A 269355-nucleotide genomic window follows, 5' to 3' on the forward strand; every position below is an offset into this window, starting at 1 on the left:
TGGCTGCTAACGCGGAGAATTAAGTTCTACGAAGAATCAACCTCGTTGTTATGACGTTCGAGAAAATTCCGCTTCTTGAACCAAAGCATCAGTGGATAACAGCTGGACAGTTTTAAGAGCCTCGTGGGGCCCCGGCCAAGTGATTTTTCTGAGGCACTAAGTACCAAATTCTGGGAAATTCCAACCAGTTTTCATTTTCATGAGATCCTCTTCATTTGAGCCCCCCCCCCCCTTCCAAGCCAGCCCATGCGTTAATACGGCACTGGATAACAGTCTTACAAGGAAGTACCACCTCAGTAGTGGACGAAACGTCTCTGCTTACAATTTTCTAGTGTTAGTATATAAACAAATAGCTGGAGGTATTTCCAGCCGGGTAAGGAGCCTCACAAAAATCACTTTGCCCATTGGCCTAGCTGCCAACTGCATTGATAATGCCCAGAGCAGTAGCGGACGAAAAGTCTGCTTAAAAAAGGCCTCGAACACAACATAACAGCCCGAAAGGTATGGATTCTATTATATGATTGAATTTTATTCATCAAGCAATCAATTAGTTTTTTTGCTCCGAAATAAACATTCATAAACGCATCTCATTGTACTAACAACGCCAATGTAAAAGAAATGCCAACTGCATGAATGCAGTGGCGTTTGGTCATAATGCTATTTCTCGATGGGGTTACCAACCGTCCTCCTTTTTGATGTCATTTCATGCGTCCTCCTACGCTTCGGAAAATTCATCATTTTGTCTTCCTTTTCAGGTTCCCGAAATTATTTTCTTTTTTTTCTAGGAATTTTTTTTTCTCCACTTTGTAACACATATTTCTTTATTGATATGAGTGTTTGTGGGAGTTCTCCCCACCCCCACCTCCACGCATTCACTAATATCCGTCGAATTTCCCAACATTTTTTCAGTTTCTGCTGTTTCTAGCGGTTCTGTTTTGAAAGTTTGGAAAATTTATTGTTGACCGGTTTTATTGGTCAGAATAGTGGCGCCATATATTGTGGAAATCTGGGTAAGTGACGTCACTAAGGGTGCATGCGCAGATGTTCTGCTTCCTCAGTTTTCGGATCTTTCTTTCTTTCTTTCAAACCGAGCACAACTCAAGTCCATCAACATCTATGGGCGATATACTACCTAGTGAGTTGTGCCAGAAGTGTAACTGTGTATGTACCTAACAGTCTGAGTGCATATGTAGGTGTTGTGTTTGATTTTTCAATGCTGCCATCTATATTTCAGAAGTGAAGTGAGTGATGTGTCATGATGGAATTACATTTGTACTGTTTGTAGGTCTCTTGCTCTCCGTGGCGAGACTTTTTAAAAGAGAGATCGGCTCGCATTCAAGCTTTGAAGTTGGGAATTCGGCGTGAATTGCGTTCACGCCAACTTCAGTCGACCACCACTGCGTGGCGACGGTGGGGTTTTCGGATCTGGTAAAGATTACTTCTGGACGATATTTTTTTTCTTGGGTCTGCAGAGTATTGGTATATCGAGGTTCCACTGTATTGCATTGTACAACGACTCAAAATTTTGACTTTCATTAAACAAAATTATTTAATATACCTGCGGGCAATGTTATCCGAGAAAATAGTTCTGAATAGGGTGCCATACGTCCCGTATTTCCCGGGACAGTCCCATAATTTTCTGTTTTTTTGGTCGTCCCGACTTTTTGGCAAAAGTGTCCCAGTATTTCCCGTATTTTACACGAAGCCTAGTTGAATTTTTATTCTTTATTGAAGTCAAAGATTGACATTATTTTTCAACTCATAAATTATTTTATGATAATTACAACTATATATGAGAATATTAATCTTCCACATTTGCCTTGGTTAACGTTTTTTTTTTTCGTGGAATATATTTCAATCCAATGCAATTTGCAGTAATGCATAATTTCCCGCCATTGTGATTTTTCCATAATTTCAACAATATTTAGCAACCTTGTTTGGTTTTGGCGTCGTTTTTGGCGATAATAGGCGATATCCCGTATTTTCCCGTATTTGGAATCCCAATGTCCCGTATTTATCTCGAGGAAATATAGTCAGCCCAGTTCTGAAGAATAATTTCACTCCTCTTTTATTTCCAAAATTATGAGGACACTTTTGTGAAAAAATGTTTCTGGAATTACTTATAATTTAGGAGGATTAATTGAAGATCATTGTCACTCCTCAACGAAATCTGCAGGAGTAAAACTAAATTTTGATGCGTGCAATTGAAATAAAAATTATTCAATCATGGATCTTGTCCTGTCATCTAGTGAAAAAAAAGTGAACCAATTATCACATGGGGAGTGAAAATATTTGCGATCTTATACAGAAGATGGCAGCCCATCTAATATAGTGAAATCGATTCAAACACGTTTTGCTTTGAAATTTTTTTTTAGTCAATAAAATTCTTATCAAATTTTGAAAAAATGTCGAAATTAATTTTTTAAATCTGACCAAATGTAAATATACTTCTGCATTTTGTTTGAAATTCCGCCTTCTTTTGTTTGGTTAAAAAACCATAATAACCTGACCTGCCAAGAAAGAAACACCAAAGAAGTGAAGTGCAAACTTTTGTCTTTATATTTAAAAAATAAAAAAAGAATTATTGTTTATTTGGACTCTAGTTTGTCTTGTTTGTGAATTTTTAGGCCATTAAATTGTGTTATAATTAATTAAATTTAAGTATTTCGTTTTGTACGGTTCTTGATGATCATGAGTCACGGCAATTCAGCGAGCAAGGTATCCGAATCAATTTTGTTTCCATCACTTTATATTTGAAAGACTACAGCCAATGCCAGAGGCGCGCACAACGTCCGGCCCGAGGGCCAAATGTGGCCCCGCCGAAGGTGCTTCATCAGGCCCGCAAAAGGTGTTCCGGTAGAGGAAGCTATCAATACGAACCGGGGGTGGCCCAAGCTTAAATGCCGCCCGGGTGTGAAGCCTCGTGTGGGGCCGGTGGCTGACAGGGCTACCGAACCACACGCAGCTCTTCGTCCATATTCCTCTTCGGAACTTCTAACGAATTGGTAAATGTTGGATTGTGCGTGTCGGTGTAGCGATCCTGACGTTAACTTTATTCCTGCGTAATGCTTGTTATGTGTTGTGCTGCCACCTGCCATCAATTCCTCTAACTATGAGTGAAGTGTGATGATTGAAGATTTTACTTTTTTAGGCCTGATATTCTCTGCGGCGAGACTTGGCTGACAGGGCTAGGTGACCTTGGGATAAACCTGATTTTCTTAAATGCAAAGCGATTGAGTAATGAACGAAATTTCCGTCCAGTTTTCAAAGAAACTACTGTCCTGTATTTTTGGTCTAAAATAATTTTACCTTTCCTAATCACAGCATCTCTTTTTGACGAGCCATCATTACCATGCCCGTCTCCCATAACTTTGCTGGTCCCTCTATTGTGAATTGAAGCGTGAAAAACAAAAAAAATTACAATAATCGCCCGAAGCTACTTCTTGGCTAGATAGCATCTCTGGCAGCATCACTACATTGAACTTCACTGCCATCACCTAGTTGAGTTGGAAATGAAGGTGCCTTCTATCAGTGGTCACCTCAAGCTTGTTAGGGAGGGTATCTTGTTATTCTTATTCTTCCCGCCGGTTTGAATCTGGGACCTGACAGCAATCTCACAGTGATAGACATCTTACCACCATGCCATTTAAGTGCTTGTAATCGTCCCAGGCTGGATCCTTGTCAGTACTCCTGGTGAGTTGAACTTGACATGAAGTTTGTTTCTGCATAATGCCTGTTTGTAGTGCTGCCACTGCTGAACCACACATGTACCTCATCCACATTCCTCTGTGGAACTTCTAACAAATTGGTACATGTTGGAGTGCGCGTGTAGTAAACCTGGCATGAAGTTTGTTTGTGCATAATGCTTGTTGTGTGTAATGCTTCCATCTGCCATCAATTTTTCTAACGAGTGAAGTGTTATGATTGAATAATTGTATCATTGTAGGCCTGTTGCACTCTGTAGCGAGACATTTTAATGGGGAGATCGGCCTGCATTTGCACCTTGAAGTTGGGAACCTAGAAGGCATGATTAAAAGTCGCTGAGATTGAAACGGTCAGGCATTTGGATTGACGTTCGTTCTGTTTCCGAATGTAAAAAATATCTTTGTATTTAATGGTATTGTTATATTGCCCACAGAGTGTAGCAATACAAGTTTTCCCTTAAGGCTGAAACACACTACACTGACATGACGTGGTTATCATGTAACGTCAGAAACATTCAGAATTCTGATTTGTGGAAAACTTGTGACATGGAAATTATGTTAAGTGGAATTCCCCATGTCACAGAACTTAAACGAATTATAATTCACAATGTGTCTGACATGACGTGAAATCATGTCTCATCAGTAGTGTGTTTCGGCCTTTAGATATAGTCTGCTGAATATTCACAAGAGATTATGGCATTTCTTTTTATTATTTGAATTCACTTTTTTATTCTCTTTGCATTTTCAGATGGGTGAGATTTTCACAGCTGCTGGCGCGGCTTTCACAAAATTGGGTGAACTCACGATGATGCTGCATCCGGTCTCAGAGCCTTCACCTTCCAGGTAAAAAACTCAGTTTTTGTTGTCGAATTATTACTATTTAATGGGCCTAGTTATTTTCTCCAAATAAATTTTATTTGCTATTACGTATTATTCACTACCTAGTACTATTTTATGTATTTAAACTGCTATTAGCCATTTCTGAGATTCTGCCACATGAAAATTTCATTTGAAATCCAAGGAGAGGAAGATTATAAATGTTTTGGGGCACCAACTTGGGAGGATCTGGTGCCCCATGCGTTTTAACTGATCCTTCCACATTATACCAAAATAAGCGGTTGTCCAGACTGACAAAGTACTTAGTTGCAGCCCTGTTTGAAGTTGTCTTCCTCTATAGTAGAAGTAATCTACAAATTTACATATACTGTATATACTCGTGTATAAGCCGACCCCTCCCCCCCCCCCACTTAAGGACCACCAAAATCGCAATAAATTAAAAACCCGTGTATAAGCCGACCCCAAAAAATCCATGCATTTCAGAGAAAAAAAATTCTTATATTTTCATGTAAAATGAATAGTTTACGGAAATTTACAATGGAAAACGATTCAAACTTTTTAATCCGTTTCTTCTGAGTCTCCAAGTTTACCGTAATCCATCAGATCATGATAGCGGGTGCAGCATCTTCGTTTTCATCTTCATCTGGGCTGTAATCGCCACTGTCACTTTCAAATAGGATATCGTCTTCAGTTCCATCCATCGCATTGCTGATGCAACACTTTTTGAAGGATCGGATGATAATTTCGGTGGAAACAGAATTCTGCGCCTCATGTACCCATTGGCACGCCAGGCCAATGTCAGGTTTCTTCAAGGCACTACTTTTTGTAGTTTCAAATAATCTTTGAAAGACTTGTTGATGCTCACATAAGGCTTTACAATCGACATTAGCCCACCTGGTATCAAATCTAATGATGTTTTCGATTTCTTTGCCTCGTCTTTGACATTATAGGGATTTTGAACATATCCCATACCAATAATGCCGGTTTCTCAAACACTGCTACGAAAATGACTACTGATTGTGGGGGGTCGAAATTTTCTCATCAAAAATTGACCTGAGTATGAGCCGACCCCCCCCCCCCCCACTTGAGGAACAAATTTTTAGACACAAAAACTCTGCTCATACACGAGTATATACGGTATGTAGGCCTACTTATTCTATGAAATTATAGTGCTGTGTACCGAGCCGGTTCTAGGCGTTTTCAGGTGTAATTTAATGGTATTTGGGTGATGAAAAAAAATCACTTCCTTCTGTTCAGTTGACGGGCTATAAAATCGGGCCCTTCAGATTGCACCTACTGAAGTCCAGCTTTATGCTGTACTTGTGACTGCTTTTGTCAAATGCAGGGGAAGAAAGCGGGACCTTGATGCTATGAGTCTCCGGTGAGAGACAAGGAATTTTTGGCAATTGCTATTATTAGATTTGACAGGATTCGTCACAGAAAATTTACCGCCAAGTAATTCACAGCTAGGAAAATTCACAGACAAACAATTCATTGACGAAGTGACATAGTGGATGATCAAGCGATTCAGGGAGTTAGTGAGCGAGTGAATGAGCAGAGTCAGAAATTGAACAAGTGAACAAATGAGTGAGTTAATCACTCATACGGTTACTCACTGACATGGTCACTCACTCAATCGCTCACACAGGCACTCAATCACTGTTCACTCATGTAGCAACTTGCCCACTCACTCTATCATGATCATGGCCCCCACATCCTGGAGCAGGGCCCCTAGGCTGGGATCTTTTGTGGGCCCCTTTATGATGAATTTATAGCGTGGAAAAGCAAAAAAACTGAAAATCGCCCCGGGCCCCAGGGCTAGAGCCTTATGAGCCCACCCCTTGTGGGGGCCATGATCATGATACTCACTCAGTCGCTCACGTGATCTACACTCAACCACTTGCTCTGTCACTCAACCACTTGCTCTGTCACTCAACCACTTGCTCTGTCACTCAACCACTTGCTCTGTCACTCAATCACTCGCTAGCTTTTTCACCAACTCATTCAGTCAATCACTCGCTCACACTTTCACTCAGTGGTGATGAACTGTGAATTTTCCCAGCTGGGATTTTTACGTTGGGAATTTTCCATGGCGGTGAATCTTTATAACAAATTATAGTTTTTTCCATTCTACACCATCGTTTGGTGCATTTCACGCATCATTGTTTCTTTATCATACAATACTTGCATTTTGCTGACATGATAAGAATAAATTTTATCTTGTTGAGTCATTTGTTTTGGCGTAGTTTGACCAGATTGGTTTATTAAATCTCTGAGAAAATTAGACCTTTTCTAGGAAGACGCTCACTTTCGTAGAAAACTTCAAGTCATTAATGTAATTGTTGGTATTCAATCTATTCTTAGAATACATTGAATACCAACTTAATGCCATGGAATTACCAAATGAATTCTATGAAATTAATAGAAATATTTTGTTGAGAGCACTAATTGAAGATTAATGCATGTGCCCCATAAAATATGGTCACCCTTTATGCAGAGCGGAATCTTTCATATATTATCAGTTTGAAGTTTCTGTGCACGAAGTTCAAGTCTGGAAATACGGAGCCTTGTGGATGGATAGAGTGGTGGGGGGAGGGGGGGGTGTAGTTGGTCACATAAGTTAAATTATTCTTGTGGCCACTCTGAAAAGAAAGTGGTCACATATATTGATGCTGTCATCTTTCCTGTAAATTAGAATATAATATTGAAAGAAGCATATAAATTTTCGCAATGTGAAATGAATGATTGATGATGGCAACTGCTGAACCTAAAAAATGAAATTTCAATGTTGGAAGATATCGGTTGTGCTCACTGCCAAAATTATTTACATTAATGTTGTGTAATGGCGTAAATGTACAGCAGAAATAAAAATTGCGAAAATTTTGTATTGTTCTGAAATTCCAGAGTTTTTGGTAACTACACATAAATAATTTTAGGTGGCAATATTAATTTTTTAGTCGCCATGGCAACCTGCCACTTGTCAATCCCTGATGTGCAGATAATGTAAAAAATTATGAAATGTCATAATCAGGGTTGTTTGGTTTAAACCATGGTTTTAACCAAGTGGTTTTTTTAAAAAAACCAGTTGGTTTTTTTCAAAAAATCAAATAAAAGTTGCCTAAATATAGTTTTATTCCTTGAAAAATATCATATTGGTTCATTATTAGCCAAAATGTTTCATTTTTACCACATTATATATCCTTGGGGTACATTCTGATGGTATATCTTTAAATGACATAAGATTTTATAAGCAGTTTTTTTCATAAAAGTGCCAGAATATATATATATATATATTTTTCATATGAAGCATCTTAGTTATTTAAAGTTATATACAAAAGCCAAAATTTCTCATTCTTACAACATTTTCTACCCTTTGGCTACATTCTGATGCTCTATCTTTAGCAAATTCATGAATAAGGATTGCATCACACATCTAAATGTAGTGGTGTATTATCTCACAGGGTTTCTTTTTCCCTTCACAAATAAGCAGCAACAGTAGTGACACCATCATGCTAGGGGCAGGTGGTCCTATAATCCAATAAAGACATCAACTGTCCTTAAAGGACAAAGACCAGTGTACTAGTAGTTACATTACCTCACATACATTTTCATTTTCTTTCCCATAAGAAGTAGCACATCTCCTACTGTATATCTCCCAGTCTTAATATTCAATAGTAGTTTTTTTTATACTTTCACACTGTTAAGCCCAGTTAATCAGGGTTCTACTGAGTAATAATAACAGATTTATGAAAAATAATCAGCTATATACAGGGTGATTATAATTTGAAGTTTTGATTCCATAACTATTCAATAAGAACTACTGGTCAGAATGACTTGACAATTTGCATGAATATTCCTGAAGCAATGGAAGTTTCTTTCGCAAAAGGAAAAAAAAATGCAAGTAGTGCAAAATGTGCAGGTAGATGATGCTGTACTTGGCCAGCAGTATAATCTATTTTGTGCAACCACATCATTTTGGCACAGCATCAGTGTGTGGATAGAACTTCTGTCAAGATGCACATTGCAATACCAGCAAAGCAGCTGCTGAAGACCCATTTTGACAGGATGCACCTTAACCCTTGCAACTTCTGGCTGTGGGGGTACCTCAAAATGTTATAAACAGTGGTCAGTTTGCAAAATTTGGTGAATTGCAATCTCCAGCACATCCCCTATATGTTAAAAGTTCATCAGGAATATTAACGGGGGGCGTTTGGTTTAATAAAGCTGAATTGCAAGCACCTCCACATCATGACCATGGCATACTCCGATTCTGTTGTTGTCAACCTCAGGTTGGACAACATATTTAACATTTCTTAAGTAAATTGTAGTTATTTGTTCAATTACTTCGTTTTTTGTGATGTTTCCATGAATTAGGAAATTGTGGAATGCTATAATTAAGGTATCATTTTGCCATGACTGGCTATCATTTCCATTCTGCGAGCAAATTTCCCACATGTTGGATGATGTCATTAATTTTACATTTTTAAGTATTTTTTCCCCTTTATCAAATAAAATTGAATTTTTTCAGTAATATTCATGTCAATTTTCAAGTCATTCTGACAATTGTTCTTTTTTTACAGTGTTTTGAAATCAGAACTTTAGTTATAATCACCCTGTATATCGTAAATCATTGCTAATTAATCTGCATTATTTATGCTTCATTAAATACATTATGTTCACCTAATTTTTATTACTTTTTGCAAAATAGCTTCCTAATTAAGTATACTGAAAGTAACTGGAGAAAAACCTTTATATATTATATGATTAATAATAACATTAAAAGAATTTTCAAACACACAATAATGCATTGAGTTAAGCAAAAAATAATTAAATTTGAAAAGGTGGTTTTTGTTAAAATGTAATAAATATTTATTGATTAATTAGCATGGGAATAGTGTTAATTACATTAATAAACATTTTATTTTAGTTAATTATTGGAAGTTTGAATGACTTTTCAGAAATTTCATTGTTTTTAATGTTAATACTATTTAAAACAAAAAAACCGGTTTAAACCAAAAAAACCTGGTTTTTTGGTTTTTTTCAAAAAACCGGGTTTTTTACCTTGGCTAATGAATGTGATTCCATAACTAATTATCTCCGTAAGCTGAACAAAACATGGTTTGTCTCAGGTTTCTATGTGAAATCATTTAATTCGTTCCAGGTTCAGTTCAAAATTAGAAGATAAGAGGCCAAGAAGGGAGTTAGCCAAGGTATTACTGTGAACGATTCCTCTCCCACCAAATACACCACTGACATTATTGTAATCTAGTGGCATGTCCTTGGCCAACTACTTCACCTTTGTAACCCATCTCAACATCCCTGTGACTTACGTTCTTTTGCATTGCGACATTAAATTACGGAGTTGGGGTCTCCTATTTGAAGAGCAACCCACAATACTATAATAGCAATAACTATGGCCATTACATATTAACTAGAAAGTAATTGAAACTTGAGATTAATAGATCAAACATTTAACATTTATAAAACATTTATTACATGTTTATTACAATTACAGAATTAACAACTTAAGAGATATTCTATATACTTGCACTCTCCTAGTTAATACACAGTGTGAGGGGGACATTTGCAATTATATGCATGACATAAATTGAGTATAACTCACCCCCTTCCAGAATATTATCGTATTTCTCCTCTTTCTGCCTTCTCTATCTCTCAGTTTCTCCCTTGGAGTCAACACCACTCAGAATTTCTCTTTCTATCCCGCTTTTCTCTTTAAAATCATTTTATATTTTAATCATAATTTTAACTTCGCCTTTTTGCGCTATTTCAAAACTTTCAATTTGCCTATTATTATTATTTTCTTTATTTTCTTTACCATCTGTCTTACTTTTTACCATGAAACTTTTATTCCATTGGCTCTCTAGTAAATCTAACAAATCCATAACCTTTGACCCAACCAATTTAATTCAGGTCCTTTTCACGTCCTTAGAAATAGTCTAGACGTACATCATTCCTTAAATGCATTTGACCAGCGACAAAGATTAGCTTTATCTTATTTTGCATAAGATTTCCAGTGCCGCAGTCTTCAGCTTGGCATGAATAATATTCTACCTATCATCCTCTGCTAGGATCTCATTTTATTACATTTTCCTCTGACTGCACATGACAGCATTCAAAAATATACCTTTTCCCATAAATTCAACAACATGTATAATTTGAATAGACTTTCCCATCGAAAATTTACCTATACCTAGCAGTGCCACCTGACCTACAATCTTGTACTAACATAGGTTTCTTTTACCTTCTCTATAGCCTTTTATTTTCTTTCTTCTCAACTACATTTCCCCATACTATTATTACTACTATAATATCTATATAATATTTTAATTTTCCTACCTACCTTCAGTTGACTCATCTAGTCAATATTAACTATTTTTAATTAAAGCATCAAGTTAAAATTATTAGACTTTTTCCAAAGCATCTTAACTTATGCAGCATCAATAGCCTCTTACAACATAAATGCATTAGGGCCACACACACACAACACATTCCATTATGTGCCAATTCGTTAGAAATTCAGCAGAGAGATGTGTATGAGGTGCATGAACTAGTAGTAGTAGGCTATATCAATAGCATAAAGGTTGCCATTTTTGAAGGCAATGAAGTGCCTTTGTTTATAAGCTAATTTTATTTTTTATGCCAGTCTTGGAACTTTTATGCCAAAGGGTGGTTGTTTATCCGCATTGGCAATCTTCAAGCAACCAAAAAAAAAAAACAACAAATTATTGAAGCAAATTTTTCTCTCTATACATTTAGTGGGAAATGGACGGAGGAAGAAATTCAGATGCTAAAGTTAGCTGTCAAAAACTTCGGCGAAGAATTGGAAAAAATCAGTGAGCATATAAAAAACCGAACTATGTAAGTCAAGAGTACAAATTCATGCTCATTTCATTTCCTTGTCATGATTACTTACTTCATCGCTCAATACTTTTCTTTTTCGGAATCCAACAGTGTTTCTCTCTATTCTTTTAATTTTGTCTTTTTTTTTAATAAAGGAAATAAAGCATCAGGTCTATCGGAAAATTTCGCACGAAGTCAGAAAATCATGTCTTGGTCAGTTTGGATGGAAAGATTTTTTGGTTGCTTGATGCATTGCCTTGGATTATCGCTTTTCACCCAAGAAGGATATGATTTGACTTGTGCTACGTTATTATTATAGTTTAACTAGTCATCTGGTTAAATTACCCATGACGATAGACCAGAGTTGTGCTTGGTTTGTAAGAAAGAAAGTCACCTGACCAATTCATTTCTCCGCGTATTACCCGTGGTGCTTCTTTTTATACCTTTTTTTAGGAAGTTTTGAAGCTATTAAACAGCATTTTTTGATTGATTTTTTTAATGAAAACACTAAAACTGGTGTTTTTTGCTGTATATTTAAAACCATAACAATAATTATAATAAAAAATAATTAGTAAACCTAATTAATTGTGTAAATAGAAATGTTGAATTCTTAATTAATTAAATGAGATTACAGCATGGGTTCTTCAAGTCCAAATTGAATGCAGGAAAATGAAGTCAGGAATTCAGTAATTCATGTTAAAAATGATGTATTGAAATTTTATAAAATGACAAGTAATTACATTTTTTCTTTGTATGTTACTAATTATAAAATAGAATAATGCTTGAGGATGCATCCTTGCAAAGCATGGCAAAGATAATAGTAATTATCCCAGACCTTGAAATATGATTGTTCAACTCCATCTAGTGGTGAGATAATAAATTATAAGGATGCCCGTGCGGGTGGCAGCAGCTGTATGGCAAATTATTCTGTCATATCCGTGTGGTAAATACAGAAAATCTGCATCACTGCATTGTGCGTCGTTTCCGAATGAGTTAATTAAATGAATTTTACAGTACTTAATGATAACATGTTTAGTTCATGTATCTAAGTCCATATAGATCCATAGACCAAAACCAGTGGTTCCAAAACCTTTCACTTTGGCGCCCCCCCCCCCTTTCCAGCAGATTTACATTGTAGTTGACGGAGAAGTGGTCTATATTTGGATTTTCTCTCGCCCGAGTAAAGTTCAATCTAAATTATGGCAACCCACCTCTACCCCTGAATAATATTTATAAGTGGGATTAGTAACTCACATGATACAAGTATATTTTCCAGGTCACACCCATGAATTATCAGACATGTAAAAAAATATTTCATGTTGCGGTAAATTCGAGTAAAATAAATAGGTGTGAAAAATAACAGGATACAGAAGAGAACTTAAGAGCAGTGCTTCCCTAACAGTAAGGCTTGATCGAATTGTGAAGCAATTTAGGTTACAAACAAATTTTTTATTTGCCAAGCATGGTATTTTCTCAAGAAAAACAGTCTGAAATAATGTGTTTTTAGACTTTCCAGGACTTGGTGATTTTTTCCTGTGTTGGAAGATGCACTGTCACAAAATAGAAAAATTTTGCATCCTCCTCGTACTCCAATTTACTGTTAGGAATATTTTAGGCACTACAAGTGATTTTCTCGTCGTTGTTGTGATCTGCTTGCTCCCAAGCCCTGCAAATGGTGTGCATAGATCAGGGTTGCTCAGAGATATTTTAGAAATAAATGAAAGTAGTAATTGGACTGTGATTCATAACTGGTGTGTCATGGTTTGTTAGGATGGCTACAGAAGTGAAATATTTTTTGCCACTTCATAAAATGTGTATTTCTTGTGTAAAAATTACCACATTGTTGAATGTGTTTATAGGAGAGAAATTATTAAAATGTTCCTTATATTATTACACCCTACACCAGGGTTTGACAAATAGAAAATTGCTGAAAAAGACAACTTGAACAGTATAAAATTTTTCTGCCTGAGCTGTTATCGGGATGAGCTAGATTTGAAGATCCTGTGTGAGCTCAGGAAGAGTTTGGAAAGAGATTAATGTAATGTGACTGTGTTTCCCATGCAACAATGTAAAGACAATGATGATTGTTGTATGAAATGTATGGTAATATTTATTAGTTGTGCTAAAGAAATATAACTGAATGGCACACTGTATGCGATTTGTAAAACTTATGGTCGTTATATTCAGTATGCAGATAAAAAACAGCATGAAGAGGAAAGCCTTTGAAGATGCTGGTCTACCTATCAAAAAGCAGATCGCCACGACCATCAAGGCACAAGTGTCCACTCCAGAAAAAGTGCGCACTGCTCCATCAGTTATATCACAGTCATCTGCAAAGTCTGCTGGTACGTAGATATTCTATACAGGTTTACTATATATTCCCCCCATTTTAATTAGACTAAAATGAAGAAAAGATTTTATGCAAAAAAAAAAAAAAACCTTATTACAGGGCTTTTACAACCTAGAAGGTCAGGAGAAAAAATTATCAGAAAAGTCAGAGATCGGATATGGGAGTCATTGAAAGTCAGGGAAATTTCTATACACTGGAATATTTCTTTAAGAGATTGTAAAAAACTAGTTGAAAAAAAAAAATGTATATATATTTTTCCTGAACACACTTAGTCTTTTTATTTATTTAGTTTAGTATCTTTTCCATGTTTACATTACCATACATGAGTGAGCTCCCTCACTTTCTTTTTCTCCCTCTATTCTTACTGCTCTATTTTTGTAGCTTTTTTATTTTTCATCCACTCTTGCTTACTTTCATAAGAATTTGTAAAAAAATCAGGACACCACACAGATTTCCAAATGTTGGAGCCTGTTGGGAAAACAGGGAAGTTTATCAAGGACCACTGAATTCATTCCTTTCATTAATGTCAAGTAATGTAAAATAAGCACGTTTTTAAACAAAGTAGTTTTTTTTTTGATAAAAATAAAACATTCTCACTTTATTTTACAAATTTGGAAATTGTGATGATATGAGGTACATACAATAATTGATTTCACTGTATTTGCTTTTTTTTCACCAATTAGGCCAGATTTTTCATTGCAGTTAATGTCAGCAACTTTTGTCTTTTTTTAACTTGCAAGGTCAGCAAAATTCATTCCCTTTTATCCCTTGAGATATCATTAGCTATGAAGCAGATAGATGTTTTTTGGATTTTGTGAAATCTACCTTATTTGCAAGCTATTCTCTCCATAAATATTTGATTTTGCATTTTTTTTCCACAGAGTTTATTGAATATTACATTGGTTCTCAGTTTGATTTATAACTTTTCTTTCTTTGTCCAAAAACTGAAATTTTTTTTCATTGCGTGTTGAAAAATCACACCACTCACCCCAGGGCAACAATTGAGGGAAGGGGGGGGGGGAGTACAACTAAAGGCTAGAAGGGGCATCAAATCCATACTTGAACTGCTCCTACAGTACACTGGTGTGCGAAAACACATGCTTGCCTCGCCTGACAAAGTATCTCATTACTGCCCTGCTTAATCTAGTCTTGCACACTTTTTAGTTCTATGCATATCTCAATTTTTAACTCATCAAACTGCATTAGAGTTTCCAATTCAGAAGCTATAGTATAGCCATGAGAATGATTATGAAATCAAGATTATGGCAGGGAAAAAAACCTTGAAGCTCAACCTATCTGAATGAAGTTAATAAAACAGATAAGACCTTAAGATACAGAGAAACAAGGTTCAAGTTGGCCACTTCAATCAATTATTAGAGTCCAGATATTTAACGATTGCTTTGAATCTGTAACACTTATTTTCTGGCATGCTGGCTAATGCAGTAATTAAAAAATTTTCATCTCAAAATTAAATAGTTGAATGTTCAAAAGTACTATCATTCACACACACACACACACACACACACATTGTTTTGAATACAAGAGAATATTTTCTTTCCTAATCAAATGGAAATCTTAATATGATTTTCCCCCCTCCCCCTTTTTTAAATAAGTGTAATTATTGTATAACGTGCTACTTTTGGGAGGGATAATACTGTATTAATTTCATGTTTAAGAAAATATTCGGTTATTTGATGGTAAGGGAAACAGTCATTCAATGGTCAGGGAAATATTTGTCTGACAGTCAGGGAAATCTTTCAGCCAAGAAATGTAGGAATCCAGTATTAAGAGAAATCTTTCGGCTCATTTCAGTTTCATTGGAAAATTTGATCAGGGGAAAATTATGTCCAAACCATATGCTTTATGTCTTGATGCATACTTTCTCATAAGTACCATATTTCCCTGTGTATAATCAGGGGATCATGTGTTAACCCTCTACGGTTCACCCCCCCCCCCCCTCCATAAAAGCATTGATTTTTTTTGACAAATACAGATGTAAATAGGTGCTGCTTGTTTAGTTTTAATTTAAATACGTGATACATCAGCTCAGCAATTTAATGTGAGTGAATTTTCATTATCTGAAATAGTTAATTAAGGGTAATTAAGGGTGCTTGCCTTTATTTTACTGTTATATGAGGCCTATGAGGGGATTAAAGTCAGAATGGTAAAGTCACATTTTCAACAATTCTGATTTATGTCTAGAAATGTGATCTAGAAGTGCCAAATGGTTGCCAACTGTTGAAAGAAAAAATAAACTGTCTCAGTTTCGATAGTTCGTCTCTAGATTTTGAAATCATAAAATTTTCAATGTGGGGACCTCTGATAACAATTCTAGTAACACCTTCTGTTTCTCAAAATGAGGATTCATCGACTTACACCACTCTGACTTTAACAGCCTCCTCATATATAAACTGATAAAATCTTGCTTTGCTAAGTTGAATAGTTTTCCCTTGAATTATATTTCCCTTGATTGTTGCGCCAATTAAGTGAAATAAAGTTCAATTTCTCTCAACACGTGGCATGCTTTTTTACATCTCTGAACAGGTAAAATTTCAGCAGTTCTCAAAAATTACACAGAAAATAAGCAACTGTCTAGATAAACTATTTTTACTCAAAATACACTAAAAGCTCACTGAAGTATGCAGGAGTGTGTGGTGTCAATGTTCAGTATTATGTTCATGAGATATTTATTGATACATTACTAATGAAATCTTGAGGAAAAAATAAGAGGCTATTTGTGATGTTTTCATTGGGAAAAAAATGTTTTTTTTAAATTTTATTTTCATAGAGCAATTTTTCTTTCCTAGAATGGGGGATTTGTTATTCTGAAAATGAGGATAAAACATAAAGGGACGCTAAAAATGAAAGAAGAAAAGAACGATTGGTAACTAGTTCTGTCTCAATGCATTGGCCTGGATGGCCCTTGGGTGTTGAGGAGGAGGAGGGGGGCTAATGATTTTTGAAATTAAGCATGCAAATTAGTAAGCTGGCATTTCTAGTCAGTTAGGGATATGGTTGCCTCAGAAAAATTATTTTTCCGGGGGAGGGGGGGGATGCTCTTGAGATGGACCTGCTGGTAACCCCATTCATTTATTTATCCTGTGTTTTAGTTTCTCAAATTTACAATGACAATACATAAACCATCATGAAGGCTACCGTCAGATCAGTGGATTCGATCCCTGGGCAGAACACAGTTAACAAGTTCTTTCCCTACCAAACCTGAGGCATGTAATATTAACCACTGATAAATGACGGCTTCACTTTCAACCCAACCAGCATTAGAATTGTAAAATTACCACTTGTCCATAGAGTCCACTTGTCCTGTGGACTGGTGAATTGAAGAATTTACTGGTCCGCAGACATCATGAGAGGTCCACAAAACAAAAAATCTCTTTTGAATAATAATTCATTTTCCTAAATATATTTCTATTTAGAAGAGTGATATACCACCAAAAGGAATGCAAAAAGCCATAAAAAAAAATTAATAGTCAAACTTTATGAAGCCACTACTCTTGCTTCTGTGGCTTTATCAACAAACAAGTGTGGAGGTTTGAAGAAACATTCCTTTTTAAATTACATTTTCGGAAAAGGTTTTGCAAAAGGTATTTGCTACTAAGAGAGTGTAATATACTGAATAGATTTTCTTTTGCTAGGATTCAAACAGCAAAATTGATTACGAAATAATTAAAACATGATATCTTCACATAAAGTTTTTTTTTTAGCATTTAGCAAAAATAAGACATTTTCAGGTGTCAAAATGACTGGCGACGTTTTGTGCTACTAGTACCGCGGACCACCACAATTTTTTCCACGTAGTCCGATTGCATAATCACTGGTCTTGGACCAGCGGACCACCAATGATTTTGAACGCTGCCAACTCTATTGGCAGTAACTTGTTGTATGGCAATATGACCAGAGTTGGTGTGCGCTGTAAATTAGTAGTATATAAACCCATGTTAAAAGGGACAAAACTCTCCCATCCTTCAATAAAATTCATGTCTGACATTAGGGTCATATCCAAAACAAGTTCGAGACTTTTTCTGGATATCAAACTGTTTCGAATTTTTTTTATAAAATTCCAGAGCATTCTGGTAATATGATTTTTTTTAAGTTCTTCATTTAATTTGCGGTCATATGGTATTTCTTAATTTGTTTCAAATGGTACCTAATTTTTTAAAAAATAATTGTGTGAAGCGAAATCTTAAGATCTTGCTGTTCCAGTTTGAAAAAAGTAAACAAGGAACCTTTAGGCTAAAATTTTCAGCCTTAAAGAGCCTTAAAAAACCATTTTTTTCCATCTTGAAATTTTCGTTCTGTTACGATCATTTTGAAAATATATTTTTATGCCATATTAGATAACATTTTTGAGCTCATTGAAAGGTTTACTTTTAATGATTCATCAACTTTTTTGGATTTGACGAAATGGGAAATAGTCGAAAAGGGGCTAAATACTGGGAATTTTCTGTGTACTGAACAGGACATGTCAACCAGTAATTCGCAGCATCAAACTTGTAATGATTTTTTTTTAAATGTTAGACGTAAACAGAATGACAGACCAATATTCCCCAAATTTTGATCAGCTCTGAGCTTATGAATTTCTTGGGAAAACGTCATCAAGACAAACAAAAGGGGGAGCAAATTTGTCATCATATTTGAGGTGGTTCCTCTTCATGAGCATTGTAAGCAAGGTTCATTAACATTATTCTTGATGGAACTGTTAATTGACATTATAGTTGAGATGTCATTACAAATGAGTTTGACTGCATTTAGGCATTGAAAGAGAAAAACCTTGTTTTCTACAGATCAGCCCAGATATTTTGTGAAGTTGATTTTTCAATGTAAAATTTTTTTTCTTATACTCCTTTCTTTGCAGCTGCTGAAAATCAGAAGAAAACCTGTTTTTTTATTATTGATGTGCCATTTCACCAAGAATTTCTTGTTATTACTACTATGGCATTTCTAGTGCAGAACTATGATGCAAATTGTCAGGGAAAGGGTCAGAGCTACTTCAAAGTGCTTTTAATTAATAAATACATTGAATTTTTAGAAACATTGTGAAGATATTACTAAGCTTTCTGTGTCTAAGCATTCAAATGCTTAAAGAGAATTATTTGCTGTTCTTATTTGTTTCTTTTTGTCATTAGATATCACACTGAATATGCTGAATGCTACAGAGCCAGAGGTTGACGTCGAAGGTTTATCTGGTGGAAACAAACTTGATTATGACAGTCCAGATGCATCTTAATGACTCTGCTAAAGTGAGAAATTGATTGTATGCGTATCATTTCATCCTTCTCTTGTACATGACTTCATACCGAAAAGATTTTCATGACATTGCAATTAAAGTATTTGAAACTAATGAGAGTTTTTTGTTAATCAATACTTTATTTTATTTCGATTATTTGAATAATTTAATCAACTTCCAGGTTGATTTTCCATGAAATGTTCATGTTATTTGGCATGAAATATTAATTTTAAAATGAGTTAATTATATAACAACTTAATCGAAATGTAAATGCTGAATTTATTGAAGGAAATATTAAAAATAATGAGCAAAAACAGTCAGACCTAAATGACTTATAATGAATACTGATACAGTCGACATCACTTATTAGAATCATGGGTAATGTTATCATTTGGGTATTGTTATCACTTTTGCAAGAAACAATGCCCCCCCCCCCCCTCCACCATGCCATAACGTGGAAGAAATTTATTTATAGTTTTATCGGGACAATCAAATTTCTTCCTGTCGAAGGCTTTTTATGCATTCTGTAGCTAATGTTTAACCTAACTTACTTTTTTTTCCCGGTAAGTTACCGTTATGAAGATGCAAGACTATGAAGGTGGCTAGAATGTGTTCTCTTCGCACTTTTCTTGTTGACAAGCATTTCCATCTTAATGTCGTAATCAATTCATAGTATTTGCTGTGATCCATGTACATGTGGAGATGATTTTGCGATAGGCTTCTTATAGTGATGGCAAATATATGACCAAAAAAACCTTTTCCTTCAGTTCTTGATCAGTTTCTTTCAGTTGAACAGATTCAAATTTCTTTTCTGAAGAGAATTTCTTAAGGGATCTGTGAAAGGTATTGGGTACATATAGAAAATGTCATAATTTTTGTGGTTTACAATGTTATTGTAACGCCTGGTCATGGCTGATTAACAGAAATGCAAAATTTTAGCTTAAAAGGAAAAAAAAGGGCCCATTTTAAAATAAAATTAAAAATAAGTTCAATTTTTTTTACAACCAATTATATATATATATATATATATATATTATATATATATGTGTGTGTGAAAGGAAAACAATTGTCCCGTTTTAACAATACACATTTGCCATCCTGTTTGGTTTAATTGTACGTATGGTCACTGTACTTGCAAACAAAATTTTTTTGGGGTATAGTTATTTGATTATTGTTATCAGAAATCTGAGTCCCGATGTGATCGCATTAAGTGGCGTAGACTGTATATATAATCAAGTTCACATACATTACATTTCTTGAATAGATATCTTACAGCAGTATTAAATAATTTTACCCTCAATAATTGGAGGGTTGAGAAATGAAGTGGTGCAAGTCAAGATTTGCTTGATGTGTACTTAGCCACATGAAATACATAAAATAACTATTAATATTGGTACTCACTTAGAAATGACATGGTGCAAGTTGAAGCTGATGAAATAGCCTACAGATGGCAACAATATAATTTTCCTGAGACTATATATATAATTGCTAGTAATTTCAAATGCAAATTTTTCTTTGTCTTGAACAAAATTTTCACATATCATTCCCCATAATTATATTTTTACCCGAAACATTATAAAAATTGTTCCTCCACTCAAAATCATAGATAGTATCAACAACCCTTGTTTAGGGGAAAAAAAAATTTGCAGCGTGAAATGGTTCGAACTTCTCCAAAAAATTTAAATGTAATTGCTAGGAAACCAGAGTAACATCAATTTCCATATTAGAAATTAACACTGATGGGCTTAGAATAAATGCAGCAAAGTGTACATTTGTTAATGATTATTCATGTTCTTATAGGCTAATGAAAAGACATTTTTATTGTTTGATGTTGATGCTTCTTTTATCTTCAATTCCAGTTTTTCCCATGCTAATACACTTTCAGCTAGAGAGCAGTTGCTCTTTTTTACAAAATCAATAATTTTAGCTATTCGTTTCAGAATCACAATCATGTCCTCTGTTTTTTTAAACCAATATTTTAGATTTACTTGAGATGTCATTATGTATCTGAGATCTGTGTGTGTGTGGTCTTCACGAACTTTGGTAAATTGGCCAATTTTTAACATAAGATTCAAGAGAATCACAATAAGTATTTCATCATGCCTGTATAGGAAGTGCCAATACACTTCCACCTTCTGCATGATGATTGCAAAAATATTTAAATATATTTGTAATGTGCTTTGTTACATCAGTTTTAACAAAATCTTTGGTGAGCAGGTTTAAAATGTGAGCACTGCACCCATATGCAAGTCCCAAAAAGCCAAGTTCTTCATCCAAAGTCTCTCTGGAAGAAATCATATTTGCAGTATTGTCTGTAACAAACTTGATATTTATATTTGAAGTTTCCTTCTGTTGACTTCACTGAACTAAAAACAAAATTTGAAAAATAATTTCCAGTCTGTGATGAGCCAGAGTGGCGCAGTGGTAAGATGCTTGTCCTCCACTATGAAAATTATACCGTCAAGGTCCACGGGTTTGAATTTGGGCAAGAACATTGGAAACAAGTTCTTTAACTACTGAGTCTGGAGCTACCACGAATAGATGGAGCCTTCATTCCCCCCCCCCCAACTCCACTGGTTGGAAATTGTTGTATGATGATATATGACTCTGGAGTTGGTGTGCAGTAAAGTAGTGTATGTGATCAGTTGGATGTGTTAATAGTATCGACACGGGTGACTTTACCACACTTCGATCACACTTACACACTCAATTAGATCATTATGGATATTTGTTCATCCATCTATCTGATTTTCAAAGTCAGCTGTACATTTCAACTTCACCATTGTAAATCTTGGGCAACCATTTACCTGCTAGATCGTCACGACTATGGTATCTCTGATATTTGATACATATTATAATACTATAAATAATATATATAATAATATGTATATTATAATACTTTAAAAATATAATATTTAAAATAATTTAATAACAAATTAAATCACTTTTTTAAAGCTGCATAAATACTTTTATTCGATTGGAACTGATAATTTTTCATATCTGAAATAAATTGAATTTAATGAGTTTTTTCTTTTAAAAAACTCAGCTGATTTTTAAATCACTACAATCCTGATCAGAACGCTATAAAGGATGACCAGGATTTCAAAAATGTCCCATTAAGCCGAGTGACTTGTTATTCAGATGACCAGCAAACAAGGTTTGAGTGTATAATAGTATTTCCTAAATACGTGTATGTAGCTTCCCTTAGCCTATCGACTGTGTAAGGAATGCAGTAGAAAAATAAATATAAATAAATAGGAAATTCAAAACTTTGGAACAAATGGCAGCATCTTTCGAGGAGGAAATTTAACTTCCTTGAAATCACTGTCATTTTATATTTCCTAAAAAAAATGGTTATTGAATTTCAAAAGAATTCCTAGTAAGGTGTCTGATGGTAATGACAAATTTCCTGTATTTTTTTAATATTTCAAATGGAATTTGATGTGCTTGTGCTGTGTAGCTATTGGCTTGGACACCTGACCTAATATTTTTTGTTTGGGTGATGCATAGTTTCTCGCCAGTTCACGATATTGTGCCGGAAGTCATTTGGAAAATCATGTTATTTTCCTACAATATATTTGTATTTCTTCTCAGGTTCCTCTTATTCCAAAACTTTGGTTTGTTAATCATCGCATGCGCAGTTTTTAATGCTTTTTCAACTGCATTCATTGTAATTTCAGTCCGCTTAAAATTTGATTAAAACTTCTGTTTCGTTTAAAAACTTACAAAATTTATTTTCTGGACGAAGTATATTTTTTTATGTATTTAATTTTTTTTATCAAAAGCTTGCATAATTGAATGACTTTTTTTTCCAAATTACTTTTACATGTTGGGAATATGGTCAAGAGCAGTGGTTCTCAACCGATATTCCGTTTACCCTCCCTCCCTAGGGACTCTGCTGCCACTTGATGAAAATAAAACAAATCAGTAAATTTTATGAGTTAGAAAAAAAAGCCTACAGTGCTCTACCTTAGAAATTATATACTAAAAAGGCTCTATGAGTCAGAAAAGGTTGAGAACTGCTGGCCAGAGGTAGAACTTTTTGAAATTTTTTTTTTCATATTTCCGTCGAGACCATGGATCATTACTATTTTTTTCTTTTAACAACTCTTGAAAGTATTTTTCATGGTTATCTGTTTTTCTGAATTTATTATACAGCCTCAGCAAAAATCACTGAAGCTTAGCATGGCCATATTACCCTGACTTACCTCAGCTGAAAAAAATTTGAGTTGAAGAAATTCAATTTTTTTAGTTAAAACTGAAATTACTTCGAGATATCAAAAATTCGAGTTATGGGAGTTTTATATGATGCAAAAAGTTAATATAAAGCCATTCATGAATTCTTCAGACACATATTAATCAATCAGATCCAGGCAGCTTGGTGCTTTTTCATTATTTTTTTAATTTCATCAGAAATTATGCAAATATATTACAGCACTTAGCAAAAATGGCGAAAAACAGGCCTCTCACTCAGGTTAGTGTATAATGGTAATAATAATAGTTATGAGTGGTAAAGACAAAAAGATGAAAATATAATTGAGCATGCATTGGTCAGCAATATAAGGAGCGAGTATTGAACAGACAATATAGTAACACTTCCATTACTTTTTTCTCTTTTTGCAAATTTAAAATATATAAATGTACTATTTCACGTACATTTTTTTTTCTTTTTAATTTCTAATGCCTTATTAAGGTGATTTTTTTAAAATTCTTTTTCCAGTAGTTTTTTTAGACCGAGGCCAGCTAAAGACGGGAAAAAAATGGCACCTAAATGATGAAGAGTCTCTTTTTATTGAGCACATCAAAACAGTCGGTCTAGCATCAGATTGCATTACACCTTTGCATTCAAATACATTTATGGTGTTCTATAATCAAGCAGTTGGTGATTATTAATATTATTACAGTTTGTGAATGAATATCCCGAAGGAAAAACTTCAAACTTGTTTAGAAGTTTTTGATTAGACATACAATGAAAGCATGAGCATTGTCGCAAGACTCGTTCATCTATATATATTTCGAGCGTCTTAGCATAAGCTGACTTGCATTTACATGAACGTGTTTATGCTTTCACTTAGATAATTTTTATTTTGCTTTTTTTTGGCTAAATCAACATTAAACACTCTTATACATATATATATGCTGTATATATCGACCTGTTTTAAGCTGGAATATGTATAAAAAAAATTTAGTGGTTTTTATATATGCATAAAAAATGCATGGGTACTTAAAATATAATATTTTCTGTGTATAAATTCAAGGGAAGGGTTCGGATTAATCATATCTTGATTTAAAATTACTTTAAATAAATATGAAAAAATATATTAAGGAAAAATTCAAATAATTTTGAACCATTTTAATAGAAATATTTTTCTTCTGTTGTTATTCATGAGTAATATTTGGAGCCAGTATTTATATGCTGTAACAAGATATATTGCGACACAGAACCTCCAATTCGAAAAAGAATTAACCAACACTGCTACAAAGAATTAGTGGTTATGTGAAAGGTTAGAAAATGGTTTTTTTTGAGTTTTTTTTTTGTGTTTTTATTTAGTATAAATTTATTTTTCCAATTTTTCGATGAAAATTGCATCATGAGGTCTGAACATGCTGATGCTAGACTAATATCTTTATTTTTTTTTTAATAAATAAATATATATACTCCTTTCTATATAATATATACAATAAAGATGTGCTCGTTACGAGTAGAGAATCTTAAATTGTTTGAAATCGGTAACTAAAAGATGGGAGGGGGAAAAGGCTGTAGCCACGCAGAGGCTGGTGCCTAATAAATGCAATATTTCTGTGATAAATGTTATTCAACTCGCTTTCATCTCAGTAATTATGGAGGACAAGGAGAAATTTATTTCATACAGAAATTTCATGATTCATATTACAACACAATATCTCTCTCTCTCCTGTCACGATTTTGTCATAACATATTAGCATTTGTCTGTTGCAACTAAATATACGATTCTTCCTCATCCTTATCCTCCCACCATTCATTTATTAAAACAACAAATATAAACTTTCAAATTCAACTTGTGTAATCAACAACAGGATTTTTTTTATACATAATGTTTTCTTTACCTTTGTCACACAACTAAACAGCCTACACATATTTTATACATTCCATACTTCATTTTTTTTCATTCAAGATTTTGACCATCTTGACCAACATTTTACAGATATTTATAAAACATCAACTGAACAAGTGGTTTACTTCATTCATAAACTTAATAAATATGTGAAATGCAACAAAAAAAACAGTAATAAGATATGCTTGCGCAAGGCAGCTGGCAGATCATCTTTCCCAATGTATTAACACATGCATGGACTTTTATAACGTGATCAACAATCTCTTTTGCAGATGCTACTTCCTTTGGAAGAGATGATATCCTCCACTAATTAAGTCTGTACACATATCAGCATCATTGGATGAGATTGGCGAATTATTATTTTTTCTTTTCATATAATGATGGTGAGATTGTGGTTTCTGTGTGGTTTAAGACAAGCATTGATATATTAAGCTGTCTTTTATTCCTAGGCATGCAAGTATGATGATTTATATTTATGAAAATTTCTGGTTTCTGTTCAAAAACTACTCTTTTTTTCTTCTCAAACAGGATGAAAAAATTCATTATAATCTCTATTCCAATATATATATATCAGATGATGTGGTTTCTACAATATTGCCTTCAATTTTCTTTTCTTTGAGTGACTAAAAAAATTTGAAAAAATGTTGGCTGTCATCTTCCCCCGCACATTTGCGAATCATATTTATATAAGTATGGATTTTTTTTTCTAGTCAACTAACGTACGCAATTCTTTTAACTACGACCAAAAAACTTTACTGATTTCAGTAAAAATTGCAAAGAGATATATTGAAGAAAATCGTAATGTGTGTTATATTATAGTAGTAATAGTAATGCGTTTAGTATTTTCTCTTCCTTTTTTTTAAATCTTCAGCAACCACCTTTTCCTCTCAAAAGTTCAGAATTCCATGACCGATTATTTGAAAACAAAACTTCTTTCGTCCAAATATTTGCTCATTTTATTTCACGTGTGCTTTTTAGCATTTTATTAAATCTACAAAACCATTGCTTTTTTTTTCTGATTTCTGAAATTATTATCATGTGTACATATATTTCTTCTTGGTCGTATTAATATATACTCATTGTGAAAAATAAATATTTTCATAACTTGGATTATGATCACAGGACTTGAAATGATTATGGAGAAAAACAAAAACTGTTACGATGTGATTTTCTTATCGACCAATAGTAATAACCCATACAGCCTAATTTCTTTTACGTAATCCATTTGATCTTGATAAGGATGCAAATTTTCAGCTGTTACGGGTCATTTCCAATTTCCACTTAACAAATACCACATTCTTTTCTTTCTTTAAAAAAAATCGAGAACCTAATCTATTTGATATAATAGTTTTATATTCTCGATGACCATTGCATAGCAAACAAAGAAATTGTTCCTCAGGATTCTCTCTTTCATCTTTCGGATAGTCATTGCTTGTTGGCTGGTTGCCTTTCTGGAAAATTCCACACAACCTCCTTTCAGTATTATTAATAACTGTACAATTTTTACTGTATACACATCGTTCTCTTGCACTGTGATTTTAAGTCACACAGGTACAATCCAGACTATAACTAAGTAGGCAAAATTGCAGGCAATGTTATTTTCTGCTCATAATCATGAACCATTCACTTCGAAGGAAACAAAAAACGAAAACTTGACATCACTCACATGAAGATGAAGGCAGCAGGGTAGAATATGGCATAGGCGGCATCACTTCAGTTTTTTTTTTTCAATTTTTTTTGAGGCATTAAAATGGAAAAAAGCGAATATCTTTGTATACATATATTTATATTTGTATATATATATAATTATTTGCATTTATGTATAATGTATGTATATATACATACTCCCTTTCGATGTTGAGGCAAAGCATTGCGGAATCAACTGGTGCAAGTTTGGTTAATTCCATAGGAAGAACAGCCCATTAGTTGTGGTATGAATATAGCCACACAGTTGAAAGTGTTAGTCGAAAAGTGTCGGAAAAGGAATTAAAATTCTATTGTTGATTCTTCTCTAAAATTGGAGTGAAAAATATGGAGAGATATCAGCAAAAAGAGAGAAATTCAGTTGTGATACTGATAGTGTAATGATTGGTGGAAATATTGAGGAAAACTATACCGTCCCAAACTTTTAAACAATGAAAAATCGGTCAAATTTTCGACTACAGAAGAATATTCACCCCTTAGCTCCTTCTACCCTGGCGATTTCAATTGGAATAGCTAACGGTTTGATTTCGGAGTCCGTTCTTTGTATTGAATAATGTCAAATTGCATTGTATATTGCTCACAATTGCATTCTTTGCGGAAAAAAGCTGTTAAATCGCTTTAAGTAAAGGCTTTTCGTAGCAAATTAGGATGATGTGCAATTGAAATAGCCGAAATAACGATCCAAACTGGTATTATTGTTTACATATAGGATATGAAGAAAAAGAACAGATTTCCATTCTTTCTCCCTATTCTAGCTACCCCTTCTCTATGTGTATGTTATTCTATTTTTTTTAAATCATCAAACTGTAGTGAGGGAGAGGGAAAAAAGGCAATTGTCTTTTACTAAGTTACCAATGAAGAGTCCCGAAGGAAGGGGGAGAGAGCTTGAATGTATTTCTTCAGGGCCAAGTAATATTGCATTTACACACTGCCGAGATATCTCGTTCCTAATCATTAAAGGTTAATGATCCATCGCGATCGGTTGCATGTGAACTTCGTTCTATTTCAGATTCTCCTTGTTCAAACGGCACACGTCATTCCGATTGCTGACTGCCTGTGAGACTTTCGAAAATAATAACAGTTACTTATTCTGCACAGTGGAACTTCTGTTAAAGAGCGATTCGGTTAACGAGCAGTTCGCATAACGAGCAAAAGTTGTGACCAAATATTGACTCGGTTAACGAGTAATGATTCGCATTACGAGAAAAAATTTTACGCTTTGTGTATTTATTTTCACGTTATCACAACTGAGCTGATGGTTTTTCGCTTTCGTCCATTTACATACTGTGTAATTGTGGGTAATATTCTCCCCTACAGTCTCCCGTCAGCACGCTTCACTTGAAAAATGAACAAAAGTGCGAGCATGACTGTTTACGATACGAAATCAGATGTAGCATTGTAGCCACGTGTGTGGTGTGCTCTTGAAGTTTTTTTTAAATTCTGCTTGGAGAAAATTGTGGGTTGATTGCCTTATTGACTTTGAGCGACTCGCTCATGAACAGGAGCCAACATTTGTCGAAGAGATTGTGTCCTTGGGGAAGACATTCAAGAACTAGTGGTATAAAATGGCCAGGAGTTGATATTATATTGTGTTGTATTGTTTATCATATCATTATTGTGTTGTATTGTTTATCATATCATTATTGTGTTGTATTATTGATTGAAGCCGTCGTTTTTATTACTCATTTTTATGTGAATGACTGATTGTGGAACAAATTATCCGAGTTTCCATTATTTCCTATAGGAAAGTTTGATTCGATATAACTAGTGATTCGGATTACGAGCACGTTGGCGGAACGAATAATGCTCGTTAACCGAAGTTCCACTGTACTTGAATTATATCAATGTATTCAATGTATTGATTTTTATCTTATGATCAGAGAATGATATACATAAGTTATATTTTTGAATTTATGTAAAACGTTTCCTAAATTGAATATTTGCCTTCAAAATGTTCAATGATGCCGATGAAATCGTTTCAGAATTTCAACACTGTATTTTTCGGGAAAATGTTTGATATTCATGTTTTATTGGACCCAAAAATGAAATAACTTCGTACAATTTTTTTTTCAACTTTGCAAAAATATAAAAATCGGGTCGAAAGGGTTAAAAATTATAAATTGGAACTCACTGTGTGAGAAGAGATATAGGGGGAAAAGTGTTCCATTGAGGGAAAAATCAACTATAAAAAATATCTGGGCTTGTCAATGCCAAAAATAAGAGGCTTTTAAGCAGGCGAGATATCTTGTCAATGCCGCTTAAAAAAATTTAAAATAACTGTCTCAAAAACTTAGAAATTTGATGTCTCTGATTTTTTTACCCAAATGTTACGAGGTCAATTCCTTTCAGTACTAGAACCGTTTTCTAGCCCCGTCCACATGGAAAATAGAAAAAGCGGGTTTAAAACCCGCTTCAAGAATTTTCACCAATGACTGCTCTCCATTCCTTTCCTTGCGAACGAAAAAAGTCGTCAAGCGGGTGCTAGAACTCCCAATGCTACTGCAATATTTATACATGTGAACGGGTAAAGAGATTCGGAAATTTTACTGATTTATTTTTCTTATTATTAGGGCTAAATGCCTTTTTTTTAAATTACTAGAAGAACTTTAATATTTTAATTTCCCCTCAGTTATTTTTTTTTTTATAGGAATGATACTATCACAACTGAATTTCTGTTTCTTCGTTGATATTTTTTTATATTTCATTGAAACTTAGAATCAAACTCAGAATTTTCATTCTTTCGGACATTCATGGTGAAACACCCGGTGAATAAAATCAAATCATATATTGGAATTTAATATACCGTTTTATGCCAACTATAGGAGTCATAGATAGCACCTTCCGAAGAAGGGACATGGAAGGACTTTTTTTGTCTTTTCAATCTATGGGATGCAGTATTTCCAATATCTAAATTGATTTCTCGACTAGGAGGTTTTTACCTCTACCTGGTGCCAGCAACTGTTCGTAAACCGTATTTTTCAGCTATATATAAGCAAGACATCAAACCACAATTCAAAATCGAATACAATGTCTAAAGAGATTTAAAAAAAAAAGTGGAATTTCTCTCTCTCTCTGACCTTTACCAGCATATATACTGTTGGATATACACGAGTATAAACTACCTTAAATATTCTCGAGTCATGTTACATGTAACAGAGAACACTATAAAATTCCAGAAGCTTCCTGCAATTTCTGGAAAAGCCATAAAAGAGGGTTTCCCCCCTTAAAAATAGCTATTCTTCCTATGCGTTATAGTTAGTGCGCATATTTTTCGGTCCAAAACCGTCCTAGAAAGTTTTACCTCGTAAAATGGATTCTCTATCGTAAATTCCACCGAATGGCCCAAAATGCATTAAGCGCAACAAAACTGGTCATGACTAGATTTTGGAACCGGGAGAGATCAAGGATAAAAATCTTTTCTCTCGCCATTTCTAATAGATACTTGAACACGTGGTGAAATGTGAATGGTGCGTCTGCAGTAGTACTCCTTTGCGCGCACAATGATCGAGATGCAATGGGTAGTACGCATTATTTTTGCTTTCCTCGTGTGACTGATATGATCGGCGACATTGCGGGATTCAGGCAATTAAATTAATTTTCTGCAATGGTGATTTTTCTGCTAAATTTAGATGCAAAAATTTGCAATGGGTTTTTTTTTTTCCAACACGAGCGTTACAGTGGGAGTGCACAATCCACATTATTTTGAAAAACCGAAATTAAGTATCATGTTCATGTAGGTCATACATGATCATATATGTAAGGCTTCCTCTACTGAAATATTGCGAGACTCTCGCATTGTTCAGTAGGAGGCGGCGTATTCCCTCGCAGCATGAATAGGTTTCCTATTTTATTACTATGACTAGCAGTACTAGTCTCTACGCACTTGGAAACCCGTGTATGATCCCAACCTAAAGTCTGCACTGGTACATTAGGATAACACTAAATAAACCACATACTCTTCCCTATGATTACCTATATATACGGCAATAAATAAAGTTCTGGGACAATCACTAGACATAATCGTAGGTCTATGTGGTCTACAGGTTCTCGTTTTTGTTTTTTAAAGACACTTTATGCTAATCAAAGGCAAGGGATCCCTTTGCCATTAAAATGAATGCCATAGAACCAACCCCTTGACAGAAAACTATTCAGCATATAAAAATTCTACGAGTCAATTTTTTTCTCATCCAAGTTCACGGACCCTCCGAAACCTCTCCAGAGGGAGTCCTGGTTAAGAACCCCTGATGACTACAATGTTGTTGCGTCAACGTGTTGATGGAGGTTACTTCGGATTAGTTGAGTGTTGACGGAGCTATTGTCTATTATTATCTATAATTGCGTTGAATGACTAGCCGCATTAAGTATCTATTGAAGTAGGTAATTTCTAAGGAGTAATTAGAGGCTAGAAAACAACATAAATGACGTGTACAAGTTCCATGAAATCGCTCAAGATCTTCCTTGGCTGATCCAATCATCTCAAACTCTCACAGTGTAATTTTAGCTAGTTGTTTCCGCAATGCTGTACCTTGCTCGTGATTTCTCGTATATAGGGAGGAACGTCGAAGGAAAAGAAAGGTGGAAAAGAAGAAAAGAACGCAGGAAAAAACAAAGTTAAGAGGTAACAAAGGCCACTATAGGTAGTTTTAGTTAAACGTTTCCACACCCACGACATTTTGCTTCAAATTCATAATTATCATTTATTCCAACGTCTGTCTACCAATCGTGTTCCCGTCGATGATACTATTTTCAGTTTCCAAGCGCCGCGTGTACGAACCCGCTGAGTGTCCAGTTCTCGTCTTGGTTCGGCTTCACCAGCGCGAAGTGCAAGAAAAAGCCGACAGTGAACATCCCGAACAGAGCGGGAAACACGCCTTTGGAAATGTTGTCGATGGATTTGGCCAGCCTCTGACGATTCTGAACGTCGGGCGAGACGAAGAGTTGCGGCCTCCTCAGCCAGGCAAAAACGGACGCCGCAGCTCTTGCCTTGTCACTGTTGAGGCGATGGTTCAAGGAAGGATACTCTGGGGTGGTCGGGGGGACGGTGTTTGGAGTCGTGGTTCCACCACCAACGATGGTTCCTCCTCCAGCTGTTGGTGGCGGTACTGGCTGCTGCTGTGCAGCTGGGGGTGCTAATCCCGCGGTCTGCTGGACGTTGGTGTCGGAACACACTCGGCGATTGTTCGACTGCAAATAGAGGCGGAGAGAAAAAAAAAGAAATATAAATGAACAGATATAACTCCAAATCACTAAAGTTTGATTTCGGAAAATTCACCGCCACGCAATTTACCGACAGTAAAAGTTACAGCTAGGAAAATTCGCCGACAAACAATTCGTCGACAAAATTTTGTCACTAGAGGTGTGAGTGATTGAGCAAGTGAGTGACCGAATAAGCTAGTGGGTGACCAAGATAGTGACGAGTGGTGCAGTCATTTGCTCATTCACTCGATCATTTACTCACCTGCTCACAGGGCTATATAATAAAGACTGTCTCATTACACACCGGAGTCGATACCAGCTGACGTCATCGCCCTGACGGAACTGGTTAGTTACCATTGGCTACCCTGGTATTTCAAGGTCGCACTTTAGTTAAAAATCAATGCAGTGAATTCACGCACCTGATCCGAGACCACTCCCACCGAGCCAAGGCGGCAACTTCAAAGGAATGAGACAGCTTTTACTACATTACTGATTGCTCATTTAATCATTCATTAGCACATTGTCTTACCTGCTTACTCATTCACTTATTCACTTGCTCGCTCATTCGCTCACTCACTTGTTCATCTCTTCACTAACTTGCTCGCCCACCTACTCACTTCTTCGCTCACTTACTCGCTCGCCCACTTTCTAACTTCCAGACTCACTTGCTCATTCACTCACTGCCATTTTGTCGACGAATTGTTGGTCGGTGAATTTTTGGAGATGAATTTTCCGTGTACAAGCTAAATTTTTTCCCTGAAGTTTTTCATTGAAGCTCATTCAAAATGTCATTGGGTGGTCGTGAGGTTCATTCATACAGTGTGGCATTAAAAAAAAGTCATTCCCTCCATCTCACAACCTATTCAATGTTTGTTTAGTATTATAATAGTATTATAGAGAAAAGAAAAGAACAGAATTCTTTGGTAATACAGTACCATCATTCTTTTTTAGTGCAGGTTGGTGTCGAATTTGAACGTAGAAACTTTATGTAGTTCCTTTTTTTTAAGTTCGTTTCAAACCTAATTTTTAAGCCAATCAAATTATCTTATCCATCCGGGTAGGAGACATATGGTCAATTTGCAAAGATTTTCTCGAAAATTTGGCTAATTAGACAAAAAACATAACATTGTAGCTAAATTGACACACTGTTTAGGTATAATACGGAATGGTCTTTTTTGTGGTGAATTAGACCTTTTATATTTTCTCGTTAATTCAAGTGATCGGAAGCAATAATCATGCTTCCACCGAAAAGTCTATAGCTATATACCATACGTGACCTTTGGTGTCATCTGGTGCAAAACCAGATTTTGTAAAAATGAACTAAACGGCACATTTACAGATATTTCAGTTACCCAGGTATAATTCCATATCACTTAAGCGACCAGCGGCATATTTACAGAGATATTCGCGGCGCAGTTCCTCATCATTCAAGCGGCCCGTCGCAAATCCACATTTAACTCAAGTGGCCCGTGGCACTGTTCCAGATTATTTAAGTGGCGTGCGGCACAGTTTCAGAGCATTTAAGTGGCTCTGGGTTCGGTTCCACATCTCCTAAGTTACGAGGGGCACAGTTCTAGACTACTCAAATGGCCGGAAGTGTGTGTACCTAACAATCTGAGTGCTTATCTAGTGTTCTGTCAAAATTTTAGTGATGCCATCTATGTCTCAAATTGTGAGGGGAAATGTAATGATTTGTTATTTGTACCGTTGTAGGTTTGTTGCTTTTGCGGCGAGACTTTTTATAGCTGGGAGATCGGCGCGGAAAACCAACTTCAGCCGACCATCGCCGGTGGGGTTCGAATCCGAGTCCACGCTATGCGTGTTCGTCACTATGGCCACAGGACCGCACAGCAGCTGATAACGAAACTGATAATTAAGGCTTTTGTCAAACAGAATGGAAGTTTTACGCCAGTGCTCAGTCACCAGAGGGCTGATCATTGACTTACGAACGGGTTTGTAAAGAGCTTATGAAGATGTAAGTCAGTAACTGAGAATATATTTAATGAGAAGGAAAATTTTTTATCCAAGTTGGGAAAATTTTTGCCGAAATGTGTTCTCCAAAAGTAATTATATTGCAGGATAAAAATGCCGCCGGTCAGCCTTCAGTTATTAGTCGTATTAAAGTTGAATTAAAGCTGTGAAGATGACTTTTCAGAGCGACGCAACATGATTTTGCTACTGGGCTCACCTGATTGGGTAGTGTGTGTAATTATGACAAAAATAATCGATTAATTGAAAGCGTAAGAAAATTTTTAAGAGATAGACCTAGTTGTGTATATATTAAGTGTGTATGTTAACTAGTTGTGTATGTTCGGGGAAGAGAGTAGATAAAAAATATCGTTCGTCTTGTGACGGGTACTATCACCCCTCCAATTTTTTGGAGGTATATATGCCTGTGGGTTGTGTCACGTGGCAAGAAACCTACACTACGTTTCCAAAAGTCTGTGTCATTTTTGGTTTCGAATTTTCTCGAATTTTTAGCAAAATATTAGGCAAGTCGTTCTGAAATTTCGGTCAAGTGAACCCTATACTTGTACTCACAATTTCCAGTGGACATTTAGTAAAGAGTGCATTTATATAGGAGACCTACAAAAAATTAAATGAAAAAAAAGTTTTTGATCATCCCTATATGATAAAAACTACAAAAATTTATAACTTCTACAAAATATTGTACTGACTTTGTGCAACACTTGCGTGATTTTTGGTCAGAATAGCACGTATATTCACGAAGATGTAAATGTTTTTTTTTTTTAAATTAAAATTCCAATTTTCATCGCATGTTTTTTGCTTATAACAGAGATTTCAACCAATTTTTATGAAATTCATTGAAAATCTGGCAGTGTACATGGGACACCATGTACATTATATAAATATATTATGTAATTAGCGTATATTATGTAAATATATTATGTAAATATGTGTGGGCAATGCAAATGTGATTGCTGCTGCCACCCAGCACTGTGAACAGGGGCTGTGTTTGATTGTTCCCGCCGCACTTTTATAGTATGATAGTAATTTGTAACCTTGAATATATATTTGTATGAGCTCATGGTGATATTTGTGCCCAATACTACCTTCATAGAGTAATGTTTTTGTGCATTCCCAATAGTATAAAAAAGGGAAATTTTTGTAAAGTAAATAATATATGCATGTAATTCAAATGTGAATGCCCAGCACTGTCAACGGAGGCTCTGTTTGATTATTCCCGTTGCAGTGCAGGCTCTGTGTGAATTCTGTGTGTGTATGTATATTGCATATTCTGCAATTGGACAGGCAAAACTGCTCAGCACTGTGGACGGAGGCTTTGTTTCTTCGTTTCCCGTCACAGTCGAGGCGCTGTATATATGTAATTTGTATACATTGTGTATTGTGCATTTTGATCATTCTCAAAGCTCTCCCACTTCAACTTGCCAGCTTCTTCCTCTTCTTTCTTGCCCACAAGTCTTTTCCACATTTCTTTCGGCTGCGGTCTCGGGCCCTTATGTGCCACTGGGCGCACGTGCAATTTTTCTCCCTAGTCATTGGATTCAGTCACCCATTTTTGTCACATGGCTTGTTTGTTGCATTGGTTGATGGCTGTCTTCCTGGGGAGAACGACGCGAGTAATTCGAAACTTGCGGGCACGGGGCAAGGGGAGCCACCACTATAAATCTTTGCTAACTTTTCCGACACAACTCTGCCTCTTTTGAGGGAACGGAAGTAAGGTGCTTTGCATCAGTCCGGGGTTGTGAGCGGTTCTATCTATCTATCTATCTATAGTAAATAATTTATAATCGCGCATGCGCAAAAATATATTTTATTTTTTTCATAATTTGGTTGCCAGATATATAGTGCAATTTAAATAAAAATGTAGTTGAATATCGTGAAAATTCAGAAAAATATGTGTGATATCGTGAGCTAATTCAAGTTACTGGCTGAGAGTATCTGGATGATAAGGTATTTTCCACAAATTGGTATTTCGATTATTTTCTGTCATTTGATTATTTAGTTCACTTTCTGCATTTTGACATCAGACACGTGTGTTATGTTCAAGTATTCGTGTTCGTGCTCTTATATAGCATCAAACATTTGTCTTCGCTCATTCGCCTAAAGCTGTGGGCTTATTTTTGAAATTATCAAATGCCTTAAAGTAACCAAAACACCTATTTGTGGGAAATCCCTTATCATCCAGGTACTCTCAGCCAGTAACTTGAATTACAGCTCACTATATCGCGCATAACTTCGATATAACGATTTCCATATTGTTTCTTATTATTTTGTTCCACACTCAAATTAACATTTTCTTATTGCATTAACTTATTATATATATTGTACATAATCTCTAACTGAGATTTGCACATTTTTTCCCTTTTCGTTGTTATTCTATGTATAATGCTATTTCTCTTTAGTATCGTAATGTCGCATCGTCGAAGACGTTGCCTGCCCATCTATATACAGGGTGGTAACCATTGACACACACGCGATTCCTTGAGAAAAACTAATATAGAAAAGTGTTTTTTTCCGTTTTTGGATCGGACGAATATCAAGTGAATTATAAGCTTTCGAAATTTTGTGACAGGTCAGTTATGTGCAAAACTCCGAACGAAAGGGCATTTCGCCGCCAGCAGCGGGTTGTCACTTCTTGAAAATTAACTGAAATATACCCCACATATAGAAGCCAAGTTTTTACTTTTTTCTTCAGGATTGGAGTTTCTTCTCTCCACGTAGTGCGATATTATAACCTTGATATTACGTATAACTTACGTATTCGCTTCGTCTCCTATGTTGTCAAATTTATCATCAGATTTGTAAAGTGTTAGACGAATGAGATCTGTTTAAAATTTTTTTAGTCAAATCAACACTTATTTGCCAAAGTGTGAAAATTTCTATACCTTCAATATCAAGCCAAATTTTTTGAGGAAAAAGTGCATATAGTGCGTACGTGTTTACTGCGCGATCGTAATTATGTAATTATTACGTAATTTTTTTTTTGATTATGACAAAAAAAAAAAAAAATAGATTCAGTACTTTCTGGGGAACATGAACAAAATGGCTTACGCTTATCTATAACCTCTGTAAAGCTGGCGTTGTGAGATGCAAAGAACATATTCTGATTAATTTGTAAAAAAGTTTTTCTCTTTCCTGAAAAGTGTGAGGAAAAATACTTGTTTTTATATCTCTTTCGTTTTCTGGATTTCTGTGAGGGAGTTAATATATTTTTAGCATTTCCAAAAACGTCACGTTATATGTTTGGTGTACGATTGGTGAATTTGGCAGGATTTTCAAGTGACTTCATCAATTTTTAAATCGTTATAACTCATTAATTATGGGTCAGATCAAAAAAACTGAAAACACTTTTCCATATTAGTTTTTCACAAGGAATCACGTATGCAATCATTGGGCGGTCGATAGTTACCACTCTGTATATACAGGGTATATAGGTTACGGTGTATGACATTTTACTGGCGAACCGTTGATCCTACAGGTATACTTCCAGTTAGTAAAAGAATCCAAATAGAGTGTGTAGTATTTAAATACAATCCATGTTTCTAGGGGGTTGCATAGTTATTAAAATAAAATAATTAACTTTTTATACCATCCCCGTGTGCCCAAAAATCCAATTAGTAGAAAGCGGTTGCCCTGTCTCTCCTGATGCAAAAAGGAAAAGAAAAAATTCACGTTCCTAAGAAGAATATTCACTGAAATATTTGAATGAAATGGGTTGGGTCTCTACGCCTGACGAAGCATTTCAGGCCTCCGTGGGCGATTTTACTGCATATCAAAATTGCCGTAAGAGTGCTCTTTATTTGATGAATGTCGTAGGCAGTGTCCGTGACTCGAGAAACGTTGAAGACCCCTGCTTTAGAGGTTCTTGTTGGAATGCTAAAGTGGGATATGTGTGGTTCTCAAGAATAAATCTTGTTCCCGACAGAATTGCAATATTGTGCCTAGATGGAACGATAAAATACTTTACCATTACAGCTGAAATTCACTCTCATAAGAAATGTAAATTTATTTATAATAAAAACGAGGTTTGATGATCTTTCCATGAACGACAATGCCACTTTTTTTTTGCTTCTACTTATGCAAGAAATGAATTGCTGTGAGCAAATGCTCACTTCCACAAAAGATTGATGCAAATCAAACAAACTATTACTATAAGTACTATTTTAAAAGTGTTCTTATATTGAGTAACTATCTCGATAAGGATGGCAACTCTTGCCACAAAAGGTTCTCTTTGTTCTCATTAGAAAACAAAGCTGGGGAAAGATATCCCTTTTCTGTATTTTCTAGGGTTTTGCTTCGTTTTTGTATTGCCGAGGATCCAATAGTTACTTAATATCGGGACAAGGACAGCGTGCATCGCCGATCGATTTTCAAGTGCATGGGACAAGAAATTCTGGAGGCAAATTTCGTGTAATAATTTCACTTATTGGCACGATAAGTTGTGCGTCATCATAGCGTGACTGTATAATTATACCGATATCGGAGAAAGGATTCGAGATTCATATTTATGTGCGAATAGAAATCTTCAACATGGACATGTGACGGAAATTTTCCTTTTTTCTTGTGTGAAAAGTTCTCACGATAAACATGGAAATTGTTATTGGTGCCCATATAATGGAAGTAAATTTTAAATATTGAAAATATATAACATTTATATATATTTATCATGTGAAAAATATTTAGCGTTGCGAATTTGAGACGTTCTTATCTCGGAAACGCTCAGGGTGATTATGGAATATTATTTAATTTGGAAAAAAAATACGTGTGACTAACGTGAGAGAAGGAAGATTGGCTTCGTATGGACTCGGGGATTGGGGCCGAAATCGGTCTGCTTGTCACCTTAGGCATTCTGCGGTACAAATAATTGACTATAATGAATTCCAGCATGGAGGCGTAGATGAAGAACATGCACACGCCGTCCCAGAGGTTCATCGCCGTGAGGTTAGACACGACGGGCAGCGTCGAACGGAAGCCGTTCGTGGTCGTGCAAAAGTTCAACATGGTTGTCACTCCAATCATGACTCTCGCCGGCACGGCATTTATGTCCAACCAGAAGCTGATGAACGAGCTCGTCACGAGTACCACTCCTGGTACAAATACCGTGCTGACGTAGAATGATTTGTCTCTGGTGAAAACTAGCAGCACGCTGAGACAACTGTAGTTACCTGCATTGTAAAAGACACAAGAGAGAGAGAGAGAAAAAAAAAGAAGTAAACTAAGAGAACTACAATAAAATAAAAAAAACACAGTACTGATCGCTATTCCATAGCAGTAGTTATCGAGATGAACTTATCAGTCACAAAGTAAACTACAGTATAAGCCAGGCTTCGCTGGTGAATGGTATAACAAAAACGAAGGTTACCTCTCCAGGTATGCTTAATATCACATTCTCCTGAGGCATTCTTTACAAGGTAGGCATTTTGCTGACGAAGGGAACTGGCGGGGATTATTGCTGGTTCAGTCACGGACCATTCGAGTTTCAGCTCGTTCACTTCGTGAGAAACTACGAGGATAAAGACAAGAAACATGAATCAGTCTAAAACAAATTACATACGAAAGCGGTTTTTTATTATCATTTTTCAGAAAATGATCACACTGCTGCCGAAACCATGCAACGTCGGGAGAAAAAAAAAAAACAGAGACTATATAGTTACATACCTACCTTGCCTCGGAGCAAATGCACCTTCCCTTCTAATACATGCGCATGCACATTGACGACATAAACAAAGGTTCTGTGAGCGGGCGGTTCAATGTAGTAGGGCCACGACATTATCAAAACAACGGATGAATCTACATGAAAATTGAACGGGCGAGATGTTGTGCAGCATGACAGCATTACCACGGACTGTGAAGAAACTTTCGGGTTATCCTCATTATATTAAAAAAATAGATGCGGGCCGTCTTTAATAAGTTAGGTGGATCGAAGCATAAGCATTTTACGGGGATCCCTTGAATCCAATTTATGTATAAATATCCTGCATATTATGAAAATTTTCCATTATATTTAACGGTTCACTATTTGATTCGAGGTCCTAGGCTACTGACAAGATGGGTAAAAGTCAACGAAAGACACTGGATCTGAACTATGACTACTGCCTGGAGAATACCTTCAACTGTTCTGTAGGTAATGCGGTTTCTCTATCTTTGGTCGGAGCTGAGTATGTATTGCGATGATTTTCAATACCTACTCTGAGGGTAAAGCAGAGTGTGTACCTGTGCGATACTGCAAACAATGCTTTAAGAGGAATTGTTTAAAATCTTAAAATTTTCAAGTTTTTAACCAATCTGTATCAAGTTGCAGGCTCTGCATCGCTTATAGTATCGCAACAGTGGGGAAATGCACCTAAAGGTCTAGGGGTACAAGCATAGTGCATGCTGGTTTCCTATTCTGCAAGTCGGCCTCGTTGCTGATTAGTAAAGAACCCGAATTCCGTGTTTCTTACTAATCCGTAATGGCGCCGACTCACATAATCGGAAACCGGTGTGCACTATGTTTCTTACTCCAACTCTGTTTTAGGCTTGGAGAGTGTGAGAGATGGTAGAGCACATTTGAACACTAGCGGATGGAACTAATCAGCCACAACTTGCATGTGGTTGATCATCTTTGAAAGTCTTTCGCTGAAGTATTTTATTCATGGCTGCCACTGTTTAATATGGTTCACGGAGTCCTTGGTGACACTGCTGTGCTACACAACCTCTCGTGCATTAAACTTTCACCACACTCTGCTGTTTCTGTTACGACTTAGCAAGCTGTTCAATCACGTGACTGCCGGGTTCAGTGACGTGTTCTTATCTTCAGCCACCAGGTGCAAAGGCAGGTTGCACCACGTACATTTGCTGGATAGTTCTTGTAATCGTTCTGATATCTTAATAGTAGCCGCATTGTTTTAAAAACGATGTGACAGTTCTTTGTCAGACAGCTGGCTACCAATGGACCCGACGTCATTGTGCGCGCACGCATGGAAAGGGAAAGCTAATTTGCTCTCAGGCAGGATAGGTATGTAATTATCCCCTTGGTGTAAATTTCATTGCCTGGCTCTGGTGCAGAGCATTTCCGTAGATTAAAACTATTGATGTAACATAACAAACCGAACACGAACCCAGATCCACTAAAAGAGTTCTATCACTTCGAAAGCAATATAGTAATATAATTTGTTGATGGTGAATAGATTTGACGTAACAACTCTTGCACATGAGTATTGTGAACGCTTTTTGGATGGTAGATGCATCCATTCGAGTGTAGTATTGCGATTTTACCGATGACATAATAAGATTTCTTTCACGAACTCCATCCCACTTTTTTATGACTACAAAAAAAACGTCGTTAGCAGATCTGTAACTGCCAAAGATAGAAACAACAATAGAATATGAGTGCCGACAACTTGTCCTTGAAACTATTACGCCACTGAAATCACGACTTAACTAATCTTTTCCCTCAGAACATTTTTTTGCTTTTGGCAATGGCTCAATTTACGACCAAGTCCTGGAAATCAGCTTTATAAAGAAGGATAAAAAATCGTTCTAAAAATCAATGGACAAAAGAAAAGAGAGCAATATAAAGGAGACACGTAAAAACGGAAGGACTTACAAGATAAACAACATATAAATATACACGTGACAACAAGAAGCAAGAATAAAAGACCACACATACAACACACAAATAGCAACATAACCCTTTAAGAACAAGAAAAGAAAAGCTTAGTTTCCTAAAAAAAAAAAAAAATAGCGAGAGAGTCAAACGTTGAAGTTTTTATCATCGCCAATAACCATATTTCAATTCTCAACCCTTCCATTGCCAACACGTTCATGCCAACGAATACATCAACGGAAAAGACAGTAAAAAAAAATAAATAAAAGTGTTTTGTCTGCTGAAAACACTGAAAAAAGTGTGTTTGGTTTGGCAAAAATAAACTTCTATTTTAAAAAAAAAGGATATTTCGAGAGAAAAAGTAGGTTACATAAAAGAAGAGAGGTATGGAAACCAAGGGAAAAAAATGATAGGCATTTTTCCTGGTAAGAAAATCGAAGCTGTTATTTTTCTTCTTAAGACTGGACAATTTTACGAGCCGCTATCATCAATCAAGATGATTCAAGTCATTTGAGGATTAATTGAATGTAGACGTTGCTATACAACATCTGTTGGGTCGTCTCGAAAGTTCTGACCGATTTTATTAAGTATTCGGTGAAAAACAAATTAGGCTTTATTCCTCGAAATATCGTTTTTTCGACGCAACTTTAAGCTAGGCATGTTACATGGCATTGAGCAGTATCTGCCTATGAGAAAGATTTTCCACGAGCAGAGATTTTGAGCAAAACTAAGTGATGTTGGGTCAGTATTGTGGTCAGTAGTGTGTACGTAGTCTGGTCAGTATTGTGGACATGATAAAACATATATTTCATTGGACTTAATTTTGCTTGGCAAAAGACAAACGAGGTCTTTTCGGAGCTTTTCAGGAAAATGTCAAGTGATGCATTTGATCAGTGCATTTCTTTATATACAAATACCAGGCCACAACAGGCGAAATGCCCAACGAGGTGGTCGAGAAAAGATGCCCATAACAAATATGGATGTCATATATTGTTATGGGCATCCGACTAGTATCACGAAATTATTGTGAATCATTATATTTTTAGGAATGATTGGAATCTCAATTAAGTTTCGAGTGCCACCAGGGTCGCAACCAGATGCTTCGTCACCAGGGGCAAGCGAGTATTTTGACGCCCCCTTGTAATGTTCAAGGAGAGGTTTCAGAATGAAATTTGCGCCCAGGGCACGAGAACCACCTGCTCTCCCCTAGTTGCGGCCCTGAGTGCCGCTATTTGATTTTGTTCGTTTTTCGTCCTTATGGCGTCGTCATCTGCTGCAACAGGTCATCCATTCCGATCCTCGTCTTATAGACTGAAAAAATACGGTTTAAAATTTCGCTAATCGGTCGAACAGTTTATTCACGTGTGAAGAGAATCATCTCCTTATAAACTTCACAAATATCTGAAAGTTATAATAAGATCAAGGATAATTAAAGTAACCACTCCAAATTCCTTGTGAGCAGACAGGAACAGATGAAAGAGAGAAAGAAAACTAAAAACAAAACACCTGATAAAATTACTCTAGCTAAACCAAATTGTCCAGATATGAATATCAGCAATGGGTAGATTTTGACCGGAACGTATTTTCGGCTGCAAACATGGTCTACACTGATTGCTGTTCATACTTATAGTATGTAGTCCACGATTGTCTAAGCAGAAAACTTTTCAGCTAAACTAACCATTATTGATATTAATAGATGTCTGTACAATTACGGCCAATGTTCTCAATCGAGAACATCGGTTTTTAATAATTAGAACAAAAATATTTTTCGTTAATGAAAGCTGTTGATATGTTTTTCTTGAAGGTGTGAGATATTCAAAACTTAATTTACAAAACAAAAATTTAATTTATTTCAGTACTTATGTGTGTCATAAATGTAATTTTTTTCAAATAACCTTATTTTAAGAACATATTTTTTATTTGTTGTTTTTAATGTCGATGTCGTTTCTACGGACATGAGCAAATCTAGCAAAACATATAGAAACATTTTTTTTGTCTGATGATTTTTTCGGTTTATATCTCTAAATTAAAGGATTAAAAATGCGAAATGGGAAAAAATAAATGTGAAAAACTAACGTGCAAATCTGAATTCGGCCTGCAAAAGGTTAACAGCCGGATCGGACAGATCACTTGACTTTCAACTTTCTTGTGTTCCCATAAAATGTTTATCTCAATGTTAAAAACGATACACCAGCAGCTGAAATACTGCATTTAGTTATCAAAAATGCCAGGAACTTTCAGATTCGACCTATATATATGCATAATTGATTTACTGTCTGTGTGTGTTCTCCATACAAATCTACAACTTTGAATAGATATCTTCGCCAAATTTTGCATATTGTATACTAAACAGGACCTGACTTAAATGATAGTATACAATGGGTTCTCGAACTCTAGCAATGAAAACAAAAAACCCCTAAAACAATGAAACCCCTAGCAATGACTTTTCGGAATGTTTATTTTGGTGACCGTGATTCCCAAACAATGCGATGAAAAGGAAACAGTTATTTTCCGGATATTATGCTGAGGTGAGCTCGGAAAGAAAAGTCATCACGTCTCCGCCGGGACTCGAACCCAGGTAGCATGCTTGCCCGGTATGCAAGAGGCCTGGGTTCGAGTCCCGGCGGAGACGTGATGACTTTTCTTTCCGAGCTCACCTCAGCATAATATCCGGAAAATAACTGTTTCCTTGATATCTCTGGCTGAGAAAGAAGCCATCTATATCTCTCTAATGCGATGAAACTTCACATGAGTTTCTCTCAAACTTCACAAACGCTCCCAGTTTCTATAGAAATCCTGGGCAGCGCCGGGTATTAGGGTTTCTATAGCTGGTATAAAAATAGTTGCATGGTTTGAAATTTAAATACAATCTTCGTTTAAAAATTAAAACTCTGAGGCTTTTCCAGCTCACCCTGTGAAGAATCTTCCGTTGAAGAAAAACGGACGATCATTTAAAAATGATCTCAAAATGATTTTTTAAAGATTTCATTTCCCAATTCAAGTCCACGGTGCACATCATAAACTCATGGTGTAGCTTATAATATGATGTTTTTTCTTCTATTCTCGGGGGGAAAAATGCATATCCGTCACAGGAAATTTACGACCTTTGAAATATCTCGTTACTTATTTTGACACGGAGGTCAAAAGATGTAGAAAATGTAGTTTGTTCCAGCTCATCCAGAAACTGAGGAGAAAAAAAATACTTAGAAAACATTAGGAGAGATTCTTTCTTATTTATTTTTTGCTGTTTCACTGGAAGAAAGAAATATACTTTCTTATGCTTGACTGGCAAGCGTCCAGTCATTTCCAGGTGTTGGCAAAAAGCCTTGTCCGTGGTCTCAATTGCTCGGTTGTAGGCACCTAAAAAAAGGATCCACAAAAAACCGTTATCTTCCTGTAACCATCTTCCAGCTTTAATTGCAGTTACGGAATCCGTGTAATGTTCGGATCAGAGTCCATTTTATTTTATTTATTTTTTTCCATGCTGCTTTATCGCTCTGGAAAGTAGGTTAGTAATGATCTCGTGGTCTTGCCATTTGCAATGGATATTTGAAGTCATTGCAAGAAGAAAAACAACAATTGTGTGTTACTGGAGAGGATCGCAAACATAGTTGGCGAGTGAAAATCATCACTTATGAATATCCCGGATGTGGTAGAAAAGATCGGATTATTGTCTGGTCGGAAGTAGAACCGAGGGGAAAAAGAACATTCGAGGCGAAAAGGCAATTAGAGGAGTATAATGGCGCCCGTCTTCTAATGTTTTGAATCGTGTGCATTGCTTTCAGCTTGATTTATCGGATCAATTTAGGGAAAGAACTTTTGGTATAACCGTACGTATGACATTCGAAGGTTTTAACGGCAAGCAGTGTACGAGTACTTTGTGATGCTACGTCGTACGATTGCCGCCAGTATCGGATTCTTTCATGACATGGATCGGATGGACCCAGACCTTCTGGATTAAATTTTGCAATATATTTTGCTACGAGTATATTTGAGAAGCTCTTATTTTCAAAAGGGAACATATTTCCACTTTTTTCTCCGAAATTTTAAAGGTTTATGAATCGTTGGGATAAGTTCTGTCAGACTACGCAATCGGGATTATTCAAACGGTAATAGTTTTGGCCGAAATTACAATGAAGTTAGTGGTTTCTATTAAAAGGGAACATTATCTACTTTTTCTAAGCACTTCAATATTTTTCAGCTCTAGATAACGGACCGAAAAGTTTGTCCGCTAACGAGGAGTGCCCGTTAATGAATACTAAGATTTATTGAATCCCGTCGATGTAATTCAAAATTGTGTCCGTCGGTGGAGGTGTCCGTTATGGGGAGGTTCCACTGTAAAATGATCATGTTTCTTATGTCGAGAGGGCAGTAAAAGTATCTTCCTGGGCTAGTTAAAACCTTCTGGAATCAACAGGTGACTTAGAAATTTCCGATTTTTCGGGCTTGGCCAGAAAAAATTTTGATCAAAAGATAACATCTTCATTAATTTTTCTTCCGAAACGGAATATTTTCAAAATTTAAATGTAGTTAAGTCCCTCGAATGTTTATCCAGAAAAATAGCACTTAAATATTCTTCTACCATTCCTACATGTTACCTGTTGGGCTATTTTATAGTTTTGTAAAGTCCTTCTTCACTTCTACTGAAAGTTTAGCGAAAAAGGAAATGTTCCCTTTGAAAATAAGCTCCTCGTTTATTAGGCAGTTTTCCTGATGAATTTCTTAAACAATGCATGAAGTGAAAGACTTTCTTCTAGATATTAAGCTGAGGTGTGAACTCGGACAGAAAAGTCTGCTGGTCTCCACGGGAATCTAACTTGCAAACCGGACAAGCACGATATCCGTATACGCCACATCAGACACGACCATTCCCTTCCTTATTTAGGCACCTGTGACATGACGCGCTGAAGTACAGGCTTAGTAGCTTCCCTCAACTTCAGCAAATGGTCCTCAGGTGGCGGCATTAGCGGGAGTGAAATGGTTTTTTTTCTCAGCCCAATATGTAAGAGGGAAATAATTTTTTCTAGATTTTTTTGCGAGTAAAGAAAAGCCCTTTTTTTCATACCGAGCACAACTCAGGTCTATCGCTATGGGCAATTTACTACCAGTGAGTTGTGCCGGAAATGTAGGTGTGCGTACCTAACAGTCTGAGTGCGTATTTAGTATTGTGTATGATGTTGCATTGCTGCCATCTATATTTCAGAAGTGAAGTGAGTGAAGTGTAATGACTGAATATTTATACTGTTTGTACGCCTGTTGCTCTCTGTGGCGAGATTTTTTTTAACGGGGAAGTCTCGGCTCGAATTTGCGCCTCGAAGTTGGGAACCACAGAAAACCAACTTCAGCTAACCACCACTGTGGTGACGGTGGGGCTCAAACCACCACAGCGGCGGAAAGAAAAGTCTGTAGTTCTCTAGGCTGCCGAATAATATAATATGCATAATATCGTGACGTAGTATTCAGAAAAAAGTCTTCCCTTCATGCAATTGGGCTGAGAAAAAAAGACAAAAATCACGTCATTCTTGCAAATATTCACAATGTTTAAAATAGGCTTTACTCGTAGTAAAATATATTCCAGATTTTAATACTCCAGAATGTCTGGGTCCGTCCGATCCATTCGCCACGAAATAATCCGGAGGCAGTCATACGAAGTAACATCATAAAGTAGCCTACACGTACTACTTGCCGTTAAAATTCTCTGAGTGCCACACCGTATCCGAAAAGTTATTTCCCTAAATTTTCCGATGATTCGCGCTGAAAGCAATGTACACGATTCAAAACATTAGGAGACTGGCGCCATTATGTTGCTCTCTCTAATTGCCTTTTCACCTCGCGAATGCCCCAAAATAAAAAGTATTTTCTCTCCATTGTGAATATTTATTATAAATTAAAATGAAATAACAATCGAAATCCCTAATATCTGCACGGGCAAGTGTCTATGCAATTTGAATTCACTGATCAATTGTTCATGAAGGGGGGTTCACATCGGAGAATCGAGCTTTGTCTTCAACATTTTGTAGGAAAACAATACGGTATGTATGCATTAAGAATCTGAATATGTATATTTAGTTTGAGTTGATGGCACACACTGGTCAAGTAATTATCGTATTCGCCCACTTTATCTCGAAAACTAGAGCCAATCTGACGAAAACAATGCCGGATTCAGATAGGAAATCAGCCGTCTCCCAACCTACCCTAAAACTATTAAAATTTTCTTAAGAGTATGAATTTATTTTTTTGTTGGGCAAGCGTTATTGACGTTAAAGCCGGTTTTTCGTTTAAAAACCGAGGTCCTTATAACGGAGTTTGATGGTATTAAATTAATGCTTACCACTTTCTAGAGCGAAGGGACACTTGAGATTGTCAAAAGGAAATATTCTGAGGTTACCTTGGCAATTTAGTACCATACTGCGCCTGAAAAATATAATAAAATACCATCAGTTTCGAATTTTTTTTTTGCTGAAAACGCTAATTACCATACGCAATTTATCAATTACATCATTAACTTATTGAGCAAATTCTTATAGGGAATCATCTATATTTTTCCAAATACAAGGTGTCGAATAAATTCGTAAATAGTTTAAAAATTCATAAAAGTTGAAGGAATCGGCTAAATGCGGTTTGCGAAAAAGTCGTTCTCACGACAGAGGGCATTTGAAAAAAAAAATTAAGTGGTACAGTAAATAGTTTAAATTTTTGTCGATAGATGGCGGTGACCGAAATCAAACCATTGGATCAAACCATATGCAAATCAGTTTTTTACAATGCAGGGTGTATGATTAACAGCTTATTCCTGAATTTTCCTGTTACTGGCACTTACATAAGGCTTTCATCGTGATGTTGACATTGGTGGATTAAGCACTATTGGTGAAGTTATTTTACGTCGTCAACGAATCGCCGGGCGGCTGAACATTTACGAACGAATCGGACACAGGAGAGATTGAAGAAAGGTTCAGGTCCAGAATTCTGTGATTTGCTTTCGAGCAGCGCCTTCTATCGACAAAAATATGAACTAAATTTTTTTCCTCAAAAAAACACACACCTTCGTGAGAATAACTTTTTTGCAAACCGCATTCAAATATACCAGCGTTTCTCAACGTATGGTCCGCGACGATGGCATAGGTGGTCCGCAGGCAGACTTCATAATTTAATAATTAACTGAATGAAAAATTATTCAGTTGTTGTAATTGTCATTAGCAATATATCCACATGGGCTAAAATAAAAATTCTATATTCATATTTTGGTTCACCATACCTCATCAAGGAAATCTGTAAATATAACTATTATTACACCATAATAAGTTATAAAAACGTAATACATTCACGATTTTGGTAAACATTACAAATTAAATTTACATCGTTAAAAAAACGGGACAAATGCATTAAAAAAATTCGAAACAACTATATAAACAACTTGTACAAATAAGGGAATTCCTGTAATACACAAGATATTCCCTTATTGTCCCTGGGACACAAGTCCATCGAATTGTTTCAGACATTTAACTGGTCTTTTCAGACATTTAAGGTTGAGAAACGCTGAAAAATATACGAATTCTTTCAATTTTTTTTTTCATTTTTGAACTATTTACGAATTTACGTGACACCCTGTATATCAAATATGTAATTGACGGGTACCTCATGGAATATATCACAGAGCCGTTAGGGTATATCCTCAAGGCGATGTGAATGGGTATAAGCGGGTATTTGAACTCTCCATGCTTTATAAAATAGGTGTCTGGCAGCCAGACGTCGTCTGTGTGCGTTAGGCCGTTCAGGTACCTGTGCCTACCGTCGTCGTCGAACCTTAACCTGGGATCGTACCACTTCTGGTGTAACAGGAACTCGACTTCGTATTTCTGCGGAGAAATATCATAAAAAATAAATTCTTCATACAAAAGATCTACAAATTTCACTTCATCTAATAAATATTAACTTTGACATATTATAAAGACATCTCTCTCTTGAACGCAAAACTCGATTACGCAAATCAGGTCTGGTTCTAATTTTGATAACAAATGACCATCTAAACCAGTGTTCTGTTCTTCAACCGGTAGTCCGCAGACCGTTGTCGGCCCGCAAGAATTTTCTAACAATTCATATAGCCAATACGTAATTTTAGATTCCATATCCGACTACGTTTTGAAAAAGTCATTTTGGAAGAAATTATTGATTTTTATTACTTTATTTTTTATGAAAGCCCTATTTATTGTAATTCCAAAACAGGCCTTGTTTTGTTTATATGACGATCAGAACCTAAGTTACGTCTACTTTAGTATTGCGTTTGTACATACAAGGCGAAAACCTCAAATTCTGGTCTGGTGACATGATTTTTAAAAATCTATTGTATAACATTGTATCATTACGAAATTTTAATATGATATTTAGCTATATATTGTTGAGGTTATGAATCAAAATCTAAGGTCAATCACATATATGTTTTGAATTACGGTGTTTTAAAGACTTAGAAGTTTACACGTACATTAACGTATTTGGGTGTAACTTACGAGAATATCATGCAATCTTCTAAATTTTTCGTCATAACCTGCAACATCACTAGCGAATTTTCACACTATTGTGAAAATCACAAAACATTACGTTTCATTGACAACATTTTTTGCAATCGTGTTTCGAATACAACGTAAATTTTGCCTGAAATTTGACATAAAAATGACTTTTTCATAGAAAATGATAGTTGAACCAAAATTTGTTGCTGTTTTCACCATTTCGAGACACTTTCTATCACACAAAAAAATGAGATATTAAAGTTCACTCCAGTAACATTTAGAAAAGTGCTCTCGAACGTAGTCGGATGCTTCAAATCTCACACGTCTCAATATCGGTTTTTGTTTCTGTGCTGGTCATCAGCAAATGAATTATCCCATTTACAGTCGAATCCCATTATAACGAACGCCAAAAGACCGGAGGAATCACTTCGTTAAAAGGAAATTTCGTTATAAACGAATTCCAGGTTACCTAGCATTGTTCCTGTACAAACTTATTTGGAAGATTAGAAAAGTGTTCGTTAAAACGAGATTCGACTGTACTTCTGCCCTTCTTACCCATCTTCGGTCTGCAATTCCTCATGTGAATTCTGGAAATTTGCTGGTCAATATTTTTTCTATTTAATAATATTTTTTAGTCCTCAAACTATTTCTCTTTATTTCTCGCAATTATTTATTTTTTGCCAATTCGCAAAATTATTTTTACCATTTTTTTTTTGCCAGTTCAAAAATTGTGCCTCCCCCTCCTTTATTTTTTGCCCATCCGCAAATTATTTCTCATTTATTTATTTCTGTTTTGCAAATTTTCCGATCGGCAAATTAATTCTCCTATTTAATTATTTTTTGCCAGTCCGCAAATTAATTCTCTTATTTAATCATTTTTTTGCGGGTTCGCTAATTATCCTGTTTATTTGGCAGTCCTCGAATTGTCTCTCTTATCTATTCATCTTTTGCCGGTCCGGTAACTATTTCTTCTACTTATTTATATACTTGTGATCCTCAAATTACTTCTCCCGATTATTTACTCCTTGCCAGTCCGCAAATTATTTCTCATACTCATTCATTTTTTCGTCAGTCTGCAAATTATATCTCCTACGTATTTATTTTTTGCTGGTCCGTAAATGGTTATTTCCATTTCGTCCGGTCTGTGGAACGGTCGAACTTTCACTGGTCAGCAATTGTAAAAAGATTGAAGAACCCTGATCTAAACTCCAATTGTAAAGGTATTGGGTATGACATTAAAAATTGGATGAATGGCAATCATGTCTCTTCGAGTTTGGAGGAGAAATATTTGTATATACCATGGATACGTCATCGTACCTCAGTATCATCGCGACTCGTGGCGACTGAATTCACTAAAATGGTAAGTCTGCATAATATCCAATCATCTCTGTGCACTCAATGTCCAAGGTCCCCCGAGTTGTGCTGCCAATTCTAATTGTGATCGAGTGAATCCAGATGGAGTTGCTCCCCGTTTGTGTCCAGTAGGATTCCGTAAAATGACCACGTCTAATTTGATCTCGGCGACGATCGATTGGACAAACGAAGTCATTAAGATGATATCATCGGCCTTTGGACATTATACGCGAATGTACTGTTAGTTTATGTAGACGAGAGTCAATGAATAATCGATGAAATAAATTTTTGTTTTAGCTAACAAAAATTTCAACGATACCGAGAGCATTTCTTTCGGTCATTTTTCTGGAGGCAATTTATACATCCCATCGGCTTATTTATCGAAAAATACGATAATTTTTTTAAAATAAGCCTCTCAAATTAAGTTTGTGTTTATAATTTTTTCTCTTTCAAAATTGAGAAATTGTTCTTTCTAAATAATTTTTTTTTGAAATTTGATGTTATATAATTATTTTTTAAATTTATTTTTATTGAATCAAAAATGTTCTTTTTTTACTGAATTTTTTTTAACTTTTTTGTGAGAGAGTCTAAATTATTATTTTTTTAATGTATTTTTTTTTTCTAATCTATAAAATTGAGAACATTGGCCGTTAAAAGGTTAAAAAGGTGTTTTTTATGTTGAATTCAAAAATGTCTTTTTATGTTTAATTTAAATTTTTTTTTCTGTTTAATTTAAATTTTTTTTTCTGTTTAATTTAAATTTTTTTTCTGTTGAATTTAAAACATTTTTCTATTGAATTTAAAACATTTTTCTATTGAATTTAAAACATTTTTCTTTTGAATTTAAAATTTTTCTGTTGAGTTTAAAAATCTCTTTTCTGTTAAAATTTGACATTTTGTTTTGTTGAATCAAACATATGCTCTTTGTTTTTACAGTGGAAACCTATTTTTATTCTATCTTAGTTTACTCATGAATTTAGAAAAAAAAATTATCAGCTAAAAATTATTTTATATCGAGTTTTTAAAAAAATTCATTTTTTTGTTAAATTAAAAAAAATTAATTTTCTGTAAAATGTCATTTTATGAAAATTATTTTTTAGAATTTTTATTTATCATTGATTTTTTATTATTTTATCCATTAGTTCTTTTACCAACCTCACCAAAATTTATTATATTTAAATTTTAATATTTTTTGCAATTACATTTTTTTCCCCACAAAATTAAAAATTATTCTTTAACACAAAAAACTAATATTTTGGGAAAATTCATTTTAAAAAAATCGCCTCTTAGAATATTTAAGAAACGGAAATATTTCTGGAAAGAAATAAAATAATAGGCAGTACACGAATCCATGACATGTTTCTATTGATTTTGATTTAGCCTGTTATTAATGACTTCAGCAAGCGAGTTTTATCCATTTGGAGATAAGAATAAAATTTTGATTTATCGTTTTCAAAGAAAAGATTTTTCTAGTATTTATAGAATCATTCATATATATGTGGTCACAATTCATTATACGTATCTTTCTTGAAGATAACCACAAAAATTTGTAATAAATCAGCGAATTTGTTTCTTGTGGTTCAAGTTTGTATGGAAAATTTGGAAAAATAATTACTTCGTGTGTGTATTGAATTTTTTTGATTGAACTTTTTCTTTAAACGTCAACTATGTTTTTTCACTCCATATCCATTAGGGGTCATTCAAGTATTACGTCAGCATCGAGGGAGGAGGGGGTTCGGATTATGCTTACGTCATCAACCAACCTTTATAAAAATTATGAAATATCGGTGCGCCAAAAACGAGAAAAACCTGTCGCTAGTTTGTGGGTACCTGAACAAATATTTTCCCTAATAATAAGATCGCTACAGATCCACTTTAGCGGTCTCTAAATCTTTGGCGGATCCTTAAAGTGCTCTGGAAATGTGCTCGGGCTGCTTAAGTACTCTGGAACTGTGCCACGCATCACTCAAATGATCCGTAACTATGCCGCGGATCACTTAAGTAATTAGGGGAATTTGCCGTGGGGGTAACTTCAGAGATGTAGAACTACACTGGGGGCCGCTAAGTGTTCTAAAACTATGCAACATGTCACTCAAGGGATCTCTAAATGTGCCACGGATCGTTTAAGTGTTCCGGAACTGTATCGCGGGTTACTTAAGTGATCTGTGAATGTGCCACGGGCCTACTTCAGTGATCAGAAAATGCGCCACGGGCCGTTTAAATGTTCGGGAATTGTGCCACGGGTCATTTAACCGATATGTAAATGTGCCGCTCAGTTCATTTTCACAAAATTATGTTTGAGGGAGCAGGCCACGTCAGAGAACGTTCAGGGTCACATTTGTTCCGCGGGCCAAGGGTTTACCATACATGTCTTAAAGGGTGAGTTACAATGAATTTCTCAAAAAGAAATTTTGAGTTCTTAGCCTTCAAATAGCATTGAAATTAACTGAAATTGATTATAAAATTATGATTATACATATGAAGGTATTTTCTTTCGAAATTTTAATTAAAAGAATAAATTTTCTTCTGGGGGCGCACGAGCCCCCTTATACCCTCCTCTTGCGTGCGTCTCTGATCCCACCAATATGCATTAGGAGGTGGGGGGGGGAAGTGCTGACGAAATTTTTCTGACAGGGAGGGGTGCAGAGTTTTGCTGACTTTTGCTGACGGGGGGGTTGGGTCAAAAATGATTAAAAATTTGCTGACGTAATTCTTGAACGGTCCCTTATGAATTATTCCTTTTTCCTCTAAGTTTCTTCTAAGGCAGCGGCTCTCAACCGGTGCTCCGTTTGCACTTCTCAGGGGCTCCGCGGCCGCTCGATGAAAGTAAAATAAATCAGTATATTTAATAAATGCAGTCAAACTCAATTGTGACGATATTGAAGATTCGGCGGAATTTTGTCGTTGTATAACCGAGGTGTCCTTACAACTAACGTCTACGGTTTCAAGACCTTTCAGATTTGAAAAATACGTATAATCAAATGGTATTGTGTAAGAAGATGTTTATTATACTTTGGATGACCGTATTTCAACAGGAAAAATACGGGAAATTGAGATCATAAATACAGGACATCGCCAATTCTCGCTAAAGTGAAACCAATTCTCAAACAAATAGCCAATTCCTTAAACATAACCATTTACAAAAAAAAAAAAAAAAATTGACACGGCTACGGCCGTCTTGATTGTATCGAAGGCCTACGGGCAAATTGATTATTCTGGGGCTCCCTACGTGGTTAGAAAGAGAGAAAGAGACCTGCTACCCAATTTCACACTCAGTGTCGAAAATTTGACCAGATCTAAATTTTTACGAAGCCCTTTCAGCACTTGAGGCCCCTCGGACCGATGAGCCCCTGCGTTATGACGGCATTGAACATGGCAAATATGTAAGATTAATATTGATATTTATAATCATAATTATACCACACACACAATCGTCCCGTATTTTAGTAACGGTTGTTAACTGAAGTAAGCTTTATTCAAAAAGAAAGGACCTTTTTAATAAGAAAAAAAATTTCCATAAGCGCAGAATTACCAAATTTTCATTTTTTTGCCATAATTATGATGAAATCGGTATCACGACAAAAATGTGTCGTTATATCCGAGGTCGGTGCATTTTCACTGACGTTATCAGCGAGGCACATTTACGTCCTTCATCGTAAAGTGGCTAAATTTATCACTTTCAAGACCGATTATGCATAGTATCCAAGCGTCGTTGGAAAAATTTAATAAATTTTCCTAAATTTATGACTTTTACCTGCTATTATGCCTCGTACCCCAGCGTCGCGTCATTGATAAACATGATGAATTGTACTATATCATATACTACACATTGATAATTCATACACACACACATGTATTGTATCATTATATTAGGGTACGATCGTAAAATTTGATATCATTATAACTAGAATAAAGGCCCGACTATATTCCTCACACAAACTAGATTCATTTGCAATTTTTTTTTCATATTTACCAAATTTACCAATCATTCTTGGGTATTATGCCTAATCACAGATAGAGACGATAAATTTCAAGTATTTATCGAACTTATCAACGATGCTTGGGTATTATGAATATTCACCGGTAAAAGTGATAAATTATCAAACTTACCAAAAAGAAGGTAAAGTAAGTGTAATAACCGGTTATTATAATGTAATAATACCGGTATAATAAGCGGTTTATCAAAATTACCGTAACACATAGAAGAAGAGGCCTACGGGGTCCGCCACAGAAAATATATGCTAAAAAGTATTCCGTGAGTCAAAAAAGGTTTGCGAACCGCTGTGCTAAGATATATATGACAATTTATTGCAAGTATAACTAAATAAAATATGCATATAATACTGTATGTACATTAAATAGGGTAAAAAGGTCCGTTTCAGCTCGATAAAATCTCAAACCGTGGGTTATAATATACTAACATGCTTTACTTAGCAAAAGTATCCAAATAACGTGCCCTGCACATTTTAAATATGACATTTCTTCTGGTCTATGAGCCGTAAATGTACCAAGATTCAAAATTTCATTCTTTACACGGTTCTCCTGTCCAATCAAAAAGTTGCTGCTCTGTTTCATCATAAAAAAATCTTTCTCAGATTAGTATTAGCCGAGATATTCGAATTTAAAAAAAAAAATCAGTGAAAATTAGAGAAAGAACAGAATATATCAAGGGACAAGCTTGTTATGTCCTTCTCCACATGCTATTCTTTCCCTCATTTTCAACTACGTTGAATAACAATATCTCTGCTAATATTTCACTTAAAAATATCTATTTTTTTATTTCCCCCCCCCCCCCAAAAAAAAAGATGGGGCAGCGTTTCTCAACCTGTCTGTACCGAAGAACCAGTAAAATGTCTGCAACAAGTCGATGGACCGTTAGTTAATTAGTAGAGTGACCATATTACCCATGTTGCACGGAACATGTACATATCTGTATTTTTGATCTTACTGACGTTTTTATTCAATTATCTCGTTCCTTCAGCAAATTTTGTTTCAATTTGTAATCTTTCCTAAAATCATTAATGAAGATAATTTTCACAATTATAAATTATATTATGATAATTATGGCTATAAATATTCATTTCGCATGTTTGTCATGTTCAACGTTCTTAAAATAGATTCGTCTGTGAGCTACATCATGATTCACTGAGATTTCAATGGATTTTTTTGTTCTCTTTCACCCATTGGTGCATTCCTACACTGCAGTTTTCGCAGTGATTACTAATGTTAAGCGTACCTTTTGCGATGTCTCGCATTTTGCCGTATTCATGAACCATTTTCCCGTATTTTCCGTAATGAAATATAATCACCCTGGGTCATGATGGACCTTTTTTTCCTATTCCGTAAAATACTGGGATTGGCAATAAATTTAATTTTGTAGAAAAAAAAAATCATTTTTTTGGTGAAAATTAGCGATATTCCGTATTTAGAATCGTAATTTCTCGTATTTCTTTCCCTCGATCAAATAAAGTCACCTGAAGTGTTAATTTTTTTTTTTTTGAATCCATAAGAATACTACTAATATCAGTTGTATAAAATTGAAGTTCATCTTTGTGGATCATTTTTGGTTCACGGACCATTGGTTGAGAAACGCTAAGACGTAACTTTGAAGACAGGGCAGCAGTATGAAAAATTAAACTTTGTTTATCGTACCTCGGTACATACACAGCCCCTAGTAAATCAAATAACATTTCTGAAATCAGCACGTTATTTTGATACTTTTTCTAATGGAAAGTATGTTTCTATAAACAACAGTTCACGAGCTGTTTGGCCTGAAACGGTCTCAAGTTTTCACCATGTATGATAACAAGTTGACAGCCTGTTAATTGAAAATCCAGTGAGATTAGTCGAAAAATTAGCAACGAAGTAATTATAATACTCACTAGACTAGATTCATCTGGTGAAGACAACGTTAATAACAAAACAGTAACATTTACTATAGTCAAATCTGTAAAAAAAAAAAAAAATTCAATAATTAATTAAATGATTATTAAATTTAACATAAAAATGATTTCAGTGTTGTATACAGGGTAAGTCCATATACGGCCACATTAACCGTTCTTCGTAGAGGTACGATTACATTTAAAAAAAAATGCGCAACATGTGTTCAGAAATCACCCTGTACTAATTTTAAGAGTGAAAATACAGTGTCACAAAATACAAAATCTAAATTTTTATACGGACACCCTGTACAAGAACACCCAATTATATAGTTGTTGCACTGTCTATTCTCACTGCAAAAAAAATTTCCACTTTTCCAATTGCAATGTTCGCTGAGGTATTGACTCAAAAGACATTGAGTGACTCAAAAGACACAGGTATAAAACTTTCTAGTTTGAAGTGAGAGAACTGGCGACCGTGTAAAAAATTAGGTTTTTTATATTGTGGCATATTGTATTTTCATTCTCAAAACTGGTGCTGAGTGATTAGAGGCTGGTCACTGAACAAATGCTGAACATATTTTAAATTGGAACCATACCTTTACGACGAACAGTTGATGAGATAAAGGCCGTGCTAGCACTTACAGGACACCCAGTATATTTTTATGTAAAATTAGAGAGACAGTCAAGCAACAGTCTTTATATAAAGAAGTCGCTTCATTTCATCAAATAATTAAATGTACGGAATATTCGTTAGAGAGAAAAGTCATTTTCAAATTGTATACGGGGCTGACCGAACTCAAGTGCCGGGGACTGGGATGAATCCTGTTATTTCTTGGTTTCACAGTTTGGACCCGTGAAAATTCCTGAATTGGGACCTGCCAGTGATCTCGGATGTTTTGTTATTATTATTTTTTATTTCGTGCATAATTGTAGAGAAATATTATTTTTTCAATTTTTTAGGTATTGATTTTTAATGATAAGATAATGAAATAGAAATTAATTATTACAAATGAAAATACTTATAACTAGAGCTCGAAAGTTTAAGCACTAAAAATTATCAAAATATGCAGGCAAAAAAGGTACTATAAATGCCTGAAATAGGCACTAAAAAAAGTCGTCTAAAATTTATGAAAAAAGGGAAAAGAAACTAAATGCTACGATTAATATAAAAAGCCCGAATACTGGTTAAAAAATTGGACGCACTCACTGAATCTACTATTTCAATATTAGATTACAATAAACGCATTGTAGCTAAGTTGATATCATGCCAAAAAAAAGAGAAATTGGGGTCATTCAAAGGTTAGGTTGGAATATGATTTAATCGAATATTTAATATGTAATTTTCTGACGTGCAAAATAGTGTTAGCTGGAATTAAAGAATAATTAAATGAAAACTACGTATAACCTTTTGCGTATTGAATTATTTAAAAAACATTTCCATAATAACGACATATTTTTCTCAAAATTTTCAAATATTGAGGTTTGCATTCGGTCGGTTTGCATCGATTTGAAAAACGTTCTGGAGATGATTTTTGATTACTTAAAATAACTTTGCCATGATTGGTTGCAGTTTATTTATTTATGGTATAGAAATTTAAATCCAAACACACACACACAGCATGAGTCCCAGTGCCCTGTCAGTTCCTACTCCACCTTCTGTGATCAATGACGTCAACTGATGGGCTATTGAGACAGCCATTGGTCCGCAATTCATCTACAGTGCTCTGCAATGCGACAGCAAGGTATGTTGTGTGGAGCATGTGTAGAGAAACAAACTTTTCTAATTTATTCTTAAATTTTTTCGAATTTGAATTCATTCAAATTTCAATCATTCTCAAATCTTTTCTAATTTATTCTCAACCCTTACAATCTTGATGCGAATTCGACGGTATGCTGATTGCTACTGTATCTGAAAACTATGTAAAGCAAAGATGAAAAGTTTTTGTCACTTATATGCCTAAGGCAACAAATTTTTCTGTCTCTTAGACATTGAAGCCTATCTGCGTTTAAATGAGGCCAGAAGAGGGGGGGGGGGGTTATTGCTGATGAGAATAAATCGTCTTCCGCATTCCAGAAGCACGAATGTGCGAATTTTCCTTTTTTTTTATCAGCTGGTTGGATACTTGGATACCGTATTTTGCTACCAAAGTTTTGTCTGCAACGCTAATGTGTATCCCTATTAAAACGCGTTACAAAACATTTTAGAAAAATAACTTTCGAAGAATAACATGGGTAGAGAAATTGCATTAAAAAAAATGCAATGCCTCACATTCTTTATTATTTTTCCAAAGATATCACAAATTCGTGTTTTTATTTCATGAGTGTGCGAAATGCTCAGGGTTGAAGATTTAAAAAAATTTCTCTTTTGAAGTAATATAATAACAAGAAATATAAACGATGATGAGGAAAACGCAGATAATTGTACTTGTATAGAACAAGAAGGCTCCTCAAACACATCAATAAATTCCATGTTCTACCTCGAAACCGAAAGTCATATACTGAGACAAATTGTGGCAGAAATCAAAGAAAATAAAGCAAGTGGCTACGATCAAATTACACCTAAAATGATGAAAATTATCTCTCACTACCATATAGATGTATTAAAAGATTTAGTGGATTCCTCAATAACAAATGGAGTATTTTATTCTGAACTAAAAAATTCCCTCGTACATCCTATATTTAAAACTGGAGATTCCAATGATACTAACAACTATAGACCTATCTCAATTCTTCCGATTTTTTCAAAAATTTTAGAAAAATGTATGAAATACCAACTGCTCAATTTCCTGAATCATCAAAAATTCTTTGCGGCTAATCAATATCGATTCCAAAAAAAACAAAAATACAGAAATGGCAATTCTAAAATTAACGGGCTTGATAAACAATGGAATAAATAAAAATAAATATTCTATAATAGTTTTTTTTGGACCTAAATCGAGCATTTGATTATGTGGATCTAAACATTTTAACAGAGAAATTATATACAGCCGGTATAAGAGGAAATATCTTAGAATGGTTTAAATCATACTACTACACTAGATGACAAGCTGTCATAATAGAGAAAAAAAATTAGCAATTTTCTAGAAGTAAAAAAAGGCGTCCCACAAGGGTCGGTCTTAGGACCGATACTATTTTTAATTTACATAAATGAACTGAGTAAACTAAATCTAAATGGTAACATTATATCTTTTGCAGATGACACAGTTTTATATGTTGAGGATACAGAAACAGATAGTTTGGTTAAAAGAACAGAGAAGGATCTAAAAAAAATAAATCACTGGCTAATTAAACACAAATTAAAAATAAATACACAAAAAACTAAATTTATGTGCACGAAAACAAGAAATATAAATCTCAAACAATATCAGTATGCAATTGTGAAGAAATAGGTAGGGTGTTCAATTATGAATACTTAGGAATAGTTATACAAGATAACGTAAAATGGAACATTCGTAGTGAAAAAATGATAAAAAAAACTCAGATTGTATTCAGGAATAATTTATAAACTTAAATACATAGTTGATAATAACTTCTTGAAAGATATTTTCTATGCGTGGGTTTATTCAAATATAAATTACGGAATATGTGTCTGGGGAGGAGCATATTATGAAAACATACGCAATCTAGACAATCTTTACTATAATTTTAAGAGAATTAATAAATGTTCCAACAGAAAACAAAAACATACAGTGCCACATATTGACACTGAGACAGAACTACATGCACAGAATATATAAATTTATCATTAAAACGAAGAATGGTTAGTAAAAAATGAAAATAGAGCCTCGAATAGATGTAAAAATATCTATCAAGTGCCTAAAAGTAACAAAACATCATTTCAAAAAAGTTTTTGTTACACCGCACCGAAAATAATGAACTTCATCTACTCTAGTAATTACACAAATAGTAATAAAAATACAGATTACAATGTCTTTATTATGATCAAAAACACAGATATTAATGCAGTACTTTGAAATAAATTATTGCACCAATGCATATTAATTATAAACTAGAATACATCTAATGAAGAAAAGAGCTGTTGCTGAGGGAGAAAATCATGTAATAAAAATCATATAGGCCTGCTGGAAGGACTTCATAGTCCCTTGGGGCTACATAGTGTATGTATTATATGTGTGTGTTTTGTGTCGTATAACATATGTTTGTATTTGGATATTGTATAGAAAAACATCGAAATAGGCATTTATCTGGCATCAAAAATTCCAAAAAGGTATTTTTGCAAGAGAAGTTTGAGAATAAGCAAAGAAAAAAAAAACCATTTATCGCATTTTGCCTGAGCTTCTGGACTGTTCTTATAACTAAATGAACAAATCGGTTCTGATCCTGGAAAAGATTTTTTTTTTTTTAACTTACCAGTTGGTCGCATCCGTCGGTCATACCTGCTTTTGTCCAGCAGATAGTCTAGTATCTGCTTATCTGTGAACCCTAGAAATCTATAAAAAAAATAAATTTTGAAAAATCTCATTAATATATTCGAGTGACAAAATCGTATACAGGATGCATAGCGCACTCCCCTTGCCGCATATTACTAGCGGGAGCACGGGTTTCCAACTGGTGTTCCGTGACAGCTTTGTTTTTGGGGCTTTAAGACCACGGAACGCTTAAAAATCACGGATTCCGCACAGAGCTTTCAAAGAAGAAAACTTTCTTGTTATTGATATCCGAAAAGCTGTTGTTTATTTTGAGTTTCAAACGAGGTAGTGTCGTTTAGAAAAAAAATCCCAGACACTCATAGGACTAAGCTAGAGAGTGTGCAAGCGTCTGAGTGACTAAAACAGTGTGCAAGTATGCGAGTGACCAAAAGAATGACCTTGTGGGCGAGGGAGGAAAATATCGACTTACACGGTATGAAAGCTAGTGAACGACCACAAAAGAGTGACTTGGACACAGAGGCATATTTACGGGGTGGGGGGGGAGGACTAAGCGGGCTGTGGTCTAGGGCAGCTAATTTGGAGGAACAAGTAGTCAAGAAGACTAGACTAGAATTGGTGAATGGTGGTAAACTTTGTATGGTCCACTGACCATAAACGATAAATCCGCTTCCAGAGGTTGTTCCGCGAGAAGCACTACGTTGGAAACCCCTGTGCTAGAGTCATAATTAATCCAAAATAACGTGTAAACATGAGATACGTCATTTATATTGCAAGAGATTGTATAGTTATCAAAATTTAAGAAAAATTGACTTTTTATACGGACACCCTGTCCTCAAAAAACCCAATTAGAAAGTTGTTGCTCAGTCTCTTCAGAGTCCAACGAAAAAATGTTACGTTTAATATTCGTCAAGGTATTAGAATTCAAATATCGGAGAAAAGTCGGAAATGAGCAGCAAAAACTAATGGAAAACGCTTCTTTCCCTCATTTGTGCTGTTCTTCCCCAACTTTTATCCTATATTTGAGTTCTAATATGTCTCGGCGAATACGACATTTTTTGTTGGTCTCAGAAGAGGCAGGGTAACAACTTCCTGAGTGGGTTATTTTGGACAGCGCGATCGAAAAAAAAATTAATTTTTTCCGTCTAAATAACATACAATATGAATGACGTATCTGAGGTCTACTCGTTACTTGGATAATTTTTATAATTGCCTCCAGGATCAACGGTTTGCCAGTAATTTTCGGCACGGGTAGTTAGCTATGCAACCTGTATATCACAGTAATGTTTCATTATGAATTACTTTAATTTTAAAATACAATTTTTTCGTTAGTATTATCATGAAGAATACAAATACAAAGTTCACACACACACACACACAACAGACAAAATGTTAACGAGGTGGCTGAAAAAAGATTATCATAAGAAAAATATGGATGTCGAACATGTATCTAAACTATATGAAAAATACAGCAACCCAATAAGAGCAACAAAAAAATAATAATTATGATAAATCAAGTATATCTTCATAGGTTAAGCCCCGTGCGTCATCAACAGCACGCGCGCTTTTTCACTGCACCCCCCCCCCTCCCCCCGACCAAGTCCATGTCCCTCTGTTGGTAAGATATCAGCAACCTTGTTATTAAAGAATCCTTCAACAATGTAGCAGTTACATAATGATATATATTGGTTATGTGTTGAGATGTCATCAGATTGGAAGAATGTTTACTACCTAGTAAATGAGTAAGTAGTATCACCTTTGGCGTTGAACTACTACGTTGGCCACACTACGGCCGGCGCATGGATTCAACCAGAGCGTGTGGAAAAGTGCCGGTGCATGCCGAACATCAGCTACAGCTGTCTGCAATTAAGGCAGGATTATTGTGTAGTCTTTACTACAAAAAATTGAAAATGTGCTTCATGGGATTCAATTGATTACAGCGAAGTCTAAGGGATGATAAAACTATGCAGTAACAAACCAGAACCTGTAAGAGGAGTCATTGTCCCGCTGGTACACTTGACGTTCATCTGGATGGATGACACGCATAAATGGACATAAGTGTAAAATACCACACCACAAGCCAACAGTTTTACGTTCAGTGATAACTTGGACAACGAAAATTCAGTATAATCTCTCATCACTGGAGGGTTCAGAAGCCTGAAATAAATGCCGACACTGCCTAGGCTCTCAGTGAGAGTCACTTTTTTCTGAAAATTGCAAGTGCCTCTTTATTGTTAAAATGTTCAATTGCTAAAGCATTCAAGTCGTTATCTTTATATTGCAACAGCAGAGAGAGAGAGAGATGGCGCTTGAAAAATTTGTATTCTTTTATTCCTCATTTCTATATAAAAGATCTTTTTCTCTCATCTTTAATGTTTATTGACTTACACTGACTGCCTCCTGAACTCTTCATTTGTTGCTGTTGAAAATACAGTGAAGAAGACTGATAAGAACGATGCTCAAACTATAAAAATACAAAACAGAAAAAAACAGAAAATTCAAAGAGAAGAATCAATGCAAGCAAGATCCAAGAACTTGAAAAATTATCAAAAAGTTGACCAGAACAGACCAGTTGACCAGTTGTATAGAACAGCCTGGAAAAAACCTCAAAATCTACAGCGGAAAAAAGAAAAAAAGAAGAAAGGGATTAATTTCTATCCCGGAGGAACAATTGCACTATATGATCTCCGTAAAAAGGGTTCAAGAAAGAGAGGTTATGGATGAAAATACCGAGGAGAAGGAGGAAGAAGCATTATTACCAATGCCAGGATGTTGTTGACCTAAAAAAATCCTAAAACGTGACTAAAACAAATCAATGCTATTAAAAGATGACAAAACAAATTTCTTTAAAAACTGATTGTGATTATGCTCTTCAGTGTAAAGGAAATTTTCATGTCACTGAAAATCACATGTAAATTCATTCTCAACATTATATTTCCATCTCAAACTACCAATGGAATTTTTCATGTTAAAAATTTCTAATTAATGGAAAAGTATTTAGTAGAATTTAGGAAATCTAAAAGTTCCTATCCAGATCGATTTAAAGTAACGAAAACACGTCTTCTCGCTCAATAGGATCAGAATTCCTTGAATTCATTTAATGTTTCACAAAAAGAGGCGGAAAAATTGTAAAAAAATGGGGGGGGGGGGCGATACAAATGCTATCGACATCTGAGCCCTGATTATTACCATCAACCAAAGAAAGAATACTTTCACAAAATTTGTTAGAACCGCAAACGAATCGGACATAAAATCATCGATCACAGAATCAGCTGAAGCATCCAAAGAGTTTAAAATTGGAGAAAGTAGGTATATCAGAGAAACTTTTTTCACCGCTGAAAGGAATGAGGAAAATATTTCGAAATAAATACTTGAGAGTGCCAAACCACCATGGTAAGAAGAACGTTGGTAATAAGGAAACCAATTTTTTTTTTTTAATTTTCGAGAAGCAAGATGAAAACGGAAAAATGATGCGAATAGGTACGCGAAACAAACTTTCCGATGGTGAAAGACACAGAGACAGAAATGGAAAGTAGAAGACGATCCTTCACCAACTCAAACTCATTGTAAACTCCTCAATGGATAATAGTTGTGAAGAAAAAGTATTATTTACCTAATTTAACTCTTAAAAAAAGCTAATCAGCTTCTTAATGCACTACAGGAGCGCACAAATAGAAGCAACTATTGTCAACGGAATCGTGCCTTACAAACAGAGGAGGTCCATGGCAGAATCAAAGGAAATTCTGTATGGTCTGCAATAGAAACTGGTAAGAAACAGGTGTTCTTAATGATAGCTTCTCAGAAGATAATTCCTCTACATATGAATTCATTATCGAAGAAATAAATGAAATAAACACAATTCTTCACTCAAATGACATTATAGAAAAGCAGCGAATTGCATTTTTAAGGAATGAAGAGGCAACACCTACAGTGTACATAGATACACACATACTCAATGACGTCTTCTCCGAAGAAAATTCCTCTGTCTACGAATCTATTATTGATGAAACGAATGAAACACCTTTTCTTCGTTCAGATGATTCATCTGTATTTTCCAAGAAATGAGGAGACAACCCATAAAACAATGCTTACAGGCGCGCTCGATGAAAAATTTTCAGATGATAGTTTTTCTACATACGTATCTATCGTTGAAGAAATAAATGAAAAAAAACAATGATGTATTACACACTCAGCCGACACCACAGGAAAGCAAAGAAATGTATTACCAGGAAAAAAAAGTGTGGGAAATTCATGATGTGATCGCTGCCACCCAGCACTGTGAAGGGGGTCTGTGTTTGATTGTCCCCATCGCACTTTTATAGTATGATTGTAATTTTGTAACCTTGAATATTTGTATGAGCTCCTGGTGATATTTATACCCAATACTACCTTCATAGTAATGTTTATATACATTATCAATAGTATAAAAAAAAGAAATTTTTGTAAAATAAATAATGTATGCATGTAATTCAAATGTGAATGCCCAGCACTGTCAACGGAGGCTCTGCTTGATTATTCCCGTCGCAGTGCAGGCTCTGTGTGTATTCTGTGTGTGTGTATATATTGCATGTTCTGTAAGGGGAAGGGCGAGCAGAACTGCTCAGCGCTGTGGACGGAGGCTTTGTTTCTTCGCTTCCCGTCACAGTCGAGGCGCTGTATATATGTACTTTGTATGCATTGTGTATTTTGACTATTCTCAAATCTCTCCCACTTCAACATGTCAGCTTCTTTTTCTTCTTTCTTGCCCACAAGTCTATTCCACACTTCTTTCGAAATCCCAGGCTGTGGACTCCGGTCCTTATGTGCCGCTGGGCGCACGTGCAATTTTTCTCCCTAGTCATTGGATTCAGTCACCCATTTTTGTCAAATGGTTTGTATGTTGCATTGAGTTGATGGCTGTCTTCATGGGGAGAACGACGCGAGTAATTCGAAACTTGCGAGCTCGGGGCAAGGGGAGCCACCACTATAAATCTTTGCTAACTTTTCCGACACAACTCTGCCTCTTTTGAGGTAACGGAAGTAAGGTGCTTTGCATCAGTCCGGGGTTGTGAGCGGTTCTATCTATCTATCTATTACCAGGAAATGAGGGGACAATATTTAAAAAGGTTTATGAAGGCGCACAAGATATTGATTGAAACCTAACCAATTCTTCAAATAGGAATCAGCAAACAAATACAGTGAAATCTCGATAAGTCGAACGTGCAACAGCCGACAAAAAACTTCGAGTTATCGTTAGTTCGACTTATCGGAAATTCCGATTTCACAGTGGGAAAAAGAAAAAATTATTAAAATTACAGCGCTATTCACGAATATATCGTTTTGGTAAAGCATGTCAAACTACTGGAAATGAAGAAATTCGAAGAAAGATAAGTTATTCTAATTTAATCATATTTAATTAGTAGCTTATACCCGCGGCATCTCTCGCGTTGATTTTGTAATCTGAAAACCACTCCGCGATAATTCTCCCATGTAACATTTGAACCCCTCATGACTCCCTCGGTGGAATGAATTTTCAGAAATCCCGTCTCAGAGTAGAAAAATGTACATTATAAAATATAATACCGACTAAATTTCATATTTATGGCATCGTGACATCACCCAGTGATTATTCCTCCGTATAACCTTTGAAACCCCCCCCCCAGGGGGGGGGGGGTTGATGTTTTGAAAAATTACTTTTCAGTGAGTCCCTACATTAAAATAAGAAAATACTGATCAAATTTTTCATATTTATGGCTTCAGCGTTTTCGTCTCATCGTAATTTCTCTTGGTTACCTTTGAACCGCCTTATGCCCCCGGAGGAGTCAAATTTCGAAAAACCCATGCTTGGTGGTTCTTTAAGTCATGCAATAAAAGTATTGACCAAATTTCATATTCATAGCTTCAGATGTTTCGGCTCGACGATGATGAATCAGTCAGTCAGTTAGGGCATGTTATTTTATATACAGGGTGCAGAGCAAACAGAGGGTATTGCATTTTACCGGCAAACCGTTGATCCTAGAGAGGCATACTTCCAATTAGAAAAAGTTCTCAAATAACGTGTTGTACTCAGATATGCCATTCATGTTTCAAGGGGTTATATTGTCATGAAAATAAAAAAAATGAACTTTTTATACCCTTTGTGTGTGCCCAAAACCCAGTTAGAAAGTAGTTGCTCTATCTATCCTGATACGAAAAAAAACATGTTTCTAAGTACAATATTCACTGAAACATTCGAAAAACGAAGGAAATATGGGGGAAAAACAGCTCTAAATGCGAAAAACCATTTTACCCGCATGTAACGCTGTTTTTCCTCCAATTTCCTCCATTTTTCGAATTTAAATAACTCAGTGACTATTGCACTTAGAAACATGGAGTTTTTTTTGGCATCAGGAGAGACAGGGCAACAACTTTCCAATTAGGTTTCGAGGCAGACTGGGACCTATAAAAAGTTAATTGTTTTATTTTAATAATATTGTTAATAAATTTATTTTATTTTAACTGTAAAACCCCCTAAAACATGAATGACATATCTGAGTACCACCCGTTATTTGGATACTTTTTCTAATTGGAAGTATGCCTCTAGAATCAACGGTTCGTGAGTAAAATGCAATACCCTCTGTTTGCTATGCATCCTGTATATAGATTGAATGAAAATATTAAGAAATAAAACTAGACGTACGTATTGTATTACGGAAACGGACGCATACATGATACTCGTATAAATGAAACTTATTCATAAATAAAGTGCATACAAGATTATTTTCTGTCAAAAAATGTAGTGATTTTTGACTGTTTTCCTCTTGTTTCGTGAGAAGGCCATTCACATTTTGCAGGCAGACAAATGAATCCGCTAAAAGAATCAGCTAAAAATTCTATTATTAAATGCTACTTTTTAAATTTTTCTCATTCCCAAAAACTTCGACTTGAGAAGAGAAAACTTCGAGTTAAAGGGAAATTTTAACACTGAAATACGGAAAAAGTTCTGGGCTGAGTGAGAACTTCGACTTAAACTTCGAGTCCTTCTATCTCTAGGAGGTGCTGATAAAACGCGTTTTACCCGCATTTATCTTGTTTTTCCCCAACTTTTTTCCGTTCTACACGTTATTTGGATACTTTTTCTAATGGAAGCATGCCTCTATAGAATCAACGGTTCGCCAGTAAAATGCGGTGCGTGCTGGTAGCTATGCACTGTATACATGAGAAGAATAATTTAAACTGGAATCTATGCTGCCACCTATCAAATAAAACACAAATGCCATAATTCTTGATTAGTGTGCCGTATTTAAAAAGAATCTAGCATGGTATGATAAATAATTGATAAAGCAATATATCTTGCAATATTTAACAGCTAGTTTTAGTAATTAAAAAACAATTTTAATGAAAATTAACAGCTTGAATTTTTGGCAAATATTTACTGACATAATTTTTCTGTACTTAAATAATAACTGTTAAAAAATTTCGAGGCAAACATATAATATATATAATATTTTAATATAGTAACAAATATTATTTTTTATAAATCATATATTAATGTCATACCGCATTAATTTTTTAATGCGGCACATTAATCAAGATTACCAAATTCAAAAGAATAATAACAGTTTTTTTATTTTACAGATGGCAGCACAAGTTCTAGTATAAATGATATGTTTCTTGTGTATATATATATTGCTTGCTTCTTTTCCCGCTAGATTAATAATCCAGTATGGGCAATATTAAACTCTAAGCAGTTTAAAAATAAAACATACAACCATGGCGAAAACCGCACTACTAGTCCAAGATGGCTAAGAAATGACTCATGGGTATGCACTGTTTGCCAATTTCAGTCGGAACCCACAGGCCACTATGTCATATTTAGAATTTAGGATATATATATTGCTAAAATAATAATACAATTCAGTGCTGCCATCTGCCATCAACTTTAGTTAGACAAATTTATGGCAGATGACAGCACTACACGTAACAAGTATTACATAGAAACAAACTTTACGTCAGGTTCACGACAGACACGCACATTCCAACATGTACCAACTCGTTCCGCAGAGGAACGTGGACGAGGTGCATGCATGGTTCAGTTGTAGTAGTATAATTCAGTTTTATTGCATAGAATAACTACTAGTTAAAGTGTGGAATAACACCCTCATTCCACACTTTAACTCGTTAAAGATGTTGCCATAGTGATAGCCATAGTTGCCTAGTGACGTTGATAAGAGTGTGCTTGCCCGTGTCCTCATTTCTGAACCTGATAATCCTTGGTCAAAAACAAGAAGATCGAAAAAAATCAGTTTCAATTGAAGAAATATCGGGATTTTTCAAATATAATGACGCCATCTGTTGTGAACAAGAAAACGAGTTATTAAGGGGACACAAGCTTGCGTCTTCATTATCATATTTCCGATCCAGAGTAACCGTACTCAGAACACAAACATTCTGGCATGTACCAATTCGTAAAAAAATTCTGGAGGAGGGTTTACGAGGTATATGTACGGTTTAGTGTTAGTAGTGGTAGTAGATGTAGTGAGGAGTGGCACTATATTTTTTCTACAGTATATAGAGCTGTATCTAATTCATTATTTATATGTATGTATATAATGCATTTTGTATATACAGTCGGATCCCGTTATAACGAATACCGTTATAGCGAAAATTTCGTTGTAACGAAATCTTTTCCAATCCTTCATATCAATTTACATAGCAACAATATATTCTGCAATTCCGGTATAACGAAATGAAAAATCCGTTATAACGAACTCGAAAACAAGTTGCCGAAAAACAAAAGAGTTAAAATCTCCATCTACTCTTTCAAAGATTTTGAAAAAATCGGACGTAATTAAAATTGCGAATTCAAACAGTAGTTATTGGATCTCCTAGGAAAAAGATCTAACTTTCAAATTTACGAGTTGGGATGCAGCTGTCTTTACCTGGTTTCAGGACATTCGTTCCCGAAATGTGCCAGTTACCAGTCCACTCAGGAGAAAAGGTTTTGGAATTCACGCGAGCTTTTGGATGCGAAAACTTTCAAGCAAGTGTCGGCTGGCTGAATCGTTTCAAAGAACGGTATGGTGCGGTAGCAAAACAGATTTGCGGAGAAGCAAATTCAGCTGGTATGGAAAATGTAAATGAATGGAAAGCTAATGAAATATCGAAAGTAATAAAGTTATATGACCCTTCCGATTCATTCAACGCAGACAAAGCCGGAACCTTTTCCCAACAGTTTTACCTAATAAAACTTTGACATTTAAAAAAGACAAGAGGATTTGGTGGCAAAAACTCCTAGTGACCCTTAACTGCTTTGTTTTGCTACAACATGAACGGAATCGAAATAAAGAAAAGTTATCGGAAAATTTGTAAATCCACGGTGCCTGAAGAACATGAAATCACTCTTGTAATTAATTACAAATCAAGTCGAAGGGCTTGGATGATTACAAGAATTTTAAATGAAAGGCTAGTAAAGTTTTATGGAAAAATAGGAAGAGATCCTGCTTCTTATCGCTAATTGCACGGCCCACATTGAATTTTCAAAATTAGAGTGCATTCACATCGAACACATGCCTCCTAACTGCTCGTTTTGCAACTGTTTGGCCGATGCATAATTAAGGTGGTGAAAGGAAAATACCGTACGCAACTGCTAGAAACGTAAATAACTATTTTTTCCTTAAAATCAAATTCTGCGGCAACGAATTTCTTCGCGCATGCTAAAAATCGGAAATTCTTTTATAACGAAGTAATTTCTTCGGTTTCTTGGAGTTCGTTACAACGGGATTCGACTGTAATTCATTAAAGTTTCTATAAATATCTAAACCTTCTATAAAAAAATGTATATTGAAGGGTAAAAAAAAAACCGAATAAACATATTTTTGTTATAATTTTTATTCCTTTTTTATTCATGTTATTTCCCGAGTCATTTTCCAGTTCATTTAGCATTAGAATACGCGAATCAAAATCCAGACAAAAAACTGCTACCTTTAATATTTGCAAGACAAAAATAAAACAAAATCTTCTAGCACAAAACTCACTATTAAAACTCGTGCCGGTGGGCTTGAGTTTTCAAGTTAATGCTATACACGAAGAAAAATTTTCGTAAAAATTGGGAGAGCAGAAGAGAGAGGGGGGCCCCCAGACTCTCTCAGACTGTACGAGTTTTAATGTAAACCGATGCATAACTTAATCTAACGCAGTGGAAAGACGCCCATATGGCAAATTTTCCGGGGCCTTGAGTATTTTTTAAAAATATATATATATATATTATTTTATTTTTTTAAAAAACATTATTTTTTTTTCCCATCATTCTTCCACTTATGGCATTTTGCCAGAAAAACAAACGCTAATGGTATCAGGAATGTTATCCAGAGTTCGTTAATTAAGTGGACGGTCCTTTTTAAGAGAGCGAGAGAATAGAAAAATGTTGAATTTTTAAAACTCTTCTCTCTGCTTGTTGTATACATACGTATCCTTTTTAGCTATTCTTTCCGCTTTAGAAAACCATTCGTAGCATACAAGAGTAGTAGTATGCAATACTTTATTCAAGTTACTTTTAACAAGACTTAACAACGCCCTCTCTTTTCTATTTTTCCGTCCTGTATCTCCTCTCTTTGGAAATGTAGTTTTTTTTGTGTGGAAATTTTAGATCTTTTGTTATTAGTGAAAAAAGGAAATACATATATATTTTTTTTTGGAGATTTGAAGCACGAGATGTGAATAGAAATAGAGTTACAATTATGAAGATATGAAATCCATTAAGAGGAAGTCTCTAAAACAACTCATAAATGTTATTATCTCTCATCTCTCTTCTTTCCATTTTGTTTGAAATAATTCATTTTGAGTAAAATTGATGATTTGTTTTGGGTTATTTTGGAATTCAATTTTTTCTGTCATTTTTGAATTTTAGTTTTTATGTTATTAGAGGATTAAATTTTTTTGTATCATTTTGTAATTAATGTTTTGTGTGTTATTTTGTAAAATGTTTAGTATTGTTAATGTTTTATGTTATATTTTGTAATTTTTTTTGTATTTTGAAATTTAATTTTTTTATGAAATATTTTTAGGGGAATCGATCAAAATTTTAACTGGCTAATCAAAATATTTTAATCGATTAATCGAATTTAAATAGAATATTTTCAAATGCTATTCATTCATAGCAAACTGAGTACTTATTGGTAACTATGTAGTATTGACTGATGCTATAAAATATATTCTATTCATTGAAGGGATTAAACAAATATAGAAATAGATTAAGAAATAATGGTCCCTCTCTTTGAAGGGTTATATTTAATACCGTCCCCCCACATACGCCAGAAACATGAATGTGCAAATTTCAAGAGCTTGGTAAACGATGTTAGAATGTTACTCGAGGGAAATTGTTCTTCGAAAATGTGTGTTTCAATAGGGGGTAATGTTCGTTTCTGGTAAAACAGGTCGCAAAATAAGTAATCCAATCAGCTGATAAACCTCCCAAAAAAAATTTGTATATTCATGTTTTTGGCATAACGGGGAAAATATTCTGAACCTGCTTGTGATATCCTGGAATTTCTTAACATGGATCTTGTCGGTTTTTTTTAAATCAGTTATTTTAGAAATCATCACTAGCTTTCGTTGAATCGACTTGTCGACTTGTGTTTCCTTATTTTAAAATGCGGTCAATTATCAGAAATGTTATGTACAGGATCATAATTTAAGACATCCAATCGGTTTAGTCAAATAAATTAATTAAACTATAAACTTTTAATAAAAATGTTATCTAATTTTGATCGGATTGATCGAGTCGATTAACGCAAATAACATTTTTAACTGCGATTAGCAACTGATCGATTAATCGGACTGGCTCTAATTATTTTGGAATTTTATTTTTTGTATTACAGTATTTTGCCATTTTATTTTTTGTATTACAGTATTTTGTAACTAAATTTTTTTGTATTATTTTGGAATTTTCTTTTTGTATTATTTTGGAATTTTCTTTTTGTATTATTTTGGAATTTTCTTTTTGTATTATTTTGGAATTTTCTTTTTGTAGAAACAAGAATGGACTCTATCACACGGGGTAAGTGTGCATTTGCGTGCCCCTCGGTAATTTTTCGGGAGCGGGAGCGAAAAAGTTTCAGTTCTCACTTGTTCAAAGCCTGGAGCACAAAAAACCACCTCGAATTTCCTTAGTTTCTGCCCTAGGAACCTTGGAGTAGGTATTTTGGCGTTAATATTCAACTCTATGTTAGAGATTTGAGATAAAAAAAAATAACCCCAAAAAAGAAAGAAAATGTGATGGCTCATGAATCAGAGCTAAAAAAGGAAAAGTTATCTGGCATAATTGAAAATGGTAAAAACACAAGACAAGTTCTTTAAAAGCCGGATGTATGGTCAAGTTAATTTTGTTTGGACAACAATGTGTACGGCTTTGGATTGATACAAAAATCAGTTTTATCCCGTCCCGGATAAAAACATTTTCAACCTACCACCAAGGTCGACCTTAGGGGCGGCACAGGAGACTTTCTACCCGAGCGACAGTTGAGCTCGAGCTGTCCCAACATTCAAGTATAAAGTCACTACAAATACTATCATACTATTTGAAACTTGAAACATCTTCCAAAAACCATGCGTAGAAAATTACTAACTAAAAAATCAAAGAAAGATCAACGTTAGAAACGTGATAGGATGACCAATAGTTACATGAACTCAGAAAAAGTCGAGTATCATGCATTTTCACTGTTTTATTTTTATCAAAACAATATTTTTCAACAAGAGTCGTAAGAGGACTAAAACACGCGATACACGTTTCTCTTTCTGTCCCGTATTCGCTATTTATTTATTTATTTATTTATATCCATTAGCTACTCCACTGCCGTTAACTCATTCCGAACCGACACGAAGAAAGACGAACCCGGCACGCGAAATTGGTTCAGCACATGAAATACATAGGATTTCTGTGAGAGGGAACATGGGAAAACAAAAAAGGAAAGACATAGAATCCGGGAGGGAAACATTTACCAGAGTGGAAAATAGAGCAGAGAGAGAGGTATATTGTGGAAATGATTTCATCTTCGTGCAGAACATGAATAAGTAACAAAGAGTGGGAATAAATTTAAATAGCTGCTGAAACTATATCCCAGTCCTTAATGTTTGATAAAGGCTTAAATTATGCATCGGTCGCGTAAGAGATATAAAAGAAAATTGAGGAAAAGGGATTCCTGGATATGCTCACGTGGATTGTGTCCCCAGAATTGAATTTCTTAGACCTTTTTTCTAAAGCGTAACGTCGAGAGTAAAACGTGTTATGGCCAGAAACTGATGCAATGCAGATGCGACTTCACTTTCCATGGAAAAAAGAAAAAAAGGAGGAAAAAAATGCTTATGTGTTTCAAAATTTCGTTTTATGGTTGTTTTGTTACAGGGAAATATTTCCTTTATTGAGAAATTCAATGTACGAGGTGATCCAAAAGTATCAGCAAAAGTAAAAGCTCAGAAAATGCAGAAAACGATACAGATTTTACGAAAATACGCAGAACGACTTGAGATTTTCTTCGATAACGAAAAATTTTATTTCCAGAATAATTACATTTGTCACCGATAGGTGGCTGTCCAGGTGTGTCATTAGCTTATACGGGAGTGGATATGTTTAAATATCGACAGACAGCATCTCCGGGATCGCAACTATGATATTTTTGGTGGAAAATATAAGTATTAGAGCAATAACATTATTTTTTGCTAAAAAAATTCCATGTTTTGTATGTATTTCTGTAAAAACCACATTGTATTATTGTCTATACTTTTAATGACGGTATTTTTACTCTATTGTCATTTTCGGATCCACTGGTTATACACTACTACTACCAAACCCACACATGCACCTAGTCCACATTCCTCTGCGGAATTCCTAAAGAATGCGGAATTCCTACATGTTGGAATCTGCGTGTACGTGTTGTGAACCTAACGTGAAGTTTGTTACCGTGTAATGTTTGTAATGTATTGTGCTGCCATCTGCCATCAATTTTAGCTAACTATGAGTTAAGTGCAATGATTGAATAATTGTGCTGTTGTGACCCTCTTGCTCTCTGTGGCGAGAAACCTCTGGTATATACAGGGTGGTAACTATCGACCCTCCAATATATATATATACACGTGATTCCTTGTGATAAACTAATACGAAAAAGTGTTTTCTGTTTTTTTGATATGACTAATAATTACGAAGTTATAACATTTTTAAAATTGATTACGTTACTTCATATAATCCTGCCAAATTCACCGAACGTGCACCAAACGTATGACTTGGGGTTTTTGAAGGTGAGAATTACTATATTAACCCTAAGAGAAATCAAGGAAGCAAACGTTTTTTCCCTTGTGTGTGTGTGTGTGCGCGCTTCAAAGTTTTACGCGGTTATTACCTAAAAATAAAAAATTTTCCGCTTCGATCAAAGTTGCATAACATCTGTGTTCATTCGATTTGTCTCGTTTAAATGAGTAAAGTATCACTAACAATTTTGAGATGAGATTTTTTTTTCGTGCTCCAATTTAGAGGATTTCGACGGCTTACATGTTGCACACGCGCTTTTCATTGCGATTCTGGAACACAATTAGCTTGATTAACACCATAAGCTTGTTGAATGAAATCAATCATTGTTACATATTGTTATTCTGAAGTCTAGAGCAGGGAACACACTTTTATAGAAAACTATAAAAGTTTTATGAAAGTTCTTTTATAAAACTTGAAAAATGCAACCAATTAGTTTATCGGATACATTCAAGCAAATGCAACCGCTAAGCTTATTGATTGCATATGTTCAGTTTTTTTTGGAATAATTTTCTTTATAAAACTTTTATATATAATACCGGCCTAACAAATGCAATTTAAAAATTTTGCATCTTATTTAAATTATAAATGTGCGTAAAAGAATATTCAAAGGAATTTTTAGGAAAAGAAACGGGAAAAAGAGGAAAGAAAAAACGTGAAAGCTGGGGGGGGGGTGGAAGACGTGATTTTTCGAGAGAAAAAATTAAGAAACGAAATATTTATATAGCATTATAAACCAAGAAATGATGACAAAATTAGTAGTGCCTGGGATGGCGAGAGGCTGAAATCCGTCTCTGCTAAGAAGGTCTGGGGCCAACTGCTTACAAATACTCGTACAAATACGCCCTTGGATGAAAATTCACCTGAAAAAAATGCCAAGTTTTGTGCGAATCATGCAGGCTATAATAAATTTCGAATTGGTATCAAAATCTTTCTTTTAAAAGGTAAAAAGAATTTATTAACATTTCAGCGCGATAAATATCAATTACAGTCACAATAACAGTCCCCTTCGCTAAATACTGGATCGCGCAGTAAACAATATGCAATGAATGCACCTTCCTTCAAAAGATTTCACTTAACAGCGAAGGGGAGAAAATTACCAGATTTTGGGAACAAAGTGTTGATTTGGTCAAACAAATTTTTTAATAGATGTCGTTTGGCAAGCATTTTATAAATCTAGTGACAGAAGGCCTCTGCACCGTTTGCCATAAACGTCATTCAGACTACCTAGCAAGTTTGCCACATTTTGAATCACAGCATCCTATTTCGTTTCTTCTTATTTTGGCGTAGAATCTTCCTGATTGGCTCACAAATACCGAATAGTGATTGGATGTGGGAGCATGGAAATCACCAACTCTGAGCTCGGTGATTTCTTTTCCTCATATACTAAGTGGAAAAGCGCCAATCGCGGAAAAAGAAGTCCTTGAATATTTCAGTTCATTTTCAAAAAGCCGCAACCCCCAGCTAGGGAACAAATTTACTTTCGTTGGATGCTTGGCGCCTTACTGACCGTTACAGAGCTGAAACGTCACAAAAATTCAAAATGTTATAACTCTGGAAATATTCGTCCGATTCTAAAACTGAAAACACTTTTCCATATTAGTTTTTCACGAGAAATCGCATGTATAATTACTGCTCTTCAGAACGCTATTTGCAGCCCGGAAGGATACCCTTGTCAGCCAGCATTTATATCGCTGGCCTGAGGTTGTATCTCACCTTATAGTCACACCAAGCCAGCTCCCTGCTCTCTTGCCGTATTTTGTTAGTTACACTCAAATAATATATAAAATAAGATGTAGTCACAATTATGTGACTTGACTGGGTAGTTATTTCTATTCAACTATGCAGATAAAAACGGATAAAAATATATATCTCCTATCAAAAATTAACACGCCATCCATAAACTTTCAGCGTATGCCTAGGAAGATTTCTAATGAAATGACCTATAGGTATCTACCTATAGCTAAATTATAATGACCGTCTTTCTGAGCTAGAAACGGCTGTGACTCTCGAGAAAATTATCCAGTTTCCTCATCGGTAATTATTGCTTCACATTTTCAGTAAATCGTTTTCCAATAAATTCGCGAGTATACTGAATCTATCACTTTTCCGAGCTAGTAATTTGAAGAAAAATTACGTTTTTTCCCCTTATTAAAACTAAAAATCAAATCATGAAGAACATCTAAACCTTATTAATTACGTGTTTCAAGAAGCCTAAAAAAATATTTAAAAAATAAAGTGACTTAGTGGATTGATTTCATGTTAAAACGATTTTCAATATTTTGGTACATATGTGTACGGCGATATCGCTAAAGAATCGATTTATTTCGAAGGAACGAGAATCGATTTTTAAGGTGTTTTTCCCAACAGGTGATTCGATTTTTTTAAAATTAGTTTTAATTTAATGAATTTTTTAAATTCATTTCATGTGACTTAATGATGCAGTTATTAAGATGATAGAAGAAGGAACGGATTGTAGAGCTACCCTGCTTGGGGCTTATAAGCACGGTGCTTCCGTTCGATATCGGTACATGAGCCTCATCGCTCAGGGTTACACTAACGATAGTCCCGGGAAATATCGTGACTTACTCTCATGAATCTCGCATGAGACAGAGAGAGAAAACATTACTTACAGATGAAGGAAAAATATCCGTATATCAGTAAATAATTAACCAGCAACTGCGATGAAAGAGAGAAAATGACCAGATGGTTGCACGAATATAACGAAATTCATGTTATAGTTATGAAGGGAAGATGTTTCCCTGACATTTGGAAATAGTCTTGATTCACAGTGGAATTATTTCTTTGCATTTCAGTTCATTTCTTTAGTCTTGAAATTGACTTGGCTACAATTTACATCTCGGAAAGGTGAAGTTTTATCTTAACGAACGTGCTGAGAATATTCTCTTATTTAATAAGACATTATTAAACTTCATCGAAGTAGTATAGTAGGCAGTCTCAATAATTCTGGGTACTTTAATTACAAGTTATTGAGCGAAGAAAACGCTCATGAATTATCTCCATTCGTCAATGGGGCACGATATTATATTTTTTTAAGTTTTAAATGCCAAATCTTTCAAACACTTGCCAAAATCCGTTCTTACAGGAGGGCCCGGGTAAAAGGATCCGAAAGTAATGGTTTATAGTGGGAGAAACAATCATGATTATAGATCTTAGTTGTATAAAAAAGGGCAACTCCTCGAATATAAATTTCAGGTAAATAAAGTTTAATATGGTTATCCTTAGTGGTACTGCAGATGTCCAAATGGTATTAGATATGTTAAAGAACGCCCTTAGTGGTCCTGCAGATGGCCAAACTGTATTAGATCTCTTGACGCGCACCATTAATGGTTCTGCAGATGTCCAAACGGTGTTAGACGTATATCAAAATGAGAGATCCGCTCGCATTCACACTTTGGAATCGGAAACCCCAGAAATCACTTTATCGTTTTATCATTGAGTTTTTGCTTTAGTATGATGTTACGAGTAATCCAGAACTGTTAATTTGAAATTTACTATAAGGGCAGTAGAATTTTCAATCTTTCCTAAATATATTTTCGCATCAGCCAGCTGTTAAGAACCTTCAAATGGTAATTATATTCATTTTATGTTCATAATGCCGCTGAAATGTTGTAATAATAAAAGTAATAAAATATTGAATAAAGATCGTGTGTACGAATATTTTATATAATTCAGCATGGGTCTGTGAAACCCAACCTGCGCACTCACGGAAACTTTCAGGTCACCCGTGCACTGGAGGGTTGATACCTTTAGCCCAGACAACCCATACTTTCAGGGAACAAAATAGTAAAATTAATTCCGCTAATGGTACCAAAATCATAAAGTCAACTTTATTAGTACGCTTCTCAAACACAGGACAAAGCAAATTTGAATTTGCATTAATAAGAGCGTTTTAATCGGAGAAACCTTGTTATAAATTTGCATACACGCATCGTGCTTGCTATTTGTAACCTATGATTTTTCCTCATGCATTCAATGATAAATTATAGGCAAAACCTAGCGTTCAATTCCATCGGCATGGTAACACAGCATTTTTCATTTCCAACAACACCGGCCATCAGTTTTGTTGTTTATTCATGCCGCGTCTGTGTGATGTCGGTAGAAAAAAAAAATGCAAAAATGAATTTAGCATCACAAGCATGGGTTTCCTTTGAGTCGAGATATTGAAAAGAATTATAGAATATATATATATTATATACGTGTATATATGCGTAAATTATTATTATTATTATTATTTTCTAGATAAAAATCGAATTGGAAATGTCAAACGTCATGCTACGTTTTATCTTGGCTCTGTACATGTCTGATACAATTTTTTTGGTTCCATTTCCCTGTTTCTGACTCACAATAAAAAATATAACCAAGTCAAGGTTATAATGTATTTTGGGAAAACTTTTTCTTTTCTATATCAGTAACGAACTCTCTAGACAGAAGCCATTTTCGTAATGCAGTTTCGCCATTTCCTTCGACATTCTTTCATAACTTTTCTTCATATTTTGTAGTTTCTGATCAAATCCAATATTATTACGTTGACGGATATTGGCATTTTGACGGTGATTTGTGATAAGGGGGGGGGGAAATACAATCGTAAGGAAAATAGTGCAGTATTCGTCCATCTGAATGATCTTTGAAAATTATTGCTAGAGCTCGGAAATTCAGGCGAAATACCATAAATGCAATTTTTTTTTTATTATAATTTTTTTGTTGCTGTAAAAATGTCTTTCTTGTAATTTTCCTGCCATAAATACCTATTTCGATATTGTATTTTATGCTATTATTATATGTTTCACGGTATTTATTCCTGAGTTTAGAGGACTCATTCTCTGTAGTATTTATATATTTTTAGCATTGGGAACTACAAAAGAATTTTTATGTTTAAAATCTTAAACCCTTATAGTACGAATCAAGATGCTTGATCGATTGTTAGAAAAATGGAATGGTTTGAATGGCCGTGTTTCTCTTTCTCTCTCCGCCGACAAGCACATTGCCCTGTCTGTGATTTTCGTTATCGTAGATAATGGAGGGGGAATTTCGGAAGTTCTAAAATGTTGTGTGTTTTATTAGTAATAATACATAAGAATTATGTGCAATATTTGGTTAAGAAATTGGAAGACCGATCAAAAATTTGTTGATGCATAAGGCGAGAAGAAATGTTTTACTAGCGTCCTCTTCTGTTGACTTAAAATACCAATTTCTGAATTGTATCATATAAGTATATCTTTACTATATATATATATATTTCAATCATGTTTTAAGTTATTATTTTAATAAAATTTGTTATAGTAAAACTCAACTATAGAGAAATTTGATGTAGTCAAATATTGGTTAATATATTTTTATATTATTTTGTTATGGTAAACAACTTTTAAGTTTTGACAATTTTAAATTTTGATTTTGTGCATGCTAAAATAAGTTACTTTTTCAGCGTCATCTGTCTTTGAGTTTACTATTTTCTGATCTTTCACGTGTAAATTTTGTGGCCACGCTTTTTCATTTTCCATCTTTTTTTTTATTCGAGAAATCAATTTCTCAATAATTTTCAAAGTAATTGATTATTTTGGTGAGATGTGCTCACTTATAAAATAACTGGATAGGGTGACATATCCGATAATACGATGGTTTCTTCTGCCTTAAAATGAGTCGCAACCCTTAAAAAATCGCTAAAAAATCCTTGATGCTCATTGCAATGTAAGCGTATTTCGTAATTTTTATTTTAGGTTTTGGATGTAGGAACCAAAAATGAGGAAGCGGTGGAGGGAACACAAATTTATTGCACGATTCATGTAGAATTTTTGCCAATTAAAAAAAAATAGTGCCCAAATAATGCCCATTTAAAAAAAAATTTAATGTTTTTTTGCCTGCCTATTTTGACCATTTTATGTGCCGAAACTTCCGTGCTCTAATTATTGCTATTCCACTGAAACCTCAATATAACGGTACTTTGCCGACCAAGAAAACATCGTTGCGGAGAGGTTATCGCTATATCGTGGGGTAGCATTATAATCAGGCACCGCCAATTTTAGGCCATTGTTGGTTTCCATCCATTCTGCATAGGACTATTGGTAGAGCTCCTAGAAACCATTGGTCTCTATTTGATTGCTTTTATTTTTAGTATTTGGAGCAAACTGTGGTGCCTTCTCTTGCATCAGGTTCCGTTACTGTTATCTCTTATCTACATTAATTATTTCTTCGAACTTTGTATTTAATATGAAGGGATGTCCAAAAGTTACTCCAAAGCCCATGGATTTCAATGAATGCGGCAGGGCTGTTTTATACCGAGGGCTCAGACAAATTTCTTGCCCGTATCTATCTGGAGTGATTAATTAATCAATGTCCTGAATATAATTAATCGAAAAAATGTTCGCAGTTTTAGTTACTAAGGATTGCCCAAAATCGAATACAGTCAAAGAGGGTTATAACGATCTCGAGTGTAACGACACTTCGGATATAACACCAATAATTGGCAGTACGGACTGATTGCCATGGAGTAGGGTTTCTTAAAATTTTTCTACCCTCTGCGCTCCTTTCCCTAATCAACGCTTATCTCCACAACAGTTTAAAAATGCGTCTTTGAAAAACCTTTGTCAAACCTCTCTTCGAAGGTCTGTTTGAAAACTTTCATTCTGCGGTGCCCCTGACGAAGGTTGACGGAGCACCAGGGTTCCAAGTCTCACAGTTTGAGAACCTCTGCCATAAAGAGTAATGTTAATGGACCTCGCTTATAACGTCGATAAAAAGAAACCGCCTTTTACAAAACAAATTTTTGTGTCGAAAAATTTTTGTTTTTCACATTTACTTCCATTTTTATGACGTTTTTTTTTTGCCAAGAAATTCGTAATATTCTCTTTCTTAAAGCAGATCACATCCAGGGATGGTTGGACTATTGTTAAGTTATATAACTTAAATGAAAAATTAAAATAAAACATATACATTACACGTTGAAATTTGCGTGTTTGACCTTCCGACTTGCTTTTATTGACACTTCATGAAATATTAACGTATTTCGCATTTTCTGACTATTTTTTTATAAAAATGTTTTTGTTTTTTTTCAGTGTGCTTTGATCCTCCTCCTTTCTTCATTATAATTTTTCCCATGAAATGCATTTTAGCAGATTGCCTGTAGGATTTTTTTGCAACAATATGTGATGATTTTGTTGACATGTTTGGCAAGAATCAGCAATTTCTCGTATTAGTTATCCTAATTTTTCGTTTTTTTTTCGATCTAGTTGATCAACTTAATCATAAAGGAATAAAAATCTTATGCAAAGTATTTGATTGACTCTATATTTTCGGTCAAAAAAGGTCTTGAAAACCTCAGGACCTTATGAGACCTTATACGGTTATACGATTTATGTAGCCATACATGAATGGTAAGCATTAAGAACATGCGTGGTCAAGACGTTCGAAGCTCATTTCTCGGATGAAATTCATTTTCTTTGGGTGCAATGGACTCTGATAGCAAACTTCCTCTCGAATGAACAATATCTGTCAGTAGCAGTCAATTTATCTATGAAATGTGGAGAATATCACCCATCGCTACCATATGTGTTTATCGGATCGAGATCAGAAAAATGCGAAATAAACAAGAGATAAGTCTGATTTATAGTTGGTTATATTTTATCATCATATCCACTGGATTATAACAAAATACAATAAAAAGCAACATAGTTTCTGATATCAATATTCTCCCTAAAAAAATAGTAAAAATATTAATCTTAATTATTTGACCAGTTTTCTCTCATATGATTTTTTAGGCATTATAATGCACAGTAAAAGTTCGTTATAATGAGTACGGCTTATAACGAGAATCTTTCTATAACGGGTGATTTGCAAGTGATTGTCAAAGAGATTGTCAAAAAGTTAAGGATACAAAAAAAAGAGAGAAAATATTCTTTTTTTGCGAGTTAAAAATTAGAAATCTTCCGCTTATAACGTCAAAAAATTCTCTAAAACGTCCAATTTTTCTTTTTCCATTTCTTCACGAATCAAACTAAGGATGGATTAATATCATTTATTACCACACACGCTCCTCGTGCTTAGATAAGAATAAACACAGAAAAGTCACAATTTTAGTCCCCCAATAGGCTAAAAGGCCATAAGTATTTTACTACAAACCATACCTTTTTATATCAATTGGTTGATTTGTGATTAATTTTTAAAATGTGTCCAGAATTTCTTGTCCACCCCGTATTGTCATAGTTTTTTGATCAGTATGTTTAACCCTTTAAGAAGCATTAGCAAGATATCTAGGCTCTTTAAAAGCCTCTTATTGTAGCATCGACAAGCCCAGATATTTTTTTAAGGGTATTTCTGGTGAAACACTTTTTCCTATAGCCACTTAGTTTGCACCTGCTGGAAATCGGAAGAAAGCCTACTTCATTAAAGGAAGACGTGGCATTTTGATTGGTGTTTAGTCATTTCTGTGTGCTACGCTACTTAGTAATCATCTGTGCAATCTGACTACATGTCTAGCAACCGCTATGCATTATTAATCGTGGCCTAGCTGTAAATTGTGTATTGCGTAATTGTTACTGGTAGAGTAAAGCGACTATCTATGTAAAATGAGCAGATTCAATTTAGATGAGCTCTATTATATTGGCTTAATATTTGTATATTACTTGGATATGCTGCTGTCAAAGCCCGAAATCAGCCGGCAATTTGATCCGACCAATGTCCGAATTTCTTCTGCCGAGTTTTGGCCGGCCCTTATGTATCGATCCCCATGATTCGGGGCCATCGCCACGTCGGCGTATTTTTTCACGATAATTATGGCCATTTATAGTTATGGTTAGTTATGGCAACCTTAACGATCAAAGGAATTGGGATATTGATATCTTAGGGATCGATATATATTAAAGGGAGACGAAATTCAGACATTGACCGGGTACTGAACTTGCTTGATTTCGAAATTTGGTAGCACACAAAATATACAACAACAATCATTAATGTTTTGTATATATATACATATATATATATAATATTTTGCTAATCTTTTTATTTATAAAAATAATCGCGAATTTACTAATCGGATCCGTGTATTTGTTCAAGCGATAGATACCTCTCACGTATAATGCTGAGATTTATCGCGCATAAACGCCCTCGAGGAACTCATTGTCCGTTCATGTCTCACCCGAATGACAGATCCCGAGTGCTCCATAGAGAGATCCAGAAAATCGAGGCGCAACAATAATAGCATATTCCCCCCCCCCCCTCTTTTATCCTATTATATACGACAGGACTTGCACTTGTGATTCCAATATTTTATCTTGTCCCCCTGGACACGCAGACAAGAAGACGCGCTCCATTTGCCGAGCAATGATGGATCATTTTCTTGCCGAATGCTCTACTCGTCTTCGGCCGGCGTCGAGATAGAGATTTCCCCAATGACTAAGCTTACTAAGAAATGAAAAAAAATATATACATAGAAAAGATTCATGTCCAGCTTACGGTAATTTCATGTTTTTTTCCCCCTTCATATTCAGGTCAAGTTTAATCCTCGCGAAAAAATATGTACACAACACACACACACATGTATATTCGAGTTTTCAAGGGCGTTAAAGCGTTGAACACAATCGATAAACTGCTCTATCTGCTTAGTATTCCGGCCAATCGCAATCGAGCTTCTGCGAGCGAGTAGTGGAATGTGGATTCAACACGTACTTCGGAAGCACATATTTCCTATATTATGTATACGATATTCCAATTTCTCATCATTTTGTGAGCGAACGCTATGCATTTGAGTTTGAAGCAACACAATAACATCAATAAGAGAAACTAATAATAATTTCGATTATACCCATAAACTAATAATAATTTCGATTATACCCATAAACTAATAATAATTTCGATTATACCCATAAACTAATAATAATTTCGATTATACCCATAAACTAATAATAATTTCGATTATACCCATAAACTAATAATAATTTCGATTATACCCATAAACTAATAATAATTTCGATTATGCCCATAAAATAATAATAATTTCGATTATACCCATAAAATAATAATCTTTTTGATACGCTAAAAATAAATAGCTTGAGGTATCCGACTATGGTGAAAACGTCATACTGGAAGAAAATATCGTTTTTTTCGTTTTAACTTATATTTTTCACGAAAGCCCCATTTCTAGAGACTCCAAAATAGACCATGTTTTGTTTATAAGGTGCTTAGAACCAAAGTTACGCCCACTTTGGTGTTTCGTTTTTACATTAAGTAGGGTTAATTCGAGTAAATGGGAACGGTTTTATTCACTTCTGGAAATTTCACATGTTTCAGCCCCAAACATTTTTTTTTAAACGCCCAAATTTGTATGCAAGTACATCACGCCTCTCTCAGATTGTATTGAGATTTTAAATCAAACAATGAATAATTTTAAGAAAAATAATATCTTCTAATGTCGTGTTCACATTTTTACCACCAGATCCACCTGTAAATGTGAACGTTTAACTACTTATTAGCAGTGACCTAAATCCTGGGGGAAGGGGGCTAAATTTTTATAAAAGTTTGAATAATTCGCAGTTTTTTTCCCCCCCTAGCATCATTTCTTAGTTTTTGCCGGTGTTCTGTCTCTCTTTTTCATTGAAAGACAAGAATTTCTTCTCATAAACGCATAATACCAATCTTCTCCCCGCACCCCATTTTTAAAAGGGGTTTTCAAGCCCCCCTTTTAAAAATTTTGAAGCCTAATAACTGCGATCGTAATAGAAAAATATGATAAAAATAAGCATTTGCAAAAGGATTTCAAAATTTTATGCCTACAATAACTTAAAAATGCTGTTCACGTTTCTCCGTATGAGGAAAAAATATGGGGTGAATGTAAACGCTAACTTAAAATTTTTCTTACGTTTTGTCTGCATAATTCATGAGCAGATAAACCTCAAATATTCAAATTTCTTACTTTCCTTTAAAAAATGTCCTCAAAACAGAAAAATTTTGTAGGGTGACAAAAATTCAATAAATTATTTGAAACTCAGTTCACAAACAAAGCATGTAAACATGTGATTATGCTTCAATGGCACCCCATATCAATTGAGCCCGAATTCGGAACTACTCTCGTCACCCGATTCATCCCATATCGTAAAAAAAGATACCGATTGTGTTTTTGGTCAGTAATGTGCATTCTCATTAGCCCTTCATCACATTCACCCCAGTCAAATGATCCTAATCTATGAATAAAAACTTTGAACGCGCTTTACGAAAGAATGCTTTTTTGACATTTTACTTGAGTTCGGAAAACCACGATTTCTAAAAATCTCTATTGATTGTGTATTGATTGTGTGAAAAAAATCTCACGTACATCAACAGATTTGAGTGTAACTTATGAGCGTACCTTACAATCCTTTAATTTTTGTTACCAAACCTGCATTATTAGTAATTAAATTTACAGTGAAAATAACAAAATATTTTATTAGTAAAATTGTTTGGAATCGTTCTTCGAATATTACATGAATTTCGCTTAAAAACTTGACATAAAAATGACTTTTTCATAGAAAATGACATAGGTAGTCCAAAATTTATGAGTGTTTTCATTATTTTTTAGACACTTTCTATCAAAAACGTTATTGAAACGTTATTTGAAACGTTATTCTCTTAAGTACCATTTTATAGAAAAGTTGCAAGAAAGGTAGTCGGATAGCTTAAAATTATTTTTTCCTATTAACGGTTTAAAATGATATAAAATTCGTAGTTTTCCATATAATGCATATAATTCCATGGATATTAAAGTGTTTTTCACACTCTCACAATTGGCCTTATTGATATGAATCGGTGCTGAAATCGCTCGCATGGGAAAATAAAATGGATGGTAATAAAGACATATATATATATCGGTAACCCTTGTCTTACACAAAATGCGTATAATTATAGTTTTATGGGGGACACATAATAATTACACTAATATCGATGAAACTAATGGTGTGTGATCATGGCGTTATTTGGTGATAAGTGTAGCAAAGTTGAGTCAGGGAATGGGTGGAATTATTTTATTGCAGTTCTCCTATGATTACGATATAAAACCCAAAGTATACAACGTATATGTTCATGTGTTCAATTTCAGTTAAATGTGAAGCTATAAAATATATATACACAGGCTGTTAAAATTTATTGTTCAGCAGACTAAAAATGTTTTCAGATGCAATATACAGGTTGCATAGCAAACAAGGGGTATGGTATTTTACTGGTGAACCGTTGATCCTAGAGTCATACTTCCAATTACAAAAAATATACAAATAATGTGTAGTACTACTCAGATATGTCATTCATGTTTCAAGGGGTTGTATATTTATTAAAATAAAAAAAAAAATTTTTTATACAGTCCCCGTTTGCACCAAAATCCGATAATCCGATTAGGAAGTTTTTGATCTATCTTATTTTGATCTAACAAAAACATTTCCATGTTTTCAATATTCACCGAGATATTCAAAACGAAGGAAATTTGGGAAGGGGAAACCAGCTCTAAATGCGGGAAAATCGTTGTACCTACATTTCAAGCTGTTTTTTTTTTTGGACTTTCCTCCGTCTTTCAAATTTGAATATCTCGGTGAATATTGCACTCAAAAACATGGGAATTTTTTAGTTGCATCAGGAGAAGCATGTCGAAAACTTCCTAACTGGGTTTTGGGGCACATGGTGACTGTATGAAAAGTTAATTTTTACTTTAATAACTATACAACCCCTTGAAACATGAATGTCATATCTGCGTACTACACGAACGTTATTTGGAAACTTTTTCCAAGTGAAAGTAAAAAGGATCATCGCGGTTTGCCAGTAAAATGTCATACCCCCATTTGCTATGCACCCTGTACATTGAAATGCTCCACTTGAAAAGTGGAGGGGACCTTGGACCCTCGCCACCAAGTTTGAAGCTTTTATAACCGATGATTGGGGATTTATTAGTGGTTCATGAATTACGGCCTTATAAATATCGAGAGTTCCGCGAGAAGTTTTACGTGGGGGGGGGGGGGACCCGTGACGTAAAGGGCGTGCAATTGTGGGAGTGACCAAAACAGCGTGAAATATGTGAGTGACCAAAATAGGGTGCAAGTACTCGTAGGTCAGTCACCAAAAGAATAACCTGGAGAGCAAAGGAGGAAAACAGTGACCTAGAAGTTCTGAAAGTATGTGAACGATAAAAGTGAGTTGGACACAGAGACATATTTATGTTAGAGAAACGGGGAAGGTAAGTATATATGTAAGAGGGCGGGCTGTAGTCCAGGGTGGCTAATTACAAGGAATGAATAGTCAAGGAAACTACACACTAGAATTGGTGAAGGGCGGCAGAATTTGTACAGCCCACAGGCGACGAAACCATAAATCCAAGAAAAAGATGTAAACATCTTAAAAGCAGTAAACATATGTAATGAACATAGCCGACGATGCATGCGCATGCGTTCTCATGTCTAAGTTTGGGAATTTCTGTTCGACTGCTTCAATGCTTTCTCTGTGTTATATGCAGTTTACGTAAATAGTAAAAAAATATCATTACAATTAGAACTTCTGCTGCCATCTATGAAACATAAAAAATACTAAACATCAACATATTAAAAAAATTCTGCTGAGTTAGTGTGAGGATCTTTTTTTACCCCAATTTTTAAATAACCAAAGGGAAATGCATTTTACAGGGCTTACTAACGGTATATCACAATGCACAAAAAACAACTGTTAAAATTTAGAAGCAAACTTAAAAATTCAACCGTTCACTGATTTCAATGGAAGTATTATAATAGTTATTTTTTTTATTTAACAGGTGGCAGCAGAGTTTCCAGTTCAACGACGTTTCTTACAGTATTTTATTATACTGTATATTCATTTCCAATATTTTCAACGGTAAGAGGCATAAATTTTTGCGGGACAAAATTTTTTTTTTACTCTTTTACTGGTCGCGCACAAAAGTAGCTAAGAAAAGAGAAGACTGAGTTGGAGAAAAAAATAAATTAATAGCAAACTGAGAAGTAATTCGAGGACCAATAACATGTAAGTAAATAGGAGAAGAAATGACTGGTAGAAGAAATTTGTGGACCACCGGCAACAAATAAATAAATAAGAGAAAAAATTAATAGTAGAAGTAATATGAATTATGAATATAAATGAATAGGTAGCAGACCGGTAAAAATAAATGCATAGGAGGGGAAAAATAAAATAGTGAAAGTAAAATTTGATATTATTAATTATTTATTTTTGCCAGTCCGCAAATTACTCTTCGACTATTTATTCTTTCTTCTGTTTATGTTTTATATAAATAAATAGGAGAAAAAAAAAATAAATGGTAGAACTATTTTGCGGACAGGCAAAAAATAAGTAATTAGCAAAAAAACGATTCGACCCGCTGATGGCTAAGACATATATTGAAATCAAAATAGATACGGTGTAATATTCAAAATTGAATTTGAAATTATGCATTCGTTAAGTAAATTGAGCGAAATGTTTCGCGGACCGGAAGAAAATTCCCACGCACCGGCACCTTTTCACGGACCAACGGGTGAAGAACTCTGCCTACGATTGCCGCAAGCTCGCCATAGAGGCGATTCGCTAAGGACATGCATTAAAAATTTCATAATAATCATGAATGGCATAAGTGAAAATAATCAACAATCACTTTACACCAGTGGTTCTTAATCAAGAGTGACCACAGCCCTGAGGGTGCGTCACGAGATGAAAAAAAGAAATTAATATATTGACTGATTATTCAAGAAGATACAAATGATGAGAAAAATCGAATTTTTGAATTCTTTCAAAAATATACATCATATTTTGACTCATCGTGTTTTTAGCTTTCGCTCGCAGAAATATGTCGCGGGAAATTCGAATGTTTCTTGTTTGAGTGGACTAATGAGAAACGATGGTAATTTAATGAAAAAAAAATTCTTACCTAAATGCGAGCTAGCGCATATTCAAATTTAATTTTAATAAATTAATTCTGATTTAGAACGATTTTGGTACACTGAGTTTGAACAATTCCGAAACTCGCGAAGACAGCTTTACAAATACCGTCAAACGGGGTGAGAATCGCTGATATTTTGCTGTGACACCTATATCTTTCGACTTGGCGCAACGTTTTTGCCACTGCTACTTAGGTCCTGGTGCGCAATCATTTCTTATAATTTTAACTTTAGAGAAATTCACGCTGGAATGGGAAATGTCGGTGACAATACCAACCATGCGTACCAACGTTGAGAATTGTCATGGCTTTAAGTCATAGTAAACCGTACATTTTTGGTATGCTGTGGATTGTCAGAAAGAGATTTCAATCTTCAAGAATCATGTACTTTCTTCTTATTATTTATTAGGTTTTTGCAACACGATTAAAAAAATGGCCGTGTCCCTAAAAAACACAAGAAATTAGCTTTAATCAAATTCAGATAAAATTTAAAGTGTGAAAAATATATTTTAAGCTTAGAATAATTATTCAAACTATAGCGTCGAAAATTTCAAAATGAACAGAATTGAGGAACATTATTGGAAGAATTCTTCTTTAATTTAAAAATTCTTAAATTTTAAAATGTCAATGTTTTTTGGTTGAAAGTTACCCCTCAAACAATGTTTTACTTTTCTACAGCACTAATCTCTATATTCCCAGGGAAAAAAAACCAACTAATTTTCCCATTTTCTTCCTCATAAGTGTATCGGGAGTCTTGTTAGGAAAAATTATATTAATTTTCCATTGTTTTCACAATTAAATACCGTATATACTCGTGTATAAGCCGACTCGTATATAAGCCGACCCCCCTACTTCATGACCACCAAAACCGCAATAAATTGAAAACCCGTGTATAAGCCGACCCAAAAAAAATCCGTGCATTTCAGAGGGAAAAAATTCGTATATTTTCATGCAATATGAATAGCTTACGGAAATTTACAATAGAAAATGATTTACACTTTTTAATCCGTTTCTTCTGAGTCTCCAAGCTCATCGTAATCTATCAGATCATCATAGGGGTGCGTCCAGGGCAGTCTTAAGAGCATCACGGGCCGACGGGCCAAATGATTTTTCTGAGGCCCTAACAGGCAAATTTTCGAAAATCTCAACCAGATCCCATTTTTGTGAGGTCTCCGGGCCGTGTCCGGGTGGGCCCATGCCTTAAAACGGCACTGGGTGCGGCATCTTCGTTTTTATCTTCATCTGGGCTGTCATCGCCATTGTCACTTTCAAAGAGGATATCATCTTCAGTTCCGTCTATCGCATTGCTGATGCAACACTTTTTGAAGGATCTGATGATAATTTCGGTGGAAACCGAATTCCACGCCTCATGTACCCATTGACACACTAGCCCAATGTCAGGTTTCTTCAAGGCACCTCTTTTTTTGTAGTTTCTTTATCATCGGAACTTATTCATTCGATCCACAAATTCCTCAAACAGTCTTTTAGAGCAGTGGTTCTCAACCGGTGCTCCGCGGAGCCCTTGGGTCTCCTTGTGTGCTCTCCAGGGGCTCCGCGGCCGCTCGAGGAAAATATAAAAAAAACAGTGAAATTACAAAAAAAAAACAATTATAAATATTTTTAAACAGTAAAAATAAATCAGAGTAACTTTGATGAATAATTACAAAATTGGCCTACGGGGCTCCGCCATAGGATTTTTTTACTTGTAAGAGCTCCGCGAGTCAAAAAAGGTTGAGAACCGTTGTTTTAAAGGCTTGTTGATGCTCACATCTAAAGGCTGTACAATTGACGTTAGCCCACCTGGTATCGAAGTCAATGATGTTTTCGATTTGTTTGCCTTGGCTTTGACATCATCGGTTCTGTGGAGTTTGAACATACCCCATACCAATAATACCGGTTTCTCGAACACTGCTACAAAAATGACTACTGATTGCGGGGGTCGATATTTTCTTATCAAAAACTGACCCGAGCATAAGCCGACCCCCCCACTTGAGGAACGAAATTTTCCACAAAAAAACTCGGCTTATACACGAGTATATACGGTATTTTAAATACTTTCAGCAACTTTTTTCTTGTATTTGAACAACAAAGAATCTTAGCAAAATTAGGCTCATGCAATATTCTTCCATTACAAAAACCACTGTGGCAATACTCACCCCAAAGAATCTAGCAGAATTTTTATTGCACTAATTTTTAAAATTCGAGATATTCTTAATTTGAGCAATAAAATACGAGAAAAACGATTGTCTTCGCTCACACAATAGTTGTTCGAGCACTACACATGTTAACATCATCTGACAGCGGATGAAATGGTTGTTCTAGAAGTAATACCAGCATAACAAAAACTGAGTAGTATATTTCAATTAGCTAAAATTTTTCCGGCATAAAGTTTGCCAAAAATGAAATTACAAATATCACTCACATAAATGTGTTGGAATATATTTACGCAAACATAAAAGACCAGAAAAATGACAAAAAATGTTCTGGCAATATTTTGGAGCTGATTTGGATTTTCTCTATACGTCTGACAATTCTCACCCCTTGGGTAACTCTCACCCTGTTTGACGGTACTTCTACCATTCGCTCCTACCTACCTTTGCGAAATGGGGTTTTCATCCTTTTTGCTCCTGAAAACAAAAGAAAAACCAGGATTCGCTTGGATGCAAGTGATGATATGCACGTAACTCTTTCAAAGAAAGAATCTCTCTTTAAAATATGTATATTATGAAAAAGCAACAACAAATTAGTCACTAAAAATATACGTCTTATTTTGATTTGGATTGTGTGTTGATATAATGCATCTATGTATATACCGGGTGAACGTGACATGTTCTGCCAAACATTGTAAATTGTGTATTGATATGTTCTGCCAAACATTGTGAATTGTGTATTGATATGTTCTGCCAAACATTGTGAATTGTGTATTGATATGTTCTGCCAAACATTGTGTATTGATATGTTCTGCCAAACATTGTGCATTGACATGTTCTGCCAAACATTGTGCATTGACATGTTCTGCCAAACATTGTGCATTGACATAGTTCTGCCAAACATTGTGCATTGACATGTTCTGCCAAACATTGTGCATTGACATGTTCTGCCAAACAATGTGCATTGTGCATTGACATGTTCTGCCAAACAATGTGCATTGTGCATTGACATGTTCTGCCAAACAATGTGCATTGTGCATTGACATGTTCTGCCAAAAGGGGGGGGGGTGATAGACGAACAGAAATGGAACACGAAACCCTACCAACCGTTTTGTTGTTATGGTAGAAAATCAATTATGGGAAAAAAGTGATTCCAAGAAATCAGCACTCAAACTAAGCACATATTTAGAAAGAACGGAAGAAATCCGATAAGAGAGGTTACATCAATTTTATTGAAATATCTTTATTCAATGGCAAGCTACCAGCGCTGAAAGATTGCCAAAGTTCAAAATCAAATTGTCACCAAAATTGTTCATCGCCAATCACGCAAACACACTTCCAGCTATAATTGGTCAAATTTACCAAAAACTTGACTATTGAAACAATTTTCGAAATAGCTTACAATAAATAATATCGGTGTTCAGGTTAAGGAAAAAATGTCTTTCATTTGCAATACCTCACTGAAATCAGCGTTCCTCGAAGTATATATTCGACAAAAATTCGGAATTGGCGGATATAGATTTTGGCGACAATTTGATTTCGCGCAAAAAATCCCTATATATATAAGGTGACCCTACCTCTATCTACAACATAGTTTCCCAAACTTCTTGTTCTATCGCCCCCTTCCTCAGAATTTTTTTTCCTTCATCGCCTCCATCTCAAGTGAACCCATAGGATTCGTAGCTTCTATCGCCTGCTGGATCATTTCATCGCCCACCACGAGGCGATATTACCCACTTTGGAAAACACTCATTTACAGGTTATCCGTATTTAATGACGAATTTCAAGCACTGAGAGATTGGTGAAGTTAAAAGTCTAATTCGAAGGTTTTAACAACTGGCTGTTGCGAAGATATATTTTGGAAAGAGAGAAAATTCAACTGCCCCTGCGGAGAATTGAACCCACGTCCTTTCACTTTCCGGGTGAACGCAGCAGCAGTTGTGAGCTTGGCCTGAGTCTGGTCCGGCCGTCCACGTGCGGTCCCTTTCAGTGTACACGAGCTATAAGGAAAGATCGAGAGATTCGGTGCCTCTGTAGTCTAGTGCGTTCACCCGGAAAGTGAAAGGACGTGGGTTCGATTCCCCGCAGAGGCAGTTAAATTTTCTCTCTTTCCAAAATATATCTTCGCAACAGCCAGTTGCTAAAACCTTCGTATGGTAGCGGAGAGTGACGTCATCCTTGTAAAAATCTAATTGTCGCCAAAAACTACTAAAATTACTTCAGCGAATGCAGGTTTCAGTGGTGTATTAAAAACAAACGACTATATTTCTCCTCAACTAGATGACCAATTTGGTTTATTCTAGGCTCTTTCGAAAGCTGGTAAAATGAAAAAGTTTTTGGTGAATTTGACATTTGTAACTAGAAGGATGCTTGCGAAATTGCCGATTAAAACTTTTAGCGACAATGCAATTTTGAACTTCGCTAATCTTTCAGCACTTGTAGCTCGCTATTAAATCCAGATATTTCCATGAAATTGTTGTACTTTAAAGGACTTTCTCTGCTCTTTCCAATATGTGCTTAGTTTTAGTGAAGAACTCGCAGAAACTCCGCGAATTGAGATTTTTTTCCAGATTTGATGAATTTTTTTATAATCGATTATATATCCACTGCAACTCGAAAACGGTTTGAGACAGTACAGAGTTGGTAGAGTATTTCATGGTGCACTCTCGGGCTCATCTATCAACTACTTTCGTTTTCCAGAAAAAATACACGTTCATCCTGTATTTTTTGTTCTTGAATGAATTAATTTCTCAATTATCTTTTAAATTTACAAGCAATGATAACGTGATTTCATCCCGTATTCTCAAAGGATAAGTAAGATCTGTCCGGGGAATTTGTTAGGGTTAGTAGACATTCATGCCCGAACCCAGAGATGCACAGTCAGAAGCCAGCTCCATAACCACTGGACCATCGGGCGGCAAAGCGGTCATAATTAGTGGATAATTAATGTAACTGATGGCTAAAAAATTCATTTTCTAACAAATAGACAACACATTATCCAATAGTGTGCGAGAAGGTAAACTGAATAGTGCTATATAGGGGTTGCGGGATGGGGAAAATGTTAAGAACCAACTGCTTTATACTAATTTCAGTTTGAGAATGTGAAAAAAACATGAAATTTCCCATGTTAGACATTTGCAATGAATCTTCTTACTTGTTGTCCGACGCTCCAACCTGAAAACCTGCTGCCACGTGGATTCCCATAATTGTCAGGATGAGGTCAGCCCACATTTGAACGCCTGTAAACATAAAAAATAATACTAAATTAGACTAATTACCATTGAAAAAATATTGGAAAAAACATTTAAATGCAGAAACCTAATCCAATTTTATAACTGACATATTTAACGTCGACGAGATTTTTTAATTTTTGTCTTTCCACTAAATAAAGATTATTCCTCTATATAAGGAGATACGCAAATTTCACAAAAAATATGTCCAAATAGGAAATTTTGAATTTATTCCCAAAAACGTACTAACCCCTAACTACACAATTTTTTTTCATCATTAACTACGAGGCTACGCATTAAGTTATTGTACTTTGATGGAAGCTAATATTTTAGTAGTCACTCTTTCTATGTATAATTTCATCCTCTACCTCAGGGGCTTTTAACCTGGAGCTCAACGCCCCCCTCTCTGGGCGTCTTTGAAGAGATTTTAGGGGTCCGTGAATTGGGTAAGAAAAAAACTACTAATTTCCACATTGCTATGTACTGAAGATTTAATGACTCTATGACAATGAAAAATAATATTTTCATCGTAGGTTTTGTAATTGATGATGCGGTGGGGTCATAGTCTATTTACAAGTGTCAGAAGTGAAATCTTCCTATTTTGCCCCAAAACAGTCAAGATGGGTCCACAAAAAACAGGACACACATTATTTCTAAACCCCTTTCCCTTCTATCTTTCTAGACTTTCCATCTTGTAGAGATAGTCTAGCCCAACTCAGATAATACGTATAGTATTGCATATTACCTGACCCACCATCTGTGAGAAAATAGCGCTCCATCTAACCGGAGAGAATCGCAAGCTAAAAATAAACATAGCACAACATTTGCGATGTGCATTGTGCTTAGTTTCAAATTATTGGGCACATTTCCAATAATTAATAAACCCCTTTGAAAACTTGCCTAAATAAGTTTCTGGAAGTGTAAAAGACAAGCATTGTCTCCTATAGCAGCCGTAATGATGGGGAAACAATCGAGTGACACTGATTCTATAGCATTATGGGGTCATTTTTGAAATTGCTTATCATAGGACCACTTTGAGGCCATACCTGAAGGCAGAGAAAACCTGGTGTATTCCGATAGGACGGGTAAAACGTTTTTTCCGCATTTAACGCTGTTCTTTCCCAAATTTCTTCCGTTTTTCGAATTTGAATACCTTAGTGAATATTGCACTTTGAAACACGGATTTGTTTTTGTTGGCATCAAGAGAAACAGGGCAACAACTTTCTAATTGGACTTTGGGGCACATGGAGATTGTATAAAAAGTTGATGTTTTTTGATTTTAATCACTATGTGAATCCTTGATACATGAATGACATGTGATACACAATACACCACACGTTATTCGGAAACTTTTCTCTAATTGAAAGTATACCTCTAGAACAGTGGTGCGCAACCCTAGGGGTGCGGGAGAGCATTTTGGGTGGATGCGGGATGGCAAAAAATGTTACAACATGCCGACTGATTATTCAGGAAAACTAACATGATGATACAAACTGAATTTTTCAATTGCTAAAAAAATATGAATACACCAAAATATAATTATTTACCTAAACTATTTCGTGGTTTGTTTTCATTGGTACCTCGTATTATTAGCATGTTGTACTTAGATTTGATACTGTCGTGAACGCACATGACTCATGTGAAACGTCAAAAAATTCAGTCAAGTGTCAAAGAAACATTAATCTATAACTTTCGTGGCTGGAAAGTTAATTAGTGGATTAATAAGTGAAGAATGTTTCAATGGATCTTAGTTTCCAAATTTCAAAAAAAATTAGTAAATTCTTTTTTGAATTAATTTTAACAAAAATGTAAGCAAAATTGAATGTACATTTAACAGTAAGTTAAAGAATTCATATAAATTAATTACAGGATAATTAGTGTAATAAATTATGGAAAAATCTCTGAATTTTTTAGCAGTTAAAAAAACAAACGTATTATCCAAGGGTATGCAGAAAAGTAGGTCGTATTGCTCTGAGGGTGCGGGAAGGAAGAGGTTGGGAACTACTGCTCTAGAATCAACGGTTCGCAAGTTAAATGCCATATCTCCTGCTTGCTATGCACCCTGTATATTATATAACGTATTAAATACCCTTCATAAAATTTAATAAAAATGTGATTTGAAAAAAAAAATTTTTTTTCTTCAATCAAGCATCATAAATATGCCTTTGCGCACTTTTATGAGAAAACATGAAAAATTAATAAATTAATATATTTATTCCTCTCTCTGCTTTGAATCCAGAGACAAAATTTGTTTATTGAAAATCCAAGCACCGCTCTCCTCATTTCCTAGTTTTAAGAATCGTGATTCTCCTTCGTTATGTTGCCTACGTACGCGTATAGCCCCATAAAGACAAGTTTTCCCTACCCTTTTATTTACACGTTGCTGCGAAATTTTGTAGAAAAGTAATAACACTGAGTTCATGAGTTCATACGTTTGTGACTAGGGGCGTAATACACCGAACAGAACACAGGGGGCTCTTGTTCCCCCCAAAGGCAATAAAAAAATAAAACTATTTTCAAATGTTTTAGTAAAAAATTGAATTATCGAAAGAAAATACCTTTATACTGTATGTTATCTATCCATTTCTGATCATTTAGAATGTTTTTTGAAGGTTAGTAGCTCAAAATTTCTCTGGAAGAGATTCCTTGTGCTCCCCCAACCAAATCTGCACCTCCAAATGCCGATCAACGCTAATGCTCGTGACTGAGGTTCAGAATATTGTAAAGTCTTAGGCCTTCTCATGGTCAACCCGAGTAACGCAAATTCTACCACAAGTCATTATCCTAATAATTGTTTGGCGCAGCTTAATCTTGATGGTCCTCGCACCAATAAAAAAACAAACTCCACTCTAATCCAATGGTGCTTAAATGCACCCTCCAATGGTTGATGGCACATATCGCAGCAAATTCGTCAGAAAAATATGATATTTGCTTTTGGTGAAGTGCTGTTGTTCACTCTCTAAAAACACCCTCTACCGCGTTTGCTATCGCGATTCGACTGCGCATTCTATGATCAAAAATGCTTGCGGTGTACAGGGTGTTCCGTTAATGGACCGACAAACTTAGAGGGTTGTTAGTAGACACCAAGAGGAACAAAAATGTCAATGGAGCATGGTGTCACTAACCCCGTTCAGAAGGTGAAAATCGCGAAAAACGCATGCAGGTTTCGACATCACGCTGGAACGCAAAAAGTACAAAAATATCTACAAAATGATTTATTTTACTAATTATTGGTGGAAGTGGCGGCCGCTGACGTCATTGCACAGTCTACAACGACCTAAAAACGATTCCCGGACGAGCTTGACGATACCAGGTATGCTTTTGATGTCCGTTTCGTCGTCCGCAGCGCGCGATCCTACCACAGCGCATGCCTTTCGCAACGCTGCTTACGTCAGATATGGTGAGCGAACCCACGAACGCATTCAGCGATCAACTCACATCCGCCTTTCATCTCCTCTGGACTCGAGCCCGCATGTGTTTTTCGCGATTTTCACCCTCTCAACGTGGTTTGCGACACCATGTTCCATTGCAATTTTTGTTCCTCTTGATGCCTACTAACAACCCTCTGAGTTTTTCGGTCCATTACAGAACACCCTGTATAAGCTCCAAAAGTTTGTCCCATGAATTTAGAATCACCCTGTATTTCATGTGAGGAACACGAATGAACTGAATCCCCCTTCCGTTTATCTATCAAATAAAACTTATAATTCTTTGAAATTAGCGACAGGTTTTTAATTAATATGCCGCATGAAAAAAAATATGATACGATATTAGTTAATATTTTCTAAGCAATATTATTAGTACCCTGGATGAAGGTAGGGGTAAAGTGACGGGAGGGCCACATGAAAAAATACGGCCCAAAGGAGGTCATGGGCGAGAGAGAAAAAGGTTAAAAACACTGCAGCACAATACAGGGTGGGCAAAAAGCCCACCGAAACGTTAAAATTAATGAAAACCGGAAAAACAACCGAAATAAAAAACGGTTCGCAGGGTTAGCATCGCTAGGTCACGAGAATTTTTTTTTAAGACAGGGAAAAAATCCCTCAAAATCAGCCGATAGATGACGCTGGAACGAGCGACTTCGATTGAAATATGCAAGTGAGACGGTTATAAGAACTTGCGCTTTTAATCCACAACCAGTTCACCGTTGTAAACCGTGTATGTGAACAAGAATGCTGAGTGCGAAGGATAAAGCTTTGTTGGTGAAGTCGTTTTACGTGAACCAGGAATCAGCGCCCATTGCCTTGCATAAATTTCGAGTTCATAAGCACGTGAGGATTGGAAAAGGGCCTTTAACAGCGACATGCCTCATAAAGCTTGTTTATTGGTTTGAGGAAACTGGAACGCTGGAGGATCGTGTAAGAGTCGGACGACCATGTTTAAGGAAGGCAAACGTTCACCGCTTGTTGCAGCCGAAATGGAAACGTTAGCGGCCGAATCAGCTGCAGGGACCAGCAATGCTCGTGAAGCTTCCAGACGCTTGGGCTTACGACCATCCTCGATACGCAATATTCTTCATGGAATCCTTGATCTGTACCCATAGAGATTGCAGTCGTGCCATGAACTTTTACCAACGAATACCGTACTGAGGGAAGCATTTGCGAAGTGGGCTTTCTCCAAAATCAAACAGAATCCCACCTGGGTCTTTTACATTTCGTTGACAGATGAAATTAATTTTTCGTTTCATGGTGACGTTAATACCCATAACTGTCACATCTGGGAGACTTCTAATCCACGTGAGTACACGCAGAAAGCATTGCATTCCCCAAAAGTGACAGTGTGGTGTGGGTTCACAGGTTCGTTCATCATAAGGATAATTCTTCTTTGAAACGCAGTGCAATAAATGGGTAGAAAACGGCTGTGGTGAATGAGCAGCTATCTTTCAGGAAGAACTTTTAGAGTCAAACATGGGAGAACATTATCAAACGCGCACCCAGTGAGAGCCTCAGTTTCACAAGGATCCTGTTTAGGCCATCTCTCTCTCAGCTCTTCTTACTTTATACTATAATGGCATTCCTGCACCTCTCTCTCTCTGGTAGGAATCATAGCACTTTTTGTTGACGATGCCATCATAGGAAATCTAATAAATGAAATGAAAATCTTCAAGAAATCGTCGAGGCCGTTGAGAATTGGTGTGGCATCAACGCCATTGAACCGAACCACAGCAAGTACCAATTTATTTGGTTCACGAGGAAAACGGATTAGGGAAACGCTCTCATCTACATCTGTGGCGTGACCGTGGAACCAGTAAGAAAAAGTGAAATACCTAGACTGTATTCTAGACCGGCCAATGGCTTTTGGTCCGCAGATTGACTATGTCAGGAACAAAGCCACCCAAGCCCTAGGCATGTTCTCCAAAATGACATTCCCTCAAGCTCGTCTCTCCTTAAAGAATAAAGTCATACTATATAAGTCTATACTTCGACCAATTATGACATATTGTGGCCTCGCTCTGGGCCTATGAGAATCATAGCAACATGCAAAAGCTACAATCTCAGCAAAACAAGGTCCTAAGGTCTCTGTTATCTCCATGTGTTGTATGTGTTATATGGTTTTGTCTAAGAATGATTTTTTAAACATTGAATATTTTAATTTTTCCCCTAATTGCGATCTTTCGGAGCGCATACTGCATTTGTACTTTGTACATGACGTGGCCTTGATTTATGTTTACTCTACACAAACACACTTTCATGCTTTACACATACTTGTACAAACTTGTCTTCACAACGCCTCAGAAAGGCTATTTGTGAGTCGTCAGACAGCCTCATTGGGCTGGAAAACGACGAAATAAATTCTGTTTTACTTTGTTCATTTGACTGATCAGTATCTTCCTAAATAGAGAAAACAAGACGAGAGCTCACTACTAGGTACTTCCCACCAGCGGTAACTTTGTCCATTTGAAATCGGATTAGAAACCAAATGCTTCCAATGAATATTTCATGATTATAGTCAGAGGACATCCTAAATATGGCATAGTGGCCTGTGGGTTCCGACTGAAATTGGCAAACAGTGCATACCCCTGAGTCATTTCTTAGCCATCCCGGACTAGTAGTGCCATTTTCGCCATGATGGTATATTTTATTATTTCTTAAACTACTTAGAGTTTAATATTACCCATATTGAGGTATTAATCTAGGGGGAAAAGAAAGCTTAAGCAGGCAGGAGAGGGGAAATAAAAAAGAAAGGCACTTAACAGGGCAGTGACAGAACGCCACTTCATCAGCCGGTTAGGGCATCATTAAGTTATAATTAATGTTTTTTTAACATTAATTATTCATCATATTGCATATATTACCCACCCTCATTTTTAAAGCTAGCGTCAACTGTATATCATATTAGTAAATAGTAAATGCGATGATATGTTATTAATTGCGGTTAATTATGATTATTTGATTAAATATATATTTTCTACAATAACTTGATATTTTGCTGTTGATCAAATTATTTACACTAAATATAATTGCTTATAGTTGTTGAAAAAAAAATTCTCAAATCCCGGTACCTCCAGTCTTTTCATAACCAAAAAATTTTTGGGTCTGAAAAAAAGCTGACATCTGATCTTTCGGGTAAGTAGATATTTTCCTGAGATTATTCCCTAAGTATTCTGACTATTAAAGAGTTTGGAGGAGATTATTAGCCAGCTTTTGAGCAAAGGCGTGTACGGTGGGCATTCCTATATCGTTTCTTATACTTCTATTCCTGATGAACCAATTGGCTCCCAGCATAGCTCAAGACAATCAACACATAGCATATAAAAGTATGGATCTGATAGCCATTTTGTATACATTTAATTTGTTATTGATAGTCAATGTTGATCTGTTTGCAAGTATGCGTTTCAAAGCGTCTTTTGCTACGTCTGCTCTTCGTATTACATATTTGTTGCCCAAATGTCAGTCGTTTGTCAATTATTATTTCCAAGTATTTAGTACTTATAACAGGTTCAATGAATTTCCCCTCAACCACTATTCCGGCATCTGGGGGTAGATCTAATTTTCGTGTGATCCACGTTGATAGATACTAGATAGAACCACTCACAGCCCCGGACTGATGCAAAGCACCTTACTTCCGTTACCTCAAAAGAGGCAGAGTTGTGTCGGAAAAGTTAGCAAAGGTTTATAGTAGTGGCTCCTCTTGCCCCGTGCTCGCAAGTTTCGAATTACTCGCGTCGTTCTCCCCATGAAGACAGCCATCAACTCAATGCAAAATAAGCCATTTGACAAAAATGGGTGACTGAATCCAATGTCTAGGGAGAAAAATTGCACGTGCGCCCAGTGGCACATAAGGGAGCCGATCTCCCTATTAAAAAGTCTCGCCACAGAGAGCAACAGGCCTACAACGATTAATTATTCAATCATTACACTTCACTCATAGTTAGAAAAAACTGGTGGAAGATGGCAGCACTACACATAACAAGCAAAACACAGAAACAAACTTCACATCAGGTTTCACTACACCTACACGCACATTCCGCATGTACCAATTCGTTAGAGGTTCCGCAAAGGAATATGGACGAGGTGCATGTCTGGGTTTAGTAGTAGTCGCAGTGCGGACTATGTGTATATTCTGTGTATGTGTATATATTGCATGTTCTGTAAGGGGAAGAGCGAGCAGAACACACTGCTCAGCGCTGTGGACGGAGGCTTTGTTTCTTCATTTCCCGTCACAGTCGAGGCGCTGTATATATGTAATTTGTGTGCATTGTGTATTTGGACCATTCTCGGGTCTCTCCCGCTTCAACATGCCAGCTTCTTTTTCTTCTTTCTTGTCCACAAGTCTTTTCCACCCTTCTTTAGAAATCCCAGGCTGCGGTCTCCGGCCCTTATGTGCCACTGGGCGCACGCGCAATTTTTCTCCCTAGTCATTGGATTCAGTCACCCATTTTTGTGAAATGGCTTGTACGTTGCATCGAGTTGATGGCTGTCTTCATGGGGAGAACGACGCGAGTAATTCGAAACTTGCGAGCACGGGGCAAGGGGAGCCACCACTATAAATCTTTGCTAACTTTTCCGACACAACTCTGCCTCTTTTGAGGTAACGGAAGTAAGGTGTTTTGCATCAGTCCGGGGTTGTGAGCGGTTCTATCTATCTATCTACAAATTATCGTTGAATCGTTTGCATACAGGTCAGTAATACCCTTAATGGCCACTGGAAAATCATTCGTGTGATAATTGTGGAGGCAAGGTCCTAAAACACTGCCCTGCACTATAGATGACCTAATTCGTCTAGTTGTAGATATTGTGCAATTGAATTTTACATAAAAAGTTCTTGCTGCTAGATAATGACGCATAGTTTTAATTATGCTATAAAGAATAAGGTTCTTTTGGTTAACTTACAAAATTAGAATTTACAAGTTCCCTACTCATGTTATTTTACCTCAAACAAATGTTAACTGCTAAAATTTTTAAATAAATTTGATAATTCAGTTAATATTATTGTTTTTTAAATATTAGTTGATATCATATGATACTGGATTTTTCTATGCAATCGTTGATTTCAATCGAAGAATTATAACAGTTTTATTTGATAGGTGGCGAAAGCGGTTCTAGTTCTCATTGATGTTTCTTCACATGTAATATAGTACAGTACTATATACACAGTATAATTGTTTTCAATATTTTCCGGAAAAAATATTTTTTGCTGATAAAAAATTTTATTTGTACCCGTTTATTAATTACGAGAAATAGTCACTAAGAAAGATGCAATTTTTTCATGGTGAGTAAGTTTACAAAATAAGGAAGTTTATAGTCTGAGAATGCGTCCGTGTACACCATAGACTAAAGGTATTATTCTATCTCTGTGGTGTACACAGAGTTATTTGTTGCGCAGGACAAATTCCCCATATTTTATAAGGCAGCACAGATAACGAAATTCTGTGAGCAGAGAAGCATGTGAAATAAAAGACAATATGCCTCCTATCTGGAAAAAAAGTTAGAGGGCACATTTCGCATGTAAGAATAAAATCTTTTTCCCCGCGAGTATCTCGTTGCTCATCATTTCCTTGTACCCCTATCCTAGAGCTGGACCCTCTAGACTGAGATCTTCGGTGGAGGCCTCCTTTATAATCAATTTATAGTGAAAGAAAAAAGCCATTCGTCTCGGGCCTCCGTGCTAGAGCACTGCCAGTCCTACCCATACTATATATAGCAAAAGGCTTACGCACAAATCTCGTGATGTCACTGAAGTTGGCTATTTCACCTGTAGCCATTGGATTAACTGTAAAAAAGGGTAAAGATATCGCATGCGTCGGCTTGCTATATCCAATGGCTACAGGTGAAATGGCTTACTTCAGTGACGTCACGAGCAACAGATAGCAAAAGTTTCGCCACAGACAGCAACAGACCTACAAACAGTACAAATTGTAATTCAATCATAAAGCATCACTCACTTCCCTTCGGAAATATAGATGGCAGCACTGAAAAATCAAATACAACACTACATACGCACTCAGACTGTTAACTACACACACAGTTACACTTCCGGCGCAACTCACTAGGTAGTAAATCGCCCATAGATGGTGATAGACCTGAGTCGTGCTCGGTTTGAAAGTAAGAAAGGGACGTCACGAGCTTCTTCTACTATAGATGGTGTTGGAAACGATTGAGGATAGATGCTTGATTTCGTAGTCTGGAGTAATTCACCTACAACTCAGGTGAACACCCCATGATTCAATGATTAGTATCATGATTATTTCAGTTGAAGCCATATGCCAGAGTTTTGTACTGGTGCTTTCCTTCTGGTGATGGGTTTATAACCAAAACTCTTGATTCGTGAATATGCTAATGTTTCCCAATAGGCTGACAGGGCTCCAACTTCATGAGTCATAACCATGAGTTCAACCGGGCACAAGGAGACAAATGTCATCACATTTTGTGGGGTGAGATCTAGGCTGAGATCTTTGGTGGGATTCCAGGTAATATTCATCACGGACCGTTCTATTATAAATTTGTAGTGTTATAAACAAAAAGGAGAATCATCTCGAGCACACGGGCAAGATCCCTACCAGACCTACCCTGTTGTGGGGACCATGCAGGGATCTCAGTTGAATACTAACTTCTACGATACGATGTGGCACAATGATTTACGATGAAAAATATGCAAATTACGAGGTGGTGCCTAGGCCCTCTTTCATTTTGCTCTGGGGCTATAATGTTATTGAGACAGCAGTAGGGACACGCTTTTTATTTGATAAATATTAAAAAATTAGCTTGAGTTTTGCCTCATTATCATCAAGGGTTCCGCGGAATAGTCTTGTAACTATGACGGATTCGACGAGAAACTTTTAGTTGGAAACGAATGATATAAAGAATAGATATAGAATATACAAAAATATCGTACATTGCGCAGTATGTATGGTGTTGGCTGATGATGAACAAGAAATCCAAACCTGCGCTGGGGGATTCGACCAAAGAAAGGAAAATCAATGATAAGATTTTAACAAAGAGCGAAAATATCCTTAAAAAAGAAATGAACCAATTTTTTTCCCAGAAACCAGCTTCTCTAGAGATAGGTGGCCCTTTTTTGGAACAACGAGGAAAGGAGGTGTGTTGAGATGTATTAAGCATTGAATAGCAAAGAGTTGAATTACATTTCAACACTGAAAAGTGTTGAATTTACTTGCGCTTAGTTACATATTCGCACTGTCCCTTCAAAATTATTTCGATGTATATAAATCTGCGAGAATGAAAACACAGTTATAATGAATCTCCCATAAAAAATGCCGCCCTATGCGTCAGCCTCGTCACCTCATGCGTTGGCGCCGGCCCTGATTCTATATTACCCGAATGTACTAAAATAACAGCGCTGTAGATAGTAAAATATACTTAAGAATTTCCACATTATTAATGAAACTACGGGGACGTTAAATAGTTGCTTTTGAAAAGTTCAAGTAGCAGCATTTAATTCCATTCAGAATATTTATATTTTAAAAATAAATTTATAACATCAACAAAAGTTGTTTTTGTTGACCACTGAAAGTAGTTGTATGATTGTATAAAAATCGATGAGTTCATCCCGCAACAAGTCGTTGGAACACAAATTATTATAGGGGAGCTTTACAATAATAAATTTGGGTTGAAAGATAATGTTTTTACGCGGCTTTAAATATACAAAATAACTATATGCTGAAAGGTTTCATTTGTTAGGTTGAATATTTATTTAAACTCACCTGTGACTGGATTCAGCATAATAGAGGGTGAATCCGACCTATCTGAAAAACGAAAGGGAAGGGAGAAATAGACGAGCCCAAGTGGATGATGAAATAACCCACAATCCCTGTCCTATCTCGAACGTTTTCGAGTTATGGTGGATAATCAATTATGTGAAAAAAATTCGTTAAATCTGAAAAACCCAGATTTGTGAAGTTTTTGGGACCCCTACACGCAAACTAAGCGCAGAAAAATACTATAAGTAAACACCAATTCCATTGAAATATCTGGATTTATTGACGAGCAACAAGAGCATAAATATTGGCTAATTCTGCAAATACCTTTCTAGCTACAATCGGTAAAATTTGCCAAAAACTTGTCCATTCCACTAGCTTTCGAAAGAGTCTGAAATAAACCAAATTGGCCATCTAGTTCAGAAGAAACATTTAGTCGTTTCTTTGCATACATCAATGAAATCTGCGTTCGTTGAAGTAATTTTAGTAGGTTTTGGCGGATTTAGGTAGGTTTTTTGTTTAGCATTTCTTCTGTTATTTCCAAATATGTGCGTATAGGTGTCTGAGAAACTTCACAAATCTGTGTTAGTGAGGTGTTTCATGATCCACTTTAGCTCTTCTATCACCCCCTCTCCCCTTTCGTTTGGCAGAATAAGTCGAATTCACCGTGTATATATTCATCAAGTTCACTATCAAGTTTCTCTTTCTCTTCCTAAATTCAATTCGATTCATCTTCATAAAATTTCAATATTCTCATTTTTTTAAAATTTTGTTCACGTATTTCAGTGAAAATGGCCTTATTAGTTTTGGCGCTACCAAGAAGATTTCCAAGTCTATTTCAATTGAAAAATATATAGTCTATCGAAGAATCCAAAATCTTCCTGCACAAATCGTACGAGAATAGCTCAGCACTTTCAATATTCGATCAATTCCATAGTTTTCAGACAGAACTTAGAAATGAAAGTCAACTAAACTCGTATTTCATGACCAAGAAATTAAAGTGCTAAGAAAAGTAACGACACATTTTCGCGTTCAAAGGAATGAAATTAAAGTGGTTTCCCACTAAAATGGCAAAAAATATGGAATTTTCGCATCTACACTCATATCCATAAATTGAGGATAATGCCAGCTCCGGCACATAAAGGTTCAGAAACAAAACAAACGTTACTTATTCATAAAGCCCATTTATTAAACAGAAGATAAAGAACAAAAACGATGGTGTATGTATGATACCATTCATAAAAACTACGATTTTTGCTCCCTGGAGCAATTGTAAAAAATATCTCCTTTACAAAAACTTACTATTACATGGTTGGTATGATGGTTAATACATTGCATGTCTCCCATGCGATGAAATACAGGCCGTAAAACGCCTAGGCATGCTGAGTATCAAATTATCGATCTGATCTTGGGGAAGATCACTCCACTCAGCAAGCAATGCTCTCCGAAGTTCCGGTACACATGTAGGAGGTGGTTGACGGGCTGCAACTCGTCGGCCAAGCATGTCCCACACATGCTCTATCGGATTCAAGTCAGGTGAGAATGCTGGCCATTCCATACGGGCTGTATCCTAAGATTCAAGGCATTCGTTTACGATGTTTGCTCGGTGAGGACGGGCGTTGTCTTACATAAACACAAATTCTGCGCCCATGGCACCCCTAAACATGTTGTTCCAGAATGATGTCCCGATAAATTTGGGCTTTCATGGTTCCGGTTTGAACATGCAGATCTGTTCTGGAACCCAGTATAATTCCACCCCAAACAAGCAATGCTGCACCACCGTAACGGTGTCGTTCAATGATGTTGTCTTGGTAGTAACTGGTACTTGGCGTTCTCCATATGAAAGTCCGACGTGAATCAGACTGCAAGCTAAACCTGGACTCGTCGGAAAACATCACACAAGCCCACTGTGACGATGTCCACATTGCATGTTCTCTATACTCCAGGCTAATTGCTGCCGACAGTGAGTTGCCGTGAGCGGAACACATCTGACAGGTCTGCGAGCATATAGACCAATATCTCCCAAACGTCTGTACACGGTTTGCCTTGAAACTGTGGTACCCGTGGCTGCAGATAGCTGACGAGACAGATCGAATGCTGTGCTCAGTCCTGCTTCTTTTGGCAGTTACCGCCAAATACCGGTCTTCATTCGGCGTTGTAACTCGGGGGCGACCTGTACTGTAACGTCTACTGACATTTCCGTTATCTTGGAATCGTTGCGAAAGCCTAGAGATGACACTTTGGGCAATTCCAAGTTCCTCGGATACTTCCATCTGAGGACGCCCACATTCCAGGTGGCCGATAATTCTACCACGTAAAAAATCATCCACATGCGTCCTCTGTGTCATAACTATTCGCTTATGGCACTGAGCGCCTTACAGAACTGTTGTGAACAATTTTACTTCTTTGCCACCATTCCTTATACACCCCCCTCTTACACTCTCGTCATTGTGACGTACTATCGGCATCATCTGGTGACTTCCTGAAATTTGCATATCATTCTTGCAGATGTGTGTGATAATTCTACAGGTGAAATTTTTACTTTAGATTTCGATTTCCGTGTGATTCTGAATTATCCTTAATTTATGGACATGAGTGCATTTCGTAAATACGAAAACGACATATTTCAAGTCTTGAGGAGTTTCGCAAAATATTTTTGTTCTATAAATTTATATAGAAAAAAAAATTAAACTACGTGCAACTCTTGACTAATTTCGAAACCTAATTAAACTAAAATAAGAAAAGTTTTTCAGCGTAAATGAAATAAAAATTAAAAATCCCTACAAATATTTTCTTGAATATACTTCATAAGATGAATTTTGACATTTGGTTATAAATTAAAATAAAAAATTTCAAACCTTTCCGAAAAGAATTCGAGAATATTCGAGGGATTTCAAAATAATTATGAATCTCAGTTAAAAATTCAATTTCGTCTTCAAATTAAGCTAAAGTGTAAGCATTTATATTAGTGTTTACCATTTCCCTGAGATAAAATACCAAGTAATTATACGGATGTCGAGTTCTGACAACCAACGTTCAGGGTGATGTTCGTTTAATAGACTGAGGACTAGACTAATTTGCATAAAGTCAACATTAAGTTAGGAACGAGAAGGATTAGTAACGACAGAGTCGTAACAGTGATTAGTGAATTTTGATAATTATTCAGGATCAAGTTAATTCAAAAAGATCCGTTTGAAATTTTAAAAGCGACATGATTATAGGAATGATTCTGACAACTCTGTGTGTGTTTTCGATAATATTTGTTTATTGATGCTACCAAGATGATATTGCTACATGATCGTTTATTGTAAATTTTTATTGTTATGCTATTTTTTCGAAATTGCATCATGTTAATGAACATGGAAGTTACTATAATAGGGTTTTGGAGATTTAAAAAATTAAAAAAAAAAATCTGTATGCTATTTGCAAAATATAATTTTTAAATTTTTCATTTTTTAAGCTCAAAAACCCCGTGGAATTTATTCAAATCAATATAATATAACCAGTATTACCCGATCATTCAAACCAGTAGAATATACTCCATATTCTACTGTGGTGAAACAGTTTAATTCCAATAACTCTGTACAGTAATTCCGACTTGTACTGCCCCGATTTCTGCAAGATTTTGGAGTTACGCGATTTCCTGTGTAAAATGCAACTTTCTGAAGTTCGACTATAGTCACGGGATAATTCCTGAGATAGTACAGAATATCAAGTGGTAAGCAATTAAAGAATTATTTTATTCCATAAAAACGTGATATGTGATGAAACTAAACTGATTTTCGAGAGGCTACAGTTATACAGAGTGTTCTGTAAGTGCTATTGCGGCCTCAATATCACAAATCGTTCGTCATCGATGTAGGATTCCAATTTGAAAAATGTTAACAATGCGTTGAAAAACTGCCCTGTATCCGTTTTGAGAGTGGAAATATAAAGCAAAAAATATGAATCCATTTACGTTCCCCCCCGTCCTCCAACTTCCAATTAGAAAATTGTTGCCCTGTCTCCTCGGAGCCCAAGAAAAAAACTCCCATGCCTTTACTGCAATATTCACTGAGATATTTAGATTCAAATATCGGAGAAAAGTTAGGAAAGAAGAGCAAAAACGTTTTCTTTCCCAACTTTTTTCCCATTGTTTGTATTCGAATATCTCAGCGAATATTGCACTTGAAACATAGGATTTTTGTTTTTGGGCTCAGAAAAGACAGGGCAACAAATCTCTAATTGTATTTTAGAGGACAGGGTAACGGCATAAGAATTTAGATTTCTCTTACTGTGTCCACTTTCAAAACTGGTACAGGGGGTTTTTGAAAGCATTATGATAATGTTTTAAATATAAACCACTCTGATGTTGATGAGGTAACGGCCTCATTAGCACCAACCGGACACCCTGTATAAAAATTAAAACTTCGAGGAAATTTAGAAATGAAATCCCAAGACTTGTTTGGTATCTGCAATTTTCACAAAGAGAGTCACAATTTCGCACCTGGAGTGCAACGCCAGTTTAAAAAATAATTCGTATTATGTGATACTTTTTGACAGCAATGCCTCTCGATTGTAACTTTCAATTGATAATTTTAACTCATGAAAGCTGTTTTCCTTTTTTCAAACGCAAGCACTCATTTCTTTGTATGAGCGAAGATGTTATCAAAGCGATGTTATTCAAAGCGTCTAACACATGACTTTCATTTTCCCATACTTTAGGGGAATGTAGCCGTTTTGCCGGATCGGATTGCAGTTAAAACGCAAGTAAGACTTCGTGAAGCCAAACAAGAGTACCATAGCATTGCACCAAACAAAGTCACAGCTGCAAACAAGCCCCGTTGGCGACACAGTGGTGTTCGGCTGAAATGGGTTCTCTTTGTCTTCCACTTTCAAGGCGCAAGAACGAGAGCCGGTCTCTTCCATTTGAATTAGTCTCTCCGCAGGCAGCAGGCAGACCTGCAACACGATTTTTACACAACATGTAAATTCAAGTGTTTACCATCTTTACTTCTAATTATGAAAGGCAGATGGCAGCATCAGCAAGAACGCGGAACAAGCTCAACTTCGACATAAATACTTGGAGCTGGGGGGGGGGGAATCACATACCCACTCAGAACACATTCTGACATGTAACAATTCGTTAGAAATTCCGCAGAGGAATGCGTACGAGATGCATGTGCGTTTGAGGGAGTAGTCACAGCAAGAAAAAAAAAAAGACAGGTGGTCTTCCAAAAATGTGGTCCTAATTATCTAACTTTTTCTTGTATTTTGCTAGTTGTGTGGTGAGTTACTTGTAATATTTGACTTTACATTTGTTTATATATTACGACGGCTTACATTCTTTAAAAAAAAAAAGGCGTCTCCCTCTCTTTCTCTACTTCGCGTTCTCCTCCAGTCATTCTTTCCCTTTTCCGAGGCTTAGAATTCGTCCTAGAATTTAATTATGCCATAAGGATTCGATACAAATACAAATACAAACGCCACAACAGGCGAATCCCCCATCGAGGTGGCAGAAACAGAGGCTACCTACAGAGGAACATTGGTTTGGTTGGGGTAGCGGGTGAAGAGAAAAGAGGCAATAAGGGCTTGAGCGATGAAGAAAAACTTGATTTCTTGAATAAGGCTACATTAGAGGAACGAAGGTGTTGGGAGGATATGATCGATGTGTTTAAAATTTTCAAGGGATGGATAGGGTGGACCTGAGTTATTAATACATGGTAAACCAGCTGCTTCGACAAGGGGACACCAGTAGCGTTTATTAAGGGACAATTACAGGTTGTGGTGTCGCAGGGAATTTTTCTCTAATAGGGTTGTCAATAAATGAAATAGTTTACCTCCGGGGGTCGTGAATTATAACACAATTGATATTTAAAAAAAAGAAATACGATAGAAATAGTGAGATAAATCGAGGATTTATCCATGCTTAGATAAGACAACTATAATACATTTTATGGGTAGTGTGATATATATATTTATTTTCTTTTGTGATATATTCCTTTACATTGGGCTGCTGCGTTTTGGTTATATTTGGCATCCGTATATTTTATGGGCATCTTTTTTCCCCGTTGGGCAATCTGCCTGTTGTGGCCTTTGTATTTTGTATTAGGATAGTTGAATATTTCTCTCGAATAAGAGGAGCACTAATGTTCGTGAGGGCAATGACCAACATAGCAGCAAGGCGATGTTATCTGAATGTCTCCTGGCTCCAAAGTTATATCAGTATAATATTAAGTACTGAATAGAAAAAAAAACAAAGGCGAGGGGTGGGAATACTAGTTGTAATGGAACAGTAAGTGGTTCTATATCCAATGGCTACTGTGATGGTTCAAAAAATACATTTCCACCTGAATAATTTTTCTATGGTGAGTAACATGTTTTTAAAACTATGTAATATACAACTGTATACAAGTTTTATATCTGCAACAGGATGAATGGTGCCGTCCATGTAAGCAAATAGGATGCAGGCATTTTTAACAAAGAAGCATCTTTGCAGCCCTTTCCCTCGTGATCTCGAACTAGTGAGAAAATGAATGGGAAGACTGCATTTGGCCCTTTTTCTCGTGGTCACCGTCTACTTTCTCATAATAGCCTATATGGCCATCGTGCCTTTTTGAGAGGAGTGTGATTTGTACTCGAGGGAAAAAATGCGCACATTTGGCTTTATAATAATTAACCGTGACACAATCCAGGCTGTAGACAGGAGCTGTATACGTTAAATATAGGTAGCACTTAGGGATACGTAACCGCGGTATCGATCAGTATCGTGGGCGCAGTGTCCCAAGTGGATAAGATACTCGCCTAAAGTACTTGAGGATGTTTAGAGGTGTTGTGTGTTTGAATCCGGTTCGTCCTTGTTCTTTACGTGGGGGTACAACAGGAACGGTGACAACGTGGCCACAGAAAAAGACTGCTACCACAGCGAGTACCATACTGAGAGGTTAGAGCACCGACCTCTCGGTGAGTGCAAAAGAAAAGGCTACCATTCGGAATCGGCAATAAATTGTAGGTCCCGGTATTATTTACCCTCGTGTGCTGAAAATTGCCGTGGTGCGACAACAATAATCAAATGATCGATCAATAAGGTAAATGTCACTACACTGCATATATACTATTTATGTAACTGAGCTAACTATACAGGGTTTCATGGAACGTCAAATTACACGTAGATGATTTGGAGAATCATTTTTCCCATTTTACAATATAAAAATTACATTTGTATTTGACATTTATTTATCGTAAATTAATGTAATATAAATGAAGTCAAGACCAACTGTGTTCAACTTCAAAGAGCATATAGTTCGTCATACATACGTCAAAAACAATAGCATCATCAGATGCACGTTGCAAAGGGGCATTCAGTGGTGTCACTTCGGTTTCAATATCTCTTTCCATCTGGGCACCAAGCCCGCTACCCTGATTCGTAACAAATTAGTTTACGCTATATCTCGAGAAATTCACCACGAAAATAAACGACGTTAATATCGTTTGTTAGCTATTCCAAAGACAAAAGCACAAGAAACGTATAAAAGAACGCTAAAAAAGGCTAAAGATAAGTACGAATTAATTAAACAGTACTGAATAAAATGTGAAAATATTTTTTTTATTACTTATAACAATTCAATGGGTTATGCTTCAAGATATATCTTCGAGTTATAGTCAATTACTTGCTAGCCATTTTTTTAAACTGACAACATTTGATTTTCTTGTACCTACATGACGTGAATTCTGCCGATAAATTCTTGAAATATTTGGAGGGTGGAGCTTGTGTCCGAGGTGACCAATTGTACGATGATGATGCGGACAAATATTAGTCGTCGAGGGTCTTGCGGTCAACAGTTTAGGAATGAGCGATAGACCGGATCGAAGTCAGATAATTCATCATTCCATGAAAGGGAAAGCGCATTCCTCTCGAGCCTGTCAAAGCACTTAATGATATTGTCCGGAGATTTATCGGGGGGAAATATCTCGCCATGTATCCCGCGATACAAGAACAACGACTGTGACACTAGGATGAGATTTCAAACACCAAAGTTCTCGGAGATTCAATTTTCTCCGTCATTTCACACGCATTAATTTAATTAATTAAATCAGTAGTGAACAACCTCGGTCAGTGGTGGACTGAATGCGGCCCACCAAGGGGTTTAAAACGGCCCTCGTTCCGGTAGAAAAGTATTAAGTATCAGTACATGCAGCACGATGAATGCCTAGGTTGCAATATTTCCTTCAGAAGCATTCGGGGGAAAAAATCGGGATCCATATATATATACGGGTTATTACAAAAATTATCTTAAAAAACTACCATAAGCAAGTAAATTATGACTAAAAAGTTTTCATTGGCAAGTAAAGTGGCTAATTGCAGCCGGAAAAATTATTGAGGGGAAGTGAAGCTGTAACTTACAACCAGAAGAAGTTGTCAAAAGCAAGAAAATTTTCTAATTGCAACCAAAAAAGTTTGTCTTAAGCAAGTAAAGGTTGTCACTTACAACAAAAATAAATTGCCAAAAGTAAATGAAATTGCCGATCGCAGCCAAAAATAAAAAAAAAAAAATTTAAAGGCAAGTAAAGTTGTCATCTATCGCGAACACTGCTGAAAAAGCACCAATGACGGGAAATAGATGGCTACCGCGCGTCGCAATGAATGGATTAAAATGTAATTCCCCAAAAAATCGTATATGTTTGAAAAATAAGGAAGATAGATATACGCATCATACGCTGACTACAGGATGTCACTGAATTTATGGGCTAAGCCTTATTTTCACTGAAGAAGCATTCAGATGTACGCCAATAACTTGCTAGACGCTGCCGGGCCTGTAATGATGCGGTTAGGGGCACATTTGAGCACATACTATGATTAGTTATGTAAATTAAAAGCTTTTCCTCATTTCCTCAGCATTTCGTGTTTTGCCGCCAACAATTTTCATTTCCGACCCCACATTGCCACGCAAAAAATACTTCTTTATGTGTATTTTACCTTCCCTTAAAGTTTTGCCCATAAGTTTAGAGACACCCTGTGCAATTATTTATGATAGACTCATACTGAATATAATATACTACGTCATGAAAATTATCTTAATTTTTGATTTTAAAAATTCAAGTAGGCCTTTTTGGATATAAGGGAGAAAATTAGAATAGCTTATAAAAAAAAGTTGAAACGACGAAAATTTCGGGAATTCCCTTAAAATAGAAGTCGTATAGTTACCCTTTTATATGTACAAGTTTCTGGCCCTCGAGTGGCAGAAATATATCTGGCCCGAGGGCTGAAAAAGTTATGCATCCTTGCTTTGAATACAAATCTAATTCAGTTCGTTAAGAAAAATAAATTATTTTTTAGGCTTTGAAATCTAAATGACGAGAATTATTTTCCGTAATATGTATGGGTTTTTATCATCTCGAGGTATCATGAACACATTTGACGGTGAGAATTTGTGGCCGCGTTTGTTTCCGAAAGGTGAAACTCCATCAGTGAGAGTATTACAAATAGTGGAGACGTGTCACGGGGGCTTCATTAATTACCTAAGGGAACTTCGTTCACAATTAATGGGAATTATGTGCTCCGAGGTTGGTCGGCGAAAGATTTCAAACGTTTGACGCCACTCTGCTTAATGAATCATTTGCATTCCCGGCGTGTGCGTGTTCATGAAGCGTAATAACGACGATATCGCCAACTATAATGGCGAGGTTTGGAGGAATTTCTAGAAATATCGGATCGTTCTGAAAGTTCTGAGCATTTTTTTATAATTGCATGTCTTAGCTCCTGTTTCTGTGTCTTCAAGATTTTGCAACAAGTTGGAAATCTATTGAGATGTTCAGTCCGGCTTTTCTCGTAACGGGTGTATTTTGGCTACACAACAAGATTTTAGCATTTAAATTTTATTTTTTAATGAAATCAGATCTTAGTTTTTTCCTTAATATTTTTTATTGCTTTGATAATTTTGAAACTGCCACTTTTCCTTGATTCTCTCAAACACCGATTGGACATACATGTGAAAGTGATGAGAATGGCATTACTGTCATTCATTTTTATTACTCAGTTATTCATTTTTTCCATCGTTTATCGAGAATATTTTGATAGAAATTGCATTGTATAATGCTGTACTTCTAAACCTATATGATGCCGCAGACCCCCTGCAGTGAAGATCAATTTGGAGCACCCCCTCCCCATGAAATTCAAAATGTAACGTTTCGTTTAATTTGCATATCATAAAAAATGTGATAAATTAAAATTTCACAGTACTAAATGTCATTCGTGCAATGGGTAGCGAATGAAAATGATACCGCAGACCCAGGCCCATCATTTGGGGGGAGGGGGCAACGAAATGACGGCCCTGCGCAGACCCCTTACAAAGAAGTACTCACCTGTAAGTCAAACTGTGGTCCGCGGACCACAGGAATGAATTTTTGAAATCAAGAAATAAATTTCAGGTAATATCAAATATGCATCATCATTATTTCAGATCAAAAGAAATATTTCTAAAAATTATTTTTCCATAAATATTTATAAAGTTTACAGATTTGATGCATTTTTTTTCGGGAATCAACATTTCGGTGGTTAGAATGCTGGAATTCCTGGTTAAAACATGAGGATTGGGATGAATGGCCAGTTTCGATGGATGAAATTTTTACAACAAGGGAGAGAGAGAGAGAGGCGGAATTATTTGAAAACATTCAAAATTGAAGACGAGAAACTTGGAAAGAATTATTGAATTTTCTTCAAACAACAATTCCCATGATTTTCTGAAAATCTGGAGAAAAAATATCGATTGATAGAAAATGCTTTACTTCAGATTTCCAGAACGAGCCAAAAAAGATCCATTTTTTTTTTAACCCTGTTTATGTTTAGTCACCCGAATAAAATTAGTGTGAGATATTTTACCACATTCACCATGCTGTATAAGTAAGCTGAGCAGTGTCAGTTTAATTATACTGACACTTCTCCGACCTACGTATATAGCGCCCGTTGTGGTGGACGTGTTTCATTGAAATTCGGTATACACAATATTTGGACCACGGGAAAAAAACACAACTCCTATAAAGAAGCGCCACTTTCTCTCCTGGTGGTCAAAATTGAACCTTTTTGGTTCATTGAATCTCTTTTCCCTATATGGTCCATATATACTATATATCAAGTGCCATCAAAATGGGCATTTCATACGTCTGAGTAGTGCCAGTTTATTCATAACCACACTGTACTTGTTGATTCCCATGGCTTTTTCAATTTCTTAAATTTGGTTATTATCAGGAAATAAGACTATGCAGAGCCACCTATCAGCGAGAATTCTAACTTTTTTTTGTCTCAGAAAGTTATCTGACTTTTTGACAAGTGTAATTGTGCAAACCGCGTGGCCAAACCCCGGTGCGCCAATTTGTTGCTGTTTTATATATGATTTTTTTAAAATCCGTTTAAATTTATGGGACACTCTGTACTTCTAAAAATAGCGTTGAAGACTAAAAACGTTTTGTTTAGCTATAAAACTTACGAGAAAGTTGGTTTTCGGCTAAATAGTAATATTTCATGTTCCTTGTATCTGTAGGAAAGGGTTCGCACACACCATTAAACAGAGTTTTCTGCAGTTTTTTGTAGAAGAACAAAAATATTGGTTCCAGAAGATTTGAAAAGATCCAGTGATTTCTTTCAACGGTAAAGGCTCTAGGAATCGCTACTCTCAGCAATGATACGGGAAGTCGGATATAAAAAGATCCCTTAGGATTAATTCTTTAGGATGCCAATACGTTGCCTGTCCGAGAAATCTCGGACAGGATACCCCTAACTTTCCGGGCCATAGCAAGAAAATTGGGAGAGTAAAAAGAACAGGAGAAAAAAAAAATAGAAGCAAAAGAATATAACCTAGTTTCGAAATCGAACGGACGACGATGTAACACAGCCTTTAGGGGAACATTTTTCGGATTTTTATGCCTGGCGTTTCATCTGATGAAACCATTCGAAAGCCGAGGATTCGAATTGGCTTTTTAAACTGAGATAGTTATCGGGGGCTATGCGGAGAAATATACCGCCCTCTCTTCGCAAAAGTAGAATAAAATAAGAATGACTATGCCCTTCAGTTTGCTTTTGTTTTTTATAGAACTATTCGATGCATGAAGTGTTGCTAGAATATACTGGAATTTCTGATCACGGCAAACGATTTTTTTTTTCTCCAAAAAGACTGCTGGAAGAAGCAAAAGGCATATTGGTTGCTCCACAAAAAATGCTTGAATTTTCAGTTATTCCGAACGAGGATACGCGGCAATATGGTATGCAAGATGAACGTGATCTGTTTTGCCAAACGATGAAGGGGGTGCGGGGGGGGGGGGGTAGGGGTGATAGACGAGCCCAAGTAGAACATGGAAAAACCCTACCAACTCTGTCCTATCTCGAACTGTTTTCAAGTTATAGGGGATATTCGATTATGGAAGAAAAATATGCCAAGTTTCTGTAACTTGGAACCCCAAGAACCCCAAAACTGTGAAGTTTCTGCAAGACACACGCCAATTAAGCTCATATTTGCAAAGAGTAGAGATAATCCTAGAAGATGACGTCATTCTATCAGAATAACCGGATTTAATGGTGAGCTTATAAATGCTGAAAAATTGACGAATCGAATTGTCGCAAAAATGTTTAATCTCAAGTTCTACAAATACTCTTCTAGATACAAGCCGTCCGCCGCACCAGCCTTCGAAAGAGCCTACAATAAACAATATCGGTGTTCTTGTTCAGGAGAAATCTAGCCTTTTGTTTGCAATACCCCCACTGAAATCATTGTTTTCGTACATTCTGGTAGATTTTGGTGTCAATTCGATTTTGCACTTCGAGAATCTCTCAGCTCTTGTATATCGCCATTTATTCCAGATATCGTGATGGGAAAGACGGTGTCACTTAATAGGATTTAGTCTGCAAAATCAAATTGTCCCCAAAATCTGAAACTGTCATTTCCGAATTTTCGTCGGCTATTTACTTGCACGAACTCCGGTTTCAGTGATGCATTGTGAACAAAATTTCTTTAGAACCAGAACACTGATACAGTTTATTATAAATTCTTTTGAAAGCTGGTACAATGGACAAGTATTTAGCAAACTTGACCGATTGTAGCTACAAAGGTGTCTGCGGGATTTGAGATTAGAAATTTCAACGGCGATTCAATTTTGAACTTCGCCATGGGATGAGCATGTGTATGGGTTGGAACCTCATAAAAACCTTCCTTTCTTACAGATACTATCTATTTTCTTTAAAAAGAACTAACGGTATGAGAAAGTGGAATTGTTTTCTTCCTTGCGTGAGAAAAGACGATTCTCTGAATATTTTCACAATTCAATGATGAAAAGTGATTGAATTCTATTTTTCAAAACGTTTCAAATCCAATAAAATGCATCCCTTTTCTCAAATCAAAGAAATTCACGGTAAAAATTAATTGCTTCATACTTTCATCAAAGGTTAAAGAAAACCTCTTTTTTCTTTGAATAGTGCAAATACAAAAATACGCATATTTTTAGAAATCCGATTTTATTTTTCATCATTCGTAGAAAATCAACCAAAACTTTTTCTCGAAATATTCAACAAGGAATATCTTATATATTTATTTCAGCATCAAATATGCAAATAACTGATCCATATTTTATTCATACGCCGAGAATTCGTTGCATAAACAAACCATCTGCGCTTTTTGGATATTTGTCATTATTATTTTCTCTCTTTTTCTATCGAGGAAAAGAGATACTGAGATAGGAAAAAATATAGGTGGGAGAAAAAAAAGGAAATTTCTCCCGAGATTGTGCTCGTGATAGAAACTTTAGAATATTCTGGAACAATGGAAGGTGTATACCAAAAATATATCAAGTATAGAAACTTTCGACGTAAATTAACTGATTTTGTTATTCGAAAAGGAATTCGTTTTTCGAATTTGTGAACGTACAATGTGATCTAAATTTCAGTTGAAATCTGAAACAAAAATCCAGATTTTAAGAATAATGGGGGTACAGTTACGAAATACGTACAGATTTTCAGAACAACGTGAGCTTTTTTTTTTTAAGGAAAAAATTACATAGAGTCGGATCCGCTTACAACGAAGTTACACTGAAACTATTCGTTATACTGGTACCAGCTTGGAAAATGATGCGTTTAAGTAAAATAAAAGATGAAACAAAAAAAAGGCTTTCGTGGCCATCGTGTTAATTAGAATTAAATTTAAAAGTTTTCGGGTTTTTTGGCCGACGTGAAGAACAGTTTTTGTCTTTCGACGTTTCGTTCGTACGAGTGGCGAACATTTTCAAGAATTGCGTAACGGCGGGTAAGTAGTAGTCTTTTGCCCGCTGTTACGTAATTCTTGAAAATGGACGTCACTCGTGTGAACGAAACGTCCAAAGGCAAAAACTGTACTTCACGTCGGCCAAAAACACGAAAACGTTTAAATTTAATTAAAATAAGCATTTCACATGCATGAAAATACACATTAATGAAACATAAAACATTTCACATTGGTAATATGAACAGATTAAAATAATATATATATAATTTTAATAAAGATTTACAATTTTTAATAAAGATTTAAAATTTTTAATAAAGATTTACAGTTTTTAATAAAGATTTACAATTTTTAATAAAATCTCACGTAATTGGATACATCAACGTTTAACATTGAAGGACTGAACACACACTGCTTCTCGGAGATATATCGAAGCGTTCCCGAAGGATGGGTGTTTCCTGTATAACGCAGGGTGTCCAGGTTATAGGTAATGAAGAGTGATGGCTAGGAGAAACACACAACGACTACTTATGAATTTTCGTTGCATTGAAAAAAGAGGGAGTTTCCTCCATCCGGGTTTTAAAATTTAATGAAGTTCAATGGAAGCACCATTAGTGGCTGTACAGATGTGCAAACGTACTCTGCAACTTCGGCACTTTCTGCCACTGTTTAACAGAATTTGAGGTGTTTTCAATTCAACTGCTGCAAATTTTTTTTGAAATCATATTGAAGGCTTCGCATCTCTGTCCGTATGACGTTTATCAGGCATCACTGATTTAAATCCAGCCAGCTTAAGCAGTCACAGAATCATATGTTGTGGCGTCCACACAGGGTACTAAAACTACTATTACTTCTGAACCACACATGCACAACTCATAAAAATTCTTCTAAGAAATTTCTAACGAAAGATCGGTGCATGTTGGAGTGTACCGCGTATGTGTTGCGTACCATCGTTCAGATTTCTTCTGAAGAATGCCTGTCATGTGTTACAGAACGGTTGCTATCTGTCTCCCGAATAAGGAAGCAAACAACTCTGCAGTTTATTCTGCCTGTATCATGTGTTATATTTTAATGTCTCTCTCTCTCTCTCTCTCTCTCTGTCTCTCTATGGAGAGTCATTTTAAATGAGATATCGGATCACGTTTGCCTAAGTTGGGAAAACTACTGATGAAAACCAATTTTAACCGACCAGTGAAAAATAGTTTAACAGCAGTAAAAAGCGGCTAAAAGCAGTTGTTAACGGTGCGCGTGCACCACCTCGGTTGAAGAAGCGAGGAAAAAACAATCTCCTCCTCTTCTATCAATGGTATAACACTTCCTCAACCTTTCGAAGCCCGAGCATTCATTTTTGTTTGGAATTTTTAAAATGTTTTTAAATTTTTGATACTCAAAAAATGCATTAAAAACATAAATGTCAGCCAATTTTTTGTTCAAATTATTTCAGCCAAGTTGATACAGGGTATAGTCATCTTCTCATACAATTTTTTCCAGAACTTTATAGTTAAATTTTATATGATAAATCACACTTTTTTCCGGAGGCACTTCCTCCTGGAAAACCGGAACTACGCGTAAGCCGTTTTTCCCGCATTTAATTTTATTTTTTCCAAACTTTCCTCCGTTTTTCGAATTCGAATATCGCTGCGATTTTTTAAATTTAATAATTCTACAATCTCTTTTGCAACATGAATGACGTATCTGAGTTCTATATACACGTTGTTTAGATACTTTTTCTAATTGGAAGTATGGCTCTAGGATCAACAGTTCGAAAGTAAAATGTCATGCGCCCTGTTACCTATGCACCCTGTATACTGGCTGGATCTCAGCTGCTACTGAAAACCACCAACGCTATCAACTTTATTCATGGTGACTAACATGGCGATCTATTTTGAATTAAGAATTTTTTTCGATACTTGTAAAACCAGTCAGTGGCGTTTTAACTGGCTGACCAACGGCTTATGATCGAAAGAGCTCAACGGAATCAAAAAAACAATCCTCGAAATATATTGAAAGATTTCAGAAAATGGCAATTTTTTTCCAAAAATTCTACATTTTTATTAATTCTGGAATCATTTCCCTCATGAATTTTCAATCATTTCATTCATTGATTTTCAATCATTTCATTCATTGATTTTCAATCATTTCTTTCATTGATTTTTCAATTACTTCTTTCACTAATTATGACATTATTTCTACAAATTTTCTGGAATCATGCATTTTTAATTAATTTTGGTATTTTTTCATGAATTCTTGAATCTTGCAGTTTTTTCATTAATTACGGTATTTGTTTTCATTGATTTCAAATTATTATCCATTCTAAATTCCATCAATTCTTGTTCAGTGCGTTCATATTTTTGATAGATATTTTTTTTTTCAGCATTCCCGTATATTTTGTAACAATGTTATGTCTATCTGGGTGCAGACTCTACCTCCCCCCCCAAAAAAAAACTATGAAGTTATGGCTCAAAGGGTCCCCAAAAAATTCCTGTTCCACAGCCGCCGAAATCATTAAGATGCATATGAAATCAGTGACGCAACAAAACAATTTATAACCGAATTGTGAATGGATTTGTACCATGTGAGAAGTCCATGCAACCGACGTTAAGAACTCCTGACAACTCAGTATCAACGGTTAGATTTTTTTTTTAAATTTGTGAACTAAATATTATTATTACTTCGTGAAATAATTTCACACGCAAACAATTAACTTTCTAAATAAATCTTGACAATTGTGCAACTGGTGGATCACATACAGTAGAACCTCTAGATAACGGACACCCATAGGACCAAAAGGTTTGATTTCAGTCGGAATTGGTTTCTATATATTCTAATGTTAATATATACGGAGTGATTATATAAAAACTATCCCGACATATGGGCCCCTAACTATCATACCATTCACAGAAACTGAATGAAATTTTGGCATAAGGTATTTTGAGGTATACGCTCAAAAATGATATGGAAAACAACAGTGTCACTCTAACAGTTACGGTTACAGTGAGAAAATTTCGAAAATATCAAATGGCAACACCAAGTTTTTTGTATTGGAATGTGATCTCCATATTGAAAAACACTAAATAGCGTTGGAATGGCACCTGTAGCACGAAAATCCCCGGAGCTAGGCAAGGAAAAAGTAAAAAGGACTTTGCCGTGCACCAGAGCATTAATGTTCCTTTCATTCGTCACACCGTTTCTTCGGCTGAGATCCCACAAGGCCTGATTAGTCCTCCACAAGGTCATGTGGAAACACAATAAAATGCTTTATTTTATGCTGCTTCTCTGTCCTTATTGGTTGTCCTCACTTTTAGCCTATCTACCGCCGGTGATTTTCATGCTACAGTTGCCGTTCGAACGCTATTTAGGGTTTTTCACAATGGAGATCACATTCCAATACAAAAAACTTGGTGTTGCCATTTGATATTTTCGAAATTTTCTCACTGTAACCGTAACTGTTAGAGTGACACTGTTGTTTTCCATATCATTCTTGAGCGCATAGATCAAAATACCTTATGCCAAAATTTCATTCAGTTTCTGTGAATGGTATGATAGTTAGGGGCCCATATGTCGGGATAGTTTTTTTATAATCACCCTGTATATATATATACACACACACACATACACATATCAAAGTGATAAACCGGTGGTTATGCATTATCAACAATCGTCTCGATAAAGAAAGTTTGAAGTTTGATTAAATTTCACATTATTTACCAGATTTACCAGTGATTACGCATAATTTCAAAATAAAGTTGAAAAGTGATAAATATGGAAAAAATTATAACCTTTCATCCCTTCATTAAACTAATTAATTATTTTTACCCATACATGATACGTGAACCACACGTATTTTCTAGTAAAAATCAAATTAAAATAAATGTGAAGAAAATAAAAACATTCATAACAACATTATCAGTCTTTTAATGTTGGCTTTCTTCACACGTAATCAACAAACAAAACCATATTAGGGGCCGTTAAAGTATTACGTAAGCAAATTTTTAGCCATTTTTTTATCCCCCCCCTTGTCAGCAGAAGTAAGAAAAACGTGACCCCCCCCCCTGTCAGCAAAATTTCGCCATCAGCTCTGCCCTTCTGAATCCTAACTCATATTTTCATAAAGGGTGGTTGATGACGTAAGCATTATCCAAACCCCCTTCTCTCCTTATCAGCAAAAGTCAGCAAATCGGAAACCCCCCCCCCATCAATGATGACGTAATACTTGAACGGCCCCTTACCACTCGAATTCACAATCCTGAACCATAATTATATTCAGTTAATTAAGTAATTAATTGATGATTTATCATATTTACGAATACGAGTTTGGTAATATAAGTTGAATATGATAAATTATCGGTTTATGACTAAATATTTATAAATTAGAACTTGAAAAAAAAAATTACAGTTTGCTTGATATTACTGTCCGCTAACGGGGAGTGAAATACATTAAAGCCCTATTCGGGATCGGGGATCAGAAAAGTGTCCTGTCCGCTAGGGAAGGTTCCACTGTATTCATTAAAAACCTATGAAAAATCAATCATTACAACGAGACGAGAATATAAATATTTAAATTCCAGAAAACACACAGCTTAAAATTATTGTTACGATCAGACATCCAAACAACAAATGTAAATAGAAGTAACATTCAAATGAAATCCATGTTAAAAAGGTGTCCAAAAGACGCGAAACTCCATTAAAGAAAACAAGATCACATATAACTCGAATACAAAACAAACACATAATAAAACGAAGCACACAAAGGCTATAAATCAACAGAAATTTATATATAAATGGGAAATATATACTTTACACCACCATCTAACAATACATGCCACTCGCCATTCTTCAGTTGGATCAAGATGTACTTAAAAATTTGTCTTTATTTGTATTTTATTTATTTTCCCGAGGAGAAGAGAGAGAAAAAGACCGAATCCTCTTTGGAAAATTGCCAGAATTCCACCAGAGTTTGGGTACTAAGGGTATTGGAGAAAAGTCTTAGGCTGGGGAGAATTGGTTTAGCTACACACACACACACACACACACACACAGAAACAAATAAATAAAATAGAATTCTTATCCAGAAGCTCTTCTCGTTTTTGTGTGTGATCACAAATTTTCTCCTCACAACTATTTTCTCTCTGTCATTTCCAAAAAAAAATCGGGAAAAAAAGAAATCATTTTCAAGAATGATTTCCTTTAACAGAGAGAAAAAATAAATAAAAATCTTGGCACTATTTCCTGATTTTCTCTTGAAGATGGTATAGAAATGACGTTCCCGAAAAAAAAATAGTATTTTTTTTTCGGGAAAAGCGGAGAAAACCCCCTTTTTTTCCCGTATTTTTTTCACTTGTCATCGAATTTCAAATCGCTTTGCTAACAAGAGAGAAAGTACAATGCGGGTCAAGAGATCTAAAGTTTCTTAAGAGTTGTATTTTTTTGCTTGTTCTGAAGATCTTGTCACTGAAGAGATATTGATCTCTTTTCCCTATATCTTGTCTCTCTTTCAGTCTTCTTCACCTTTTATTGTATTTCCATAGGGATCCCGGAACTTAATAACAAAAGATAAACTTTTAGTGCCGACCGGTCTCTGTCTGTTCATGAACAGCTTTTAACCTGTCTCGGTTGAGTTTGCAAAGTGACTCTAACCCGTTTCTGTAAATCGTCTGAATGAAAGCTCTCTGAGATCAGATTTCTGTATTTGTAGTGTCACAAAGAATGGGATTAGAGGAACACATTGGATTTTTCACTTCGAGATATGTTTGAATCGGCAAAATATCGGGATAAATGGTGGAAGCTATACGTACTTTTAAAACATTAGAGATGACGATTATTTTTTGTGAGCAATGTATTATATTTCACTTGTAGGTTTGTTTTTTTCGTAAAAATTGCTTTTATTAGGGGTTGTTGGATTTTTCGATTTTTTTTTGACATTCCTATTTTTATGGGTATTTTTTTTTTCTTTTTGCCATCTCGTTGAGAGAGCCAACCGGCAGATTCTGAGTCAAAAACAACTTATAATTTTTTTTTTAAATTTATATATTTTTCGAATTAAAAACTCCGCAGGCCACTGAGAGTTATACTGCGCTTTTCAGAAATGTGAGACGTTTTCCAGGAACGATATGCATTTGATGCATTACCTTAAGAATCATTTTTGCAAGTTGGGGGTGGGGGTGGAGCTTAAACAGATTTTGGGGGAATAATTTTATATTTTTCAGAAGTCATCAAACAAAAAAAAAGCATACATTATTACAGAATTTGTAAAACGGAATTGGAGGTATTTCTTAGGAAAAATGGAAAAAAAATACAGAATTTTCTTTCATTAATTCTGGAATTATTAATGATTATATTAATAAAGTAATTAATAATATTAATTATTAATTACTTCATCTGGTAATTCCGGAATTACTGAAAATATAGTTTCAGAATTGTTATGAGAAATTTCTTAATTTTTGAAAAAATAATTTCAGAACTAATAAAAATCTGCATTAATTTTGGGGTCCTTTGAATCCTTCATATCCTGAATGTACAATAGAGTACCAGGTTAGATAATTTGTTTTGAATAAACTAACTGTTTCAAAAACATTGGTTTTTTTGTCTTTAATTAGAACTGAAATGAGCGACCAAATAATTTACATGATGACTTTGTTATCATCATTACATTTGTACTTTTGTTTTAATTTATTATATATATTTTTTTTATTCTACTTTTCACAATGTCGGATATAAAGGGTTTAATCGGTGGTTGTAGGTCGCTCCTTTAAGACACCACTCACTGTGCATTAAGTCTTTGCGAGACTGAATACCTCTTACAAATTTCAAATACCGCAGTATGATTTGATGGCCCTTGGGCTCTATGAAAGGGTTCAATTTGGCTCTTGATATTCGAAAAGTTGAAGACCTCTGCTTTATAACGTAATTATAAGAAAGGGTAAATCCTGTTTTTCGGTTTATACAGGGCCGCAAACTGGATTCTTGGTCAGCCGGGCAAAAAAGCAAAATGGCACTTCCTTTTAATGTTGAAGGAGAGGTTAAAAAGGTTGGAATTTTTGCTCCTCCCCCCCTCCCGGTCCAGCATCCTGGGCCTCAGATCTACCTGCTTCCCTCAAGTTAAGGTCCTACGTTTATAATAACAGTTTTAATTTGATAACTAATATACATCCATAACCATAATTTTCTTGTAAATATATGACATTATATTATAAAATGTTTACATTGGATGAGCGCAGGTGTCGGAGGGAAGGTATAATTGATATATTTAAAAATTTCAACGAGAGATGGATAAAGTGGGCCAGAATAACTCTCACGATAAGAAAATTGGTTGTAATAAAGATCAACCTTCCGAGCTCAGATGTTACTGCGAATTAAAGCCCCCTGAAAGCCAACGGATGCGACAAAATTTCAATCATTTAGTTTCCAATTTCTATCAAATTTGAACCAAACGTTATTCAATAGATGGAAAATAATTATTGTTCATTCGAATGAAGAGTATGCGTGTTCTTCTGCGAATGCACCCGATGTATATGATAATTGTCATCGTTCGGAAATACCTTGTTTGAATGACAAAGAAAATATTCTCGACCGAAAAACTACCTTTGATGTTTCGCCTGGCACACCGTAATCCAACGAAAACACCATGGCGACAGCAGAATCAAACGCAGCATCGAGAATTTCACGTAGTATATCTGAATTCTATGTACGGTCATCAACCAACTTTTCACTACTGCTGCTGGTTTTTCCAAGTTAACCGGCACGCAAAAGCGCGATTACTATTACGATAAAGTCGAATAATATTAAAAAAAGACAGAGAGAGTGGGCGGGAAAAGTAGAAAATTCGATACCGCTGATGAAAAGTTCGATTTGATAGCCGGAATGCTCATTGAATGTATCGAGTATCGAAGTTGCGCTTATCGATCTGAGCTAATGAGGATGATAAGCACGTATTGAGCAGCGTATATTCGCGCTAGTAAACAACTAAAGCACTACGTAATTTATTCATGTTATGTGACGGAGTATGACCACATCCGACGTTCTTTCCCTTGTTTTTAGGTTCTCGTGCCCTTAAATAGAAGTTTTTCGATTAATTGTACAGCTGGTAAATGGTCCGTAATCCCATTGCTTCCCTGATGATATCGCGCTGAGTTTCGTAACCAAATCGTTTCAAGTAGAGTCTTTAGGTTCTGACCGAAAATATATAGGCGTTCAGTCGTATTTGGGAAATAACGTACGAAACCGAAAATCGTAATTGGTGAAACGGGGTTCCAATGGATAGTTATAATCCATCAAACCCCTTTCATCATGACTCTGCCAATTCCTGTGCAGTAGTGCGCTTTGCAATGATAGTTAGATTCTAATAAGGTAGGTGAAGACGTAGGTTCACCTGAGACCCAAGGGGTTTTTTTTTCTTTCAAATGTTTCCAAATGTTCATAGACCTGGCAACACAGGTCGAGGCATGTGTAGAAAATGTTTTGGTCTTTTTAATCGTGCTTTGTGTCTACTGTCGTATGATGAAATCTCCGCAAGGTGTGGAAATTCAGAATCGTTCAATTTATCAAATAAGTTCTTTGCCAGTTTCTTTGCATATGACTTTACATCAGCTACTCCGGAATCACGTCTGATATTAACGTTTCTAGCGTACCAAGGTAGTCCTGTGTATCTCCTCAGAGTCTTGTTCTGAAATCTCTCCAGAGCGATGCTATTCATTTTCTTCGAGAACAACCAGACAGGCGCAGCATACAGAAGAATCGGTCTAATTGCCATCTTATACAGAATGATTTTATTTCGAATTGAAAAACTTGAGTGCCTGTGGTTAGTCTGTTGAGCATGACCGAGGCCACGGTCGCCCTACGGATGGCATCAACACACTGCCGGGAGAAACTGAATCTCTTGTCCATTATCACCCCCAAATATTTATTGTGAATGACTGAGTTGATTATAACTCCTTGTACCTCTATGTGTGCTTGTTGTGGTAATGAGGACTTGTTAGTGAACCACATGAATTTGGTTTTATCTCCATTCAGTTCAACACGGGTTCGCACACACCAGCGCTCGACCAATCTTACCATTTCTTGCAAGTTTGAAAGGGCCTTGCCAGGGTCCTTATCTGTGCAATAAAGGGCACTATCGTCGGCATAAATAGCGGTGAAACCCTTAGGGGCAACTGGGAAGTCATTCATATGAAAATTGTGTAGGATGGGACCTAACACACTTCCCTAAGCTATTGATGAACGAATCTGTCTAGAATTAGATATTGAGTCATTTATCTGTACTCGGAAGGAGCGCGAGTCGAGATAATTGCTCACAAATTTGATGATGTTATACGGCATTCCCATGCGAATCATCTTAAACAGCAGCCCATTGTGCCAAACTTTATCAAAAGATTTCTTTAAATCGAAAAAGGCTACTACTGCAGTGTCTTTATAAATTTTGGCTTCTTGAATTCGTTCTACGAACCGCAATAATTGAGTGGTGGTCGAGTGCTTGCTGCGGAAACCGTGCTGCTCTGGACCGATAATGTTATTGTCCTCTACAAATTTGTGTAGTCTTATGGCCGCCACTCTCTCAGAAAGTTTCCCTAATGAACTGAGAATTGAGATTGGGCGCCAATTCTGTGGATAGTATAGGTCATGTCCAGCTTTGGGGATGACCTTGACTTTAGCGAGTTTCCATTCTGCCGGAAAGTGGTTTGTACGGAGTAATTCATTGAATATGTTGACCAGCTGGCGAACCATGTTTTCGGGGAGATTCTTGATGGTGTTGTTGGTGTCCTGACCAGGTGCTTTTTTCTTTTTGAGGTTTTTCATAATGTTTGTTACTTCTTCAGTGTTCGTAGGAAATAAAGCAGAGGGTTGTTCTAGGGAAATATCCCTAAAGAATACTTGAACTTCTCTGTCAACAGTGGCAATAAGCTGAGGAGAAGTGTTATCACATGTAGAGAACTGTCTCTCATATGTGTCAGCAAATATTTCCGCTTTATCACTGTCACTATATACTGTTCCGCTTGTGCCTAGAATCGGAGGAATCCTCGAATGAGTGGGCTTACATGTTTTATACACTTTGTATAACGTGCCATCAGCACAATTTGCCTCACGTAAAAAGCTGAAGTAACGCTCACTCATAAATTCTTTGATTTCTCTAGATAATTCTCTTTTTATAGATCTGTATCTATCTTGGTTGCACGGATTTAACGTTCTTTGTCATTTCCTCCTAAATTTGTTTTTTAATTTGATGCGTTCCTTAATCCAGCGGGGAATACCCAGTGGATTATTAGTGGGAGCATCTCGGGTGGATTCTTTAGCAGTGTTAGTGATTGTTTCTGTGAGAAACAATAAGTCAGATTCAATTTGATCAATATTGCCACCCGTGAAGGAAGGCAAGGTGATTCTGGCCAGCTTTCGCTTAAATAATGGCCATATCACTATTTTCTTTGGTTTACATATAAAAGGAATATTGAAATCCGCTACAAGAAATATAGGGTTGTGATCAGAATCCGTGACAGGTTGAACGTGAACCGACATAGCAAATGTAAGGTTCTTAGCAAGCGCTATGTCAAGAATATCTGGTGACTGGCCAGCTTGGTCAGGAAAATGAGTTGGAGTGTATGGCGCATAAGGTTGAATGCTCTTTCTGATACAAAAATTTTCGAGCACCCTGCCTTGGGTGTTTGTAGAGTACGAGTTCCACAGAAAGGATTTAGCATTCATGTCGCCACACATTATCACTGGGTATTGACAATTGAAAAATTCATTAAAAAGTGGAATGTCTATAGTGTTTCTCGGAGGTTTATGGCACATCCTATCCTAATTTCTTACGTAGATCTCTATTGTTATTACCTCACATTGTGTCGAGGGAGGTAGCTGAATAACGTTATGTATCAAAAACAATGGTATAAAGAAAAAAACTTAAGTATAGAGTTAATGAAAAAGTTCATGGCATATTTAAAAAATTAATAAAAAGAATCAATCAGTTGACTTTAAAGAAAGAGAAATTTAATATATGTATTCGGACGCAGAGATTTTTTCAATAAATTTGAAAAAATAGTTAAAAATTTTATTCACAGATGACGCTGCACCCATATCTTTTTTCAGTAATGCCTGGGCTTTATGCTACTATAACCCCAAGTTGCGCAAATACGCAGTTAAGCGGTTTTCTGTGAAAAATGCAGGTTTCTGAAATTCAATCATAATCACAGAATTATTGCTCATATGACAGATTATTGAGCGCGAATCAAATGAAGAATTTTTAGTTCGGTCAGAACATCCTATGTGATTAATGGGATTGGATTTTTTTTACCTAAAAAATTTTTAAAATATGCAACAATTTATGATCTAAAAAATATGAAAATATGACTTTTAATTTTCTCGTCATTTCATCTCTTCTTTTTCAGTTATTGTTTCTTATCTCATTAATATGAAAAATGAACAAAAAATTCATCAGTTCATCTTTTCAATTAAAATTCTCTTACCAACCGCAAATGGAAAACCACGCCCTACCTAATACAAATACAACGCGACAACAGGCAAAATGCCCAACGAGGTGACTGCACAAACGAGGTACACAAGAACTATTCTTCATTCAATAACCCTTCTAGAATTGCAGTGAATTTTATGAGATGCAGTTCCAAATGTTAAAAAAAATGTAATTGTTCGGTTTCTTCTATGAAATATTTGAAGAAACTACTCGGCAAACATTTTCTTGAAGATTCGATAAAAATTACGTTATGGGCCAATATTTGAAGGAAAAAACCTGCCTTGTCATAAAGCACGCGTCTAGTTTCTGCAATCTCTTTGATTGTATCTGAAGCTGAATTCAAATGTTGCTGCACATCAAATCGGTTTTTCGCTGGAACATTTAACATGTTTAACAAATACGATACAGTGGTACTACATAGGTCCTTCCTCTTTTAAAACTGCGCACAACTCCGGTCTATCGTCATTGGGCAAATTACTACTGTTTTAGCTTCTTTAATATAAGCTCTGATTCAACGAAGTTTTCCTGACACCCCCTGAAATGTCTCCCTCCCCATAATTAACTTCTCTTTGACGAATTCTGAAATCGGAATTCGATATAATGAATTTCTATTTAATAAATTTTACAATATTACCCTATATAACAAACTGCCATTTAACAAAGTCTTTGATTTAAAGAAATTTTTGTGCTTACACAATCAGACCCTAATATACCAAACCTCAATTCCACGAATTCTAAAATCGGACCCCGATGTAATCAATTCCTACTTGACGAATTCTACAATCTGACCTCGATGCCATGACCTTCTTCTTAACAAATTTTACGATTGTACTCCGATATGATACAGTATAATGAACTCCCATTCAGCAACCTCAACCTGTACCAACAACGCTTGGGTGCCATGTAATAATCACCGGTAAAAGTGATAATTTTTTTTAGCATTTATCAAATTCACCAACGACACTTAGGTAAATATGCATAATCACCAGCAAAAGTGAGAAATCAATCACACTTACAATGAAAGGGTCCCAAAGTGACGTGCTGAAAAAAGTTTTGCAAAAATTACCACCGATTCTACTTATTTAAATGTGCATAAAAATATAAAAAATATTCGGTGGAATGATTATGAGCCTCCCCCAAAAAATATTTTAAATATTAATATTTTGAGCGCCAATAAAGACCAAGAATGAATCCGAAAATCCTGCAACCATAGAGCGCTAGAGAGACGTCATTCAAACACATGATCAGGTACAACACAGACAAAGAAAGAGAGAGAAAAAAGGAATACCGTGTGTAATTAGAGTTTCTAGAAAAGAGAAGATGAAGGAGAGAAAGGAAAAGAAAGCGAAATGAAGTGTTATAGATATCACCAAGAAACAGGAGAAGCGATGTGTAACCAACTGTTGTCATCTCTACTAATTTTTTGCGGCTCTAATAATTTCACTCCACCGCTAATTACCTTACTTTTATGTCTTTCTGGGTGAGATGAATGTGCTTGTGAAATTTCTCATAATTTTTTGAGGACGATAACCTTGGGACCCTTTCATTGTTAACGAGACGATCAGCGATTACGTGTAAGAAACAATTTATCGAAATTTACCATAACATATTCGTAAAAAATATCAATCGTTCTTGCAGGGGCATAACTAGGATTTTTGCAACCCGCAGCCAAAATGATTTTGCCGCCACCCCCCCAACTTCAAAATTCCATAATTTTATGACGGTGTTCCTCGTTCTGACCTAAAACTCTCACCCTGTAAATTGTGCCGCCTTGGGTAGTCCCCCCTCCCCTTATTTCCGACCCTACGTTCTTGTAACAATGGGAACGATAACAGCTACGCATTAGAACGGGAAAACACGCAAATTCGAAAAATATTCGTTGACGGATGCCGAGAATCATTTCGTTGTTTCCGTTCACAATTAACTCCTCGGAAACACAAATGCAAATGGTTTCACTACGAAGTGCTCGACAGTTGTTCTGGCTTATCTCTCGCCCTCGATTTCTATTTTTAGAAATCGTTTGTCGTAATTCCTGCTGTTGGGAGTGGCAACACGAGTTTGTTGAGGAGGTTGCTATTTAAACGCAATCTGCAGTCTCCTCCCTTCTTCACTCTATCTCTCTCTCGCTCTGTTAGCACCAGACAACCTGTGAATGATTCAAAGATTAGCTCCGTAAATGGGATTAACCGAGCAATTTCCTCTCACTTCAAAGTTCACTCATTCTCTGGAACGACATCGACGTCTGATAACCCAGAAACTCGGCCGAGATTGAAAAGCAAACAGCCACGTCCGTTGTATCCGAATCAGCACTATGCGTATCTATGTAGGTACCTGAATAGAACACGGTCAAGAGTGTCCTTTAAAATCGTTATCCGATCAATCAGCCAGTCCTTGACGTAAAACCGCTCGCATGTGAGGGTCATTCCGCAACTGACGTCATTTGCTCTCGGTACCTGAGCAAAATCAATTTGGAAATAAATCCTGATGATAAATGTCACTTAAACAATAAATTTTACCTCTAGTATGTTTCTCCAAAAAATATCGGAGCGTAAGGTATTTTTGAATAATTAACAACTTTATGTGGAGAAAAATTTTCATACAATGCTGAAATAATTATAAAACTTTCTGCGGAAATGCACCCATCACAAGAACGACATGTCTTGTGAATATGGGTTTCTCAAAGTAAATTATACAGTCAAACCTCGTTAGCGGGTCACCTGGATAACGAGTTACTCCTCTTACGGAGGGTCACTTTCTTAAAATCCCGCTTGTCCTCTACGGCGTTCATATGTTTTAAACTCCTGATAATGCGTTACCGCACTCCGCTTAATAAGTAATTTTTGTGAAAGTAGGACTAACCATTAAAAATTTTCATAGAAATCTAAATTTTCCATATGGAATGCACACGATAAGCTTGCCGCCCAATTATTGATATTTTTCCCGTTGTTCGTGTGGGGCCCTATAATATATGAGAGAAGTTGGGTCTTTAGCCCGGAGCCCAGCTCTAAGTTAGAATGAAGCGTTGCAGCATAGGACTCCAATGTTTATATTGATGCATGCCCCTTTTCTATATTGCCGGGCACCGATAATTTAGAATCTTGTACGCTGTAAAAAAAGTAAACAATTAATTTTTTTATGTTGATCTAATTATTATAAGGCCTCTATATGCTCCTGAGGCCATACCCAGGTGGACGCATGCACTGAGATGGGTCAGCAAGTTTGGCCAATCGAAGAGTATTTCTTGCTGTTCTGCCCTTTCAATTTTGTGTTTTCCTCTAAATTCTGAAGATTCTAGCACTTTTTTTTCCAAAATTGTGGAAATTGTTCCAAATCACGTGAAAGTCATGAAAATGATATTGTTACTGCATTTTTATAGTTGACCGACAATGTTTCGATTCGCATTGTAACCTATAACCTCTTCACTACTGAGTCAAAACTGACAGTTAATTTTTTTTTGATTGGTTTGTGCTTATTGTATGTCAAAATGCTCTTTAAAAATTTATTTTAGTTAATTGATTGATTAATTAATTTTAGTTGATATCTTTACTAGGACCATTTGAGTTTACGTAGTACACATGTGTATACCTGAGATCTTAACTGGAAATAATCCTTAAAAACAATTTGAAATTATTAAAAACACGTGTATCGCTGGAGCGAAGAGGATATTGTTTTCATCATAAAGAAATGATACCAAAAGTGTATTAATTCAAAATCTCAGAGGACAAATTGGTTTTCAAACACTTTTTTTTTTTTGTGTTTTTTAGGAAATGAGGATATTTGCTTCTATTGTAATTTTGATTAATGATTACTTGTCGCACGGATAAACATAATTTTTCTTTTCAAAATAAATTTTGATGGCCTTTAACCAAATTTTTCTTATTATTATTGAAGCATTTTTTTCGCAAAAATCAATAAAACATATACTACAATCTTAGGTTTTTGAAAAATTCCAGGATTTTTGGATTGGAAGAGAACAGTAAGGTAAATAGTCTATGAATTAATTTTATTAAACTTAATTTTATAAATTTCCAACACTCGATTTGAGAATAACGGGAAATTTGTTTTATGCGCAATGCATTCATCGCGGGGATGGGTATGTATATATATGTAGTATGCATATATATGTAACATATTATATGTATGAAGTAGCAAGGCATGGCTTATTCCGTTTATCGAGTCACTCTTCAACTTACGGGGTAATATTTTTTTTGCTCTCCCAAGAACAACCCATTAATCAGATTTGACTGTGTAACGGGTACAAATACAAATAGAGAACTAAAATAGTTTTTACAGTTTTACTCACTATACACATGTGTGTGTGTGTGATTATCATTACGTATGATTGTACAGTGAGGAAGCTGGAAATGATTATAAAATCTCGTGGTTTTCAACTGTGACGGCTTTTTTTCTTTCAATGATTTTTATCAGTCTGAAGCTCACTGAATCATTCAGCATCGCCAAAATATTGCTGCTGCCCATATTTTTCCAGTATATTTTGAGGGCATTTTTTTTCAAAATTTCATTCAGATGGAATTTTGGATAATTTTTTATTAATAACAACCGAAATATTCCCCCAGAGATTTTTCGGGGTGGGAGGGGTTAATATTGCTACAAGGAGATTGAGAGATAGAGAGATGGTCATTCAATGGATTGAACGTAGCTAGTTTTCAACCATAGTTTAGCTGATTTAGGAGAATGGTGAACAAAGGTGTTATATCAACTGGGATACTCAGTCTCCTGAAGTTGGAACTGCAATTGCAAACAAAATGTTTTGGTCAGTTGAATCTCCAATTCCGAGTGGATAAGATTTATGAGAGTTGCTCAACAAGCTGCAAAAGTGTCCCTTGTCATTACAGAACCAACTTCAAATGTTCATTTACTAAACGTAGATAATTTCCCGCTTATTTGTATCGATAATATAATATTTATAGCCAGTTATAAATTCAACCATATTTTTCTTGCCAGTTTATGACGTCTGAGCCAAATACGAAGCCTGAAAGTTTAATACTTGACCACTACTAAACTACACATGCACCTCGTTCGTATTCCTCTGTGGAACTTCTAACGAATTGTCACATGTTACAATGTTGCGTACCTAACGTAAAGTTTGTTTCTGTGTAATGCTTGTTATGTGTAGTGTGCTGCCATCTTCCGTCAATTTTTATAACTACGAATGAAGTGTTATGATTGGAGATTTTACCGTTGTAGGACTGTTGCTCTCAGTTGCGAAACTTTTAAACGAGGAGATCGGCTCGCATTCGCGTTTGGAAGTTGGGAATCACAGAATACCAACTTCAGCCGACCACCACTGGGGTGACGGTGGGGTTCGAACCCGGGTTCCCGCGATGCGAATCCGTGACTATGCCTCCACGATCATTAATACTTGACTGCATGATTGAAAATTGACTTTTCTAATCAACATGAAATATGTTTTGATTGACTTGCAAAGAGAAGCTGTAACTGCAACCACAGGTTTTCCAATTTTTCCTCCCAACGAATCCATAACTCTTAAAGCCTTAAATTTGAGTTATAGTGTGTTCACATTCAGAAAACCAAGTTTAATTGGCATTTGTTTGAAGGCTTTTAGGCAACCAGGATTCCTTTTAACAAAAATCAGGCAAAATGCCAAGTATTGCTACACGTTGCTGGCGTTGTATTTGTATTTGTATAATCAGTCCATAAACGATGCTCTCAAATGCAATGTTTCGTTGTGTCATTTGGCAACGACGTTTTTTCTTCCTAAGATTCAACGCTGCACCATCAAAAATTGTTCGATAGTTTAAATAATAAGTATAAAATACTGCCGTAAAAGTTTCATCTTATATTGGAGGAATTTAATCTTTGTAGTCCCGACAAATTCACTCATTTTTACTCTTCATAATTTTCCATGCATACTTCGTCGAAATATATACAGTATAGCCATCGCAGAAAATTTCGAAGACTGAAGAAAGTCTCTTGAGATTACGCTTCACATCGGATTTCGATAAATTTTCGCAAATATTCAAAAAATTACGTCGAGGTGAATTTGTAGGTGCTTCCCAAAAGTATTCGCCTCGTACATTATATATTTAATGCTTTCTAAAAACTTATAAAATATTGATTAACATTCATTGAATTTAAAATTAAGTACGAATTTTTATTGAGCTCCTTATTTCTCGGAAATAAATGAAGTACTGAACTAGCTAAAAGAATTAATGGGTATAAAGTGGGGTGAGGGAATCGTGTAACGTGCTTATATTCACCTTAGGCACTATACAAGATTCGACTAATGCGAAAGTGTATAAAATAGGATTAATTTTTATGATGTACGCGACTCTCAACAGGATTTTCTGCAGAAAATTTCTTTTTCATTTTATCAACACGGGCCTCTAGTAGACGCTGTGTATGCCAAGTGCGGAATTAACGTCGTTCCGATATTATTTTATGGTAAAATCTTGCAACTAAAACGATTATCGATGATGAAATTTGTTTTCATTATAAGTTCCGTAGTTTTACCACCTCGAGCATCCAGCAGATAACACGTGTGTAATTTCGCTGTTCATCAACTCTTCCATTTCCAGCTAAAATTCGACGATAATTGCTATTATATACGAATAAGAAACCTGAAATGTTTCTTCATAAATGAGTATGTTACTGAAATCAACATAGATTTTGATTTTCTATGATATTTGGGCGAGTGCTATCGATTCAGGACAACGGGTTGATTTTATTTACGTCGATTTCCAGAAGGGCATTTGACAAATTAGACAGATTGTTACTATTGGGAAAGATAGCTAGCATGGGTGTTCCTGATAAAATTGTAAGGATAATTCACGTACTGTTATCAGAGAGGCTTCACCAGGTTCGCAAAGCGAGCGTCATCTCCAGAGAATGCTAGGTGCATTCCAGGGATTATCCAGGGTCGTCCAGGGATCGGTTTTGGACCGATCTTATTAGCTGTGTACACTTACGATATCACTCAAACTGTGTCACCTATCCCTTTACTGAAATTCACAAAGACGTGAAGTTACTCTGTCCAGTAAAATGCCCTAGGGACCTAAAAAGGCCCTTGTCCCAAGGGATTGCAAGCTTGCTAATGTGGTACAGATATTTAAAAATGGTAATAGAGAAGCCGCGTCCACATTATCGTCCAGTGAGTTTGACGAGCTCACCTCTTGAAAATTTTGGAAATTATTGCCAAAATGCAATTGGTGAAGTGGATAGACGAGAATAATGTATTGCCAGATAATCAGCATGTGTTCAGAAAGAGGAAGTCATTTGTAAACCAACATCCTTTGCTTCTAGGATCACGTGACTAAGGCGCGGGTTGGATCGTGCTGGGGAGGGAAAGTCACCGGACGATCACTGGCACACGACAGGGTCTCAAGTTGCATTATTTTTTTATCTTTTGATAATCAATGTGCTGTCAAAAAATTGACCAATCAGGATCGTAGAATTTGTTCAGCACGAGTTTTTGCTGTCACCCGCTTCTGGCTGATACTGTTTTTCGTCTAGCTTTATAAAAAAAAACACGCAAAACTCTTCGAATAATGCTTGATTATCGATGGTATAAAATTGAATCAACTACTGCTACTTAACCGTACATGCACCTCGTACACATTCCTCTACGGAATTTAATTGAATCAACTGGTCACGTCTGTATCATAAGAAGCTTGATGATGCATAAACTCACAATATTCCAAGATATTACTAATTTCTAGTCCAATATGAGAGAATTTATTGCTTTTAAAGCAAAAAATTCGACATGAAATTTTTAATAAAATTAAAATACTGATTCGTATACAGTATATCAATATAAAATATTCGCACTTTTTCCAGGATAAAAAACGTTACTAATCTGAAAGGATTTCGAAATACTTTGGCTAGATCACAATTAAAAGGAAGACGAGGCAATGGTTATAAAATGGAAAACATTGCAGTCTCCACACATTAAAAATTATATTAAACTGAGGAGAGTTGTTTTTTTATTTCACGAAAAGAAACAATTACTTCGGTACATTAAGATTTTCTTTTTACCCGGCATAACCATTAAGGTATAATGGAGGGTATTAATTTGAATCGCTAATCTGCTTCTACTAATAGAAGTCCGCGGTAATAACGATTTCACAAAAAAGCTATTTAGAGCGCTATGTGTTCTGTTTTTCTTTTTCCTCTATTTTATTACGAACCTATTTAGTTGATAATTTTTTTTTAACACGAAAAAATCGAAGTCAAGGACTATTACGTTGTTCACATCAGAATATTCAAATTTATATATTATCGTACAATGCCATAGATTTGTTTTGAGTAGAGGAAATCGTGACTATAATGAAGAAGGAAAAACAACTCTTTATAGTTTTTGTTTCCGTGCTCATTTCTTATGGAATGACGTGTAACATCATTCATTCTTCAGGACCTTTTAATGAGCGACGAAAACAGATCGATACGGTGATATTTTACTTCACCTATTTCTTGTTTTTTCCTTTTGCATATCGGCACGATGCGTGATTGCGGACGTTAAAGTGGTTCGTACTCTTAAGAAAGAGGAGGGAAAAATATAATGATACATCATTTTTATGTTCGTGGCGCCCCGTCCGATCTCGAAGCGCTTCCGGGCCCCCATAAAGTTCCATGTGCCACTGATTCAGAATCCCAGCCCTGTCACTACGTTAAATAAAATTTGAGGCTAAAATTATCTCGTGGCATCTCTGGCAGATCAGACGGCAACCTAGGTCTTCAATCTTTTTCTAGTCGCGAGCACCCGTCACCGAAAGAAGAGCGCAATTACGGCAAGTTTGGCGTAGGGGGATGCCAATCCCCTGCATGCAATCAGGATGATTTCAATCCTTGAGTTCAATTTGTACACGATGTTTGATTGGGAATGTTGATCAAGTGCTAACGAGCATCAAATCAGACACGTTCATGGAGTACTCTGGGTGCTTCAGAGAGCACCACGGTGTTCGCGAGAAACGGGTTGAAGATGCCTAGAGGTCTTCAACCCTTTCTAGTCACGAGCATTGTCTGTACCCAGCATCAAAAGAAGAGCACCCCTTACAGCAAGTTTTTGTAAGGTGTTTAATTGGAGTGTTGATCAAGTGCTCGCGAGCACGAAATGGGACACGAGCATCGAGCACTCTGGATGCTTCAGAGAGCACCGTGGTGCTCGCTCGCAACGTGTTGAAGATGCCTGACCTAAACCAACCCTGCAACGGTGCACTATTAGGGAATTCGTGCATTGGAGAGAATATAAAACGTTCCCGTTGTTTTTGTGACATTTCGTACTATCAAAGTACCCTCAATTGCCACTTCAAGGTTTTAAATCAGCAATTTTATTATAAGGATACAAACACTATCACAAGTTTTGAATTTCGAAAAAGTAATTTATTAAAAAAAAACATATACAGTTGACGCTACTTATGTAAAGATCATGCATTATTGTGACCGTCCTATTTTAACGACCGTATGATGAGTCGGAAATTTTGTCCCTATTCATCTCATTATTTTCAATCCACTATAACGATCTACAAAGGCCTTAAACTCAATACAACGTCCGAACCCAGTTCCGCTTCGCTTTCTTTGGGTCAATAAATGTACAAAATCCACGTTCATAAATTTTGAAAATTGTGTTTGGCCTTTTGAACATTGATATTGGAAAATTTGATGCATAGGTGCGTACATGTAATTAATTACCACAATTTTTATCATAATTTTCCAACCTCATGCAAAATGAATGATACAATTTTTTTCTTTTGTCTAAACATGAATTCTCTTATGGAACTGATATTCTTTTGAACGTTCCATATAACGGCTTCCTAATGTAACGTCCATTTTTCTTGGAACGATAGGATCATTTCAACAAATGTCGACTGTATATACGGGGGTGTGCCCGAGTGGCATGGTGGTAAGATGCTCGTCTACCATCGTGAAGGTTGTTGTCAGGGTCCCGGGTTTGAACCCAAGGGAGGATATAGATAAGATGTTTTCCCTAACGAACTCGAGGCGACTACCGATAGACAGCGCCTTCACTTCCAACCCATCTCACTAATGGCAGTAAATTGCAATATAGGGATATGGCCAGAGTTGGTGTTTGGTGAAGTAGTATATACGGGGTGTTCCATAAATTCGTGAACAGCTTAAAAATTCATAAAAATTGGAGGAGAATGGTATTTTTAAATGTGTTTGCGAAAAAATTATTCTCAGGAAAGGGGATGTTTTTTTAGCAGTACAGAAAAAATTTGGTTTACATTTTTGTCGATAGAGAGCGCTGGACGAAATAAAATCATTGGAAATAAACAAATCACAGTCCTATAAAATGCATTAGTGTACGATTAACACCTCATTTCTTACTTTGCCTGTTACTGGCGCTTACATAATGTTTTCATTGTGATGTTGACACTAATTGATAAAGCGGCGAAGTCGTTTTATCTCAGCCACGAATCGCCGTCTGAGACTACGAGCGTTTCGGACATGGAAGAGATTGAAGAAAGGTTGTACAATCCATTGCTTCTGCCGGACATTCGTGCAGTGCTCTCTATAGACAAAAATTTTCCTTTTTGTACCAAAGAAAATCTCTCTCCATGCGAATAACATTTTCGCAAACCCTGGTAGAAACCAATTCCTTCAATTTTCATGAAGTTTTAAACTATTTACGTGTTCATGGGACACCCCTGTATTTATATACAAGGCGTCCATAATTAAAAGGCTCTATTGTAAAGTAGCCTACAGGTGAAACCAGCCATCAGAAAGTTGTGAAGGACTTCATAAAGTGATGGGAATTTTCTTACGGAAAAAAATTTATTGCACATGTCGCCATCAGAGGGCATTTTATTAAGAAATCACACATTTAGGCGAACGGTTACAATTTTAACAATTGTTAAACACTTTTACAATTGTTAAACACTTTTACAATTGTTAAACACTTTTACAATTGTTAAACACTTTTACAATTGTTAAACACTTTTACAATTGTTAAACACTTTTACAATTGTTAAACACTTTTACAATTGTTACTACAACAAAACATGTTCCACATGACGGCCACCATTTTCTCTCAGATACCATGTGAAATTCAATGTTCCACAACTGAACGAATTGTGTGCGGGGAAATGCTCAGCACGTGGCGAGAAATTCTGCTTTTAACGTCAGGTAAAGTTCTTGAATTGTCATGACTTACCAGGCGTTACAAATGTCCCCAAAGCCAAAAATCGCATGGATTAATGTCCGGGGATCGGGGAAGCCATAGATTAGGGAAGTGCCGGCTGATGACACATTCTTCTGTATAAAATGAGTTTCAAGAACATTCTTAACACACACTGCAATGTGTGGAGGAGCTCCGTCTTGCATAAAGATCGTGGATGTGCAAGGCAGTGACGTGCTTGCAGAGCCGGAACGGTTTCGTTCAGTAACAGCAATGTATATCGCTTCCCGGTGATCGAACATGCCACTGGACCTGTAGAACGTAACTCCTTGTAGAAGTAGGGACCGAGAATAAATGATGCAGTAAATCCACACCATACCGTCAGTTTTGGTGAACACAACGGGACCTCTAAGATTTTCTGGTTCCCAACTTCGGCAGTTGTGAGTATTGACTGCACCATCCAAGTGAAAACACGCTTCGTCTGTCCAGAGAGTATTCCAAGGCCATTCTCAATCGACCTCAATGTGAGCTAGAAACTGCAGTTAGAAACGGAGTCGAGCGTCATAAACATGTGGATGAAACCGCTGTACAAGTGAAAGTTTGTACGGATAATATCGGAGGATATTCCGCATGATCTTAAGGACAGTTGAACGCACGGCCGTCTTAAGAGCATCATGGGCCCACGGGCCAAATGATTTTTCTGACGCCCTAGGTGGTGAATTCTCGGAAATTCCAACCACATTTCATTCTTGTGAGGCCCTTTTCTCTTGAGGCCCCTGGGCCGTGCCCGTGTGGGCCCCATGCGTTAATACGGCACTGGTTCAACGTGGTCTATCCAATGACTGTGCTACACGTCTAACACAAAAGAGTCAAGGAATTGAGTGCGGAAAACAGGGTTTCAGATTACGCAAGGTCCTTACGAGAAAGATGGTCTATTTTTCTTTCCCTCTTTTTTGCCGACAGCTTCAAGGTATATGTGAACAAAGTAACATTTTGCTGTGAATACTTTTTTATTCCAACACTTGAATTCATGTTTATCCGATTCCACAATAAAATTTTGTGAGATGCCATTGCATTATTTTTCGATTTTTTTGCAACGATAACCGTATTGCTGTGGCGGAATGCCAGGTATTTCGATCTCATGCGGAAAAAATAAAATGATTTCCCAAAATTTGCATCATTCCATTCATCACAACTTCTCTCCCGACCCTTCAAACCACAAAGAGAAACTTCCTGGCTAGACTTACCTGTATACGCACGAATTTCCATTGGTAAGGTTTTTGCAATTTGAAAAAAAAAACACCTGTGTAGAAACACATGTTGATTTTTGCAAAAAAATTAAACCTGTTTCATTGTTTGAATTATACGAACTGATCACATACATCAATAAGATATGTGATCAATAAATTTAATGCCCACACACAATGTTCCAGTCAATAATTTGATAATGCGATAAATACGACTTTTTTTGTATGAAAGGAAAAATTAGTTTGGCAGCGCAGAACTTCACGTCGAGTGCTCTTCTAGCCGATTTCAATTCACGTGAATAATGATACTGATGAATCGTAAAAAAAGCATCTTCAGTTATTGCCTATTCAGCAATTCCATTCCTTTTTTATGCCATCGATTGATCCATCTTCGGAATTATTGTAGAAATTATTTTTTATTTAATCGTTCATACTGTATTATTTTTATTATAATTTGAAGTTTCAGCTTCAATACCTTCTTAATTACATTGTGTTACCAGGGTGAGGTATGCGTGCGATTTCAGTATCCACCAGCAAATAATGTTCACTTCAATTGGGTAGAATTCTCGAATTGTCACCGAGAACCGTTGAGAACTGGGTTCTATGCATGACAGTTTCAACATCATGGGTCCCCAGACAGATGAGTGATGTTCTTTGGGATCCCATACTTAGCCGGGTACAACAGCTTACATATTTGCATAATTGCACTCGAAAATCATAGCACCGAATCTCATCATGTAGACACCATGGACGTGAAGCCCGGGCTATAGACACATGGGTTAAGTTTGCCCTGGTATGATGAATAGCTCTGACAGATTCTGAAATTGGGTCACTTTTTTGCCCACTATATTTCACTTGAAAAATTTTTTCTTCACAATTTTTTGTGGCCCCCTTTACCGTTTGTCGTGTATAACCCCTTCACCAGTGCGCTGCCCCCATCCTAAAACAACCAAGGACTAGAAAGGAGCCATATGGCTCCAGATTTAGGGACAGTGCTTTAAATCATCGTTTTTCAACTGGGGTTCCGTAGAACCCAGGCTGGACTACACATATATTGCATGACATAATCGGGGCATGTAAAAATTCTGCTCGGGTATGTGTTTTTTTGACCACATGCTTGACGTAGGCATGTAAATAATCTAAAAAAATAGGGGAACATTTTTTAGGATTTATGGGAAATATTGAGGGTTCAAATAAACGAGAAATGCAAATATATGTATAGGGTGCATAGGCAACAGGGAATATGGTATTTTACTGGCGAACCGTTGATTCTGCAGGCTTACTTCCAATTAGAAAAATTAATACTCCATATTAATACTTTTTCCTAGAACATTAATACTCTTTCGGGGCTGTTTAGTACAATAATAATGTTTCAAGGGTTCCCTAGAATATTCATGCTGTTTGAAGGTCTTGCTAGAACATTAGTACTTTTTCAGGGGCTCTCCAGAACTGTAATAATGCTTCAAGGGCTCTCTAGAACATAATGCTGTTATAACGATTCCTGTTAACATGGATATTGCTCCAATAGGGAAACAATTTATAAAAAAAGGGGGGGGGGAACTCTGCTGTAAATGATTATTTCGGCCAAAAGAAATTGATCAAAACATTTTGTATGAAGGTCACAACCCACAAATTACCCAAAATTACTAGCATAAAATTGCGTAAAAAAGCATTGTCTTACTTAATTTTAATGACTAATTTCTGGATAAAATAATGCTACAAATTGATTTACATCATGTTCTTTTTTTTCGGATTAGAGCGAACCCTCTTTTTAAAAAACACGAATATAATCGTCCCTATTATTCCGATGACAGCTCTCTTTGAACTTTTGTCACATCAACATCACCATCAACACACAGAAGCCATTCATTACGATGACAATATCAGTTGCAACTCGTAAAACGCTCGTGCGTTAGTGAATAGCTCTACGTGCTGCAGGTTGCCTCTAAATTTAGATCGGAACCCTACGGGCGCACACACGAGATGTTACGTGTTCATCATCAGCTATCCATTCGCTCCATCTAAAATCCACTCTTGAGAGAGCTCGTTTTCCATTTGCTCGTTCGATTTGTAACGCGTGTAATAACCATATCATCTTTGCTCCTGAAGTAAACACACAAATATCACATCAACCAACATTCGCGGAGAGTTGATGAAGCTCTTCAGTGAGTAACCGTTTAGAAGCATTTAATAGCGTACTTTTGATGCTATAAACAGAATGATTATGGGGGTCAGTCAAACCACAAAGAGAACCAAACACCTTTCTATTCTCGAACGCTTGAACGTCTTATGGTCCATTATGATCCATAAACGCATTGGCGTTTCCCTAATTTTATCAACAATCGCATTTAAATACGAGCACCATGATTGCATTTTATACGCTGCATTAATTAATGCCGTTTAAACACGTTGCAAGATTCCTATCCGTCGTTATTGTGATTATCTACCGAACATGTTACGTAAACGCTTTTGTAAGATTTTTGAAAAATAAATGCCACATTAGTTATACAGTTGGCCTCGCTTAATCGAATATCAACGATTCCAGCACACAATATCCGATTAAGCGGCGTACCCGATGATGCGGGGGAACAATTCAATTGCCATTTTACAACGTTAGTATAGGTTGTATATTGGATGATAAAGGATAAAGCTTACTGGAAAAGGATATCAATATTAATAAAACTTCTCAAATAAATCAAACATAAAAAATGAAATGAAAATTATTCAATTATAATTATCACAATACCTGATTTTTACTTTTCACTGGGCAAATTAGCGCCTTCTATTGGCTTGACAGAGAACACTACAATAAAACAGTTAAATGTGCATATTGAAGACAATTTGAATATTTGTAGGTCATACCTCTCTAAAAACTGTTTTTGTAATCTTAATTTAATTCAGTATTTTTCGTTAATGCCGAATGTTTCATTCAATGAATACATTATGTGTATAGCGGTTTATGTGTATTAACAGCTGAAGTGTGAGGTGTAAATACATAAGCGATTAAGCGACGAAAAGTCGTTTAAATTATCATATCAAGCGGGGAACTTTAACTTTGTTTCTATAAGAGAAATTTTGGTGCCGAAGGATTTTAAGCGGGGTATCCGTTATCCGATGGAGCAGGTCCATAGACTAAAGATATATATTATTACTCTGTGAGCAGGACCGGCTGCATTTCGCCTAAGAATGAAAGTAAATGAGAGTTTGGCAACAGTTAGGTGCTCCATTTACTTTTTCAGTAATTTTTTTTTATACGGGGGCCGTTCAAGTATTACGTCAGCAAACTTTTAGCCATTTTTGAACCCCCGTCAACAAAATTTCGTCAGCTCAGCCTCCTACCTCCTAACGCATATTGGTGGTATGAGACATGTACGCGTGGGGAGGGACATAGGGAGACTCGTGACCCTCCCCCCCCCCCAGACGATCAAAATTTTATTTTTTGAATAGAAAAAATATTTAAAAAAAATTTAAATTTCGAAAGAAAATACCTTTATAATAATCAATTTCTGTTAATCTCAATGATACTTGAAGACTAAGAAATCAAAATTTTTTTTTCAGACATTCATTGTGACCCATCCTCTAAGCTATATATGGTAAACCTTTGACCCGCAGAACAAATATGGCCCTGGGGGTTATCTGATGTGTCTTGCCCCCCTCAAACCAATTTTGTAAAAATGAACTAAGCGGCACATTTTTACAGATCGCTCAAGTGACCCGTGGCCCATTTCCAGAGCATTTAAGTTACCCAACAACGCAGTTCCAGAACACTCAAGTGGTCCGTTCTCAGATTTCCAGCTCACTTCGAACCACGAAACATTTAGAGATCATTAAAGTGGCTCTGTGGGGAGAGAGTTTATCGATAGGAAGAATGTTTGTTCAGGTGCCCAAAAACAGCGAAAGGTTTTTCTCGTTTGAAGCGCAGGATGCCATAAGAATATTTCATATTTTTATAAAGGGTGGTTGATGACGTAAGCATAATCCAAACACTCCCTCCCCCTTGTGATAAAAAGCCAGCAAATTGGAACCCCCCGGTCGATGCTGACGTAATACTTGAATGACCCCATACCTAAAAATAATTCACTTAGTGAAAGTGAATACTTAGAAAATTGAGCTTCAAGTTTAAAAAAAAATGGAAAATCTTCAGATTTCTAGGTACTTTCTTCAATATTTCTTTACACCTCATATCTGTAAACCTTTCAGATCCCGTACGCACAAACTGGGTTGCTTTTTCTCACTGCGGATATTTTTCTTACAACCTCAGGGAGTTTCTGACTAAAGGAATAGCTGGTGTTTTGAGATATAACATGGTGAATATCAACTTCAGGGTGGGGGGGGGGCCTCATCAAAAGGAAGCGCTTGAAGTTGAACTTTCTGTTTTTATAAGATGGTTTCCAGGCGAAGTTGCCTCCGGCTTAAATGTGATGTATTACGTATAATTTATCAATAAGTTCTAGGGGAAAATTGTATGTGTGAACATACCTTGCATTACCTTAGCTGAAAAATTTTACAAATACAAACACAAAGGCCACAACAGGCAAATTGCTCACCGAGATGGCTGAAATAGATGCCAATAAAGATGCCAAAAGTAACCAAAATGCAGGAGCCCAATATAAAAGCATATATCACACGAAAGAAAAAACTTGTATGAATATATTATACATTGAACATAAAAAATTATGGTTGGCTATAACTATGGATATTTCCTCGATTTGTTCTACTATGTTTATCGTACTTCTTTTTACACATATAAAATTTCAATGAGATGAACTATGTTTTTACTTATGAAGCTCAAAACTTCGATACGCTCAATAGTTCATTGAATTCAAAACATCGCTTGTTTTCGTTCATTAAAGTTTTGCGTTAAAGTTCATCGCTTGTTAACATTCATTGAATTCAAAACAATTTTGAGCGAAATATAAAAAATATAGTACTGCAATATATTATATAATTGTAGCGCTTGCAAATATCTCTTGAAAAATATCGCTATAAAGGGATTTATCGTAGTAAAGGATATCGTTATATCAAGAGAAGTATAACATTAGACTATAGGCAATTCCAAACAAGATTTGAAAAAATATCGTTGTAAAGAGATTTATCATTATAGCGAGGTTTCACAATATATTTATGTCTGAGCTAAGAATCAAACTGCTTTATTAAATTCTATTATAACTGCTTTACCAATATCATTTTTCACAAGTTGAAACTGAGACCAAAAACTTGTGTGGGTCCTGTATTTTGTTGCAATTAATGTTTTTAATTGTATCTTTTAAATATCATCTTTAAATATCTTAAATATTATCTTTTAAATATCATCGCCACTGTGGTGGTCGAGTGGTTATAGTGACGGACTCGCGATGCGAGGATCCGGGTTCGAACCCCACAGTGGTGGTCGGCTGAAGTTGGTTTTCTGTGGTTCCCAACTTCAAGGCTCAAATGCGAGCCCATCTCCCCGTTAAAAAGTCTCGCCACAGAGAGCAACAGTCCTACAACGATAAATCATTCAATCATAACGCTTCAGTCATAGTTAGAAAAACTGGTGGCAGATGGCAGCACTACACATAACAAGCATTACAGAGAAACAAAAAACTTCACGTCAGGTTTCACTACACGTACACGCACATTCCCGCATGTACCGATTCGTTGGGGGTTCCGGGGGGTGTGGGCGGGGTGCATGTGTGGTGTAGCAGTAGTAGGTAGGGCCTCCAAAAAATGGCTCGGGGATCCATGATGTTCTTAAGTCAGCCACCTCGTTGGGCAATTTGCCTGTTGTGGCGTTATATTTGTATATTGTATCAATAATGCAAAAACATATCTTAAAAATTGCCAAAAATGAATGTTCGGGTCTGAAAGGGGTTAAAAGAAGAAGCGTGTCCGACAAAAATCTGAAGATTGATTACGAAATTTAAGTAAAATATGAAAGTTTATGAGCAAAAGAGGGAAAATAATATTCAGCTTTTCCATAGTGACGCTTCCGTTAAATAATAAACTGGGAATATATAAAAACTTGAATTTTTATACTGGTCCAACCAAAAAAAAATTAATTATTAAAAGACGACGTATAATAAGAAATTTTTCTTTATCATGCTAAAATAAATTCAGTCTGTAACAAGCGGATAGAAATTTTAATTTATACAAAATCAGAAACCAAAGCAAGCAAATTTCCCAGCAAGGTGGCTGGGAAAAAATAAAGAAAAAAAATGAGAAAAATCCATATAAAAATGAAATAATATCGGAAAAAAGTCCCATAAAAATATGGTAGTCTTAGCCTAAATACAACATACCTAATAGCATTGAATCAGAAAAAAAACAAAAAAAAACTAACATTTTCACTGCCTATAAAAATATGGTTGCTACTCATTTGAGTACGGATAGTTTCTCGATTGCTCCCATCCATTTGCTCTTTAGGATGTCCATCAGGAAAAATTCACGTCATCAGAAGATATGCTATGCGTTGACGATCCCACTAGAAAAAAACTCCTGGGGACACAACCTAGAATTGCCCCCAACAAACCGAAACTGGTGTCTTCGAGTTGAAGCATTTGAATGATAGTGTAACAATAGTCTGTGGTTCATCACATCGATTCCATTGAAAATCTTAATTACTTCAATTATATTTCCTCCATATCTACATTCTTCCAAAAGAAAACATTCAATGAATCAAATCCATCTTCATAGTTAAAGCCTAGCATGCCTGCTAGTGTTCAAGTGGCTCTTCTTTGCACTCCCTTCAACTAAGTCTATATCTTCCGGAAGATAGGGTCGCAAAAATCGTGCTTTATACTCTAAGCCAGGACGAACAAAGCCCTGAAAAAGCGGGAGAATGACTCTAGGAGCACGCGAATAGACCTTTTCAGTCATATGATATCAATTCAATTTCAATTTCAATTTATTTTAAGATATGATTTTAGTTCGATATCAAGATATATTTATCAAAATGTGAATTTAGTTCGCGGTCGACCTGATCAATCATCGGAATATCATCAGTAAAATTTCAATCAGTGATTTAACAAATTTTGTCAGTGATTAAAATGCGTACGTACTAAAATAAATTCACGAAATGCGGAAAATGGCAGAAATCAATAATTTCAATCACCGGTATCTAACGGATTTTTAATTCAATTTTTCATGGAGTAAATAAATTTCTTTGAGTGTTTTCAGTGTTCTCATAAAGGAGAAAAATTCACTTTTTTGATATTCTTTTGTTTGGGGGCGGCCGTATAGAAATGTTGATTCAAATACCCCCTTCAATTATTTTACGAAAATTACAGCTAAATTCCTTTTAAATATTTTTCTAAATTCCAATTTAATTGTAGAACCAATAGTAAAACTTTTTCCATGAAACATATCACATGTCTCGTTGGCAGCCAAAGAGATTGAAACTGTAGCATACATTCTACATGCCTTCACGTGAATGAAAATAACAGTTGCACAAAAAAGTAATCAATGTTATGTTAAAATTTTTGATTGCTTTTCAGAAAGTTGTGTAATCAGTTCGAAATACGCAAATTCTTGAAGATTTTACACAGGAAACCTCCAACTAAATTCAATTATACAAATGCACATCATGTTATCTATTCTGATAACTCACAAAAGACGAACTTAAAGGTGCTTGATAAAGTGTATTCTTTTTTTGTTATTTACTAACCGTGAATGAAATCGTGAACTAAAGCATGAACTTGACAACATCATTGTGAAGTTTTTCCTGTTTCTGACAGCATTTCAGATTCACTCTCAATTTTCTTTTTCTCTCCTTTTTTACATTCTACACGTACACCTCCGCAGCTTTCGGGAATATTTTTCAGTACAAAATAGAATATAAGAGGTATTCTCTATGTGATTTTTATTTTCATTCTCTTCTGGAGCTAAACCAATCAAAATCCGTTGAAAGAAAATTGGCTGCCTCAAGCAAAAGCGGAGGCAATCCGGCAGCAATCCAATTTTCTCACCAGTCATTGAAAAAAATACGGGAAAAAAACCACATAAACTGTAAAGTACACACACGCACACAGTCTCAAAGCCGATTTTCATTATAATAATTCTTTACAACTGTTCGTTTCTCACTGCGGTGAAAACGTATTCAATAAGATGGTTAGTAAATTTAATGCACGCCCTACTATAACCATATGTGTCTTCTTTTATGTGTGTGTCCAGTTTTTCATTTTTTCGCGATGTTTTCATTATTCTCAAAATAGAAAATTGGAAAATTTATTTCTTATATATATATATATATATACACTGTGAGAATCAATTATAAAAGAAAAATAGATATATTGCAATAGTGGCTCTATGTTTGCCATATTTTGAAAAATTGTTTTGGCTATCGTTACTGATATGCATCATAGAAGAAACGGTGATATTGTTAGGTGTGACAAGAAATTTATTAGTTGAATACAGTTGACGTTCATTGTATCGACTCTCCTCGTTCCATTGATAAAGGGCATTGTGTTGGGAGGTCGTCCCGTCGAAAAAACACTAGCTCCTTAAGAGAATTCATAAATGGACGTAATAAAAAATTACATTCGCTTTGTTACATGTAAGCAGTAGCAGTAAAAATGCTCTCCGCACAGAGCTGGTAGACATTCAACATAACACTTACATAACATGAAAATTCAAAGCATCCATTTCACTTCAAAATATGGGAGACAGATGGCAGCGCTAGTAGGAACACAAAACAACTCTGACAACATGAACACGTTAGAGGCTACACATGCACTCGAAAAACATATTCCAGCACGTACTAATTTGTTTGAAATTCCGCATAGGAATGAGTACGAGTTGCATGTTATGGTTAAGTAGTAACAACAAAAATGCATGTTTGAGAAAATAATAATAAAATTTTAATACTATTAAAAAGTAAATGCGCGTACTAATGTACTGATTTCTCTAAAATCAAGGTCAAACATGGATTTTGCACGAAACGTTGCAAATAAAGAGGTAGTGCAGGGCTTAATTCTGACGTTGTATTGAATTGTATGGGCGTTATATTGGATGAAAATTAACATGGGATAATTAGGAGAACATATCGTATCGGTCGCCAACTGTCTCAATTCTGTCTCAACAAACAACAAAGAGGTATAAGCAAGTGATCAAAGACCTGGGCCATGTTTTATTCCTGAGACTTTAGATTCCAAGATATAGGGACCGGAATTGCTATTATTTTTTTCGCCTTGTGACTCAGAATTTTCTCCAGCACGACCACGCCCTCTGGGACAATAAGCTTATATCGCGGTCCGTTCTGTTCTGTTCCGTAACGGTATTTACCCTTTTCCGCAGAATATCATTATATTGAGGTTTAACTATACTTTTTTTTTTGGTAAAATCTAGAATTTCCGATATTGTTATGCGGCAGGGGTTGATGCACTATGATTCATACGATATACAAGAACTTCGAATTTCCAAGTGATTTCATACATTATTTTTACTTTCTCTACACCATCGACGAGAAAGCCTCTTATTTTAGCAATGACAAGCCGAGGGATTACGTAAAGCTGATATCCCACTGGAACACATTTTTCCTACATCCTTATTTTGTAAACGCTAAAAATTGGAAGAAATTCCAATATATATATAACATACACATTCCAAAAGAAATACTGAATTAAAAACCAAATGTGTTGAAGAATTCATAATTAAAACATTTCAAAAGCCAGAGTATAGCGCCCAAAGCAGCTGTATACACATAACTAAAAATGATAAAATTAGAAGATTTTAATTTTAATGTGGGTGTTAATTAATCAATGGGGGGGAGGAGGGGTTCCCTCTTGAGAACGACCTCCTCATTGTTCCGTTTATTTTATTGTATTTTTTCATATTTTCTTCTAATTTTTATATACATGTATATATGGGTTTTTGCAAGGGGTTTAGTGATTTCTGGTAAAATGTTAATAAATTACGCCATGATTATTGAATCAATCATTTCAATTCTTATTGGCCTCTGACCAATCAACAGCGTGTTACTAGACAGATATCATTAGCCTTCCATCACCACGGGTAGTTCCTTCCGCCTTTTGTTCTGCAGAACGATCTCCATGTTCGAAAAGATTCTCTCAACACATGTGTTACGAGGCATAATTGATATCGTCTCCCTCCTCAAGTCCTCAATCAAGAAGAAGAACATGGACGCTTCGGTGGATAGACTCAATGTTACCTACAACATGGCTTTTTCTCCACGATATAATACTACTAATAATAATAAATCGGAGTGACTTGAGACGGTACAGTCACGCGGAATATACAGCAGACATTATTGATGATCCCCTGAAGGATAATAATGACTAAAAAAGCACAAAAAAATTTGGGAAAGAAAAGCGATTATGAATCGACCAAAAAATCCGTCCACTCAGAAAGTGGCGGAGATGGCGCCACCTGGTGTTAGGATCATGGGCGCCGTCAAATTGAGGGGATATGATGGTCTCTCTCACCATAACTTCCTTTATCTCTGTCTATACTTAAATCTAATTTTCTTCTTTTTGGGAAGTTCAAGAATAAAATGATGTGCGCATGGGAGTCATTTTTTTTCTTCTTCTCACTTTCATGGGAATCATTATGATGAAAGTGAAAAAAAAAAATTATTTTCCAAACTCTTTGCCCGGAGAATTTTTTGTTAATCAATTTTTTTCCACCTTTGTAAGCATTTTTTTTCCCATATATTGGCTCTTCTTTTTATGGCAATCTGCAAAATTCTTTAGCAAAAGTCAAATTTTTCTTTGATGGAGTTCTTCGCATGAAATTTACGGATTTTCATGTCAAATTTGTGAAGCTAGCTGCGTGAAATGATTAACCAACCACTTTCGCGGATTGTCTCATGTTGATATTTTCGATGTTGTTCATATTCAATTTTTTTTAATTGACTACTTTATATTGAGATGAAAATTTTTAAACATTGCTCGTATATATATATAAATGAAACTATTTTATTGTTTTCTAAAATCCTCCCCGCTTATTAAATATAATCCCCGCTTATCCACACAATAAATGGCTTCCGATGGATATTTCATGGATTATGTTCTTTACACACACATACAACAATAGACAGGGTGTCCAATCTTACCTTTGTCCAGTGACTATTTCCTGAACTGTTGGTCTTAGAGACAACTTTCAATTAGAAAAAAAAAAATGTTTCAAGTGATTTCGCCAGTCATCTTATATGCCGTTTAAACGAAAAAAAAAAATTTAACAAAAAAGTTATAAAATTTAAATTTGTATACGGTCCCCCGTCCTCTAACTTCAAATTAAAAATTTGATGCCCTGTCTCTCCTGAGGTAAAAGAAAAAAATATATCCACGTTTTTAAGTTGGAATATTCTCTGAGATACTTTTGAATTCAAATAGCAGAGAAAAAAAGAAAAATGAACAGCATGTACACTAACGGACAGCGCTCCTTTCTCTCATTTATGCTGTTTCTCCCCTTTTTTTCTGTGATGTTTGTATTCAAATATCTCAGCGTATATTGCACTTGGAAATATGGAATTTTTTTTTGCTGGCCTCAGCAGAGACAGCGTAACAACTTTCTAATTGGAAGTTATAGAACGGGAACCGTATGCAAATTTAAATTTTTCAACTTTTTTATTAATATTTTTTTTTTTTATTTGAATGGAATTTAAGATGATGGGCGAAAATCATTTTGGATAATTTTTTCCAATCGAAATTCGTCTGTAAGAAAACTGTTCAAGAAATAGCTATTGGACAACGACACACACACTCTGGATATCTACGCAAAAGTCTAAATCATGCATCTTCAACTTATTGCTAGCGAACCGCGGTACTCAATGAAGCACCTGAAAAAAAAATCGATGCGTGTGCTGAGTTTCGTAGTGTTACATGGTATTGATAGATCTATTAAGCACCTCATTCAAGGATTAGTATTTTGTCGAGTTTGAGAGGAGTTTTCCGTTGCCGGGATGGAGAATCTTTTATGGCCATAGACGGTGCTTACGACTCGAAAAAAGTTTTAAGATCCCTGCCCTAAATGAATACTGATGGAAAAGCAGATTATTGTACCTTTTAATGTGTTTGTTTTTTTAATTACGCTCAAAATATTATGCCCCAGCACAAATATTATGAACAGTCAGCTTGACGAAGTTGGCCTAACAAATTAGATACAATTTATTCCTCTTTTAGATTCCACGGGAAATGCAACTTAATAACTATATATTTCCATTCATCCTATTATTAATATCCTATAATGTAGTATCCACCTTAACTAAACCTGCAAAATACAGGTTTGGGAGGACGGTGGTTCTAATATTACTTTAAATACTTCATAATTAATGTTAATAATATTATAGCATTAATTACGATATCGTAAAATTAATTTGTTGAAAACAATTGCTTTTCACATAGATGGAGGAAAAGAACATACAGTGACTCAATAATTAATTTGAGTCATTCTAGTGAGTCCGTGCACTAGTCTAACCCGTCGAGTTATCCATCGTTTTAGGCGGGTTTTCTTCTAACATGGAAGAGAAAAGCAACCCACACACACGAAGAGCACATCTCTGTGCGAAGAAGTTTATACAGCATTTCCAGGCCCGTCATTTGGGAGGTCAGGGGAGGCCTGCGCATCCCTCCCCCCGCATTAGCCGTCATGCCGGGAAACACCGAAACATATTAGAATGGCAGTATTTTCCCGGCACGTGCGTACCAGGAAATTCGAGTTAAGAGAACCCGGAAAACTATCAAATATTTGAACTTTAAGAATCGATTGAATTAGCTGATTTGAAGCCTGTCTGGTTTCTGCAATTTAGGATAATTTGTGTTTTACGAACTACGTTAGAAATAGCTCGAGTTTTTCACGCTTTCTTTTGGCACCGTAAATCTCGGTTTCTTGCAAATGTCGGATACTAAGCATATTTATTCTCATAGATTAGATTAGCTAAATGGAAAAATTAGTATACTGAGTAGTATTTTTGTATTCTTAGAACGTGTTCAAGATTTGAATAAGCAGACCAGAATTTAATGAAATGCACTGCAAAAAATAATACTGTAATGCTAAACCGGTAGTACATTCCTTCAACCTCTGAACATGTAAATATAGAGAAGCGCAAAACGCAGCATCTGTTTGTATGTGTATTTCGTATTAGGCTGACGCTAATTAGATTAGAGTGATAAGTAAATGCTTAATTGTCATTATCCTGGACAAAACAAGTTTGCTACAATGTTATACTATCGTTTTATTCCGATTCGCATATTTATTCTGTAATTAATATCCAGGGGCTCCCACTTGTCCTACTTTTCCTACTTATTGGTAAAATGACGTCAAATTCATACAACAGACATTTCAAATGATCACTCACCATTTATCAGATTTAAAAAAAAATGGTACAAAAATTGTGACGTTGCTTGATAAATATTTTTGTGTGTCTTTCTTGGTTTTAAGCAACTGCGTCCTTTCGCTAAGTGATGTTTTCTGCATCAAGAAGATAACTTGTATTTATTTCTTGAACAATTTTTCTCGAAGTAGGCGGTATCACTCTTTGAGAGCCCATGTGGCCCGTTTGTGAAGGGGCGGTTGAAGCATCATATACAACATAGAGTCGTATGGATTGGGAGTGATGAGAAAATTTTTGAGAAAGTGGGTTTTAAAGTATTAAGACAAGTTTGATAAAAGCTTTCAGATGCGGAAGGGTTTTCTCAGTCGACTTGAAAATAGAAAAATTTAACACCCAAGGAGAACATCAGTAGAACGATTTTTCGATCACTAGCATCACCTATCGGCAATTTTTATTACTTTTTTCAATTAATAAATTGCAAATGCACCATTTTTAAAGTGCCAGTTGGTCGAATTCGGCGTTAATGGGGCAATAAGAACGCCCTCCACAACCCTCTTTGTTGGGAGAAGTTTAAGCTGTGCACACATTCCTTGATGCTCCATACGCGTCCTCCAGACTTCTATAGAAATTTGCACAGTGTGGGAGTGACCATAATGTTTCACCTTACCGGTGCATATAGATCTTAATTTGGATACAAAAAGTTAAGAAAATATAAGTCATTGTGTTGTAAATTTATCAACCAATCAATTATTACAGATTGTTAGTGTTATATTCTACTACTTTCTTATCGAATCAGGGGTGCGGTAGCCCAGGTCGATAATATACTCACCTATAGAGTACCAAACGATGTTTAGAGGTGTTGCGAGTTCTTCCTAACGCAGGGATACAACGAAAACGGCCACATGAGTCCCACACCGAGGGGGTTAGCGCACCAACTTCTTGGCGAGAATAAAACAAAGGCTGCCGTCCGCAATTGCCCATAAATTGACTAATTAGCCATCGTGAGCGAAAAATGACCGTGGTGCGACAAAAATAATCAAATGATACTAAATCTAAAAATTGACATCAATTCAACAGCAGAATAGTCGCCTGCGGCCTAACCAAAAATAAATATATAGGTGAAACTCACAAGCGTCACGGACCTTCAAGTATTACTGTGGGGAACTGCTTAAAATTCAAACCAGTTGCCATAATCCAGCCGGACGGATGGATACCAGAAAAATCGATGGACTGCCCAGGGTATAGTTCGAGACAGGATTTGTCCTTCCAATACTAATAATAATAAATGACACCACACCGACTTTCTGCAGCTTTTTTTTTTTTTTTACCCTTCAGAATATGGAATGGATGACCTTCAGAGAGTATCAATTTTATTGATAGTAGGGCAGTGGTTATACCTCGTATATATCTCATTCTTTCGTCGCTATTTTAGTCGTGTCTTGCCACGAACGTGCTCTGCTAAAATATATATATGAATTACGTTATTCCGGTCGCGACAGCACGAGAAAAAAACCTCTCGCTGCTCCCCTTTTCCTAATATTTTATATCAGCTGATATCACAGACACTGTAAATGCTTCAGCAATCATGTAGGTCTCTGAATGTAGGAGACCGTTTCTGATTGATATTCTTTTAGGGTATCGTGTTTCTGTGTTAATGGAAGCATAGTGATTTAATATTGTTTTTATAACATCTACCCAATTTGGATTTTGGTGTAGGGTTTTTTTTTTTTTTGTTCACCTCCGAACCCAACTATGTACATAAAACTACCTATAATACCACTGGCTCTGTCCGGATATTCTCAATATACTAGGAGAATTGAAGAAGTGACAAAGCATTGTAAAGGCATATACATGCCTGAAACGCATTGCACAAAAGGACCACGGTAAAAAAAAAGTAAACATTCCAAAATTCCCGAAATGGGAAAAACTGTTGGGTATCAACAATGGCATTCATTGTTGATACTCAACAGTTTTCCCCATTTCGGGAATTTGCCTGCTCTGACGAAATTTTAAAGTAGCCTATCGTTCAAGTCGGATCCTGTTTCTTATATATGCAAAAATTTGGTGAAGATCGGTCTAAAATTGAAGATTTGTGTAGGGAACACACACACACACACTCACGCAGACATACATACAGAAAATCAATTTTATGTATATAGATTGTCTGTCTGCTTGTCTGTCTACGTTCTCCATACAAATCTACAGTTTTAAAGAGATATCTAAAATTTTGATTATACGCGAATCTGGGTCGGACTAAAACGATAGGTTAGGGGCCATTCAAGTATTACGCAAGCAGATTTTTAGCCATTTTTGACTCCCCCGTCAGCAAAATTTCGTCAACAGTTTAGAATATTTCATATCTTTAAAAAGGGGGTGGTTGTTGATGACGTAAGCAACCTTCAAACCCCCCCCTCCCCTTGTCATCAAAAGTCAGCAAATCCGAAACCCCCCTCCCCCGATGCTGACGTAATACTTAAATGACCCCTTACTTTAAATCTTCGTCAAGGCATGGCAGCAAATGGCCGAAAACCCGCTGGACAAGAATGGTTGTTGGGTCTCAACAATGACTTTTGTACTGGTTACTTTTGTTGCCGCGGTTCCTTGACAATGCGCTTCATGTGTATGCCTTTACAATTTGTTTGTCACTTCTTCTATGCTCCCAGTATATTGAGAAAACTCGGGCAGCGCTGGGTATTATAGATAGTCAGGATGTAAAATTTAATGTCACAGTGTTAGATAAGGTATCGTTAAGATCTGTTTTTGTGTTGCACAAAATCAAATTACTAGAAATATGTATGTCAGAGTCCTATGCAAAAATTCAGAGTTTACGATTAACATCTAATTTCTGAATTTTCCTATTACTTTCACTCAAATAAGGTTTTCATTGTGATTAGTGGATAAAGAACTATTGGTAGAGTTATTTTTATCTCAGCCACGAATCGCCGGCTAAAGCTTTATGAACGTTTCGGACACAGAGAGATTGAAGGAAGGCTCGGGCTCAATCATACATGCCGGACTAATTTTCTTGCCCACCCACCCTCCCCCCCTCCTCTATCGACAGAACTTTGAATTGAAATTTAATCCCTTTTTCCGTACCAAAAAATTCCCTCTTCGTGAGAATGACATTTTCGCAAACCACATTCAAATATACCGATTCCATCTATTTTTATGAATTTTTAAACCACCTAGAGTTTACGAGACGCCCTGTATCTTGATACATCAGAAAAACACTTTTTTCAGAGACATTTTCGTTAAAATTTTTCTCAAACAGAAAATTCTTTAAAAAATGGATAATATTGCACTTATGATATATTCACACGTATGGAATGAGTAGAGAGAGAAATAAGCCATCTCTCACATGCTCTCTCTCCCCTTTAAGAGGTCTTTTCTTGCTGAAATATTTACCACAAAATCACCGACGTCCTCGAGATCAGCTCCGGAAAAGATGGATGATTTTCCCACTTAACCGCTGAGTAGTAAATGGTCGGTCATCTCCGGAAATTTCACGAGAAGGACCTCCTGCCTCCAAATACATAGTGGACAAAAATAGTTTCTGAGGGAGAGGAAAAACATGTATCGGCCCTAAAGGACGGGGAAAAAAAATCCTCTATATAGTCAATATTTTCGCGTTTATAAATATTTCTTCGGTATATTGTCTAACACTCATTTCAGCCAGTCCATGGAATATCTCTGATGGCAATTAATGCATTGACAACAAACGAAGTATTCTGAATGTGGAATAAAAATGTGACGATGACGATCGACCACAGGGTGATACTAAATTCATGAGACAAGCTTTAAGAGGTGATGTAAGACTCCTTAACAAACATATTTGGTCATAGAATGCGTGGTCGAATCGCAATAGCAAAGGCGGTAGAGTGTGGTTTTTAGAGAGTGCACAACAGCACTTGCCAAAAACAGACATAATATTTTTCTGCAATAAGTGCAATCAATTATTCGAGGGCATTGTAAAGTGGTAGGTATTCTCATGTTGCAACCTTGGGAGCGCAAATTCTACCACAAGTCAATATACCGCTTGATCATTATTTGGCGCAGCATAACCTTGCTACTTCACCAACTCTGGCCATTTCGCAGTTTACTGCCATTAATGAGATGGGTTGGAAATGAAGGCGCTGTCTATTGGTGGGTTGCCTCAAGTTCGTTAGGGAAAATATCTTATCTATATCCTTCCTCGGGATCGAGCCCAGGACTGTGACAGCAACCTTCACGGTGATAGACGAGCATCTTACCACCATGTAACTCGGGCGCTAGCATAACATTCTTGGTCCTTGTACCAATAAAAAACGAACTCCAATCCAATCCGAATGCGATATCCGATATTTATTTTTCGTGAAGTGATGTTGAGCACATCTCTAAAAACATCCTGTACCGCTTTTTCTATATTGCGATTCGACCTTACATTCTATGATCAAAAATGCTTATTTAGGTGTCTTATATCACCGAATCTGGTTAAAGTTTTATCGCTTTAAGTTTTCCTTACGAATTCAGAATCACCCTGTATAGTAACCAGTAACTGCCTTGGGTTTGAGATCAAATTCAAAACAGAGATCAAATTGTTTTGCACGTTCGCGTATGTTAATTTTTTGTCCAGGGATTGTGATAATATCGATTAATATTGCTATATTATTAATTATTTATTTACAACAAGAACACCTTCGTCGGGTTTATGTCAGATGTCTCATTAAGCAGACTTAATAAATTATCTCAAAAATTTTAGTTTTTCAATATTTTCTCAAAATTATTCAACTGACACACTCGTCTATATGGAGTACAGTCGCGAACTGAGTAGCCTATAATATGTCACTTACAGTGGACGACATCAAACGCCCTCTGTCGTCGGACTCGATATCGGCTGTTGCCGCTCACATAGCTTGCCGCATATTGTCGCTTCAAGTGGACGACCGTTCACTTGGAGCTCCTTGGTTATTGAAAAAGATGAGCGATGCACAATACGAATGGCCAGCCCTAGTGCCAAAATCCTGTTTCTATCCAGGCTCTATCGCGTAATGTCAAGTTCATATAATCATCTCAAACACAAGAAATAGACGTAGGATAAAGATTCTTAAAGACAAGAAACTTTTCTTCCCAAGTACACCTCTCGGCATAATATACCCAGAATATCTGATACCAAAAACACATTGCTCGGTACAAAACATTCCATTCGACTTTTGCTTTTAGAAAAAAATACGGTACATTTTTTTCTATATAGCCCTCGCCCTGATTCATTTGGCCACACCATCTCATAAAATTCCATTAAAATATTTTGATGCATGAACAAATATAAAATTCTGATTGAATATTCTTAACACCGTATATAAACTCCAAGAAAAAGTCTTAAATTCATTTTTTCCCCTCACCAAAAAAAAACAACTATATTTTAGGTATTTCTTCAAGTTTAACTTAATAAAGGAAGTAGAAGTCCTTCATAAATTGTTCCCTGGAGTGAGAAGATGGCGCAATATACTCACATTTCCTCGCTGTATTATACGTTATTATTATACTACGCGTTATTATATTTTATTGTAACAGCTTAGAACCCGGGGAAAAAATCCCTTGAGAGTACTTACACATAGGGAACCCCCAGAACCCTCATTAAGAATTGTTTCCCGACAAAATACGTTGAAAACCGCGGCAACTCCCACATATTACTGCACACACGTATCGATCCGTTTTTAAGTTATGCCATATCGTGTTGTAAAAATCTATTCAGTTTTTGGCACACACAAAAGCTCGGGGTCAGAGTAGACGACGAGAGCTAGTTGGTTAAAAGAGAAGCATAGCGGTATGTCCTCATCACCACCCCTCATTTTTGAAAAACCTAAATTTTCCTCAAGGTCATTAGCGTAATTAGTGAGCTTTAACATGGTACTAGTACCGAATAGCCGCCATCCATGGCATACGTTCCTCGGAATCTTTTTCCCACCCGAATTTCCATACGAGACCGATCCAACTCGGCTCGAAAACGTCGGAGTTTCATTATTTCTTAATGACTGCCCCGCATTTTAATTACTCGCGGAATTTACAGTCTCGACCATTTCCAATCTTTCGCACACTATAGTCTCATTTTTTTTTTCTTCTCCTGAATGGAGCACCGGTGATTTTCCATCCGTAGAAAGTATTTTGAACAAGTACTAATAGATTCACAGAGTCATTATTTGAGATCCACTGGGTAGAGCTACCCATAATTTATTCCGTTATATAATTCTCAATATCCCATGTTTTAGAGGTCCTCTAACTCTCTCTCTTTCTCTGTCTATCTCTATGTGTCATTAAGTGGGTTAAGTTCACACATTTGCCAAGTAATTAACACTTTTAGCTATAGAATACATATATACTTTCTTGGCCCTCACCGTGCCCATTAAGCACATGTCTTCTTTCTTTCATTAGCCCAGTTTATGATATCTAAACATGCATATTTGGAGATAGAATTTCGTTTATTGCTTTATTGAATATAATTATTATACTTCAAGGAGGAAAGGATTTGAAAGAGGACTATGAGCACCGGTGATGGCATGCGAACTGGACAGTTTTCTCATCTACAAACTATAATCTGCAGCACGATGATAGGTGCCTTACCCTTCCAATAACCTCGGTATAATCTACGGTAATTTCAAGAGAAGGGGGGGGACGCAAGTGAAAATCAAGTAAAAGTGTAGCCATGACTGGAGATTTAAAGTGTGGGGGGGGGGCATGCGCGTACGGGGTAAGTCATGTTGTGAACTTACGTTTCGAAATTTTTGAGATATAGGGAAGTAGAAGAAGGCTCGCTCTTGTCCAAGTATGAATCGAGTTAAACCTTCATGCAGGAGCTTAACTTGTTGAACAGAAAACTGCAGAGCAGCAATTTTTGAACTTTTGACGTGAATACGTCTTATATATCGTCACCATTTCTAATCGTCAAGAAAAAAAGCACGAAAATGGATTAGACTTTAACCCAAATTACTTTCATGCAACACGTGCGAAGAGAATGGTCAATATGTCGTTGAAGAAACAAAGACTCAAAGTTCCAAATGATAAGTTTTTCATTTTGGTATGACGTCATCGAATGGCACAATAGTGTCGCAAACATAAACCTGTAGGATTTTTGAACATTACAAAAATAAATGAAACTTTAAACACACAAACAACTTTTATACAACATGCGAAGATAATGGTTAATATCTCGTTGTCAAGAAAAAGTTAAGATTCAGATGTTCCTAATGATAAGGATTTGATCTCGTTATGACGTCATCAGATAACACAATAGTGTCGTAAACACTTTAAAATATGAATGCCATATCTGAGTACTACACGCTATTTGGAAACCTTTTCTAATAGGAAGCATGCTTCTAGGATCAACGGTGCGACAGTAAAACGTCATACCCCTGTTTGCTATGCACGCTGTATATGTAACACCTTACAGGTGTTTGCGCTTTATAAAATGCAGACACATGGTCACGAACACATGTTGCCTTCATCCTCGAATGGGACTTTTGTACTTCGATTAACAAAGACGTTTAGCCGCTCCTTCCATTGATTTTTAAGAAATTTTATAGTTCAGAAAACTAAAAATATATAGGATCTGATTTTTTTACCAAAAATCAAACGGCAACTCATTCTCCATGGTAGAAAGAATTTTAGGGCATTCGTTTGAAGCTGAATGAAACTTTAAACACATATTGCCAGAGCGTTCTTGTTTATGTTAGTTGAATAATGCTCATGTAGTCTACAGAGGAATTACAAAAATCGAGCCAAAAAATTTCAACCACCTAGAGATACTATGTACACACAAAATTCGAATACGAAATAGACGTATTCACGAAAATAAACGTGTGGATATGGCAATATATATCCGAACACAGACTATCTATAATTTTTGAGTTTTTTTTTCAAATCACAAATTAATTAATCAAAGAGAAAGAAATGTTAATTATTTTCTCCTTTCAATATTTATTTTTTCATTTCAAAAGCAATTATGATAACAAAATCCAGTACTTTTCACGCAAACTTATCAAAATTATTTTAAAACAATAATGATCCTTTGTCTAGTTTTAAGGCTGTCGTTTTCAACGTGGAGCCGTTCGTTTCCCTTGGAATTCTGGGATATTCAAAAAGAACCAAAGGTGACCGAAAGGGGCACAGAGAGTTTTAAAAAATTTTCAGAGGTGAAGAAATAAAACATTTTCGTGAAATATAGTGAAGAGAAAAGAAAAAGTGTGATTATTTTCAAAATAAAGCAGAAGCGCTCGTAGAACCACTTAAACTTAACGCATAGGCCCATACCGCCCTTGCCCTCGCATCAATGGGGTGGGTGGAAAGGCTTCGTGATGAGATTTGGTACTATGATTTCCGAGAGCAAGTAAAAACCTGGTGCATATGTAAGTGGTTAGAGTTATAGCAAAGCACGGGGTCCGAGAACATCACTTCTCCCGGAGCCCATGATTTTAAAATTAAGCCCAGCATACAATTTCCACAAGAACGAAGCTCGTTGAACTCTGAATATTGACTTTCACATTGATTTTATAATTTTTTCAATATAAATTTACTCGGAAATAAATAATAGAAAGTAGAAATATCTTGCCGTTAGATGTGGGTGAGAGGTCCTGGAAGAGACAGTAGGGGGCCACCAGTGAAAAAAGTTTAAGAAACACTGTTTTAAAGCAGGATAAAATCAACGATCATATTCCAAGTCAGTTCATTAGATCATCAGCTCATCATATTCCAAGTGCTGCTCGATTACTCTCATCAGATGATTTCCAACAATAAATAGGTTAATTTAAGAAATATTTGAGGTATTTATATCAGTGAAAATGAGATCACCCGATGGGGGTGAGGAATTCATACCGAGCGATAATTAGTAGCTGAAAATATTTCGTCGCTCGAAGCAACTAGTGGCTTGGGGGTAAGGGAGACATTCCGACTGGAATCTCTCTCTCTATCTCCTCCAGTATAAAATTAAATTGCTCCAGTTTCTCTAAATGACCCCCGTCTCTTCAATTCCACAAACACACACACACACACCTTCGCAAAGATAACATCATTTCATCTGGGACTTTACCAAGGGTCAGTTCGCATCGTTGAGTGGACTTATCAGGTGTATGAATTGCATGTATGTACGGACAAGACCTTATCGTCATCATCATCATCACTATCGTCGTCATCATCATCATCCACGGAGGTCGAAGATGATAAGATAAAGATCAATTCCAACGATATGAGGAGCGATAGACTTCCTCCGTTGCCATGGTAACAGTGACGTCATGGAAAATTTTGGTCACGTGGGAGTGCGAAGAATTTGATCAGGGCCACCTATACTACCACACACACACACACACACACACACAGCAAAGGAGAAACCCACTTTCGTAGATGAAGAGAAGGATTCCGCGCGGAATAAGAAAGAGAGCCAAGTATGTGTGTACCACAACATACACACAAAAAAAGATATACATAAAATACTCTTACAAGAAAAAGGAAAAAAAAAATACATGAAAAATACATAAAAGAAGAGTCATCTCTAAACTTTTATCGACGGTCTCGACTCTGGTGTTTTCAAAGAGGAAAAAAGAAAACACAACGTTTTTATGAGCGGACAGAGCAGAGGCCACATAAATTTCTAATAACTTTCAAAGTCTTTCCCACACATATACACAGCAAACATTCTCAGGGACTCTAATGGTCCGGCTGCTGCAACGTTCTTTTTCCGGCAGGAAAACTTTTTAAGTGTTGAGTTAGGAAAAACATGAAAAAAATAAGATCACATAAACATTATCTGATAATGTTAACGCTATTGTGCGTGTCATTAAGTTTACCGTTAGGCGTAAATTGACCAGTTGCTGATAAGAGGGAAAGTCGTAACTACCACATACTCGCGTAAAATAATGTTTGAACTTTATTTGGTGAAGTATTTTAAATGTTAATCATGGAGAGAGCATTTGTTTTGAAAATTCATGAATCAGTATATATAGGCTATTGTCGTTATTAAGGCTGGACAAATCACAGCCGCCAGGTAGCCTTGGCGATCAAAAAATTGGTGTTAAGGCCTAAAATTTTCTATATGTGATTACTAAATCGGTGTCTAAGAATGGAAAAAAATTCTGATTTCATAATCGATGTGCCTTCTAACATGAAAAAGGGTCGGAAAAGTCAAAAATAAAATATTTAGGACTGCTTTCCTGGGGAAAAAACTATGCTTGACTCCTAAGAAATATGTCTGGCTCCTAAATTTTTTTCCGATTTGTTTTCCACCCGGTCTAAATAAAATTTTAGGTAGGTGCATCATCTTGTTTTCCTATTTTGAAGAAAAAATCTCCTGTCTTTAATGAACATTTAAAATTTTTCTATTCATTTTAGGCATTTAACTTTTTTCCCAGATTCTTTGAATACTTTTATACACTTTAACGGGAGCTATTAGGATTATAATGATTGGGGTTTTTTCCTCAAATATTAACTTCAACAAAAATGACCAACATTTATCGATATTTTATGCCATAAAATTGCTTGAAATCATTTTAATAAGAAATTCTCTCATGGTTCATCCCCCCTAAAAAGAAATTTTTATGAAAGCGGATATAAATTGATGCTGTTAGCATGCTTTTTAATAGAAATAATACGTCAACACAACTTAATTAATTAGAGTAAGCTTTTAATTAGCTTAAAAAATTTATAATTAAGGTTTGCAGTTTCCCTTTGTATTACTGCCATCTGTGAACAGGTAAAATCTTACTTTAAAAATTTGAATAGCTTTTTCAGCGGCTTTCAAAAAAAATGACACCAACAAGGAATCACCTATTTCTAGATAAAAAGAACATTGTATTTACAAGCCATATTTTGTGTTGAAATGACACTAGAAGATATACTTTCTGAAGTACCAAAAAAAAAATTAAGAAAAGGAATTAGTGTAATGGGTTTTTTGAACATGTATTTACCATGTATATTAAAATATACACGAAATTATAGAGCAGCAGTTCTCAAACTTCTGTCACCCGCGGCTCCCTTGCCCTTGCCCGATTCATGATATATCTCCGGCTCTCCAGAGTATTCTATCTGATATTCTCACTTATAAAACCCACCACTTCAAAGCATAATAGATACACAGATCAATATCTCCAGCACATTGCGACGCCCCTGGGAGCCACGACGCGCACTTTGACAACAGAAGTCATTTGCACAAATAGTGTTTGAAAAAATGTCCCTTATCTGACGGAAAACATAGTTACGAAAAAAGACAATTTCAATGGAAAAACGTAAGCATAAATAATGCCTGCCATCACCATATATTAAAATATATTAAAAATATATTTTGTGTGTGTGTGTGTTTTTGATTCAGATACAACCAGAACTTAAACGCAGAAAAATTCAATGTATAAAAAATTAAAAAAAATGCACGAGTTGGAAAATTTTCGTGAACCAAACTCCAATATTAAGGGTAAATATATAGATTTTTTGCTGCAATGTTCACTTTATAATCACTTATACAATACGTATTATTTAAATCCATTACAGATGGTTCAAAATGTGCAGACACTTCAGTCAGATAGGCATTTTAACAGATTTTACTGTACCTACATCAAAACTCACTGAATTAGAAGAAAACATTTATTTCTTTGGGGTATTCCATGGCATTTGTGAGGGGATGAAAAATGTGAAATGTTTTGTCATACGAGTCCGTTTCAGACCGAACGATAATGGCTTTCCCATCGTTATGGTTCAAGACATAGAATGAAAACGATATACTTACTACCTCGTATAAAAAAGTGTTTTTCAACCTGTGTTCCGCAGACACCTCAGTGGAGGGGTTCATGTAACGGGACCGCGGGATCATTTTTAATTTGGTACCATTGCATGAATGACACATTTTTTGTTATGAAATTGGGATTTATTAATTCGATTTTTTTCTATTAAAATTATAAAAATCAATGCGTTTTGGATTTCATGGATGGGTGGCGTTAAAATTGACCTTCTGACATGGGGGAATCCATCATAACATTGGGAACAGTGTCATAAACTATTGATTTTCTCAATCTGATTTTATGTAATTTTTTTCTGTATTCTATCATATGTACTTAAAAAATACTTTTTATTATTATTATTCAGTTGTTTATGCAATAGCTGGATATGATGTCAGGGGGGAAACTCCCAAATTCTCACTTACAACAACAATTTTTTTTTAAAGTTGTTTTTTGAAATTTACGAGCTGTTTCCAGAATAGCTATAATAAACGCTAAAAACCATTGAATCCCATTCTAACTCATTCGTTTTCATCATCTGTGTTTTTTTGTTGTCATCTGGGAGAGGAATACCGCGAGAAACTCTTCTTCAATTTTCTTCTTCTGTCTTACCTCTTACACACAATTGCATTTAAAATCCTAATCCTACAGATGCATTTTGCTGCCAACTGTTTCGTCTCCTGCTTTGCTATTTGTTTTTGTTTGTTTTCTTTTTCGAGCTTCAGTTTGTATCAAAGCCAAGTTTTTAATCCAAAGAAAAAAAAACTGACTATTCTTAAAATGGTCCATCAAGATCTTCAGACTTCTTGTATGTTTCTGGATGGCCAAAAACAATTCATGACGCAGCAAAATAACGCATACACGCTTGCACGTGCAGCGATCTATTTAGTAACAAGCTCACGTATGAGACAAGCGAGATGCACATTTAATTTATATGACACGCACCTGACGCCAGAAGTTTGCCAAAATTGCTAAAAAAAACAACTTGAGAAAGCGTTTATGAGCTAGATAACGTGAATTTTCTGTCTGAAGAGACAAACTCTTGGCGGGTCAAAAACATGAACAGACCTAGAAAGCAATTTTTTTATAAATCACTTTCATTATATCGAAAGGATTTTTGAAAGAATTCATTTTTTTCAGAAATTCTTTCACAAATTATTAATTTAATGAGTGCTTCAAAGCAAAGAAGAGCTCAGGTAAGCTAATTAAGTGTAGAAATATGATGAAAGTTAATCTGCCCACAGATAATTTCAGTCACAGTTACGGGGCCTTAGGTCTCTTGAGACAATCTGCCTGTACAAACGTATTTATATTTTATTTAAAAAATATTCATTTATTTTCTTGTCACATTCCTGTAAAATTGATTTAAATTTACAGTAAACAAACAAATCGCATATTTTCCATAAAAAACGTGTAAATGAATATGAATCACGATAATAAGAAATAAAATTAGCATTTACTTATAATCGGTTCTATATAAACAATTTGCGTTATAATATGGCTTGAGAAATTTCATTCTATCTATACAGAAAACTCGATTTATTATATCAAATCCCGAATTTATTTATTTTTAATTCACGCTCATTATAGAAATCAATGCGTGGAAGTGTTTTTTTTATAATCATATATGAATTCTCAGTTCTAAATTTGATTACCCGATACAATGTATGGGAAGTCTAGAAATACGGACATGATTTTGAAAATTATTTTAAAAAACTATTAAATATAGAGACAACTGGCTTGAAAATTTTGAAAGAGAACGTTCCAAAGTTTTCTTTCTATTTACAAACAAAATTCCATGTACGCAAATTTAGTGAAGATATTTAACGGAGAATGTCAAACCAATATAGCATTTCATGCCATGTTTTCTGTAACACGGGTATTACAAAGGATAGAAGAAAAGATAAAAGTAAAATGAATGTAAGTAGAAAAAGACTTCCTTCTCTTTTTAAATGCTTCAAAAAAGTCGTTTGTCTCTACCTCTCTTTAATAGCTTTTTTTAAATATATTTTTTTCAAAACAGGTCGGACTTCCGTACCAAATAGAATTTTATGTTAAGTACAGATAGGAAAAAATAAAAAAATCCACAAATTCAATTAAACAGTTCAATGGCAAAAGCTCAACAAAAATAAAATCAATAAATTATAAAATTTTTTTTTTTACTTCCATTCTTTGTAATAGCCATGTCACAAATAACATGGCAAGAAATACTATATGGGATTGACATCCTCTGCGTCACTAAAAGGTGCGTATGTAGAACTTCTTTACTAAATAGAAAAAACAAAACTTCGAACGTCTTTTTCAAATGCCAAAGTATTTTTCTCTATCTTTAATATATTTTTTTGATGTTTTTTTAAATCATGTCACAATTTCTGGACCAACCTGCCTTTGGTTTCTTATATACATGATACTCCCCATTTAAAGAATAAATAAACGTAAGATCTAAAATTTTTTCGTTTTGGAAAGAAAATACTGTTATACTTGTTAAATTAATATTTTCTTTGCTCAAACTTTGATCTATTAACTATTACTTTGATCTATTAACTATTACTTTGATCTATTAACTATTACTTTGATCTATTAACTATTACTTTGATCTATTAACTATTACTTTGATCTATTAACTATTACTTTGATCTATTAACTATTACTTTGATCTATTAACTATTACTTTGATCTATTAACTATTACTTTGATCTATTAACTATTACTTTGATATATCAACAGTTGTTCTAATATAATTTTTTTAAATATTTTTATAATAAATTTACATTTATATCTAGTGATAGAAAAAATTACAGTGTTTCAAACGTACATAGAGGATTAAAAATATTCTAAACCATATTTCACAGAAATTTTAGCTATCCATTTCTGAATATAAACTATTTGAAATTTATTTTGTTTTCAACTGCATTTATTATATTCATTTTTGTCCCGATTTTCAAAAAGGATACAGATTCATATAGTTTTCTAAGTAAAACAAGATCTACCAATAGTTTTATTTTAAATATAAATTATGTATCAAAACACCTGATTAACTTTTAAGGCATTTTTTCAAACTCAGCGTTTACAAAGCACGTGGTTTTTATTTGCGGTATGAAGTTAGAAAATCCAGTAAATATTTTGAAATTTTTCATAAATTTTTAAAGCTTACGTGTGTAAACTTTTTTCTTGAAATTATTCAAATTTCAAAATTTACACCAAAGGCATTTCACACGGATAACTAAATAACTACACTACTGCATATATTATGATATATACGATGTGTCTCTGTGCAAAGAAAATAACAGTTTTAAAATAAACTAAATTTTTTTTTTTTTACAAATACATCAATTTTTCTAAAAAAAAAAACATGATTGTGTTCAAAATAATTTCAATATTTTATTTTTAAAAATTTGCAAAATGATAAATTATACATAAGATTCAAGTTCTTCGTTTATTGCATAAATAATATTATAAGAAAAACTATGAAAAATTTCATGAAAATACTTCCTAAAAAAATACTTTTTGAGGAATTTAAATTTGCAATTACAGAAATCACAAAAGAAAAAAAAAACACAAATTTTCAAGGAATGCATTCTAAAGTAATTTATTACCTTTCAAAATCATTACTCATTGTATACTAACATAGAAATGATTTTGTTTCTATTGATTACGTGTAAAAATACTATAATAGTTTCGGAATTTGCAAGAGAATTTCTCTTGAGGCACAGCAGAAATCGAAAAAAACCACCTTCAAAACGCCCCTTTTTTTTTAATAAAGTAACCTTTTATTCTGATTTTCCGCAGGTGAAGAGTAGGGATTATAGGATTATAGGGAGAAGTGTTCCATTGAGATATAAAAAATATCTGGACTTGTCAATGCTAAAATAAGAGGCTTTTAAAGAGGCGAGATACTCGTCAATCCACTGTAAATGTTAAATAAGCTAGTAAAAAGATCGATCATTTTTATTGAGTTGGTCATTTGAAAGTAACCAGGCGCTTTTAATGTGTATTTCAGTCCTGTTCAAGTAAGGCTTTACAAAAAGTCTGACAGTCCAAAGCTTGAGACGTCAAATTTCGGCTATAGATGGTCACACCAAAAAATATCTGATTTGTAGTATTTTCTCGTTTAGGTCAAGGCCATGAGCGATTATTTTCTGTCTCTACATGTCTGCTGGGATCAGTCCAACTCCTGACATTTCCTTCCATGATAATTCTATGCGGTTCAATATTCCAACGTTCTTTTCTTGTTAGAAAATGTCAAAACTGTAGAATTTAATTGTGGAAAAATCACGAGATGCCAAAAAAATATTTCTCTCTTATATTCATTGTTTTTCATCCGAAAAAGTTATCGGTATAATTTTCTAATTTTCTATATATTTAGTGCAGAATCTATCCTCAAAAATTTGCGTTCGTTTTTATAAAAAAAAAACCCAAAAATTTATATACATGTGTTTTTCATTTTTCCTCGCATCGATATCTCAAAAATATACAGATTTAAACTGTTAAATGGATAAAAAAATTGCACCGAAATAATTTTTAATTATTTAATAAATATAGTGTGTAATTCTGTTCGTGTCAGACTGGGCGGAAACAGTTCTCCAGGAATTATTACTGATGTACAAATTATAAATATTTGATGTCTTCTTGACCCATTGATTGGAGATTGTGTTATCGACTCCCCGCCCTCTACAAACAAACAAACAAGCAAACATCTTCCAGAGGAATGCCCATAATGTACGCTTACGCATGCATTTCTCACGCACACCACCGCTTGATGTGGATGTAACAACACAGCTAAGTATGTACTAAAGGGTTACGTTACTTCATTATTTCGATTCTGATATTTCGATTGTATATATAAATTTTTATATGTATATATATATATTTGTTTATTATCTCTCACTCACCTCACAGCTCGAGCAGCCGTAATGATAATATCCGAGCGACAGTGTCATGTGTCAGCCATCGGACAACAAGTTCGCGATCCCTCTCTTGTTTTTTACTTCACCTTCTCTCAGTTCTAACATTTCTGCGCGCGAAATGACTGGTGATAGCAGTAACGATGGCTTGGTGGTTAGGTAGCAAAAATCCTTAAGTCCTATACACAGGAAGAAAAAGAAACACCGACGGCGACAACGAAGACGACGTTATACCTTACTAAAAGATAGGGATGTACAAAGTGAGAGAGAGAGAGAGAAAGAGGTGAAGTAGGAATTAGCACTGCAGTCGTCTAGCCCTGGAATCGATTTGGAAATCCCGGAGCCGTAGCGCCCCCTATGTTACCCGCTTTTTGAAAAATATATTTAACACACTCTATTTTTTTTGTGTTTCCATCCCCCACTCCATCTTACTGCTGCTTTGTTTCAAAGAGCAAATGTTTGTATATGTAGTATGTATAAGTAGACGCCGTGAGAAAAACCAAAAAGGAGTCACTTTTTCTTCATTCCTTTTTCTTTCCTTGTAAATTCAGATGTGTCCGACTCCCAATAAATTTTCCGGGACACTCGCTTTTGTTATTTGGGGGAAATTACCTTCAAAACCTTGGACGAATTTTGTATGAAATAGGAAAATGTTCCTCAAATAGGCGGTCTTGATTCCAATGTATAGTACGTGCAGATTTTTCGTAAAAGATAATAATTTAAAACTTGTATTTAGTGTTTTCTACATTACGAGCAGTGCATGTTATCGTTTTTATTTATTTTACAAAAACAAACATATAATACACAAAGACAAACATATGATACACAAATACAAACATATGATACACAAATTTGAACATGTGATACACAATTTTTTTTTCAAACATATGATACACCATACACTAATACCAATGCATATATAATACGCAAATACACAGTCATGTAATACAAACAAACACTTTGTGGCCTCAAGGGACTGAAAAGTTGCAGGACTAGAGGAATTAGTTTATATACAAATGAAAATACAATTCAACGCCACAACAGGCAAAATGCCAAACGAGGTGGCTGATAAAAAGATGCCCATAACAAACATGGATGTCATATATTTCAAAAATACAGCAACCCAATTGAAAGTGGTCATAGTGACGGACTCGCATCACGGGGACCCGAAACCGACCATGGCCCCCGCTCTGTCCCCATAGGGGATGTAAGCTGGTCACCCAGAGGGTTTGGGCCATGGTGGAAGAGCGATGCAATATCCGGAGCACTAAACACCAAAAGACCACCAGCGGATAAGAAGACAAAAAGTTGAGGTTACATGGGCAGGTGCATACGCACGTCGCCAGCAGGCCACGAAGGGGGCCCACAAATAACTATAGACACACATATATAAGATATATAATCATATACAAATACAAATACAACGCCACAACAGGCAAATTGCCCAACGAGGTGGCTGAATTAAGAACATCATGGATCCCCGAGCCATTTTTTGGAGGCCCTACCTACTACTGCTACACCACACATGCACCCCCCCCCCGCGGAACCCCCCCCCCCAACGAATCGGTACATGCGGGAATGTGCGTGTACGTGTAGTGCAACCTGGCGTAAAGTTTGTTTTCTGTGTAATGCTTGTTATGTGTAGTGCTGTCCTCTGCCCCCAGTTTTACTAACTATGAGTGAAGTGTTATGGTTGAATGATTTACCGTTGTAGGACTGTTGCTCTCTGTGGCGAGACTTTTTAACGGGGAGATCGGCTCGCATTTGCGCCTTGAAGTTGGGAACCACAGAAAACCAACTTCAGCCGACCACCACTGTGGGGTTCGAACCCGGATCCTCGCATCACGAGTCCGGCACTATAACCATCACGGGTATAACCAAAATATATATACAAGCATATAAACACTCATATATATATAATATATACAAGACAGGCGACATTGTCCATTGACAGCAACGGGGGGAAGGACAGCAAGGAACTTCATTGTCTATCAGAAGTCGCGCACAAAGACACCGTGAGACAATCCCAAAATATCGCATTTCGTGCCAGACGATCATAGTCTGAGTCTGATGAAGGGTTGTTATCAGCTTGTGTGGGAGCTGAAACATTCGTACTTTGGCACTGTTTCGTGACTGTTATTTTGTCTCATCGCGGGGACCCGGGTTCGAGCCCCACCGTCACCACAGTGGTGGTCGGCTGAAGTTGGTTTTCTGTGGTTCCCAACTTCAAGGCGCAAATGCGAGCCGATCTCCCCGTTAAAAAGTCTCGCCACTGAGAGCAACAGTCCTACAAACAGTACAAATATTCAGTCATTACACTTCACTCACTTCACTTCTGAGATATAGATGGCAGCACGGAAAAATCATACACAACACTAGATACGCACTTAGACTGTTAGGTACACATACTTACACTTCCGGCACTACTCACAAGGTAGTAAATTGCCCATGGCGATAGACCTGAGTTTTGCTCGGCTTGAAAAAAAAAAAAACCCCCAATTGGAAATGCAATTACAAAAAATATATATAGATGATAAAATATTATATATATATACAATGCCCATAAATAATACTCTTATGGTTGTCTTATTTTATTAGTTTATTGAATATAATTTTGTATTGAATATAATTTTGTTTACGGTCAGCCGTACAGGCCGCGGCCTCTTGACGACTTATTATGTACAATTGTATCTTATGACGTATCTTGAACTGGATTAAAAATTGAATTAAATTGAAAATATATATTTATATATTTCTTAGCAGCAACGCTATTATATTTATTAGAAATGTTTTACTGAATTTTTGTGAAAATATTTTTGATTAAAAAGGTTCAGTATTAAATTTCTTATTATGCATCCTTTTGCTTTTAAAAACTATCTTTTTTTTAAATAATTTGGAAGAGTAATTTTACTCCATTCCGAAATTAGAACGGCATTATTTCTAAAAAGAATGTATTTTTTATCAATGAGAAATAAATCTATTAAAAAAACTGCCTAACATTCGAAGGAGTACTTTTACACCTCAACGAAATTTGGAGGAGTAATGTTGAATTTTGAAGCGTGAATCACGCATCTATCATTGACGAACACTGGTTGCGAGGTCCGATTGGAAAATAATTGAATTTCAACAATTAATTATAATATATACATGAGGTTATTTTTACAAATAACCGTTAAACAAATATTGTAATATTTGTGATCCATTACATTTTTTTGAATGCACTAAATTTCTTTAATCGTAATCGCAGAATATATTTTTTTTATTTGGATACTCAAGTATAAATATATAAATGAAACCCTACTCATACACAAATGAATAGGTTCATACATAGGAACCCATTTTGACGGTTGTCCCATAGTCGGGTCCGATTACGGTTGTCCTTCCTTCTCCAACTACAGTTGAACCCCGTTGTAGTGCCAACCCCGCTTAGTGCCGCAAATCTTCAGTGAACAAATGTTCCGTATAGGGAAACAATGGAAAAAAAACTATTTTAGCTCCAACTCTTTATAATGCCAAATATTCTTTGGATGTCTACAAAGTCAATGCATCATTTCCAAGAATTTCAACAACATTTCTTCTACCATCACTTTGCTTTTTTTTTTCAAAAGAAGTTGAGGGTTTATCCTTTTCATTCCACTGTTATTATCGGTCAGCATAACAATAGTTTAGAGCAAATGATTTAATGAATAAAGAATGGCATGGTAAGGATGTCTTAGAAATCACGCTGAATACCTGAAGGTGGGAAGGGACCGAAACAATCAACTTATTCAAAGAAACGGATTTATTGATACGACGCGTACAATGAACGTACTACAGCGGTTTATTCAAGGTTGCCAAGAAAAAATTTTCTACAGTGTTTGTCTTTACTCGCTGTCATTACATTTCGAGTGCTATCATCTCAATGGATTTACTCCATTCAAATCATGTCGGAAAGAGTTGTTCTTTCAATATCTGAGAAACGGGAAATTTGTGACTATGTATATAAAACCAATGCGGACTAGATAAAGCAATGACTCTATTATTTTCCTTTATTTATTTTGTTTTTGTACTTATAAAATGCGTCGCTAAATTTATGCAGAATTAAAATATTTTGAAAAGTAAGCGTGTGTTTTTCCTGTTAATTTTCCTTAATTCTAACTAAGCCTTATTAATCAAAAAAAAAATCTAAGAATTAGTTGGTATACAGCGAATTAATTGACGTGGTACTTCAAAGTACCACATTGTTAGTACCACAGTTGCACATAGTTGTACCACATTGCATTCTACTACGCTAGCAATAAAAATAAAAAATACAAATTCAGATATGTTGAATGATATTTGCAGGAATATTTATTCATTTCAACACGACTTCAAACATACTTTGTTCCATTTGACATTTGTAAGGGGACACTTTGTCCGCACTGTAGTATACAAAAGCGTACACTTTTACGAAGGTGGGGGGGGGGGGAGGGGACATCTAAATTAATTTTATTAATTAAGCTATTAATTACACTGTTTTTTTGGTCGCAAATAAATACCAACGGTGGTACTAAAACAGCAACAATTTCGAAACTGTATCAAGAACACTATATATATGGCTATGCGCTATGATGATGGTCTGCCTCCCAATATAACGATAATCCCTATTCAGGGCTGGCGCAAGGCAGGAGGCGGCATTTTTTATGGCAGATTTATTATGACGCAGTGCGTCTTAACGCATGGGCCCCACTCGGTCACGGCCCGGGGACCTCAAGAGAAGAAAAGTCTCAAGAAAACCATAAGTAATTGCATTTTTCGGGAATTTCCCTGGTAGGCCCTCGGAAAAATCACTTGGCCCGGGGGCCCATGATGCTCTTAAGACGGCCCTGTTATGACGATCACAGATTTATTATTTTCACTCCTGGAAATTTTCACCAATGAAAATATTTTTGAAGGGAAAGCACGAGTGGATAAATAAGCACAGGTAAATGCAATACCTTTCAGTGTTGAAATGCTATTTAACTCTGCTTTCAAATGCTTAATTCATCACAACACGCCTCCTTTCTCGCACTTTCAAAAGCTGCCACCGATCTCTAGAGCTGTTTATCAACCGCCGGTCCGCGGCCCGGAACCTGACATCAATCAAACCGGGCCGCCAGTGATTCATCGTTTCATTTCGCCCCATTTATTTCTCATTAGTCGTGTTTATAAGCTGGTCATTCCCACTCAAATAAAGAATTCAACCGGGCCACGAACTTCCGAAGGTTGAGAACGACTGCTCTAGAGAAGCTGGTTCCTGAAAAAAATTAGGTTACCTCCCTCATTTCTGTTAAGGTTCTTTTCACTTTTTGAGGCCGTTCAAGTATTACGTCAGCGAATTTTTAGCCATTTTTGACCCCCTTCCATTCTTGTCAACAAAAATCAGCAAAACGGACCCCGCCCCCAACGTCAGCAAAAAACTGATTTTTTTAATGCAAAAAATATTTAAAAAAAAAATTAAAATTACGAAAGAAGATACTTTTTATATGTTATTATATATATATATATATATATATATATATATATATAATTTTCTGTCAATTTCAATGGTATTTGAAGACTAAGAGCTCAAATTTAATTTTTAATAAATTCATTGTGACCCACCCTCTAAGCCATGTATGGTAAACCCTTGTCCCGCGGACCGAATGTGGCCCTGGGGATTAACTGCTGTGGCCTTTTGCCCCTCAAACCTTTTTTTTTTTTAAATGAACTAAGCGGCACATTTACAGATCGCTCAAGTGATGTTACAGATCGCTAAAAATGGAATTGACCGGTAGTGATTAACATTTCCATCATTTCCAGCATTTTACAAAAATTTGATGAAATTTATTTATAGTAATATTTATCTATACTATGCTGTGGAACATTATTAATAAAAATACAAGGCATTTTCAATCATAACTTCAGTATGATTAACCATTATTGCTTGTTCTACGACAATTAAAATTCCTTTCTAAAATTTGTAACCAAGATATTCTTTGGTCTTAGCTGTGCTAATTTCTGTTCAGCTGGGTAGTTGGATGCTGAGCTGATAATATCCACTTCTGAAGCCTCTTGCTTCTCAAAGTACTTTTTGGCCAGTTTCTTTATATATTTGTACAAGGATGGAATTTGAAGATCAGCGTGCAGGTCGGTTAGTCTGAAATATTTTGGAGCCCCTGTGAATCTCCTGAGAATATAATTTTGATGTTTCTGGAGGTTGTAAATATTGCTTTTCTGAGCGAAAGCCCAAGCCGGTGCACCATATGTAAGAACAGGTCTGATAATTTGTTCATACATAATTTTCTTGTTCTTTAGTGATACATGTCACTTTGGGTAGCAATAACGGAGGAGACTTTCCATTGCAATTTGGGATTTTTTTATCACTTGCTCGACATGATATTTGAAATTTAGGCGAGTGTCTATGTATACTCCTAAGTACTTAGTCACTATGCTGTGGACATCCTTGATTGGGTCAATCGCTTGATGATCAATAAACAAGTAAGAATTTTGTGGAATCTCTTTATTTGTCAGCCACATAAAAACACACTTTGAAACATCTATTTGGCTCTATTTACTAAATTCCAGTATTCCACTTCTTCCATCAGCTCCTGGAGGTTGCTAAGAGCCTTAGAAGCTATCCTATCTGTGCATATCATTATAAGGACATCGTCAGCATATAAAGATAAAATTCCTTTAGCCACCTGCGGATAATCATTCATAAAAATATTGTGTAATATAGGTCCTGAGTTTGATCCTTGATTGATTCCTGCCTTAATGCACTTTTTGGAAGAACATGCTTCTCCTATTTTGACCTGAAATGTTCTGAAAAGTAAGTATGATCGCAAAAATTTTATGATTATCGAGGGATAACCTCTGTTGATCATCTTCAGTAGGAGCTTCTCGTGTCAAATGCAATCGAATGCCTTGTTATAATCTAAAAAAGCTCCTACAGCATAGTCTTTGTATAGTTTTTAGCCTCTTGAAGACATTCCACAACCCTCACGAGTTGATTTGTTGTGCCATGACCTCTTTTAAAACCAAACTGCTCGGCTCTGGCTAGATTGTGATCTATAAATTTAATCAATCTTGCTGCAAATACCATTTCGAATAATTTAGACCAGTGATTCCCAACGTGGGCGTTAACGCCCTCTTGGGGGCGATGGAATGTTCCAGGGGGACGGTAGAAGCTACGGGTATAACATAGGATCCTATAGGTTAGATTGTGCGTCGGGGGAAAAAACTTCTGAAGAAGAGGGCGATGGGACAAAAAAGGTTGTTAAACTATGATTTAGACCAGTGATTCCCAACGTGGGCGTTAACGCCCCCTAGGGGGCGGTAGAAGCTACGGGCATAACACAGGATCCTATGGATTGGATTGCGATGGGGGGCGTTGGGAGAAAAAAATTTCTGAAGAAGGAGGCGATGGGACAAAAAAGGTTGTTAAACTATGATTTAGACCAGTGATTCCCGACGTGGGCGTTAACGCCCCCTAGGGGGCGGTAGAAGCTACGGGCATAACACAGGATCCTATGGATTGGATTGCGATGGGGGGCGTTGGGAGAAAAAAATTTCTGAAGAAGGAGGCGATGGGACAAAAAAGGTTGTTAAACTATGATTTAGACCAGTGATTCCCGACGTGGGCGTTAACGCCCCCTAAGGGGCGGTAGAAGCTACGGGCATAACACAGGATCCTATGGATTGGATTGCGATGGGGGGCGTTGGGAGAAAAAAATTTCTGAAGGAGGCGATGGGACAAAAAAGGTTGGGAAACTATGATTTAGACAGATCTGGATCACTCTTTACTATATATATATTATTACTTTCACTTTTTTTTTATTACAATTTTAAAATTTCATTTAAAACTTGATGATTCAATTGATATTATTGCTTATAAAATATTAATTGATATCGCATCGTGTTGTTTTTGTCATGAAGCAAATTAATGATGCTAATTTCAATTGAAGAATAAAAACAGTTTTATTTGATAGATGGCGGAAGGCGTTCTAGTTCATTGTGTGCGCGTCTGAGCGGTGGGAACGATGACGAGTTCAAACCGGCAAGAACCCCAGGGATTGATCTTAAGAGGAAATATGATCTTCGACAACGTCGGCGTCAACAGAAGTAACCAATAGATGGAAAACCGAAGCAAGTTCACCTGCAAGGAGATAAATCTCAAGTCATTGATAGCAAGAACGAATTAAGTGTGATTTACTCGGCTATAATGAATTGTGCTGATTTTAGTTCAGCCGGTGACGATTCCGGTAACGATTTGCGGCTTAGACGACGACGATCTGCGACTAATTTACCGTGATTCGAAATTTTATATTCCAAGATTATCAGCAACCATTCGATCAATTGACGATTACTAGATTCTTATGGGATGGACGGCTATACACCACCATCTTATAGTCCCGTTTATAATTTTGATTGCCATCGGCGTTGTGATTTTTATATTTTATTTATCTGTTATATGACTTCAGGTTGACGTCATTTTTTATGTAATTCATTTTATGTTTTTGCTGCCTTCGTCTGAGGTGGACATGTTACGTTGTTTTTAATAGATCTTTTCGGATACACCCATCCTTCGGGAACGCTTCGATATCTCTCCGAGATGTGGAGCGTTCCGGTCTTCAAAGGTCAAAGTTCATTGATGTTTCTCGCATGGGATACAAGGAAATTCTAAATTCATGGGACAAAATTTATGAGCGGGATATAAGGCACCTAAACAAGTATTTTTGATCATAGAATTCGCGGTCGAATAAGAGCAAATGCAGTGGAGGGTGTGTGTGCATAGTCTGTGCAACAGAACTCCACTAAAAACAAGTTTCATATTTTTCCGACAGATTTGCTGCGATATGTACCATCCGAGAGTACACAATCAACTTCGGATTTGATTGGAGTTTTTTTTTTTTTTTTTTGGTGCAAGGATCATCAAGGTTATGCTGCGCCAAATAATGACGAAGTCGTACAATATCTTGTGGTAGAATTTGCGTTACCCAAAATGCACCATGAGAAGACCTACCACATTACAACACCGTGCAAACTGGTCACGAGCATTGACGTACGCAAGATCGACTTTTACAGGGGGCACATAGGGTTTGTGGGGAGCACAAGAGAAATTTTGAACTATAACCTTCAAAAAGCATTTTAAATTAACAGAAATTGATATAGATAACATATAGTATATAAAGATTTTTTCTTTCGATATTTTAATTTTTTACTGAAATATTTGATGATATTTTTCGTTTTTGATCGTCTTGGGGAGGGCAAAGCCGTCCCTACGTACGCCCCTAGTCACAAACGTATGAACTTTAAGCCACTTCGCTAGAATATTTCGCAGCAACGTATAAATAAAAAGGCAGGAAAAACTTATCTTCATGCTACGCGTGTGTAGGCAACATAACGTGGAAAATCACAATTTCAAAACTAGGAAATGACGAAAGTGATTGTTCGATCAATAAATAACTTGTGCCTTTGGGTTTAGAATATATAAAATTTTCACATCCTGTCATAAAATTGCGCAAAACCACATTTGCGATACTTTTTTGATTATAATTTTTCTTCAAATTATTTGTAGTAAATTTTATGTAGAATTTCAATGCGTTATATGATATTTATGTGTTAAATAGTTTAGTTAACCCTTTAAAGGGCAGACATTTTCCCAAAACCCATTTGAAAAATGTAAACAGGCTCTCCCGCTATGGGAACCACCCCTCATCCCTTCAAAGAAGAGATACATTATGATATATTTAGTCTCAACAGGACTTTTTTTTTTCTTTGGGAAATTCTCTTGCGACATCTTAATAATAATCACCTAAACGGTTGAATCTTAAATAATCACCAATTTTATTTTCGAAAGGAATAGTGACAACACTTCGGGAACTACTGTATGTATGTAATAGAGAGAGGTGAAGAAACAAAACTCTTTTCAGATAGTCGTATCTTAATGGCGGCAAAATATTATTCGCCTCAGGCAGCAGAATTTCTAGGACCGACCGTGTCCCTATTACGGATTCATTTATTTTAGTTCTAAAAGACCGCACATTTTTCTTTTCTAATTGAATCGCCAAGTTTAAGAAAAGGGGGGATCGTGCCTCATTTTTTTCGATTTTTATGTTTTGATCGATTCGTGTAATAGAGACGCCAAAGCGTCGTTTTATGGTTAGAAATTAAATGTTTTCATTAATGCTTCATTAAATATATTCCACAGACACTATAATTAATTTTTTTTACTGAAAACGAACTATTGGAGGAAGACACGCTTTTCCCCTGTCCTAAAAACTTGAAAAACTGATACATGACCCCCGTTTTGCATTTAACGACTCAATTATAATTGAATTTGAGTTTATCATTGTTCATATATGGAATCTGCATCATGCCCGTAGCCAGAAATATCGTTCGAATGGGAACCATTTTCATTTCGGGGAGACCAAAGTGATAGAGCAATAGATTGTCATCCTTTTCTATGATTTCGGGTCATTTTCTCATATTTTGAGGGGAGGGGGAGACCCTAAATCCCCCCTCCCCCCCCCCCCGCTATGGCCTTGATCTACACATCCCACCATATACTCCCCTCTGTATTACGCCCTGCAAAGTTGCAACTATAACTACTTATAATGATAACCACGCGAAAGTGAATTTTTATTCATAAATCTTCGACATATTTAAAAAATCAAGTTGCCCTACACTTTTTCTGTGATCTGGTAACCGTGAAGTAGTTATACAGCTTTCATACTTCAAAATCCCCAACAACGTAAAGGGTATTACAGGGATCAAAAGTTAGCGGTACTTTGAAGTACCGCCAGAACGGAAAGGGTTAAACGCTATTTTTGAAAACAAAATAAACTTGGGTTTTAAAAGAATTGAGAGAGATTAGGTATGTTTTAAATATACCAAAGAGTTGCTTCAACATTTTCAAGACTTTTCATATCGAATTTCTCTAATAAATCACGTCCTGCTAGAAATGAGAAATGACACACTCTCACAAACAAACAGAATTTCAAAACAGTCACGAATTTCTTCGCAGAATCCGATACAATTTTATCCATGTCTTCATCAATGTGACTTCTTACCGAACATTAGTTATATGCGCTGACATAAATTTGCGCTCTCTCTGTGTCTCTCCTTCTTGGTGGAATTTTTGTTTTTCTTCGCTGAGGGGCAGTAAATAAATCTTCGCTCTCTCTCTTTGATCTTGAATGATAATGTCCCTACGCCATTACTCATTCCCTTCCGAAAAGCCTTCCTTTACGAAAAGTAAGGAGGGTAAAAATAACGTAACAGAAGCCATATTATATAGCCACATACTTTCTTATCCATCTCCCCCGACCATCGAACGATCAGATTCTCATAAATCTAGCGTCGTAAAACGCGGATTAGGTGAGTGACGGGTACGTTATTGCAAAACATCGATTCCGGGACGTATATGCTTATCACTTCATAAGAAATGTTCGATGTGATCCTTTATTATCATGCCCCCCCCCTCTCTCTCTCTCTCTCTCTCTCTTTCTGCGAATGGGTGCGGATACCGTGAAAAGTGACTGGTGTTGCCGCTATTGGATCGGAATTGCAATTCACCTGTAAGAAAATGTCTTTTTCCAGTTGAAAAATTTGATTTATTTACCTCTCACTTTCATTCGAAATATCTTGATATCTCTGAAGGTTCATACACGTTCTGGAAATTCTCCGAGGGAAAAACTGTGTAATGCTGGACTTTTGTATCTCCGGAACTCTCGTACGGTGTAAAAACTGCTCAGACTTGGCAGACTGTTCAGGCTTTGATGAGAAAATGGGTATGTGAAAAGACGATTTTGAGTAACTGCGCATCTCGAACTGTACAGGCCGACCGGAGTGTGTTTGTATGGCATTGCGTCAGTTCAGTTTGGTTAAGGCCGCGGTTCAGTCAACACGAGCCGGGAATTGCTACTACTACTAAACCATACATGTTCCTCGTCCATATTCCTCTGCGGAAAGCTGGGATTTACTGGAAGAGTTTATAGTTATAAATTTGAGAGCTTCGTAACTTATGTCAGTTGCTAGGAATCCATGGTCCCCCAAGGTTGGCGCTAACAGGGTTACAGCCCTGGAGCCCGGGGCAATTATCACCAATTTCAATTCAAATTTTATTGTCTCATTATTTTTGTTAAAAAACATATAAATGAAACAAAAAGAAAATCTATCAAGAGATCCCAAGGGATCCTATAGGATCCATACTGGTGGACACATCAATTTCAGAAGGGTACAGTCATTTTCAATAGTTGAATCAAGTGTATAATTTATGTGTATAATACATCCATTAAAATAAATAAATAGCTAACGAGAATTATAAACACAGAAACACAAAAAAGAGGTGAGGGGGAAGAAAACAAGAGTAATACAGTCGAATCCCGTTTTAACGAATACCGTCATAGCGAAAATCCCGTTTTAACGAGCACTGTTCTAATCCCTCAGATATGTTTACATAGTAACAATGCAAAAACCTGCAATTTCTTTATAACGAAATTTCGTTATAACGAAGTGATTTCTCTGGTCTTTTGGAGTTCGTTATAACGGGGTTTTACTGCTGTATATATAGACAAATAGGTTGATATATGTCATAATTTTTTTTTTGTTTTTCCATGCTGTAAATTGACTACAGAAGAACCTATGAAAAGTCTGGTTTGGGCGGTGTGGGGGGGGGGCAGCAAAGATACTAGAATAAGAGCCCTGTGCCCGACTGACGCAATGGTAAAATTCTCATCCACCATAGTGAAGGCTACCGTCAGGTCCACGAGTTCGACCCTGGGGAAGAACGTGGATAACAAGTTATTTTCTTTGCCGAACCTGAGGTGACCACCGATAGATGACACCTTTATTTCCGACCCAACTCGATCGGTAGTAAATTTCTGTATGGTGATATGACCGGAGTTTGTGTGGTAAAGAAGAAGGCTAGGGCACAGCTTAAGAATGTGGGGCAGCTAGATATTTTGTAACGCGGGGCAGGTCAGAATTTTGGTGTTCCTTGCGTGTAGGAGAAGCTGTAGGGGGAATAAATTTGGCTCCCAATCTTGTCCAGCGCCCGCAGTACCAGACCCCCTCCCCAGTTGCAGCTTTGCGGGGGGCGGGGGGGGGGGTTAATGCAGAAATCTCCTAATGTTGCCGCAAACACCGTTTTCACTATGCGGTGAACGTTCCTACTTGATGCTTCTTCATCATCCCATTCATTTTTCCATTCAAGCGAAAGGTTTCTCCAGGTGGCTGCCTTCGCTGATGATAGCGGTAGAAGTATTGTTGTTTCTATGTTCCCCGTTTTAGTTGCTTGTTTGACCGAGTTGGTCAGTTTGCTCATTGCCCCGCAGACCAGGGTGAGCTCTAACCCAAGATAGCTGTATTTGCGGATTACTGTGGAGCAATTTTCTTATCTGTCTAGCCATGTTGCTTGTTGAAAAGGGGTTGCTTATTGCCTCAAGGCTGAGCAAGCTGTCCGTCAAGATTAAGGAAGATTTGTTAAATTTCGCTGCATCTAACGTTGTTTTATAAATTGCGAGCAACTCTGCCTGGAACATTGAGGTGCCAGGTTCTAGTTTTGTTGCCCAGCTGTCTACGAAGATGTTGTTTTTTGTTTTCACAAAAGCTGCGGCTGATCCCATCCTTAGTTTTAGAACCGTCTGTGTAATAGCAGTTGGTGTTGACGTCAAGATTTAGTTCAAACTGTTCCAAAACTACTTGCGTTGTTGGTAGACATCTGGATCGATATATAGTCCAACCTTTTACTTTTTTCTGTCGTAGCTCTTGGATCTCAGTGTTTCCTCTCGTAATTCAATGACCTTGTTTAGGCGAAGTTTAGTGACATTTGCTTCATATTCAAGCTTCATGCTGGGGGGGGGGGGGGGGGGGGAATGTCAGTGATGACCTGAAGGGTATTATTCGACATTGTACCGTAGGCCCCCGTTATATGTAGCAGCATTTTGCGATAAATAGGATCCAATTTGCCTTTGAGAGGAAATGTAGGATTGTTAAACCAAATTCCCTCACCAAATGCCATTATTCGTTCCTCTACAGTTAGGTAGTGGAGCGAATTTTCTAACCATACAATACAAATACAACGTCACAACAGGCAAATTGCCCAACGAGGTGGCTGACTTAAGAACATCATGGATCCCCGAGCCATTTTTATGGAGGCCCTACCTACTTCTACTACACCACACATGCGCCCCGCCCACACCCCCCTCGGAACCCCCCATCGAATCGGTACATGCGGGAATGTGCGTGTACGTGTAGTGAAACCTGACGTGAAGTTTTGTTGTTTCTCTGTAATGCTTGTTATGTGTAGTGCTGCCATCTGCCACTAGTTTTTCTAACTATGAGTGAAGTGATTTAGATGGCTTTTTTCTCAGCCAAAGATATCAAGGAAACAGTTATTTTCCGGATATTATGCTGAGGTGAGCTCGGAAAGAAAAGTCATCACGTCTCCGCCGGGACTCGAACTCAGGCCCTCTTGCATACCGGGCAAGCATGCTACCATCTACACCACTGGAGACACATGAATCTGCCTTCCTAATTTCACGCACTGTGTCGTGAGGCGCTGAAGTAGAGGCATTAGTAGCCTCTCTTAATTTCAGGAAATGGCCCCCGGGTGGGACGGTTTAGAAAGATTTAGATGGCTTTTTTCTCAGCCATGCTTGCCCGGTATGCAAGAGGGCCTGGGTTCGAGTCCCGGCGGAGACGTGATGACTTTTATTTCCGAGCTCACCTCAGCATAATATCCGGAAAATAACTGTTTCCTGGATATGAGTGAAGTGTTTTGATTGAATGATTTACCGTTGTAGGACTGTTGCTCTCTGTGGCGAGACTTTTTAACGGGGAGATCGGCTCGCATTTGCGCCTTGAAGTTGGGAACCACAGAAAACCAACTTCAGCCGACCACCACTGTGGGGTTCGAACCCGGATCCTCGCATCGCGAGTCCGTCACTATAACCACTCGACCACCACAGCGGCAAAGTGTGACTATTTGTAGGTGGGTGGGTGGGTGGGTTTGAACCCATGTACCCTGAACTCTTCCCATCGCTAACCCCGTATCCTACCAACCCACCACTACAGCACTATGGCAGACCAACGTTATGCAAGGATGACGCCACTCTCCACTACCATACGAATTATTTAACAACTGGCTGTTGCGAAGATATATTTTGGAAAGAGAGAAAATTCAACTGCCTTTGCGGGGAATCGAACCCACGTCCTTTCACTTTCCGGGTGAACGCCCTAGACCACTAGACTACAGAGGCACCGAATCTTTCAATCTTTCCTTGGAGCTCGTGTACACTGAAAGCGACCATACATGGACGGCCGGACCAGACTCAGGCCAAGCTCACAACTGCTGACGCTGCCACCAGATGGCGACTTATGCAAGGATGACTATTATGCAAGGTCTAGGGCGTTCACCCGGAAAGTGAAAGGACGTGGGTTCGATTCCCCGCAGAGGCAGTTGAATTTTCTCTTTTTCCAAAATATATCTTCGCAACAGCCAGTTGTTAAATCCTTCGTCAGACCAACGTAAGGTTGCTCTCTTCTCATCTTCTGTGTGGTGGCCCAGCTATTCTTCTCATATTTTGTAGAACTGCCATAGCTTTGGTTCCTTGAGCATTTACATGATCCTCCCATTTGAGTTCTTCGACGATTTTGGGGAGTTTTACTGATTAAATCTCAAAATCTAGTCAAAACTCCACCGTCTTCGATAACGCATCTGGTGCTTCGAAATTTTCGTAGCTGAAGTTGATCTACGATTAAATTATTAATTTTTGGGAGCTAGATTATAGTTTATATCCGACCAGGGTCTGTAACGAATGGAACTATCCGATGCCTCACATACATAATTATCTCAATGGGTTGAAGTTTAATCGTTCTGACAAATTCCTCTGATCAAATCAATATGGCTTACCTGGAATAGTTAGAAGGGGAGGTTTTAATCACCATTTCTTGAACTTTCTTGTTTCTTACGAATGCATTGATAATATAATTGTCTCTGTGATAAACTTTGCACGACGTTCATTCTATGGGTCAGCGCGGCGTTTGTCTTCTTTAGTTGCTGTGTTACTAAAGTTTATGAACTCTTACATAACACGAATGTAACCAAGCTCATCCGTGACAAAAATGCTTGGCTAAAAAACGGACTCACGGATTTTAATAATACGAGTATATACAGTGTGATCATGGAAAAGTGTCCTCTGACTTTGCATGAATTTCATGACGAAAATGGAAAGTTCATTCTTCAATAGGGAGAAAAAGAAATGGGAGAAAAAAGAACTCCAGCAGCAATCTTGAAGGATGTTTATTTCCTTTTTTTCCCCAAGTTTTCGATGAACCCTCTGTTTTCGTCATGAAGGTTATACAAGGTAAGAGGCCATCTTTTTGTGGTAACACTACACTCACTAGCGATCTTATAACAGTACTTTCTCCGAAACATAAGACACTCTTCAAAGAAACGGACTTTCCCGACATCAGTGCTGAGATGAACTGAGAGTTGTTGTTGAGAAAGTTTGTTGTCTTCAAGGGGAATCAAATTCTGGTCATCTTGCAATCCGGGCAAGCACACTAACCAATATACCAATGAGACGGGACTACTATTTTGCTTTTTTTTCAACACGCACGGTAGCGTGGTGCACTACTACTACTATTCAACCGTTCATGCACCTTATACGCATTCCTCCGTGGGAATTCTAACGAATCGATCCATGTGTAGGAACGTGTTGTGTGAGTGTATGTATATGCATGGTGCTAACCTATTAATGCTGTCAGAGTTGTGCGTGTTTCGTGTTCTTGCTGGTGCTGCTATCTGTTGAGCGAGATGCACTGAATGGAGTCATAGTGGTGCCCTTGCCTGGATTACAAGAGGATCCTGGTTCAGTTTCCGGTGGAAACAACATACTTTTATTTCCAAGATCATCTTTGCATTAATATCCAGAAAATCTCTTTCTTTGAGGTATAAAACATAGGGGCGATATACAGGGGCGCCTTCTCTATAACACGCTCTTCTCTAGACTCACAACATCCATATGGGCTGCAATAATACTACCAAAATATTCCGACGCCACTAGCATTGTCAGATTAAAAATAATTAAAATACGGGACACGTTTCCGAACCGAGATAGTAGCAGCTATACTGATAAACATAATCATGCACATCATTAACTGGGCCGTTCGTTGAAAATTACTTATCGCTATCTGCAACAGATGGCACCACCGTAATAACTAAAATTTCCATACTGTTTCAGAGCTAGGATTTCTCGTACTAGAGACTGTGTGCACCTCAGACAACAAATAATGTGATAATCATGTGTAGCCACTACAGGCACATCTCAGTGATAGGTGTAAGCATTCAGTTGAGACTTTGGTGTTCTTCTGAACATTTCCTCAATCACTACAAGGCAATTTACTACCATTTTACCCCCTTTCAGAAGGTAAGTGAATCAAGTCGGAAGTATGTCTGTACCTAACAGTTTTCGTGCATATCCAGATTTGTGTGCGAAATTAGTGCTGCGATCTATATTTCAAATTGTGAGTGAAAAGTAGTGATTGAATATTTGTACTGTTGTAAAGTCTGTTGCGAGACATTTTAGACATACGATACACATATACAACTTATCTCTTTGAATTTGGAAACACCCAGTAACTGACAGTGTATGAGAACAACAAACAGGTATTTAACCCTTACGCTGCGAAATAGTAGGACTGCTCTCAAAACGGCTGCGTAAAAAAATTATTTTTTTCACTTGTCTTTTGCGAAAGATAGATGGCACTCAAAAACATACGTTGCAAGTACAGTGATACTTTGAGTAATGAAGATAACTCGTTCTGGAATCTCATTCATTAGCCGAAACGTTCGTTAGCTGAGGTATCAATGTACAGGGGAACCTATCTAAGACGGGCACTGTATGAGACGGAATAAAAAAATAATCCCTTCATTGACTAATATTTTTATGTGTAGCTGCACCTTTATAAAATAGAAATCTATCAAAAGAGTGGAATATTATTTCATTCTCTGGGCGTTCCGTTTTGGACAGGTTCAACCTTATAATACATTACAATCGAAAAAAACACGTGATACAGAGAATCGGAGTTCGAAACTACAATCACCGAATCACAATATAGTGATTCGGGGGAAGGCAGGCACTCAACCACTGCTCACCAATATTCAATCGTCCCATGTAGTACAAGCAAACCTGTTCATAAAAACTAGAAAATACAGTCGAATCCCTTTATAACGAACGCCAAGAGACCGGAGGAATCACTTCGTTAAAACGAAATTTCGTTATAAAGGAATTTCAGGTTACCTAGCAACTTATTTGGGGGATCAGAAAACTGTTCGTTAAAACGAGATTTTCACTATAACGGTATTCGTTAAAACGGGATTCGACTGTATATGCGTCGCCATCCATACGTCATTTTAAGAACTTCATGGTAACAAATTTCTTTCGAAATAAAAATTCAGATCATCTCATAATGATTGAGCACGCTGCTACTCTACTCTGATCATCCCCGGAGGATGGGAGCTTTACACAGAAACAGACTTCACGTTAGGTTCGCGACACATACATGCATGCACAGCTTCCAGATTGGCTCAGGTCTTCTTCGACCACCCGCTAAAATCTCTTCATTGAGACAGAGTGCGGGCCGTGATTTGGTTAAGAGGATGATGGGAGCACGCTGAGGGTTAACAGCTTTTTTTTATACAAAACCAGATATTGAACAACCATTGCGCGTTCCCACGTGAAAAGTCAATGACCACTACCAAAATAAATATAGATGGTCTAGTGACCCTCTTGATTATTAGGCCAAAAAAAACAGATTTTCAACCGTCTCCCTGCACGAATAGGAATTCCAATCGATCGACATACCAATCTGGATGTTTTGGCACATACTACTATAGAAGATACAATGCGAAAGGAAAAAATGGATGAATTTTTCTGCTTTGTGCCGTCTGAATGATCCAGTTATTATTCTGGTCAAACGGTTGAGATAGCCCATCCAGTGTATACAATATCTTCACCCTTCCCCCTCCCCACCACTTCCAAACCAGCAGGAATAGTACTTTGCTAATGGACGGAATCTGTTGGGATATATGAAGCGAGACTTTGATTTTCCGGATCACTCGTCTCGAAACTTTATTAGGTTGATGTGCTGAATAATGAAGGACTCAACAAATTCATGAATTCATCGGGGAGTCAATAAGATAAAGGTTAATCTATGTATTCATAATAAGTATAGACCAGCGTAAAATAGTTGCGGAAACAGTAGAAGGGGGAGCTTATTTCATTATAGTATGAAAATTTTGGGGCATTTTATTTTTCATGCTCGAAAATTTGATTATTATTCTTGCGAAATTAATCTGCCGTGAAATTTATCATCGGGGAGAAGAGAGAAAAAGTTTTTTTCTCCCAACCAATTTTTACATGCTCTAAATTATTCCGCGATAGGGAGAGATTTCGGGAAATTTGAATTCAAATTATTTCTTGAAATTTTTTCTGGATGTTTAGTAAACAAGATGTTTTTTGCCGGAGATGCCCGGGTTCCCACTAGGGACCAAAGTGCTTACGTTGCTTCTTGCGACAGAAAAGCCTGGGTGTATCGCGGTTTCTCCAGTAAAAAAACTAAAATTTTGAGTGGGACGGCTTTTTCTCAACCCATCAAGGATAGACAATTTTCTGGATATTATGCCGAGCTGAACTCACAAAGAAAAGCCATCTGATCTCCGCACCCATATCCCCTTGCAAACCGAGCGAGCAAGAGGATTTGGGTTCGAGTCCCGGCGGTGACCCTATGACTTTTCTTTCTGAGTTTACCTTCGTTTTTCCCAGAAAAATTTCTAATTCCTTCATTTCCTTCATTTTTGCATGTTGCCGACTTGCGTAGGCCCAGACCGGGGCTGCATATTGGTCAAAGTATAGATTTAGATATAGTACGACTTTATTCTTTAAGGAGAGACGAGCTTGAGGAAATGTCATTTTGAAGAGCATGCCTAGGGTTTGGATGGCCTTGTTCCTGACATGGTCAATCTGCGGACCAAAAGCCATTGGCCGGTAGAGAATACAGCCTAGTTATTTCACTTTTCTTACTGGCTCCACGGTAAGATGTAGATGAGAGCGTTTCCCTGATTCGTTTTCCTCGTGAACCAAATAAATTGGTTGGTAGTTGCTGTGGTTCGGCTCAATGGCGTTGATGCCACACCAATCCTCAATGGCCTTGACGATTTCTTGAAGATTTCCACGGCATTTATTAGATTTCCTTTGATTTGTGAGTATGATGGCGTCGTCCGCATGAAAGTGCTATAATTCCTACCAGAGGTGCAGGAATGTCATTAATATAAAGTTAGAAGAGCTGCCGGGCCTAAATAGGATCCTTGAGGAACTGAGGCTCTCACTGGGTGAACGTTTGATAATGTTTTCCCATTTTTGACTGAAAGTTCTTCCGGAAAGATAGCTGTGGAAGAAAAATATAAAATGATCCGGGAAAACCATGTCGATAAGTTTGACCAATAGTGTATCATGTTTCATCTCGTCGAACGCCTTACTTATGACAAGACATGCTGCGCAGACGTAATCTTTGTAGTCTAGAGCTCTTAGCAATAACAAGATTAATTTGATTAAGTAATTATAACAAAATTATATTTTACAATTTATATGAATTATTTTACCTCACAGAAACATAACTATTAAAATATTGAGGTAAATTTGATAATTAAACTAACAATATGAGATACAAGACATCAGTTAATATTATATGATATAGCTTTTTTATGGAAAACATTAATTAAAACTAATCATCAATTTTAATCAAAAAATTATAACAGAAAGACAGTTTCATTTGATAGGTGGCAGGAGAAGTTCTAGTTCGAAGATGTTTCTTCTCTGGTTCCACGGCCGCTCCACCGATATAGATGGGATCGTTTTCTGGGTCCGGTTAAATGTCCGTCCGATCGATTTTCAATTGAAAATAGCACTACAATAGTACGTAGATCGTATGTACAGGGTGGACAAAAAGTCCGTAAAAACTTTAAAAATGAATAAAAACTGACCAGACTAGACCATAATTAAATTTTGGCTGATTCGCAGTCCTATGGGCCGACTGTCAGCATAAAAACTGTCCATGAAGGCCTATGAAGAAAAGAAAAGTAGATATTGTTTGTGTACAGGAGTATGTTGTGTATGTGTTTGTATTTGTGCTTGTAAAGAAAATGTCCAATCGGTCATGGCCTTCACTTTTAATCGTGGATCCCCGGAAATCTTATTGTCTGCCATATGGACCTCTATTTATAGCAGCAGGAACTACAGCCATCTACCAGCGAGATTACTTTCGAACAAGGGAGAACATTCTACCCATTACATCCCGTTATAACGAACTCCAGGAGACCGGAGAAATCACTTCGTTATAGTGAAGTTTCGTTATAAAAGAATTACAGGTATTTGCATTGTTCTTATGTAAACTTACCTGGGAGATTAGAAAAAAGTTCGTTAAAACGAGATTTTCGTTATAAAGGTATTCGTTAAAACGGGATTCGACTGCACAAGTAAATGTGAAGCGGTAGCAGTGTATGAACTGTCTGAACTAAAATGAAACAACGTTTCATATTCCTATCGAGAGATGTCACCACTAGTACAATTTTTGTCAAATCATAACAATATTACTACCGCAGTCTATCAAAGTTGCAGCGGTATTTTTGCACGTCAATTTAATTAAAAATTTTATTTTTAAGTAATTTTAATTTAATTTCAAAATTATTTAATTTTTCAGCTCGGCTATTTATTGTTTTTTTTATAATGATAATTATAATTTTTATAATTGGGCCGTGGACCCCTGGGGGTCCAGGCATCCCTAATTAAAACTGACCTACATAAATGTTCTTATGCTGGTACATCTGTTAACGGAAATTTACCTTGCTCTAACTCACTCATATCGTTACTGTCTACTTGGTCACTCATTCACTCTTAATGATTACTCTTCACTTGGTCACACATTCATTCACAATGGTTACTCTTCACTTGGTCACACATTCATTCGCAATGGCCACTCTTCACTTAGTCACTTATTCAGTACCTCATTCACTCATAATGGTTACTGTCCCCTTACATGGTCAGCCATATGGTCACTCACTCAATTACTCACTCTGTTATACCAGCGGTTCTCAACCTTTTTTGACTTGCACAGCCCTTTTCAGTATATAATTTCTATGGCGGAGCCTTGTTTTTGTACATAATTTTTATTGCAGAACCTTGTGTGTGTAGGCCTTTCTTATTTACTTATCTATCAAATCTATTGATTCATTTTATTTTCCTCGAGTCACAGCGGAGCACCAGTTGAGAACCGCTGGGTTATACAAACGATTAGGGCAGCCGAAATGTCGGAGGTGAAACTCAACGGGCATCAGTATGAAAATACAGCTTAATATGGTACTTAATAAACTGAACATCGCACAACAACTCCCAGAATTTCTTCAAACATTCCGAACTAAACATTAAAAAAATATTATTATCATCAATAAAACAGCCTTTATCGTTTCTTATGTTACCCGATTCATTCAAACACCGTGTCAGAAACACACACACATTTACGAGTAATTCTCAACACACGCTCACTTCGTTTATTACGAGTGTAATTCCATTCCTTGCGGTGAAATGAAATTTGTGTAGAGAGCAATTCCATACTATTCTTGTACAGCCCATTCAAAAAAAAAGTAAATGAAAGGACCACAACTATCAAGTTTTCAAGAAAATGGATATTTTTATAGACTTTTAACAGCCCCGTCACATTTTCTTTCTCCTTGAAGAAAGTAATTTTCTCAAGCTTAAAATACATAAAGATACACATATACCACAAAACGCTCCTAGAATATTTCTCTGCGAATGACGTTTCATATTCGAACGAATGACTCCAAAATTGCAGTTTATTCTTTCAACTTCTTTGGTCGTAAAAACGTAACTGAATCATTTCTTTTTATTAACACTGTATGATTATCATTCTAAATTGTTAACCGGTTGGTTGTTTTTAACTGCGGCGATAAAATTTCTCTAATAATTTCCACTCGCGCGAAAACCAATTATTTACATGGTTAATCGGCGAAAATTAGTTGTTAAAAGAACATTTTCCGTAAAATAAGAGAGAATCACATTTAAAAGAAACATAAGGAGAATTTATGAATTAGAGCTCAGCTGTTGTTTGTCCTATTATTATCGCCATTGTTCGGAAATAACGGTTGGCGTGAAATCACATCGCAAATCAATATTTCCTGACAGCGACATTCTTATAAAGGAGACAAATTCGGGAAATAAGATGACCTGGATGGGGCTTTTACTTCTTCCTGCAAATTAGGAATAACTCAACATGGTCTTTAATTATGATCAGGCAATTCCTTGATGCTAAACCTTTAATTGAAAATTATCTATGCTGCGGTAGTTTTATTTACAATCAGCAGTAGTTTTATTTACAATTGCTGAGATCAATTCGTTCCTGAATGGTATCCGCATCTTGAAGGAACTCGTTGCTTGAAGCGAATTTCACGTATACAATAATTACATTAGATTTTGATTACATTAAAAATGGCCGGTAAGTAATTCATTGATGATTCATCGTATTTACCAATACGAGTTAGGGTTTATACATTATCACCGATATATGTGATAAATTCTCAAAATTTATTAAACTTACCAGAATGGTAAGTGATTGTGCATAATCGCCTATAGCTATGCATAATCACCACATTTTTCGCATTTACCGTCATACATACATTTGCATAGATAGACATAACCACTCACAATCTTGAATATATATATATACAGTCAAACCTCGTTAATGCGTCACTCTTGGGAGAGCAAAAATATGACTTAGAAAGCGGAGTGACTCGTTAAACGGAGTAAGCCATAGCTGTGCCAATTCCTGTCCGAGGACAATTGGGAATTCCGAAAAGTGACCCGGTAAGCGGAGTGATGTGTTAACCGGGTGACGCACTAACGAGGTTTGACTGTATATACAGACTAAAACGTTTGATGAACGTCCATCAATCGCTGCTTATATCCCTATTTGGTTCTCTCATTTCTGACACCCCTCACATGCACAAATACCTACTTTTATAGACTTTTAACAGTGTCCCGTGAAATATTTTCTTTTTCCTTATCTACATTTTCTTTCTTCAAAATTACTTGGAGAAAGTAATTTTCTCAAGCTTAAAATATAATTATTGTACGTGTATGTACTAAAACTCCCCTTTCGCTGCGAATCACGTTTCATATTCGAATGAAATTGCAGTCGTAAAAATGTAACTGAATCATTCCATTTCATTAATATGATTATCATTCTAAATTGCTAACCGGTTAGTTGTTTTTAATTGCGGTGATAAAATTCCTCTAACAATTTTCGCTCGCGTGAAGTCCAATTATTTACGTCGTTAATCGGCGTAAATTAGTTTTCAAAATAGCATTTTCCTTGAGAATCACATTTAAAAGAAACATAGGAAGAATTCATGAATAAAAACACTCGCACACAGCTATTGTTTGTCTTATTACAGTAGAACTTGGTTAATTCGAACTTTTACGAACTCACCTTGGGTGTTCAATTTAATGTTAAAATTTCTCGTAAAACTCGAACTTTAAAAAACAAAAAAATTTGGATAATTCGAGGTTGAAGGAAAAAAAATCATGATTTTTTTTTGTATGAGCAAATTTAATTTGGAAAAATCATACAAGAAGCCAAACTTTGTTTTTCCAGATGAAGATGAACAAAAACATTTTTGAGACTAACAAAAATTTGAAAATTCTTTTTTTCTCCGCTTTTTATATATATATAAAAAATTCGATGCCCGGTCTAACATTTTCCAGTTGGAGTGCATCAAGACTGGGTACCAATTAATACTGCTAATGTTCTTCGACCTATAGATCAAGGTGTACCATTCATAATCTGAATCTTTTTGTCGTCGTTAAAAGTATGGAAAGTAACACAAAGTTCAGATTGAAAAAAAACGTTAAGGAAAGTATATTTCCTTGATAGCACATAAGAAACGTTAAATTTGGGAAACAGTTTCACGACAAATGATTATGAACTGTTTCCGAAAATCAGGCTTTGAACATGGTCAAGAAATCCGGTGGTGATGCTATAAATATCATATACACTATATATAATTATATACAAAAATCATGATTTTTTTTTCCTCCAATCTCAAATTATCCAAAATATTTTAAAAGAAGTTCGAGTCAAACCAGAAATTTTAACATTAAATTCAATGAAAAGCTCAAACGGAGTTCATAAAACTTTAAATTATCCAAAATTCGAATTAACCAAGATCTCTTGTAAAAGGACATATAACAGCTGATTCCAGAGCAGTGGAATATTGTAGCAGCTTTTAGATTAATTATTATAATTATAAATTTGTAAAATTTGGAAACAGTTTCGTGTACAGTTGATGGTAAAATTCTTACATATAATTGATAATTATTACTCTCTCTCGAGGTGAATACTGATTATTATGTTGAAATTTTTGATAATTTCAAAAGATCCAGGATAGATCAATTGGATAGTTCGAATTTTTGATAATTCGAACTTTTTTCCAGTGATTTTCGACTTAGAATTAAACACGCTCGACTATACATCGCCACTGTTGGAAAATTACTGTTGACGTAAAATCACGTAGCAAATCAATATTTCGTGACAGCGACTTTCTCATAAAGAAGAGAAATTTAAGAAATAAGATGATCTGCAAAAATTAGGAATAGCTCAACGTGGTCTTTAATTAACATCAGGCAATTTCTTGATACTCAACAATTAGTAGAAATAACTGATGCGGCGGTAGCCTCATTTACGAGATCAATTCGTTCCTGAATGGCATCCACATCTCGGAGAAACTCGTAGCTCGAAGGAAATTTCACATTTATTCGTTCCACGCTTTCTTATTGATGTTTGTTAAAAATTAATCAGCATGGCATGGAATTGCGTATTTATGCACTAATGGTTCCCAAACTTTTTGGGAATCCAACGACCCCCATTGACAAAAATTTCATTGGCGACCCCCACATAGGGTGACTATTTGTCCATTTTTTCTAGGGAAATAATGACGATTTTTCAAATAAATGTGTTATGAATAAAATAAAATTATTTTTCAATATTTGTAAAGTTGGCTGAACTATTCTACATACTACGAAATTCCTAACTACCTACATATTTTTCTCTTTTTTTGGCCTTTACTTGCCTTTAAAATTTTTTGTGACCAGATACAGCGAAAAAAGTTTGCAAAGGCAATTTAACTTCCCTTTGACAACTTTCATTGTCTGTATTTGTCACCTTTTCTTATCTTTTACAATTTTTTGACTGAAATTTTCACTTTTTGTTTTTTGTAATAACGTGATCATCACGTATTCCTAAGACATCATTACGATCTGTCCAAGGAATTGTTTAGTGTTAGTGAACATCCATGCCCGAATTTTGCCTTTCAAAGTTTTTTTTTTCGCTGAAATTATTACTTATCCTTGCCTTTTAAAATTTTATAGCTTTGACAATACTTTTCGCTATAAATGGTCATTTTATTTGAACTTGACAGTTTTTGTGGCTAAAATTGGAAACTTTACTTGCCTTTGACAATTTTGTTCCCGATAAATTGTAAACCTAGGGATTTATCGTGACGATACATTTTCTATTGGAAAGCTCTTCGCGGGCCGAATAAAAAACCTCTTGGCAAGCTGCATTTACCCCGCGGGCCGGAGGTTGTGTACCCCTGTCCTAGATAAAAGTTTGAGCAAAATGACAGATAAATTTAAGTAATTCATCGATGATTCATCATGTTTCCCAATACAAGCTCACCAGTAAATGTGATGAATTCGAAAAATTTATCAAACTTACCAAAATGGTCAGTAATTATGCATAATCGCCGGTTTTGTCGCATTTACCGTCACAGATACATTGTTGATATTAGATGGGAAACAAAGTTCTTGCCAGAAATTTATTGTTTGAAAAAAAGGATACACTAAGAAAAAAAACCAACAAATATATCTTTTTGGAAGAAAGTCATTGAAGATTATTGATCTTCTATGACTACGGCGATCCCACCAGCCAGACACCATGACTTTCTTGTGTGTCAGTGCGCGTTGTGTCTGGCGACCTTTTTTGCCCTCGCACCGGGAAATTTCCAGCTGGATTGTCGAGGGAAATATCCATAGCAGAAACAGTATCCTACTGTTCTCCGGCACTTACAGTGGGCTCTCCTAAGACGGATATAATCGCGGTTGCAGCCCTGAAAGCACTAACTTTGGATTTTCAGTGGAACCAAATGACGTGACGAATTTTGCATTTTTCGACAAACATTTTAGACGTGCCGTATTACTTACTCCTAAGAGTTGCAAACAACAAGCAAAAGTTTTCGCACTACTAGAACACACACTTTATCGAGATATAGATGGCTTTTTTCTCAGCCAGAGATATCAAGGAAACAGTTATTTTCCGAATATTATGCTGAGGTGAGCTCGGAAAGAAAAGTCATCACGTCTCCACCGGGACTCGAACCCAGGCCCTCTTGCATACCGGGCAAGCATGCGACCATCTACACCACTGGAGACACCTGAATCTGCCTTCCTAATTTCACGCACTGTGTCGTGAGGCGCTGAAGTAGAGGCATTGGTAACCTCTCTTAACTTCAGGAAATGCTTGCCCGGTATGCAAGAGGGCCTGGGTTCGAGTCCCGGCGGAGACGCGATGACTTTTCTTTCCGAGCTCACCTTAGCATAATATCCGGAAAATAACTGTTTCCTAGACACACATTATCGTTTCCAAAACGACCTCAATTATGCAAATTGAACTGTAAACACGACTACTGCAGCTCGTTTGGTGCTACCTATCATTTCTGGCAATAACTTTGTTCCCCAACTCATAGATAGAACTTCTCACACAACCCCGGAATTTGATGAATATCCATCAATCACTGCTACTAAACCAGACACATGCACCTCGTTGATATTCCTCTGCGGAACTTCTAACGAATTGGTACATATTGGAATGTGTGTACGTATACTGAACCTTCCGTAAAGTTTGTTTCTGTGTAATGCTTGTTATGTGCTTGAAATCTATACAATCAATTTTTTAAACTATGAGTTTTTTTTCTCAACTCAGTGGTTTAAGTGTAATGAATGAATAATTATACCGTTGTAAGCCTGTTGCTCTGTGCGGCGAGACTTTTTAACTGGGAGATCGGCTCGCATTCGCGCCTCGAAGTTGGGAACCGCAGAAAACTAACTTCAGCCGACCACCACTGCGGCGACAGTGGGGTTTGAGCCCGGATCCTCGCGATGTGAGTCCGTCACTATGACCACTCGATCACCACAGCAATCCATCAATCACTGCTTGCATCTCTATTTTGCTCTCATTTTCCTGACAACCACAAATGAATAAATGCTCACGTTTAGGTCAGTGCCGTCCTGACGCATGGCTCCCCCAGACAATGGCCCGGGGACCTCAAGAGAAAAAAGGGCGTCACAAGAATGAGATCTGGTTGAAATTTTCTACAGAAAATTTGAAAGGGCCTCAGAAAAATTATTTTGCCCGGTGGCCCACGATGCTCATGAGACGGCCTTTATGGATCCTCCTAATAAACTCTTATAATCATAATAATTATGCGTTATCATTTCATTTTATTTTAGGGAATTCTGGAGATAAATCAGCTCAAAGCATCTGTTTAATTGCCGATATATTCTCATTTCTATCTGGAAACACGAAGGCCGAGAGAAAATTAATGGAGTGTTTGTTCTCTCTGGCTGTGTATACACAAGTATATACACTCCCAATGTCCGAATGTGATTCGTATTCGTCTCACATAGTGTGTATGTGTTAGTATGAGATGTTTCTCCACCATTGTGATTCACCAGACGCTACTCATCGGTCCCTGTTTAACGCCCAGGCCGTGATTCTACTTCTTCCTTTCTTCCGTTGTTCCGTTGCCGGAAAGGATTAATTAATTGTAAACCTTTAGGTAGGATTAAGGACGACTCCGTGATCAATCTCCATCATCTCCTATCGTTCTTCATCGAGTCTCTGACATCTTTTTTCTTCTCCTTGTAGGTGCGTGTTATGCGTCTCTAAAACTTTGTGGGAAAAGTGTTTCGTTGATGACGTGTTGACACAAAAATAAATGCTAGAAAAATGCAATTTATACGATTCTGTAAGAATAATGCCAGCAATATTTGGAGGGAGAAAATACAGACAGTCTAGTGAACGCTCTGTGAAGACAATATCCAATATTATCCTGAAGTACGAAAATCATTTGATAGTAATTTGTGAATTTTCAAGGCTGGCATCGCGTAAAACATGTATAAACAGCGGTGTTATGTGTGGTTTTTATTCGTACTCTTGTATGTTTTCAAGAGACCACTTGAGTGTTTTCCGGATACCATTGTGTCGTAAATGATGATCGATATTCAATCAAATTAGTGATGGATCGATATTAAATCAAATTAGTGATAGATCGGGATGGTTCGCGCTTATGTACATGAGTCTTATGAAACGTGTTGTAACGGGATTATGGCTAAACGAAAATAATTATCGGAGTTTGAACGAAAATGATAATGCGAGCTAGACGCATGGAACATCGATTTCTGAAGAAGTTCGCACAATCAACCATTTCTTGATCTAAGGTACAAAGGGTACATCGGGATTAATTCGTTGTAGAGGCATTACCTCCCACCATGTACAACGAAGTGGCCAGGTCTAATTCATGACTAATACTAGTACTTAACCGTACATAAACCGTATTTATGAACGCTCCTCTGGGGAATTCCCCAGAGGAGCGTTTCTAATGAATCGGTTACATGCAAGAATGTAAGTTCTAAGTGTATGGTTGGGCCCTGACGCATTTATGTTACCATAGTTGGTCTTGTTTGGAGCTATGTTGCCATCTGCCTTCCATATTTTGAAGTGAGAATGAAAAAAATGCCTAACTTTTCATGCATTTTGAGTATCTTGTTGAATGTCTGGCTGCTCTACTTTATAACTGCAGCCAGCAACGTTTGATCAGAATCACTCGTGCTAATACACAAATTATACTGGTCTAATTAGTCTAATAACATCGTCATTCAAAAAAGGGTCGTACTAGAGACGTGTTTATCAGATACTGACTGGAATGTCTCATCAATAGCAAGTACATTGGATGCAGCACTTCTTCCGAGCTCTTTAACATATTGATTGAACTCCGAATGACTAGAAAAGCTTTATCTTGGTTTGATGAGTAACGATTTCAGTTGGTTCGAGCAAACAGCAAGGCACACACAGACCTCACAAGGAATACTCTACTTAAACCTAACTTAAACCTCTACTTAAACCCAAGTTGTCAACAAGGTACTATGCAAATTGGTGATAAATCTTTATATGACGTAAGATTGGTCATCTCGTTAACCAAGCATGTCTAGAGTGCATCCTAAAGTTAGAGAAATTTAAAAGTAAAATGAGTAGATTAATCTATTTCCTTGGGCAGCGCGCTGAGAGCTTCTGGCCCTGGAACCATAGCCTGATAGTACCTGCCACCCTTACCTGTTTGGAGATCGTCTTATTCGTCAAGTGAATCTGGACATCGTCCTCGTAGATCTGTTTAAAAAGAGAAAACGAGTCAGAGTAGCCGAGGATGAACATCGAACCATGAGTTACCCGGAGTTGGAGAAGAAACTAGAAAGAGGGCATGGGGGTGACTCCCTCGTTCGCAGAAATTTTGGGGAAGGCAGTTTTAGGTGGGAGCAATGAACAACGTTATGAAATTATCGAATTTTAAAGTTGTGGATTGTTAAAAAATCATGTTTGTCCCTAGCGACAAAAATCCTAGTTACGGCCCAGACCGGAGCAACCGATGTCAGTTGATGCTTGTCTTCCACCATGAATGCTGCCGTCAGGTCCGCGAATTCCGTCCTGGGGAAAAAACATGTGAGAGATAGGTGAAAAGTTCTTCACCTACCGAGCCTGAAGTGACCACCGACAGATGGCACCTTCATTCCTGACCCCCTGACCCAACTCGGTAGGTAGCAAGTTGCTGTATAACGATATGACCGGAGTTGGTGTATAGTGAAGTAGTAGTAGTATCACTAAAAATCACTACTATAATTACTATATAAACCGTACATGCACCTCTTACACATTCCTCGACGGCATTTCTAATGGCACATGCCGGAATGTGTGTTCTGAGTGCATGTGTGGCCCTAACGTATTTATGTTGTTGAGTTGCGTTTGCTTCGTGTTCGCGCTGCCATCTCTCTTCCATTTTCTGAAGTAAAGATGGAAATGAGATAGATGGCTTTTTCCTCAGCCCGATATATCAAGGGAACGGTTATTTTTCGGATACTATGCTGAGGTGAACTCGGAAAGAATAAGGAAAAGGCAGGGTCATGTCTCCAGTGGTGTAGATTGCAACATGCTTGCCCGGTATGCAAGAGGGTCTGGGTTCGAGTCCCGGCGGAGGCAAGATGACTTTTCTTTCCGAGTTCACCTCAGCATAGTATCCGGAAAATAAATGTTTCCTTGATAAAGATGGAAATGCTTGAATTGTTCACATTTTGTCAGAATCGTGGTGTAGGTCTGCCTGCTCTCTGCGAAAAGACTTTTCAGATAGGAGACCGACTTGCATTCGAGCCTCGAAGCTATTACTACTACTACTACTACTACTACTACTAAACCAAACATATACACGTGAGCCTCGAAGCTATTACTACTACTACTACTAAACCAAACATATACACGTGAGCCTCGAAGCTGGAAAACTACAGAAAACCAACTGCAGCCTGCCACCACAGTACCGCCAACGGGGTTCGAGCCTGGATCCTCAGGGTGAGAGTCCAGCACGCTGCCCACACGACCGCACTGTGACCGCTAACAGACACTATTAGCGCCCGTGCCAGTTGCTGCACTTCGCCGCAATATTCACCGCTGGAAAATTCACCGACCACAATTCACCGCTAGGAAAATTTACCGACCAACAGTTCGATGCAAGTCAGTTAGTGAGGGAGTGAGCGATTCAGTTACTGAGTCAGTGTGCGAGTGATTGAGTGAGCGAGCGAGCCTACTGAGTCCGTGAGTGAGTGAGGTCAGTCACACGCATACTCACTAGGTCACTCGCTCTGACTCTAACTCACGGAGCGACATACTCGCTTATAGATCAGTAACTCACACACACACACACACACTCCCTCTCTCACTGACTGAGTAGCTCAATCGTTCATTCCCTCGCTAACTGTCTCGCATCGAACTGTTGTCGATGAATTGTTAGTCGGTGAATTTTCCTTGCGGTGAATTCCTGACAGTGAAATTTCAGGACACGATCACCAACACCCTCACATAGATAAGGATCTCATCTATTCACTCGGATTTTTTCTTATTCAACTTGAATCTTCAATGTCTTTAATAAACTTTCCGCAATATGTGTGTGTCGCTAAAACATTTTCCCCTTAAAATCGTTGACAAATAATTAAATTGGAGTAAATTGGGAATAACACGGTTTAAAAACAGATTAGAATTCGTCCTCGTGTTTACTCCATTACTTGCCAATGTCAATATCACGCGAGCTCTTGTGGTTTTCTTTTTTCTTTGTTGTTACATCATCTACTTGTAGAGCTTTCTCAGCAGATATATATGTACATTGGTAAACGAAAGAGAGTACCCGCAATATATAAATATATATTTGGGCCAACAACAAACTCCGGTCGGTCTAATAAAAGCTCGTCAAACAATCTTTTTTGCCATCCCGCGTCAGTGCGTTCGGCAAACTCTTAGGGCTCCCGCTCGAAGAAGGACTATCAGTCAAACTAAACCTTTCATTAAGCAAATGGAGTCCGCAATAACAGTCTGTGACATGACCTGTCAAGAGATGCTGCACAATTTAGTATGGAGGAAGAAGGTTCTTGTGTTATTAGTTTTGTGCCTTCCGCAAAAACACTCAGTGGGGGAAGTGAGAACAACTCATTTCTCTTGCGACCGACGCGGAAGCTGTTGTGGATTTTTATTATTATTCATCCGTAATATTTTTGTTTGTCTGTTTATTTTTACTCTCTCTTTACCCGTTATTTAATTATTTTTCTCTTTCTCTAGTGAAATATTTTTAATAGTGAAAGAAAAATTATTCAACGTAATATAATGACGTTGAAACGCATATTTTATTTAGTACGAGCGTTTATAAATGTATGCGCTTCTAATAATCCCGTGAGTTTCCCCGTGAGTTAATGTGAAACCAGGAAAATTTTTAGCTTTAAATTCTATTTTATTTTTTTCATTATTTAAGTGCTTTTTTTTTTATTATGTTTATAAATTCTATCGTTTTTTCAGACCCCGAGAGTTCATTTTTTGGAATTTTTGGGATATTTTTTGCATTTTTGATACTCGAAAAAAATGCATTAAAAACATAAATGTCGTGAAATATTCATTTTTTTTCAATTTTTTTTTTTTTTTTTTGTGATGAAATAATTCATTTCGTTCAAATTTTTATGAGCCAAGAGGATGCAGGACATATTCATCTTCAAGTGCAATTTTTTATAGAATTTTCGTTGCTAAATTTTATGTTATAAATCACACTTTTCCCGGAGGCACTTCCACCTAAAAGCCTCTCAAAAAAAAAACAAACCACTGAAAGTTCAACTTCAAGTGCTGCCCTGTGATGAAAGTCCCCGAAGAGTCTATATTTCTAACTCAAAACTTACACAATCCTTCAGTCAAATCTTAACTCCCTGAGGAAAAAATAAAAAATTTTACAGTAGGAAAAAGCAATCCCCCCCCCCCCCGCATTTGTAACACCGGGGTCTGAAAGGGTTACATAGGATAGCAAGGAAAAAAGTCCCTAAGACACGTTTTACTAACGAAATGTTGATCATAGAGTAATAGTTCTTATTAATGAAAAATATCCAAATAACGTGTAAAACTCAGATACGTCATTCATATTGCAAGCCCTTTGCAGTTATTAAAATAAAGTAAGAAATTAACTTTTTATACGGTCACCCTGTCGTCAAAAACCCAATTAGAAAGTTGTTGCCCTGTCTTTGCTTCTGGGGCCAACAAAAAAAATATATGTTTCTAAGTGCAATATTCGATGAGATATTTTAATTTAAAAATTAGGAAAAAACAGAAAATACTAATGGTCATAGTTTCTCTCTCTTACTTATGCTGTCTTTCCAAAATTTTCTACTTTTTAATTTGAATATCCAAGCGGATACTGCACTTGGAAAAGTGGATGTTTTTTGTAGGCCTCAGGAGAGACAGGGCAACAACTTTATAATTAAGTTTTTCAGGACAGGGTGACCGTACAAAAAATTTAGATTTATCATTTTGTGGCAACTGTATTTTCACTTTCACAAAACTGGTTCAAGGGGATTTTTGAACCAATTTTGAGCATTTTTTGCTCTGCGATGAACGGTTAATGAGATAAAGTCCACATTAGGACTTACAGGACACCCTGTATAGTGTAAGTGGTTCTTGATACTTTTTTTTTTCAATCAACAAAACGAAGATTCCTTGAGTCTATAAAATATCGAACACGGGGGCCCCCTACACCAATAAGATAAATGCTACGGACCTCTTGTAACATTAAGTTGAATGCCACGGATCCCCTGTCCCAAAGAGATAAATGCCACGGACCTCTTGGGCCATTAACCCGTTCAGCGGCAATTACGAGATACAGTTAATGCTCGTATTTACGAACCCGTACGTACCTTATGCATATTTAACAGGGTTATGAAAACAGTACTGTGTGTGCTACAATCTAGCGGTAAATGTTAGTACACTATTGTAGGTGGGCTGGCTCTCGAGTGTTTTGGCCTATTGGAATTGTCGGTTACTACGCGAACCTGAAGCAATCAGCTTGTAACACGCAAGGTTCAGTCATTTTTTTTTCTTTTCAGACAAAGTAATACCCCACAGACAAAGTAGCCCGTGTTTTTGGTATTTGATAACGGTTTGTACAGGTGACTACTACTTAAACTTACATGCACCTCCCACACATTCTTCTACTGAATTCCTAACGAATCGATACACCATTAAAACCATTAAATAGCTTTAGATATATTGTCTTTCTTGATAAAGGTGGAATAAACCTGAACAATAAGTGCCCAATATGACACATTTCCCCGAGTCATACAACACCAATCGATATCGTATTACCATATCTCACAAGAAAGCAAAATATTGAAACAAAGGCAAATATATACTCCGTCATTCAAAGTAACACATACTAATCACACTCAACATTCAAATACACTACTTAATATATACAAATACAAATACAAATACAAATACAAATACAACGCCACAACAGGCAAAATGCCCAACGAGGTGGCTGATAAAAAGATGCCCATAAAAATATGGATGTCATATGTTTCAAAAATACAGCAACCCCATTAAAAATGCAATTAACACAAATTATAAACAATATATACACATGATAAAATATTATACAATGCCCATAAAGAATACTTATGGTTGTCTTATTCTAAGAATGGATAGCTTCTCGATTTACCCCAACATGTTTATCGTATTTCTTTTTAAACGTGTCAATTGTGTTACAATTTACTACCTCCGGGGGTAAGCTATTCCATTTATTAACAACCCTATTAGAGAAAAATTCCCTGCGACACCATAACCTTGCATTGTCCCTCACCAATCGATACTGGTGTCCCCTTGTAAAAGCGGTTGATTGGCGGTGTACTAAAAGTTCATGGTCCATCCTATCCATCCCATTGAAAATTTTGAACACTTCGATCATATCTCCTCGACACCTGCGTTCATCCAATGTAAACATATTCAAAAAATGAAGTCTCTCTTCATAACTCAAGCCCTGTGTGCCAATAAGGACACGCGTAGCTCTTCTCTGCACCCCTTCAATCAAGTCTATGTCCCTCTGTAGGTATGGTCTCCAAAACCTTACCGCATACTCCAGTCCAGGACGAACTAAGCCTCGAAAAAGCGGAAGAATGACTTTAGGAGAACGCGAAGAGACCTTTTTGAAAATGAGACCAAGCATTCTATTCGCTTTTTTGACAACCGCTGAACAATGTTCAGAAAACTTAAGTCGCTCGTCAATGAGAATTCCCAAATCGGTGACTCTAGTTGCATCCGGGATAGTGACACCATTCAACTCGTAAGAGAACCGTGGGTTGTTCGAACCAAAATGAGCGACCATGCACTTATCTACGCTAAACGTCATGCTCCATTCATTTGCCCATGCTGCAATCTTGTCTAAGTTGGTCTGGAGCAACTCCCTATCGCTTTCATTCCCGATTACCCCCATTAGCTTCACATCATCTGCGAATTTGCTAGTAATTCCATCGATACCCTGATCGAGTTTGTCGATAAAAAGTGAAAAAAGTATGGGGCCAAGGACACTTCCCTGAGGAACTCCACTTGTGACGTCTGTCCAACCAGAGAATTCCCCGTTCACCATAACTCGTTGCGACCTATCTCTTAACCACGATTCTATCCAATTCAGCAAGTTGCCCCCTATTCCAATCTCGTGTAAACGCTTCAAGAGTTTGCCATGTTGTACCCTATCGAATGCCTTCTGGAAATCAAGGTAAACAACGTCGACATTTTTGCTCTTACCCAAACCCTTAGTCACGTAATCATAGAAGCAAAGGAGGTTAGTTACACATGACTTCCCCTTCCTGAACCCATGCTGATTATCCGACAATACATTATTCTCGTCTATCCACTTCACAAACTGCCTTTTGATGATAATTTCCAAAATTTTCGAGAGGGAGCTCGTCAAACTCACTGGACGATAATTAGACACCACTTCTCTACTACCCTTCTTAAATATCGGAACAACGTTAGCCAGTTTCCAATCTCTCGGGACGATACCCTCAGCAACACTACTCCTGTATATCTGTGCGACTGGCCCCAACAATTCATTAGCACCTTCCCTGAGAACCCTGGGATAGATATCATCTGGTCCTGGTGCTTTGCTTGCACATACATTTCTTAGAAGATTTAGGACCTCCACGTCTTCTACTTGAATATCGTTGAGGGTTCTATTACCCCATGCAACACCCGTATATCGAATATCATTATCTCCATTAAAAACCGACGCGAAAAAGTCATTGAAAGCACTACACATGCCTACATTGCTCTCTACTTTTGAGCCTCCTATCGAGAGGGGGCCAACTGTCCCCTTACATCCATTATTGACGTATCGAAAAAATGATTTTGGGTCAGAGCCAATGTTATCTGCCAACCTAGATTCAACTTCCTTTTTACTATCCCTTATCGCTTTCTTCAACAGTCTTCTTTTATCAGTAAACAATGATAGGTCACCACGTCCACTTTTATACTCTCTGAATGCTCTTTTCTTTTCAAGATAAAGGTTCCGCACGCTATCCGTGAACCATAGAGGGTGTGATGTACAAACACGCTTTTTTCGAACAAAGGGTATGACGTCGTGCAAAACAGAGGACAGCTTCGTACTAAATTCTTCCCATTGACTTACCACCCCTACTGATTCCAACCGGTCTTTGAAAACTTCCGCTAACCTTCTTCGCAAAACATCAAAGTTAGTTCTCCGAAAACAAGGAACCAGTCTTTTGTTATCAACCTTACCCGAGGAAAAGTTACAGTGAAATCTGACGATACGATGATCACTGGAAGAAAACTCTTCCCCCACCGAAACATGTTCAACTAGATCCTCAGAACTAGTAAGAACTAAATCCAAAATAGCAGTACCCCTTGTGGCTTCTGATACATGCTGATACAAAAAATTATCGAGCACCAACTTAAGAAAGTCTCTTTCATACTGATTTCCAGATGAAAGGTTCTCCCAATCAATACCCGGGTAATTGAAATCCCCTAGTATGAGAACCCTCTGTCGCTTACACACGTAGGAAATTTCATCATGCATTTTGGCAATGTAGCTTTGATCCCTATTCGGTGGATTGTAACAAACCCCAACAATAAGTTTATGACGTCTTTTGCTCTCAAGTTCAACCCATATGGTTTCAATATCACTTCTCTGCACGTTACACTCTCTAGCCTTCAAACAGGATTTCATGCAATACACTACTTAATATATGCAATACACTACTTAATATATGCAATACACTACTTAATATATGCAATACACTACTTAATATATGCAATACACTACTTAATATATGCAATACACTACTCAAATATTCGTAGTTACTCACAATTACCGTATTCGTGATTACCCACACAAGCACAAAATCATAATACACCCAATATACATTTCAAGTAATTAAAAAGAAATCAGCCGATCATCACTGTGCTGCCAACGGGGAATCGAAACTGGATCTTCACAATGAGAGTACAGCCAATAACTTCTAGAGCAGACTCTAGAAGGTATTGGTACAGCACGATGCTCACATGACCTCACGGCAGCGAATGGCACAAGTGACTTAAAGAAAAAAATCAATCCCTCTATTTCTCATATTTTGACAGGCGGTCACAGTGTTCGCCAATATGCATCTAGATGAGTAACTCACTCATCCTTGACTTTTGATCCAGTTTTATCAATTCTCCCGATGATGTCTACCAGTTGGGTTGGGGAAACGTTGAGAACTATCTCAAACGGGCGACGATCTTCGAACCCGAACAATTTTCATGAAATTATGGCCGCTGAAACCTTATCAATTATTCACTCATCAAAATTTAATTTTACTCCCCCAAATTTTTTTAAGGTGCGAAAATACCTTTTGAAATTTTAGGTAAATTTTAATACAATTATTTCTCACTGATAAAAATAAATAAATACACTTTTTTTTACAAAAATATCCCTTGAAATTTTGGACAGGAGTGAAATTACTCATAAAAATTATACTTTTGGCTAACACTGGGTGGTTAGAATAATTTGGCAGTTTTGGAAAAAATTTAGTGATCATATTATATTGGCAATTAGCGATGTGTGTGTGTGTGTTGTAAGTCCTTTATTTTATTTTTTTTAATTTCTCTTAACAAAATATGGCCAACCTGGTAGAAATTAAATCCTCTTATAATTTCTAATAAAAAAGTTATTAGAAATCATACCCTTTTTTCTAGAATTATTCTTTCACGTTATAGTTTTCACTAATTCCCTTCAATTAACCCATTAAAGATTACTTTGATTTTTAGAAAGAAAAAAAAACTCCGAGCGGAGCCACTCCCACCATTTATTGGCAACGAAAAAATTTACAATTTGGAATGGCAAATTTTCTTGCTAACCGGCGTCAATGGGTTAATGGTATTAAATAACTTCAGCGAGTGACTATTCCACTTATCATGTGAAAATCTTTACGGACTTTACGAGAGATTTTTAATAACCCCTCCCCGATTCTTCGAAAACGCCTATTATTCAGTATATTACGTGATTCAGTAATACGTGAATACACCTTCATAAACTGGAAGCGATACTTTTATACATGGGCAGTAGACGGCGCCGAATCAGGTAAAAACGAAAGGCATTAAATGAGCCTTCAATGAACAAATGAGGCCTGAATTAATGGCGACCCAGAGTCGAAACGTTTCAGCTGACCATTACGATGAACGATCCAACAGGAACAAAAAAAATTGCCCGATGCCGATACTTCCATTATTTTTACGAGAACAAATCTTGTTTCGGGTCCCTGGAAAAAATAAAATAAAAACGATCAATAAAAAAACAGCAATAAATAAAACAATAGACCTTACAAGTGAAGGAAAACATTTGTGTGTGTGTTTCTTTATTCGCATTCGGGTACAGTAAAGTACATTTTTTTTTCCAGGTATACCGGAAAAGAAATCTTTTTGTTTCTCTGGAAAAGTTTCTGCTGTGTATTTTTTTCTGCTTCTAAATACGGATGATGTGATACAGAAACCGAACCGAACGTGAAACATTTTGTTTTTCCTTTTTGTTTCTTTGGGTCACAATTTATACCCCAGGGATTACACGGAAAAAGTACAAGACGCATTTATTTCTCTGAGTGTTTGCGAACGGCAAGTATACACGCATATATTATTATTATTATTATTATCGTGGTTGTAATGTTATCTTTATAGAACAAATTTTTGATTGTTTTTTTTTTAATAATTGAGGAAAAAAAAAAGAAAAAAATTCCGTAAACCGGGGGGTGCACAGCCTTTTCAGTCCGCGAGTCAGATGTGAAATATTCTTAACGTTCGTGGGCCAGAAACTGGTGTCATACAGTGGTCACGTAGCCAGGTACGGGCACAGGTATTTTGCGGCCTTGTGTAAAAAACAGCTTCGCAGCCATTTAAACGAGTTGCCCATTCACCCTCGGTGTCCGTGCGCACCCTGGTACAGCCAGGTTTACATTGGCATCCGAAAATGGCTACCAAACTAATATTTCATGATAATAAAGAAGTCATTCGGCAATAAATTTGAAAATGTCCGCTATTCACTGAAAAAAATTGCAAGTGTGCCACCAGAACCACTGCTCTACAATATCTGTATGCAGGAAATCTTAGTGGAAGGGTTGTCGGGGCTAGAGAACTAATTCTCTACCCAAAGCCGCAACTAGATACTGTTTCAGCCGCAGCAAGCATGAATTTCGCATACAAATACAAATACAACGCCACAACAGGCAAAATGCCCAACGAGGTGGCTGATAAATGATGATATCAATATGATGGCTCGTATGATTTTCAATAAGTAGTTAAAGGAAGAATTTAGCCCCCGTGTCTGTATATTTAAAGTATTTTTATCTGTTTTGGAGGCCCTAAAATTTAGCGGCCTGCTGCGGTCGAGCCCTTCGCACCGGCTTAAGACCCGTATTTTACGGACAATTGCCGTAATTTTTACCATCCGATTTTTTTTTGCCAAAATGTCCCGTATACCTAACGAAGCTTACTTAAATTTTAATTTTTTACTGAAAACCAATTAAGATTATTTTAATAACTTTTATATCAACATCTAAATTACATTACGATAATTGCGACTATAACTGTCATAATTAATAGTCAAATAAATTCATCTTACTTATTTGCCAACTAATTTTTTTTCGTCAATTACATTTTAAGTCACTTCGACTTATGGAAACGGTTCATTTTCCGCCATTGGCGATTTTTCAGTGATAAATGGCAAATTTGCCCACTTTTGACAAAATTTTTGGCCTTAATTGGCGATGCCTCGTATTTCTCTGTAGGGAAATGTTTCACTGTATTTTTATCGAGGAAATACGGTCAGCCAAATTCGTGTCGTGTGCATTTATACTTTTCTATCGGAACGCCTTCAATGGGCCGGAGGTCGTGCACCTCTGCTGTAAACTTACTGGTTTATAAGTCCATTTTTAACTTGCGCAGTGTTTACGCAACGCTTTGTGTATTTTTTATTTTATTTTCAAGTAATTTTCATACAAATTTTCAAATTTTTGCATGAAACGAACATTTTTGGAAATTAAAAGGTTCTATGGGGGGATGGGGCGTGGAATTTTGTAGAGCTCTTTTTTACAAAGAAATTTCATTTTTCATGATTTTTCAAAATTGAAATTTTAGTGATTTTGAGCTGGGATTTTATCTCATGATCATGAACAGGAATAATTTTTAAAAAAATATTTCTTTTTAAAAATTTGTAGTCAATTTTTTTTTGTCATATGGTACATGAGGTTTCTTGAAATCTTAATTAATAATCATTTTAACGGAATTAATCTAATTAATTTATATTTTTTGAAAAGTTAATTAATTGTAAATTTACATTAATTTTAAAGAAAAACTATGCTAAATTTTTTTAATGTCTAATGTCTAATTAAATGTCTAATTTTTTTTAAACTACTCATAGTGATATTATACTCGTAGTAAGATATTATACACGTATAAAAATTGAGTCGTTAGACAATATTAGCAGGTTGTAAGAATGAAGAATACTTAAATTCTGGTCTATTCGTGGAATTTTTAATTGTTTTTGCCAGTTTTACTTGAAAATTTTTAAGTGATTTTCCCCCTTTTTTTTTCATGAAAGCAGTATTTTATAAATCAGAGAAGCCGGTATTCAACGTTCCCATTCATAGTTAATGAGGGCCTCAAGCTATAATGAGTAGTTTTCGCCTTTTTCTGATAATTTACGAGTTCGAGTCTTCTTTGTGCTAATGAAAGAACTTTCTTTGTCTTTCATGGCTGCGTCACTCGTATATACATAGAATAGCTGTGTAGAGAGAAAATATTCATTAAAAAAAGAGTGGACGGAAGAAAGTTCCTAATGAAAAGACTTTCATAGAAAAATTTAAATTTAAAATCAGCTAATTAAAAAATGAAACAATTGAATAATTATAAAAACACATTTACAATATCATCAAGAGGTATTTCTCAATTTACCATTTCTTTTGGAAATGGATTATGATATCCATTAATGAGATCATCTATTAATATAATTGTCAATAATATTGAAAAAAGGTGAATTTATGAAACACTGTTATTGTTATCTGAAATTAGCTATTTGGGCATTGAATATAGAATAGGTCAGTCATATAAGGAGGCATTTCAAACAAAGGTGAAATATTATTTCCTGAGAGGGAAAAAACTCCGAATGTGCCTACTTATTTCCAGGAAAGAACTGATATTACTTAAACACAAATAAATGAAATACACTAAGAAATGTTTATCAGTTTTTGAAGTTGAATCGAAGTATTCAACATGAAAATGAATTCAACTTGAAAGTATAGGATGAGGGTTTTTTGCCTTTTTAAAAACATTTTTTCAGTTGGTGCTTGCGCGAGTTTGTTATTTTGAAAAATTCAATATCGGAGAAGCCAAAGAATGCTAAGCAACAGTCTCTGAAATATCACCTCATTGAATTACATTCGAAATTTACGGAATCTGTATTGGTCATCCACCGATACATTCTTATCCGGGTGAAACTGTTTTTCCTTAACCATAGTAAACCTTGAAACACTTGAAATAGTTTTGACAGTATTGATTATTCTAGCTGATGTTTATGGAGGGTAAGAGATTAGAAATATATAACCTTACGACTAAACATGGTTTCAGCTCTTTGTCTATGGCATTGACAGAGATTTTGCAAGTAGGCACATGAAATAAAATAAAAATTGTGTTCTTATTTTTGCTATGTTTCTTCTCAATGTTTTAAGTTTAGCGAACTACTTTTAGTAATTAAAATCTATAAATCTTCCTGATAAATCGTACCAACTGCTCCATCATACTAAGCATCATGAAAAAAAGTTATTCATATTTTTCGCAAATAATAGAGAATCATGTACCTTGAAACAAAAGAACATCGTGTACTTTGGAACACTATAAAACTTGAAATTTTCCTAGTTTGCTTCGGAATACTCAACTTACATTAAATTTTAATGCTTCCTTTTTTTGCTTTCAAATACAATTTATGTTTTAAATTTTAGACTTTTTTCCTATAAAAGCTTCAACTTACCCATTTCTTCTCTTCTATTCACCTTCGGTTATTTTCTAGTCAAATTTGTTGGAAAAAACAAAGTTTACAGTGTGAGATGCGTTCAACAAAAACTTTTACCAAATGACTTTTATTAAGAAGAGTTGCGAAAATATTTTTTTGTTATATGAGTATCAGTGCCTGATACAACAAATGTTGATATCACGGATATTGTGCCTCTAATGAAATCACCTTGTCATATGTTTGGTTATATATATTTTTTATGACATGAATGTCGCTCTCCACTTGTTAATACAAGATATACGGAAGACTGGATGTTGTGAAGATATTTATTATTTGAGATGTTAATTTTTTAAGGAAGGAAAAAACTCATCTCTGCCTCTACCGGGAGTCGAACCCGGGTCCCTCGATTGCTCTGACCACTAAGCTACAGAGGAGATAGAGATTTTCCTTCGCTAGAGCGTATATATGCGTTCGGCATATATAGAGCACTCGTCCGGCAATCGAGGGACCCGGGTTCGACTCCCGGTAGAGGCAGAGATGAGTTTTTTCCTTCCTTAAAAAATTAACACCTCAAATAATAAATATCTTCACAACATCCAGTCTTCCGTATATCTTGTATATATTTATTAATACTCCTGCATAGCCACTGTAAAGCCAAGAGAGGAGTAGTCATTGTTATGATGGGGAGCACATTATTTCCTGAACAGGGTTTCAATGTAATAATATAACACTAATACAAAATGGCTTGTAGTTTATAGTTGCTTCAGTAGTTCCTGGGGATCCAGTCTCAAACCAGCACCTAGTAGAAATAGAAGGCCTCCGCACGGTGCTTTTGACGTCAGTAAGTAGTCAATTTTCCCTCAGATTATTCTTTGCTCGTGCCAGTATCATCGTTGTGCGGAAAAGAAATGATCGGGTGCAGAATTGGCGATTTCTATGCCCCACATCCAATCACTATGCGGTATTTTGTGAGCCAATCAGGAAGATTCTACGCCAAACTAAGAAGAAACGAAATAGGATGCTGTATTTCAAAATGTGGCTAACTTGCTAGGTAGTCTGAATGACGTTTATGGCAACCCGTGCAGAGGCTTTCTATCTCTAGGACGTGAACCCCGTTGACGGCACAATGGTGACGGCTGAAGTTAGTTTTCTGCGGTGTTCCAGCTTCGAGGCACGAATATGAGCCGGTCTCCCATTTGAAAAAGTCTCTCCGCTGGGAGCAGGTAGACCAACAACACGATACTTACAAAACATGAAAATTCAAGTATTTCCATCTTTACTTCAGAAAACTGAAGCCAGGTAGCAGCATGAACACGGAGCAAGCGCAACTCGACAACATAAATACGTTTGGGTTACACATGCACTCAGAACACACATTCCGGCATGTGCCGATTCATTAGAAGAAATTCCGTAGGGGAATGTGTACGAGGTGCACGTTCGGTTAAGTAGTAGTAGTAGTAATAATTCATGATACACTTGGCATCAAAGGAACTGACAGAAATAAAGATTTAGAAACATAATTTTCCTTTCTACAAGTATAATAAAGAATAATTATGCATTTCATCCTACCTCCATTTTTGTTACTTTTGTTTATATATATTAATAATCAGATTTATGTCATCTCATTTCGATATTTTATATTTCAATTAAATGTGTGATTTAAATTTTTTTTTAAATACTTATATAATTTTTCCTGTATAACGTTTATATTTTTTTATTTTTGCTATTTCACCATGTTTCAAGGTACAACAGCACATGCTTCAAGGTACAATACCCCTTCTTGTATCTTGTTACAATAAGGTTACCTTTGCAATGCAGGTATGCCTCAGTTTACAGGTACTAAAAATGAATTTAGTGAAATTTTAGTGTGACGGTAAAAACTGACTGGGGAAAAAAAGTGAAAAATAATGTGTCAAGGTGTAACAGTCTTCCTTACACACACACACTGTTATGCTCAGAAATATCATTCAATGTGTTTTTTTCCTCACTAAACTTCACAGGTGGAATCTTTGGTGGGATTTGACATATTGTATGTCGGCACTTATGTTTTATTTTTGTGATTTCCAAACGGTGTGCAGGGAGGTAGTTTTTAGATAATATTACGATATTACTGTACATCGAACGAAGTAATAGGGCTCGGACTTATGCATCATAGAAATTTAGACTCGCTTCATTGCCACGAGATCCGTCAGGAATGCCGCAAAATATTTGACAAATTTCCAAGGATGTCACGAAAGTAAAAATCTTCGAAAGAATCTATGTACAGGTTTTTCTATTATGTGCTTGAAAAACACGCGCAATATATTTTTCCAACCCCGGATTTGATCCTAGCAGGTGGGCACAGTGTTAGTGTATTCTTAACACTGGGCAAACCCGGGGAGGTCTCGGAACCTCAAGTTCATAGCAGAGGAAAGGGGGAGAGGGTGCCTTTAACGTTAAAAGACTAAAAATAAATTGAAATCCCAAAGCATATCCATTTACTGCGGGGGGGGGGGCGGCATGATGTTGTTAAGATTGACCCTGCTCCGTGATGGTCGGCTAAGTATGATTTTCAAGGCTAACAGTCTTTCACTTAAACAAAAGAATCCACTAAGATTGTGAATTCACAAGTTACACAAACATACAAGTATAAAATATTATATGTTTTTTGGGATTTTTTATTTCGTACTTATTTATACGCTTTGACCAGTCTCCGTATAAATTCGCAAAAAACAAGAAATCCAGTTGCCTCTAAGCATATAGGCGGAGATAGACTTGGATGTCTGGGGGGGGGGGGGGCACGATGATGTCCATTCATATATGCATGTATACATTAGATCAGTCGACTTCACCTTTGACGCTGGGGGCCCCACACCCCCCCCCCCTCTCCTTCCGTATCTCCGCCCATGCACCTGATTCTCACGGCTGAGTCTATGAAGCACCCTTCCCAAATAAATTTTGCTAAGAGCAGGATGGGGCTTAGTCCTCCTACCAAAAAAATAATAATTAATAAGCAGGCCTATACAATGCATTACGCACCACTCATAACGTAATCAGAAAAAGGGTTTGCAAAGTCGCTTGAAAGGTTGCAGCCAAAGCTGCATTAAGAGTTCTTTTCATTAAAAGACATTTCAAGCGTCTTTGGTTACAACTCTGCGCGTTTTTGCTGATGGAATTAAAAGCAGTGCTGTCACCTGCCGACATATGTCAGAAATTGAGTTGTCTCAAATTGTCACTAGATGACAGCCTGGATACTATTTCGATGGTTATGCTACCTGTTATCATAGTTTTAATTTTTTATCAACGGATAGCACTAAAAATTTTGTAATAGGGGTCATTCAAGTATTACGTCAGCATCGGGGGAGGTGGGGGGGGGAAGGAGGGGTTTCGGATTTGCCGACTTTCAATGACAAGGGTGGAGGGGGGGGGGGTTGAAGGTTGTTTACGCCATCAACCACCCTTTTTGAAGAATATGAAATATTCCAAGCTGCTGACGAAATTTTGCTGACAAGGGGAGGAAGGGGAATCAGTGTTTTGATGACTTTTGCTGACAAGAGGGGGGGGGGGAGGAGGTCAAAAATGGATGAAAATCTGCTTATGTAATACTTGAATGACCCCATAGCAAAAATTCGTGATTTATCATTATAAAAGTTTACTTCATTTCAGGAAATTGATATTTTTATTGCCGGATGAACTAGAAAAATCTGAGAAGTCTCTTGGCATATGGTCAAGAACGTTTGAAATCCAAATACGAAAAATCTCTGAATCTCTTTTGTCCAACCAACAAGTTTGTTTGAACCCATAATAGTCATATTTGTGATAAGACATATTTTCTGATTGATTGAAATACATCTCTACTGTTATTATGTTGAGACAAGAGGAGAAACGCACTATGCTCCCTGTACATTCCCTACAAGTTTCCTGAATGTTAAAAGCTCAAGTTCTCAATTAGTAAACACAAGTCCTGAAATAAAGATTTTGATGCTTCTTTGATATTTTTTTTTCAGCTTCAGGTATCATATTATTTTTACCGTTGCATATTATACGAATGTTATGTTATTAAACAATGCATAAATTATAATTATTGATTATCTTTATTGTAAAGTTTTGATTAATTTAAAACTATAGTCATGTTTTGTTTTAAAGTGCAACAGAAAAGCAGTCATGTTTGTCTTGATCAAGAATTGCTTGCCACCGAGGCATTTGATGAAACGAATCCGCCCTACAGGTAATTAAATATTTTGATGATCATGATTCTCATTAATGTCTTCATTTTAACTCATTAGTATGTGTTTGTAGCAAAATTATTCACTTTGACGTCCACAAATAAATCCATTTTGAAAGCATCCAGTGCTGTTTCAGCACATGGGCCGACACCAAGACTGACTAAAGGTGGCTACGCATGTAATTGCAAGCTTGACAAGCAAGCATGTTCAATCTTCTTATAAAAGCATGCATAAATTTCTCTTTCGCCTCCACATAGTACAAGCGGTAGAGTATTTACAGGGCGGATGCTTAGCGGGCTGTAGCGCAGGAAGGCAAATTTGAAGAATGAGTGGCTGAAAAAATTAGTAAAATTGGAAAATCGTGGGAAAACTAAATCCACCTCTGCCCAGAGAGTTTGCAAGCATATGAATGACCAAAAAAAAAGGGGCGAACCAGGTCTGTGAGCGATCAATAGTGTGACCTTTTGATAATTTTTCATTCACGTGCAAGCATGTAGATGACAGAAAGAGTGACTTTGAGAGTGATTATCTACATTAGTGAGTAATCACACAAAAGTGTAACCTAAAACATTTGCAAGTATGTGAGTGACAGAATGACCAAAAGAGTGGCCTAGAGAATGTGCAAGCATGTTAATGACCAAAAGAGTGGCCTAGAGAATGTGCAAGCATGTTAATGACCAAAAGAGTGACCTAGAGCGTGTGCGAGAGCATGGGAGTGATTGAAAGAGTGACCTAAGAAAGACAAATAACTCAGTGAGTGACCAAAAGAGTGTGTGAGCATGTTAGTGAGCAAAAAAAAAAAAAAAAAAAAATACCTAGAGGGTGTGCAAGAATGTCAATGGCCAAAAGAGTAGCCTAGAGCATGTGTAAACATGGGAGTGAGCAAAATTATATGCAAGCATGTGAGTGACTTAGAGACAGGTGTGTTTACAGGAATGGGGGCTAAGTGGGTTACAGCACAGGGCAGTGAATTCGAAGAATGAGTGGTCAAGAAAATTAGACTATGGGCACCACATCCTATGCACCCTCGATTAAGCCACCCTGGCTGCGATTCTGTCCAGCAAACACGTTTGTGCTGAGGCAGATTTACGGTTTTGCTGCTTGTGAGCTACACAAATTTTGCCGCCTTTCGCCCATTCTAGTATAATTTTCTTGACCACTCATTCTTCGAATTCACTGCCCTGTGCTGTAACCCACTTAGCCCCCATTCCTATAAACACACCTGTCTCTATGTCACTCTTTTGGTCACTCACATGTGTTAGCGAATACCACCTGCTCTTTAGATGTAGGTGCGTAGCAGAAAGACACCTGCCATGTAGCGGTACTATCATTTAGTATCATTCGATGTTGAAGTGTGAGACCGGACGCATGCAAGAAAATGCGCTCCCGATGGGTCTCTGATGTATCATATAATTTAATCATTTAATTAAATCTCTCATATTAACGATGCTGTCTCTCCATCAAGAAACGTCTCATTCGTTTAGTCTATAATTCAGAAGTGGGATAGACATAGATATAGACATAGGCATAGATATATAGTGATAACGATGATGCTATGCATATCCCACGTGCGTTGATGTTTATGAACTAGAGCCCACAATCGGCAGCTTGCGAAGTTTGTCTTCTCGACGACGAAACAAAAAAAAAAGTTTCTTTCTTTTTCTACTGGTGATTGCCGATGACGTCCGCTGGTTGCTGTTTCCGATGACGTCCGCTGGTTGCTGTTTCCGATGTCACCCGAGGATATCCGAAGTGTACCGAGGATTGCCGAAGTATACTAATCGCTGTTGAGGTTAAAGATTCCGTGGATCTCCGATGTTACCGAAGATATCGATGTCTCCCGACGATTGCCGATGTCACCCGAGGATTCCCGAAGTAGTCTAATGACTGTTGAGGTTAAAGATTCAACGATATTTCTGATGTTTCAGTGATTCTACGACCTATCCTTGCTGGTGGAAATATGATGTGATGATTTAGTGCGCGATATTAGTATATGCAGTGCGAGATATTAGTGCGTGTATGATGTATATTATTCTGCGACGTTTCCGATGTGTCGAGGTGTTGTGATGGTGATAGTGCGCGAGTGTGATGTTTAAAATTTTGCGCAAACTTTGATTGATCCACAGTGAATTAGTTATTAGGTTATTTCACACATTATATATTATACATATTATTATATGGTTCCACGTTTGACGATGCGAGGGTTATATTAGCGCGCAAGTGCGATGTACAAGATTTTGCGCGAATTTCGATTAATTTTCAGTGAATTCATTTCTTTTTTATTCATTTCTTTTCGTGTATATGGAGTGAAGTGAAGTGATTTATTTATTATTGTTGCTATATAAGTGGTGAGTTGAACTATTTTCGTTTCATGATCGGAGTCAATTTAATGCTATATATATATATCTTCCGTACCATTATTAGGCAATAATACCATAGCACTGGTCATTTTCTTTTCTTTTATTATTATTATTTTTTTTAATATTACAAGATGTCATTCTTAGCGAAAGCGAGAAAAGGTGACTTGAAAATTCTCGCCGAGGAGCTTGGGGAAACAGTTGATCCCGATTTTAAAGTTGCTGATTTAAAACTATTAATTCTAAACTCGAAGAATTATGAGGAAGAATTTGTTAGGGTCCTTGTCGATACCGTTATAGAAACTAGAATACAACGAGAGATTGATGAGCGCGAGGAAAGGAAGCGTCAAAATGACATGGAGATGAGAAAGCGTCAGGATGACATGGAGATGAGAAAGCGTCAGGATGACATGGAGATGAGAAAGCGTCAGGATGAAATGGAAATGAAAAGGATGGAATTGGAATTGGAAAAGAAACGGTTAGAACTGTCTCTAAGTTCAATTGGTGGGGGTATAGCGAGGGAAAATGATAGTTCATTTAAAGTAGATCTTCATAAATTGATCCCAAAATTTGATATGAAGAATGATATTAGCTTATTTATGACCTCTTTTGAGCGTCAGGCTAAGATCATGTCCATCCCGAAAGAACATTGGGTTACGCATCTCATTAGTGTATTACCATCAGAAATTGTTGCTCTCATTGCCAGAGAACCTGAGCAGGAAGCTGCTGAATATGACTATGTTAAGAAACTTCTGTTGAGACGATTCAAATTGTGTCCTGAACAATTCCGTCAGCTTTTCAATAACCACAAGAAAAGTTCGGAAATTACGTGGAAGGACTTTGGCTTCGAATTGAGAAATTATTTCGAGGAATGGATAAGCGGATTGGGAATAAAAGATTTCGAAGGGCTAAAAGAACTTATCGTAACAGATCAACTAAAACGTAGTGTGAATACAGATGTTCGTAATCATTTCATTGATGAATGGTCAAAAATCACTACCGTGGTAAAGTTGACAGAAATGCTTGATGAATATGAAAGTGTGGTCATGAGCACTTGCAAAAAAGTGTATAATAATGAATATTCAAAAGGCTCTAGACCACCAACTCAAAGCTTTCGAGAAAAATTTAACAAAAACAAACCACAGAAAGAAGATAATCATTGGCGAAAGGACATTGATACTGGCAAACCTGCAGACCATAACGCGTGTTATAACTGTTACCAGAAGGGGCATTTTTCCAGAGATTGTCCTAAACCAAAAAGGGTGAAGTTCTGTACATCTTGTAAAAAAGAGGGTCATGGTACCAAGGATTGTTCAACAAAACCAAAAAATCCTCTGGTGAACACAGCTATGTTCACGCCGAAAATAAACATTCCTTCTCACAACAAAACTGTTCGTATCAATGAGGTTGAAACTGAAGCTGTTGTAGATACAGGTGCTGACATATCTATGATGAAACAAAATTTTGCTCAAAGGGTAAACGCCGACGTTCGTAATGATGTTATTTCTCCTATTAGAGGTATTGGTGGTCTTAGTAAACCTCTAGGAATTACAAAAGTGAACGTCGCCATAGATAATGTAGTAATGAGAAGTATTACATTCTATATCGTAAAAGACGATACTTTTGAGGGACCAAATGTACTCATTGGTAATAATGTTATCGATTCACCGGAATTAATCATGATACGGAAAGAAGGAAAGTCACAGTTCCTTAATATCGATGAGTTTGATAGATTGTGTAAAATTCAGGTCGAGGAAGTATGCCAAATACCAATAAAGAAAAATAGAGGTATTTTGCGTGGATTCTGGCATGATGAGAATAGCGAGCCTGATTCCAGTGTTGATGTTTCTGATGTTATGGTTGCAAAAGCAATCACAAGCAATAGGCAACCTATTATTTGTGAAGAAATTAAAGTCGGCGATGTCATAAAGGAACAAGAAAAAAATAGGCTGTGCGAATTACTTAATTATTATCGTTCATGTTTTGCGAAAGAACCTGACGAAATCGGATGCATCAATACAGCTGTGATGCACATAAATGAAATTCCAGGAAGCAAACCGGTAGCACGATCTCCATACCGTGCTTCACATTATGAAAGAAAAATACTGCGAAAAATTACAACTGAAATGAAAGATCAAGGAATTATACGAGATAGTATATCGGAGTACAGTAGTCCAGTACTACTTGTTCCCAAAAAGACTGGTGAATACAGAATGGTGATTGATTACAGGCAGTTAAATGCTCAAACCGTGAAAGATAAATTTCCCCTTCCATGTCTTGATGATTTGCTTGACCGTCTTTCAGGATTTAGCATGTTTTGCATTCTTGATGCATGTCAAGGATTCAACCAGATCCCAATGGATGATGAATCATCACGTAAAGCTGCGTTTACAACACCTGATGGACATTTCGAGCCAACTCGTTTATTTTTCGGGTTAGCAAATGGACCTCCAGTTTTTCAGCGTGCGATGTCTGTTGCTTTGGGTGATCTATTGTGGAACACTGTAACATGTTTTGTTGATGATATATTTTTTGGCGCATGTGATTTCGATGACATGATGGTAAAATTGAAAAACGTTCTGGAAAAACTGCAAACAGCTGGGGTGACATTGAAACTATCCAAATGTGAATTTGGTATGCCCGAAGTGGAATATCTTGGTTTCGTGGTAAGCAGAGAGGGATTGAAGCCTGGGCCAAGGAAATTAATTGCTATAGCTGAGTATCCAGTTCCCAAGACTAAAGAAGAACTACGACGATTTTTGGGTTTGACTGGTTTCTTTCGGCGCTTCATAGAACGTTATGCTATCATAGCATTTCCTCTTAACCGTTTACTTAGGAACAATCAGTTATTTGAATGGAATGATAAACAACAAAATGCTTTTGAGATCTTGCGAGAAAAACTAGTATCACAACCGGTGTTAAAGTTATTCGATCCTTGTGATGAAACAGAATTGCACACTGATGCAAGTGCGGTCGGATTAGCAGGTATGCTACTTCAACGTGACAATAGCAACAATCTAAGGCTGGTGTACTGTGTGAGTCGTAGAACTCATCCTAATGAAGAAAAGTACCACTCCAGTCGTCTTGAACTCATTGCTGTTGTATGGTCAATGACGCGACTTCGACCGTTACTACTTGGCTTGAAATTTACGCTTGTTACCGACTGTTCTGCTATCATATACTTGAACACTCAACGAAATATTAAGCCTCAAATTGCGAGATGGGCTGAACAACTTAGCGAATTTGATTATGATGTGAAACATTGTCCTGGAAAGAATATGACGCACGTCGATGCTCTCAGTCGTTCACCTGTGGAAGAATGTGAAAATACATCGTATGACGGGATTCGTTCTAACGGTCCAAGTGAATTTAATGTAAATCCCAAGGCATTTTACATTTCCAACGAAAGAGATAGAGTTTCTCTTATTCAGTCTCAGGACAAAGAATTGCAGAAAATTATTTCCGTTCTCAAGAAGCCAATATCTAAACGTACTCATCATGATAAATCTACTATTGATAACTATGAGTTGAATGAAGGTATACTATATCGCATCGAAGAAATTAATTGCAAGCAACGAAAGTTGTTTGTGATGCCACGAACCATGAGAAAATACCTTGCTGTGAAATATCATGACTTTTCAGGTCATTATAGTGCAGAAAAAGTAGTACAGATGATCAGAGAACATTTTTGGTTTCCAAAAATGGTGAGCTACGTCAAACAACATGTGAGACAGTGTGTGGTCTGTGCATTTACAAAAGCACCATCAGGAAAGAAACAAGGGAAATTGAACCCTATACTCCCAGGTAAAAGACAGTTTGAAATTATTCACATGGATTTCCTAGGACCATTGATATCCAGTTCTCATCGCAACAAAGAACTTTTGGTCATTATTGATAACTTCACGAAATTTGTGCATTTACGACCGTGTCCTAATTGCTCCACGAAAAGTGTACTCAAGTACTTTGATGAATTCATCAATGATTATGGAACTCCCCATCGTGTTATAACTGATCGAGGAACCTGCTTCACGTCAAAAGCATTTGAAGATTACTGTAAATTGCATGGAATCAGACATACACTTATCTGTAGTCAAAGGCCACAAGCAAATGGTCAAGTCGAGCGTATAAACAGAGTTCTTATACCTATGATAACCTCGTCTGTTAAAACTGAGTCGCATAGGGATTGGGATCGAGTATTGTCTGAAGTGCAAAGATCGATAAATTGGGCACCCAGTAAGTCCACAGGCAAGTCCCCTTTTGAACTTCTACATGGATACAAACCCGAAAGACCTGGTTACTTCCCACCGGAATTATTGCCAACGTCTTCCGAATATGAGTCACCAAACAAGTTGCGTGATCAAGCTCGAGAAAATATTCTGGACTCAAAAGAGAAAATGAAAGAGATGTACGATGCTCATCACAGCGTTGCTTTTAAATATTCTATTGGTGATGTGATAGTGGTACGACGGTTACCAGAGCAAACCGGAGTAAGCACCAAAACACAAGCAAAGTACCGAGGTCCAATGGTGGTTGCTGGAATACTGCCATCAGACACATATAAGATCACTGATTTTCGTCAAAGTGGTCAAGGGCGGGGAAGACGAAAAAATTATACAACAACAGCCCATGCATCTCAGATGAAACTATTCCATCTTATTGACGATGAAGATCAAGTTATTGACTCAGAGCTCAATGACGATGATGATGGTGAAGTGAAACAAATCAACGATAATCATGTATCAAATGCATGTACACCGAGAGAGGATTATTGCGATCCTGACAATGATTCAAACATAGTGAACCGTCCTAAAAGGGCGAGAAAATTGCCATCATATTTGAAAGACTATGTACTATAAGAGAACTGTCATTATTTTCTGACTTTAATTCATATTATGTGTGTGTTTGTTTATTTTAGTACTTTGTTATATTTTGGCATTTATATTGTGTATCGTGTTTTATAGTTTCCATAATTTATTTTTGCAAGTAGTGTATTTGTTGATATACTCCAGAAAAATTGTGCTGTGCAAAATAATGTATCATGTGAACGAGGACGTTCCAGTAGCAGGGTGGCCGAATGTTAGCGAATACCACCTGCTCTTTAGATGTAGGTGCGTAGCAGAAAGACACCTGCCATGTAGCGGTACTATCATTTAGTATCATTCGATGTTGAAGTGTGAGACCGGACGCATGCAAGAAAATGCGCTCCCGATGGGTCTCTGATGTATCATATAATTTAATCATTTAATTAAATCTCTCATATTAACGATGCTGTCTCTCCATCAAGAAACGTCTCATTCGTTTAGTCTATACATGCTTGCATATTATATATATCCCTGCTAGGCTAAGATAAATTTAGCTGAAATTTTTAATAATTTCCAATAATAAAAACTCTCGTGACATAATGCTTTTGAATCATACTTTGACGACGAAGATGTTGAGAAAATTTTAGGGAACAGACGTGGCCTGGGACCGTAATACCAGAAACTAGAATATACTGTGAAGTGCCAAAAATGAGTTTAAAATGAATTTTATGATAAGAATTGCCTCATTTCACTTCTTTACAGTATAAGTGTGAGTAATGATCAGGGCCTCAACTAGAGGAGGGCAGAAGGATCTCGTATGCTAGATCATGAAGGGTGCTGAGTTTACTATTTTCCATTAAAAATTCGGGGGGGGGGGCAAATTCTATATTTTCTCTGGGTGGCAGCGTAGATTTTTCTTTCTAGTTGTGTCCTTGGTAATTATCATGACCCCATAAGGGCAGAGCTGCAGTGGGTGGTTCTCGTCATTTGTTGTTTCACACTATAAATTCACCATAGAGGGGCCCACAAGACGTCCCAACCTAAGGGCTCTGCTGCAGGTTGTGGGAGCCATGGTAATGATAGCTCCATCATAAAAGCTGTAATGTAAACTGAAGGGCCAAAAAAACTGGTACAGGCATGTGTATGCAAATAAAGAGATATGGAACCAATCAGCGTACGGGGCTGCGGTCGGCAACACCTATATAGCACAACAAGTGTCTGGTATAGTTGTTAGATCGGTTACTGCTGCTACAATGGCAGGTTATCAAGATTTAAGTGAGTTTGAACATGGTGTTATAGTCTACGCACGAGAGATGGGACATAGCATCTCCGAGGTAGCGATGAAATTTGGATTTTCACATACGACCATTTCACGAGTGTACCGTGAATATCGGGAATCCGGTAAAAATTTAAATCTACGACATCGCAGCAGCCGGAAAAAGATCATGCAAGAACGGGTTAATGACGACTGACGAAAATCATTAAACGTGACAGACGTGCAACTCTTCTGCAAATTGCTGCAGATTTCAATGCTGGGCCATCAACAAGTGTCAGCGTGCGAACCATTCAACGAAACATCATCAATATGGGATTTCGGAGCCGAAGGCCCACTTATGTACCCTTGATGACTGCACGACACAAAGCTTTACATCTCGCCTGGACCAGACAACACTGACATTGGACTGTTGAGGACTAGAAACACGTTGCCTGGTCTGACGAGTCTCGGTTCTAATTGCGTCGAGTTGATGGACGTGTACGGGTACGGAGACAACCTTATGAATTCATGGAACCTATATGTCAACAAGGGACTGTTCAAGCTGGTGGAGGCTCTGTGATGGTATGGGGCGTGTGCAGTTGGCGTGATGTGATATGGGACCCCTGATACGTCTAGACACGACTCTGACAGGTGACAGGTACGTAAGCATCCTGTCTGATCACCTGCACCCATTCATGTCCATTGTGCATTCCGACGGACTTGGACAATTTCAGCAGGACAATGCGACACCCCACATGTCCAGAAATGTTACAAAGTGGCTCCAGGAACACTCTTCTGACTTTAGACACTTCCGCTGGCCGCCAAAATCCCCAGATATAAACATTATTGAACATATCTGGGATGCCTTGCAACCTGCTGTTCAGAAGAGATCTCCACCCCTTCTTACTCCTACGGATTCATGGTGTCAATTACCTCCAGCACTACTTCAGACATTAGTTGAGTCCGTGCCACGTCGTGTTGCAGCACTTCTGCATGCTCGTGGGAGCCCTACACGATATTAGGCAGGTGTACCAGTTTTTTTGTCTCTTCAGTGTATATCAAGCCATCTGGCACAATTGTGACTAGTAAAACAATCGCGTGGCAAAATATGCAGGACAATTTCTTTGAAAGCAGGACGTATAGTCACTGGCATTTTGTTCAATAAACAATGGTTTGTGGCTTTGTACTAAAAAAAAAGTCAGGTTTATCCCAGAGTCACTTAGGCAAATACATTGTCAGCTACCCATAGGATCTTCCGTAGCAAAGCTACACATGAGGTTTTGCACCTGGGCAGCAGGTGAGCTTGAGCTGCCCTTGATCACATCACATAAAAACAATCACCAATACAAACTAGAGCTCACCGACTGTGCAATCAAAAAATGCTTTTGAAAAATTTCATAGCCACCCATGCTCGCTTGTGCAAAAATATTGAACACGCATGCTTGTCAAGCATGCAGTTACATGTGTAGCCACTTCTAAGAGTACAATAGGGCAAAGAGCTATTTTTGTAAGACCATCCCATCTGGTTAGAAATACCTGCCTAACAATTTGCATAGTTACTCTCGAAATTGTAATCAGATCACATTTTGGAGCCCCCCCCCCACTTTGGACTTAGTCCGCAGATGGTTATTTTCCCATAAGCGCAGTCAGCATCAACGTGCTGACTTCTTTTTGCTCCAAGCAGTCACCTCTTTACTGTTGGTCCATTGAAGATGGCCAAAAAATATGCAATCACACAAAAAATTCAATTTATTACTTCAATCAATCAAGTAGGCAGTAATATGTCATTCAATCAAAATATGTGGTAAATACAGAAAACAACATATAAATTTATACACAAATAATTTCTGTTGAACAAAATAACTTATGTTGTTAATTAATGCAAATTAACAAGGACAGAAAGAGAAAAAGGGTTGCCAAAAGGTGGTCAGAGGTGCAATTTTGGTGCAAAACAGTCACTAGGTTGGTGCTAAACCATGCTTAAGGAAAATTAATTAATCCCCATACCATAGGTGCTGGAAGGATTTGAGTCCCCCCCCCCCCCCACTCCCAAACAATTGATAAATATGCAATGTAACATATTCCTTTCTTGAGTATGCGCTTGAGTACTATTATACGGGATGGCAGGAAACTTTAAATCTCCCTAATGTTTAATTTACCAATATATACTGTGACAAAAAATTTATTAACCAGTTTACTAAAAAAACAGACATTTGGTGCATTTGTTTCGACGAGAGCTTGAGATTCTTTCTTTAACCCTCTGGCTGCTCATCCCGCGATTTCCACGGGCAACTCAAATGTAGCAAAATCTGCTCATCCTGCGATTTCCGTGGGCATGTGTTTTTCTTCCTTTATTGAGGAGCGCATCCCATTTAACCACTGAAATAAATTATATACAGTATTAGACGTTTCATTTATGTTTTGGCCAACAGATGTCGTTAGTTGTCTACTAAATTGCAGCATTTGAAGGCACATGGTATTACCGCTCAAACTTCACTTTTTGAGTGAAAAAAATTAGACAATTTTTGAAGCAATTTCGGTCCACAAATTGAGCAGTCAGAGGGTTAGTCACCAGATGTCGCAAAATCTTCTGCAATGTGCCTCTCAAAAGACTGTTCAGTGAACAAGAAATCGGTAGCAGTGCTAAACTACTGTCAATCTTCCTTGAATAATTATTTTGAACTTTTTTGTATCTTACAGCATGGTATGCTACAGCAGTAGCTCAGGCGAAACCAGAGAAAATTGAGGTTTTTATTGATGATAAACCAGTTCTTGTTGATCCTGGCACTACAATTTTACAGGTGAGGAACATGTTTACATAAAGAAGCAGCTTCTGTATATCATTTCTTAATAAACACAAGGTTGTCATAATTTTCCATTATTGATTTGTCATTTACCTTTAAGCTGCAGGAATAATCAGAGATGCTTCTTTCATAACAGCAGCATGTAAAAAAAAAAACTTTTTCAGTTGGCTTCTGTGAAACATAGATGGCACCCCCCCCCCCCCAAATGCATATGTTGCAAATTCAATGTGTGTGTGTGAAACCTGAACAGAAAGCAGGCAGACACTGTATGAGACCTGAACCTCTCTTTGAGAAAAAAAAATAGTCCCTTCATTGATTAATGCTTTTATGTGCACCTTTATAAACCGAAAACCTGTCTAAAATGGAGTATTGTTTCAGTGTCTTAGTGTTTGTTTCATACATGTTTCACTGTATAATGCTATCAAAAAAAAAGTGTGGTACAAACAGGGAATCTGGGTTTGAACCCATTATTACTGACAAAGTAGTGATTGTGTGGAAGCAAACACTCTACCACAACTCAACAATATACACACATCCTATGCAAATCTGTTAGAGGATAGAGGAATAATGAAAAAAAATGGGGGGGGGGGGAAACTATATAGAATATATATGCCTACTCCATCTATGTGTCATGTTAAGAACTTCATGTGAAAAAAAAGAAAATGCAGATTATCACAGCATGATTTTGAGCAGGCTGCTGTGCCCGTCATCTGTAGCAGTCTTTTTTCAGCACCAAAGGTTAAACATACAGTTGACTCCAGATCTGACGGAAGTTTTATCTGCATTTTTAGATTATCAAGAAGGTTCCAAGATTTTAATTCCAAGTGCCTCAATATAAAGAGCAGTGCTGTAACTAGGCAGGTGCATCCGCATAGGGCCCACTTCGAAGGGGGAGGGGGGCCCAGAACTGACCTAAATGAGCCAGAAGGGACCCTAAATGCAAATTCTTGCAGAAGGCACAGGAATGGCTAGTTACGGCAATATAAAGAGTATTTTAAAATAAATTTGGCATATTCTGAGCTGTCTACAGCCTCAGCTATCGACCATATAAATGTTAGGAATGTCTTGATAACGAATGCAGAGAATTTTTGAAGCCTGTTTAAAGGCTAGAAGTCTCCTTAAGGTTTTTGGTGAGGAATCGAAGTGTCCGTTAAATTGCTTCTCCAGCAAAGGTGGAGAAACAATTTAACAAACAACTCTCTCTCACAAGTGGGAATAGAAATAGTTCTGCTGTAGATGTTAGGATACCCTGTAATGAGAAGCTTGAGCAATTTGATTACATGTTTGCCGAAACTCAATATGTGTGTGCTAAAAGGTGCATAAAAAAATCCTCTGACATTGAGTGTTCAAACTGATTATTTACTTTTAATTTCTTTCTTTTGCCTTCATTAAGATGTCCCCAAAGTTTTATAGTTGTCTGATGGGTAGACAAGGGTGTGGTACTTCTCCAACTGAAAAAAATTGGTATCGGTGCTTAAAAGTGTGATCACTAAATTGAGGTCTTAGTACCACTCAAAATTTTTAGTCTTTTGCTGAAAGATAGGAGGAGGAGGGGGGGGGGGAATCACGGGCTACTACTATGACTTAACTGCACGTTTACTTTGTAAACATTCCTCTGTGGAATTTCTGTTGAGTCAGTACATGCCGGAATGTGTGTTCTGAGTATAAAGATAAGTGCAATTCGGATAAAGGGTTACCAAATGACTGAACACCAGGACTTACACTGTTGCAGAGATCTCTTCCAGCCCAGCTTCGTAGCAGAGTCTGGAACAAAGTGTGTGTACCTAATAGTTTGAGTATGGTGTCCGAGGTTTCAGTGCTGCCATTTAAAATTATGAATGAAGTGTAATGATTGAATTACATTTGTACTATCATAGGCCTGTTGATCTCTGTAGCGAGATTTTTCAGTGAGGAGATCGGCTCAAGATAAAGGGCTACTGTAAATCATAATAAACAGAAATTTATTTTGCAAACAAAACATTCATCATGAATAAGGTGACCATAATTGAGTCGGAAAAATTCTAGAAATTGAGATCTTATTGACATAAGTTGGTAAAATCACCAATCAATGCTGAAATAGCTGAAAAATTACAAATCAGTGAGAGGTGAAGGACTGATGGAAATCTATGTGAATTGAAAACTTTAAACTTTAAACTAAAACTTTAAACATAACAAATATGTGTAAATTTTTGTATTTATAGCCATAATTAACATAATATAGTCAATAAGTCATGAAAATAACCTTCATTCATGAATTGAATAAAGATTGCAAATTCCGATAAGCCTTGTTTAAAAAATCGGGACAATTTTGTATAGAAAATTCAGAATGCCCAAAAAAATACAGTGTGTCCTGTAAAATACTACTACTTAACCATACATGCACCTCGTATACATTTTCTCTGTGGAATTTCTAATAAATCATAGTACAGATGTGTAAAATAAAAAAGTAGAATGGCTATATAAATACAGTAATGTCTCATAAAATACTGGCAATATGATCAGGCTAATTGTTTCATACATTTTACTGGTTTTCTGGTTAAGAAACACTCTCTGGCCTAGTAGATATATTACTCTCGATAGATGGTAAGAAAATATGAAGGATATTATTATCAGCTGTGATAACTGTTTTTAAATGGAAATTTCAAAAATTCTCAAAAAAATCCTGACTAAATAAATGATGATGCAACTGAAACTGAGTATCATATTCATTTTTCCTAGGCAGCTGCTATGGTGGGAGTAGAAATTCCAAGGTTTTGCTACCATGAAAGACTGTCCATTGCTGGGAATTGTAGGATGTGTCTTGTTGAAGTCGAGAAGTCTCCTAAAGTAGGCAAAATGAGACCTATTTTATTTTTTGTATGCTCAACACATTTATAAGTATAAAATTTATATGCATTTATATGTATAAAATACATATCTATTATATGCATATTATTAAAAAAAAAAAACCTATAATTCTTTAGTGTAGGTTATAGCTCGCTGCATGCTTTTTGTTTTCAAATCAAATCAAATTTATTGTTATCATATAACAGTACAAAAAAAATAGAAAAATTTACCAAGAAGTCAATCAAAAAATTACCCATTCTGGTAAATGGGTCATCTTATTGTCAGCTGTTTATCTGAGAGGTTGGGATGAAAAATAATTTTTCAAAAATGATCCATAATAAGTAATTTTTTCAAAGATATCAGATAATTAAATGTGCGCAGAAGAATCAACATTTTTGTAGAGGGAAAAAAATGCCAACTCCTTCCATTCCTTAATATTTCTTTTGTGGGGATAGAGAATAGCTGCCATAAATTTATATGCAGAGATTATACGTCACTGTGGATTATAAGATGACTTTTTTTCCCTAAAGTATAGCTAAATTTTTATGTGCAGGTATTATTTCTGACATTTGCCGCTGTGGTGGTCGAGTGGTTATAATACCGGACTCGTGATGCGAGGATCCGGGTTCGAACCCCACAGTGGTGGTCGGCTGAAGTTGGTTTTCTGTGGTTCCCAACTTCAAGGCGCAAATGCGAGCCGATCTCCCCGTTAAAAAGTCTCGCCACAGAGAGCAACAGTCCTACAACGATAAATAATCCAATCATAACACTTCACTCATAGTTAGTAAAACTGGGGGCAGATGACAGCACTACACATAACAAGCATTACACAGAAACAAAAACTTTACGTCAGGTTGCACTACACGTACACGCACATTCCCGCATGTACCGATTCGTTGGGGGGTTCCGGGGGGGGGGGGTGCATGTGTGGTGTAGCAGTAGTAAGTAGGGGCTCGGGGATCCAGGATGTTCTTAAGTCAGCCACCTCGTTGGGCAATTTGCCTGTTGTGGCGTTGTATTTGTATTTGTATTTGTATTTGTATTTCTTTAATTGCTCATTTTTTAACAATTGGTAAATTAAAATAAAAATGTAAAAAAAGAAAAGTATGTTTAAAAAAATGAAATTGTGCATTAAGCAGCATGTGCACCCAATGTATACGTTTTACTATATAATAATGGTATGATTGAAGAGATAAACAAAAAACATGAATTTCATGTCCCAGTATGAGGCATTTATCTGTCTTTGTTCAATTAAAATTGGACATGGATATTTACTAACACTAACATATTTCCTGGACAAATCATACATGTTTCTTGGGAGAATGTGAGAACCATGTTAAAAAAAATACAATCAATTACATTTTGTGGTTACTTATTTGATAAGTTCATATGTTTTTTGGTTTTTTTTTTTGCTACATTGTACAGTCAAAAGTTATTTTTGATACTGATATTTATCTAATTGTATTGTTTTCCCCCCTCTTTAAGCCGGTAGCAGCATGTGCCATGCCTGTAATGAAAGGTTGGCGAGTCAAAACTAATTCAGACATGACCAAGAAAGCCAGGTATTTTCCATGCTGATGTTTGTTCCTTACGAACCATAATCTAACTGAGCCTATGTCAATAAATCCCATAGCAATTACGCATTCCTTTTTTTAAGGTCCAGTATTATGAAATTTAATTATAATAAAATACACGTTCAACAGATAGACAATTTGGTCATCCTTTTTTTAATGCTGTATCAAAAAGTTTTTAGCTGCATTATTATTCCTGATCAATCTCAATCAGATAGACTATATTATTATTACTCTAACACCGAGCAATGGTGTCTGAAAAATCACTCAAAGGTTGAGAAATAAAATTGAAATTGTTATTGCTTATTTGCACTTGCAAAATCTGTTCATCTTTACAGGGTTCGTACGGTGCTTAAAAGCTCCTTAAAAAGTCATTAATTTTCATTTCCTTTTTAAGGGCCCTTAAAAACTCCTTAAAATCTTTCCAGCTGTTTCTAAAAAAAAGTAGACTTTCCCCGCTCTTGATTTTGTCCCCGAAAATTAGATTGTGGTAACTGCAGCTCCTTATTCAAATTATCTGCCCCTCATTGGGCTTTTCATTGTGAAACCTCGATCGTATCCTTGATCATACAACTGAAGATGGTGTAATCTAGTCCAGTGTTTCTCAACAACTGACCACGGTTTACGTTTTCAAAACAAGAAAAAGTCGCCACTGCAAGCAGCAGAAATTACTATGGTCGATCGTCATTGCATCAAATCCAGATGTTTCGTGGAAAAAAAATTCATTTCATGAATAAGAGCTAGTCCACCAAATTATGAGAGTTAATTTGTAAATTTCACCAAATAACGAGTGTTAAATCGCCAATGAACGCCAAATAACAAGTGCTAAATTGCCAATCATCGTGTTTAATGTCCTGAAATTTGCTCTCATTTTGCAACAATATCTTTCTGAGTATAACTGAAAAACAAGAAGGAAAATTGAAAAACTTAATTTTGAAGAATTTGTGTATGTGTTGATCCACTTTGAGTGAGAGATGAATAAAGAGTTGCTGCAAATATATAATTTTGTAAAAAAAACCTTTGTCAGCTGTGGATTTTTATTTCGAATAATTGGGAGAGGGGGAATGAATATCACTGTTAGAATTTTTATAATTTATGTGATGCTGTTATGAGTTATATTTTTAACCGAAACTTGAAAGTTTTAGAATACTTTGGTGACAACAGAAAAGTGTGTGTAGATTGATTATTTTATGAATTCTTATAATGCTGGGTAACAAATCAAAATTTCTGAACTACTTCTACGTCTATATTTTTGAGAAGAGGGAAAATTTGTTCGGCAAATTAAAAATACATTTGCATATGTGCCCCGCCCCCTTTTTTTGCTCTAAAACTTATAAGTTATGAAGTTTGCCATGACTCCTTAAAAATTGCTTGAAACTCCTTAAAAAGTCCTTAAAAACTCCTTAATTTTTATTTAGGAAATTTTGTATGAACCCTGCTTTAACAGTCACTTTCATGAAGGGGAGAATTTCAGACTTTGGGAATGATTTCATCATCACTAAGGGAAAAAATTATCGCTATAGAAATTATATGTGCACATGCAATATTTGTTAATAGAGAGTTCTAGATATACTAGTGCTGGATAATCATTGTTCTACTACGCATTGCTAAAATCTAAATGTGGTAAATGAAACTCTGAGAATTAATGAACATGGTTGTTAAAGCAAAAAAATTATGTGGGGATCATATTATTGTTTTTATTTACAAAGTAATGTAAGTTTCATACCAAATTGCCTTTTTCCTCTTGAAAAGCTCTTTTATTTTTACAATTATAGGGAAGGGGTGATGGAATTTTTGCTCATAAATCATCCCCTGGATTGCCCTATTTGTGACCAAGGAGGAGAATGTGATTTGCAGGTATGCTATCATTTTATGTGGTTTGTCACATGATACTACATTTAAATATGTTAAAAATATGATTAATCCTGAGCAGTTTTTGATGCTGTACTACATGCTATTTATGTGTTGGTCTTATTACTTATTATTTTGAATATTATAGTGAAAAAAAATTTGTTGTGGGAATTATATTTTTTCCCCTTTTAAATTTAGTGTTCATATATTACTTATGATTTTGATCTCATTAACATTCATAAAATTGTGAAATGAAATTTAAATTAATTTATGTTGAAATTTTTCAAAGAAAAAACCAAAGAGAAATTGGTAAGACACCTTTTTTGACTAGCTGTTTTCCAAATGTTATTTTCACTTATTTTTATTCATAACTTCCAGGATGAATCCATGGCATTTGGAAGTGATAGGAGCAGATTTCAAGATATATATTTCACAGGCAAAAGGTACAATTTTGGCACATGCCACTCATTTTTTTTACACTGTATTACATTATCTGCCACACATTATTCTGTAATAAGCAAAGCACCAGGACCAGATGATATCTATCCCAGGGTCCTCAGGAAATGTGCTAAGGAATTGTTGGGCCCAGTCGCACAGATATACAGGAGTAGTGTTGCTGAGGGTAGACCTTGATCGATAGACCTTGATTAGATAGACCTTGATTAGATAGACCTTATTCCTTAGACCTTATCGATAGACTTGAACCATCTCAACGATATTCAAGTAGAAGACATGGAAGTCCTAAATCTTCTAAGAAATGTATGTGCAAGCAGCAAAGCACCAGGACCAGATGATATCTATCCCAGGGTCCTCAGGGAATGTGCTAAGGAATTGTTGGGCCCAGTCGCACAGATATACAGGAGTAGCGTTGCTGACGGTATCGTCCCAAGAAATTGGAAACTTGCTAACGTTGTTCCGATATTTAAGAAGGGTAGTAGAGAAGCGGTGTCAAATTATTGTCCAGTGAGTTTGACGAGCTCCGTCTCAAAAATTTTGGAAATTATCATCAAAAGGCAGTTTGTGAAGTGGATAGACGAGAATAATGTATTGTCAGATAATCAGCATGGGTTTAGGAAGAAAGTCATGTGTAACTAACCTCCTTTGCTTCTATGATCACGTGACTAAGGCTTTGGGTAAGAGCAACAATGTAGATGTTGTTTACCTTTATTTCCAGAAGGCATTCGATCGGGTCCAACATGGCAAACTCTTGAAGAGTTTACACGAGATTGGAATTGGGGCAACTTACTGAATTGGATAGAATCGTGGTTAAGAGGTAGGTCACAACGAGTTATGGTGAATGGGGAATTCTCTGGTTGGACAGACATCACAAGTGGAGTTCCTCAGGGAAGTGTCCTTGGCCCTATACTTTTTTCACTTTTTATCGATAAACTCGATCAGGGTATCAATGGGATTTCTAGCAAATTCGCAGATGATGTGAAGCTAATGGGGGTAATCAGGAATGAAAGCGATAGGGAGTTGCACCAGACCAACTTAAACAGGATTGCAGCATGGGCAAATGAATGGAGCATGACGTTTAGCGTTGATAAATGCATGGTCACTCATTTTGGTTCGAACAACCCACGGTTCTCTTACGAGTTGAATGGTGTCACTATCCCGGATACAACTAGGGTCACCGATTTGGGAATTCTCATTGACGAGCGACTCAGGTTTTCTGAGAATTGTTCAACGGTGGTCAAAAAAACGAATAGAATGCTTGTGGTCTCATTTTCAAAAAGGTCTCTTCGCGTTCTCCTAAAGTCATTCTTCCGCTTTTTCGAGGCTTAGTTCGTCCTGGACTGGAGTATGCTGTAAGGTTTTGGAGACCATACCTACAGAGGGACATAGACTTGGTTGAAGGGGTACACGTGTCCTTATTGGCACACAGGGCTTGAGTTATGAAGAGAGAGACTTAATTTTTTGAATATGTTTACATTGGATGAACGCAGATGTCGAGGAGATATGATCGAAGTGTTCAAAATTTTCAATGGGATGGATAGGATAGACCATGAACTTTTAGTACACCGCCAAACGACTGCTTTTCCAAGGGGACACCAGTATCGACTGGTGAGGGACAATGCAAGGTTATGGTGTCGCAGGGAATTTTTCTCTAATAGGGTTGTTAATAAATGGAATAGCTTACCCCCGGAGGTAGTAAATTGTAACACAATTGACACGTTTAAAAAGAAATACGATAAACATGTTGGGGTAAATCGAGAAGCTATCCATTCTTAGAATAACACAACCATAAGTATTTTTTATAGGCGTTGTATAATATTTTATCATGTGTATATATTGTTTATAATTTGTGTTAATTGCATTCTTAATTGGGTTGCTGTATTTTTGAAATATATGACATCCATATTTTTATAGGCATCTTTTTATCAGCCACCTCATTGGGCATTTTGCCTGTTGTGGCGTTGTATTTGTATTTCTCTTCCTTGTTCAGTTGATCAAAGTTTGAAAACAAGTTCTTGAAACGTTTGTGAATGTTCAAGTTGGACCTGATTTCTGCATGGGCCCCACTAATTTGGGGCTTTAAATTTAAACAAAAATATTTTTGTTGAAAAACCATTTTTCCTTAGTTTAGATCTTCTAATGTCTGCTTTCCCCACCCAGGGTCGAGTCGAAAGTGGACCCTACGTTCAACATTACCTTATTGTTATATCATGAACTACTAATAAAGAATTCAAAGCCCTTAAATTAAATGTCATGCATATGTAAAATTAATGTGTAATAATTCTTATGTAGAGAAAAGCTATCTATATTTTAACAAAAGGTAGGCTTTCATGACTGGAGTTTATAGCAAATTTCATACCTTTCGGGCTGTTATGCCGTGTTCCAAACTGTAGTGGGTGAAACGTCTGCTACAAAACAGTTTTGAACACGGCATAACAGCCTGAAAGGTATGAAATTTATTATATTTTAACAGTTGCTCTGATTAGTCTGAATTAAATAATTTTGGTTTTAATAAGTTAACCAGTGTATTTTACCATGATTAAGTTAAATACTAATGCTCAAAAAAGGTAAAAATTCTGTTTTCTTATTCTTTTGTAATCTATAAGTTTTGTTGATATTTTTAATGTATTTTGTATTTCTAATTCATATTTTAATAAATATTAAATTACTTTAAATTTATATGATTTTAACAATATTACACATTGAAACTGACAGCCCTTTGCTTAAGCCGTCATAATTTTTTTTTAATGTGAGGGACAACTTATCAAGGTTTCACTGTATATGGATTAGTGTTTTTAATTTGTGAGCTGTCTGAAGTTGTTTATATTTTTTGCATGATGTTTTTATGACTTTTTTAGTTTTGCCATTTTATCTTTTTTTATTTAGTGAAAAATATCAATGGTATAAATGAGAATAATATTGTTCTCTCTCATGGGCGGAGATATGGGGGGGGCGTGGGAGGGGCATTGCCCCCCCCCCCTCCAGCGTCAAAGGTCGAGTCGACTGATCTAATGTATATATGTATATATGAATTGACATCATCATCATCGTGCCCCCCCCCCCAGACTTCCAAGTCAATCTCCGCCTATGTTCTTTCTTTGATTCAATAAGCTTATGCTGTTTTATATAAGTTATCTTTTTTCTCTCCTTCAGGGCAGTCGAAGACAAAGACATCGGTCCCCTAGTGAAGACAATTATGACAAGATGTATTCACTGCACGCGTTGCATCCGTTTTGCTAGTGAAGTTGCTGGAGTTGAAGACCTGGGCACAACGGGGCGGGGTAGTGATATGCAAGTTGGAACATATGTTGAAAAGATGCTGGCATCTGAACTGTCTGGAAACATCATTGATCTATGTCCAGTGGGAGCTCTCACATCTAAGCCCTACTCTTTCACTGCAAGACCATGGGAATTGAGGTATTATATGTGAAAAGTATTTTATGACTTATGCCAGGAGTGAACTATAAAAGTATGATAAACAGTATTTTACAAAACTTGAGAAAAAAAACTATCAATAAATCGATTGGTTACATTTGTTGAAATGTAAATGATACACTTATTGAGCATTTTTCAAGTTTTATAAAAATCCTTTTATAAAACTAAAAAAATGCAACCATAAGTGTATCGTTTACATACGCTTATAGTGTAATCCCTTTTCAGTCTAATCCCAGCATTAGAGAAGGTGAAAGGTCACTGTATATAGATAGGATATGTGATATGAAATTAAAAGGGGGAAAAAAACATGAGTTTCTGTAAAGCAATGTAAACCACTCATTAATTTTTTTTGTTTTTGTTTCATGAAGTATCTTGTTCAACCCAATAATTGGTGAAAGACATTTTGTAATAAAGCCTGACACATTTGGAAACATGAGCGAACAATTTTTTGGTTCATAAAATGCTTTCAGACATAGTTGACACTTGCAGCATAAGTAAATTGTGATGCACCATTGCGGCATAGTATTAAAATGTTCTTCTACCACCATGAAGCATCAGGTCTGCAGGTTCGATCCCAGGGATTTGCAAAGAAAAGTTCTTTTCTTATTGGACCTGAGACTACCATTGAAACCACCTTTGACCTGCCTTCTCAGTATGCTTTCACCTAGGGTGACCAGATGAGGTGCCTGCAAAATCAGGACAAATCCCAGATATTATTGTTGAAAACCGGGCCATCCATTAACAATAACCAGGATATTTTCAAAACTCTCATTTGGTGGTCATTATGGTGTAAAATTTCAAACTAACTATGTATTGCGAAAATATCACACTAATTCTACCCAGAGGCAATAAAACAAATAAAACATCAGAATGAGAGCCATGGTTGTGTCAGACGTCCCATATATATATACATGATTGAAGGGTGAGATGTGTTACATTATATACTCATAAATTACTAGGAAGGGACTTGAATACTCTTAGTCTCATATTATAACTTCTATGCTTCTACAAACAGTCTACCTTTGCTTTATGAACTTATACTAATTTGTTCCAGGAGTCTGTTCGTAAACTGAATTGTTCAAAAATCGAAATGGTTTTTTTCCCACAGGAATCAAAGTAAAATTGATTAATTCTTTCCAAGGATTCAGAATATTTTTAATGTGAACTTTTACAGCAGTGCTTTGTACTCAAATACATAATTTAAAACCGATCGAGATCATTTGATTGACACTGAAAACTTTTTCTTAGAAGATACAAACCCAACCTTAGGAGATAAGAGGCTTATATCCCTTAACAGAGCAAAGGTGAGGGGCATGTCTGGTTTGTTTAATACAGTAAAACCTTTCTTTTGAAGACATGGGTGGGACAAAAAAATTGGTCAGAAAAAAGGGGTGACCATGAATCGGGAGTTTGGAAAGCATACTTTTATTTTTCTTTTTTTAATATTTGACCGTAAAAGAGGGGTGACTGTTAATCAGGGGTTTGAAAAGCATACTTTTGTTATGAAGGGGGTAATTATATTATTTGGCCATAGAGAAGGGAGAGTGACCACATCTGAGGGATCTTCATTAAGAGAGGTTGTACTGTATTTTCTTGGTCGTGTCACATGCTAATACTGATTGACTGTTACTACTGTTTTAGTTCTTAATGTGTTTTTTTTCTGTGGGAGAGTCACTGAAGAGTGTGGAGTTTAGTATTGTGGAACAATTGCAATGACCTGAATAACATATGATGACTTATAGTATGATAGAGCACTAGTTCAGTGGCTTTTACACCCAAATATTACACATCTAAACAGGGCTACAATGGTTCAAAATTAGTTCAGCAGTTAATAAAGATATAAAATATTAACATGCCAAAAATATAACACTGAAATAATAAATTCCTAGCATAATATGTAATGTAGCTTGAAGTTAAATATTGAAAATAATTCTATTTCATTGCGCAAGCGAAAACCAGGACAAACAGGTATCCTGGAAGCCTTTTTCCAGGATAGAGCTAAACATAGCGAAAAACCAGGATAAAATATAACCTCACCAAAATTCACCTCTGTGCTCAAGACAAGAATAGATGTATTAAGTGCCCTAACCTCACCAAAATTCACCTCTGTGCTCAAGACAAGAATAGATGTATTAAGTGCCCTAACCTCACCAAAATTCACCTCTGTGCTCAAGACAAGAATAGATGTATTAAGTGACTTTCCCTAGAGAGAAAGATTTCTGATTAAACTTGGTTCGTAATCAGTAGTATGCAATTGACACAAAATTTTTGTTTATTTTTGGCATTACTGTATTCATTGTTCTTATCAATACGTTTTGTTAGTTTATTTTTGGCCAAAAGGTCGACTCAAAATTCAATTAGTAAATTATTATAAAACTTTCCCCCTCTACATTTATGTTCAAAGTTATCTAATAATCAAAAATTTTATGAAAAGTCCTTGTGAAGTTAATTTAAAATTTAAAAATACGGAAAGTAAATGTTATTGGTGTCACCCCCGCCCACAAACAGTTTTGCTATTTTATCTTATTTTTTTCATTGTACTGATAACTTTTTAATTATAAAATATTCTAATGTATGTGAAAGTGAAATATAATTCTGTGCATGTCACATTTTTTTATATATTTTGTGCATAATAGAATTATGAAAATAAATCTAGAATGTCTGTTTTTAACATCTGTATTATTCTTTCATCAGAAAAAGTGAAAGTATTGATGTTCTTGACGCACTGGGAAGTAATATTATTGTCAATCATAGAACTGGTGAAGTTCTTCGTATTGTGCCAAGGCTTAATGAAGTAAGAAAAAGTCTCTATCTCTGTTGAGATATACAATGTCATTGAACAAACATGAATAGAAGAAATAAATCATTCATTACAAATGTGATCGATTTCATTGCCTTTTTGGTTTTGATAAATAAGACAACCATAAGTATTCTTTATGGGCAATGTATAATATTTTATCATGTATATATATATATATATATATATATATGGTTTGTAATTGCATTTTTAATTTGGTTGCTGTATTTTTGAAATATGCGACATCCATATTTATTATGGGCATCTTTTTCGCAGCCACTTTGTTGGGCATTTTGCCTGTTGTGGCTTTTTTCATTTGTATTTGTAAAAAGAGTTTTTCTTGCTAAAAAAATATTTTTAATTAACTTTCCCAGCTTCTTTTCATGCAAGTATTAAAAAATGTTCGCTATTTTAATATTAATTATTATTACCATGATTGACCACAAAAAAATAAAAATCATTAAGCCACACACACTCATTTTTTAACTTATTTATGATCACAGGTCAAGGCCGAACATCTTTGGAATAAATTCAAACAAATTCTCTGTTTTCTTTCCTCTCTTCACCATTGCAACCCTAGTAACATGATTGCCTATTTTTTTTATGTTTCTTTCTGCCATATACATGTAATAGTGAAAGAGAACAGTAGAGTGAGGGTGAAAGGAGGGCTAAAAAAAACTCTCTTATCTATATTATCTATGCTTTTTTCCTTTTACGTATATATTTCTGTCCTTCCTTTTCCCAACGTGGGGTTAGGACAAGGTTGTCATATTTATTCCTGATTCAATAAATAGAGATAACCTGAATTTTCTCCTTGAAAAAACCTTGTACGTGAAGTGATTAAACTTCTTGATTTATTGCCCTATTTACATGTTAATTTTGTGCACAGTATTATTAGCTGATAAAAATATTTTATGAAAGCTTTGACATTGAACTGGAATGTAATTATTTTTGTTAAAAAGTTAAGTTTTATTTCTTTTTTTTTTATTTATTTATTTAAAAAAAATTATTTTTTCATTGAAGGAAATCAATGAGGAGTGGATTTCGGACAAAACTCGATTTGCTTATGATGGACTCAAATGTCAGAGACTAACGACACCAATGGTCAAATCTGAAACTGGAATTCTTGAACCTTGTAGTTGGGAAGTTGCTTTGAATATTGCTGCTCAAAAAGTAAAAATACATTTATAACCATTTCATTGAAAAGACTATTACATATTTTCTTTGTCAAATATAGTTTTACCACTACTGTATGTCATATAATACGAGTACTTTTCTTGTCCTTTATGTTTCAATTCTGAACCTCTTTCAATCTGTGGTACGCAAATCAAAAGTAAACAAAACCTAGCTTGCTACACAGTGAGATCCTGTGTATAAGGATACTATCTATAATTATAAACAAAAACACCTGCCTATAACGATATTTAATTTGGTCCCAGCAGAATTCTTATTTAATAGGAAATAGTGCAAATGCTCAAATTGTCTACAACAATAACCTGACAATAACAATATTTTTCTAGGCCCCTACAGTATCGCTACAAACAGGTTTACTGTATATACCAACCTATATCACATAGAGTAGTCAAATTGAATCTCATATGAAAATTATCATATTTTGATTGACTATGAATATATTTACTCTGTAGCTTTTTTTTTTTTTTTTGTCCACAGTTGAGACACCCATTTATATTCTTATTCTATATCTGATTTATCTTCCATTGTTTTATTTATGTATTATATATTTATAATGATCATGAAGGTGTATGTTAAAAAAAAGTTTTGGCTCTACAAATTATGAAAACCTAAGGGAAAAAAATGTGTTGCAGCTCTTAATGTTTCCATAAAAATAAGGATCTGTTTTAACTTTTTTTTCATAGTTTCCTCTCCAAATTTTTATTCTGAACTTATTTTGATTCAATCTTTGTGATTTATTGTTAGTGTATAAGTGATTATCATTTTAGGGGTTATCATTATACAGTATTTTCCCTTCATTTTGGAATTTATGTCAACTAAAAGTAGCATTTGTTTTTCCATCAGAACATGTAAGAAGCACAAAGTCAATATTAGAACCAATTTTCCTTAGTAAAATGAAGCAATATTTTGAAATTTATTTGTGATAATTTAGTTCCCATTTGTGCTAACCCATTTTTGACTAATGTTGCATTTGCACAATGCTTTGTTTAATTTGTTTAATTACAAACTTTCATAAATTATGAAGAAAAATATGCTAAATTAATATTCAATTTTTTCCAACTTCTCAAATAAGTTATTTAACCCTTTCCGATACAGTGTTCCCATAGTGGGCTCCGCCTGTTTACATTGTTTTATATGAGTTTTGAAAAAATGTCTGTGCTTTAAAGGGTTAAGTAACCATTTATGATATATAAAAGTGGTTGCAATTTGATCATGAACTAAAAGAATGGCCAAAAATGGGATAATGATATCATTCCCTTGTCTTGGTGTCCTTTTCATAGTTTTAATATACAGTCACATCCCCCCCCCACCCGTATTTGCGGGTGTTACATTCCAGGGGTGGCCGTGAATACGGGAAATCCGTGAATAACCGAAACCATAGGTTTTTTTTCGTATATCTCATTTATTGAACATCATGATAAGAACAGGGTGAAGCAGAATGTAAAAGAGGGTGCAGCAATTATTGGCAATGTTTTCTGAAAGAACATTGTGATTTCTGTTTGGCATTTCTTCTCTTCATATCATCAAGTATGTTGACAAGGCTTCGTCTACCAATTTTTCTACATGTTTTTCTCTTTCTCCATGTTACGTTTGTTAAGAACGTAACATGGAGAGATCTATGTCATGAAAATAATCTGCTGATTTGAACTTGCGAAGCCCTTCCGCTATGTTTCTCATGGTGAACTTGTCTTCCACTTCTTTATCTTGATCTTCTTCATCTGATACCACTTCAGTTTCAGGAGCAGTCAGCTGCATTAATTCCTCCTCAGTCAATGCCTCTGAATTGCTATTAATTAGCTGTTCGACTTCTCTTCTATATCCATATCATTGAACCCTTTTCCACCCACCTGTTTTGCTAACGTGACAATGTCTTTTATAATCTCTTCAGTTGGCTCTGTAGAACTGGTTGTGTCCTGAAGTGCACATTGTGACCAAATGTTAATCCAACCCAAGAGGTGACTGTTTCTCTCGTAAGAGCCGCCATGGCTCTAGTAATGACAGTAATGTCATTAGCAAGCCATCCTAAACATGCACCGCTCAAATTTTGTATACAAAACACATGAATAACAATTTGTGTGTGCTACCAAAAACTTTTCTCTAATAAAAGAAAAAAAACCAGTGAATACGGAAACCACGAATATATGGATACAGCGAATACAGGGGGCACACTGTATTGTATATACATCCCTTGAGTATCATTAGGCATTTTACTGTGTTTTATTTCTTGAAATTTTATAGAATCTAATAAAATTTTGCATTTCCAGATGAAAAATGTTCCACCAGAGAAAATTGCTGCTTTGGCTGGAAGTCTGGCTGACACTGAAGTAGGTGGTTTATTGATCATTACTAACTTGGTGAAATTTTTCATATTTTATGAAAATAATCTTGTTAAAAATACCTTTGTGCATAGTTACCAAATGGACATGTTTATAAAAAGAACTAAAAATTATTGCAATTCTATAATGATATGCAAGCTCTTTTTGGTGATTTTTCTATTTCATTTTGACCCCATTTTGGCAAATGGGGAAATGACCATGTTTTTTGTTGTTCTTTGAGAAAACATTCACATACATTCACACTTACTGATGCAGATTATTCCTAAACCATACATGAGGTTATTGCAACAGGTCTAAAAAATGTAATTAATGTGTGTATGCCCATATCTATCCTATAATAAAGGAGGTTGAAATCAGTCTGAACAAAAAGGATTTGTGATATGAGTAAACATCAGATGTGGTTAAATGATACCTTTTAAAAAAAAATGAGACTAAATATTGAAAAAAAATTGCTTCTTTTATTATTATCAGCACAGTTTTGCATATAAATTGAACTAAATCAGCTGAGAAACTGTGCACGATTTCTTTGCTCATCGACTTCACTCACTTCCCCATCTATATCCCATTTGTATCTTATACGTGAATTTGTACATGAAACAAATTACCGTATATTTACTCGAATATTGAATGAGGTATGATTTCAGAAATCAAAATAAGGAGAAAAACTAGATTTATTAATTCAACTCCTTATAGTTGAGGTTTTTAAGGTTATATATATATATATATATATTTATTTATTTATAAGGTTATATATAGCCTTATATTTAAGGTTTTTACAGCCATCATTTGATGAAAATTCACTATTCCAGTTCTGAGATCCTCGTCTGTTTCAGTTTGTCCTCAACACTTCCCCCACCACTAATGGTTGGCATTTACAGTTATACTATTTCTCCTGAAGATGCCAACCACTAAATTTGGGGAAATGTTGAGGACAAATTCAAGCAGATGACGGTCTTCAAACCTAAATAGCCAATTTTCATCAGCTCTTTATTTTTCTTTAATCACAGATGATAGCATACGATTTTTAGGGTGAGGTGACATAAATGCACTATAATGTGAGTCGTAGTATTATTGTATAGGAGATTTCTGAATAAATTCTAGAGGGCGCTCAGAAACGATGCTACAAATTACTGTGGGTGTTTGAGTACCCTCTGCACCCCCAGCTCTGATGCCACTGTTGGGATCCCTGTGTCTGACTGAGGGCCCTGAAACAAAAAGGGTCTTATGAATTCTGAAGAATTATGTTATCATGAATTCTAAATTTTCATTAAATTCTGTAACTTTCTTATCAATTTTCAGTTAGTTTACTCCATATCATGACTTAATTTTTTTATCGATATTGAATCTTCAAATATCCAGAACTATCATTTTCAATCAGTAAAAATTATCATCAGTTCTAAAGTTATTTCTTAAATTCTCATTTCTCATGGATTTTTTTTTCTTTTAGTGACATTTTTTGGTTAGATATTTGCTTGCTCATATAAGACGACCTAATTTCTTAAAGCAGTAAAAATTGAATAAAACCCCCATCCTATTACGTGAGTGAAAACTGTACTTTAGTTTGAATAAATAGAGGAAGGACAACATAGGTATATCTAAAATGTGATGAGAGAATGTCAGCTATATACATATTTTGAAACTGTGAAGTTCTTTATCCCTTTATTTGATTATCTGGAGATATGTTTAATGCTCATTCAATTTCAATGAAAACATTAACTTTCTTCTAATGTGTTTTTAATACTCTTATTTGCTTGTGTAGGCCCTTGTGTCTCTGAAGGACTTGATAAATCGTTTTGGTAGTGAGAATTTATACACAGAAGAAATATTTCCTCTTGATGGTTCTGGGTAAGAATTCAATTCGTGCAGAATATATTTTGATGAAGCAGGAAAATAACAATCAACCAGATCTGTTTAATATCATTGGTGGGAGGGTGTGCGTGCCGTGCATGTTTTTTTTTCATCAGATGTACTATAATTGTTTATATCATTCCCATTTACTTTTACAGTGCAGACATGAGAACAAACTATGTTCTTAATAGTACTATTAAAGGTGTCGAGGAAGCTGATTGTATCCTTCTTATTGGTACAAATCCGAGGTTTGAAGCTCCAATTCTAAATGCTCGAATTCGGAAATCTTGGATCTACAATGATGTACAAATTGGACTTGTGGCACCTAAGTTGGATTTGACGTATGACTATGAGGTATGCTAATATTTCTTTTTACAAATATAAATTCTTTTAGCGATTTGACTTTGTTGCAACTAATAGTTATGTTGTTCTTATTGTCTATTATTTTTTAATCTTTTATTTAAAAAGCATTTGGGTGACTCAACAACTGTGTTAGAAGATTTGGTTTCTGGAAGACATGAATTTTCCAAGGTTGGTGCATATTGATTGTGGAATAATTGTTTTGTTCTAAATAAATTACTCTCAGTAATTTCAAAAGGGTGATAGAAAATTCATTTTTTAAATACAGAAATGAATAAAGTGTGTTTTCATCGTGTGCATATTTTCATAGAATTGCATTCAACATAAAAATTCTTGTTCCTTACTGGAGTGTTGGACTTCTCTGTACACCATTGGCCAAATGTGCATGATAGAACATATAGTTTTACATATCCTGGAATATTTCTGCCACTCATTTTCCTGGTATAGCTGCTTTTCTTTAGATCACAATATTTTATTCTTTGCTTTATAGATTTCCCTATATTTTTAGATTTCAGTCATCTAAATTTCTCTAGCATTTTACTTTATTTGAATCTAACGTAAAGCCGGAATTACACTATAAAAGTTTGATAAAAGTTCTTTTATAAAACTTGAAAATGCCACCAATAAGCATATTAGTTACATTTGAGTGAATTCACATTTGACAATTTCATAATAATCCATTAGTTGGAGAGATAACTTTAAAGATGCCAAAGTTGACAGTAATATAGAAATAACAGAACCTCATTGAATAATGATTGTCACTTCTTTTGTCACTTGAGGATGGAAGAATAGAAATTTTCTGAACATATATTAGTGTGTGATACAAAAGGCAGCTATTATTGGTGATTCTTTCATTCAATGATAGAAAATGGTGTAATTTCATGAGCATGGGCGATTCGGTATGGAGCAAAAAATAACTTGAAAGTTCTAATATATGTTTTATAATTAATGTAAGTAAAATTTTCAAATTTCAGAAAATGTGCCAATAACTTCTTTTCTTCCGGGCTTGTTAATGTTAAATAAGGTAATGCTAAAATTCATATTTCTATAAGCCATTAATGCAAAATAATGAGAAGAGGTTATTAAAATCCATGTCATGGTTTTTTGTTCTTGATTACCTGTATTTGCTCTGGTTTTTCTCTGAATGATAAACTACATCAATTTTTTTTTTTAATCATGCGAAACAAAGATTAATTTTTTTTTCAACAAAATATTTATATATTGGTTATCTTTTTTTTATCTTTTAACTGCTAGAATCTCATTTTTAAACCATTGAAAAAAAGGACCATGTACTCTATAAGGGAAGATATTTACAATGATAGAGTTATAAAAATGTTTCACATGTTTTAGTGGTGCTGCCATGAACTTTTTGTCAGTCTTCATCATGAATAACTAAATTTATCTGTCACATTGATTTATTCACATTTTAAACTGCCTAAATCACATTTAAGTGAAGCATTACTATTTTGAATTTTTTTTTTAGTACTTATTATTGTGTTTCTTATTATCTATATGAACTAGAAATTATCAGGTGCAAAACGGCCCATGGTGATTGTTGGAAGCACAATTTTGCAAAGAACTGATGGAGCTTCATTGTATGCATTAGCTCAACAAATTGCTTTGAAGTCACAAAAGAATTCAGATTGGAAAGTACTTAATGTTCTGCATCGAGTAAGTGTGATTTCATTTTTTTCTTTGTGGATTTGTTTGATGTGTGTATTATTTACAAAAATGTGTAAAAAAACCTTGTCAAGAGTGAAAAAATACAGAATTTTTTTAAATCGGATGCATTTTCTCCATATCTAATTTGTGCAACTGGGTGTGTGTTAGAATCAATGACAAATATTCAAGTGTTAAGTTAAAATATTAATTTCTACCACTAACATAACAAGATTAATGTCAGATTCAAGTTCTTCAGTACATTGTCTTTAAAATCACATAAGTAATAATTTTTTTAGAACTTGGTGTATAAATATAAAATGGTCATGTTCTTGTATATATGAAAACAGTAAGATTTTATGTTGCATCATTTGTCACATGTTCGTTTTATGAAGAGCTGAATAAACCCAATGTTTTTATCGTGATTCTATCATCTAAAATAATTTCTAGATATAGATGCAAAAATTTTCAGTGATGTAACAAAGATCATTTCAGTTTTTCTTATCAATATTCAAAGAAAGAGAATAGAGTGAAATTTGTTTCCTCTCACATTTTCTCTGTTTTAATATTGTTGCTATTCATATTACCATTTATACAGGTGGCTAGTCAAGTTGGAGCTCTTGATGTTGGTTACAAATGTGGGGTTGAAAACCTAGTTAAATGTTCGCCAAAATTTCTTTTTCTCCTTGGAGCAGATGATGGGTCTTTATCAAGGAAAGATTTACCCAAAGATTGTTTCATAGTTTATCAAGGTAATCTCTTAAGATTATAATCTTTCATTTATAAAACTTTTGCTTCTGTGAGTTCTCAGTTGTAATAATTTCAAATGTTTCTTGATTGAAGTCAAGTTTCTCTGAGGCAAAGGACCTGTCATTATAGGAATTCATTTTCTTCTCAATGTTTGAGGACACAATCAACTTGTACCACTAATGGCCCTTTGCTCAGGGAAACTATCAAATAACAGTCGTTGAAAAAACCTTGTCAATTACGTTGAGGCTTCTGTTATTTCATGTATCAAGTTCCAATATATATTTTCTTAACTAGTAAATGCTTTGCAATTACTTTACAAGTTTGTAACATAATTTCACCAGCTTGATTCTATGTATGTTTACACACCATGTAATAGTCTGTAAAAGTCTGATATGATTTCATAAATGTCCAATGGGACAAAATGTTTAATGATTAGTTTGCAGACTATGTAATCATTAGAAAAAAAATTGTAACAGTTGCCTTTACCTTTTATTTGTATTGAAGGTCATCATGGAGATAAAGGTGCAGAAATGGCTGATGTGATATTTCCTGGAGCTGCATACACAGAAAAAACAGCAACATATGTAAATACAGAAGGAAGGACTCAACAGACACTCGCTGCAATCACTCCACCAGGTCTTGCTAAGGAAGACTGGAAAATCATTCGAGCATTCTCTGAGGTACACCTTTTTTGCTTCAGTATTTTGCTATGCCATTGTGAGACATTCATATTTTTTTAAAATATAGGAATTTTGTGCATATGGTGGGTGGTATCATGATTTACAAGATTTATTCATTCTTTAAATTTTCTATAACTGTCTTGAAAAACTTTTCTTTCAAAACAAATTTGTTCATATAAAGTAATGGAGACAATCTTCATAAAATATTGATACTCATTTAAAAATTAGGCAGCGCGGCACAATACAGTGTAGAATAAAATAATATTGCTCATAAGATGAATACAGTGCATAGTAAATCTGAAATCTCTGTCAGCTTCAACTTGATCAAAGTGTCTGAGATTTTGTGTGTTTAAAGACAAGAAAAAAAGAAAACATTTGAGCATTTCGTATTCATGATTTGATTATCTTTTCATGAGCCAAAGCATTATTTTTATCAAATATGTTTTATTTCTAACTTTGATTATTGATTTCATATCCATGCAGGGTTCGCACATCCTTACAAACTCCTTAAAAACTCCTTACTTTTCATTTCCCTCTGGAAGGGCCCTTATAACTCCTTACTTTTTGCAGCCACGCCTGAAAAAGTCTTTTTTTTTCTCTGAAGGGATGATCTTTTTTAGAATAGGCGTTCCCCATGGTGATGAATAGCATTGCCTAAAAAAATAAGGGGAAGCTTCCCCCCAATATAAAGAGGAAGAAAAGATTAAAAAAAACGCGCTCTCCCTTTATAATAGGAAATGTGAAAGCAGGGGATGGGATTGGAACATCCAATGGTTGTGCATACCTGCCAACCGTTACGATTTTGTCGTATTTAGTAAATTAATACGATTATACGCTTTTGCTTCTAAAAATGCGATTTTTTACGGAATCGCTAGTTTTGACGTGTTTTCCTGCCTAAAGGTACGTCCATAGTGCACCGCTTCCCGCTTTATTGCTTAAACCGCGGCAGTTGTAGAAGGCGAGATGATCCCACGCGATTCTAGCTGGTGGTGGTTATAGTGCACCGCTCGCGGGAGCGTCTGCCTGCATGGTCAGTTGGCATCATTGGGCTATCACGTGGGGATCTATTGTGCGTTTTTGTTGACAACAAAAAATATTTATTATAAAATTAAACATGAAAGAATGACGAATGTACATGAAATTAATAGGACTCGCCTTGAAGTTGCAATGGGTTTAGTGTAATCGCTAATTATAGTAAATTAATTAATTGATGATAAATCAGCGATTTCGCTTTTAGTGCCACAACAAATTTTCGATTAGAAAAACGAAAATTAATCGTTACAAAATTCCGTTTGATTTAGTTTTATCGTTAATTAGTTTATATTAATGATAAAACTAAATCATGATCGATAATCAACTAATAACGATAAAACTGAACTGGCCGATAATTAACTAATTAACGGCAAAATCCGTTGGATTCCGTTTTATCGTTAATTAGTTTATTAACGATAAAACGAAATCCAACGGTATTTTGATTAATTAACGATATCGTTTTCATTACGTCAACTAATTAACGATTAGTATTAACAATAATTAGGCGTCATAAAAACTCCGTTGGATTTAGTATGATAATTAATGATCCTTAATTAATTAACGATTTCGCTTATTATGTCATAAAAAATTAACAATTAGTATTAATAATTAATCGTCACAAAAACTCCGATTGGATTCACTATAATTGGTAATTTTCTTTAATTACTTAATCATTAACGATTTCGCTTTTATTATGTCATAATTAATCAACGATTAGTAATAACGATAATTGATCGTTACAAAAACTCCGTCGATTTACTATTCCATTATAAAACGAACACTTAGAGGAAAGTATCCGTTCAAAACTGCAAGCGGTGAGCCGGTCAAGCGAGAAAAAGAAATAATAATTCATTCTGGTTAAAGCGGGTAAAAGCAGTTTGAGCCGGTATAAGCAGGTAGGCGGGCGCACTATGGCCGCCCCAATGAGTTTTCACGATCTTTTTTCAGCCGCGATAAAGCGAGTAGCGAGAAGCGGTTCACTATGGACGTACCCTATGTCGCAAACTGGTCAGCGTTGGAAATCGATGGTCCGTAGAACGACATCACTCCGCTGAACCAGTAGCCGAAAATTCCCCCATGCCCAGTGGTGAGAAAGTTTTTACTTATGTGGCGAAACGATGTCTCGAACCTCCTATATTACGCAGTATACTGAGTGCAGACCTCGCAGCTTTCCTATTTATCCTACTATTTTCCTACATTCGCCGCAATCGTCTTCTTTTTTACCACAATTCTCTCCTACTGTTCCTATTTTATCCCTCCTTCCTATTTGCTTACAGCCAATATCTCACTACGAAAATTCCGAGAAACTGCAAAATGTCACTGCTTTCCGCAGTTTTTTGACGTGTTTTATTCACATTACAACTCGCTACTGAAAAAGAAAGGAAAAAAAATTTCGAGTAAGGGACGACGACAAGCGTATCTTTTCGCCGCCGCGCCTTAAAATGCTAAAAACTGAAGTCCAATGGGGAAAGCGAATCTGTTTCGCAGATTGGTTGCCGTAAATAAAAAGGCAAAAAAAAAAAAAAAAAAAAGAAGAGGTACAGGCTCTATCCACACACAAGATTCCATGAGAGAGAATGGGTTTATCTCTCCTGGGATCTCGTAACGAACGTTCATCCCTGAAGCCAGGTTTTCCTAGGAGTAGGCTTTTTGCGCCGCGTGAACCTAACTGGATCATTTCGTGTCGGCAGAAATGAGTTACATAATGGCGTTACGCATTTGCGTTTTCCAAGCGTGGCGCATCGGCTCAGGATGGCTATATAGTATATGACCCTGGCGTCATCTACTCTATCGGCTGCATGCTCCGGTTTAAAGGGAAGAGACACAACACGAAAATGAAGGGAAGATCGCTGAAACGCGCGGCACACGACGCTTAACTCACTAGAAGCAGTCTGCCAATCACGCCCGATGTAAAGCGCTGTTGTGAGCCGTATCGCGCTCTATAGGAAAACGGTCGTACTGCTTTTCATATTGATGAATAGACGGCGTGTAGCGCTGGGTGATTCACGTTGCGCGTGGCATAGAAAACCTGCTAGTAAAACCCGGCTTTTAAAAGTGACAGCCCGAGCCACGTCTGGTTTTACAGGAGGGGAGGGGGGAGGACAGCCGATCAGCCGCTATAGCTGAACCCACTTTTTTTAACCTTTTAACCTTAACCTTCTGAAAATAACTTTCGGGTATCTTTATGTTAGGGGTCATTCAAGTATTACGTCAGCATGGATGGGGGATTTTCGATTTGCTGACTTGATGACGTGGAGGGGGGGGGGGTTGGATGATTCTTACGTCATCAACCACCCTTTATAAAAAATATGAAATATTCTTAATGGCGCCTTACTCGGTGCGCGAAAAACGAGTAAAACTTTTCACTAGTTTGTGGGCACCTGAACTAACATTCTCCCTATTGAGTCCCCTACAGAGCCACTCTAGTGATCTTCAAATACTTAGCAGATCCAAATGCTCTGGAGCTGTGCCGCACGTCATATAAGTGATCCGTGATTATGCCGCAGATCATTGCATTTTTAATTGGGTTGCTGTATTTTTGAAATATGACATCCATATTTTTATGGGCATCTTTTTCTTAGCCACCTCGTTGGACATTTTGCCTGTTGTGGCGTTGTATTTGTATCTCTCTCTGGCAGAAGTGGCCACAGCTCAAGCAAGATAAATACAAAATTTATTGCAAACTCAATACATCACTTCCGATTTCTTTAAATCATTTTAATACTATATACTACCGCAACTCTCTCTCTTCTTTCTTACTACACTTCTCAATACCTAATCTTGATCATCATGCTCTGTTACTGTTCAAATTTGTGTTTTGTCGCTTGTTACTCGTGCGTACAGTCACGGCATATCTCTTTCTTTTCAGCTGAAATTGCTACCCATCATACCCTTTATTCTGAAAGTTGAAGTCTTGGAAACATTGAAAAAGAAATTAAATGAAAATCAATTCACATGTGGGCTTCTTTTGTTTTTCTGTGGGCTTCTTTTATTGTCTAGTGGTGCAATTTTTTTTTCGGAGGGGGCGTGGCCCCATGACACCTTAAAAACTCCTTACTTTTCATTTTGAAAATTTTATATGAGCCCTGAAGAGTTGCTGCAAATATAAATAATTTTGTAAGAAAAATCTTTGTTGGCTGTGGTTTTTATTTTGAATAATTGGAGGGGGAATGAATATCACTTTTAGAATTTTTATAATTTATGTGATGCTATTATGAGTTATATTTTTGACTAACACTTGAAGGTTTTAGAACACTTTGGTGATGACAGAAAGCATGTACGTGGATTGATTATTTTATGAATTCTTATGATGTCGGGTAACAAATCGAAACTTGTAATTTTTGAACCATTTCTACATCTATATTTTTGAGAAGAGGGAAAGTTTGTTTGCAAATTCAAAATAAATTTGCATATGTGCCCCGCCCCTTTTTTTTTTTGCTGTAAAACTTGTAAGTTATGAAGTTTGCCATGACTCCTTAAAAACTGCTTGAAACTCCTTAAAAAGTCCTTAAAAACTCCTTACTTTTCATTTTGAAAATTTTGTATGAACCCTGCCATGAGTAAGCGTAGTTCCCACTGTATTTGCATTAATTGTTTTTAATCTCATTTTTTAGGTTGCTGGAAACAAATTACCATATGATAGCATTGAACAGATGCGAGAACGTCTTGGGGAGATAGCTCCACACCTAACAAAGTACAAACATGTTGAAAATAGCAACTTCTTTGTTGAAAGTGCTCTAGCATACAAGGTATGATGTGATTAAAATTCATTTGTCTCAGGTATAAGCTTCTTTCCCCCCCCCCCCCCATATTTACTCATGCATGTATCAACTGTTCATATTTGATAATATAACATTTCAACTAAAAATTAAAAAATATATCTCCTGTAGCAGTGATGCAAAATTTTAGCCACTTTGTCCCATTGATAAAAATTTCTCCCACGAGTTTAACAAACATCTAGTTGCTTGTATCTTTTTCATACAGAATCCTGGTAATTAGTGAGAATTCTCAGAAAAAGTTTAGGTACGGATTCCAGAAGAGAAATATTGTAGTAGTCTGCCTTGATAATCCGCAGTGGATTGTATAGAGGCTACCTCAGATTAATGAGAAACAATAAAAAATGTTTTGAATGTTATTTTTACTTTGAAAAAAAAAAAAAAAAAGCTTGCAAAAGCAATACTAGTATACTTATTGTATTTTTATTCTTGAATGAGATATACATGGCACGAGATGCGATGGTTTCAAAAAATGAAGAATGTGAAAGGGTGTGAAGATGAGAGAGTGATTGAGAGAAGAGTTGGGATTGATGGCGTAGGACGCTGAGACACTGATTGCTGTCAACTGCCTTTCCAATGATTTTACATAAGTAATCAGGGTACAATGCTATTATCCACCATTATAAAAAAATGGTCAAACTTGTTTCTTTGTCAATGCTTCTTCCGGAATGGCCTACTTCCATTCAATGGAGTCTAATATTTTATTAAAACAATTACCCATTATAGGGTGGGGGGGGGCGTTGTCTTGTCCCTTTCAAATTAAAATTACTATACATTACTTACATTCTATGCAATATTCCTGGGGTAAAACTGAAGTTGGGTTGTTGGGATGGAAAAAAAGCGAGAAAGAAGAGTCACAAAAGAAGGAAATTTTCAGTGCCTCCGATTAATCTGAGCCTGAACCTAACTTTCAGGCTCAGTTTTTAGAAACTTCTGTATATGCAGGAAATTTTACTGAAGTACAACACTAGTCCTAGGATGAAACATGCTAATGTACTAGACAAAGTTTGTATGTGATGAATGATTTTATCGATGTTTTGTTGCATTACTTCTATCAAAAAAGTAGTGAACATTTTTTGCCGATAACTTGTGTTAAATTAGTCAATTTTTTATGGTTTTGCATAACATTAAGGTATTTCATGTTGCTTTTGATCACTAATCAAAGTTTTGATATTTTCATTAGGACATTGTTAAAAAGGTACAATCTTCAAAGATAGAGACATCATTAAATCACCTGAAAGACTTTTATATGTCTGATTCCATCAGCCGGGCCTCGCAAACTATGGCAAAGTGTGTTCAAGCCGCATCAAAGCTTAGTGCAAATTAGAAATTGAACTTTATGTAGAAGTTGTTTGAAATTCTCTCTTTTTTTAAAATTAGAATTATCCAGTTTCATCTTATTGGATCTTGTAATATACTGTCAGTACCATGTTGGTTTAAAAAAAAGGAAGACAAGGTGAATAAATTATTTGCTTTGATATTGCTTGAAGGTTTTTTTCTGAATTTTAGTGATATTCATAAAGAGTTTTGAGTGAAAAGCTGCATATCAGTTTGCTAAAATTTTTTGCAAATGCGGAAACATCTTGCAATGGTTTGCATACATAATATTGTTCATGTATGTAATTGATGAACGTTTATAATTATACTCATTTGTTGAAGAAAAGGTTTTTTTTTAATTTCATCAATGACAGTCAATAGAAGAAATACTATGAAACTGAAACCCCTCTTTTGCGGACACTCGCGGGACAAAAATAATTTGACTTTAAGAATGAGGTGACTGCGTCAAAGGGGGTTCCTGTTAAAATTGTAAAATGTAGTATTAACAATAACTGAAATGGATTTTTGTTTGCAAATGAATGAAATTTCGGCAATATAAGATGTGTTTAAATACAATTTCGTTTAGCATACGAAAACGATCCAACCAACCATTCAAAGCTTTTGAAGTGGATGAGTCCGAGTTCTGCATCTTCTCGAGCTCTTTCTTGTAGAATCGGATCAGAAGCAGACAAACTCTTACTACTTGCTGAAACAAACCAATTGTACACAACTGTGTCTACTGCAAGTTCTGTCTTCTGAAGTTTTTTTATTTTTCCTACCTTGCTTTCTGTATTTCAGCCATTCTTCTTGCCAATGTTTTTGCTTCAAAAACGGAACTTATCTGTGTCCTACCGACATTGAATTCATTTGCAAGAGCATAAACTCCCATTTGAAGTTTTGCACTGTATTTGATGGCATCAATTTTTTCTCTTCAGAATCTCTTAGTGATGAAGAGTGACGATTTACTAGAGCTAGTCATTTTAAACAGCTTGAAATCATGTGAAATATACAAGCACAACTAGAAAATTGGCATTAGAGTTGCCAAATATGAACAAAACTTCGAGTAAAAATTTCATTTAAAAGCAGACAAAAATTGCCTCCCCAGCGTCAAAGGTGGAGCCGACTGATCTAATGTATATATGAATTAACATCATTGTGCCCCCCAGACTTCCAAGTCTATCCCCACCTATGATGATAGCATGCTTGCCTGATTTGCAAGATGGCCTGAGTTCGAGTCCAGGTGGAGACCTTTTCTTTCCACGTTCACCTTGGCATAATATCCAGAAAATATCTTTTCCTTAAATATAATCAATGTTACTCTCTCATATTTGAAGAGACTGCAGATATTATAATTGATATTTTGTGTTATAACATTTGTTATCGCTAAAATTTGCAAATGGTATGCTTTGAGTCCTTATGAGTGTACCACAAGATGTTTGGGCAGGGCTGAATTAACCCATATGAAGACCCTAAGCACTCAGGATTTTGGTATCCTCTTACTTTTAACCTTAACGCATGCCCCCTATGACAAATAGATTTGTATATTTTCTAGCATGATGCCAATTAGAAAGAAGGTATTTTTAGGTGATGGGGAAGGGTGGTTCAGAAGAATCATTTTACCTGTGATTCAACGACTGAGAAGATTCGAGTGCCGGGAAGGCCTCAACAATTTGATCTGGTTGTGGAGAGAGTGAGTATGCAAATTGTGTGTGGTATGCGTCATTGACAAATATATAGATAGGTGGGGGCCTCGGAAAAATTTGTTTTACCTATGGGGGGGGGGGGGGAGATGACGCTGTTGAGAGGGCTCTAGGCTTACTTTATGGTAACAAAACAAAATCTCAATCGAAAAACTGGGCATTTAAGCGAGCATTTATGTTTGAAATTAACTTAGTTTTTGTGCTTTTGAGTAAACCTTAGGGCCACAACTAGAAACGAAAATCATTTGTCGCTTGGGGATGTGCAACTGCATTATTGTTTTATTGTATTTATGTGTATTTTGGCAATTCTCTCCCTCTTCCCCCCCCCCCCACGTAAATTTTAACGGGAAAAAGAATGAACTCAGCGCCCTTCCTGGTCCAGCATCTGGGAAACAGACCCTCCCCTGCCCTCTTAGTTGCGGCCCTGGTCAACCTTTCGATAAAAATCTTCAGTTGTACAATAAACTGCTGTCAAAATTTTAGGATTTCCTATACGACGGTTGATGCTGGGAGGGGGGGGGGGGCAATGTGCTTATTTTGCTTAATGGGTTAATCCGGCCCTGTATGTTTGATAGGTGCTGTGTATTGCACATATTAAATAGAGCTGTGATTCCATACTAGTGAGTTTAAGGTGCTATCGAACTGATCTGGGAATGGTGACACAGGAGGTATTCAAATTCCTCCCAAGACTAGTACAAATATAAAATGTTTCTGAGTCTCTGTGGTATCAGATGAGACACTATTATATGTGTGGCCATAACGTATTTATGTTGCCAGCATTATGCTTGTTTCGTGTTGTACTGGTGCTGCCATTTGGCTTCCATATTTTAAAGTGAAAAGTGGCAAATGACAGAATTTTCATGTTATGCAAGCATCTTGCTGAAGGTCTGCGGAGAGAGACTTATTCTCAAATTGGAGACCAGCATGCATTTGTGTCCCGAAGTGGGGGAACTGCAGAAAACTAACTTTTGCCTACCACCACTGTTCTGCTTTCCGGTGGTTCAAACTTGAATCCTCAGGATGAGAGTCCAGTATGATGCTCTATCAAATATGGCAACTGAAGCTTTCAAACTATCTGAGGATCGAACACAATCCTGGGTTTACCGTCATAGCACAATTTATTGCTGTAAAGAGTATGAAATGATTCTTCGTGTTTTACTGATGATACTCCATTACGATAAACATCGGCAGTTTAAAAATTGTAATAACAATAAAGGGTGCTTATTTTTATCTTAATGAGTTTTACATTTCCAAGCAAGTAATTAAACATAGATCATTGTGGTGTTTTTGGGTAAACATGAATGCGCTGCACGAGTAATACTGCACACCAGCCAGAGAAATTAAGCTAAGTGCAGTGTATACGTACACATCATTTTCAGTTCTACTCATGCTGAACACTGTTTTTACCTGATATATAATAAACACTTTTTATAGATAACTACTATATTTTCAATAATGTACACCTTGTTGAATTACACCTTTATTATAATTATTTAATTATAAATCGGATTTCAATTAAAGTGGACAACCTTTTGTCCTTATTTAGTCCGTTATAATGAGGTTCCACTGCACTACTATCCACCACATAGTGGTAAGCATATAAATATGTGATATAATAAAAAAAGATCCTGGGATATGATGTGTGAGAAAGTTAAAAAAATCAAATTACTTAATATAAAAGTTTTTCTGATACAGTCAAACTTGCTATTTAAACATTGATTTATTTCAAATTTTTCATACATGTTCTCGATTGTATAAGTATGTATTATCCAATGCTGGTAAAAAGTTTTCATATTCTCTATACTTAATTTTTTGTAAATTTTCAAAAAAAAAGCATTAAAAAAAGCTTGCGTGCAGTATATAATACCATGATATCAATGTAATTGAACAAAAATTGATTACAGACAGACAGAATTTAATTTTTCTCGTCGCTGCCCAGCCCAAAGGGGCTGCCTGGCGACACAGACTGCTCTTGCTAGCTATGAAGAGGGTTATAGACAAGTTTGTGATTAAAAATAAAGAAAACTTCAAATGAAACCAAAGTTTGACATTTCAACGACTCAATCTTATTTAAAATTAAATTTTAAAATTTACGTTTGAAAATTCAAAAAACTTAAAATTTGATTTTAAATAAGTTTGAGTCAATGAAATTTCAAACGTTTGCTTCATTTCATGAACCATTTGAATCAATTCAATTGCATTGATGTCATGGCATTTTATCCTGCGTGCAAGTGTTTCTAATGCAATTAAGAAATTAAGTATCCAAGATATGTAAAACTTTTTACCAGCCAGTGATGGTAACCTCGTCAAGCAAAATTTCCCTCGAAAATTTCCCTTTTGACTAAATTTTTCCCACACATTCCGAAGTTTGTGCTGCCATCTATTGTGGAAATGTGTAGTCAATTATTGTACACCAGAAAAGCATTGTTTGGCATTTATATATTTTTTTGAATAAAAATTCTTTTGTTTGACCACCTCTCAAAATTTCCCACAAACGCTAAGAAATTTCCCATATGGACCAATTTTGGCCAATTTTTCCCACGAATATGGGAAATTTCCCACGAGTTACCATCACTGTTACCAGCATTCTCTGCTGTACTATACAAATTTTGTAGTACATACTATCAGGAACATATTTGTTATATGCAGAGCTGCCATCTGCCATCAATTTTTCTAACTATGCATAAAGTGTAATGATTGAAAAGTATTCTGTTATGGGCATTGAATTATCAAAAAAAGAAAAGAGTAGAAGAAAAACAAAACTTTCAAACTTTTTTTTCATTTTTAAAAATACATTGTTCAAAAAATCGATCGAGAAAAGCAAAGGCGGTCGTTGTAGCCCAGGTCGATAAGGTACTCGCCTAAAATACCAAAGGATGTTCAGAGGTGTCGCGAGTTCGATACCCGGTTCGAACTTGTCAGAAAAATCTTCTCTGACACTGGGATATGCAACAGAAACGGTGACATGACCGCAGGAAAAATTGCTACCGCAGAAAGTCCACCATAGAGGGGTTAGCTCACCAACTTCTCGATGAATATAAAAAAACAAGCCTGCCGTTCGGAATCGGCAATAAATCGTAGAGCCCGGTCTAATTAGCCCTCGCGTGCAGAAAATGACCGTGGTGCGACAAAAATGATCAAGAAAAGCAAAGTCTGGCTTCTTGAAGAAAAATCAACCTAAGAATCTGAGAGGAAAACCGTGGAAAATTGTGAAAGCACCCACCACTAAAACAAAAAAAAAGAAACTGAAATCTCACCACCCTTTGATGAAGTTAATATCAAGGCAACTTTTGTCGATAAATTTACAGTAAAAGGTTATTTGTATGTTATCATCAGTGTGTTGCTTTGCAGCTACGATATCACATTTTTTACACCATGAATGTCAAAAAAAAATGAGTTGATATTCTTTGAATATCTCCAAGGCCAGAAAAAAAAATACAACGTTTGATAATTTGCATTAAAGAAAAAGTTTGAACCTTATACACATCAGAATTTGTTTGTGTTAATGCAAAAATCATGTAAAAACCCAAATTTTAAGAATTCATGCACTTATATTTCATTATACTGCACTTTTTATTTCAAGTACATTGATCAGTATTGAAAGGCACTTGGAGAAGGAATTGCCTAAATATTACATACTACATAACCGTATTCAAGACTAAATAGCTAAATATAAGAACATGTGAATATTGCCTGACTATAATGGATACATAGATAAAAAGACCGAACATTGTTCTTCGGCCACGTCCATTTACAAATACAAAGTCAGAAACTACAACAGGCAAATTGCCTAAAAAGGTGGCTGGAAAATGTAAAATAAATGAATAAATGAAAATGAATAGTATTAGAAAAAGCCCAAAAAAAAACTATGGTCGTCGTAGTCTAAATACAGCTACCCAAAAATAATAAGCCAGAAAAAGTAACTGAACAATTGAAATATCTGCCCATAGAAATATGCATTGGCGTATGCAAAGGACGGAGGGTTTTTGGGGTTCTAACCCTCCCCCCACCCCCGCGCAAGATGAGATTATAGTGTTGTTATTTTGTAGGAAAAAACGTAACACCCCCCCCCCCCATGAGAAGGAAAAAAAATTGAAACACCCCCCCCCCCGAGAAAATTCTGCGTACGCCTATGGAAATAGGTGGTCATTCAAGTATAACGTCAGCATCGATGGGGGGGGGGGTCTCCGATTTGCTGACTTTTGATGACAAGGGGGGAGGGGGGTTTGGATAATGCTTACGTCATCAACCACCCTTTATGAAAGTATGAAATATTATTAATGGCATCTTACTCGGTGCGCCAAAAACGAGAAAAACCTTTCGATAGTTTGTGGGCACTTGAAGTAGCATTCTCCCCCATTGATAAAATGCCCTACAGAGCCACTTTAGTGATCTCTAACTGTTTCACGGATCCAAGTGATCTGGAACTGTGCCACGCATCAAGGGCGTAGCGAGGGGGGGGGACTTGGGGGTCTGCCCCCCCCCGAAATGTGAGAAAATGACCGAAAAAAGGGAAAAAGATGGCCAAATCCATTGTTCTGTCACTTTGGTCCCCCCCCCCCACCCCGAACGAAATTTCTGGCTACGCCCCTGCCACGCATCATTCAAATGATCCGTAATTATATGGCACGGATCACACACACACACACTTAAATAATCTGAAAATGTGTCACGGTTAACTTGAATGATGTAGAACCACACTGTGGGCCGCTTAAGTGCTCTGAAACTATGCCACGTGTCACTCAAGGGATCTCTAAATGTGTCACGGATCGCTGAAGTGTTCCGGAACTGTGTCCCGTGTTACTTAAGCGATCTGTAAATGTGCCGCTTAGTTCATTTTTACAAAATTAGGTTTGAGGAGGGCAGGCCGCATCAGATAACTCCCCAGGGTCATATTTGGTCCTCTTGCCAAGGGCTTTTATGTAGAGGGTGGGTAGCAATGAATTTATTAAAGAAAAATTTTGAGTTCATAGTCTTCAAATAGCATTGACATTAACAGAAATTGATTATAATAACACATAAAGGCATTTTCTTCTGAAATTTAAATTTTAAAAAAATATTTTTTTTTGCATTAAAAAAAAAATTCTTTTAGCGTCGGAGGGGGGGGGTGCGCGAGTTCTCCTATGCCCCCTCCCCGTGTACGTCTCTGATCCTACCAATATGCGTCAGGATTCAAAGGGCAGAGCTGAATGCGAAATTTTGCTGACGAGGGGGGGGATCAGTGTTTTGCTTACTTTTGCTGACGGGGGGGGGGGGCAAAAATGGCTAAAAATTTGCTGACGTAATACTTGAACGGCCCCATATGGTTATCATTCTTTAAATATGGATAGCTTCTCGATTACATCCACAAATTTTTCCAAATCTGCTCTTGAAAGTGTCTACCGTGGCACGACATCAGAAGGTAAGCTATTCCATCCTTTCACAACATTATTATTATTTTTGGGGAAGGGAACTCCCTGGGACACAACAATCTAGAATTATACAAGATTTTCGGAAGAGACTGGTTATATCTGGAGATTATGATGAATTAGGGAGGAAATTTTAATCATAATCCCCAGATATAATCAGTCTTATATTGACGAGTGGAAAGCACGTCTCTACAAAACTGAAATTATTCCTAGCTAATCGAAACTTCTATCCTCGAGTCGAAGCATTTGAATGACGGCGTAACAATAGTTCAGGATCCATAATATCGATCTCTTTGAAAACCTTATACTTCCACGACG

At 36.2% G+C, this 269355-nt stretch overlaps 3 protein-coding genes across 5 annotated transcripts; 2 read left to right on the forward strand and 1 right to left on the reverse strand.

Annotated features, from left to right (window-relative positions):
• Positions 1 to 2561: 2561 nt before the first annotated feature.
• Positions 2562 to 19111, forward strand: LOC149078470 (BPTF-associated chromatin complex component 1-like). 3 transcript variants are annotated; one of them, XM_089240582.1, is made up of 5 exons: positions 2562 to 2718; positions 4453 to 4547; positions 11319 to 11420; positions 13590 to 13747; positions 18897 to 19111. In XM_089240582.1, exons 1-5 carry the CDS (start codon positions 2686 to 2688, stop codon positions 18995 to 18997), a joined length of 489 nt encoding a protein of 162 aa, XP_089096708.1. In that variant the 5' UTR covers positions 2562 to 2685; the 3' UTR covers positions 18998 to 19111. The 3 variants fall into 3 exon arrangements, with proteins under 3 accessions (XP_089096708.1, XP_089096710.1, XP_089096709.1); XM_089240583.1 differs by lacking the exon at positions 2562 to 2718 and adding an exon at positions 2902 to 3005; XM_089240584.1 differs by lacking the exon at positions 11319 to 11420.
• A 10328-nt stretch (positions 19112 to 29439) lies between these two features.
• LOC149078471 (glutamate-gated chloride channel-like) lies at positions 29440 to 175637 on the reverse strand. The gene is made up of 10 exons (XM_089240585.1): positions 175322 to 175637; positions 96157 to 96241; positions 93447 to 93479; positions 61677 to 61756; positions 57306 to 57370; positions 49202 to 49422; positions 47898 to 47980; positions 39341 to 39481; positions 38752 to 39143; positions 29440 to 31980 (listed from the first exon to the last, which is right to left on the reverse strand). Exons 2-10 carry the CDS (start codon positions 96231 to 96233, stop codon positions 31543 to 31545), a joined length of 1530 nt encoding a protein of 509 aa, XP_089096711.1. The 5' UTR covers positions 96234 to 96241; positions 175322 to 175637; the 3' UTR covers positions 29440 to 31542.
• A 46768-nt stretch (positions 175638 to 222405) lies between these two features.
• ND-75 (NADH dehydrogenase (ubiquinone) 75 kDa subunit) lies at positions 222406 to 262090 on the forward strand. Its single transcript, XM_089240586.1, has 19 exons — positions 222406 to 222610; positions 222744 to 222825; positions 233938 to 234038; positions 236760 to 236867; positions 238353 to 238429; positions 240214 to 240295; positions 240668 to 240732; positions 243899 to 244162; positions 246875 to 246974; positions 248001 to 248150; positions 250436 to 250495; positions 252267 to 252352; positions 252514 to 252709; positions 252824 to 252886; positions 254237 to 254386; positions 254973 to 255126; positions 255629 to 255804; positions 260451 to 260585; positions 261796 to 262090. Exons 2-19 carry the CDS (start codon positions 222762 to 222764, stop codon positions 261937 to 261939), a joined length of 2175 nt encoding a protein of 724 aa, XP_089096712.1. The 5' UTR covers positions 222406 to 222610; positions 222744 to 222761; the 3' UTR covers positions 261940 to 262090.
• Positions 262091 to 269355: the final 7265 nt, after the last annotated feature.

Source organism: Pholcus phalangioides, unplaced genomic scaffold (assembly GCF_987345545.1).
Source record: "Pholcus phalangioides strain wild (caught in Gottingen) unplaced genomic scaffold, Ppha-v1.0 ptg000013l_1, whole genome shotgun sequence".
In the NCBI taxonomy this organism is placed as follows: domain Eukaryota; kingdom Metazoa; phylum Arthropoda; class Arachnida; order Araneae; family Pholcidae; genus Pholcus; species Pholcus phalangioides.

Coding starts and splice junctions, on each gene's coding strand:
- ND-75 (XM_089240586.1), top strand. CDS start 222,762: ATGTTTGTCTTGATCAAGAATTGCTTGCCACCGAGGCATTTGATGAAA. Junction 222,826..233,937: donor GAAACGAATCCGCCCTACAG/GTAATTAAATAT, acceptor TGTATCTTACAG/CATGGTATGCTACAGCAGTA. Junction 250,496..252,266: donor GAAGTCTGGCTGACACTGAA/GTAGGTGGTTTA, acceptor TTGCTTGTGTAG/GCCCTTGTGTCTCTGAAGGA.
- LOC149078470 (XM_089240582.1), top strand. CDS start 2,686: ATGATCATGAGTCACGGCAATTCAGCGAGCAAG. Junction 4,548..11,318: donor TCAGAGCCTTCACCTTCCAG/GTAAAAAACTCA, acceptor CTATACATTTAG/TGGGAAATGGACGGAGGAAG. Junction 11,421..13,589: donor CATATAAAAAACCGAACTAT/GTAAGTCAAGAG, acceptor CGTTATATTCAG/TATGCAGATAAAAAACAGCA.
- LOC149078471 (XM_089240585.1), bottom strand. CDS start 96,233: ATGTGGGCTGACCTCATCCTGACAATTATGGGAATCCACGTGGCAGCA. Junction 61,757..93,446: donor GAAAACCCCATTTCGCAAAG/GTAGGTAGGAGC, acceptor TTTTTTTTATAG/ATTTCTAGGGTTCACAGATA. Junction 31,981..38,751: donor GCCAATCTTCCTTCTCTCAC/GTTAGTCACACG, acceptor CTCTATTTGCAG/TCGAACAATCGCCGAGTGTG.